The 228,034-nt window shown below is 43.7% G+C and overlaps 6 protein-coding genes across 8 annotated transcripts; 4 read left to right on the plus strand and 2 right to left on the minus strand.

Moving 5' to 3' along the window:
- The first annotated feature begins 33,817 nt into the window (after nucleotides 1–33,817).
- On the plus strand, nucleotides 33,818–44,055 carry LOC308676777 (ER lumen protein-retaining receptor 1). Its single transcript, XM_081342799.1, has 5 exons — nucleotides 33,818–34,113; nucleotides 35,341–35,441; nucleotides 36,408–36,566; nucleotides 37,556–37,808; nucleotides 43,327–44,055. The coding sequence occupies exons 1-5, from the start codon at nucleotides 34,023–34,025 to the stop codon at nucleotides 43,359–43,361; spliced, it is 639 nt and encodes a 212-aa protein (XP_081198925.1). The 5' UTR covers nucleotides 33,818–34,022; the 3' UTR covers nucleotides 43,362–44,055.
- Nucleotides 44,056–45,632: 1,577 nt separating this feature from the next.
- Nucleotides 45,633–66,967, minus strand: LOC308676803 (synaptogyrin-4-like; the record flags this gene model as incomplete). Its single annotated transcript, XM_081342832.1, has 5 exons — nucleotides 66,917–66,967; nucleotides 65,167–65,335; nucleotides 63,370–63,607; nucleotides 61,106–61,242; nucleotides 45,633–45,851 (listed from the first exon to the last, which is right to left on the minus strand). The coding sequence occupies exons 2-5, from the start codon at nucleotides 65,260–65,262 to the stop codon at nucleotides 45,633–45,635; spliced, it is 690 nt and encodes a 229-aa protein (XP_081198958.1). The 5' UTR covers nucleotides 65,263–65,335; nucleotides 66,917–66,967.
- Nucleotides 66,968–67,819: 852 nt separating this feature from the next.
- Nucleotides 67,820–89,964, plus strand: LOC308676052 (transmembrane protein 143-like). Its single transcript, XM_081341760.1, has 7 exons — nucleotides 67,820–68,417; nucleotides 71,419–71,526; nucleotides 75,390–75,584; nucleotides 79,564–79,700; nucleotides 86,445–86,724; nucleotides 88,548–88,755; nucleotides 88,868–89,964. Exons 1-7 carry the CDS (start codon nucleotides 68,223–68,225, stop codon nucleotides 89,014–89,016), a joined length of 1,272 nt encoding a protein of 423 aa, XP_081197886.1. The 5' UTR covers nucleotides 67,820–68,222; the 3' UTR covers nucleotides 89,017–89,964.
- A 4,693-nt stretch (nucleotides 89,965–94,657) lies between these two features.
- Nucleotides 94,658–126,724, minus strand: LOC308676556 (epithelial membrane protein 3-like). 3 transcript variants are annotated; one of them, XM_081342414.1, is made up of 5 exons: nucleotides 126,473–126,724; nucleotides 104,244–104,329; nucleotides 99,738–99,837; nucleotides 98,865–99,005; nucleotides 94,658–97,723 (listed from the first exon to the last, which is right to left on the minus strand). In XM_081342414.1, exons 1-5 carry the CDS (start codon nucleotides 126,525–126,527, stop codon nucleotides 97,554–97,556), a joined length of 552 nt encoding a protein of 183 aa, XP_081198540.1. In that variant the 5' UTR covers nucleotides 126,528–126,724; the 3' UTR covers nucleotides 94,658–97,553. The 3 variants fall into 3 exon arrangements, with proteins under 3 accessions (XP_081198540.1, XP_081198542.1, XP_081198541.1); XM_081342416.1 differs by lacking the exon at nucleotides 126,473–126,724 and adding an exon at nucleotides 124,051–124,086; XM_081342415.1 differs by lacking the exon at nucleotides 126,473–126,724 and adding an exon at nucleotides 110,563–110,747.
- Nucleotides 122,002–150,854, plus strand: LOC308676555 (outer dynein arm-docking complex subunit 1-like). Its single transcript, XM_081342413.1, has 16 exons — nucleotides 122,002–122,125; nucleotides 124,108–124,273; nucleotides 127,164–127,243; nucleotides 129,263–129,362; nucleotides 131,513–131,702; nucleotides 132,590–132,712; nucleotides 132,798–132,911; nucleotides 133,731–133,798; nucleotides 137,623–137,810; nucleotides 139,417–139,542; nucleotides 139,712–139,794; nucleotides 141,027–141,195; nucleotides 143,031–143,194; nucleotides 146,377–146,480; nucleotides 148,025–148,103; nucleotides 149,379–150,854. Exons 3-16 carry the CDS (start codon nucleotides 127,177–127,179, stop codon nucleotides 149,421–149,423), a joined length of 1,620 nt encoding a protein of 539 aa, XP_081198539.1. The 5' UTR covers nucleotides 122,002–122,125; nucleotides 124,108–124,273; nucleotides 127,164–127,176; the 3' UTR covers nucleotides 149,424–150,854.
- A 10,100-nt stretch (nucleotides 150,855–160,954) lies between these two features.
- On the plus strand, nucleotides 160,955–172,975 carry LOC308676778 (myeloid-associated differentiation marker homolog). Its single transcript, XM_081342800.1, has 2 exons — nucleotides 160,955–161,075; nucleotides 169,869–172,975. Exon 2 carries the CDS (start codon nucleotides 169,880–169,882, stop codon nucleotides 170,783–170,785), a length of 906 nt encoding a protein of 301 aa, XP_081198926.1. The 5' UTR covers nucleotides 160,955–161,075; nucleotides 169,869–169,879; the 3' UTR covers nucleotides 170,786–172,975.
- Nucleotides 172,976–228,034: the final 55,059 nt, after the last annotated feature.

Consider the following 228,034-nt stretch of genomic DNA (forward strand, 5'->3'; position numbering starts at 1 on the left):
TGTGCGGGTCTCAGAGGCCGCCGCCGCCGCCGAACTCCAGGAAAAGCGACAGCCCACCCTCTCTGGGAGGGTGAGGTTGCGCTCCCCCGAGGAGAGAGGCTCTTTCTCCGCCATCGGGGAAGAAGAGGACCAAAAAAAGCAAATGCACCGCAGAGGGAGGGAGGGATGGAAGGAAGGAAGGTGAAAAAAAAATTTTGCTTCCCACCCCCCACCCCACACACCCCACACACACTCCCTACCATCCTCCCCGGCTCCTTTGGCTTCAGAAGTCCACCGCCCCTTTCCAAACTCACCCACGAGGGAAAGAACGGAGTGAAGCGAACACACCCCGCCGCTTTCCGCTGCGTAAGGGCATCGTGGAGAAGCCGTGTGGATGGAGCACGTCCCGTGTTTTAATTAGCGCTCGGAAATAAGCAGAGCGGCAGCCGGGGGGCAGAGAAGACGGGGTAAGGTGGGGTGGGGTGGATCCTGCCAGCTCTCCTTGGCCACCATCGCTTACGCCAGGAAGATTCCCTCGGGTGTTTTTGCAAACGCACAGGAGAGGTTTTTGGTTTTTTTTTTCCCTTAAAAAATATGTGTGTGAGAGTGCATAAAATATCCCGTCCCAAAGGTCAGGGTGATGCACGCGGTAGTTGCTCTGTCTTCTGCCTTTGTCATTTCCGCCTTGTAGCCAAAAGGCCGAGAGGCTCATTGTCAGGGGGACGGATGGGAGACCAAGCGGAGGTTTTTGTTTTTTTTAAGTGGCAGTAGTTAGCCAGTGAAAACTGTAGAGGGCGCTGCGTCGCTTCCATCTGGAGCTCTAGATTGACCCCCACCCCCACCCCCACCCCCAAGAGGGTGGCGTTTGGGAAGAGTTTCAAATAACATAAAGAACGGGACCGTTTTAACCCATTTTTGCGGGTCAGGGCGCATCCGAAGGATCCGAGTTAGAAGAAGCGGGGAAGCAGCGATCGGATGCGTGTCTACCTGCACCCCAAGACCGAGATGGGCTGCCGAAGGACAAGAAGGAAAGCACCCGACCAGTCTCGCAGAGAAGCAGTTTTTATCGAGAATCATACCGCCAGCCCAATCCGGGGCGCGTCGTTTGAGTTATCGCTGCTGGGCGGCCGGTCGCCTTCAATCTCCTGCACGGGTCTTTCCCGGGTTTCTCCCGCTTGAGCAGGGGTCTTCAAACGTGGCCCTTTTATGACTTGCGGACTTCAACTCCCAGAATTCCTCAGCCAAGCACGCTGGCTGAGGAATTCTGGGAGTTGAAGTCCGCAAGTCATAAAAGGGCCACGTTTGAAGACCCCTGCGCTTGAGCCTAAGCCAGGCCTGTCGCTGAGCGCAGCCGTTCCCGAGCGAAGACGCGCGGGCCGGGTCAGAGCCCCGCCAGCACTTCCCTATCTCTGCCTCTGCCCTTCGCTTGCCTGTCCCTTGGCCCGTTCGAGGGATCGAAGGCTTGGGGAGAAAAAAAAAAAGCGGGAATGAGCCAGAGCCACGGCTGTAAAGCCAGGGATGGCGCGAGGAAAAGCCGCCTGCCCCTCCCCGCCTCCCCTTGCCCCGCGCTTTAAGACGAAGTATCCCGGCTTTGGCGCCCCTTCCGCAGCTTGCAATTCTCCCTCAGACCAGGAGATGGCAGCAAAGCGTCCGAGCGGGCCGGGTCTCTCTGCAGCCACCTAGTGGCCGCGGCACCCCAACTAGAGGAAGAAAAGAAGAAAAGAGCGTTCGCCTTGAGGGAAGCGGAGCATCCTTCTGTCCTCGCTCTTTTTCTCTTTCATGCTGCTTGTGAAGGAACGAGAGAGAACTTTTGTGTGTGTGTGTGTGTGTGTGTGTGTGTGTGTCGGGGGGGGGGGCTTCTGAAGGGACAGAGAGAAACTGTGTGTCAGGGGAGTAGACTTCTACCCCAAGAGGGGCATTTATTTTTATTTTTATTTTATTTATTTTAATTCCATTTATATCCCGCCCTTCTCCGAAGACTCAGGGCGGCTTACAAGCTTAGCAGTAGAGGGGGTTTCTGTGTGTGTGTGTGTGTGTTTACTGAATTATCAAGGGGTGTGTGTGGGGAGGGTTGAAGTTCTCTCACCAAGGGGGTTGTGCATGTGTGTTCTTTCATCAAGGGGGGGCATTTGAGAACTTTGCTTTGGGACCCAGACACTTTTGTGCACCACGTAGCACCGCGACCACCGCCTTGCCCCCACACACCCTCTCCAGTCCTGCCAGGCTTATAAATAAACTCACCTCACCGAATGGTTTTTGTTATGGGGAAATTGGAGGCGGGAGGGATATTAGTCGCCTCGAGTTATTGGTAAAAAATAATAAAAGAAAAAGATATAAAAATCAAATAAACAGATCCCAACCCTGAGAGAGAAATGAGAAACACCGTGTCACTCCAGTCTGTTTGTGCATCGGTCTCGTAACCGAGCACTCTTGCCCCCTCCTCGCCCATTTTCACAGCGCTAATGCCAGATCAAACAGATTTTCAGTCTAATCCATTCAGCAGGACTTCTTGTTCCCCAAAGTCCTTTCACCTTTGATCAGTGAGATTCTGAGACCGGCATCTATCTTAACACACTAAAAATGAGAGGGACAGGATTTATGATGGATGACTTTGCCTCGGTGCTCAGTCTGCAAATGTCTTAAACCTCCGCCCCACCCAACTTCCCTGTTAAAAGCACCTGCACTCTTCTTGCCAATCAAGGCTGCTCAGATCTGTAGGGTTAAATGTTGACTGTGCTCAGAGAACCATGCCAGTTTAGGGGCATGGGGCTAATGAGCAGGATGTTGGAAAAGTTGGCATGGCTGGGTGTCCTGCAGCACAAGTCCAGTTCATGCAGTTTTTCAGTGCAGGAAAGACTTCTCCATCTGTTAGGAGGGCGATATTAGGAAGCTAAGACAATTTTGCTTCTCCTGAAAGTCTCAAACAATTGTTTTATTAACCATTGATCTCCCCCAAATTAAAAAAAATAACACTCTGGGACATCACCAGCAATGCAACACAATCCTACTAGAGTTGGTTTTTCAAAAAGGTTTTGGTACCTCTTTGCTGGCTTCTGGTAGTGGCTGGGATCTTTTGTAGCTCAGATCTGCTACTGGGAGCAGTTTACATTTAACCCGAAGTATGCAATCTCATGCTGTTTCATCACAACCTGTTAATAGGGTTTCCTGCTTGAGCACCGTGGTTGGACTAGAAAGACCGCCAAGGTGCCTTCCAACACTGTTATTTTATTATTCTGTTAATTCGGATTGTGAATATCTGTTTCAGAGCTTCAGGTTTTCATCAGCTCCTGTGTCTGTCCCCATATTGAAACTAAACATTTTCATTTCCCAAGGAAACAGGGAAATAGTTCTCTATACAGATAGTCTTCAGCTTATGACCACAATTGGGACAGGAACTGTTGCTAAACCAGGAGGTGGTTAAGTGCATCGCACCCAATTTCACGACCTTTTTTTTTTTTGCTGCGGATCACTGCAGTAGCTAAGCAAATCCAGCTTCCCCCATTGACTCTGCTTATCAGAAGCCCCCTTGAAAGGTGGCAAATGGTGATCACATGACCCCAGGATGCTGCATCCATCATAAATACATGCCAATTGCCAAGCACCTGAATTTTGATCACGTGTGACAGATCAAGTGTGAGGACCAGTTATAAATCACTTTTTTCAGTGCTGTCCTAACTCTGAACAATTGTTAAATGAGTGGTCGTAAATCAAAGACTACCCGTATTATTATTATTATTATTATTATTATTATTATTATTATTATTATTATTATTATTATTATTATTATTATTATTTTATGTTTGCTCTCGACCGAGGAAGCCTGCGGCTGGCGTGGAACTGCCTGACTCCTGGTGCTGTGTGTGGCTGGCTGGGCGACGGGCTTTTTGCCTCCGGCTTTCAGCCCCCTGCATCGGGGTCCATCGATCTTCTATCCTGCGTCTCCTGCTCTCCCCGCTTTGCGTTTCCCGCCTTGAGAGGAACTCTGCTCTCCAACTTAACTATGGTTATCCTCAGGTTAATCCTGATAACTGCTGCTCTTCTTTTTCTCTCTCTATGGTCCCCACTGAAGCAAGAAGGTCTTGGACGAGCCTCTGTGAGAGGGCGGCTCGTATATGTTATCATCGATACCAACCAATTACCATCTGCTGCCTCCCTAGAGGTGAGAGATCTAGGGAGGTATGCCCTTTTGAGTTGGGCAATTGTCCATCCCATCGTAGATCTGGGCCCTTCGTGAGAGGGAGGTGCCTGTTCTATCCTGGAGTCATCTGACTGGTACCCAGCTCAGTGGCAGGGAGCTGGTGAATTGGACACTTTTGACTTTCAGCTTCCCAACTTTTGACTGATGGACTGCCTGACTGGACTCCCCCGGACTAATGGTTTTATCTTACTCCAGCACAGCCTTATTGGCGCTCAGGGGTGCCCCCCTCTCCTGGGTGCGACCCGCCTGCTTTTCCATCGTGCCTCCTGATGACGGACCCAATTATTGGGACCCCGAGAGATGGCTGGGCAGGGACAGGAGCCTCTCTTCCAAATTTAATAAGAGGCCCCTGGTGTGTTTTTTAGCTAAATGTTTTGAGGGGTTAGGGAGGGGGGTGGGCTCATCGGCTCGGTTGGAAACTAGGGGGGTTCCACCAACCGTTTCTCAGACCAGGTCAGGGACTGATCGCGCCGTGGTAGGGGCCGGGCTGGGGGTTTACGGGGCCCCGGAGCAGGGTGTGGGATTATCTATTCCCACGGCGGTTGGGAATGGCCGCAGGTGTAGGAACAGAGGGCCACATCAATACCCGGGGGTGCGTCCCCGCTGTCTTCAAGCGGTGATGCGCTCCGACCCTCTGATTTCAGCACGTGGTACCGGGAGCGAGGATGAGCAGCCACCTGAGCTCAGGCTCGTGTATTTTAATGCCAGGTCTGTAATGAATAAAGCACCTCTCATTCACGATCTGATTGAGGAGGAGCATGCGGACCTGGCTTGCATTACGGAGACCTGGTTGGGCCCAGAGGGCGGGGTCCCCCTGGTGGATCTTAGCCCATCAGGTTTCCAGGTGCTGCACCAGCCTAGGGCTCAAGGTAGGGGCGGTGGAGTGGCAGTTGTTGTGAGGGAGACCTTATGTCCGCGGGAGGCCACCATAGTCCAGATAGCCGGGTGTGAGTCCCTCCTCCTGAGATGTGGTCCCAGAGCTCACTTGGGCTTGCTGTTGGTGTATATTTCACCTAGACACGTGGCAGCAGCCCTGCCTGAGCTTCTCGATATCCTCTCAGGGTTGGTGGTTGAGTTCCCCAAACTTATAGTTTTGGGTGACTTCAACCTACCATCCCTGGGGGGATCATCTGAGTTAGCTCGGGAGTTCATGGCTTCCATGACGGCCATGGACCTGAAGCAGGTTATTCTGGGCCCAACTCACGGAGGGGGTCACACGCTCGATCTGGTTTTTCTATCTGGACGGTGGTTAGATGATCTTGGGGGGGGTTCTCCAATTAATTTACCCCTGTCATGGACCGATCATCATCTCCTGCGGATGGTCTTCCGTTTTGCCACTCCCTGTCGTGGGGTTGCTGAGCCAACAAGATGGTTCCGCCCTAGGCGCCTTATGGACCCTGAGCGGTTCCAAACGGCGCTTGGGCCCCCACCTGCCTCCTTTGCTCACAGCTCGGTCGATGCCCTGGTGGAAGCCTGGGAAAGGGCAGCCACAGAGGCACTCGACCAAGTTGTACCCATGCGGCCCTTGACCCGACGCAGATCCCAACGGGCCCCATGGTTCTCCATGGAGCTCCGCGAGATGAAGCGTCGGAGACGGAGCCTAGAGAGCTGTTGGAGGTCCAGCCGATCCGAACCCGACCGGTTACGACTAAGGTCGTTTACGAGAACTTATCTCGCAGCATTGAGGGTGGCTAGGTCTAACCACTTTGCCACCCTCATTGCGTCCGCAGAGAATCGCCCGGCCGCCCTGTTTAGGGTGACTCGCTCTCTCCTTAATCAGGAGGCGAGGGAGGAACCCTTGCAGGGTCGAGCCGAGGAGTTTAGTCGATTTCTGTCGGACAAAATCGCTCGGATCCGGACCGGTTTGGACTCCGACTGGGCAGAGTCTGTCGAAGAGGATACGGGCGGTCTTGTCGATTTAATCTGGGAAGAGTTCGATCCTGTGACCCCTGAAGAAGTGGACAAGATCATGGTGAAGCTGAGCTCCACCACGTGTTTGTTGGACCCGTGCCCCTCCTGGCTGACTTATGCAGCCCGGGATGGGACACGAGGCTGGCTCCAGGCAGTGATTACTGCTTCTTTGAGTCAGGGTAGTTTTCCCGCCGCCTTGAAGGAGGCGGTGGTGAGACCCCTCCTCAAGAAGCCGGCCTTGGACCCAGCAATTTTAAACAACTATCGTCCGGTCTCCAACCTTCGGTTTTTGGCGAGGGTTGTTGAGAGCGTGGTGGCGCATCAGCTCCCTTTGTTCTTGGAGGAAGCCGACTACCTAGACCCGTACCAATCGGGTTTCAGGCCCGGGTACAGCACGGAGACGGCATTGGTCGCGCTGGTGAATGATCTCTGGCGGGCTCGGGACAGGGGTTGTTCCTCTGTCCTAGTCCTTTTAGACCTCTCAGCGGCTTTTGATACCATCGACCATGGTATCCTGCTGCGACGTCTCAGGGGGTTAGGAGTGGGAGGCACGGTTCTCCAGTGGTTCTCCTCTTACCTCCTGGGACGTTCGCAGTCGGTGTTGGCAGGGGGGCAGAGATCGACCCTGAGACCTCTCATTTGTGGAGTTCCTCAGGGATCGGTTCTCTCGCCTCTCCTGTTCAACATCTATATGAAGCCGCTGGGTGAGATCATTCGTGGTTTTGGAGTTGGGTATCACCAATATGCTGATGATACCCAACTTTTTATTTCCACCCCAAACCACCCCAGCGATGCCCTCGACGTGATGTCCCGTTGCCTGGAGGCGGTCCGGGTCTGGATGGGGAGGAACAGGCTTCGACTCAACCCTGACAAGACTGAGTGGCTGTTCGTGCCGGCATCCCGGGAAATTCCGATTATCCCATCATTGGCCATGGGGGGTGAGCTATTACCCCCCGTAGATAGGGCTCGCAACTTGGGGGTCCTTCTAGATTCACAGCTCTCTTTGGAAGAGCATATTGGAGCTGTGACTAGGGGGGCCTTTGCCCAGGTTCGCCTGGTGCGCCAGTTGCGGCCCTATCTAGACCGGGATGCCTTGCGCACAGTCACTCATGCGCTCGTGACCTCTCGTCTAGACTACTGTAATGCTCTCTACATGGGGCTGCCCTTGAAGTCCACCCGGAGACTCCAGCTGGTGCAGAATGCAGCCGCGCGAGTTGTCTTGGGAGTTTCCCGATACTCCCATGTTACACCTCTGCTCCGCGAGCTGCATTGGCTACCGGTTGCTCTCCGGGTGAGGTTCAAGGTGTTAGTTATGACGTACAAAGCCCTTCATGGCATGGGTCCGGATTACCTACGGCAACACCTGCGACCGGCGTCAACGTCCCTCCGTCCAGTGCGCTCCCACAGAGAGGGCCTCCTCAGGGTGCCGCCGATCAAAGAATGCCGATTGGCGACCCCCAGGGGGAGAGCGTTCTCTGTGGGCGCGCCAGACCTTTGGAACAGCTTACCGGTTGAGCTCCGGACGGCCCCCGACCTTCGCTCCTTCCGGCGCGATCTTAAAACATTCTTTTTCGAACAAGCTGGCCTGGTCTGACGGGATGGGGTTGGGTTTTTTAAAATTAGTTTTTAACTTAATATGTATTGATTTTATGGGCATGATGTTTAATTGGTTTTTAATGGTTTTTTAATTTTTGTATCTGATTTTTATTCTGTATTGCCCTGTTCACCGCCCTGAGTCCTTCGGGAGAAGGGCGGTATAGAAATCAAATTATTAAATTAAATTAAATTAAATTATTATTATTATTATGCAACCTTTGGCAGGATGGATCAGCTGTTTTTACAGGACCTTTTGCCTCCTTTAAAGATATTCCAACTTTGGGATGGACATATCCATTTTCTTGCTGATACTTCTGTACTCCTCCTTTCCTTTCCTTTCCTTTCCTTTCCTTTCCTTCTTTCCTCTCCTTTCCTCTCCTCTCCTCTCCTCTCCTTTTCCACACAGCATCTGCAACACTTGTCTGAAATGATATAGGGGCTCCTGTATGAGCAGGGAGCTTTTCAACTTTTTCACCCATTGTACCACTTTTAGGATATGGCAACATCCGAGTACCACCAGTCGCCTAGCAAGGTGTCAAAAACTTGATGAACAAAAAAAAAAGAAAAAAAGTGATGAAGTACAGGTAGTCCTCGACTTACAACAGTTTGCTTAGTGACTGTTCGAAGTTACAGTGGCACTAAAAAAAGTGCCCCCCAAGCCACAGCCGAGCAAGACACCTGCCTGCCCACCTGGTGGCACTATTCCTCCTGTCCGAGGTTTACATTGTTGTGAGCATTTCTGTTGAGGATTGGCGGTGGGGATGGGGGGTTGTTTGGTTTTTATTCCCCCACCCCCCTCTGCTGGGTGGTTGCAGCAGGTTTTGGTCACTTCACATGACCCTGGGACACTGTGACCGTCATAAATGTGAATCAGTTGCCAAGCATCTGAATGTAAATCACAAGACCCTGGAGATGCTGCCACATTCCAGCTGATCGGCGCTTCTTCTGGGCTCAGCAGAAGTGCCAGGATCAGCGCCGAGCACCAGCTGGAGACTGGCGCTGATCCTGGCGCTTCCGCTGAGCCCCGACAGCCCTGCAGCTCCACCCATCTCTCGCTCAGGCTTGTGCGGTGCCGCCACCGGTTCAGCTCATTCCCCTCCCCCGCTACCACTTTTCTAGGATGGTCGCGTACCACCTGCCAGGTGCCAATGTACCACAGGTGGTACCCGTACCGCTGGTTGAAAAGCCCTAGAAGACCTCCAAGGTTCCTTCCAGCCGTATTGGGATACATAAACAAACACAAAATTAGAATTGGGAAGTTTAAAGAGGGAGGCTAGAATAGGAGGACCGTTTTTTAGCCGAGTCCTTCTAACAGCAGCAGCAGGAGAGCAGAACAGCTCAGAGAAACACAGAAAGCCCCCCTTCTCTGTTCATGATGCTCGACTTTTGCTGGCAGGGAACAAGGGAATGGGGAAGAAAAGGAGAAAAAATAGAAACAAGAGAATGAAAATTGCCAGGATTCCAGCTGCCTTTAATGAGGGAGCTCAAGCCCACGTTTTAGGAAAAAGGAAACCAGACTAATAAATTGAGGCAGGGAAGAAAAAGAAAAACCAAACTCTTGGAAGAAAAGCAGCGACAGAGGATTAGACCAAATACTGGAAGCCCTAACTTCTGAATACTTGTGGAAGAGAGGGGAGGCGACACACAAAAATGTTACCCCAGAGGGAAAACAAGACATAAATGTTGCAGAAAAAATGCGGGGGGGGGGGAGGAGAGAGCATAACTGCTCAGGGTTTTTAATGTTGGATTTCTACAGCCAGGTGGATTTTGCAGACCAAATTCATAAATCGGGGACTACATCCTGCTCTCATTAGCTCATGTAGCTTTCCTGCAGATTCTCTATAGACTTTCTGCCTCCTTCCAAGGTTATTGTTTCCCAAGTGTAATCGTTTGAACATGCACCCATTCAGAAAAGGAAAGGATCGTGCCGGCACCACGGAAAACCAAACCTGGTCCTCACTGAAATCGGCTTCAGTTTGTCTTCCATCGTTGTGCCTTCTTCCTTTGTGCTTCCCGATTTATATGTATGAGAGCTACAGGGAGATTGGAAAGGCTGTAGTAGGTGAGGTGGTGTGATTGCAAGTGTGTGTGTGTGTGTGTGTGTGTGTGTGTGTGCAGGCGCACACATGCTGCTACCCCTTAGAAGAACCCACAAGCCTGGTGGGTGACCTTGCAAACTGAGGCGACTGCCACACTTCCATGCAAGCGAAACATGTGCTTTTGGAGATAAATGTCTACTGACACATAGGCTATAAAATTAATTCACTCATGCAAGCACTCCTTTGAGAAATAGATATTGATATGGCCTTTAGACATTTACAGATGCATGTATTCATGACTGAACACGCGTACTCCGTCATGGCAGGAGAGCACCAGGCTGGTCAGACCCATGTCCGCTCAATCTAGCATTTCTGTTTCCAAAGATAATTAAGTCAAGCCAAATGCCAATGGGTACACCCTCTCTAGCCTTATAAAGTAAGCACCTCTTCTGATACTTTAAAAAGGTATGCGTGCTAGTCGTTTCCAACTCTAGGGGCCGGTGCTCATCTCCGTTTCAAAGCCAAAGAGCCAGCGCTTGTCCGAGGACGTCTCCGTGGTCATGACTAGACGCCAAAGGCGCATGGAACGCTGTTACCTTCCCACCATAGTGGTCCCTATTTTTCTACTTGCATTTTTACGTGCTTTCGAACTGCTAGGTCGGCAGAAGCTGGGACGAGTAACAGGCGCTCACTCTGCTATGCGGCGCTCGGGATTCGACCCGCCAAACTGCCGATCTTCTGATCGACAAGCTCAGCGTCCTAACCCACTGAGCCACCGCATCCCTTTCTGATACCTTAGTGACTGGTTAAAGTTAAGACGGACACCCCCACCCCCAAAAGCTACTTACAATCCAGTTCTGGAGATCCAGTGTCACCTACATATATCCCCAAAGTCACATGACCATGTTTTTGGCACTTGGCAGCCGGCTCTTTTTACGGCAGTTTGCAGTGTCTCATGGTCACATGATCACAATTTATGATGGTTTTGCCAGAAACCAGCATTTACTTCTGGTTTCTGGTAAAAACTGCTTCATAGTGAACAATGAATTTGCTTAACAACAGTTCCAAAAAAGTTCATAACATTGGGTCCGGTCTGGTCCTGCAGTGACTCATTTTACGACTGTCACTAATTAGAGTCATAACTCAAGAACTACCTGTACTGACTCTCTGTATGAACAATTCATCTAGCTCTTATGACCCATTGCCACTGCTAGAACTAAATGCTGTTAATTTGGTTTTAATTGCAAAATGCTGTTAATTTTAAAATTTTAATTTTAAAAATATATCATGTGCTACTCAATTATTTAGAAGTAAAATAAGAGTTGTGTGAAGGTCTTTCCTTTTTCAGATTAACTGCCAGTCAGCTTGGGGTGATCTCAAGTTCCAGTTTTTAACAAAAAATGAGGGTAGATTTCTACTCTTTTCTCTAGATGCGGTACATAAATCACAATTATGTCTCCCTTCGCCCTATTTATTAAGTATTGCTTTTGGTTGTCCCTGTCTTCATTAAATCACACTCAAATTCAAAGAATCAGCCTGCTTCTAGATCAAAGATCTACGGCTAAAAACTCTTTCCTTGTCATGTGCAAACATTCCACGAACATGTAATCCTGTCTTATACAATGTTCACCAGATCCATTTACTGGTTTGTCATACGAACATTTCAAAAAACATAAAAGCTTATTTCCAGGTTCCTAGGTACAAGGCAAGCATGAAAAGTTATAGTAGTATAAGTAAAATTAAATATACGCATCCCTGAAAGTAAGGATTCTAATTTGCATACGTTGTTGTTGTTAGTTGCAAAGTCGTGTCCGACCCATCACGACCCCATGGACAACGTTCCTCCAGGCCTTCCTGTCCTCTGCCGTCTTCTGGAGTCCATTTAGGCTCACGCCTACTGCTTCAGTGACTCCATCCAGCCACCTCATTCTCTGTCGTCCCCTTCTTCTCTTACCCTCAACCTTTCCCACCATTAGGCTCTTCTCTAGTGAGTCCTTCCTTCTCATAAGGTGGCCAAAGTATTTGAGTTTCATCTTCAGGATCTGGCCTTCTAAAGAGCAGTCAGGGTTGATCTCCTCTAGGACTGACCGGTTTGATCGCCTTGCAGTCCAAGGGACTCGCAGGAGTCTTCTCCAGCACCACAGTTCAAAGGCCTCAATTCTTTGGCGCTCAGCCTTTCTTATGGTCCAACTTTCACAGCCATACATTGCAACTGGGAAAACCATGTCTTGACTGTACACACTTTTGTTGGCAGGGTGATGTCTCTGCTTTTTAGTGTGCTGTCTAGATTTGCCATGGTTTTCCTCCCCAGGAGCAAGCGTCTTTTAATTTCTTGGCTGTAGTCCCCATCTGCACTGATCTTGGAGCCCAAGAAAATAAAATCTGTCACTACCTCCATTTCTTCCCCATCTATTTTCCATGAATTGAGAGGGTCAGATGCCATGATCTTGGTTTTCTTAATTGCATATTTCTTAATTTGCATATACTTTCAAACATAAATACTAGACAAGGATTTAATCGAAGGACTTCAGTGTGCACCATTTTACAGGCTCCTGTTCACCATCTCCCTCTTTTTCTCTCTAGCCCCAGTAAGTGAATTTGTAGGAACAATATGTTCTTTGTTGATGAGGGAACATTGTGTTGCAAAAGATGTACAGTATTGTAATTTGGTTCCTCCCTCCAGTATCACTCTTAACACAATTATAATGTCCACATCCAGAGAAAACCAACAGGGAAAGACGCAATGGCCAATAATCTAAACAAACGGTATTATTTCCAGTTGACAAGAGAAAGTGATTTGAACAGTACACCCACTTACCAGGATCAATCTCGTTGCTGGTGCACATTTTGCTTTCTTCTACTCCTACAGGAAGCGAAGATCTTGCAATCCAACCAAGCTGCAGGCCAATTCTCTGGAATATCCCAAGAAACCCCAAAAGCTTCAGTGATTCAGTGTTACTTTTTCTGTCCAGAAAAGTGTGTGTCTTCAAGGGGAAAAAAACACAGGTATTTAAAAGGCACTTTTCTCTGTCAGTCAATCTTCCCAGCTGGAAGGAGGAACGATTTGAAGCAGATTTGAAGAGCGCCTGGCATCTCAGCATGGTTTGGCTCCATCAACTCCTCACCGTTGTGGTTCCCAACCTCTTTTCCTTTAACTGCAGAAAAGTCACCAGAGTCTTGATCTGGCTCTCATTTAGCAGGCTCCTTTACTCCCTTTTATTTTTATTCCTCGCACTACCAATTGTCACTAATATTTCCTCCGAGATATTGTATGTGGCAATTGACACCCCCTTTTATTGCTCTTCCACAAGCAGCATGTGGTGCCGTTTGGCCTCAAAGGTCTCTGTGGTACAGAACACGGAAGAAAATGGTTCATTTATTCCTCCCAGCCACCCTTAATGATGTCGCCATGGCCATTGGCCGTGGCTGCCTGGGTAAAATTAATGTTTCCCTGCTTTTTAAACCCTTTGTTAATTGCTTTCCTGGATGTGCTCTGCTCCGCATGAATGAGACCAAAACAACTATTGTGCTCGGAGATCTTTGGATTTCCTGCAAGAGTAATGAGAAGAACCCAGTGGGTTTCACAGGGAGAAAAATCCACATGGCTAAGGCAGATCCAGCAGCCTAATTGAAAACCAGAGGGTTAGACCCGGGATCTTCTGGGGCAGGAAACAGATGGGCTTCTTCAGTGGAGGGGAGTGGAATAGAGTATCCTACTGACTGATTCACAAAGGAGGGGCTTACCTCCCTTTTGAACATTTGTTCTACCCGAATGCTTGCTACCAGCTCTATTACGAAAGAAGAAGACGGACACTGCCCAGGTTCTCTCAAGCCGCCTTGTTGAAAAGGGAGGCCCTACACAAGACAGCTATAGGCCTGGTGCCCTAGCTCAGGGCTTTTCAACCAGTGGTACGGGTACCACCTGTGGTACATTGGCACCTGGCAGGTGGTACGCGACCATCCTAGAAAAGTGGTAGTGGGGGAGGGGACTGGCAGCACTGCACAAGCCTGAGCAAGAGACAGCTGGAGCTGCACGGCTGTCAGGGCCCAGAAGAAGCGCCAATCAGCTGGAAAGCAGCACATCTGCTGAGCCCAGAAGAAGCGCCGATCAGCTGGAATGTTGCAGCATCTCCAGCTTGTGACTTACATTCAGATGCTTGGCAACTGATTCATATTTATGACGGTCACAGTGTCCCAGGGTCATGTAAAGTGACCAAAACCTGCTGCAACCATCCAGAAAATAGGGGGAATAAAAACCAAACACCCACCCCACCCCACCCCCACTGCCAATCCTCAACAGAAATGCTCACAACAATGAAAACCTCAGACAAGGAGGAAGAGTGCCGCCAGGCGGGCAGGCAGGTGTCTTGCTCGGCTGTGGCTTGGGGGGGCACTTTTTCAGTGCCATTGTAACTTTGAACAGTCACTAAGCGAACTGTTGTAAGTCAAGGACTACCTGTACTTCACTTTTTTCCTTTTTTTTTTGTTCATCAAGTTTTGGACACCTTGCTAGGCGACTGGTGGTCCTCGGATGTTGCCCTATCCTAAAAGTGGTACAGTGGGTGAAAAGATTGAAAAGGCCTGCCCTAGCTCAGGTTTTAAAGATGGGACACCAGGCTGAAATGTCAGATATGGGCAACACTGCCAACTCAGTACTAGTAAAAGAGCTTTCCAAAGGAAGAAAGTTTTAACATGCAGGATATGTTAGAGGCTTCAAGGTCTCTCTCTCTCTCAAAAAAAGGAAAAATCTGGTACCTCCCACATGTCTTAGATTACGCCTCCTATAAACACCAGTCTGCATGATTATGAGATCTGTAGTCCAAAGCATGGAGAAGACCAGACTGGCTACTCTACAGAGTCTCTATTAGCGTCGAACAGGTCGTCCTTGACATATGACTGCAGTGGAGCCTGCACATTATGGTTTTATATCATGAGTCCTAAACTGACTGTCCTGATTTTACAAACTTTTTTGCAGCAGTCGTAAAATGAACACGGAGGTCGTTAAACAATTTTTTGCTATAGCGCAGGTATTGTGAAAGATAGAAGTAATGTAAAATATGGTCACATGACCATGGGTTGCAGACAGACGTAAATGTGGTCATATTGTCGAGCGCCCAAAGTGCAGTCATATGACCATGTGTGTGGGGGGGGGGGGGGAACCATCAGAATTTCACAACCAGGTCATAACTCCCTTGTTCCAGGTAAGTCATAACTTCAAATAGTTGCTAAGTGACTGATTATAAGTTCAGGACTTACCTGCAATAAGTAAACAAAGTAATGATATGGTTGGATTACTTCCCCAAATATAGAACACATAGGGGTCAGTTATGACACTTTTTAGTGAAGTGTGTCAAGGCACATGATCAAAGATAAAATTTCTCCAGAATGTATATGGGTCAATATAAAAGAGAAAAAAAGTGACATTGCCATAGGTGTATATTATAGGCCATGCAACCAATCAGAGGAAATAGATGAACTCTGCCAACCAGTTAACAAATGTATCTAGGAAGCATACCATGGTAGTAATGGGAGACTTCAACTATCCAGATATCAACTGGGAGACAAACTCTGCGAGCAGGAGATCAAACAGATTCCTAATCAACCTAGATGACAACTTTGTCATCCAAAAGGTGGAGAAGGGAACTAGATGTAAAGCTATACTGGACTTAATTCTTACTAATAGAGAAGAAGTGATAGAGGGAGTTGAAGTTGCCAGAACCTTGGGTGAAAGTGACCACGTCATACTGGAATTTAATATAATGCAAATAGTAGCAATAGTAAACAATCCAACCAGTGTCTTAAACTTCAAAAGAGCCAATTTTAACAAACTCAGAGAGAACCTAGGAAAGATTCCATGGATGAAAATCCTAAAGGGGAAAACGACCCAAGAAGCGTGGGGAACTCTGAAAATGTGATCATAAAAGCCCAAACCAGCACAATACCACTGAAAAAGAAAAACAAGAAATTCAAGAAGAAACCAGCATGGCTGCACAAAGATCTCTCTGACAAACTGAAAGACAAAAAGGACAAACACAAAAAATGTAATGAGGGGCACATAACCAAGGCCGATTATCAGCAGACAGCCAGAACATGCAAAGATGAAGGAAAGCAAAGGCTCAGTATGAACAAAGACTTGCAACAGAAATCAAGAATAATAATAAAAAGTTTCTTCCAACATATTAACAACAAGAAAAACGTTAAGGAAACTGTAGGTCCACTATATAGAGAGGATGGCAAGGAAATAACAGACAACAGGGAGAAAGCAGAGCTGCTTAACTCATTCTTTGCATCAGTCTTCACACACACACACAAAAACCCCTACAGCCCAACATGAAACAAGAATTAAAATAAGCAGGAAAATGGTAAGAGATCACCTATCCAACCTTGACAAATATAAATCACCGGGACCTGACAGACTACATCCCAGAGTTCTGAAGGAGCTGGCAGATGTTATCTCAGAACCACTACACCATATCTTTCAAAAATCCTGGAGCATCGGGGAAATACCAGAGGATTGGAAAAGGGCTGATCTGTTTCCCATCTTCAAGAAAGGAAAAAAAAAGAGAGAGAGAGAGACACCCAGGGAACTACAGACCAATCAGTTTAACATCAATACCTGGGAAGATCTTAGAAAAGATGATCAAAAAAGAGATTTCCAAACAACTAGAAGCAAACAAAGTTATAACTAGTAGCCAGCACAGGTTGTTAAAAACAGATCATGCCAAACCAATCTTACTTCATTCTTTGATAAAGTAACTAAACTAGTAGACCAGCAAAATGCTGTGGACGTACTATACTTAGATTTCAGTAAGGCATTTGATAAAGTAGACCACAACCTACTCCTTAGTAAGCTAGAAAAAGGTGGAATAAACATCACCACCAGATGGATCTGTAGCTGGCTAGCAAACCGTACTCAACGAGTAGTCCTCAATGGCACTACATCCACATGGAGAGAGGTAAACAGTGGGGTACCACAAGGTTCCATCTTAGGCCCAGTATTCTTCAATATCTTCATCACTTACTTAGATGAGGGAATTGAAGGGGAACTCATCAAATTTGCAGATGACACTAAAGTGGCAGGAATATCCAACGCCCCTGAAGACAAACTCAAGATCCAAAAAGATCTTGACAAACTTGAACAATGGGCCCTATCCAACAAAACGAGTTTCAGTGTGGAGAAAAGCAAAGTTTTAAATTTAGGCAGGAAAAAATCAAAGGTACAAATACAGATTAGGCGAGACTGGCTTAAAAACAGCAACTGTGAGAAGGACCTTGGAGTCCTAGTGGATGATCACTTGACTATGAGCCAGCAGTGTGCAGCAGCAGCCAAAAAAGCTAATACAGTCTTGGGTTGTATAAACAGAGGCATAGAATCAAGATACATGAAGTAGTAATACTGCTTTATAAAACCCTAGTAAGACCACACCTGGAATACTGCAGCCAACTTGGGTCACCATATCACAAAAAAGATGTTGAGAGTTTGGAAAAAAATTCAGAGAAGAGGAACTAAGATGATCAAAGGCCTGGAGACTAAAACATACAAAGAACAGCTGCAGGACTTGGGTTTGGCTAGTCTAAAAAAAAGAAGAAATAGGGGAGACATGATAGCAGTGTTCCAGTATTTGAGGGGCTGCCACAAAGAAGAGGGGGTCACGTTATTCTGCAAAGCACCAGAGGGCAGGACAAGAAACAATGGTTGGAAACTGATCAAAGACAGAAGCAACCTGGAATTAAGGAGAAACATCCTGATAGTGAGGACAATTAACCAGTGGAACAGTTGCCTCCAGAAATCATGGGCACTCCATCACTGGATATTTTTAAGAAGAGGCTAGACCAGGGGTCAGCAACCTGAAACAGTGAAAGAGCCACTCGGAACTGGTTCCCTCACAAAAGGAAAAACTGGGAGCTGCAAAAAAATGTGTGCACATGTGCATACATGCGTGCATGCGCAAAACAGGGTTTGACTAAAGAGTGGAGCCAAGGCGAGATATGCACTTACCCTGCATATTTGAATTGATTGGTTGAACTTTTTTAGTCCCACTTTTTTTTTTTTGGACTGCACATGGCAGAGGACTGGGAGCCGCAGGAGATGGCTGAAAGAGCCGCAAGCGGCTCCGGAGCCGCAGGTTGCAGACCTGTGGGCTAGACAGTCACTTGTCTGAGATGGTAGAGGTGCTCTTGCTTGAGCAGGGGGTTGGACTAGAAGATCTCCAAGGTCCCTTCCAGCTTCCATTCCATTCTATTCAGGCCCAGGTCAAGTTCAGACAAGCTGCAGACTTGACATGGAAACTAGAAATAAGCAGTGAATTTAGAGAATGCCCTATTTCAGTTACCAGACAGCTAATAATTATAGAAATGTGCAGAAATTGTCTTGTTTTTCTGATTTACTTGCCAACCTCTTCAGCTTGAGCTTACCTAGAAAATCTTTAAGCATCTTCCCATCCACTCCTTAACTGGTATGTGAGTTATGTTCCCCTGCCTGCATTTGAAGTGCTTAAGTACATTCACGCACACATTTGCAGTGGAACTACTGGAAGAAACTAGAGACCAATTTTGAGGTTGAACTGCCCTCTGTTGCCCACAGCAGAGACTGCAAATGCAAGGGGGGGGGGAATCACTTTTAATTATTGGAGAGAGAGGAGGAGCAAATGTAGATCTTTGATGGAGTGCATCAAGATTCTCTCCTAAGCAAAAATTGCTTCACGTTCAATGCTAGGTAATACATTTCTCTGAGGTACATATGTAATTGTCATAGGATTATCGCAAATACATGCAGTTTACATATAAATACATATAGATATACAGTATGCAGTTTACAGAAATACACATGTTCATACGTGGGGGGGGGGAGCTTGAACATTTGCAACTTGGTAGACAGTGTGTTGCATGCATCTGGGTCATCACGTATGTAGAAAGATTCTGGGATGTGAAGTTAAACAGCCCCTAGAAAATACTGCTAACCGCCAAGCTTATAATGAGCACAATCTTACAAGGTGATGTGGATGTTACCTGGAGTTTGTAAACAGGTAAATGGAAAACAAACCAAGGCGAAGGGACTGGAAAAGGTAAATTTATTTTCCAGTACCAAAAAGATAGTACTGAATACTGCTCAAACTATTGAACAATTGCACCATTTTACATACCTATGATAGTGCTGAAGATTTTACAATCTAGACTTCAGTAAATAAATGGAATTAGAGAAGCAGGAGCACCTCAGATGACACTGTTCATTCCTGATGGATAATAGAAGAGATTTTTATTCTGTTTCTGCTCCATTGATTGTACAATGTCTGTTGACTGTACAGATCACAATAAGCTGTGGATAGGTTTAAAATACATGGGTGCCCCAGCCTACCTTGTTGTTGTTGTTGTTAGCTGCGAAGTCGTGTACGATCCATCGCGACCCTATGGACAACGTTCCTCCAGGCCTTCCTGTCCTCTACCATCTTCTGGAGTCCATTTAAGCTCATGCCTACTGCTTCAGGGACTCCATCCAGCCACCTCATTCTCTGTCGTCCCCTTCTTCTCTTGCCCTCAACCTTTCCCAGCATTAGGCTCTTCTCCAGTGAGTCCTTCCTTCTCATTAGGTGGCCAAAGTATTTGAGTTTTAGCTTCAGGATCTGGCCTTCTAAAGAGCAGTCAGGGTTGATCTCCTCTAGGACTGACCGGTTTGATCGCCTTGCAGTCCAAGGGACTCGCAGGAGTCTTCTCCAGCACCATAGCTCAAAGGCCTCAATTCTTTGGCGCTCGGCCTTTCTTATGGTCCAACTTTCACAGCCATACATTGCAACTGGGAAGACCATAGCCTTGACTATGCGAGCTTTGGTTGGCAGGGTGATGTCTCTGCTTTTTAGTGTGCTGTCTAGATTTGTCATGGCTTTCCTCCCGAGGAGCAAGCGTCTTTTAATTTCTTGGCTACAGTCCCCATCTGCAGTGATCTTGGAGCCCAAGAAAATAAAATCTGTCACTACCTCCATTTCTTCCCCATCTATTTGCCAGGAATTGAGAGGGCCGGATGCCATGATCTTGGTTTTCTTAATGTTAAGTTTCAACCCAAGTTTTGCACTCTCCTTCTTCACCCGCAACAAGAGGCTCTTATCTACCTTATCTCCCCATTAAAGAATTTGTACAATGATCAGGAAACAACAGTTAGAATGGAACGGTTACAGATAGTCCTCGACTTACGATCATAATAAGGACCAGAATTTCCATTTCTAAGCAATGCAGTTATTAAGTGAGTCGTGGCCAATTTTACAACCTTATTTGCCACGGATATGAAGCAAATCACTGCAGTTGTTAAGTGAATCTAGTTTATATTGACTTGGCTTGTCAGAAGCTAGCTGGGAAAGTCACAAATGGCAATCACATAACCCTGGGACACTGCAACCATTGTAACAACATAGCAAATAACAGAATGACAAAGGGAACTTGGAGGTCTTCTAGTCCAACCCTGTGGTCAGGCAGGAAACCCTATACCATTTCAGAAAAATAGTCATCCAATCTCTTTTTAAAAGCCTCCAGGGTTGGAACATCCACAACTTCTGAAGGCAAGTCATTCCATTGGTTGATTGTTCTCACTGACAGAAAATTTCTCCTTAGTTCTAGGTTGCTTCTCTCCTTAATTAGTTTCCATCCATTGCTTCTTGTTCTGCCTTCAGGTGCTTTGGAGAATAGCTTGACTCCCTCTTCTTTGTGGCCGCCCCTGAGATACTGGAACGTTGCTATCATGTCACCCCTCGTCCTTCTCTTCATTAAACTAGACATACCCAATTCCTACAACCGTTCTTCATGTTTTAGCCTCAAGTCCCCTAATCAACTTTGTTGCTCAGTTGCCAAGCACCTGAATTTTGATTATGTGACCATGGGGATGCTACAATCGTCATAAGTGCAAGGACCAGTTGTAAGTCAATTTTTTCAGTGCTGTTGTAATTTCAAAAGGTCACTAAACAAATGGTCTACCTGTAAATGGGAAAGAAGTGCACCTTATACAATCTCTTTATTTATTTAAGTTACATGCATAATATATACAGAGATGTTGGACTGAAAGAATAGAAATTGGAACTAAAATTGTTGGGAGAAACATTCACAGCATGAGATACCTCGATTATACCAGTTTGATGGCTGGAAGCCAAGAATACAAGGAATCTCTTTTTGAAGGTGAAGAAGAAAGTGAAAAAATTGGTTGAATGCTGAAATTAAAGAAACCTAAACTGGTATGAAAAGGCAACATCAATGCAATAAACAGGTGGAAAAGAAACTGAAGTAGCAACAGATGTTTACCTTCCCAGGCTCAAAATTTCACAAGGATGAGGGCTGTCTAGCTTTTAATTAAAACAGATGTCTGTTACTCAGAAGAAAAGTGATAACAGATCTGGACAAAATATTATACTTCAGAACCATCACACTGAGAACAAAGTTTATGGCGCCAAACCTGTGGCTGTAACATACGGCTGCGGAAGTTGGACCCGCTCAAGAACTGAACAACAACAAAAAATGGACGTCTTTGAATTGCAATGCTGGAGAAAACTGTCGAGAATACCTTGCACCACAAGAACATATTGTTCAATTTTAGATGAAGGAACAACCAGGCCACTCATCACTGGAAACACCAACAATGAAGTTAAAGCTGAAAAATTTCGCACACATAATGCAAAGGTAGGAGTGACTGGAAAAAAACAACAACCCTGGTGCTTGGAAAAATCCAAAGCAATAAAAAAGAGGTCAGAAGACAAGATGGTGGCTAGATTCAGGGCTTTTTTTCTCATTGAACGCTCAGAACGGAGTTCCGGCACCTTTTTTGGATGGAACCTTGTAGGGTAGGCAAGGCGGGTTGTATAACATGTGTGAGTTCCAGCACCTTTTTCTTTTACAAAAAAAGCACTGGCTAGATTCCATCATGTTTGACTCAATCAAGATCTTATAGAACTCAAGAGGACTGAGGGTATCCTGACAAGCAGGGCTTTTTTTGTCATAGAACGCTCAGAACGGAGTTCCGGCACCTTTTTTGGATGGAACCTTGTAGGATAGGCAAGGCAGGTTGTATGACATGCGTGAGTTCCGGCACCTTTTTCTTTTACAAAAAAAGCACTGCTGACAAGTATCATCTTCCAAGGCCATAAAGAGTCAGAAATGGCTAAAGCACCACAAAGAATAATCCTATATGATAGTGTGCAAAAAGGAGTGAATGAAATCAGGATGATTTCCATACAGAAGCGCTTTCCTTATGTGATCTTCTTAAAAGAGAAATGGCCTTTAAAAGCACTTATACTTGATCCTCCTTGTTCCCATTAAGTACACTATTTTTGGAATAGTTTCTTAAACAGAATGCTCCTTTATTCTACCTACCTCCTTCCCCCCCCCCAGACTCTTTCAATTCTTCTTTATCACAGGTTTTTCAGTTCATGAGCAGCTCTCCCAACTGAAAGGCTACATTCAAATTTTTCACTGAGAGAAGTGACTGGCCCATGTTTAGATTTAAGCCCAAGCGAGCACCAGGTTTGGCACAAGGGGGATCTGGTTAGGTTGATAGCACCACAACTTCTTACATTCAATCCCTTTCCTAAATAAGAAGAAAGTATCTCATTTAAATATTTCACTGGAAACAAGAAACAAACAGCTTCAAGTATAGGTAAATGTCAAAATGGTGTCCTGAAAAGTTTCTACCCTGCAGAATATCTAGACAGCCTGTGGTGTAGAGCAGTGTTTCTCAACTTTAGGTACTTGGCTGGCTAGGAAATTCTGGAAGTTCAAGTCCACACATCTTAAAGTTCCCAAGGTTGACAAACACTGGACCACAGAGCTGTCAGGAGAAATGAAGAGGTTAAACTTCCACATCAGGAATATTCATGTAGTAATGGGAACACTTATAAAAGCTTTAAGCCCCGATATACAATTGGTGGACACTAGCAAAAAGAACCTTTTCCTTTTCTCCTAAAAACTGATGTGAATTGCAGCTTTGTGAACATGTACTGAGATTCAAGACTCACGGACTTCCTTGAGGGTACGGAAGTAGATCAAGGACTAATACATACAAAGGACTTCCAGATTCATCACTGTTGTGTCTTTTCTACCGATCAACAAAAGACCCTAGAATTAAGGGTAGGGGTTTTTTTTCTGCTGCTTGCCTTGTGGTTGTTGTTGTTAGTTGCGAAGTCGTGTCCGACCCATCGCGACCCCATGGACAACATTCTTCCAGGCCTTCCTGTCCTCTACCATCTTCTGGAGTCCATTTAAGCTCACGCCTACTGCTTCAGGGACTCCATCCAGCCACCTCATTCTCTGTCGTCCCCTCCTTCTATTGCCCTCAACCTTTCCCAGCATTAGGCTCTTCTCCAGTGAGTCCTTCCTTCTCATTAGGTGGCCAAAGTATTTGAGTTTCAACTTCAGGATCTGGCCTTCTAAAGAGCAGTCAGGGTTGATCTCCTCTAGGACTGACCGGTTTGATCGCCTTGCAGTCCAAGGGACTCACAGGAGTCTTCTCCAGCACCATAGTTCAAAGGCCTCAATTCTTTGGCGCTCAGCCTTTCTTATGGTCCAGCTTTCACAGCCATACATTGCAACTGGGAAGACCATAGTCTTGACTATACGCACTTTTGTTGGCAGGGTGATATCTCTGCTTTTTAGTGTGCTGTCCAGATTTGCCATGGCTTTCCTCCCCAGGAGCAAACGTCTTTTAGTTTCTTGGTTGCAGACCGTCTGCGGTGATCTTGGAGCCCAGGAAAATAAAATCTGCTTGCCTTACTAAAGCTTATAGAAGGACTAGAGTGAGACAATAGTACGTTTGGGCAGAGGGTCCCCTCAATTAAACTAGGTCACCTTGTGGGACCGAGGAGGCCTATCTTCTCCGTCGCTGCCCCGTTGTTTGGAACAGCCTCTCCCCAAAAGATGTGCAAGGCCCACCATCTCCTGAGGTTCCAGGAAACCCTTAAAACCTGGCTTTGCTCCCAGGCTTGAGGTGTCTGTAGAGCTCCTGCGGTGCTTTTATTGTTAATGGTTGTTTTTAGTTCTGACTGCCATGTTTTTTTAAACTGTTTTTTATTTATCAGAGTTGTACTATGTCTTTGGATATTTTATCCTGTCCCACCTTTATCTCTTTGTAAGTAACTAAAGGTGCTGACCATACCCTAAACTCTTTCCTCCTCTTATTTTCCCCAAAACAGCAATCCTATGGAGGTGGGTTGGGCTGAGAGAATGACTGGCCCAAGGTAATCCAGCTGGCTTTGATACTTAAGGTTGGACTAGAACTCACGTTCTCCTGGTTTCTAGGCTAGCACCTTAACTAGTACATCACACTGGTTCTTTTTATTGTATATTTGGATACTATAAGACTACCCAGAATTTTCAGGAGCGGGTGGCTGAGAATGACTGTTTGAATGTCCACTCACATCCCCTGCAACTTCTTTGCGTTGCTCCCGCTTTTTTCAGGAGGTAGCCCTTATGTCTTGCTTACGTATTTATTATTTACTCATTAATTAGATTTTTATCTCACCTTTATTATTTTTTATAAGTAACTCAAAGCATCAAACATACTTAATACTGCTCCCTCTCCCTATTTTCCCCATAACAACCACTCTATGGGGTGGGGTGGGCTCAGAGTTACCAGCCTGATGTCATCCAGTTGGCTTTCATGCCCAAGGCCAGTAATTTAAACGCTATACCAAACTGGCTCTCTTCAGTGTGAGAAGATTGCTCTGCTTGTTTCAGCTCTTTATCCTGAACGCTTCTTAAATTAGATTTGAGATGATCCAACCTTGAACATAAGATATATCTTAAGTGGCAATGATGTCACTTAAAAAGTCTCAACAGCCTAGTAGCATCTAATCTATGGCTCTCTGCCAAAGAATTGGTGTTGATGCTACTTCAAAACCAAGACTGCTATAATGATTTAATCCTTTATGTGTATTTATGGCTCACATTGGAAGCGAATGGCAAAAACATTCAATGACAAGAGAACTTTATCCGTTCTATCAGAACATAAATTGGAAAAGCATTTTTTGCAGATCCTAAACTAAAGCCACAGATATAGTTTATTTTTTTTACACTGGAAAAATATAAATATAACATTTATAAAAATATAAACTCCCATTGCCAACACCTGCCCTCTGTGCTTCCTAACATGGAGACCACTAAAAGTAAGCTGAAAAGGAAATTGAGCAGTGCTGGAGGTGTTGCCAAAGGATGGCCCTGCCATACTCAAATACATAAGGAAAAGGTGGAAGAGTCAGGATCAGAAAAAGGAAAAGAGGCAAGATTGTCGTGCTAGAATTCAAGCTAATTTGAGGGCTAATCCACACGGAGCTCCGTTTCCATCTGTCCTGTTTGCCATTGTTCACTATGGACAATCTGAAACTTGAGCGGGCCACGAACAAGGAGTGTAGATCGGAGGTGGTGACCCTTTGAGAGCTGTATGCGGCGAAATTTCGTTTTGATGTATGCCGATTGGTGCACATTCAAAGTGACAATAAAGTTATTATAATATTAAAATACTGTCATGAAAAATACCATAGGCATATCCAATCCCATAAGCCATCACAAAAAAAGTGAAAGTAATACAGATCAGAGGAAAAACTGATTAGAGCTCTTGATTCCACAACTAAAAAGAATACTGTAGAACTGTCAGGTAAAATAGTTACCATGCTCCACTAGGGGCGGTTCTTAAGACCATAATTGGGAGAATTTCCAGTGCTAAGCAAGGTGACGGTGAACTGGGTTGCACCTGAATTTATGAGCTTTTTTGCCAAGATTATTAAGTAAATCACTACCGTTGTTAAGTGAATCACGTGTTCATTAAGCAAATTCAGCTCCTCCTATTGACTTTGCTTGTCAGAAGCTGGTTGGAAGGCCAAAAGGGGTGATCACATGACCCAGGATGCTGCAATTGTCATAATATATGCCAGTTGCCAAAAGTCCGAATTTTGATCCCATGACCAGTGGGATGCTGTGACTGGAGTAAGTCACTTTTTTCAGTGCCATTGTAACTTCACATGGTCTCTGAACAAATGGTTGTAAATTGCAGACTAGCTATATTACAGTTTGAACAACAATAACTGTTAGTTAGAATTGAGGATTGTTGTATTAATCTTGGAGTGCAGGGTGGGTGAGGAGAAACATTTCAGGAAAACAGACCTAGCAGAAGCTGATGTATTTATGGTAGACTCTGGGTGTTCCTCATCATAAACGTGATGAGTTATGAGTTCTATTATGATTATAATAGAATCGGTTCTGAATAGCATCTGCTTCAATGTTTTGGCAGAAAGTTGTGAGCCAAGTGTTACAAGACAGTCCAGGTACTCTGTGCTGTGTAGATAATAGCATTGCCATTAGAGCAAAGGATGAAGTATATCTATAAAATCTCAAGCACTCTGCCAGAGATTGGTGACCTATAGCAGGGCTTTTTGGTGGTATGGGTACCACCTGTGGTACATTGGAACCGGGCAGGTGGTACGCGAACATTCTAGAAAAGTGGTAGCAGGGGAGGGGGAATGAGCTGAACTGGTGGCAGCACCGCACAAGCCTGAGCGAGAGATGGCTGGAGCTGCAGGGCTGTCGGGGCTCAGCGGAAGCGCCAGGATCAGCGCTTCTTTGGGGCTGTCAGGGCTCAGCGGAAGTGCCAGGATCAGCACCAGGTTCCAGCTGGAGCTCAGCGCTGATCCCGACGTTTCTGCTGAGCCCAGAAGAAGCGCCAATCAGCTGGAATGTTGCAGCATCTCCAGGGTCTTGTGATTTACATTCAAATGCTTGGCAACTCATTCATATGTATGACGGTCACAGTGTCCCAGGGTCATGTGAAGTGACCAAAGCCTGCTGCAACTACCCAGCAGAGGAGGGGAATAAAAACCAAACACCCCCCCACCCCACCCCCGTTGCCAATCCTCATGCTCACAAGAATGAAAACCTTGGCAGGAGGAAGAATGCCGCCGGGCAGGCAGGCAGGTGTCTTGCTCAGCTGTAGCTTGGGGGGCATTTTTTTCAGTGCCATTGTAACTTCGAACAGTCACTAAGCAAACTGTTGTAAGTCGCGGTCTAACTGTACTTCATCACTTTTTTCCTTTTTTTTGGGGGGGGGGGTCAGGTTTTTGACACTTTGCGAGGCGACTGGTGGTACTCGGATGTTGCCATATCCTAAAAGTGGTACAATGGGTGAAAAGGTTGAAAAGCCCTGGCCTATAGCTTTTGAGCACAATGCAACAAATCTACTTCTTTATACCAAATATTGCATACTGCAATCCAGCTGCTGACACATAAAGCGCATGCAAGTGTGTGGAGAATTATTGAAACAGTCAAGAATACCCGGAGGCCACAATCAGCTGTAACTCTTTCCTAGGATTCGTCAGTTATTACAACAGATTCCTGCCAAATTTAGCCACTGTGCTATAGTGGCTTGAACATTTTACAGTATTTTAAATGGGGAAGGCATGGCCTTGACCAAAAAAAGGGCACAACAACCTCTCACAGGAGCAAATCAACATCACCGTATTATACACAATGCTCACATGTCATATTGTGCGTTTACCAGTGAAATTGGTCTGGGATACCTCACAATAGGGCTTCAGTGTAATTAGAGTTGTGGTGGCGCAGTGGTTAGAATGCAGCACTGCAGGCTAATTCTGCTTACTCTTACAGGCAATTGCATCTCACTGGCTCAAGGTTGACCCAGCCTTCCATCCTTCCGAGGTTGATAAAATGAGGACCCAGATTGTTGGAGGCGATAGGCTGACTCTGTAAACTGCTTAAAGCACTGTAAAGCACTGTGAAGTGGTAGGTAAGTCTAAGAGCTCTTGCTATAGATCTCAGAATATCTGGCAGTTGAATAACATAGGCAATTCTCAACATACAACTATTCATTTATTAACCGATCGAAGTTAGAACAACACTGAAAAAGTCACCTACAGTATGGCTGTTTTTTTTACACTTACAATGATTGCAGTATCTCCATTGTCATGTGATCAAAAATTGGATGCTTGGCCATTGGCATGCATTTATGACAACTGCCATGTCCCAGGAAAAAATGATCAGCTTTTGCGACCTTTTGATAATAGGGTCATGTAATCACCTTTGGTGACCTTCTGACAAGCAAAATCAATGGGGAAGCCAGATTCACTTAACAACTGTGTTACTAACTTAACAACTGGAGTGATTAACTAAACAACTCTGGCAAGGAAGGTGGGGTAGAAATGGGGCAAAATTCATTAACAACAGCAACAGGAAATTTGGGTCCAGTTGTGATTGTAAGTCAAGGACTACCTGTAGTAGCTCTTCCATTATGGTCACTCACATCTGCAAAGCAAAATTAGGCCTAAACAGGCAGAGAAATACTGGTTTGGACAGTTCAAAAAAGTTTGGCTTTGTTCTTTGAAAGGTTCAGGTACCAAACAGAGCTAAAAGGGATACATGAGAATGCAGATGTTGAATTCTGGGAGTTGAAGTCCACACAGCTTAAAATTCCAAGATGGAGAGGGTGAAACTTCCACCTCAAGAATATTCATGTAGCAACACTGTAAAAGCTTTAAGCCCCAATGTGCAATGGGTAGGCTCTAACAAAAATAAGTTTTTCCTTTTCTCCTCAAAACTAATAGGAGTTACAATTTTGTGAACATGGGTTGAGATTATCTTATTTTGTTCTACGGAATAAGCAGTCTAAAAAAACTACAGGTGGGCCTCGACTTATGACCAGTCATTGTGCGATTGTTTGAAGTTGAGACTAACCTGCAAAAAGGGAGTTACCTGCAAAAGGGGAATAACAACCTGGCATTTGCCCCCCAGTCATGTGATCACACTACAGATGCTCAGCAACCCAGCCACATTTGTCACTGTTTGCAGCATCTCAAGGTCATGTGATCACATTTTACTATTATTTTGCCAACAAGGTATATGTAACAAGAAATCATATGCCAGTGATATTAATGCCTTACTCAGGAGTAACAACCCCCCCCCCCCGTACATTAGAATCACAACAGTCACACTACAGATAAAAATTATAATGCTATTATTCAATATTATTAATTTATATAGCAGTTTAGAGTTGCTTCAGTAGTAAAATGGTGACATATAAATTTAATAAAATAAATTCTTATGCTACCATACATTCTGGCCAAGGGCTCTCAAACTGCTATATACAAGAAAGTTAAAATACAGATATACAGATAGTCCTTGACTTACGGTCACAGTTGAGCCCAAAATTTTTGTTGCCAAGTGAAACATTGGTTAATTGACCGATTTTTGCCCCATTTTACGACCTTTCTTGCCACAGTTTATTTATTTATTTATTTATTTAATTTGTATACCGCCCTTCTCCCAAAGGACTCAGGGCGGTGAACAGGGCAATACATAATAAAAACAAGATACAAAAATTAAAAATTATTAAAAAGTAATTAAACAGTAATGCCCGTAATAAATTAGTACAGATTAAAAGTTAAGGCCAATTTATAAAACCCAACCCCATCCCATCAGGTCAGGCCGGCTTGTTCAAAAAGGTAGGTTTTAAGATTGCGCCGGAAGGAGCGGAGATCAGGCGCCATCCGGAGCTCGACCGGAACATGGTTCCATAAATCCGGCGCGCCCACAGAGAACGCCCTCCCCCTGGGGGCCACCAGTCGGCATTCTTTGACCGGTGGCACCCTTAGGAGGCCCTCTCTGTGGGAGCGTACTGGGCGGAGGGAAGTTGACGCCGGCCGCAGGTGCTCCCCAAGGTATTCCGGACCCATGCCATGTAGGGCTTTGTAGGTCATTACTAACACCTTGAACCTCACCAGGAAGACAACTGGAAGCCAATGCAGCTCGTGGAGCAAAGGTGTGACATTAGAGTGTCGGGAAACTCCCAACACAACTCTCGCGGCTGCATTCTGTACCAGTTGGAGCCTCCGAGTGGTCTTCAAGGGTAGCCCCATGTAGAGAGCGTTGCAGTAGTCAAGACGAGAGGTCACGAGCGCATGAGTGACCGTACGTAAGGCATCCCGGTCTAGATAGGGCCGCAACTGGCGCACCAGGTGGACCTGGGCGAAGGCCCCCCTAGTCACAGCTACTATATGGTCTTCTAGGGAAAGCTGTGAGTCTAGGAGGACTCCCAAGTTGCGAGCCCTATCTACAGGAGGTAATAACTCACCCCCCATAGAGAGGGGTGGGATATCCTGAATGTCCCGAGATGCCGGTACGCACAGCCACTCAGTCTTGTCAGGGTTGAGTCGAAGCCTGTTCCTCCCCATCCAGACCCGGACCACCTCCAGGCAACGGGACATCACGTCGAGGGCATCACTGGGGTGGTTTGGGGTCGAAATGAAAAGCTGGGTATCATCAGCATACTGATGATACCCAACTCCAAAGCCACGAATGATCTCACCCAGCGGTTTCATGTAGATGTTGAACAGGAGAGGCGAGAGGACCGACCCCTGAGGAACTCCACAAACGAGAGGCCTCGCGGTCGACCTCTGCCCCCCTGCCAACACTGACTGCGAGTGTCCCAGGAGATAGGAGGAGAACCACTGAAAGACCGTGCCTCCCACTCCCAATCCCCTGAGGCGCCGCAGCAGGATACCATGGTCGATGGTATCGAAAGCCGCTGAGAGGTCTAATAGGACTAGGACAGAGGAATATCCCCTGTCCCGAGCCCTCCAGAGATCATTCACCAGCGTGACCAATGCCGTCTCCGTGCTGTACCCGGGCCTGAAGCCCGATTGGTACGGGTCTAGATAATCCACTTCATCCAGGACCAGAGGGAGCTGATGCGCCACCACACTCTCAACAACCTTCGCAAGAAAGCGAAGGTTGGAGACCGGACGAAAGTTATTTAACACAGCTGGGTCCAAGGCAGGCTTCTTGAGGAGAGGTCTCACCACCGCCTCTTTCAAGGCGGCGGGGAAACTACCCTCACTCAAGGAGGCAGATATAACCGCCTGGAACCAGCCTCGTGTCCCCTCCCGGGCTGCATAAACCAGCCAGGAAGGGCACGGGTCCAATAAACATGTGGTGGAGCTCAGCCTCCCCATAATCCTGTCTACTTCCTCCGGAGTTACAGGATCGAACTCCTCCCAGTTGTTAAGAGAATAACTCCAGTTGTTAAGTTAGTAACACGGTTGTTAAGTGAATCTGGCTTCCCCATTGACTTTATTTATTATTTATTTATTTATTATTGGGACTTATATGCCGCCCTATATCCCGAAGGACTCAGGGCGGCTAACAACAGTAACATATAATAAATACAGAAGTTAAGATAAAAATTAAAATTAAAGGCCTCTGTACAATAAATTAAAATTAAAATTAAAATAAATTAAAAGTTAGAGCTAAAAATTAAAAACATAATTAAAATCCCTGTCAGTCCAGATCAGCCAGGTGGAAAAGGAGTGTTTTGAGGCCACAGCGAAAGGACCGGAGATCTTGGGCCATCCGAAGCTCATGGGGGAGCTGGTTCCACAGGGCTGGCGCTCCCACAGAGAAGGCCCTCCCCCTGGGGGTCGCCAGCCGACATTGTTTAGCCGATGGTACCCTGAGGAGGCCTTCTCTGTGTGAGCGTACTGGGCGATGGGAATTCGTTCCTGGCAGCAGATGATCCTGCAAGTATCCCGGTCCTAAGCCATGTAGGGCTTTAAAGGTAAGTACCAGCACCTTAAATCTCACCCGGAGGGCAACCGGTAACCAATGCAGCTCACGCAGGAGGGGTGTAATATGGGAGTATCGGGGTGCTCCCATCACTACCCGTGCAGCCGCATTCTGCACCAGCTGAAGCCCCCAGGTGGTCTTTAAGGGCAGCCCCATGTAGAGAGCATTGCAGTAATCTATACGGGAGGTAACGAGTGCGTGGGTGACTGTGTGTAGGGCATCTCGGTCCAGGAAGGGGTGTAACTGGCGTACCAGGCGAATCTGGGCAAATGCCCCCCTAGCCACGACTCCAATATGATCTTCAAAACTGAGTCGTGAATCCAGGAGGACGCCCAGATTGCGTGCTCTATCAACGGGAGGTAACATCTCTCCTCCTATAACCAAAGATGGAACCTCTTGGACTAAACGAGATGCCGGTACGTAAAGCCACTCAGTCTTGGCCGGGTTGAGCCGGAGCCTGTTCTTTCCCATCCAAATCTGTACCGCTTCCAGGCAACGGGACATCACATTGAGGGCATCACTGGGTTGGTTTGGGGTGGAGATGAAAAGCTGGGTATCATCAGCATATTGATGATACCTTACCCCAAAGCCATGGATGATCTCTCCCAGCGGCTTCATATAGATGTTGAACAGGAGAGGCGAGAGTACCGACCCCTGAGGCACCCCACAACTAAGGGGCCTAGGGGTTGACCTCTGCCCCCCTGCCAACACCGTCTGCGAACGGCCTGAGAGGTAGGAGGAGAACCACCGCAGAACAGTGCCTCCCACTCCCAACCCCTCAAGACGACGCAGCAAGATACCGTGGTCGATGGTATCAAAAGCCGCTGAGAGATCTAATAGGACCAGGACAGAGGAATAACCCCTATCTCGGGCCCGCCAGAGATCATTCACCAGCACGACCAATGCCGTCTCCGTGCTGTACCCGGGCCTGAAACCCGATTGGTACGGATCCAGATATTCAGTTTCCTCCAGAATCAAAGGGAGCTGCCGTGCCACCACGCTCTCAACGACCTTCGCAAGAAAGCGAAGGTTGGAGACAGGACGGAAGTTATTTAAAATAGCTGGGTCCAATGTAGGTTTCTTAAGGAGGGGCCTTACCACCGCCTCTTTCAAGGCGGCAGGGAAGTACCCTTCACTTAGTGAGGCATTGATAACTGCTAGGATCCAGCCTCGTGTAACCTCCCGAGAGGCATAGACCAGCCTTGTCAGAAAGTCGCAAAAGGGGATCACATGACCCCGGGACACTGCAACTGTCATGAGTCAGTTGCTAAGTGTCTGAATTTTGATTTTGTGACCATGGGGGCTGCTGCAATAGTCATGTGAAAAATGGTCATAAATTAACTTTTTTCAGTGCTGCTGCAACTTTGAACAGTTACTAAATTGTCTGTTGTTAAGTTGAGGAATAGAATAGAATAGAATAGAATAGAATAGAATAGAATAGAATAGAATAGAATAGAATAGAATAGAATAGAATAGAATAGAATAGAATAGAATAGAAGCTGGAAAGGACCTTGGAGGTCTTCTAGTCCAGCCCCCTGCTCAAGCAGGAGAACCTGTACCTGTATTACCTGGCTGTAAGCCATTGGGATAGAAAGGGACATAAGACAGTATCTCATAGATTTGTGTTTAAGGGGTGTGTGTGTGTGTGTGTCCCAAATTAGTGTCACATCGTATGCTCAAGCCGTTTCCTGGTCGTGTGTGTTTGTGTGTCCCAATTTATGCCACAAAGTATGCTCAGTCCGTTTCCTGGTCTACTGCAAACGTGGCCCCAGTGAGCGGAACGGTTGTTGGGAGGCGCCTCTGGGTGTGTGTTTGTGTCTGTGTGAAGTCTCCGGGCAAACTCCCAGGCACCCTCCCCGAAAAGCAGAGCCGTTTCTCTTTCTCGCTTCGGGCCAGATGCCGGCCAAATCACACCCGGCCTCGCCTCCGAGAAGACTTTTAAAAATTCTTGCGTCGTGTTTTAATTGCTACAGTACAATGCAGCCCGCCCAGCCCTGAGCGAGCAAAGGCTCTCCCATCCTTTGCTTCCCCTCACAGGCGCCTTTTCTGGTGGGTGTGAAGGACGGGCAGGGCAGGGGTAGGCAACCTTGGCTCTATGACTTGTGGACTTCAACTCCCAGAATTCCTGAGCCAGCATAGCTGGCTCAGGAATTCTGGGAGTTGAAGTCCACGATCATAAAAGAGCCAAGGTTGCCTAGCCCTGGGGCAGTCACGCGGGTCGCCCCGGCCGTTTTCCCGCGGCCAGGCTGTTCTACAGAAATATGAATTGCTTTTTTTTTTTTTAAAAAAAAGATTCCTCGGAAAACGGACTCCTCAGGAAGACGCTCCGCCCCCTTCCGGCTTCCCGTACGGAGGGAGCTCCCGCCGGCGAACTACAGCAAGCGGCCCTCCCGCCAGCCTTCTCCTATCCCGCTGCCCCGCCCACCCGCTGGATTATCCCAGCCCACCTGTGGGTGTGGCCAGTCTTTCTCCCCGCCCCTTTTGTGGCCTTCGTTCCCAGCCATCCTTATGCCCCTCCCCACCTTTTGATAATCCGGCCAGTGAGAGACAATAAAGCCGTTTCTCCTTTATCGCCCCCTCGGTTGTTGTTTTTGTGTGTGTGTGTGAGGATCTCCTCTTCCCCACCCCCCCAACGCGCTCCTCTTTCGGCAGATTTCCCCCCTGAGAAAGTAAGCGAAGCTTTCTGCGGGCAGCCCATCCGGAACGCCATGAATCTGTTCCGCTTCCTGGGAGACATCTCGCATCTGTTGGCTATAATCATCTTGCTGCTGAAGATCTGGAAGACCAGATCCTGCGCTGGTAAGGAAAACGGGGGAGGGAGAGTAAAGGGGGAGATCAAGTGATCCTTTCCCTACGGCTCTGGGTGACTTTTATTTCTGGCCTGAAAGTGATTGTTATGGAACTACCGGTAAGCGCATGGATGGATGGATCTGAGCCTCAACCAACTTGGGGGCTGATCCACACGTGCAATTTTACCCAGTTGCTCTAATCCTCTCTTCCTTCTTTCAATCCTTCCTCTCTGGGTATACTATGAGAGTTAAACTTCCAGGCTATAGGACAGGTTACTTCAAAGTAAACCTTCCAAAGTCACACAAGTTGGACTCTTGTCTGTCTGTCTATCCTTTTTTTAAAAAAAGAAAAAGAAACAAACTTTTATTTCTACAGATTTATATTTCTGGAACTCAACTGGGTTTTTGTGACCCTTAATATATGTATCTGGTATGACACATTTTTTTTTAGAAAGACGCAGTATTTGTGGGTTAATATTTGAAACCTGTGTTCTGTATTTAAAGCCTCTTTTATTTATTGCTTTTAGAGAAAGAATTGCTTTGAAAAAGAGAATGGCCATCCGGATTTGGGGGGGGAAAAGGGTAGGGAGAAAGGAAGCATTCATGCAGAAAAGTTGATAATTGTTCTTGTTTTTTTTAAAACTGTAATTTGTTAAAAGCAATGAATAATGAAATGGAAACTACTTTGAGGTGGGATTGGATAAAACTGGCTGATCTCTTCCTTCTTACAACCCCTTTGGCCCTATAGAAAAAGAGGAAAACCAGATTGTGGGTGTAGATTTGCTTAGACTTGAAGAAAAAGCATGAGTAGATCTTGGAAAGACCACCGCCGTTGCTAATGATGCCTTCTCATCCTGGGCTACCTCTTACTGTGCCAGCTCCAGGCCTCTTCTGAGTCTTCTGAATGTTTGAATGCTATGAACTTTCTTTGTGTTAAGGAGATGTGACACTGGATGATGAATCCCGAAGAGTTTTAAAGGATCCTCTCTGTTTTTCCTAAGGATCAAGATCAGGGTTTTCAAAATTATAGGGTTATATGCATAATTCATTGCCGTTATTTCCAACTTTTGTAAGGGGTGCGAGAATATATCGGAAGCGTTGTAGGAGTGCGGGGTACAGAAAAGGTTGGGAGCCACTGATCAAGTTAATGGCTTTCTGCCCTTTTTTTAAAAAAATGTCAAAAATGGTTATTTTCTCATCTGATCATGAGTTATGGTGCCTTGTGCTTTTCTTGCAGGGATCTCTGGGAAGAGCCAAGCTCTCTTTGCCATTGTCTTCACTACTCGGTACCTAGATCTATTTACGAACTACATCTCGTTGTATAACAGCTCCATGAAGGTACAGGAGTGATATTGGACTACATAGTGTGTTATTGTGACTAGTTAGAAGGCTAATAGGCTCGGTGCCACAGAAAATAAAATAGTTACAAGTTTCTGTTGTCTTGTACTTCTTTCTTTATGCACATTTTGCTTCAGTAATGTGGCACCACTATCAGCTATAAAAGGGGATGAGATAAGGCAAATAGTCTTTTATAATGGTGGTTTATGCAAAAGAATCCAAAAGTATATCCTCCTAATTTAGTGAAACGTCCCGCTTGGTAAGTAGGAAGTCTTCATTTATTTGTAACAGAGCTTGTCATGTTAGCAGCATTTGTACAGTACAAAGAATTAAGTTGAGGAAGAAGATTTTGACGTGGATATCAGGTGCTGCGTGGGCAGAGAATAAATGTTAGATAATTGTTAGCAATGTTAGTTTTTAGTCTTAAATTCTTTGCCCTGCGAGTAATCCTGGATAAACAAAATGTAAGCAGGTAGTGTATTATTATATCAGTTAAAGGATAAAACCAGTATGTTGGTTGACACCTCTGACCTTGAAAAACAGTGGCAGAATATGTTAAGTTGATTCCTGAGATCGGTGTCCCAATTCTCAGCGTACCTATTAGAGACAGAAACAGCTTAATGATATTGGGGGAGGGATTGGTTAAAGTTGTCATTAGAACAGTTGTGGGAACTGGTGACCATCCAGATAATGCTGAACTTGAAAATTTGGGCACCTATCATTGGCAAGTTGCTTGGGAACTGTAGTTCAGCAATAACTAGGTTTCAAGTTCCTCATACTTCATATAAATGAGGGAATTTAAAGAAGGGATCCGGTTTACAAGAAGGAACCCTAATCTTTCAGAAAGATCCCCAAAGGAAAGGCATTGAAAGGTTCAGGGTTTTGGGATTGATTACACTAAATATCTGAGAGATGAAACAATATTTAATCTCAGTGACAGTTCTTGATCAATGTTATCTCCTGCAGGTGGTGTATGTTGCCTGTTCCTATGCTACGGTATGGATGATCTATAGCAAATTCAAAGCCACCTATGATGGCAACCATGATACCTTCAGAGTGGAATTCCTGGTTATTCCGACAGCAGTGTTAGCATTCCTAGTAAATCATGATTTCACACCCCTAGAGGTAATGAAATGTGTGCTAGTATAAACAAGCCTAAGCCCCAGATACCTAACTTGCAAGCTATATGATGTGTTCGAGTCCTATTGCTAAAATTACTCATTTAATTGGCAAATGGCCATCTTTAATATCCTAGTCCCTGCTTGTCCTGCTATTTTATAGCTGGTTCCTTTTACGATTACAAGGTTGAACTAATTTTGCTTTCCAAATCGGTGCCGCATGTATTCAGCTACTCCTATTTGCTCATGTGTTGACTAAATGGTACTGGAATAGAATTGTGATATACCTGCAGTTGTTTAAACCAGAACTGTTCTTTCCAGAAGAAACAACAAACCAACAAATGTCTGTTGGAGCAACAGAAGTGTCAAGAGAGTGCTTGAATCCAGACATATAGTTGTAACTTGCCAGATCTTGAGCAACTTGACTCACTGAATTCAGTGCAGCTCAAGCATGACTGATTCAGCCTGGGTTCAGCCATATGAAGTTTCTGTCCCAAACCAGCGTTTAGTTCCAGTTTGGGGAGAAAATGCCCAATAGCAAACAATTCACTTAACGATCATGGATTCATTTAAAGGATGAGATTCATGGAATTCATAAAACACCCAGTAAAAGAGTTTATTGAGGACAGTTTGCAAAGAGATACATGTTGCACTCGGCCAGGGGTAGGCAACCTTGGCTCTTTTATGACTCGTGGACTTCAACTCCCAGAAATTCCTGCTGGCTCAGGATTTCTGGGAGTTGAAGTCCATGAGTCATAAAAGAGCCAAGGTCGCCTACCCCTGCACTAGGCTTTGCAGTCTTTCACAGACAAAAGTATCAAAAAGTGAGTTGGAGCAGACATATCCTTAAGTCTATGACACAAATCTGTCCTGAATCTGGCAGGGCAATGGTGGACCACACAAATGTTCAGTTCTGAATGACGGCAATGCAAATTTGTGAATATAATGAGCTGTAATCGGAAAATATAAAACTATTTTTCTTCTGGATTCTTCCAGATTCTCTGGACCTTCTCCATCTACCTGGAGTCAGTGGCTATTTTGCCACAACTCTTCATGGTCAGTAAAACAGGTGAGGCAGAGACCATCACAAGTCATTACCTCTTCGCTTTGGGAGTCTACCGTGCCCTCTACCTGTTCAACTGGATTTGGCGCTACCAGTTTGAGGGGTTCTTCGACCTCATTGCCATTGTGGCTGGTTTGGTGCAAACGATACTCTACTGCGATTTCTTCTACCTCTACATTACGAAAGGTATTTTGCAACAAGAACAAGTGGAAACTAGATCTGCTGACTGAAATCCCATTAGTATGAGATAGAGAAGTGCTCTGCCACCTGTAGTCACCAGGTTTGAGTTGGGTAGCCATATCAATGTATTTAACAAATAAATAAATCTCTGGCCTTGTGCTTGGGATTTTAAACTTATTTGGGAATCGACATCTCAACCACATGTCTCAATATGTGTTGACTAAATGTTACTGCTAAGCTGGAAGTTCACTAGAGGGCACTCTTCAATTAAACTCAATCCTTTTTGATGCTGGGAGGTGTATTAACTAATAGCTCTTTACTAATTGTAAGTTGACAAATTAATTAGCAGTTTCATCACCTTTTTTCCTAGGATCAAAAAGAAGTTGCAGAAAAATAGTGCTCACATATTCCAAACAGTGAGCACTAAAAAGCTATCTCTGTAGGATTGAATAACATAAAATCTGTTGGACTAGCCTACCAGAAATCAAATTAGGAATTCTATTAAAGGGCAATTGCTTGACAAATATTATTATTATTATTATTAATTCGGTTTATATACCGCCCTACTCCCGAAGGACTCAGGGCGGTTTACAAGGCAAAATTTAAAAACAATACAATATAAAATTTAAATTAAATTAAATTAAGTCTAGCCCCCAAAAATTAAAATCACAATTTAAAAACATTAAAACCCCTCAGTCCAGGCCAGATAGCTCAAAGAGCCAGGTTTTTAGGTCCCGGCGAAATGCACGAAGGTCGGGGGCAGTCCGGAGTTCCATTGGCAGTTGATTCCATAGGGCAGGCGCGCCCACAGAAAACGCCCTCCCTCTGGTGATCGCCTGTTGGCAATCCTTGACCAGCGGTACCCTGAGGAGGCCCTCCCTGTGGGAGCGCACAGGACGATGGGAAATTGACGCTGGCAGCAGGTGCTCCCTCAGATAATCCGGGCCCATGCCATTTAGGGCTTTATAGGTCATCACCAGCACCTTGAATCTCACCCGGAGGGCAACTGGAAGGCAATGCAGCTCGCGGAGAAGAGGTGTTACATGGGAGTATCGGGAGACTCCCATCACAACTTGTGCAGCTGCATTCTGCACCAGCTGAAGCCTCCGAGTGGTCCTCAGGGGCAGCCCCATGTAGAGAGCATTGCAGTAGTCTAGCCAGGAGGTCACGAGCGCATGGGTGACTGTGCGTAGGGCATCTCGGTCCAGATAGGGCCGTAACTGGCGCACCAGGCGAACCTGAGCAAAAGCCCCCCTGGCCACGGCTCCTATATGATCTTCCAAACTGAGCCGTGAATCCAGGAGGATGCCCAAGTTGCGGGCCCTATCAACGGGGGGGTAACACCTCACCCCCCATAGTTAATGATGGAAAAGATTGATTAGTCTGAGATGCCTTTATGCACAGCCACTCAGTCTTGGCAGGATTGAGACGAAGCCTGTTTCTCCCCATCCAAACCCGGACTGCCTCCAGGGAACGGGACATCACGTCGAGGGCATCACTGGGTTGGTTTGGGGTGGAAAGAAAAAGCTGGGTATCATCAGCATACTGATGATACCCCACCCCGAAACCACGAATGAGCTCACCCAGCGGCTTCATATAGATGTTGAACAAGAGGGGAGAGAGGACCGACCCTGAGGAACTCCACAAACGAGAGGCCTCGGGGCGGACCTCTGCCCTCCCGTCAATACCGACTGTGAGCGGCCCAGGAGGTAGGGGGAGAACCACTGTAAAACAGTGCTCCCAACCCCCTGAGACGCCACAGTAGGATACCATGGTCGATGGTATCAAAAGCCGCTGAGAGGTCTAATAGGACTAGGACAGAGAAACAACCCCTGTCCCGAGCCCGGCAGAGATTATTCACCAGCGCAACCAATGCCGTCTCCGTGCTGTACCCGGGCCTGAAACCCGATTGGTACGGGTCCAGATAATCAGTTTCCTCCAGGAACAGAGGGAGCTGAAGTGCCACCACGCTCTCAACCACCTTCGCAAGAAAGCGAAGGTTGGAGACCGGACGATAGTTGTTCAAAATAGTCGGGTCCAGGGCAGGCTTCTTGAGGAGGGGCCTCACCACCACCTCCTTCAAGGTGGCAGGGAAGGTACCCTCCCTCAAAGAAGCAGTTATTACTGCCTGGAACCAGCCTCGTGTCTCCTCCCGGGCTGCATATACCAGCCAGGAGGGGCACGGGTCCAATAAACACGTGGCGGAACTCAGTCTCCTCATGATCCTGTCCACCTCATCTGGGGTCACAGGATCGAATTCACTCCAGGTAACATTCTCTAGACCGCTCGATTCCTTCCTGTCAGTCTCTGCCCAGTCAGAATCCAAACCGGCTCGAATCTGAGCGATTTTGTCCATCAGATGATAGCTAAACTACTCGGCCCGCCCCTGCAAGGGCTCCTCCTTCACCTCCTGATTAAGGAGGGAGCGAGTCACCCTAAACAGGGTGGCCGGGCGATTATCTGCGGACGCGATGAGGGCAGCGAAGTAATTAGACTTCGCTGTCCTCATTGCTGCGAGATAAGACCTCGTAAAGGTTCTTAACCGCAATTGGTCAGACTCAGACCGGCTGGAACTCCAACAGCTCTCTAGACCTCGTCTCCGACGCTTCATCTCCCGGAGCTCCACAGAAAACCATGGAGCCCACCGGGATCTGCGCCGGGTCAGGGGTCGCAAAGGTACAACACAGTCGAGCGCCTCGGTGGCAGCCCTTTCCCAGGCATCCACCAAGGCGTCGACCGGGCTGTGAGCGAGGGGGTTAGGTATAGACCCAAGTGCCGTCTGGAACCATTCCGGATCCATTAGGCGCCTAGGGCGGAACCACCTGGTCGGTTCCGCAGCCCAGCAGCGGGGGGTGGCATAGCGGAAGACCAACCGCAGGAGGTGGTGATCGGACCATGACAGGGGGACAATAGTTGGCAAGCCCCCTCCCAGATCATCAAACCATTGCCCAGATAAGAAAACTAGGTCGAGAGTGTGTCCGCCCCCATGAGTCGGACCCTGAATTACTTGGGTCAGGTCCATGGCTGTCATGGAGGCCATGAACTCCCGGGCCAACTCAGACGACCCTCCCAGAGAAGGCAAGTTAAAGTCGCCCAGAACTATAAGTCTGGGAAACTCAACCGTCAACCCTGAGAGGGCGTTGAGAAGCTCGGGCAGGGCCGTTGCTACACAGCTGGGCACCAGGTATGTTAGCAACAAGCCCAACTGAGTCCCAGGGCCACACCTCAGGAGGAGGGATTCACTCCCGCCTATCTGTACAATAGTGGTCTCCCGCGGACATAAGGTCTCCCGTATAACTACCGCCACCCCACTGCCCCTGCCCTGAGCCCGCGGCCAATGTAACACACAGAAACCTGGAGGGCAAAGCTCAGTCAGAGGAACACCTCCCTCTGAGCCCAACCAGGTTTCTGTAATGCATGCCAGATCTGCGTGTTCCTCCTCGATCAAATCAGAGCCTTGTTCACAACGGATCTGGCATTAAAGTACACCAGCCTGAGCTCAGGGGCCTGATCCTCCTCATCCCCAGATAAACGGGTACCAACCGGAGGATCGGAGCACGCCACCGCTTGAAGACAGCGGGGGTGCGATCCCAGGTGTTGATATGGCCCTCCGTGTAACCGCCTGCTGCTTTCTTACTATTTTTACTTGTAGCATCAAAATTATTAGAACTGTTCGTTGAATACTAAAATCCTTAACGAAATGTGTCTTTTTTTAAAAAAAAAAAAGTCCAAGATTTTATTCAATCTATGTTCATTCATAAAGATCTCCATGGTTGGCTGAGGAATTCTGGGAGTTGAAGTCCACAACTCTTAATGTTGCCAAGTTTGGAGACCTCTGTAAATGCACATAGGCATACATTCACCACTAAAGTATAATTACAAAATATACAGAGGCTTAAAAGCAACCATAAGAAAAAGTTTTAGTTTGCCACACAGCTAGAGATGTCTCCTCCAGAAATCCCATTTCAGTCTAGCTCCCCACCCTTTTTCCTGTCCCTCTTCAACAGATATTGACATTGCATAGTTGCTAAGTATACCCAGTTCTTGTTACTTGATTTTAAAAAATATTCTGGATTTCTGCAACTTGTATTTTCCACTTGTTAGTAGTCCTCGATTTACGAGCGTTTGTTCAGTGACTGTTCAGAGTTACAATGATGCTGAATGAAGGGAGTTACAACAGGTCCTTGAACTTATGCTGTTGCAGTACCCCTGTGGTCATGTGATTGTGATCTGGGCGCTTGGCATCCTGTTTGCCATTACGACCAGCTGCCAAGTGTCCTGCAAGCATGCAATCACCATTTGCAATCTTTCCTGCTGGCTTCCCCAGAATGTCGATAGGAAAACCAGAAGGGAAGGTTGCAAGCCATTGCCGCCTGCTTAGAGATTTTTCTGTCGTCTCTGGGGGCTGGCTGAAAAAGCTTTATGCTGAAATCCAAGCAGAGGTTTGGCACAGGGTGTTTTCCAACCCATCCACCCCAAGTTGAGAGGGCTCTCCTTTGGCACAGAGTTATTTCTCCAGATTCCTCGTTGGCTTTCGGCATGGAACTTTTTCATTCAGCCTCCAGCCTCTCTGGATGCTGGCTGAAAACACTGTGCTGAAATCCAGAGTTTTCAGCCACGGAGGATTTTCATGCCCAGAGTAGAGAGGCTTCAGAAGCCTTTGGAGCTGGAAATTCAAGCACTTGACACCTTGTCCCTCACATCCCCTCACTCGCTCTTCCACCCAGCCATGCCTGGGGCTTTTAACTTCTTACCAGCTTCCCCACTGAGTACATTGTGGGAAGCCACCAGGAAATTGCTTCACCTAATTCCCAGGGCATTCACTTAACAGCAGCAACTGAACTACCGGGTTGTACTGTATACATCCTTGCTTAATGACAGCAGTCTTGCTCCCGATTGCCGTTGTAAGTTGAAGAGTGCCTGTATTGCTTTTGCTAGGCAGACAATTGGGATTGTTATTGAAATAGATACAGTGGAAAAAACAGTATGTAATATTTCTATTCTGCCATAACTTCTTGCCCTACATCCTTTTTCATTTTTTTGATTCCCATAAGAGTTATGTTAGTATGCCCAGTAAAATTGCTCAGTCCTCAAAAGGCTGTTTTGGGCAGTACTGCTAATGCACATATATCATGTGCTCATAGTGCTATTTTGATAGGATGACTAACATCCCCCGCCCCCAAAAATCCTCCCTTTACTGATACAACTTTATGTGGTTTTTATGCTTTTATCTGTACACCCCAGAGTCACTCTGAGGGTGAGATGGCCAGTATCTAAATTTGATGCACGGATAGATGGATAAAAATAAAGCATTGCTATCAGCATATGAAATAAGAGCACAAATGTTATGGTGTACTATGTATATTGACTGTTCTTGGTTAATGGTTTAATTAAAATATAGTTAAAATACATTTTTCTCTCTCTAGAAGCAATGGCACTGTATTATTTGGTACGTTGCCTAAAGTTTAATGAAGTACACGCCTCATAAGTTCTTACCTCTTCTTATTTCTATTTCCTCTTGCAGTTCTAAAAGGCAAGAAGTTGAGTTTGCCTGCATAAGTTAAGATCAAGACTGCAACTAAATACTTTGGCCAAGGAGAATGAAGGGAAAGCTTCACAGAAAATTAGACAAGCAGATTGAGATTTCTTTTAAAATATTAGTGTCCTGTTGATCTCAACTTCCACCCTGAACTTTGATCTGAGCGTGGTTCGAGACAAAACAATGGACGGTCCTTCTACAAAACAGACTGCTATAGTTGGGGGTGAAGTGAAGCACAGCTTGAATCCCAAGCTAACAATGACTACTCCTGGTTAATATGTAGATTGTAGATTGTTGGGTTTTTTAACCCATTTTGATCATTCTCTGTGTCTATAATGCTTGAGTATTATTTTTTGATGAATCAGCACAAGTAGGAAATACATTTTAAAAAAGTCTGTTATCTGTATCCTCTTAGTTTGGGTGCTATGTTGATAAACGCTAATATGAAATGCAAGCTTTTCTGTTCATGAAGGCCTGGTGCTACAAAGCTATCCAGATAGACAGGAATGCTTACAAATTGTTTTTTTCTTTTAAGTCTGGGTTTCCTTGGATCTCACTTTTTGAAACATTAGTGGCAAGAAAATACCTTCTCCTTTAAATATTTGTCACTTACTTTCTCTTCATTTTTGTATTATTTGATGGTTAAATCTTCATCCACTATAAATAAAACCGAAAAACTTTTCCCCTTATTAATTAGTGCCTTTGTGGGAAGGATGGGAATTTAAATAAAAATAAATTCTTCTTTTTGTGTTTGTAATCTTTGTGCTTCGGGGTATATTGTGCTATTCATGTCTTCATTATCCCCTATTAACTTTTTTCCCCTGCTTTTTCTGATCTCTCTTAAAGCGGTGACTTATTCTCCTGGGGCCTATATTAAATGCTTGTATTAGAACATGTTTTCTATAAATGCCACATAACTGCTGCTGCTTGATACTACATCATCTCTGAGTTGATAACAAATTTGTATGTTTTCATTTAACAAGAACATTTTTAATGCAATGAACCTGAACAATCAGTGAAACTAATTGAAGCCATGTTTCAGCCAATCTAGACTTCCAATTTGTATTACACCTTGATTTAAAGTACATGTATGCTTACTCAAAAGCAAAATCTTTGGAATATTTGCTTTGAAACTATGAAGGCAAGATTGCACACACAACATGCAATTTTATACAATTACTTAGAAATAAATCTCATTGAATTCAGTGTAGGAAGGAACCATTTCTAAATAGCCATACTAAATTACTATCTGTTGAAGTAACTCTCTACTATGGTTCCATAGCTGGTTTTCTTAATTTATAAAGCGAAATTTGAAATTTGTTTTGAATTGATTAGCCATTAGAAAACGATTTGGAGCTTATTTTAAGATTCAGCAGCAATTGGTAAGTTGTCTGGTTTTGGTCATTGTGAATTACCATGATTCCACAGTTGCTTCCTGTATAAAACTGATTACCTAAAAATACAACTCGATACTGTATCATTATTAGGATAGGGTAGCTGACTTTATCATTTACATTTTCCATGGAACTCCTTGCAAAAATTTGTACTTTGTGCTACACAGATACTGCCTGCAACAGCTAGTAGCCGCTTCTGTGATCACATAAACTATAAAATTGCCACGATGGTTATGGCAGCTTCACCTGACCATCTGGGATGAATCCACTGTGTTCATACTGATTTTTTTTTCTACACAATCTTACACTGTAGGAGTCATATAACCCAAATAAACAATATAGAGCATCTGAATCAGTCTGGTAGGATAAAGGCTTAATATATAGAATTCTTCATACCAGCTTCGCAATTTGCCTCTACTTGATTACCAATTGCTTATAGATGAACCACCGAATAGAGAATAGAAAATATTAGTCTCTTCCTACATGCTTGCTTTTATGTCTTAAAACAGGTTTTTAAGTATAATACCTGCACAGTGCTATATCCATTCCTGAAAATATAGCACAATACCCTGTCAACTCCACATACATTATTTTTTCCTCCTGCATGATGAACTTTTAGCGTTTTAAGACACAGGTCCCAATACATGAGCCTTAATTTGGCTTTAAGGGATAAACAAATCAGTATGTATGCCGTCCCAAGAAAGACAGAAGGATCTAGATAAACATTCAGGCTTTTGTGTATTATTATTACATACAATAACCACTTGTTATATTGTGCTTACAAATTGCTTTTCCATCCATCTTTATTTTTGCTTTGCTTCAGTAAAATCAACTTCAGACATTTTGGGGTTTTTTTTAGTAAAATGTTTATTATTTGCTACAGGGACAAATAACTGCCTAGTCATCGGTATTCATTAAGGTTAGTCGATGAGGTACAGGAGTGGATGGGTAGGAAGCTGCACCCACATTTTCTGGGAACCCCATATTATTGGGAAGAGAGGTGTTGGTGGGTGTAGAAAGGGTGGTTAGAGCAACAGATCCTTCATCCAGCGTCCGCTTATACGGCACAGGTGGCTCAGCCCACAGGTTTTTCACTGCCAGATAGGCTAGGTATCCCTATGGAAGAGAAGCGGTGTCAAGTCAGATATCTGTAGTCTTCTATTATGATAAGAAATTTGATCTTGTCTTGGGTGATGTAGGGTAATATTACTAAATATGGTATAATAATGCATAAAATATTAGCCTTTCTAAAATAATGTAAAGAAGGTTTATGGAATGATGATGTATTTAGCTTGATACGTAATATATTCTTTCAGCTGTTTTGCAACAACCACTTTGTTTCCAACAGAAATAAGTGAAATATACTGAGTTTAATCACCTTCAAATAACGAATTGAAAAAGAGAAAACATTTTGGAATAGGATTTTTAGGAGAAAACTGAGAAAACAAGTATTGGGTCCTTAATGTGATATGTATGTTTTCTGCAGTGAACAGAATATCTACAAATTAACTATTCTTCCCACTTGCAATGCAGGACAATATTTGGATAAAACTACAAATACAAATATCTACAAGCCACAAATATCCAAATATGGTTTTAAGATACCATAAATATCAAATACAGGCAATCGTTTTCCCCTACTAAATATGTGTGCTTCCTGAACCAGCAAACATTCAGAGAAACTGAGTAAAGTGAAGCCATAGAATTTAAAATAGTATCAAAATATTGATTGAATATTTGCAGATTTTTGTAAATTCCAGGACAAATTCCCATCAACAATTGGGATTTTTAGCAGGGTACTGTGTCTCAAAAAATATTAGCTTTAAGATTAAGCAGCTAGGCTAGTAGAGGATTAGAGAGGGGAAAATGCAATAGCATCTATCGCTTTAAATTGGAGGACCTGATCCTTTGAGGAAAGCAAGAACATCTTTGACTTTAGTCTGGATTGAGCCCAACCTTTCCCCCCCCTACATTATACGATAAAAGTCTCTAATTCATATACTCTGTTATGAAGTCTACGTATCAAAATAGTATCAATGACTATATGCTTATATTCTCAAGAGTCACGTACTGTATGTGGTCACAGTCATGCTGGATTTCAGTGAAAAACTAAAGCCCAAGGAGGTCCTTTGTAATACTGTAGATAGGAAGCACGGTCCTGTTATAGATAGATCTAAGATCAAATTTTCCTTGGCCACTAATTATTTGGAACCACTAAAATTACGAGTGCTCTTTACAACTGTATCTTGCAGAGCAGTAAAACTAACTGGAGTCCTTAAGAAAAAAAAATATATTCCTGGCTTCCGGTTCTGGATCGCAGCGCTGGCGGAAATGCAGGGTGATTGCTCCTCCCGCTGTCTGGTTTTCTCTCGCCGGGGGACCCCTGAAAGGGGTCGAAAGTCATCTTGGAGGGGCAACGAGCGGGGAAGAGGACCTTCCGATTGATCGCAGAAGGGCGGTAGCCCTTCCATTTGATCCGGAGCAGCTCTTCGGACCGATGGAGAAAAGATCGGCCACTCCCATGACCCATCACTAACGCCGTTTCCAGCCAAGGCCAAACTTACAGCTAAGCACTTGAAAGCACCGTGGAGGAACTCGGTGAGATCTCCCTTCTCTTTATCCCAAGTATTTTTTTTTCCTGTAAAAAGCTTTTTGAAACTGCATCCCCCTGTGAGGAGAGAGGGAAGGAAACATTTTTCCCCCACCCTCTAAAATAGTGCCGTTTGATTACTAGGGGTAATAAAACCCTGAAAAATTTAACTAAATAATTGGACTTACATCCTTCTTATATTTGGCAACCTCAAAAGTTCCTACTTTCACAGGAACTTATTTTATTTACTTGATAAAAAAAAGACAAAGAACCTAAATTGGATAAAAGCCTAGCCCTTTTTTGAAAAGGATTTTAAATACTATTGGGGACATCTTGTGGCCAAGCTTGGTACAGCAAGTGAATATCCCTGGCAAACAAGATTTGTTTACAACTTAGATCTCTCCTTGGTACTATCTAAAGATAAAAAGCTGTAACAGCTAGGAGGTGAAATTGGCTTCTAAGAACTGTGGAGGTGAACATTCAATATCTTTTGTCTAAAAAATTAGCCTCCACTAAAGCACTAGCTACAATTATTCTAGAAATGGAGGGGGACCAGCTACAAACTTCGATTGACTATAAGCTTATACTTGAAAAATCCTTGAAGCTACTGAAATAATTAATTCCAGGCTGAAAGATAAAGGCGATAGCTTGAAACTACAAACTGAAACCCAGATTCCAACTAAAGAACTTACAACTCAGAAAACAATAAAAGCAGAAGAAATCAACACTAAGACAGAGGACCTTAAGGAACAACAACATATTGAAAACTTTAACAACCAAATCTTGATTGTAACTAAAGAATCTACAACCCAAAAAGTAACAGAAACGGAAGAAAATAATACCCAAACAGAGGATGCTAAAGATCAACAAGGACAGACTATTCAAAACCTAGACAACCAAATAATATCTATAAAATTGGATATGACTTTTTACCTAAACCAGAAAAAAATTTCTTGGAAAATTGATGATTAGTTGGTCCCCTTTGATTCAAGTAACATGTACCAGAATCAAGGGAGACTTATCTGATAACTTAAAGGCTTTGGTACGGAAACCTGGTTGGCAGAAAAAGAAAGGCAGAGTTAGGTTTAAAAATGATCTACTAGAGAGACCCTAAAGGTTACTCTACTAGTAATGTGTAATGTACTAGGTTGAGAAATAGAAAATGTTTATGAAACAAAATCAGAATATATTCATGTACGTATTATGTGTACTCTAGATATTATAACTCTTTTGTAGTGAAATAAAGGAAATTTGGGTTATGGATGTTATTATGTTATTAAAGGCTAAACTGGAATACTGTAACTAAAAACTAAGAATTAGGTAAAATTTAAAAAGAGGACATGGATATGTATAAGTAAGAATAAATTGATAAATGCTTTAACTGAGCTTGTGTATTAAATTGGAAAACTAATAAAACTTGTTATAAAAAAGAGAAAAAAATATATATTCCTGAGGCCATGGAATGATAAATCATTTCATTTTCCTTGCTTTGGATATAGAGATAAGACCTGTTAGTCTAGCTGCTTATTAAAGAAACATTAACATTAACAACTACTATGATAAATCACTGAATTCCCAAATGAACACTTGGTGGACATTCCATTCCTTTTTATCATATAGGTAGAACACACACCATTCTGGACTGCTCTTAAAACTTGCACATGTTCTGCTGATGGTTCAAAATAGGCCCTTGCTCAGTCCAACCAACTTAGTGCATTAGGAACTGGGAATATGGTTCCTATTAATATTTAAGTGGACTTGATCAGATATCTGGGCTGAAACAGGGTTTGCCCTTAATTGAATATTAAAAAATAGGTATTAATATATTTTTTCAATTCCAACCAATTTATACTGAGATTCTTGTGATGAAATTAGCAAACTTTGGGGAAAAGAATCTCAATGACCCAAATCTGATGAAAAAGACTCCTGAAAAGGTTTACGTTTTAAGAGAGCTACAGAAATGCACCAGCTGAGTGATTATGTAACTTTTCTGGGCAATGATTCTGTTTCTGAGTTATTATGAGTCTCTGAGAATTATAGAATAACAGAGTTGGAAGGGACCTTGGAGATCTTCTAGTCCAACCCCTTGCTCAGGCAAGAAATCCTGTACTATTTCAGACAAATGGTTGTCCAATCTCTTAAAAACTTCCAGTGTTGGAACATTCACGACTTCTGGAGGCAGGTTGTTCCACTGATTGTTTTGTCAGGAAGTTTCTCCTTAGTTCTAGGTTGCTTCTCTCTTTGGTTAGTTTCCATCCATTGCTCTTTGTGCTGCCTTCAGGCGCTTGGAGAATAGCTTGACTCCCTCTTCTTTGTGGCAACCCCTGAGATGTCACCCCTAGTCCTTCTCTTCATTAAACTAGACATACCCATTTCCAGCAACCAGTCTTTATATGTTTTAGCCTCCAGTCCCCTAATCATCTTTGTTGCTCTTCTCTGCACTTTTTCTAGAGCCTCAACATCTTTTTTAACATTGTGGTGACCAAAACTGGATGCAGTATTCCAAGTGTGGCCTTACCAAGGCATTGTAAAGTGGTATTAACACTTCACATGATCTTGATTCTATCCCTCTGTTGATGCAACCTAGAACTGTTTTGGCCTTTTTGTGGCAGCTGCAGTACACTGCTGGCTCATATTTAAGTGATTGTCCACTAGGACTCCAAGATCCCTCTCACAGTAGAAGGTAGAATGAACTACTGAAGTGGTCTGAATACTTTCTGGCCAATGACACACAAACTATACAGTTTCACATTCAGGGTGTATGTACAATAGACAAGCAGCACCACACCCAAATATGGACCTAGAAATGCTTCATCTACCATATGTTAAATCTTGCTTAAAGTGGTAATAACTATTTGTATGTTTGGTGTTGTCCCAAGAACTGCATCTTGAAAAAAAAATTTCTTCCCATATCAGTCAGAAATCCATACATTCTGTAGGCAGTGCAATATTTTTAAAATATTACATTGTGCTGAATGGTAGACCTGTCAATGTATTATCAAGGAAAGAGGCTTTTAATAATCCATATTTGGGATACATAGTAGAGTAGAGACTACTATATCATTCTTTGTCTTAAAAGGCTGCAAGATAATGCTTAAGAATTCAGGAGAAGGTGGGAGAATGTAATTGTAAGGTCTGGGAAGAAAAATGCTAAGCTGTAGGGACTCTTAGATGGTTTGCTAAGAAAAGTGGTCTTATTCATGCATAAATTCAACTAAACAGATTTAAGGGAGTTTTAGCTGAGGTAGTGGTATTGGGAAAAAGGATTAATTCTATTTACCCAATAAAACTATACTTTTCTCCAAAAAATTATCTGTAAATCGGAAAGGGGTTTTTCCATATTACTATTAAACAAATGAGCAGAAGCTGCAATGACTCATACCATTGTTACTGAAAGGCACTGGTGACTGATTATTTGAAATATTCCTAATTAATTAATATTCCTAAAAATTAATAGAGGAGATTGTTTGCCTGCTTTTAGTAATGCCTAAATCTTGAACTTTCTCTTTCCTTTCTTTTTCAATTATCTCTTCCCGTCACTTCATCTCCAGTTTTATTTTCCCCTTTTTCTTTCCTTGCATTCCCCATACATCTATTCCTTAGTCTTTCCCCACCTTCATTCTAGCATGAGGTGGGGAGGGTTCCTTCTTTTTTATCATTTCTCCTCAGATGGAGTAGAATGTGATAGATAGATGCAGATGATTGATATTTTAAAAATAAATTGGGTATCTTATTTTACAGGCAATTAATTTTAAATCAAGAGCCAGTTTGGTGTAGTGGTTAAGGCACCAAGCTAGAAACTGGAAAACTGTTGAGTTCTAATCTGGCTTAGGCACAAAGCCAACTGGGTGACCTTGGGCCAGTCACTTTCTCTCAGCCCTAGGGAGCAGTGGCAAGCCACTTTTTGGGGGGGGGAAGTGCAACAAGAAAACTGCAGGGACTTGTCCAGGTAGTCTCTGAGAATCAGACATGATTGAACAGAAAAAAAATAATAATCAGCAGCCATTAATTAAATTTATATTAATTCTGTTTTGTATCAATTCTTCCCCTTTTTTGAGTGTGATATATGATAGGATTTTTCCTGTACTTGTTTATTTCAGTGTACTCTTCCTTGGAGTATCTTACAATTCAGGGTCATCTTCTTTGGGGGTAATTTTTTTAGACACGGGTAATTTTTTTACAATCTTGACCCTTACACTACCCTTATACTCAACTTTTGGAAAGCAGTTTATTACCACCAAGCTTTTAAAAGGGCTCTAAGGAATCCAGGAAACTATGAAAGCATAACAATCCATCTGGTTAAATTGGTGATAAAATTATAAAGTACTCAGAAAAGCACAACTTGCAGAAGAAAGATCCTCATTGCTTCTACAAAGTTCCGTCTCAATTCATTAATTTCCTGTTAATTGGGATCATCTCTCTTCATAACTGAGGGAAACTAACAAAAAATCTGCAATTTCTCTACAGTCTTTAAGACTTTGATCAAAGGTGTACTTTCTGCAAAATGTACTTAGTAAACTGGCAGAGTAAGCAGTGGGAATTAAAATGCTCTGAGCTTGGCAGAAGGTCAAGTAAGTTGTTACCAATATGGTCCCTGCTGGATGTAAAATGTATGTTAACGGTTTGGTCTGCCTGAGTTAAAGAACATCATTCATGGACTAGCCTGAGTTCTGAATTGCTTGACTTTCTTCTGTGCCAAGTTTGTAAATGAGTACTACCATTGCTTGTACATTAAGACTCCTCCTGATTTATTCTATATTTTTGATGGGAAATGTGAGTCACCCAGTTCCATAACAAATGAAGGAATAAACCTGCTTCAGAACTCATTCCTGGGCTAGTTTTCTCATTCCCAGAAATTAAAGAAACCAGATTGTAACTTTAAAGTTTTGAAACAGAAAGGAGGCATATTTTCCTCTTTGTTGTATTTCTATACTTAAAATACTAACATCCCAGAAAATTAGCTTAGTGTAGGTCAGTTTGATGTCTTCAATAAGAACCATCAACTTTAATTACCAGTCTAAAGGAATTAAGGGCCCATTTCATGGTAATGCAAAAGTATTTATGCCCTGGAAGCAATCTTTGCAGGAAACAGGTGACCTGGGTATGATTCCAATAAAAGAGAATATTGTAGCTCAGGGTTGAACTGTGGGGTCTTTGGTGCTCTCTGAGTTTGTTTTTATTCATTATCAGCACTGACAATGTTCCCTAGTTTGATAATGAAACATCTGCAAGAAAACAATGAAGCTCAGAGATCACCAGGGACATCTAAGTATGGTAGTACACAAAATTACAAGGAAAGCCAACAAACAATGGAAGATACAGAAACAGCAGAAAGCAAATAGTAACAGAAAATGTATATTATTTCAATACACAAACATGAGGTATCTTGTGTAAGCTTCTGACAAAATCTGAGAATAGTGCAGGGGTACAGAACCTGTGGTGTTCTAAATGTCACTTAACTACAACTCCCATCTCCCTTCTCTATTAATAATCAGCCATTCTAGTGAAGGCTGTGTAGGAAACCTGTCATATTTCCACCTTAGGCTCACATAAAATGGCGCAGGTCTGGCTCAGGGCAGAGATAAGTTTCGTTTCTGTTCATAAGTTGTGTTTTACCAAAAATCAGATGACCTTGCTACGTGCAGACGGACACCCCCGTTGGAACACGTACAAGAAAGTAACAAGAACAAAGACATTCCATACAGATATGTAGCTGATTTATAACCTTTAGATAATTGCTTAGTGCATGGCTGAGATGTAACCATTCGTAATCTTAAGATAACTGCTTCATGAATAGCTGAACGCTTAGATAATTGTTTGTTGCTAATTGCTTGTTGCTGATGCGTTGCTGGTATCTCAATAAAAGAGAGCTTGGGACTTCGGTCTGAGCCCTCATCCCGAGAAAGCTCAGACACGTGTCCTCATTCATCGGCAAGTTCATGAGGAGCCCGCAGGGTGCGAAAAAACCCACAACTGGTGACCCCGACGTGATTCTGCGGAATACGTCTTCAGCCGTCATTCACCCGATGGTGGCCGTGCTCAACCTGGCTGTTCACTAGCAGCAGGTTCCCAGCAACAGGTTCCCAGCAACCCGGCTGCTTCAAGCAACGGGTTCCCAGCATCCCGACGTGATCTGCTGCGAGTGGATACGTCTCTGACGGTCTCCATACTCATCGCCTGGAATAGGCTGTGCACACGATCTCGCCTCGTGAAGACGACGATCCATTCGTGAGTATGGGGAACAAATTTTCTAAGCAACAGGCAGCGCACCTGAAAGAGCTTGAGGAAATAGTCAGAACTTCTAATATTTTACTTAAAAGTAGTGGCAAACAATTACCAGCAGTTTCAAAAAAGGAGTTGATTGCTTTAATGGAATATATTTGGGAAAATACTCCGGCTTATCCGGAAAAGGGCTCGTTGAAAACAGGGACTTGGAGAAAAATTGGAGAATGGCTCCACGAACCTCCTCGAGCACCTCCAAAAATGTTAACAGCCTGGCAAGTCTTAATGGAAAGTTTGTGGATTCACGAAAAGGGACTTAAAGAAGCCTTTTCCGTTTCTCCGGCTCCCCCTCCTTATGAGGAACCTACTCAGCCGGGAGAAACTAAGCAGGGCACCTCAGCTGCGGCTCCCAGTGCCCCTCAGGCTCAGCCAGAAGCAATTAACAATTATCCTAAGAAGGAATGGTGGCAAATTCTGTTAGACAAGCTGCCTGATCAGGACAGCTAACATTGGGAGATTTGTCTTGCTATCCAGTAAACATCTAACCAGCCCTGGCAGCTGGAGGAACTGGAAGTCCATTGCACACATGATACTGACACCTTCACAATATGTAGTTTGGGAATCTGAGTATAAAAAAGAAATAGAAAAAAAAAATTCTTGCTGGATTACCTCAAGGGGTAGATAGGGATCAATTATTTGGCACAGGACAGTTCGTTACAAATGACCAACAGGCTCAAAGCCCAAGGGAGGCTTTTAATTTGATACAGGAAGGGGCTTTAGCAGCTTTCCGCAAGATATCCTCAGGGAAAAGCTAAAATGTCTTTTGCAAAGGTTTATCAAGGTCCCAATCAGGCTTATTCAGACTTTGTGGATAGACTGCAGGAAGAAATAACAAGGCAAATAGACAATGAATATGCCCGAAATGAACTCCTGTTAAAATTGGCTTATGAAAATGCTAATGAAGACTGTAAAAAATTGTTAAAATCGATTATTGCCATGCCAAATGCCACTTTTGCTGATTATTTAAACGCATGTCTCACAATCTTGGCGACCAAATGTGGGGCTTGAAAGAGCCTCTTGGGGCGAGCTGTTCTCAGTAAAGTCCAGGGGCGCGCCTGTTGATTTCAACTGCCTGGAGTTGTCTGAGATCTAGCTTCCCATTAAATTGATAACTTTGGTCTACCAAATCAAAGAATAGGAAAGTAGTTGTTGTTGTAAACCTAAAGAAAAGAAAAATCAAAGAAATAAAACCAAGTTTTTCTTCTATCTTTTTCTTTTAATCTAGCTTTTTGGACTATTGTTTTGGCCTATAACCCCAAATTGATATGTGTGTTTTGTTTTCTTTTATATATATATATATATATATATATATATATATATATATATATATATATATATATATATATATATATATATATATATATATATATATATATATATATATATATATATATATATATATACATATATATATATATGGACATTTGGAACATTAGGCTTGGACTTGGAATGGTGAGAAAAATAGGAGATGGTTAAAGGGCCCTATAGAAACCATGTTCGGTTGGAATCAACTCATGATTTTTCTCACCTCTCGTAGGACAAGCCATATGTCTAAATAAATGTTGTTTTAATAGTATCTGTGTATATATGTCTGTCTGTGTTGTTCTGTGTTCTTTCCAAGACTTGTAAGAGGGTCAAAATCCTCTCTGATAACACCAAACAAAAAGGCCTTATTTAACAATGTATGGTTTGTCTGGAGAAAGTATGAAATGGAATTTTTGTATGTGAAATTGTTTATGCAAGCAGTCAGAATGGAAGTGAATGAGTTAATTTGCTGATATGTAAATGTGAGTGTGTTAGCCCTCAAATCCACCTACCACCCACCACCCCGTCCCAGGCTGTGCAAGGAACAGTAAACTACAGATTTTATTGTTGTAAAAGCCATGGATGATGTGTGAGAGAAAATGCATGTAAAGGAGAGCAAACTATTTTTTTTTTGTGGTGAGATTTTTGTAAAGTTTCTTTTACTCCCCCCCAACCCTGCTCTGTTACTTTAAGAGTGAGAAAGGGAGAGACAGCCAGAAGAAGGGGGGGTGGCTGGTCCTTTTAACCATTTTTTTTTCTCTGCTTAGAATTCCAGTCTGAGAAAGGGGGGTGGATGTGAAACTTGATGCCTACTCTTACAGTTTCAGCTTGCAATTTTTTTTTACTCGAAAGAGGAGAGATTAATTGTTGGACAAGTTTTTGGAAATCTTTGAGTTTTAGTTAAACATCACCCAAATGAAATTACTCTGATCTTTTTGTGGAGTTGTTTTTTGTTTGTTTTTTTCTTTTTGATGTTTTTGTGTCTATGTGCAGGACACATTGATGGAAGGTGATATCTGGGAGAATTTCCCTCCCTTAATCAGCACTAACCTGTGGATTTTATGCCTTACAACAGGCTCTGAGATTGTTAATACAGGAAAGGAGGAACATATACACTGACTCCAAATATGATTATTGAATCTTCAATACTTTTGGAGAAGAGAAATGTAGAGGATTGATTAATAGCTAAGGAAAACAGTTGGCTCATGCAAAAGTTGATAGAAGGTGGAAGCAGAAAAGACAGAAGTTAGGCCAGAATGGCAGAAGGGCAGTGAATGAATGGATATAAAAGGGAGAAACAGACAAGTGGTTTTTAAGTTGGTTTGCACAGATTTGTGAATTGCATACATGAATTGTATGCCTTAACACAAGCCTTAGAATGCTGAAGGAACAAGAATGTACTATAGAAATATGGATAGGGAGAAACATGGGAAGTAGTAGAAAGTGAGAGGTAGATGTTGCATGATGGGAGTCGAATGTTGCTATTGTTTAACCAATTGAAAATTTTGGAGTGGATTCATTTATCCCATACGCCCAAAGTTTCTGTTTTAACCAGAGAAGCACAATTGGCTCAATTGATTTTTAAAATTCATCACCGAACGAAAGCCTTGATTGGGCTGGAGATAGACACTCTTTTTGTGCCTATGTCTTTGCAAATTTGGGAATCATTTTTTCAAACCTCGAGTGAATTACAATTTTCCTTAGCTGATTGGCATGGCAAGGTTTCTTGCCACCCACCACCCGATTATCGTTTGCAAATTGTTCGCACTGTACCCATTGACTGGTTGTCACCCTTGTCTCCTCACCCTCTACATTCGGCTGTTACAGTTTTTGCAGATGGGAGCAAGGAGTGTGGCGCCTGTGCCTGGTTGGAAAATGGTCAATGGAGAACCAAGCAAACAACACCCCAACGGCCAGCTCAAAAAGCTGAACTGGCTGCTTCAATTTTGGCTTGTCAACTTTTTTCCTTTCAACCTTTGAATCTTATTGTGGATAGCTTTTATGTTTATCACACAATTCAAGTGATTTATGGATCTTATTTAACCCCATCCATTCAACCAGATTTGTTACAACTTTTTTTAACCTTGCAAAATTTGCTTTTTGAACGCCAACATCCTATTTTTGTTGCTCACATTCATAGTCATCAGCCTTTTCCAGGTTTTTTGCAAGAGGGAAACAATGTTGCAGATCAGGCTGCCTCCGGACCTTCAGCCTGTTCTTTGCAACCCCTCACCCCCTGGGAAAGTCATTCATATTTCCATCAAAATTCCAAAGCTTTGCAAAAGCAGTTTGGCATCACCGCTGCAGAAGTAATTGCAATTTGCCAGCAGTGCCCAACCTGCAGCAAACAAGCAACTGCAATCCCTATGGGTGTCAATCCCAGGGGATTGGAGCCTTGCCAAATTTGGCAAATGGATGTCACACAATATGCACCATTTGCCCCATGGAAGTATTTGCATGTTTCAATTGATACCTTTTCAGGATTCATCATGGCTACCCCCCAAAGGGGAGAAGCCACCAAACATGTCATTAATCATTGTATTCGGACTTTTGCAGTGCTGGGATGTCCAAAAGAACTCAAAACAGATAATGGCCCTGCTTATAGCAGTCAAGCCATGGCAGAATTTTGTCATCATTGGCAAATCACACACAAATTTGGAATTCCATATAATAGCCAAGGCCAAGCCTTGGTGGAAAGAGCTAACCAAACCTTGAAACATGCTTTAGATCGCTATAAAAATCAGAACGGGGGAAAACGAAACCCCAACCTCCCAGCAGTGCAAGAAATTCTTAACCTTTGCCTCTACACTCTGAACTTTTCAAACTTGACTGGCCATCCCTTAACCACAGCTGCAGAGCGGCATTTTTCTTCTTCTTCTTCTTCAGATCTCCCTAAGCCACAGGTTTGGTACCGACAACTTCCAGACCTGACTTGGCAAGGCCCCGCAGACCTTATCACCTGGGGCAGAGGCTACGCAGCTGTTCAACTGCCAGACAAAGTGCTGTGGATCCCCAGTCGTCATGTTCGCCCATATCATGCCTCCACAAAAACAACTATGGACCCGCTAAAGACAACAATATGGTTTGTGACTCTTATCGGTTTTTCATTAACATTACCAACTCATACGACCACGGTGCTTCAGACTAAAGGACAATGTGAACTTTGCATGGCAACCACCAAACAAGGCACCCTCATAACTAGAACATTGATTTTTCACACTCACCTATTCACCTATCTTGCAAAACCACACTTTCACATCAATGCACCTATAATGGTACATCATACTCCATCTGTACTGATGCTGGTAAGATTCAATGTTTCAATCCAAAGGGACCCACTCATCGATACACAATTAAAATTGAAGCAGGGTCAGCTCTCCTGGTTAGTCATGATTTTTATAACAAAGAGGTTTCTCAATCTGTCATCTTTGATGCGTGCAGAGCCATGGACGAAGGGGCCAGTACATGCGGATCCTTAGAATGGCGGCGAACTTACTCCAACAATGAAAAATATCTATGCGCCCGACGCTCCGACTACCGTGACTCTTGCGGCAGAGGCACCTATTGTGGGGACTGGAAATGTGTGGATTTTCAGTCCCGAGGAATGACTGTCCATCCAGATACCATACCCAGGTATAATCAGCATAAGACACTTTATATTACCAGGTTGCCAGCAAACTCCTCCTGCCACCGGCATAATTGCAACTTAATAAATTTGACATTCCCGGTCCCACAAAATTGGTTGGGATCGCATTCCTGGAAAGGGGTCAACAATCAATATGGGCTAGGTATCGACGGAACAGGCTCAGACCCCAGTGTAATCTTAACAATCCAGATTATTCAGCACAATTTAGATCCCCTTAGTCAGTCACTTTTTCATTCTTATTATCAAGAAAGCCAACAAATGGAGGGGTTGGTACTTCCCCCTAGAGCTCACAACATGTTTTTGGCCTTGGCAGAAACTATTGCAAAGGAGCTCACGGTACAAAATTGTTTTGTGTGTGGGGGCACTAACATGGGTGATCAATGGCCATGGGAAGCCCATGAACTCAATTACACTCAAATGTTAGAAAATCAGGCCAATTACACCTTTAATCAGAAAGGACAAGAAATTTGGGCTATAACTACCAAATTGGTAGGCAACATTTGTTACCAACGTAAAAAGACTGATTTTCGCCATAGTAACGTGGGCTCATTAAGATGCAAAGGGACTTGGGAGAACAATACTTGGTGGTCAGGTTCTTCGGACTCACAGCCCAACAACGCATTGGCACAAATGACAAACATGGCCTTCCTGTTAGATCCAGAAAACAACACCTTGCAATGGAAAGCTCCTACCGGCCTATATTGGATTTGTGGACGTTTTGCTTATAATTTTCTCCCCAAGGACTGGTATGGTTCTTGTGTTCTAGGAGCCATCAGGCCTAGCTTTTTCCTTTTGCCCCTCCGACAGCGACAAGTGTTGGGTGTTCCAGTTTATGAAGAAATTGGTAACATCCGTAGTGAACGAGACACAAAAAACATTCATCGGGGTGTTTGGAAGGACAATGAATGGCCCCCCGACCGTATAATCCATTATTATGGACCTGCAACTTGGGCAGAAGATGGGACCTATGGCTATAGGACCCCAATTTACTTACTCAATCGTCTGATTCGGCTGCAAGCAGTTGTAGAAATTGTCACTACTGAAACAGTTTCAGCCATGACCCATTTAGCAAAAGAAAGTGCTAAATCAAGAACTTACATTATGCAAAATCGATTGGCCCTGGACTATCTCTTAGCTAAAGAAGGGGGGGTATGTGGAAAATTTAATCTTACAAATTGTTGTATTGAAATTGATGACAGTGGGAAAGTGATTCAGGAGATCACAGATAGAATGGTTAAAGTAGCTCATGTTCCTGTTCAAACATGGAATGGTTTTAACTTTCAGGAATTATTTGGCTCCTGGTTTCCCAAATTACCTGGTTTGCAAGCTACTGTAGCTTTAATTAGTATGATTGCTTTAGGATGTATTATTTTGCCTTGTATTTTACCTATTTTTGTTAGAACTATTTCTAATAGCATTTCATTTATAGCAGAGCAACGTGCCATCAAGCATGTAAATGCCTTGTGGGAAAAGAAATATCAGTTATTGCCTCTAGAAGACCTTGAGTCAAATACTACAGACCGTGCCATTGAAAAGGCGTCCTTCGTATTAGACACAGATGGCGAGGAGGGCCAAAAGAAAGCCTTATGCTTATCACCGGAATGCACCACATCTCTGTCCTACTGAGCCCTTTGGGTCAAAAAACAAAAAGGGAGGAGATGTAGGAAACCTGTCATATTTCCACCTTAGGCTCACATAAAATGGCGCAGGTCTGGCTCAGGGCAGAGATAAGTTTCGTTTCTGTTCATAAGTTGTGTTTTACCAAAAATCAGATGACCTTGCTACGTGCAGACGGACACCCCCGTTGGAACACGTACAAGAAAGTAACAAGAACAAAGACATTCCATACAGATATGTAGCTGATTTATAACCTTTAGATAATTGCTTAGTGCATGGCTGAGATGTAACCATTCGTAATCTTAAGATAACTGCTTCATGAATAGCTGAACGCTTAGATAATTGTTTGTTGCTAATTGCTTGTTGCTGATGCGTTGCTGGTATCTCAATAAAAGAGAGCTTGGGACTTCGGTCTGAGCCCTCATCCCGAGAAAGCTCAGACACGTGTCCTCATTCATCGGCAAGTTCATGAGGAGCCCGCAGGGTGCGAAAAAACCCACAAGGCTGCTACAAAATTGTAGTTCAGTGGTATCTGCGGAATCATAAGATAATTAGGTTTATAATATATTGTCTATTTGGCAACCACTCCAAATCTAAATGATACATAGGAGCCTTAGTTTGATTTAGCTCAGTCAGATACATTCTTTTGAAATGTACATTGTAGCAGTACATTTAAGAAATGGATCAAATACATATATTTTGCATGCTGAACCAAACATTTACAATTTAAAAAATAATTTCATTGAAAAGTAAACACCTTCCATTATGGTGTTTACCATCTGATTTAATGATATATGCTTCCTTAAGGCAGTTCATTTGGATTTAATAAGGTGAAATTATCTTTGTGGCTAATGATACTCTGCAGGGATGTACTCTGCTTCCATGGCAGACTCATTCTGAAATAATAATGGATGTACTTGACTGACTCACCCAGCATGGAACAGAAAGGAAGGCAAAGGCAATGCTAGCCCGTGCAGCACTAGTTCCCAGCAGGTAGGAGTGAGTTGACCGGTTCCACTGATTGGCTAGGATACAGAATCCAATAAACCACAGGCATGTCCATGTCACTGAGGAAAGAAGACGACTAAGAATGAGACACAAACAAATAAGTTGTATGTTAGCATAAGCCCTATGAGACCCACTGCTGTATCTGGGAAAAAAACCCAGTATTTTCATTTTTTAAAATTCCTTGTCATATCCTGTATAAGGACACTTCTAGACCACTAGTACTTAAAATGTATTGGATATTAGATTTTTTTATGTTGGTACTGTAAGAAATTTGAGGATTCTTTAACTCTTATAATTTGGACTTGTGCAACAATAGCTTTGTTTCAGTTTCAAGCCAGCACATATTAAAATAATTTTGGAATAAATTATTCCAAAATTATTTAAATAAGATTTGATTGATAGAAGCTGAACTATATTCTTTAAATAAGAAAATACTTTATGAAAAGTTTGGGTTCATTCATAAAGATATTATATAAAGGACTACTGTCAACTCATCCTCCTATTAAGGAATTGAATCAGGATCTGTAATCTATTTTTGAAACATTTTCTGTTCTAAAAATGAAGATAATATATCACTTAGTGGTACAGATTTAATAAGTGTACTGCTCTTCACTATCCAGCCCCAGAACAACTCCTTAGTGTAAAAGATAGTGTAATAGTGAAAGATATATAGTATACATATTTAAAAAAGTGATTACAGGTAGTCCTCAACTTACAACCACAACTGAGCCCAGAATTCTAGTCATAAGTTGTTGCAGTTGTTAAGAAAATTACCATGTGACCTGACTCAATTTCACAACTGGTTTTACAATGGTTGTTAAGTGAGTCACTGTGGCTGTTAAGCAAATCAAGTGATTGTTAAAAAAACCCCACATAATCATTAAGTGAATCAAGCATATCTAATGGGCATTTTTTGCCGTTTTCTGCTAGAAAACCGCAAAAAACATTGCAAATTGCACTCATGTATTTGTGGAACGCTGTAACTGGTCTAATTCTGAGCTGGTTGCCAAGCACCTGAAATGTGACACAAGGAGGGGGTGTGGCAGTCCGAACTTCAAGGATGGATCAAAAGTAGTTTTCAAATCCCTCATAACTTCAAATGTTAAGCAACTGGTCATTAAGTAATGAGCAAACTGTATGGTGATCCAAGTTGTTGACTCTTAGCAACCATATTAAAAAAAATGTCCATAGTGGTCAGTCCCTAATATGGTCTTTAAAGTGTTTCATCAGTGCACCCACTGATGATTGAGTCCATCCAGCTTACTGCTGGTCATCCTCTTCTTCTCTTTCCTTCCACCTTTCCCAACACTAGAGCCTTCTCTAGGGAGCTAGGTCTTATAATCTAAATAATGTAGTTAACCCTTTGTAAATATTAATAAGAAAGTGTACACCATCAGTCAGGTCAATAAATAAACTTGGGGGGAGAAAAAGAAAGCAGTGTGAAATAGCTAAAAGAGCAGAAAACAAGATAAAAAAATAAAGTGCCCTAAAACTGCAAAGTGGGCAGAGCAAAACAGTTTCTATCTCTTCTTTCCACAATTATTGACTCTGTACTGTTGCCTCATTAAGAAAAAGAAGCCTTTAGCTTCTCAAAGAACTCTATATATAATTATCAGACATATTAAAAACAATAAAGGCAACAAACAGCAATAAAATAATTACAGTGGGCCCCAAATTTTTTGATTTTTTTTTATAGAAGATCCGCATGGAAGAGAACTTATTTTGCCTGGAAACAAGGTACAAAGCCTAGAAATGTGCCCATTTTCATCACTGCTTATTGTCAATACAAATAATAAAGGAACCCAAAGAAGGGCCTCTGAAACAAATTTCAATAGCTGGATAGATTCACATGGAAGATCAGCAATAGTATAATCACAACATGGTCAAATGTAGATCAAATCTAACAGCAGTTGGATTGTAAAATAAGGTTGACATTTTCATGTTGATAGAACTTGTGATTTCAAGGGGGAGAGGTGGTTGGGAGACATCACGACTGTAATTGCTTGTTATCTGGAGGGATAGTATAGGAGTGAGAAAATATGAAAACAATTTTCAAAAACAATTTTGATAAGACTTATAAATATTTAGAATATTGGGGTTCTCAGGCATCAGCTATCTGCTAATTATTGTTAAATATTGAAATTTAACACTATGATTATTTTCAAAATAACAAAAAAGTTACTCACTAGAGAAAGTAACATCCAGTACAAGGATAGCATACTTGAACTTGTGATTAGTAATGCAAGTATCATAGACATCGCAGCCTAAAAAGAGGAGACACTGGAGAAAAGAAAGTACACCAACTGTGATGCCAAAGCAGCAGGCTGCCCCATTATCATTAAAAATACAATGTAGCTGGGAAGAGGTTGTCAAGTTTTGATATCCTTCAGCCACCAAGGAGGCAAATATTACCAGAGAGAACACCTGAGGCAAGAGAAAGAAATGGACATGTTAAATACAAATGTTTGAATACTATGTGCATTACATGGAATACATTTTTTGCAATCAACTCTTGTAACTAATCCAAACATTCTTTTGAATCTGCAATGAGACAGACAGGAAAAATCAACCTGATCATTCACTTCTTCTACAGCCAACATAAGGAGCAGGTCAGAGCGTTACCTCTGCCCCAAAGGATATACATACTGTCTAAAGCACAGCTAAAACAAGGAAGAAAAACAATGGTGGAAAATAATTTTCCAAGTAGTCCACCAAGCTGCTATTCATCTGAATTTTCTATGGACACAGAGGCACATAATTATCTCATCTCTTTCTCAAGACAAGCAACTCAATAAAAAGCTTGTGAATAACTCAGGAAATTGGAGACATGAGCCCATGTTGAACAATACTCATATGCAAGAACAGACTGCATGCAGCTTACATGCCTTTGGTATATATGTCAAGGCTAACCCTTGAAGATCTCCATAGATTTGATAGGAATTTGTTAGCATCTTGCGCTTTAATGTTCTCTATATTTAAGATATTTCATCAGACATTAATCTTATTCAAATCATCATTTGTGGCTTTGAACTTAATAGCTTGATCGTTAATTAAAAAACCAAAATAACAAACCTTATTTTACAAGTACTGTAGTACAGAAGTGAGGTACTCACATTTGTATACAAAATGGTTACACTAGGTGAAAATAGTATAAGACATATGTAATTATTATTCAGATAATAGAATTTGGGATGTGGACCCAAATGCTAGGAAAACTAGAAGACAGGCAGGTCAGCTTCCTAGAAGGAAAGTCAATGAAGAAGCTAGCAGGAATTCAGAAGCTGCTCCCACTCTCACTTCTTTTCTGCCTACCCTTGGCCATTCTGTTTCTTGTTTTAGTAAGGAAATATCTCTGAAATGACCCAATGGGTGACAGGTTATCTACCTGTTTATAAAGCAAAGGACTGGATTATATTTGAGAATAAAAACATTGTGTTTATTGCTTATATAGTACAACCTAATCTAATAATGTATGTTGTCATAGCCTCTTTTTGATTCCTAATTATAATTGTAGAACACTATGAAAGAATTCTGAAGTTAAAACTGCTTCAGAGACTATAGGTAAAGGTAAAGGTAAAGGTTCCCCCGCACATGCGTGCTAGTCGTTTCCGACTCCAGGGGCCGGTGCTCATCTCCGTTTCAAAGCCGAAGAGCCAGCGCTTGTCCAAGGACATCTCCGTGGTCATGTGGCCGGCATGACTAGACGCCAAAGGCGCACGGAACGCTGTTACCTTCCCACCTTAGTGGTCCCTATTTTTCTACTTGCATTTTTACGTGCTTTCGAACTGCTAGGTTGGCAGAAGCTGGGACGAATAACAGGCGCTCACTCTGTTACGCGGCACTCGGGATTTGACCCGCCAAACTGCCGACCTTCTGATCGACAAGCTCAGCGTCCTAACCCACTGAGCCACTGCGTCCCTTTCAGAGACTATATGTGATCCCAAATATAGAAGCCATGATTAAGTACTGTTATTTTGTCTCACCCCTGCTAGTGTTCTAGCAACAATCTGAGGTTGTATGAAGAAGTGCACCATGTCATGGTCTGAAAGGTCCCGCAAGACTGAAGTCATTTTTCTCATCCTGTAGTTGTCTTTTTATCATTAGAACAAAGTTGAATCTGGAAACTTGCTGTAAATTGAAGCTGACAAACATCTGGATTTTAAGAAGATAATACAAATATTGCTAGGATTGCATCTACCAACACTGAACATTTAAAAAAAGAATATAGAGTTGTTTTTTCAGAGTGCTGTTTCTGCCTTAGCACAGCCTGACAAGTCTTAGGCTACTAGGCATGTGAAAGGCAGCCAACAAAATTGTGATTATGAAATATTTGAAGCACTGTATAGAATTTTCCATTATCTTTTAAGATAGCATTTAGTGAATGATAGCCATACTTCTGATATATGAGTTTTACAATATAATTTTATTTAGGCAGCTACACTTTTGTTACCATCACTCCAAGATAAGCTTCAGAGCTTCAGTTAGATGATGAGTTCATGCATTTTTTGAGTGCATAGTTAAATATCATTTTTCAGCTCATATTTACATTTCTTAGTGGAAAACAGGGCTAACATCAGTCAGCACCCCAGTGATGGAGCACAATCAAATACTGCTCAAAAGGTGTTATTTACGTAGTATGCTTTTTCATTTTGTTCTTAGAATCTAATTTCATGGTAAATATTTCAAATCTGGTTAGTTTTGTCTGAAAAAATTATATACAAAAAAGTTTTACTATTCAAATGTCTTGAGTTACTCCCTTCAGAGAAATAACTTACCTATTTGGTTGTACAGATTTACTTCTGTACAGCAAATAAGAAATTGATCTATTATTTTAAATTCCATATTTAAATGCAGCCCTAAACCCATTCCTTTGATTTCTTTTCCTACCTGAGAACCACTGAAAAGCAATGGCTACAGTGTTAGCGCAGAGGATCTGGACTGAATCTCTGCTCAGTCAAACTTGTTGGGCAATTTTAATCTAGGTACTGTTTTTGTGCTGCTAGAATAAAATAAGGGAAAAGGAAAACTGTAGCCTCTGATTTCTTAAGAAGGATCCACTTAAAATGCAATTAAATATATTAAAGTAAGTTGCTTCCTCATGGTAATTATACTGTTTTGTGTTCCTCACTATGGCTACATATATTCTTTGCCTTGAAGAAAGTATTGTAACAAAGAACCCAAACTGTGTCCCTTATTTTTTAATTTAGTCTCCTTTCCTCAGCCTGGAGTTGGCTTCAATTCTCAATCCCTACTTTATTCTCTACACATGAATATGGCAGATGGGAGAAAGCTAAAAGCTCAAATTAATCTCTGCTCAGTCAAACTTGCTGGGTAATTTTAATCTAGGCACTGTTTTTGTGCTGCTAGAATAAAATAAGGGAAAAGGAAAACTGTAGCCTGATTCCTTAAGGATCCACTTAAAATGCCATTAAATGTATTAAAATAAGTTGCTCCCTCATGGTAATTATATTGTTTTGTGTTTTTCAATATTCAACTATGGCTACATTTTTTTTTTAATTTAGTCTTCTTTCCTCAGCCTGGAGGAATCCCTACTTTATTCTCTACACATGAATAGGGACAACACATCTTGAAAATGGCAGATGGGAGAAAGCTAAGAAGCTCAACACTGTAAGGGACTGCACGATAAAGCCTACTCAGAAATGAAGGACTCAGCGCTTTACATTTTCCTGATCATCCTAGAACATCTTGGGAGCCCCCTCTTTCCTCACTTACCCCTTGGGGAAAGTGAGGGAATGAAGCTTTTCCCGCCTTTTCGATCCCGTCACGTGCCCGTGGAGGGAGGGGGGGAAAGCGCTTGAGAGAACTCGAAGCCTGAATGGTCGGGAGAGCTGCCAGTGCCTCTTTTCGAACGCTGGAGCGTTCAACAGGGCAGTTGGAAACGAATGTTGGGGGCGGGAGTTAGAATGACGCCGGGGAGGATTCTATAGAATCCCGCGTGCGCGGAGGAGAAACTGAAGTCGTCTTTCGCCGGTCCAAACAAGGAGAAATTAAGCTGTAGTGCGCATGCGCATCATATTAAAACCGAACGGATTAGAAAGAATTTCCGATACTATGGAATTCTTTTGATTGTTGCAAGCGCCCCGCGGTTTGGCCATAGAGACAGGACAGGAAAATGGGATAGAGCAACAAACTCAGCTTCTCTTAAATCGAAATGTTTTCAGTAGTTCCCATTGAGTAAAAAAACGAATGATGCAGAACGGCTCCATGCTGACCCTTAACGGTATTTTGCAGAGGCTGAATCGGAACAGAGTTGATGGGCAAAGAAGTTTTACCCTTTGCGGCTAGCTGTTTTCAATTTTTCATCTCTGCTTTATGAGGCCAGTTTAGCTCACGACAAAAAAAAATCGACCTAAGCCACTGCGCAAGCGCACGACGCAACGTGAAGTTCCCCGGGAATAGCTAAAAGATTAGAATTGAGGGCGGAAGAGAAAAAGAAACATTGTGCGCATGTGCCACCAAATTAAATGTCAGGCTTCTATTTAAAGGTCAGAGCTCGTTGCTCCAATAGTGGACTTTTTTTTGGGGTGGGGGGGTGGGGGTGGGGTTGTCGTCAGAATTGGGTCTGTAGTTGAAACGGGTTTTTTGTTTGTGTGAAGAGGGAGAGAGAGAAAAAAATAACCTGCTTGGGTTGTAAGTTGGTCGGGGCCTTTAATTTCAACATTTCGGATATAGGCTGATGATTTTTACCCGTGACTTTTTAACCCCTGTTGTTCTGTCCTGGTTGTGAGCTTGCTTTCACATGCAATTGCGGGTGCCGGTAGTGGGGAAAGTACCTCGTCATTTGTGCATGGTACCTCCATGTTAACTGAGCACTCTTTACCTGCAGCTTATCAAAAAGATCGATTTGCTCTACTTGATTTCTCAAAGCTTTCTACATTTGCTGCTTCAAAAGGTGCCTGCTGCAGCTCTTCAAGCAATGTGGTTGCAAAATGATGTCAGTTTGAGGAAACTGAGCCAAGGAAGATAGATATGACTTGTGCTGCCATTTTTTAACTGTTAAGCTTTGGACTCTCCCAGGATGCTGAGCATAACCCGGTTAGCCCTGGGGACCAAGATTATAGGCTTGTCTTTGCGTGGCAAGGCCTCCCTTGCTGCCACGATGGTGAAATATCGGAAGATGTGGAAGCCAACAGAACCACAGAACTGGGCAGTGGATTATCAGGAGAAATACATCCCGTTTTCCAAGAATCAACTGGTTGAAGCCCTGGTAAAGGTAAAAATAGGCTTCTATGTCAGTTCCAACTTCCCTTGAATGCATTGCACAAAAGCAACATTCACAATCGCCCCTCTCAGCTTTCAAAATATTTCATGGCTCAAAACAGCATAAGCAAATTTTAGAACGTGCGGATAGTGCTTGGTGAAATCATAGAAGCAAGCAAAAGGTGTCACCCCCTTCTCATAGACAACACAAGCAGTAATAGTGTGAAATGTTATACGGTAATTTATTGTATACTGGTTTACTTGATGTGCATGATGTGTTCAGATTCCAAAATTTAGTTTCTTTTGGCCCAGTCAGTGCTTGCTTTAGTATACCAAGTGTTTTCTTTTGGCAAATGATCTGCAATCTTGGTTGCAGAACCTATTTTTTTCTTCATCCCAGAGCTCTCAAGGCAGGTCCCTTGCCTGTTAAGTAGGGTCTGTTTCATGAACATGTGGAGATTGAATTAAGCCAATCTTTAAAAATCTTTCCTGATGGGGTGAAGTTTCTGAAGTGGTCAGATGGGCCAAATGGGACGGATGAACCTTTGGAAGAGAACATTCTGAAGAGATGAAAACGCTTCTTGAGACAAAAGTGCTGTTCGTGTGGAAATTGAAGAGTAGAGGAAACCATGATTTTAAATTTTGCTAAACAAAAGTAAAACAAATGGAGGAAAAGTATAGTATGTGGAGAGGAGGAGAAGGCAGTTATCCTATGTATGATGAGTGGCATGGCATGAAAAAAAATGAAAGGGTGACAAATTACAAGCTTTTGTAGGAAGGAGAAAAGGATATAAAAGGGAATGAAAGAGAAATTCTGGTTACAATTGGTAGTTATCTAAATGCCTGGATGGTTGATGAACAGCAACATCGTAATGTTGCCCTGGAAGCCCTTTGTGTCTGCTTTGATCATTTGATGTTTAGGATCTTTTATCATTAAATCGTAAAATACTGTACATTTTGCTCATTTAACATGGGAAGGCTTGTAATAGACTCACTCTGCAAAGGTAGAATGGCCTTTACTAGACAGAAGCAGTCCAGATACTGAGCACAGATTATAAAAAGTTGACCTCTAACATCCGGAGTACATTGGACAACAGTGATCTGGAGAACATGAAGTGAATTCTTCTGAAGTATCTTTACAACTAGGCAGAGGGAGATTACACAGAGTGTAAGCCCTTTGCACTGTAGACCTGGATTAGTGCTCAGTTATAATGCTTATTTTATATATGGACAAATTCAGGATAATGATCCTGCCATATTTACGTATCTTAGTAATGGTGTATGAGACTTATAAGGATTTTTTTTCTTATCCAGAAGTTCTTTACTGCCAAATTGGCCACTTTTACTATAGTCATGGATTTAAAAAGTAGAGAAACATAAAAGTATGAATTGGAAATCTGAAGTCTGTTTATGAAATATTCCATTTTTTCTCTCATTGGTGGAGACACAAAGCATATAATTGAAGATGTAAATTTCATTACAGGTAGTCCTTGACTTATAACCACAGTTGGGCCCAAAACTTCTGTTGCTAAGTGAGATCTTTGTTAAGTGAATTTTACCCCATTTTATGACTTTTCTTGCCACACTTTTTAAGTGAACTACTGCAGTTGTTAAGTTAGTAACATGGTTGTGAAATGAATCTTGACTTCCCCTTGACTTTGCTTGTCAGAAGGTTGCAAAAGGTGATCACATGACCCTGGGACACACTGCAACCGTCATAAATAGGAGTCAGTTACCAAACATCTGAATCTTGATCACGTGACCCTGGGGATGCTGCAATGGTCGTAAAGTGTAAAAAACGCTCATGTCATTTCTTCCAGTGCCGTTGTAACTTCAAACAGTCATTAAACGAACTGTTGTAAGTCGAAGACTACCTGCTTTGTTAAAAAGATGTTTGAGCTGCATGTTGCTATTGAATCTGTTAAAACATATGGCTTTAGAGAGTTGTCTTATGTCAAATCTGTATATATATCCTAAACTGTTATAACTTCAAGAATATCAAAATATTTACTACTTCGTACTCCTTTTAATTGGATTTTTAAAACGTAACTTTCTGCATGCAAAGCATGTATTCTGTTATTGAACAGTGGTAACCTCTCTAATAGATAGAACTTCACAATCTGGCATTCTGCACAAATATTCCAAGATACATTGATGACTAGAAATGTTAGCTAACTATCCTGTTATCCCAAAATTCATCTGTCGAGATGGAACTCTAAGAAGAGGCCCATACCTCAATGAAATTTCAGACATGCCTATTGAAGAATTTAGGCTACTTACCATTGTAGACCAGTTCTGAATTGGGGAAAGAGGAATTCCCCAGTAGCTATGACTGTAAAATTCCTATTGTGGGTAATTATTGCAGGTCACGTTCAAAAACATTTATGTCAAACCAATTCTAAGCTGTATTAAAGAGAAGTTGCTGGAAATAAATGGAAAACTATAAGGATAATGGTTCTGCAGCAAGAGGATAGGCCACTAATTCACAAGTACAGAGATGGCAGTGCACCAAACCCGACTAAACAGTTATATTTATGGGTAGTCCTCAACTTACAACAATTAATCATTTAGTGACTGTTCAAAGTTAATGGCACTGAAAAAAGTGACTTATGACAATTTTTCACACATTTGTAGCAGCCCCACGATCATGTGATCAAAATTCAGATGCTTGGCAATTGGTTCACACTTATGACTGTTGCTGTGTGATCACCTTTTGCGACCTTCTGACAGGCAAAATCAATAGGGAAGCCCGATTCACTTAACAACTGTGTTACTAGCTTATCAACCGCAGTGATTCCCTTAGCAACTGTGGCAAGAAAGGTCCTAACATGGGGCAAAACCCGCTTAACACATGTCTCACCTAACGACAATATTTTGGGCTCAGTTGTGGTCGTAAGTTGAGGACCGCCTGTATTTTGGTACGGTACTACCCAAGGAACATCTCATTAAACCGACTGCTTCTTATTGACCATTTTAGGGATGAACTGGGTTGCCTTTTCCCCCCCTTTTTTCAGGAGTTCCACTCTTCTAGTCATGAAGAACGCCTCTCATTCTTGCAATTTGTGTCTCAAGTGGACTCGTCCCTTGTACACCGTTACTACTCTGTTTTGGAGCAGCTACAGGTAGTTGCAAACTTTCTTTTTTGCAGTCAATTTATAAAAAATGTTCCAGTCTATGCAGAAGATAGCAAGGGAGGTGGTGGCTGTTAGGACAACAACTGTTAGTAAGGGTGTTTAGTATTACTGAGTCCCCCCCAAAAAATATTTAAATGTATTTTTTTTAAAAAAACAACAACGTAGCATTTTGCCATTTTTCTAAATAAAAATAACCCCTTGCCCAGTAGAATGGCAGAGAAATGCAGGTATCTGTGTGTGCCTCCTTGGTTGGGTTGTCTGACTTCCTTTGCTAATAACATGTAGAAGCTTCCTCTTCCTTATAACGAATATGGAAAGGCAAAAAAATGGAGAAATTGATCTATCCTCTCCATCTATCCTTCCTTTGTGAATACAAAGTCATGGCAACTCATCTCAATCTCGAACATGGGTCAGATTGTAATATAGGCAGTCCTCGATTTACAACCCTTTGTTTAATGGCCATTCGAAGTTACAGTGGACTGAAAAAAAAGTGACACACAGCCAGTCCTATCACTTAACGAGCATTGCAGCATCTCGGTGATCAGAAGATCAAATATGGGTGTTTGGCAACCAACCTATGGTTACAATACCTGCACTGTCCCACTGTCATGTGGTCGCCATTTCTGTCCTTCCCAACCAGCCTCCGATAAGCAAAGTCAAGGGGGCAGGGGGCTGGATTCACTTAACAACCGCATGACTCACTTAACAACTGCAGTGACTCCCTTAACCATGGTAAAAAAAAAGGATGTAAATTTAATTGCCTCACTTAGCCGTAGAATCTCATTTGGGGTCATAAGTCCCAAGACTTCCAGTAAAGCCATTTCTCAGTCACAAACTGAACCGTGATTTGCAGCATGTTAGCGTATTTTAACATTGGTCCAGTGTGTTGTCTGAGTCAAGACCCAGTAGCCATCAGATGCATTATGAGACACTTGCTCATCCCAAAAATGTTTATAGAGTGTGGGAATGTCTGCAGCTGCTCCATTAACAACATTTCCCGTCAGCTTCCACACTCTGTGGTGATTTTGTTTTGAAAATAAAAGAGCTGGGGAGAATTAGCTCTCCCGCGTCTTGCAGGTTACACTTCCAATCCTGAGCAGCAATCAAGATTGGCATTTATTTGCTTGCATGCCTGACCAAAAATTGAAATACTGACCCCAAAGGAGATGAAATCATAAACAGTGACCAGCATAATTTTCTGTACTCCAGTGTAGGGGGTCTCCAACTGTGGCAATTTTACGGCTTGTGGAAGTTGGACTGTGGACTGTGCTGGCTGAGGAATTCTGGGAGTTGAAGTCCACAAGTCGTAAAGTTGCCAAGGCTGGAGACCCCTGCTCCAGTACACATTTACCGCATGAGAAATCGGAAGGAGAGTGGTAGGCTCTTTCCCGACTTAGCACATTAAAGTTTATGCCCTTTAATAAAATGTGTTACTGTAGTCAGAAACACATGAGTGTCAGTGCAATGTTACCTTCCTATTCTTGATTGGTGAAGAAAAATCTGCGTTCTTTGTCCTTTCAGCATGGAAACTAAAGAACTGGTAGAGAAAAAATGGAATACAGGTAGTCCTCGACTTACCACCACAATTGAGCCCAAAATTTCTGTTGCTTAGCGAAACAGTTGTTTAGTGAATTTTGCCCCATTTTATGACCCTTCTTGTCACAATTCTTAAGTGAATCATTGCAGTTGTTAAGTTACTGTATTTTCCGGCATATAAGACGACCCGGCGTATAAGACGACCCCCGACTTTTAAGAAGATTTTCAAGGTTTTTCGTCTTATACGCCGGAAAATACTTACATGCCAGTTGCCAAGTGTCCGACACAAGCCCGATTCAGCCCCGTCTGATGCAGATGGTGCAAAGCCTCCCTTTTGAAGCCCAAAGGGGCTTTTCCTTCCACCCACCCATTTGAGAGCAAATTTGCAGACGGAGCAGCCGTGGGTCTGGAGCCAAGCCCCGCCCAGGAGGCGGTCAGCCAGGTGGGCTCGGAAGACGCGCTGGAGAGGCGGCCTTGGGGCGGCCATGCCGAGGCCGGCTGGCGAGGGCCGCTGCGTGGTCTGCGGGCGAGAGGGGCGCCAGGCCCGCCAGAAGTCCCCGGAGGTTCCTGGAACTTGGAACGGCCTGGCGGCAGGCGGGCGCTCCCTCCCCAGGGGGGATGCAGGGGAGGCGTCCTGCGGGGGGGGGGATGGTGCAACCACCCCACCAGCGCCTGGGGTCCAGCTCCACCCCACGGAAGGCGGCTCTCGGGCCCCTGCAGGGAAGAGGGGCTGCTGGGGGGGCTCTTGCCTTCGAGCTCTGGCCGGGAGGACGCCTCTCAGCCCAGGAGGCTCTTCTCAGGGGAGGGCGCGGGGGACACACAAAAGGGGCCGTTTCACCTGAGGGCTCCTAGGCCTTGTGGGGGGCGGCGATTTTGCCAATTGCACCTGCGCATACAAGACCCGCAAAGGCGAGAGCGGAGGGCCGCCCTGCCCTCCCTGTCCGTCGCAGAGGAGGCTAAGGCCCGACTGGCCCCGACGGCCCTCCCGCTGCTCCCGCGCTTCTGCCGGCCCCCGAGGTGCAGTGTTTCCCGGGCGGCAGGCAGCACCAGAGGGCAGCCGCCACCCTGCCACGGCCGGCGCCCCTCCTGCTTCCCCCCCAGGCCTTGAACTTCTCCCATTGGGCACAGGGCGGGGCAGCTCCGCCCGCCGCTTCTCACTGTCGGCCGAGGTGCGCTCGGCCCGGGCTCCCGGTCCCTCTTCCTGGCCGGCTTCCCACCCTGCCCCTCATGGAGCTGGACTGGGCGTGCAGCCTCTCGGTGTGGCTGCTTTTCCTGGGCAGCCTGGCGGTGCGGCTCCTGCGCTCGGACCTGTTGCTGAGCCGGCGGCTGCTGCTGCGCGTGGGGCTGCTGGCCGTCCTGCAGGCGCTGGGCCAGGCCGTCCTGCCGCTGCCTCTCAGCGCCGCGCTCACGGCGGCTGCCTGCTGGCTCGTCTCGGCCAGCACCGCCCGGTGGAAGCGCATCCCCGCGGGGGGAGAGTGGTGCTGGTGACAGGTGAGTCCGGCGGGCGCGAGGCCCTCCCCTCGGGCCAAGAGCCGATGGGCAGCGCTGCCTTCGCATGGGGAGAGCCGCCCGACGCTCCCGCCCAGCCGTGTCCCGGAGCCGCGCCGGAGATAGCTCAGTTGCGCGGGGCGGCCCGGCTTTGCAAGAATGGGGACGCTCAACTGATTTATGTTTTTTTTCCGGCGTATAAGACGACCCGGCGTATAAGACGACCCCCCAACTTTTGAGAAGATTTTCATGGGTTAAAAAGTCGTCTTATACGCCGGAAAATACGGTAGTCACACGGTTGTTAAGTGAATCTGGCTTTCCCACTGACTCTGCTTCAGCGAAGGTCACAAAAGGTGATCACGTGATCCTGGGACACTGCAACCATCATAAATATGAATCGATTGCCAAGTGTCTGAATTTTGATCACGTGACCATGGAGATGCTGTAATGCAGGGCTCCTCAAACTTGGCCCTTTTATGACTCGTGGACTCCCAGAATTCCTGAGCCAGGCACACTGGCTGAGGAATTCTGGGAGTGGAAGTCCACGAGTCATAAAAGGGCCAAGTTTGAAGACCCCTGCTGTAATGGTTGTAAGGGTGAAAAATGATCGTTAGTCACTTTTTTCAATGCCACTGCAACTTTGAAAGTCACTAAAGGAGCTGTTATAAGTCAAGGACTACCAGTAATGCGTTCCTTCTACTTGTTCACCCACTGTTGCTGTGATGATGATTTCAATAATAAATTGCCCATGGTGACCAGGGATAGAAGAAGTATGCTGTATTAATACTCACTGTATTAATCTTCCCACTTATGCCTTCCCCTTCTAGACACTCTATACACCTATTGATCCTGATCGGGACACACTGCAGGAATTCTGTTTGACAGATGCCGAACGGTTAATAAAAGAACAGGGAGTTTTGGCCAAGATGGAACCACTGTTGGATCAGGCCAACTTCAACAAGTTGTCAGAAGAAGCACTGGCTTATGCACTAACTGTCAATCACCCTCATGATGAAGTCCAGGTGTGGCCTGCAATAAAGATCACCCCCCACACACACACTCCACCTTTTTCCTTCAGGTGTCCCATCTGTGTCGTATGTGATAGAGGATGAAGGGGTCCTGAAATGGTAAAAGAAAGTTGACATTTTAGATACCTTGTGAATTTTCCTTGACCACACCTCGTGTAATCTCGGTTGTTCAGGTTCTCTTCCTTGCAGTGGGACAGCTCGCCGTGGCTAACTCGCCACGGGACAGTTCCTTACAAGACAATTCAACAAGTACAAAAGATAAATCAATTTCAATGAAACCATGGCCAATAACAATAGTCACTTCAGAATTACAAGTTACAATAATTTCAGTGAAAACGTGGTCACTAATTAAAAAAAAATGTAGCTGAATGAAATGATTGATACAGTGTTGAATTGTCGTGCAGCAAGTTGTCCTGCGGCAAGTTGGCCATGACAAATTGGGTGTGGTAAATTATTCTAGACCCCTCTTCCTACTCTCATGTTTTCCCTGATGGTTTTCTGTTTGTGTGGATCATTTTTATTTATGATTTCTCTGACTGCAATCAGAAATGGAGAGGTTTTTGCTTAACAGTGTCATTTTTCTCAAGCCAAGGCCTATTGGTTTCCAGCACTTCTGTCTTTTGAGACTCTTATAGCTTAAGGGACATGGTGGCTCAGTGGGTTAGGACGCTGAGCTTGTCGATCAGAAGGTCAGCAGTTTAGCAGGTCGAATCCCGAGTGCCGCGTAGCAGAGTGAGCGCCTGTTACTCATCCCAGCTTCTGCCGACCTAGCAGTGCGAAAGCACGTAAAAATGCAAGTAGAAAAATAGCGACCACTACGGTGGGAAGGTAACAGCGTTCCGTGCGCCTCTGGCGTCTAGTCATGCCGGCCACATGACCACGGAGACATCCTCGGACAAGCGCTAGCTCTTCGGCTTTGAAACGGAGATGAGCACCGCCCCCTAGAGTCGGAAACGACTAGCACGCATGTGCGGGGGAACCTTTACCTTTACCTTTTATAGCTAAAATGCAAATCTTATCCCTTTCCCTCACTTTTAAAGTTTGGTGAAGTGGGGTTTTCTTAGGCTGGGGTTATGCACAAAGACAAATTACAGGAGTGGAACAAAACCCTAGAATTTCTTTGGATGGTATTGGATCTCTCCATGCCCACAAATAAAAATTTCCAAACTTCTCAGTATTATTCAGTTTTTTGCTTTGCCTTACTTTAACCTTGTCCAGTAGGATATCTTTTGAAGGCAACTAAGACACACAGTTTCTTTCCCCTATAACTGGTCTAGTGCCAGTCAAAAAGTCATCACCAGGATATGAACGACAGCTTGTTTGTGTTCCTCAACCGTCATAATTACAAATGACCATATTAAGAGGCATGTACTGAAGAAATGCTGGAGAAATGTTTGGCCCTTTTCTCCATAGATTTGTCTTTTAGCTTATAGCACCATCTAAAGTGCTGCCTATGTTGTGCCTTATTCATAATTAACATGTAGTTCCTTTATTAGAAAATTATATGTTGCCCATTATATTTACAATTTGGGGCATCTTACAAGATATCGTAAAACATTGCTACTATCTATTAAGAAATGAAATGCAGTTAATGCAGTAATACATACAGACTACAAAATTCTTTCTGGCTAGTAGCAGGATATCTTGGCTGCTAGGGATCATAATCTTTATTTTTTTGAGGCAGCAGGTAAATGCTGAATGGTATTAAATCTAAAGGAAGACTTATACTTTTTTTAAAAAAGTTTTCAGCTGGAAAAAAAGCATAAATTATGTATCTTAATAGTTTGCTTCCAAAGTTTGATAGTATGACTTGAAGGCCACAAAACAGAACTTTGGGGATCACATTCAGTTCATAGTTTGCCTATCCTTTGGTAGATTCTGATTTATTTATTTGTTTGTTTATTTTTGCATCTGTTTTGTATTTGCTGAAAAAAAACACAAAATGTAAGAAAAATTAAAGAGCCAGACAAATGGTTCTACTCATATATAATTTGCCTTTGTGCGTAACCCCATCCTAAGAAAATCCCAGTTCACCAAATTTTAAAAGAGAAGGAAAAGGGTAGGATTTGCATTTTAGCTGTAAGAGTCTGAAAAGACAGAAGTGCTGGAAACGGATAGGCCTGGCTTGAGATAATGAGACTGTAAGCAAAAACTTCCCCATTTTAGATTGCAGTCAGAGAAATCACACATAAAAATATTTACATTAGGCATAAAATTCCTATTATAGATGTACGGTCCTGCCCTGCTAGCATGCAAGCATGTAATACATATGCCTTGGCATGTTGGGTTTTCTCTTGGGGGCGGGGGAGCATGTAGTTACTATTATCTTCTTCACAACCCATCCTGAAACAGCAACAAAAACCTTAGAACAGGGGAAGTCAACCTTGGCTCTTTTATGACTCGTGGACTTCAACTCCCAGAATTCCTGAGCCAGTCATGCTGGCTCAGGAATTCTGGGAGTTGAAGTCCACGAGTCATAAAAGAGCCAAGGTTGACTTCCCCTGCCTTAGATATTCCAGTGTTAAAGTGATGTTTTCAGCCTTAACCCAGCAATATTTGACAGCCACTACAAAGTATATAACATTTATTCCTGTTATTTTGGAGGCAGTCAGGTGACCCATTGAACCTGGGATAAGCCTGAATCTATTGGTCACTTCAGACTGGGGCTAAGGCTGACCTTTCCTCTCAGATCCGTGGTGTACTTCACCAAGGCCATAATAGCGTAGTATTTTGGTGATTGAGAAAATCCACCCCTTTTAAGCCAGATTTGCCTGTTGTAAACATCCCCTTCTGGAGTTTACAGATCAGCTAAAAGTTGCCCAATGGCTGGTTCATAGAACTAGTGAAAATACAAGCCATTGTATTTTCCTTAAGCGATCTAGTTCAGTGTAGTGGTTAAGGTACTGGCCTGGAAACCAGGATACTGTGAGTTCCAGTCCCACTGTAGGCATGAAAGTCAGCTGGGTTATCTTGGGCCAGTGTTCTGTTCCAGCCTACGACCAGCCCTGTTTGAATGTCAGGGACAACCCCTTTTTATAGTCAACAGGTTGGAAAAAACCCAACCAAATTTATTTACAAAGAAATCAAAAGTTCAAACAAGAGTTAAACAGGAATAACAGACCAGGACTCTAGCAGAAGATCTTTAAACGGTTGCCTTCAGCAACCAGCACCTCCCACACCTTCCCCTTTTATTAGCAGTCCCAAGGCGTGGCTTCTCATTGCCTTCTCCTCCTCTCACTGAGTTGCCTCATTGTCTTTATTCTGCTCTGCTGGATTGCGTCCTGCTCCTAACATCCCTGAATAGATCCAGCTGTGAATAATCTACATCCAATACCTCGTGCTCACACAGCTGAGTCTGAGGAGGAACATGACGGGAGGGGCCAGGCTGAGTGTCCTGCAGTGCATCAAAGCCTCCCTCTGACACCAAAGGCTCTCCAAACCCCTCCTCCTCCTCCTCTTCAGAAGCATCAGACTCAGCTGCCGGTACCACAGGCTGACGCTGAATCACAACGCCAGTCACTTTTATCCCAACTCACTTCACAGAGGAGTTGTTGTTGGGAAAATAGGAGGAGGAAAGAGCATTATGCACTGTATGTTTGCCCTCTTGAGTTACTTATAAAAATAATAAGCGCAGGATAAAAAATAAGTTCACTGTTTCCCAGAGCTAACAGGTGCTGTGAGAGGTAGCAGGCTACAAACCTGGCTCTCATTTTTACCAAGTACTGCTCAGCAGAGTTGGGAAGATACTGGATCCTGACATGCAGTTTGACTCAATGTGGCAGAAGCCCTCTTTCAGCACATAACTGGGGAGGTCTACAGATAAGCAGACCTGAGCAGGTGACAGGTATTTACAGTTGGTTTCAGCAGTAGTGTGGTGATAGATGGCTTGTTTCCCCATCGCCGTGTAATGTTCAGAATGTGGGAGTCCCTAATAACTTGCATTTTCATGGCAGTTCTGGCTTCCGTTCTCCAGGTGACCGTGAATTTGGATCAGTACGAATACATCACCTTCTGGGCTCTTGGCCAACGGATAGGACCTCTGCGAGTGATGGCTGCAACTCGAGCCCAGAGGACGGGCTTCTTTGGCCCTGCTCGGATTCCTGCAGACAGGCAAGAAAAAAAATGGTCTCCTTAGTATCTGTTGCCACCTGGAGATCCTTTTGGGGGCGTATTCCCAAGACCCGGCCTTCTAACAGGTCAGATTTCTGTCCATCTAGGTTGGTGTTACCTACTTTGTCTTAAGAAGAACAGTGATGGAACAGACCATAGACTGGCATTCTGGTAGTCTGAGTAGGACCTTAAAAGGACTCCACCACCAAATATTGAGAGCAACTTTGCCCTCAAGGTATTCCTCTGCCACTGAATTCGGAAGTATATTATCTCTAATCTCGGATGTAGCCTAGCAGCCATTTTCTTCACCTTTTCAAGAGGGCCCAGCCACATCTTTAAGAAATCAGTTGCATGGTTTGGTGAATTTATGCAGTTCTCTTCCTGTCTCATAAACCTGAAGCTCTTTCCTTGTAAAACTGTCACTGAGCTGTGGTCCTTCCACCCAGTTTTATGTGCTGTTGTAAATGAGATGCTGTAGATGGGATGCTTTACAACTTGGAGGGAAATGCTTTATGATTTCTGAGTGAAATGTTCATAAAATGAGCTTACTGATCTTTTTCTTGAAATTTCTGTGGATAGGAGACTGAAAAATATATTCTCCGGGGGGGGGGGGAATGAACTCTCTTTCTTGGAAGTTAAACGTTTCCATTCACATTTCTCTGTGCATCAGATGCTAAGATTTACCTGCGGAAGCTTTTTTTAGGACGTTCTAAATCTGAGCTGCTTTTGGGTTGGCCAGATTGTGCTCCTTTCCATCATCCCTGCTCTGACAGGGTTTGATCACTGCATCCCAGTTCCTTTAAATCAACGTTTCTCCAGTTCAGCAGCTAAGATGTGTGGCTTTTGGCATGCTGGCTAGAATATTCTGGGAGCTGAAATCCACATCTTAAAGTTGCTGAGGCTGAGAAACATTAAAATGTATACGGCACTCAATTTCCAACAACTCTGTGGGATGGTGATACATAAGCTTGCATGTTTAATTTATTGTCTATAACCCAGTTCTTAACTTGTAACAGTGAGAAGATGTATCTGTGAGTTCTAATTCTGCCTTAGGCACTGTGGACTTGGAGTAACATTAAGCCAGTCACTCACTCTCAGCTCTAGGAAGAAGAAATCAATGGCAAATCACTCTTGAAAAATCTTGCCAAAGTAAAAGGCAAGGCAGTTGCCAGGAGTAAAAAAAAATGGACTTAAAGGCACAAATAATAAAAATGGAAGGGATATAAAAATGTTCAAAGTCCATTCTACCCCATTACAGCAGGATGGCAATGAATGTGATGGCCTAAGTCAGGGGTAGGCAACCTTGGCTCTTTTATGACTCGTGGACTTCAACTCCCAGAATTCCTGAGCCAGCATGGAAACCTCTCCCTTTCTCCTCAGCATGGCTGGCTCAGGAATTCTGGGAGTTGAAGTCCACGAGTCATAAAAGAGCCAAGGTTGCCTACCCCTGGCTTAGATAGAAAGTTATATTCCACCAGGACCCTCCTACTTTTTGCCAGCTATTTTTATAAAAGATTGCATTGATGCTGATATATTATTACTAGGCATAACAAAATACCATATTGCTTGTTCTTCATGAATTAACATAGCAAAATTAACATAGCTTGACATAGCAAATTACCATACTATTTATTTTATTTACAAATTATGGCAGATTTGGTCATGCTTGACTATGATTGTCCAAATTGATTAAGGATGCCACGCAACCTATGACATTTTTGGCATGCGATACTGCAGGACGTTTCTGAAGCAGAATAGATTATGGAATGAAATCATAAAATGAAAAATGAGATTTGCCAGATAGGTTTCAGTTTTTCAACTATGGAAGGTTTCAACCATAGAGATGACAGTTAATTTTCAGCAATCGAGTTGGTTAAATACTTTTAGTTTGCATCTTAACAAGAATAGAAGTCTCACAGAAATGTTCCCAGTTTTCCACATTGTCCCATTCAGCTTTGAGGAAACATCATTCAGGGGCAAAGATATTTGGGGAGAAAATTATAATATTTTTATTATTGTTGTTATTAATTTTGTGTCTATCCTATTCTTCCTCTTAACGGGATGGAGAGATTTGGCTATAATCATTTCATCTTTTGTACAAACATTTTTTTTCCAGTTGTTTGTTCCAGATTTTGGCATCCTCCAGATCAGGGGTGTCAAACTGCCGGCGGGCCGGATGCGTCATGAGGAAACCGTGCCCACCCCATTGCCGGCATTGGAAAAAAAGTCGCGATACGTTGCGACATGTCACGTGACGTGGCGAGTTTGACACCCCTGCTCCAGACCATCTGTATTGGCAGTACTGTGACATTTTGTGACGCATAATAATCTGCCCTTGTTTTTTTTTCAGAGCTCTTGTTATCAGAACCCCTCAAGACCAAATCTGAAAGTTTTTGTCAAAAGGGCAATTGGGTTACTTCCGTGCCAATAAAATACCACTGCAGGTAGTCCTTGTCTTACAACAGTTCACTTAGTGACCATTTCAAGTTACAGCAGCACTGAAGAAAGTGACCAACGACTGTTTTTCACACTTATGACCGTTTGCAGCATCCCTATGGTCAGGTGATTTACATTCAGATGCTTGAAAACTGCCTCGCATTTATGAGAGTTGCAGTGTCCGGGAGTCATGTATTCCCCTTTTGCAACCTTCTAACAAGCAAAGTCAATGGGGAAGCCAGATTCACTTAACAACCGTGTTACTAACTTAACAACTTCCGTGATTCACTTAACAATTGTGGCAAGAAAGGTCATAAAACAGGGCAAAATTCACTTAACAACCGACTTGCTTAATCATAGAAATTTTGGGCTCAATTGTGGTTGTACGTCGGGGACTACCTGTTCAGTTGTGATACTATCTAGAAACCAGATAAGCTGGGATATTGTTTTTATGTTAAAGAATCTTTCTGCACTCTGTCTTTCTATAAATTTGGAATTGTCACCTCTGATTCCTCCCAGTTTTAGGGCTAATGCACTTCAGTTTGGGGCATATTCCTTGATTCAGCACATTTCCTTCTGCAGGACAAAATGTTTTCAATGTAGAAGTCAGGATATGAATTTCATATGAATTTCATGGGGGACCATATCAAAATCTGCACAATATTCCACAGGTGTTACAGCTGCATATTGATAGAATATGCTCTTCTGTAGATACAACAGTTGCATCAAGGCTTTCCAGATCCTTTTATTCTTAAATAAATTACCTATTCCAGCTCCAGTTCAAACTTACCTCCAGTGCTAGATTTATTCCAAGATTCTGTCGCACTATTTTACAATGGATGTGTCTTTACCAAATTGGGGGTTCAGAGTAATTTTTATTTATTTTATTTTAATTCCATTTATATCCCGCCCTTCTCCAAAGACTCAGGGCGGCTTACAAGCTTAGCAGTAGTAATGGTATGGTTATCAGTACCGAATGGTCCCAGTTGAAGATCCCCTTAGAGCAGGGGTAGGCAACCTTGGCTCTTTTATGACTTGTGGACTTCAATACCCAGAATTCCTGAACCAACCATGCTGACTCAGGAATTCTGGGAGTTGAAGTCCACAAATCATAAAAGAGCCAAGGTTGCCTACCCCTGCTTTACTGTAATGGAGCTTCTGGTGATATGGAAAGCTCTCAAAACTTTTGGGGTTCCTGACTTGGTGGTACTTATCCACTGACAATACAGGTTGTCATTGATCCCAACTACCATTTATCGACTGTTCAAAGCTACAACAGCACTGGAAAAAAGTGACTTAGAATCCAGCCTTACAGACCATTGCACCACCCCCAGGATTATGTGATCAAAATTCAGGTGCTTGGCAACCAGCATGTATTTATGACGGTTGCCGTGTCTGGGATCACGTAATAGGGACATGTGAGCTTCCCAGCCAGCTTCCAACAAGCAAAGTCAACGGGGGAAAGCCAGATTTGCTTAACGACCACATAATTCAAAGTGATTTGCTTAACAGCCGTAACCAAAAAAGGTCCTAAAATTGCTGTGACTTAACAGCTGTCTTGTTTAGCAACGAGAATTCTGGTTCCAATTGTGGTCATAGGTTGAGGACTATCTGTATCATTCTTTTATTTGAAATCTCTAAGAGGATTTTTTGTTTTTGTTTTTTGGCATTCTCTTGGCATTCACCCTGTATTGATATTTTAGCTTGACGAGGCATTGACCTGGAAGATTCCACATTTTTATTGGCACTGGTCTGCCCCCAAAACTTATCAGTTTCATTGCACTGAATGTATAGCAAGCGATTTAATTATCGTGTCTACTATATCAGAGTTCCCCAACGTTTCCGGCTTGGTGGACCGGTGTGCGGGGAGAGGGAATGGTTTGCACAAGCGGCTGGCAAGCTTCCTCATGTGCACACAGCTTCATTTCTGCGAGCAGTGTGCACGCACGCCTGCCACTCACGCAGATGGAGCATCCACACAAACTCACCCACTGCTTGCGCAAGCGAGCCCTCGTCAGCCATTTCCACAGCCCAGTTGCACACCCCTCATGGCCCACAATTTGTGAACCCCTGCGCTATATAATTCTCCACTGTCAGCACATTGTCAACTCTCTGCCATGCTAGCTGGTCCCTCATGTATTGCAGCTCTCCTAGCTATCTCATGCTTTGACATGTGCGAAGCTCCTTGGACTGCATTGGCAGCTTTTATACAGGTAGTCCTCGAATTACAACTGGTCACTTAGCAACCGCTTGAAGTTAATAACCCTCCCCCAAAGTTACTATGATTCACTTCTGAAATTACATCTGCTGCAGCATCTCTGTGGCTGTGTGCCCTTACGATGCTGCAGCACGCTCCCCATTTCCTTCTCCATCCTGCCCCGCTGGGTCCCCACACACACACTGGGCCTGCTTTGCCACCCCACTGTCATTCGGCATGCTCCAGCCTATCCCCTGTGACTGATTGCTTACTTACCTTTTAAAGAACTCCAGAGTTCAGGCGGTCTGGGTGGAAAAGGAGAACAGGCCACTTCGTTGTGGGCAATGCAGCACAGTCCCACAAGTGGCCGTCTTTTTTCTGAGTGAAAAAATAATGCTGACACAGCTGATGCTGGCAGACCTAAGGCTATCATTATTGAGAAAACAGAAAACCCAAAGCTTTGCCAGCGTTATTTTTCAGGGGGATGAGTAGGAGACCCAAGAGACTTTGGGGACCCCAAGGGGCAAGAAGCGGAGCATGGGGTATCTTGGGGTGTGAGGAGGCCCAAGGCAGATAGACTTGTGCCTGCAGTAAGCCCCACAGGGTCTCCCCCAGCCCTGAGGCACTCCATACTTCACTTAATGACCTGCATGATTTTTTTTTAACAAATGCATCGGGGAGAGCAGGAATGGGAGGGTCATTAAGTGAGGAGATTCACTTATGGCCCACCTGACTTTGACCGTAATGGGCAGGCTCCATTACTGTTGTAACTTAAAGGCTACCTGTAAAGCCTTATTTTGAATGAGGCATTTGGAAGGCTAGAGGTGTCTTCGCAGGCAGTACCTATCCTCTGAAAGTAAAGGTTGTTATTGTGATTGCGTAGCTGCAGTTCTCTGAATAATGACTTTGATTTGTGCAGTCCTGTGACCCACTTTCTATCCTGTGTAGGCAGCCCCCCTACTATAGCTATTTGTCCTGGCCTGAAGGTACTGAGGTAAAATGATGGGAAGAGCATTCACATAAGAGAGGGGACAGTCTAGGACAGGGGTAGGCAACCTTGGCTCTTTTATGACTCATGGACTTCAACTCCCAGAATTCCTGAGCCAGCAGCCACCATGAGTCATAAAAGAGCCAAAGTTGCCTACCCCTAGGACACCAAAATCGTCTTAGCTCTAGAATGTTCTGAACTAGATTGTATAAGCACATGGCCACCCTAGCGTGTGAATGCCTTGATCGCCTCTCAAAAAACCAAAATAACTGGCCAGCAATGTGTTGGTTTAAATATCTCGTTGCGGAATTTAGAGCTTTGGTCGTGGAAGTAAAGGGGTGGGAGAGAGGAACCTTGAAATAGCTGATCAGGGCAGCCATCTTCTTCAGATGGCTTAATTGCATTTGTTTCCTCCACAAAACCAAACACAACCTTCCCAATATTGACATTTTTTTAATCCCATTCACCCCCAGTATCTTATGCAAAGACAGTGAAATTACGCGACTGCTAGTCCTCGACTTACAACGGTTCATTCAAAGTTACAATGCCACTGAAAAAAAGTGACTTACGACCATTTTTCACACTTCACGCCCATTGCAGCATCCCCATAGTTAAGTTGCTCGGCAACTGACTCACATTTATGACAGTTTGCAGTGTCCCAGGGTCAACGTGATCCCCTTTTTGGGACCTTCTGACAAGCAAAGTCAACGGCGAAGCCGGATTCACTTAAACAACCGCGTTACGAATTGGAACAACCGCGGGGATTCACTTAGCAACTGCAGCCAGAAAAGTCATAAGATGGGGCAAAACTCACTTAACGAACGTCTGCCTTAGCAACGTAACATTTTGGGCTCAATTGCGGTCGGGAGTTGAGGACAACCTGTAGATTTTTAGCTTTCATCCCATCGGTTCCTATGGAAAAATGCCAACATTCGGGGAGTTTTCATTTTCCTCGATAAGATTTCAGCCTTTTAAAATGGGTGTTTATTTTGGGGGGGGCTCTGCCAATAATCGTCGAGGAGTTCTGGCAGACCATGAATCCTTGGCTCACATCTGAAGAGTCTGCGTCCGCTTCCCTAACGTCGCTTTTCTTCCGTTCCTCCCCTTTTTCTTTCCAACCCAGGCATTACTTCAAACGGGTTATAGTGGCTGCCCGAACCAAGAATGGCCATCTGGTGCTGAAATGCTTTAAGGATATCCCACTGGAAGGTCTGGAGCAGCTGCTGCCCTTGGTCAAAGTCCGCACCTCCATCTTCCACCGAGCTCTGCTCAACACCATGCTGGTTGTGAGCGGCTTGGCCCTCTTTGTGAACGTGGGCATGGTGGTGCTCTCCGACCTCAAGATAGGCACCACCACCCTGCTCTTCTTCTTTGCCGCCTTGATGGCCTTCCGGGCTTGGAAGGTAGGTCCACCTCTGGCGTTTCCAGCAAGTCGAGAGCCGTGAGCCGATAAACATCCTGCTCCGACCTTCAAATTAATTAAACCCGGCAATGTAACCTTTTAATAACTTTCCCCCTTTCGGTAACACAACCGGTTATAATTCATAGGCAATTCGTGAAGGAGCTCTTTGGGGGCTCTGGGCTGAGGAGATGGAGAGGCACGATTACCTTTGTAGGAGCAAGCTTAATTTAATTGAGGTTCTTTTAGGGCAGTAAAGCAGTCTTGGCCTCTATCCCATGCAGCTGTCAAGAGCGTTATGGCAGAACACATGTCTTCTGCTCAGAGAAATCTCGTCTGGTACGGCTGGGGGGCGGGGGCGGGGAAAGGCTCTTTTTTCAGCACACGGAGAGAGACAGCTCTGAGAGAGGAGGTGTTTCACTTCCTGTAGAAGGAAGATTTATGTCTTCCTGCAGACATTTTGGCTTTCTTTGAATAAATGTATCTGGGAAGGGAACCCAGACCTTGGTATCGAGGTTTGCATGGGACGAAAAACGGATAGCTGCGAAATGCTTTTTTTTTTGATGCAGAGGTAGGTAACTGTTTGAGGGCTTAAGCTGCCCTTAACTTTTGGGGTTGAGAAAAAGTTGCATTGTGATAAATGCAAAGGAGACAGTGTCATGCCTTGCTTAGGACTGGGATTTTCCTGGTTTTTTTTCTTTCTTTTTTTTGGGGTCTGTTTGTTTGTTTTTATAGGACTTTCTTGCAAGAAGCAGCAGGCTGAGGTTTCTCCGTGCCTTACATTTTTTAGGGTTTTTGTAATAATTTCTGGGGTTCCTGCTTCATTGGCAGGAAACGATGCTGGCAGTTTTCTCCATTCTTGTCCCTTAACTTCGGCAGTAAAGATTGGCTGCTCAAAGGGAGGGCGTATTGGCCATCGGGACCCAACTTTAAGGCACTTCCATATTGGAAATGTTGATAAACATTTTACTAGCATATCATAGGTATGTGGTTTCCTTCCCAATATGTTACAGAGAGGTGTCTATTCTCTCTGGCGTGCTTCCTCCAAGAGGCCAGGATCTCAATTTTTTTTTTTAATCCCATTTATATCCCGCCCTTCTCCGAAGACTCAGGGCGGCTTACAATTTTAAAGCACAAATCAATGTGCTTAGCAATAGCCTTCATTCTATGTATATGCCTGCTTATTAGGGCTTTCATACACCCCCCAAGCGGCATTATTACAAAGTCAGCTTAATTGCCCCCAACAATCTGGGTCCTCATTTTACCTACCTCGGAAGGATGGAAGGCTGAGTCAACCTTGAGCCTGGTGGGATGCGAACCTGCACTAATTGTGTCTCTCACGGGTTTGACCCTCCCCTCCCCCACACTCCTAAGCAGCCAAATACTGTACAGAGAGTCCTCGACTTACGACCACAATTGCGCCCCAGATATTTGTTGCTAAGTGAAACGGTTGTTAAGTGACTTTGCCCCCTTTTACCATCTTTCCTGCCGCGCTTGTTAAGTGAATCACTGCAGGTGTTAAATTAGTAACACAGCTGTTGTATGAGTCTGGCTTCCCCTTGGACTTTGCTGGCCAGAAGGTTGCAAAAACTGATCACGTCACACACACACGCACACGCACGCACACAGACCCTGCCCTGTCATAAATACGAGTCAGTTGCCAAGCATTTGAATTTTGGATCCACGTGACCGTGGAGATGCTGTAACCGGTCCCAAGGGCGAAAAACGGCCGTGGCTCACATTTTTCAGTGTCGTTGCCACTCTGAACAGTCACTGAATGAACTGTTGTACGTCGAGGACTGCCTGTGTTCTGCGCTGTTTCCTTAGGTCTTTGGCCAGCGGAGGAACATCCACTCTCTCGAACTGGTCCATATGCTGTACTACCGCAGCACCTCCAATAACGCGGCGCTTTTGGATGCCCTCACCCTGCGGGCCCAGGAGGAACACGCCAAGGAAGTCATCTTGGCGCACAGTTTCCTCCTACGGTGCCGCCACCAGCAACAACAGCAGCCCTTCTTGAAGGGTGTTGAAAAAGGTAGGGGCTGGGATAGGCAGGCCAGAAAGCAAAGTGTGTGTGGGGGGGGGCCTTCTCTGAGAATCGGTTTCCGCTCCAATGAGGTCTCTGACTCGTCCTTTTGCGTTTGCAGACTCCAATCCTGTTGAACATCTGAGGAAACAGGTTGAGGCTTGGTTGCGCCTGCGCTCCGGGCTGGAAATTAACTTCTGTGCCGAACGTGCTTGGAAGCATCTCAAGGAATTGGAAGTCAAGGGAGCAGCCCATCCTGTCATTGGATAAGAGCTTGCTAGGGTGGTTTTAATTGGTGTTTGGGGCTTCTGAATCGGCCTTGTCCCTGTGGTAACGAGCAGGCGAGGTTTTGAAGGGGAGAGGATGTGAACCTGATTTTTTTCAAAGCATTAAGAGAACTGTGCCCTGCGGTGTAATTACTTGTACCGGGTGGATCCTTGGAAGCTATTGGATTTCAGCTCCTGAGGTGTGATTCCTTTAACACCAGATCTTCTTCCAGATTACCCTGTTGGAAATGTGCTGTAATGTTAACATTTGCCTACTACGAAAATACTATTTGGGGTACAACATTAGACCTCATTATACAAAGCTATAATGCACCTCAGATTCTCTCCTTTGCAGAGAGGAACTTTCTTGCTTTTAAAATATCAGCACTTTTTATTAGACACGCTGCTTTTTTTTCTTTTTTTCTTTCCCCTTCTTCCTTTGAGCTGTTTATTTTTTCTTTTCCCCAAGGAACGAGTGGAAGCAGTTTAACATTTGAAATGAGCGCTGTGCAAAGCAGTGAATCTCTTTTGCATTTAGGGCGAGATGGGTTTTTAATATCATGTGCTAGCCCGCTGGGGGCATTTCTGAAAAAATATTATTAAACCCCTTCTATAGCACTTTGAGTTGCACAGTGTACACTTAATGGCAAGCTTGAAAGCCATATCGCATGCTAGGTTTCCTTGCTTTATTTGTGGGTTTTTTTCCTGCCAGTTTTACATAGGTGGCACAGGATGCTTTCCATCCTGTGTGGTCCTGAACAAAATAGCAAGTTCAGGCTGTTGTACGGAGGGGGGAAAAATGCGATAGGTAAGTTCTGAGTTACTGGAAGAACAGAACCCTATTCCTCTTGGTCCAGTAATTGTTTACACTATTCGCTTCTCAAAATTGAAGTCTGGGAATTTGCACACAGCTGAAGGGGACGGTGGATGCACTGCTGGAAGACCAGGTCATAAAAAGATTGTCCTGGGGAAAATCTGTGTGATCACTAAGAATTGACAATAACTTAATGGCATAACTATCACATCAAAGAAATTCTTGGGTGCATGAATTGAGGCGTTTTCACTGCCGGTGAATCTGTTCTTATTCTACCCTTAACGGTGACTCTCTGCGTATCTGGCCTTTGTCTATATGGATTGGTAGTTGATGTATGTTGAATGCTTGTGTGCGTGTACTTTATTCTGAAGAGTGTTCTTGGAACAGGTGCAGCCTTGTACACCTCTAGCTGGAAGACCTGAAGCCCCTCCCAATTCTCTTTCCCACCTTCCTTTGTCTCAAAGAGAGCCTCTGTATTCTTTCGGGGAGTTGCCACAGAGAAGCATATATCAGATTTTTTATTCTGTCCACACAAGTGAGATTATGACAGAAACAGCAATCTAAATTGTCCTTAGTTTCTATTGAAAGGTCAATCATAGACCATTCTTTTTTTTTGCCTCAAGATGAGTGAGGAAAATGTACTCATCTGGTCTCAAGAGATCCAAAAAGTAAATACTTCGTGGTGTAATGATTCAGTTGAGAACATTTCCATACTGTTCGCTTGGGATCCTGCAAGGAGACCAATGCTGCTATCTAGTTACCTTCTTTCAAGATGCTGACCGAAGTGATTCCAGGGTGATTGCCTATCTCAGGGGTAGGCGACCTCGGCTCTTTTATGACTCATGGACTTCAACTCCCAGAATTGCTGAGTCAGCTGACTCAGGAATTCTGGGAGTTGAAGTCCATGAGTCATAAAAGAGCCGAGGTTGCCTATGCCTGGCCTCTCTGGATGGAGGTAGGAGGTAAGCTTCAGAACAGATAGCTTTGGTTTGGCTTTAAGCCTTGAGCTTATCTTGCCAATCACAAAGTCAGCTTCTCCGCTTCCACCAAATAGGAATGAAGTCACAGTTTGTGGGATATATAGAAAGGTCTCTTTCTTACGTGCAATAAACTTGTTTGTGCCTCTCTGCATTTTCCTCTCTTCCGTGTGTCTGGTTACGTATGGTTTGCTGAACCCGAAGGTGCTTTTTCAAAAGGCAACTGGACTTCGTTTTTCCTTCGAAGACGTTTCACTTCTCATCCAAGAAGCTTCTTCAGTTCTGGTTTGCTGAAGTTCTCAGCACTTGGAATTTTGGGAACATGTTGTTGTGGTTACAACTTTTTTTTTGCCACAGCTGTTAAGCAAATCCCTGTAGTTGCTAAGCAAACCATGTAGTCGTTAAGCAAATCTGGCTTTTCCCTTTGGCTTTGCTTGCAAGAAGCTGGCTGATCGAAAATGGCGATTACATGACCCCAGGGCATTGCAACCATTGTAAATGCATGCTGTTTGCCAACCACCCAAATTCTGATCACATGACCGTGGGGATGCTGCGACGGTCATAAGTGAGAGGCTTAGTAATAAGTCACTTTGATCAGTGCCATTTCAACTTTGATCAATCACTAAATGAATGGTTGTAAGTCACGGATTAACTGTAACCTGTTGTAGGTACGCTTCCGAATGGCATATACCAGGGGTGTCAAACTGCTGGCCCGCAGGCCGGAAGCCTCATAGCAAAACTGCGCCCACCCCATTGCTGGCAACGGCAAAAAAGTCATGATATGTCGTGACATGTCACGTGACGTTGCAAGTTTGACACCCCTGGCATATACAATCCATCTTCCCTTCAGCTGTTAGAGAAGAAAAACATAATACTTTTGTATAAATACTACTTCTCTGAGAGCTCAAGGGAAGATACACCATTTGGAAGCATTTCTAGTTACCACTGGGGATCAAGACCTAAAGGGCTTATAAAACTAATGGATTGTATGTTGTCATCTAAGGCATGATGGTGAGTTCAATTCTCGGTGGAGGGTTTAAAAATCAAGAATAATATCTGGCTACCCATATCTAAAGACTCTCAATAAAAATGAAACTGATCATGTGGTGTCTCGTGGTCCGTATAAGTATCATAGGGGCAGTTTCTTTTTGATTTGAGTTGGCAGGTACTCAGCCCCCAATAATACCCTTATAAGATATTATATTAGAATTTGACATCGGGGCAAAACAATGGTTGATTTCAAAGCAATAACAGCTCTGCCTTTTCCTCAACAAAGGCAGTCCTTGTTTAATGGCCATCTCCTTTAGCAGCTCTTTGCAGTTCCAACAATGTTGAAAATGTTTCCACACCCTGCTTAACATTTGCTCATTAGATGTTGGTTTTTTTTTAAAAGAGAGAGAGAGATGAATCAACTTGTATAGGTCAGGGGTAGGCAACCTCGGCTCTTTTATGACTCGTGGACTTCCAACTCCCAGAATTCCTGAGTCAGCTATGCTGACTCAGGAATTCTGGGAGTTGGAAGTCCACGAGTCATAAAAGAGCCGAGGTTGCCTACCCCTGGTATAGGTGTAATAAATGGACGGATTGAGTTGAGCTGCTTCCAGGTCTCTTAAGACGTGTAAACCTTACATTGTGCTTTGATGCCACAGGTGAAATTGGTTTCTTCCAACATTCACCCACATGGGAACACCCCCACCCCCCCCACCCCCCAAATATGCCAAACCACAATTTATTTTTAATAGTTTGTCAATTCCTACTCTTACTTCTTGCAGAATCTTTCAATTTCTAGTCTTCTCTCTACTTGGCTCTCATTATTTCCTCCACTGTTGCACGTCAATCTTCGCCTGACCTTTTTTTTATTGAATTGTTCTCTCCCAAGCCGGTAGAATGAGCAAAATCTAAAATAACCCTTTGGAAATATAGTATGTGTATATGAATATATTGCTTTTTGTCAAGAGGTAAACAGAGATTCCTGGTTAGCACTTGGATGGGAGACCACAAGTAGATTCCCGAGCTATAGACTGGATAGTTGAAAAAAGTTGATGTGGTAGTAGCAAAACTAGCCATATTGCTGTCAAGAAATTATAAAGTCAAACTGCACAACTTGAGGGAAACTGCAAGCATTAACTGCTATCAGATCTACCCCTAGATCAAAACCGCTGCGATTTAAATCTTGTGATAAGACACATGATCCCAGCTTTCTTTATAGCAGATATAAAACAGAGGCAACTTGTTTACGTTGGTGAGGTGATCTTTTTATCTGAACCTCTGTCCAAATTATTAATAATGGTTAACATATTTTTGCACTGAAGAACAACAGATTGGGATGGAAAATTCTACAGAACAAACAATAATTGCATTGTATTACTGCCTGCTTGTTTAAAGCAATGTTTTTCAAACGCAGCCATTTTTAAGGTGTGGACTTCAACTCCCAGAATTCCCCAGCTAGCTTGAGAATTCTGGGATTGGAGGTCCACACATCTTAAAAGTTGCTAAGTTTGAAAAACGGTGACTTAAAAAACTTCCGCAATTGCACTGAATGCTACAAGCATGCTTTCCAGTGGGAGGGAGGAAGATTCAGCCGGTTCGCACCCACTTTGGCAGAACCGGTAGCTAATTTTTTGTTGCCTAGGCCCAGAATGGACTTCCGGAAGTGGCATCCACACGACATAACCAGTTGTTCACATATCTGAGTCCCACCACTGATGCTTTCCAAAGGGCTAATAGTCTGCAGTAGCCAGCAACCATTTGTCCTCTTGCAGAAACCTCCAGGCTAGTAACTCCTCTTTAGTGCAATTTTTTTTGTAAGTCTGAGCTCTATTATTCCTAAGATTGCTTGTGTTCCTACGAAAAGGCAGCTCCTATTTATGCTTGGCAGTGGATAGAATCTTCAGATCTCAACAAGATTAAATATTTATTCATTCCCAGGCACAGGTCTGTGCTTTGCCAGATGGCAAATTAGCACCCTCCATAGACTTGAAGCTGCACTTTTTGCCTAATATGGATGGGAGTAGGTTACTTTATCAGAGGCAGACAGTCCAGTAATTACACTGTACAGGCAGGCCAAAAGCAACCCATTCCCATTTTATGCGAGGGACCCGAGAATCAGCTGGTCCACCGCTTGGTTCCTATCTATGAAAATAATACGGTTGTGGTGAAGCTTGTAAGCAGTTCAATGTTCAAATGCCACGAGACAGGTGGCCCTCGACTTACGACTACAAGGGAGCCCTCAATTTCTGTTGCTAAGTGAGACAGTTGTTAAGTGAATTTTGCCCCGTTTTATGACCTCTTCCCACGGGGGTTAAGTGAATCACTACAGCTGTTAGTAATACGGTTGTTAGGTCTATCTGACTCCCCGTTGACTGCTTGTTAGAAGGTCTCAAAGTGATCACACAACCCCGGGACACCGCAACCGTTCTAAATATACGCCAGTGGCCAAACATCTGGATTTTGATCATGTGACCATGAGGATGCTACAACTGTCGTTAAGTGTTGAAAACAGTCATAAGTCACTTTTTTTTTCCAAGGCAGTTGTAACTTGGAAGGGTCTCTAAATGAACTGTTGTAAGTTGAGGACCTCCTGTAAATAAAAAGTACTTTGCCCAGTTAGACTGCAAGGTAGTGAATGAACAACAGCAACTGGGATTCTAGCTAACCTTGATACTAGCTGTGTGGATTATATTTTAAGTTGCAATTTGTTACATGTAATCCTCGCTTACCGACTGCCTCGTTCAGTGTCAAAGCTACAATTATTTTTTTAAAAAAGACAGCTGACACAAATTCTGTTGCACAACCATCACAGCATCCCAATCATACAGTCACCATTTGGGCACTTTGGAACCAGGGCACATTTATGGACCCCACCGCATCCTGCAGTCACGACTGCTGTTCATGCTTCACAACTGGCTTCTGACAAGCAAAAGTAATGGAGGACACAGAAGTTGCGGTCATGTGACACCTTACGTTGCACCCATTGTGATTCACTTAACAACCAAATAGAATCAAGCCCGTTGCAGTCGCACGATCTTCAGCTTAGTGACCACCTCATTTAGCGACGGAGCTGATGGTCACTTTCTGTTTACTAAGCAAGAGCTACCCAAATCATAATCTTTCACGGTCTCCTCTCTAACTACGAGCTTCCCCTGTGAAAACCTAAGAGAATAGCAATAGCAATAGGACTTAGACTTATATACCACTTCACAGTGCTTTACAGCCCTCTCTAAGAGGATTACAGAGTCAAGTCCGTGGAAGGATGGAAGGCTGAGTCAACCTTGAACCAGACAGGATCGAACTCCTAGCAGTTGGCAGAGTCAGCCTGCAGTACTGCATCCTAACCACTGTGCTGCCACCACAGCTCTGGAGTTGGGAGTAAAAAAGCATTTGCCATACCAAAGAAGGAAGATACAGCTCTGTCAACTCTTTTCATTGCTTTTTAATTTCTAAAATAAGTATAAAATATAAAAGCCATTGGAAAAAGACAAAAAAGGGACATTTCTAGGAACCATCAATTTTGGCACTAGCAATCAAGTTGAACGAAGAGCAAACCTGTTGAAGAAAGATGGTACACAACTATAATTTTGTGAACATTCCTCATAATTTCGTGAACATTCCTTAAACTGCAGAATTTTGGATATGCAGCCTACAGTCCCTGTAATTCTCAGCCAGGAGGTTGAGAATACAGGGAGAAACATTTGGAAAAAGCTAGAAAAAAACCCAAACCTGTTGTATTTTAATGTGAGTGGGAACAAATACTGTTGCCAATGTATATCCACTGAACAGATTGTTACAATTGGTTGTAACTCACTGAATAAATTTACGGAAAGTTATAGGTAGTCCTTGTTTAGCGACCACCTCATTTAGTGTCCATTCGCAGTTGTTATGGTGATGAAAAAGTAACTTCGCAGTCAATTCTCTATGTTTATGACCTTTACAGATTTGTAAAGCAAAGGGAAGCTGAAGTAAGATCACAAGCAGTCATGTTTTCATTTAGCAACTGTTTTGCTTAATTACTGAGTTGCCAGCCCCAGTTTTGGTTCCTAAATGTGGGCTACCTGTACTATAAAGTAAGTTGGTGTTTTAAGAAAAAGTAACAAAGATCTTAGATACAAAATAAAGAATATCCCATTGAACAAATCCTTTATTTATCCCACAAGTCTATTTAAAAGTAATTATTTTCCCTTTTGACTTTTTCCTAAGTAGAATATTCTGAAAAGGAAGCATTCCAAAAATTGGATGAAGCTAATCTCTGGGAATGGAGGTTGTTTTTTTTTTAAAAAAAAGTAGAAATGGCTGTATAATAGCAAGTGCATAACTGAAGCTCAGTAATTTTGTATAAGTGCTGTATACAAAAAGAGGATCAATTGTATAGTCATGACTGCCATCTTGACTTTTTTGACCTCCCTCACAAATGCTCCTACATATACAATAATAAGAGGACACTTTTAAAAAGATGATTAGAAACTTTTCTGAACAAGCAATAAGCAGACTCCTGTGGCTTGTTCTTCAAACTTTAAAAAGTTCAGTGATTTTCCAACTGCAATTTAATAGGAATGTTATCCACACGGTATTTTATCTCCCAAGAGGCAAATGTGAAAAGACAGTAATATCTGCAATAAAACCAACACGTTATAAAACAGATTCTTATTTAACCTCTATTTTAAAATGAGTTTAAAAAACAAACACGAGAATCCTTTTACATTGTATTTCAATTTGCCTTCTGTTTGCAAAAACTTAAAAAAGAAATATATTTTATATCTACACTACCAATGCACCTCCATGTTTTTCCCATTAAAATATGTATTTCAAATAAAAATTGATTTTATAAAAAAAGTTGGAGGGGTTGACTGCCATACTGCAGGTTATCAAAAAGGGAGATTATTATTTTTTTTTTAAAAAAAAAACCACTACAGGAGGAATATATTGTTCCCTCATTTGCAAAAGTAAAAGGGGGCTATAATGTACATGTACATAATTACAAAAAAGAAGAAGAAAACCTTTCTCCAGTTATTAGGAGAATAGGCTGATAGGATGGCATGATGTCATATCATTTTGCCAGCAAAATATTCAGGCATTAAATTCATGGTAACCTCTCAGAGACTAAAGAAATGCCCAGTGTATGATGGCACACCTTTAACTTCCCATATCATGGGAGGTATATAAAAATACAGGTAGTCCTTGACTTACAACCATTTGTTTATTGATCATTTGAAGTTACAACAGCACTGAAAAAAAAGTTACTTACGACCGCTTTTCACACTTAATGACCATTGCAGCCTCCCCATGGTCACCTGATCAAAATTTGGGTGCTTCGCAATTAGCATGTATTTATGACAGTTGCCCTATTCCAGGGTCATGTGATCATCATTTCTATCTTTCCCATTTGGTTTCCGGCAAACAAGGCCAATGGGGAAGCTGGATTCCCTTAACGACCACGTGGTTCATTTAACAACTGCAGTGATTCGCTTAGCAATTGTAGCAGAAAGGTCATAAAATGGGGCCCCACTCACTTCAAAGCTGACTTGCTTAGCTACGGATCTGTTGGGTTCAATTGTGGTCATAAGTCGAGGACTACCTGTATGCAAACGAAAATCAGGCACCTACAGTGCAAGAACCCCCATGGATCAAGTTACCCATTGCATAGAATTTTGTGCTACGAGTGCTTTCAAAAACTGCAAAGAATGAACACATAGCTAAATTGAAAGGAGGACAAGTCTCCTTCCAAGATAAATGGAGAGGTTTCCTTATTGTCAGTCACTCTTTTTTCCGAAGGTGGATGTAGACAATTCCACTGATAAGGGCCAAGGGAAAAGACAGCCAGGCTAGTACGAAACAGTGACCGTAAGAGCCGCCAGGCGTTCGCCCTCGCTGGAACGTGTCCACATGGATAGTGTAGATCAAGGCAGCTGTGAACACCGAGACAGCTGGGAAGGAAGCAAAAAAAGGTGAATTAGGATCAAGTTACAGCTCCATCTTGCTTCCCCATCTTCAGCAAGCAACCTAAAGGATAATTACATCCTTCCTATCCACATAGACAATTCTTACATAGTGCAAAATCCCACCAGCCGCCTATTCAGATCTGCAATAGGCATCCCAGCATCACTAGAGATAAGTGGGCAGAGTGGTGAGAAACCTATGGGGTTTGAGATGTTGTTGAACTACAACTTCTTATTGGTAATTCTGATTGGAATTAGCTAGGATCAGTGTTTCTGAACCTTGGCAACATTAAGACAGATGGACTTCAACTCCCAGAATTCCTCAGATAGCAATTCTGGCTTGGGAATTCTGGGAGTTGAAGTCCACCCCTCTTAAAAGTCACCCCTCCGAAGGCTACTTGAAGAGCCAAGCTTTCCTTCTCCTGAGCTCCACTTCTTAACTGGGGCTTGCAAGGTCTTTATATTAAAAAAGATAATTTGGGCAAAATGGAGCATAACCAGATTCATCCAGGGTTGTAACAAAGTAGCTAAACACTTTGGAAATCGTTCCGATTAAGTTAGACCTTAACGTGCTGGGGAATTCTGGGAGTCCATACACCTTCAAGTTGTTATGGCTGAGAAACACAGATCTATGCAAACACCCCTTTGCTGTTTACGTCTTGCACATGGAAACCTCCGCTCCCCCACAACTCCGTCCCAATCTTCCTTCCTTGTACATGCTACCACAGATATGTCAAACACAAGGCCCGGGGGCCGGATCCGGCCCGCGAAGTGGTTTCATGTGGCCCGTGAAGCCATCCTGGAAACAGTGAGGGAACGGCCCCCATTGCCTTGGCCCTGGCCCATAGACCCTCCTTCTGCCAGAGACCCTCAGATCTGTCCCACTCCTGCCCAGGCCCCCATAGGCACCCTTGATGCGAACGATGTAGAGCTGGCCACGCCCACCCAGTAGGCCATACGCACTCAAGCCACACCCACCCAGGCCACGCCCACCCAGGCCACACCCACCCAGCCCCCCCGAAGGCAACCGCAATGCTGATGCAGCCCTCAATGACATTGAGTTTGACACCCCTGTGCTACCACCTCTCTCTTGCTCTATGACTTTGCAACGTTCAAATGGGACCCTTACCAGTCAATATCTGGAAAATCCCTGTGGCATAAAACAGGCTTCCCCGCTTCATCGTGTAGAGCTGCCACATGAAAATAATGAAAGCCAAGCTGGAGAAGAGAAGGCTTAACACCATGAACGCCTGGACTCCGTGAAGCCATTCTGGGGAAAGAAACCATTGAAGAGAAAAGACCGTTAAGAGCAGATCTTTAACCAATCTGCCTTCTCCAGTAAATTTCCCAGCAGCCCAAATGGCTAAACTTGTTTCAGTCGTATTTACTGGGAAATTCTGGGAGCTTAACGTCTGAGGGGCGCCTGGTTTGGGGAAGGCTCCATAAATGCATCCATATCTTGAAGCAGGATGGGGGCCAAGCGTGCAACTTTCTTTCCACCCTCTTGCCAAGTTTCACCTTTTCCTGAAGATTGTAGAAGTTGACCAGGCTGAGCCCGAGGGAGGGTTCAAACGCATCGTAAGTCACGAGTCCTTGCGCGCCCACAGGAGATCTAAATCCAGCCCACCTTGAATACCTTCTTAATTCCCGCTCATTTCCCTTAACCATAAGTAGCTCAGATTCTTGCAGAGAGCTTCAGCTTGTAATAAATCTTTGTTGTTGTTGTTGTTGTTAGCTGCGAAGTCGTGTCCGACCCATCGCGACCCCACGGACAACGTTCCTCCAGGCCTTCCTGTCCTCTACCATCTTCTGGAGTCCATTTAAGCTCACGCCTACTGCTTCAGTGACTCCATCCAGCCACCTCATTCTCTGTCGTCCCCTTCTTCTCTTGCCCTCAATCTTTATACTCATTTGAACTGCCTGAATCTCCTGATTTCCCTAGACTAGCGCTTCACATGGATGGTTCTGGGCCATTTCCACAAAACACACAATATATACTCACTACTGTCAGACACTGGGTGACATGTCCAGTTGTGGTGGTTTTCCATCAGACATTCATACCAGATGTTCACTGTTTCTCTATCAGGCAGAACCCACCATGACTAGAACAACAAGAACAAAAAAAGAAGAAGCAAAGACAAGGAGTTAGGACAGAAAAGATGAAGCCGAAGAGAGGCACCTTTCCAAATAGGTGAATGAAGGTTAATAAACTGGCTCCAAACCATAACTGGTTGCGGAGTCCAAATAAAATCTTGTTTCCACCATGCCCTTTGAAACACCAGTAATTTTACAGATAAGTCTTTATTGAGCAGAGGGTTGAGTGTGCTACTTCGAAAACAATAGCCAACATTAGTTGTAATAACTGCAGCTTGGCAAGATGGAGGGAGGGAGGGAGGGAGATAGATAGATAGATAGATAGGTAGGTAGGTAGGTAGGTAGGTAGGTAGGTAGGTAGGTAGGTAGGTAGATAGGTAGGTAGATAGGTAGGTAGGTAGATAGATTAGAATAGAGCTGGAAGGGTCCTTGGAGGTCTTCTAGTCCAACCCCCTACTCAAGCAGGCAAGTGGTTGTCCAATCTCTTCTTAAATACCTCCAGTGATTGGCACCCATAATTTCTGAAAGCAAGCCTGGTTTATTGGTTTATTGTTCTCACTGGGGAAATTTTTCCTTAACTCCAGGTTGCTTCTATAGATAGATAGGCTGAATGAATGAATGAATGAATCCTTGAAATTGAACTGCACATTATACAGGTAGTCCTTGAACCTATGACTGGACTCTTAGCAACCAGTCGAACTTCAAATAGACCTACCTTGAGGCTACTTATGACCTGGATTCAAAATTCTGACGGTCGCCTCCTCACAGCTATATGACCAAACCTCGGGCACTCAGCAATACAGCTGCATTTACGGACATTTGCATTTTTTTTCGTGGCCACGTGACTGCCTTTTACAACAGTTTTGCCCAAAATCAGCACTTCTGGTTTTATACAAAAACCATTGGTTCACTTAATGACCATGGTGATTCGCTTAACGACCACTGCAAAAAAGGTTGTGAAATGGAGCCGGTCGTGTGAAAGACCCATTTTATGACGGTCACGACTTACAACCATGATGGGGAAGCTTCATGACGGTCATAACTGAGGAGTGTCTGTACTGTAATTGTAACATTTGTTTCCCCATCCTGTGGGAGGCAAAATTGACGCAAGGGAACAAGAAGCATTTGAAAACGTTCTGGCTTTCCAAAATATGTTTCCGCAACTTTTTCTCTTCAAGTTTTTTTTTCTCTAATTGGTTTTATGTGCAGTCTGGTGGTGACAGAGCCAAGTCCTGGAGGCTGCCACACATTCCTGAATTTCTCTGTCTCCCTATAACTTCCCCGAATGTCTCTCTTCTCATTTTTTCTTTCCTGGTGTGAGGCCATTCTGCCCCCCCCCCCCTTTCTCTGTTCTTTCATTTCCTTCTCTTAGTGGACAGCGGGATTTCTGATTTTTTTAAAGATGTCATATACAGGTAATCCTCGACTTGCAACTACTCCTTTAGTGACTGTTCAAAGTTACAACGGCATTGAAAAAACTGACTTATGACCATGCAGCATCCCTTGTGCAACATGAGCACAAGAGTGTGAGAACACCGAGACTGCCCCTTCTTCGCCAGTCATCTTTTCGGTGTGACACAGGCAGAAATCCAACAGGTGACTCTTCTTCTTTTTCCCCCATGGCCAGGAAGGAAGGAAGGGAAAACAATTACAGGCAGTCCTCGACTTAGAAACATTTGTTTAGCGATCATTCGAAGTACTACAGTACTGAAAAAAGGGACTTACGATCTTTTTTCACACTTAACGACTGTTACAGTATTCCCATGGTCACTTGATCAAACTTTGAACACTTGGCAGCTGGCAAGTGTTTGTGACGGTTGCAGTGTCCCAGGGGTCGTGTGATCCCCTTTTGTGACCTTCTGACAAGCAAAGTCAATGGAGAAGACATAATCACTCAACAACTGTATTACTAACTTAACAACTGCAGTGATTCACTTAACAACAGTTGCAAGAAAGGTCATAAAATGGAACAACACTCACTTAACAACTGCCTTGCTTAGCCATGGAAATTTGGGGCTCAACTGTGGCTGTAAGGCGAGGACTACCTGTATTTAAGTCTCCTGAGGGTGTAATTAGTGGCAGCCCTAATCTACGGTACTACTAAAATGCCAAGTTTGGGGAGCAGCAAAAGGGAAAAGTTTCAGGGGGAGAAAACAAAAGGAAAAAACAAATTACTTTCACCCCAAGTGATACAACAGGGGACACAATATAATGTATCCAGCAAATGTCACAAACACACACTAATATTTTAAGGCAAGGGTTTCTCAACCTTGTAATTTTAAGATGCGTGGACTTCAACTCCCAGAATTCTCCAGCCAGCATTGGTGGCTGGGGAATTCTGGGAGTTGAAGTTCACCTATCTTCAAGTGGCCAAAGTTGAAAAACACTGTCTGGAGGAATTCAGCTGTGTGGGTAATTTTGGCTTATGTTGTTTTGTTGGAAAGGTACAGATTCCTCATTCAAGACAAAAATATTAATGAGTTAAACAAGTCATATATGCAAATAGTTCAAAATGGAAACAGGATTCATGGTTGTAACCCAGCCTTTTCCTGTGTTAACAGGCATGCTTCTGTAATTTTTTAAATCAACAAACTACTAGTCCTGAAGGATTTGTCAGAGATTCCTGAAGCAAGGAAAGAGACACAGATTTCTCTGCTCAAGAGAGTGTCTCCCCAGCAGAGGTTCAAAATGCAGCCACTGACAATTCACCATTCAAAACACACACACACACACACACACACACACACACACACACACACACACAGCCATCTTAAATCGGAGGGGGTTAATATCAATAATCTTCCCCAAACTAGTTGTCAGACTAACAAAATATGAGGATAGAGACATTTTCTTTGGGATCAGTATAAAGCAGAATAGAACAATCTTTCTTTTATTTAAAGAAATCTGTTTTAAATTTAAAGGAGGGGAAAAAAGAAAAATACAGTACTTCAAAAAACAATGCTAAAAAAAATTGAGCTCATAAAATTTTTTCAGGCTGTATCATATTCCCAGTCAGAGTTGTTAGTTGGCATTTGTTTCCCAAATGCATTTTTGTTTACCATTTAAGAGGGCTCTCCCAAAACATAAAACATGTGCAAATAAGTGTGTTTACAGATGTGTAAATATATTCTTCTTTTGGAGAGAAACAAACACCAATTAGAAATGCAAGGAGCAAGAAGAATTTCAGGCAGAAATGTAATGTCATTGGGGATTCTTTGAAGTGTCTATGTGGCCTTGTCTTAGGCTCTGCTCTTGACATCTGAGGAGCAATTATCTTGAATAAAAAAATGTGGCTGGCATTTTCAAGGGATTCTCTTCCGATCAGTTTATTTGATTCCTCACAGATATTTAACTTGCGAATAAATCTTATTATTCTTAATAGAGAGACGAATAAATGTGTAGAAGCCAAGATCATCTGGGGCACATCTGAATATCCTTTAACTGTCCTTTAGCTTTGGCTCAAAGTCTTTGACTAACCAGGTCTTGAAGGAAACAACCAGATGACATAGCCTTCCTCTCATCCTTAGCCTTCAATCAAAGCAGATCAATTTCTTATTTTTCTGAACTGAAAAATGAAGTAGTGTTTTCCATCTTCTCTTGGCACCAGGGTTGCTACCACATAACTGGGGGTGGTTTGATGGTGACCAAGCTTATCATGCAAAAAGTGTGAAATCAAGCCAACTACCTCACTATGTCCTTCGTTTTTATCTATTTTTTCAGCAACAGATAGTGATGATGGGGTGGAAGTAAGTTGCTCAGCATTTTTTCCTTAATTCCAACCCACATTACTGTATGTGTAAGACCTTCATCCTCGCAGCAAACATTTTATCTCCTGAATAAACAGGTGATGAGCACATACTAAAATTTATAAGGAGGTTAGAATGGCTTGCTGACGTAGGAGAAGACGCAGAACGTGGGGGGAGGTGGAGTCAAAGAAGCAATCACCCTGGAGTCCTTACGTTCCCACAAATGTTCCAAATCCAGCCCCCCCCCCCGGAACTCTTTTGACTCTTACCTAGCACTAATTTAGTGCTGATCATTAGTTGACTAGATTCTTGTACGTAGGCATGAGCAATAAATCAGCTTAACTGCAACTTAACATGTGGTCCTGATTCTTCATGCCTGATAGTTATGTTTTTTTTTCCCTTTCAAGTGAAATGCTGAGAAAAATTATTTACTATCCTTGATTAAAACCTGGTACCTCATCAAAGAGTCAGAGGAAATGGTCTCTAGAGTCAAGCTTACTAAAATCATGAAGCACCCCTTGTGAAGTCCAGATGGCTGGACAGTTCTGGGAATTGTAGCATAACAGTACTAGGCACAGAAGGGAAGGGAATGTAGAATAGCTAAGCAGCTCTCAAGCGAAACATTGAACCTGCAGATTAAACACTGGGATATTTCAGTTCTTTCTTACCTTGTCCAAGGTGGCTACGAAGAGTAAGATGAGGATAAGAACATGGAGGGCTGTGACCGCAAAGAGAAGGAAACTCATCCTGGAAGCTGAATGGAGAGAAGAAAAACATAGATTAAGCTTACTCCTTCCTCGTGGCTGGTTAAAGCAACTAGGAACTACTGTCTTCCCAAGCAACTTAAACCCACTGTGTCTCCTCAAACTGATAAATTCTGCGCTCTCCGGATTCTGCTTTTCAGAAGCTTTCTATTATCCAGCCGTCCCCATATCACTTCCCAAGGATTCACAAATCTCAAATCCAAAGGGGGGGGGGAAACGAAAATTTTCTCCCATTACCCAGACCTTAGCCAGTTTATTCCAAATTGCCTCAGGATGCTCAGATTTTGAAGCCCTTCCTTAAATGCAACGTATTTCCTCCTTCCTCACGTCAGAGAAAGCAGAATCTGGGGTTCCTGCAGCTAGTTTAAATTCCTGTGGCTGTAAGCCTGGCTTAATGTGATCCAGATGTTTAAAAATTATGTGAGCTGTGGGCAAGAAGAAGGAGGTGGAAAGGGGTAGCAATTGCCTAGATAGGTTGCCGCCCTTTTCAGTCCCATCAAGACTGCACATGTGCACACACACTCACAAACGGTTTGTTTTCCTCCAAATGGCAAAGAGGGAATCCAGTGTTCCATGGCAACTTTAAGACATGTGGATTTCTGCTCTCAGAATGCAGAGAGTGGAAGTCCACAAGTCTTAGAATCATAGAATCACAGTCCTGGGAGGTCCTCTACTCTTAAACCCCCTTGCCTATGGCAGGAGATCTTGTATCATGTCAAACAGTTGTGCAAACTTTTCTTGAAAGCCTCCAGCAGTGGAGAACCCACAACTCTTAAAATGGCTAAAGCTGAAAAACATTGTAGTAGGCAGTGCAGAGCAGAGAAAGGAAATCTGGAACTGAGTTTATAATTAAGCAATAAATGTGAACATTTTTCTCATCTGATTCTTATTGCTAGCCGCTGTTTTTCCCCCAGTTTGTTTTAGTGCCAAAGTTCCCCTAACGATATGGCTTCGCGGATGAGGCACATCACTCAGATTTGTGTTTTTCTTCCACACTGTCAAATTTATCATGAGGTATTCCATTAACAGCAAATCTGATTCTCTAGTAAGTTTACTTGTATGACAGTATTCTGGCCATAATATATGGGTTGCATTCCTCCTTTGCAATTTAAGATGAACATTAAAAATAATGTACACATTAATCTGGCATTCAAAACAGATTTAATACAGTAGTCCTTGACTCTCGGCCAAACTTCTGTTGCTAAGTGAGACAGTTGTGAAGTGAGTTTTATTCCATTTTATGACCTTTCTTGCCATAGTTATTAAGTGAATCAATGCAGTTGTTGTTAGTAAAATGGTTGCTAAATGAATCTGGCTTCCTCATTGATTTTGCTTGTCAGAAGGTCATAAAAGGTGATCACATGATCTCCCAGGAAACTGGCAACCATCATAAATATGAACCAGTTGCCAAGCATCCGATTTTTAATCATGTGGCCATGGGGATGCTGCAACGGTCGTAAGTGTGAAAAATGGTCATAAGTCACTTTTTTCTTTTCATTTAATTTTGGTCACGAAATGAATAGTTGTAAGTCAAGGACTATGTATAATTCATCACCTTCAACTTATGAATGGAAGATGGTTAATCAATTAATTCAATTGTTTTGGAGAGTCCAAGGTGTCTTTCAGCTCTAGCCATTGAATGTGCTGGCCAGGGCTGTTGAAAATTGTAGCTCAACCCCACCCATAGCTTAGTCAACAATGAGGCATTGGAATTTTTGACTTGACAATATCTGGGATGTTACTCATTCCTAGCATAGATGACCAATTCTCTGAGCTTTAATCATATGATTTTGAGTTGGGAGGCATATATTATTACTTAAATAAAAAAATGGAAGTGGCCTAAATCTTGTAAAATCTCATCTGAGCAGTGGGAGACAACAATAGCACCATTGTTGTCCTCCTCTAGCAAGAAAACATTTTGGGGTCAAGTCTTACTAATGGCTTTCAAATTCCTGAGCTTTGAAAAAACATTTCATGTCATGTTTTGAACAATTCTTAACCTTTTGTGGCTTGGGCCCTTTTTGTGAGCCAGGTGAAACCTACAAGCTGCTTCTCAGAAACATGTTTTTAAATGTATAAAATAAAATAGTGAAATCAGTTGTAAATGTTATCCCATCAAAGTCCACGGACACACACGCACACACCCGTGAAATCTAAGCGTGGACACTCAACTCTATGGACTCCAGGTTAAGTATCCCTATTTCAGAATAAAATAAGAGACCCAGTCTGGTGGGCTGAGAGAACTAAGTCTTCTATAGCTGAGAATTCTGGGAGGTGTAGTCCAAATATATCTGGGAGGGGGAAGTCAATTGGACAATATGAGTGTAAACAAGAGGATAACCACAGATATGTCAACTCAGAATAGGACTGCAGTTTAGTGGATCTCATTAACTACCATGTGATGGCCTTTGCATTCAGATCTGCTTCTTCATTAATGCGGCAATATTATGTTCGAAGGGGCATTTCCTTCATTTGTAATGTAAACAGAAATTCTCTAAACTTTGATTGTTAAAATTCTCTTCTGCTTTCTGCTTCACATGGACATAACTGCCAAGTGACGTTTTACAGACGAAAAAAGGTGTTCCCTTCCTTGACTAATTCCCCACCAAGTAATTGGAGTTTCCTGACACAGGCAGTAAACAACCTTCTCCAGTCCAGGAGGTGATCAGAGGATAGCTAGGCTAGGATGGCTGTGAAAGAGTTAAGTGACTGCTAAATCAAAAGGCCCCCAGTTCTTGGAAAGTTTGGTTACTCTGCAAAGATGCTTAACACTGCATAATTATAAGGTAACTGTGCACAAAAATAAGTTCTGCAAACTTAGCAACACTCCCTGCCCTGCAAAAACTAAAGGGAAAACTTGAATAGTTGCAGCATAAGCTTAAAAGCAAGCACTGTTGTATTTGAAGAGATGTTTGCATAGTTTCCAGCGCACAATATTCTGTACATAGTTATTCAGCAAAATATATAGCCAATGAGTCCTTTTTCTGAGTATGTGTGCGTTGGGCTCCAGATTTACAGTTGCAAGAAAAAGTATGTGAACCCTTTGGGATTACGTGGAGTTTTGCATGAATTGGCCATAAAATGCGCTCTAAACGTCATGTAAGTCACAACAATAGAAAAACACAGTCTGCTTAAAATAATACTACACAAACATTAGTTGTTGTCATGTTTTAATTGAACATAAGATGGAAATTCACAGTGCAGGGTGGAAAAAGTATGTGAACCTTTGGACTTAATAACTGGTTGACCCTCCTTTGGCAGCAATAACCTCAACCAAACATTTCCTGTAGTTGCAGATCAGACCTGCACAACGATCTGGAGTAATTTTGGACCACTCCTCTTCAAAAAACTGTTTCAGTGTAGCAATATTCTTGGGATGTCTGGTGTGAATCGCTCTCTTAAGGTCATGCCACAGCATTTCAATAGGGTTGAGGTCAGGACTCTGACTGGGCCACTCCAGAAGGCGTATTCTGTTCTGTTGAAGCCATTGTTTTGTTGAATTACTTGTATGCTTTGGGTCATTGTCTTGTTGCATCACCCATCCTCTGCGGAGCTTCAGTTGGCGGACAGATGGTCGTACGTTTTCCTGCAAAATGTCCTGATAAACTCTGGAATTCATTTTCCCATCAATGACAACAATCCGTCCAGGCCCTGAGGCAGCAAAGCAGCCCCAAACCATGATGCTCCTTCCACCATGTTTTACAGCTGGGATGAGGTTTTGATGTTGGTGTGCTGTGCCTTTTTTTCTCCACACATAGTGGTGTGTGTTTTTCCCAAACAACTCAATTTTGGTTTCATCTGTCCACAGTATATTTTGCCAGTAGTGCTGTGGAACATCCAGGTGCTCTTTTGCAAACTTCAAACGTGCTGCAATATTTTTTGGGGACAGCAATGGCTTCCTCCGTGGTGTCCTCCCATGTACTCCATTCTTGTTTAATGTTTTCCTTATTGTAGATGTGTCAACAAAAATGTTAGCATGTGCCAGAGATTTCTGTAGGTCTTTAGCTGACACTCTAGGATTCTTCTTTACCTCATTAAGCATTATGCGCTGTGCTCTTGCAGTCATTTTTACAGGACCACCACGCCTAGGGAGAGTAGCAACAGTGCTAAACTTTCTCCATTTGTAGACAGTCTGTCTTACTGTGGACACATGAACATCAAGGCTTTTGGAGATACTTTTATAACCCTTTCCAGCTTCATGCAAGTCAACAATTCTTGATCGTAGGTCTTCTGAGAACTCTTTTCTGCGAGGCATGGTTCACATCAGACAGTGCTTCTTGAGACCAGTAAACCCAAAACAGGTGTGTGCTTTTAAAGGGCAGGACAGCTGTCAGCAACACATCCAATATCATCACATTGATTGGAGTCAAGGTTGGCTCACTCCTGACTCCAATTGGCTCTTGGAGAAGTCATTAGGCTAGGGGTTCACATACTTTTTCCACCCTGCACTGTGAATGTTTACATGTTATGTTCAATTAAAATATGACAACAGCTAATGTTTGTGTAGTATTATTTTAAGCAGACTGTGTTTTTCTATTGTTGTGACTTACATGACGTTTAGAGCGCATTTTATGGCCAATTCATGCAAAACTCCACATAATCCCAAAGGGTTCACATACTTTTTCTTGCAACTGTACGTTAAAGTTCTACAGGCAGTCCTTGACTTACAACCATTCATTTAGTGACAGTTAGAAGTTACATCGGCAGTCAAAAAAGTGATCTACAACCATTCTTTGCACTTACAGCCTCCACAGTATCCCTATGATCATGTGATCAAAATTTTGGGTGCTTGGGAACCAGCATGTATTTACAATGATTGCTGCATCCTAGAGTCACATGATCACCATTGGGACCTTCCCAACTGGCTTCTGACAAGCACAGTTAATGGGGAAAGCCAGATTCACTTAACAACCACTTAACTGCCTTCACTTCACTTCACAATCATGGCAAAAAAGGTAAAATTGGGCGTGACATACTTAACAACCACCTTGCTTAGCAACCGAAATTCTGGTCTCATTTGGGGTTTTAACTTGAGGACTAAAAAAAAAGTTATAAGGCGATCTGCATGAAATCCAGCATTTTCACTGCAAGGCCCTTTTCCAAAGCTCTCTTTGGAAAGTTAATTAACAGGGGACAGCAAGTGTTTGAACAATAAGTGAGTTGGGTTTTGCATTTGATTGTGATACAAGAGACCCATTTTAAGAAGAACAAAATCTAGATGTGGGGAATCTGTGGTTTTCCAGAGGTTGCTGAATGGCAACTTTTAGCAGCAGCTCCAACAAACGGCAAGGGCAGAAGTGAGGAATGCCACAGACCTTAATACACCCGGAGCATCTTACGCATCCACTCCCTTCCTTACAACTTCTCACACTCAGATTTTTCCCCAGTACAGTTAGGTGCGGAATAAGGGCAGAACTGAAAGCCCGGCCTAAAAGTTTATTTTATGCCAAACTTTCTTTCTCGCACCCCAGCCTCCTCCTCTGCTAGTTCTCCAACGTCTCCCTGCCTCCCAAGAATTAGCCTTTTGGAAATCTGTGAAGAATCACAATTGGCTGAAATTTGGGGATTCAGATGGTTATTCCAGTTCCTCCCCCTCCCCCCCCCCCGCCAATAATTTTAAATGAAAAGTTGATGGAGGGATGGAAGCAAAAGGTATCTTTGGACACTCTTTTTTTCTGTACGACTGCTGTTAACGGGCTAGCCAAAATACGGTGCCAAACAACAACAACAACAATAAACAACAAGAACAACAACACTAATAATAATAATAATAATAATAATATAATAATAATAATAACAACAACAACAACAACAACAACCACCACCTCCTCCAGCGAAGGCAACAACCCGCGCCCGGAAAGCAAGGCGCGAATGATAAAGAATGATGGGCGGGCGAGAAAAGCTGGAGAAAGGATTGGGTGGTGGGGATCTAGGGGGTTAGAATAGATGGCGGGGAAGGGAGCGAGTAGGTCGGCCGTCTGATAGGACGGCGCCGTTTCTCTCCCTTCTCCCGATCCTTTTCCAGAGAGTAGAGCGATCGCCTGCTGTGCTTCGTTGCCTTCCCGCCTTTCACGAGTCCCCCTTCGCCGAGTCTAAGCCGATGAGACCTCCCTCTCTCTCTGTCTCTCTCTGTCTCTCTCTCTCCCACTTCGATCGGTCTCGGAACGACCCACTCGCAACTTTTCCCTCCTTCCCGCCCACCCAGCCGGGCGGCTTGAGTTACCTGTTGGCAGCGCAGGGCCGGGCCGGGGTGCAGCAGCCGATCGGTCTCCCTGGCGCGCAGGATTTCTTCTGACGTTTTTGGTGGTGTTGGTTTTTTTTCCTCTCCTCTGGACTGCCCCCGCTTGCTTTTTTTTTCCTTTTCCCTTTTTAATACAAATTTAGTTCATCCTGCGCGTACCACGTTCTCCTCGCCCTGACCTTGGCTTCTGGCCAGGTGGGTGGGAGCAGAGAGCGCGTGGCTGGCCCGACGCCTCAGAGGAGGGAAGTGGGGAAAGGGTGAGTGCTGGGGGGGGGGGTTCGCTTGAGAGACGCCCGGCTTTTCGAGAGGGTCGGGCGGCTCCCTTATGTCGATGCCTCCGCTTCATTTTTGCCAGTAAACTGCCAGGCGAGGCAGACACAGTGTGTGTGTGTGGGGGGGAGAGTAATAATAATAATAATAATAATAAGAAGAAGTAGTAGTAGTTGGAAGGGACCTTGGAGGTCATCTAGTCCAACCCCCTGCTAAGGCAGGAAACCCTATACCAGGGGTCGGCAACCCGAAAAAGGAAAAGAGCCACTGGGAACCGGTTCCATCACACATAAAAAAAGTGGGAGCCGCGTGCGTGCGTCCATGCACGCGCATGCGCAAAAAATGTTTTGCGCATGCGCAAAACGGGTTTTTCTTGCGCATGCGCGGACGCACGCGGTTGCCTTTTTTTTAATGTGTGATGGAACCAGTTCCCGGTTGCGCGACGGCCCGTCTGCAAAGCTGCCGCTTTCGGCAGCCTGCAAACGTGCCGCGGCAGCTTTCGCAAGAAGCGGCGCCGCTACCCATTCCAAGAGGTGCGCGCGCACCTCTCCGAACGACCGTAGGTGCGCGCGAACCTCCCCAAACGTCGGCAGGTCTCCGTACCTCCGCGCAAACAGGCAGCGGCCCTGCTTCTTGGGAAAGCTGCTGCGGCCCGTCTGCAAAGCTGCCGAAAGCGGCAGCTTTGCAGACGGGCCGCGGCAGCTTTCGCAAGAAGCGGCGCCGCTACCCATTCCGAGAGGTGCGCGCGCACCTCTCCGAATGACCGTAGGTGCGCGCGCACCTCCCCAAACCTCCCCAAACGTCGGCAGGTCTCCGGACGGCGGCAGCTTGGGAGAGGTGCGCGCGCACTCTCCAAACCGCCGCCATCCCATTTGCACAGCTGCCGTGTTCGTCAATGTTTGACGAACGCGGCAGGTCTCCGGACGGGATGGCGTGTTCGTCAATGTTTGACGAACGCGGCAGGTCTCCGGACGGGACGGCGGCAGCTTGGAGAGGTGCGCGCGCACCTCCGCCCTTCCGAAAGGTGCGCGCGCACCTCTCGGAACGGGCGGTGCCACTCTCCATTTGGAGAGGTGCGCGCGCACCACTGCCCGTTCAAAGAGGTGCGCGCGCACCACTGCCCGTTCGAAGAGGTGCGCGCGCACCGGGTGGCTGGGAGCTGCAGGAGACAGCTCAAAGAGCCGCATGCGGCTCCGGAGCCGCGGGTTGCCGACCCGTGCCCTATACCATTTCAGTCCAGTCTCCTCTTAAAAACTTCCAGTGTTGGAGCATTCACAGCTTCTGGAGGCAGGTTGTTCCACAGGTTAATTGTTCTAACTGTCAGGAAGTTTCTCCTTAGTTCCAGGTTGCTTCTCTCCTTGACTAGTTTCCATCCGTTGCTTCTTGTCCTGCTTTCAGGTGCTTTGGAGAATAGCTTGGCTCCCTCTTCTTTGTGGCGGCCCCTGAGATATTGGAACACTGCTATCGTGTCACCCCTCACCCTTCTCTTCGTTAAACTACACATACCCAATTCCAGCAACCATTCCCTATATGTTTTAGCCTCCAGTCCCCCAATCATCTTTGCTGCTCTTCTCTGTACCCTTTCTAGAGTCTCGACATCTTTTTTCCTTGACCTATGACCACCGTGGAGCCCAAAACTTCCATTGCTAAGCAAGACGTTGACTCGACTTTTGGCCCATTTTACGGCCTTCCTTTTGCCACAGTGGTTAAGTGATTGCCACGGTTGTGAAGTTAGTAACACGGCTGTTAAGTGAATCTGCCTTCCCCCATGGACTTGGCTTGTCAGAAGGTCGCAAAAGGGGATCACGTGACACCACCACCACCACCACCTCCGGGGAGGCTGCAACCGTCATAAATATGAACCAGTTGCCAAGCGTCCGAATTTTGATCATGGGGATGCGGCGATGGCCTTAAGTAGGAAAAACAGTAATCAAGTCGCTTTTTTCAGTGCCGCCGTAACTTCAAATGGTCACTAAGCAAATGGCTGTAAGTCAAGGACTACCTGTAATGGTTTTCCCTTCCCTTCTGGGCCATGAGGGAGGGATGAAAGAGTCACCTGTTGGATTTCTGCCTGTATCTCACCAAAAAAAGATGAATGGGGAGAAAGGGGCAGCTTCGGTGTGTTTACACGCCTGTGCTCATACATTTTGAGTGTACAGCTCAAAATTCAGGCATAACATCTTATTTAGAGACTGTAGAAGCTACTGTATCGTATTGTAACATCAGGCACCGTGGGATTCACCTCTGTTCAGACCGTTCCAATTGTTCACGACTTGATGGATTTCATTTGTCCAAGACTGGGTGTCAGGAGCTGGCCCTTTTTGAGTTCTCGTAAAGTCATGCTTGGGTCCAGAAATCCAGCCACTATGTCTTCTCTGTACAGGTAGTCCTCAACTTTAAGACCATACTTGAGACGAGAATTTCTGTTGCTAAGCTAGGGGCTTGTTGAGTGAGTCACAACTGAATTTACAACCTTTTTTTTTCTATGTTAAGTGAATCACTGCAGCTGTTAAAGGAATCTTGTGATCATTAATTGAATGTGGCTTCCCCCATTGGGTTTGCCTGTCACACGCCAACTGAGGTCTCAAACTGCGATCACATGACCCTGGAACATTGCAGCCATCGTAAATACATGCCTGTTGCCAAGCGCCTAAATTTTGATCTTGTGACCCCTGGGGATGCTGCAGCAGCCATAACTGCAAGTCATTTTTTTCAGGACCATTGTAATTTCCAATGGTTGCCAAATGTAAGCAGTGGACTGCCCGTACATTTTTTTTTCAATTGCCTTCAATTTTCCAGTATTGGGGTCTTCTCCAATGATTTCTGTCTTTGCCTTTTGTGTTTCAAACTGTTTAAACTTTAGCTTCCTTTTCAGTGTTTCTGATGAGTAATCTACCATTGCTTCATCAAGGGCCAAATGATTTGTTCAGTCTCTAGGATATTCTCAGCAATTTTCTCCAGTTGCCCCCTATTTGCTTCTCCTTCGTTCAACTTTTGACATGGCCCAGCTTTCACATCCCTATAACTGGAAAACCTATGGCCTTGACAGTATATACTTGGTTGTCAACAGGATGTTTCTGAACATTAATGTTTTATTTGGGTTGCCTACTATGCGAGTTCACAATGGGGTCACCCTCTCTGCACAATTTGGATGTCTTGTCTTTTTTGATAAGTCTGGTTTTCAGAGCAGGACAGCCCAAAGCGAATTCCATCTAACAATGCTCCAGAGTCGGGTTCTCCTCGACTTACAACAATTTGTTTAGTGACCATTCAAAGTTACAACGGCACTGAGAAAAGTGATTTATGACCAGTTGTCACACTTATGACCATTGTGGCATCCCTATGACCACGTGATCAAAATTCACATGCTTGGCAATAGACTCATATTTATGACGGTTGCAGTGTCCCAGGGTCACCTAATCACCTTTTTGTGACCTTATGACAAGCAAAGTCAATGGGGAAGCCAGATTTACTTAACAATAATTTGACCAATTTAACAACTACAGAATAAAAGAATAACAGAGTTGGAAAGGATCTCAGAGGTCATCTAGTCCAACCCCCTACTCAGGCAGGAAACCTACCATATCAGACAAATGGTTGTCCAATCTCTTCTGAAAAACTTAGAAGCTTCTCGATATTCTTCATGGGTACTCTTCTCGATCCATGCATTGTGGCAGTTTCTTAACAACAACAACAACAACAACAATAATAATTTGGAAGGGACCTTGGAGGTCATCTAGTCCAACCCCCCCACTCAGGCAGGAAACCCTATATCATTTCAGACAAATGGCTGGCCAGCCTCTTCTTAAAAACTTCCAGTGTTGGAGCATTCACCACTTCTGGAGGCAGGTTGTTCCACTGGTTAATTGTTCTAACTGTCAGGAAGTTTCTCCTTAGTTCTAGGTTGCTTCTTTCCTTGACTAGTTCCCATCCGTTGCTTCCTGTCCTGCCTTCAGGTGCTTTGGAGAAGAGCTTGGCTCCCTCTTCTTTGTGGCAGCCCCTGAGATACTGGAACACTGCTATCATGTCCCCCCTCGTCCTTCTCTTCATTAAACTAGACATACCCAATTCCAACAACTGTTCTTTATATGTTTTAGCCTCCAGTCCCCTGATCATCTTTGTTCTCTGCACTCTTTCTAGAGTCTCAACACCTTTTTTACATTGTGGTGACCAAAACTGGATGCAGTATTCCAAGTGTGGCCTTATCAAGGCATTGTAAAGTGGTATTAACACTTCACGTGATCTTGGTGCTATCCCTTGGTTAATGCGGCCTAGCACTGTGTTGGCTTTTTTGGCAGCTGCAGCACACTGCTGACTCATATTTAAGTGATTGTCCACTAGGAGTCCGAGATCCCTCTCACAGTTACTACTGTTGAGCAAGGTACCCCCCCTATACTATACCTGTGCATTTGGTTTTCCTTGCCTAAATGTAGAACCTTACAGTGATTCACTAAACAACTTTGGCAAGAAAGGTCGTAAAATGAGGCAAACTCACTTAAATGTTTCACTTAGCAACCGAAATGTTGGGCTCAATTGTGGTCGTAAGTTGAGAACTACCTGTACTCTTCTATTTTTATAGCATTCTTTTTCCCCAGCTCTTTTTGATTCTCTAACAAATACACACACATAGACTTGGACCCCATAACGGCAAGCTAATATTATTCTGCCATGTCCTTTCATGGACTGTAATTCTCCTCCTTAGATTCTTTTGGCATTATCCTCAGCTGGCAGTTATTTTTCCTGGCAGGAAAATATGTCTACTGCACTGGAGAAGAAGAACTGAAGGGGAAAGGTACAAGAAAAAAAATCTAATTCAGTTCTCTAATAGTGGCCAACCACTTATCCTTCAGCAGCTGGTGCTCAGTGGCACATTATCTCTGAATGTAGAGAATCCTTTTAGTCATTAGTAGTAGTAGGAGTTTTATATATTATGCAGTTATGGCTAAGCACAGTACAGATCTAGAATAAAGCATGTTCTATAAAGAATAAATTTATGCTATAACATTCTATTATAATTACATTATAATGTAAATTTAGAGCCTCTAAACTAAAAGGTCCTTGTCATATAATAATATCAAGTCACTATACATACACAATTTGAATGGGTGAATATATATTATTTTTAAAGCCATTTCAGAAAGACCCATGGAAAAGAAGCATTTAAATGCTTTATTTCAAGTTTCTATCCACTTCAAGTGATCCAATTCCACAGCTAGTTTGGTGAACCACAACTAGGTGAGAAAGATTCTTAATAAACAAGTCACTGTTATCATTATTTTAAAAAAGTCTAATTAAGAAATCAATCATGCTTTAAACAAATTGAGTACCTTCCAGCTGCACTGAGATTGCTATCCAAAAATTCCCACAGCTAGATAATTCTAATTAAGAATTCTTGTGTTCCCGATATATTTGTGGCATAATAGTCTCCGAATAACGAATTTGTCCAGATCCCCATTAAATGACTATTAATACATCATTTTATTGGGATAAATAATAATGAATCAGACACTGCATAAAGAAGTACTTTTTAGAAATCTGAAAATCACAGATTTTCATTTGCATTTGTAAAACAACTCCAAAATATGGCAAGATTTGGAATTCTAAGGCCTATCACAGCCTATTGCTGTACCTGGTTATAAAAGCGGAGATCTAAACCTTGAACTAAGACTTATTTTCTTGAGCTGCAAAAAATAGAGGATGACCATTAGATGGCAATGAGGGATTAATATTTTCTGCCTCTCTTTGTATCAGCCAGGGGTTTTATGGATTTCTGCTACCTGGATCTGATGTTCATAGTAAATATATAGAGGTAGAGGTAGCCAGAATTTATTTTTTAAAAATGGTGATCTTTGAGGGAAAGAAAAAAACAGTGTACAAAGTGCCGTTCAAACTAATTGCCTATTATATTCAACCAAACCTTCCACTGTTGCATTTCTGGTTAACAACTTCACAAGACTGCATCACTTTCAGGGAAAATATCCATATTTACTGCTATACTAAGTCTATAGTAGGTAGACAATTTGATTATTTTCATCCAATTTTTTACTATCTTCTTGACAGCTCAAGGTAGTTAACAATGATGGTCAGACAGATTAACTGCAAAGCTAATTCCATCTTCTAAAAAACATGTATAATTGCCTATCCAATTGAGCAGCCAGAGCAATTCCTATGCAAAATATATGTCTGAATAGGACAAATTTTACTTCAAGAAAAGTAAAAGTCCACCTACTTTCAAAGTTCCATAGCCCTTAAAAATAATTTTGCAGTCTTAAAATACAATCCCATTCAAACTCTATATTAAACCATAATGTGCTTTGGGCTTAACTGTTCTTTGACCCTAATTTTGTACTTTGGGAGCCAATTTGGTGTAGTGGTAAAGGCACCAAACTAGAAACTGGGAGACCAAGAATTCTAGCCCTGCCTTAGGCCTTGAGCCAGTCACTTTCTCTCAGCCCTAGGAAGGAGGCAATGGCAAACTTTCTGAAAAGAAGTGCCAAGAAAACTGCAAAGGCTTGTGCAGTCTCTTGTCCAGGTACAGTAGTCTCTGAGAATTGGACATACCGTAATTAACGTTAGGGAAAAAAGTACTTTATAAACTCTGGTTTGTTGCTCAATGACATTTGAGGACTCAGTTTGCTTAATTAAAAAAAACAACCCCATATTTTAAACACTTAATGACTTGTGCAATGCACGAACCTAATCATTATCCCCAATGTTGAGGTTAAACAAGCATGGGATTACACAATCAAGCTATGTATATTCCACCGATGTTGTGAAAGGGCAAAAGAAAGCCCCCTTTTTAAAACAAGCTTTAAATCATTATTCAGATTAATATTATAGTGCATATATCCATGGATAACCCAAAAATTTTAAGTGCCAAAATATAGCCCCAAAATTGAGTTTGGCTTATCTGCAGATTGTCTTTGATTATATTATATGGTATATTTACTATGTGTGTAGTACAATGTTTTAGGAATTGAATTAAGAGCAGGGATAGCCAGATTGGAGCCACGTTCAGTCATAAAAACTCAGCTCTCAACCCAACCTATGTCACAGAAGAAGTGCTGTGTGTGTTATGTATACCATCTGGAGGGCCTAAAAAAGCTATACATTTAACAAATATACTATCATCAAATTTACTACCAAAATGCCTAAAGACTAGTAAAAGACATTTTACTTATTAGATTTCTATCACACCTTTCCATCAAGAAAGAATGGAACACATAAATCACATTAGATGTTTCAATTTTATTTTAAACAAAGGTGGCTTGTTTTACATATATACCTTTCTTCCTCATGGAGTTGTGTGAATCTCTCCAACTGAGCTTTATTCAAGCAGAATACAGAATCACAGAGTGGGAAGGGACCTTAAAAGTCTTCTACTCCAACCCCCTGTTCGGCAGGAGACCCTAACATTTCAGACAAATAGCTGAAAAAGGAGTAAGGTCCTAAGGTGAGCACCAAGGAGTAGTTATGTTCATTTCCCCCCACAACAACACCCCTGTGAACTGAGTTGGACTCAGAGAGTGACTGGCCCCAAATCACCCAATTGGCTTCCATGGCCAAGGCGGGACTTGAACTCATAGCTTCTTGTTTTCTAGCCTTAACCATTAGACCAAACTGGCTCCCTAAAGAGATTCAAAAAGTTCTTAGCAAGTACTGCCTCTTCTGGAATATGGCTGTGCCTTGTGGGATAAAAGGACTGACAAATCCAGTGAATGAATAGGAGGCAAGAAAATAACCAAGATAAGGAAACAGAATGAAATGTCCAAGTATTCATTTATCTAGAAATAAATAATAAGTTCAGTGATAGAGATATTACAGGATAAAAGACACAGTTTCCCAGACTTGGCAGTGTTCAGGTGTTGGAATTTCAATTCCCAGCATTCCACAGTCAGCAGAGCCTTTCATGAGAATTCTGGGAATTAGTTGGTATGCACCGGTCACAAGAGGCAGGTATTATTCCCATTTGATACAGGCTGCAGAAAAAATGATTAAAGGGTAGACTTTCTTTTTTCATTCTTTCTTTTCCTTCCTTCCTTCCTCCCTCCCTCCTTTCTTTTCTTTCATTTTAAGACCTTTCCCATAACTACTAGTCCTCTTTTTTCAAATAAAGGACTGACTCACCAAGGAGAAAAGTTACAGCTTAGTCTATTTTCTTCTGAGTTTTTTTTTCATTTGCAGTCATTTCTTAAACATAGGGAATCATTTAAAAAGGATCCAGCACCTGCAGTTAGGAATAATACAATCATTTCTATCATTTCACTGTTTACTGCATCATTCATTATGCTGATCTGATTGATTGGTTCACCAAAGGAATTATTTCAAATCAAAATCCAAAGTCTAAACCCACAGAAAAGCTGTCAGTCCAAGGTCTGCCCTTTTTATTACAAATACAAATAAGAATAAGAAGCCCTAATTAGAATTATAGAATCTGAATTCAAGTTGATCCACCCCAAATTTAAGAGTCCATTTATGTATGATAATAATTTCCGCAACTGTTACTTGTAGCAAGTTCTCAGAAATCAGATTCCCTTTAAAAAGACTTGTTGTGACCTCAGTTTCCTTTCTATATCATGGCACCAAATGTGATATTTTAAGACTGATATGGATATTATCTGTATGAAATCTACATTACAAATATTAATATTCTGATCTAAATAAACAACAAAATTTAATGAAGAAATACAGGATTAAATAACATTTGAATATAAATGTACAATTTAGATGTGCTTTTCTACAGCCAGCATTCAGATCTATCTTATATTTCTACAAAGGTTAGCAGATGAGAGGTGATATTTCCAGTTTTATGATGTTCCCAGTGACATGTGGAGTGTTTGATCTTTCACTACATTTCAATCCTGTACCTCTTCAGGCTGATGTGAGAACTAGTGTGAAATAATGAAACACTGGGAATGAGACTGGAGGCCTCTATACAAATCTATTCCTAGTCACGGATTTTGTACCCACCATGTCCTTGCAAGGCTGTTGTGGGATAAAATCAGAAAAAGGAGTATTATGCTTGGAGTTTCTAGAAGAAAGGCAGCATACACACTGATGGAGGATTGTATATTCTAAAAAAATTATTTTAAAAATGGAGACGTGTTTTCAAATTCCCTACATTCTGATGTAGATTTTTGGTGCTCTAAATTAACAATATCTATAGTTTGAAGCTGTTATTCTCCCTTAAGTTGATGGCCAAATGCAAAAAAAGTCCTCATTATTAAAGGAGGCTGCAGTGTTACACAAATCTGCCCCTCCCAATTCTCATGGACTCAATATCATTGTTTTAGTAACTAACCCCTTGCAATTGGGATAAAGTATGGGGCCAATTACCAGGTTCTAGGTCTCCCATTTCTGCATGTTAAGCTTGCAGCATAACATGCAGAAATGCAATCAAGCTTTCAGTGGGAATTGTATCCAGGACATTCTATGTCCATTTGTTTATGAAATTTACTTCCTACATCACCTTTAATGTGCCATAGGCAGTTTCCAACAAAACTGTTATCACAACTGTGACACCCCTCACCCTTTTTTTTAGTTCTGGATGGGGTTGCATTACCCCAGGCAGACCCAATGCACAATTTGGTTTTTCTCCTAAACTCTTGACTCCTGCTCAAATCATGGCTAGGAGACTCCTGTTCTGCACCAACTGCATCCTTTTTTGTATCATGGGGTCCTGTGTTTAGTCACTCAAGCCTTGGTCATTTCAAACATGGACTACTTCAGTGTGATCTACATGGGACTAGTGTAGAAGATTACAGAAGCGCAGACAGTTTTGAAGGCACCTAGGGTGGCACATGTAACACCACTATTACAACAGCCGCACTGGCTGTCAATGTGCTTCCAGGTGCAATTCAATTACCTTTAAAGCCCTGTCTGGCATCAGTCTGTAGGATATATGTGGGACTGTTTTTCCCCAATGGAATTGGCCTGCCCCACTCGTGCTGGCAGAAGGGGCCTACTGTGGATCCCATCAATCAAGGAATTTCAGCTGGTGGGATCCAGAAGAGCCTTTTCTGCCATGGTCCCTGTCCTTTGGGACATCTTGCCACAGGAGTGTCTATGGAGATTCTCAGTCATCCAAGTCATGGTTGTCCCAAAGGTGCTTTTTCAAAAGGCAACTGGATTTTGTTTTTCTGTGAAGATGTTTCGCTTCTCATCCAAGAAGCTTCTTCTTCTTATCAGAGAAGCTTCTTCCACCATTCAGTCGGAACTGAAGAAGCTTCGTGAATAAGAAGCGAAATGTCTTCAAGGACAAAGTCCCGTTGCCTTTTGGAAAAAAAAATCTCTGGGATTTACCTTCAAGAAAAGCCTTAAAACTTCACTATGCGGACTGGCTTGGAGTCCTGAAGCTTTTGGCTGGAGGCGGTTGGTGCAGTAAATAGAGAAGGCACCAACACCTCCACCACCACCCCTCCACTCCAAACCCAGGATTTTTTATTTGTTTCAATTTTTTGCAATTTTACCCAGCTTTATATTCATAACTTGTTTTTATATTTGCGTATTTTATGACATTGCAAGCCGCTTAAGCTTTAGAGTAACCACGAACTACGAGATGGGTGGCAAATGAATTTAATAATTAATAAAAGTAATTCTGTCATTAACTCTCTGGCACTGCGAACAGAAAGCAAAGACCGGCTTGTGACATCTCGCCAACCCAGCAGAAAACGTACATCACAAGTCATCTCTCAGGCACACTCACACATACACACACTCCCTCCCAATCAGGCGGAGGGTACAAGATGTCCCCGCGTCTCCACCAGGCTGCCTGCCTGCTCCTTCCCCCCCCCTCTCTCCAGCTGCCCCTCTTGCTATTTCCCCCCCCCCCCTCGATCTCTCCGCCTTTGCCCGTTTCCTTTCCGAAAACCGTCTCCGTGGCAACCGGTTTCAGCGGGACAAACTGAACGAAGGATGTGGTTTTGCATGAGACTTCAGCGATGGAAAATTGCCATGACAACCCGCCCGCACCGCCCCTCAGCTAGGCTCCGCCCGAGCGCGGGGGGAGGAGGGGGAGACGAGTGTCTTGGAAGGGTGGTGGTGTGTGGAGGGGGGGAAGGAAGGAACGAAGGAGGGAACTGTTAGGCTCGCACATGCGCAGTGGGAGGGCGGGCCTGGGAGGTAAGAGGAAGGGCTTATTGGGAGGGGTGGGGCCTGTTAGGCGGATTGCTGCGATTAAGCAGGGCCTACCGGCGTTATTTGTAGCCACGTGACTTTGCAGCTCTCCCGTGTGGCCTTCCAGGACCTTAAGGGCTGACATGTTGAAAGGGCTTTGGTATGAATTGTTAAATGGGGGGGGTGCGACTATCCCCCCCCCCCATTTTCACATGACTGTGTGGGGCTCTAGCGTGACCCGCTAGGTCCTTGGAGGTCCAAGTGGTCAGGCAAGGTCCGGCAGAGTCCCATGACTAGAATTTGGTGGGAGTCAGGCTTCGGGGTTATCCCAAGACTCGGGACCTCCCATGAAGAACCACTAATTCGGCTTTATTGCACATAGTGTAATAGGCGCCTTCACAAGTTGCCAGGAACTATTGTGTTTTCAGCTATTTAACCTTTGGGGTCTCAAGCTCTGAATCGTACTGAAACGAGGACTAGGCTTGTGTACCCCCACCATGGGACTGTTCAGAGCCTGCTGATGGTGCAGCCTGGGCAAAGTTGCCGTATTATTATAATACCCCTGGTATTTTCAGAGCAGCTTGACTTGTTAATAACAAGGCATGCAAGCCCATAAGATTTGACATAATTTATTTATTTAATCCCATTTATATCCCGCCCTTCTCCGAAGACTGAGGGCGGCTTACAATTTAAGCACAAACCAATGTGCTTAGCAATAGCCTTCATTCTATGTATATGCCTGCTTATTAGGGCTTTCGCCCCCCCCCAAGCAGCATTATTACAAAGTCAGCTTATTGCCCCCAACACTCTGGGTCCTCATTTTACCTACCTCGGAAGGATGGAAGGCTGAGTCAACCTTGAGCCTGGTGGGACTCGAACCTGCACTAATTGCAGGCAGCTGGTGTTACTTAAGGAGGCATTAGCCCACTGCTCCACCAAGGCTCTTTTAATAATAAATAATAATAAAGTGGCAACCTCAACCTTAAGGCACTGCAGAGCGTGGAGGTGTTCTTACTCTGTACAGGAGTCTGAGACCGTATTATGCGGTCATTGGGAGATTCAACCAAAATGAACAGTGGAATTGTTACATGTTTTGTGCCAGCCCATGGCAGTTCCCCAAATAGGTCATCAGATGGAGCAAAGAGGCTTCTTTGCTCCCCTGAAGCAGCCCCATTGGCGAGAGAGTTTTATGGCTAGGGAGGGGCCGAGACCCCCCATAAATACCTCTGCTCTGGGGCTGCCTCTTTGTTCTTGTTCTGTTTCTCTTTTCTATCTTCTCACTAGCATGCATTCTCTATCATACAAGCATGGATGCTTCCATGCCATATAGCTCTTTTTATATAACCTGTCGATGAATACAGCTTCATAATGACTGCATCTCTGCATTCTGCCTATTTCACTTGGAAGCACCTTAACGTTCCATCGATCTCTTGTGAAAGCTGCTTCACAGGAATGTGGCATGACTCTATAGAGAAGCAGAAGTCCAAGAAGGAAGTTTGGAAAAGAAAGTCGCCTGGAGTGAGGGTTAAATATAAAGCAAATAAGAAAAAGGTTTTGGGGTGGAGGAAGTACATCCTCTAGGTAGAAAGTACAGAGAATAGAGCAACACCTAAGGTTTAAAAATGGTACAGTATTTGACTAGGCAGCTGTTATGTTGAAGATCTAGTGACAATTAACAATGATAAGCCTGAACTGGCATAACTTGAAAGCCTAGAACTTTATAGCATATAACATGATAGAAAATTGCAGGAATGTATGGAATGTAAAGTAGATGATGGGGATAGGAAATCAAGCAATGTATCACTGTCCCTGGGTAAACTTAAAAGTTTCTTGGGTTTAACAATAAATATACATTCTTGTGCATTAATCTTACTGCCCTTTTAACAAGTGCTGGAACTATGGCTTAACAGCTTTCAATCAAGCACCTTTTTTTCTTTTTTAAAAGTCAAGGGATGTCTCTTGTTTTTCCTTTCTCGCTGTAACTCATTTAACCTTTTTTTTTAACTTCCTGTTCTGACCTCCAATTTTTAATCCATTTTATTTGGCTGGTGTCCCAAATTGCCTGTAGATGAATAAAGGAATTACTTGCGTTAGTCGAGTATAACTTTCACTTTTTCTTCTTCCCCTCCCATCTTTCATCAGGATTGGTGGAAAGCTGATGCATTTCTTGGGAGATGGTTGCTAACAACTGACTGAACAAAAGCAATGGTGATGTTGGCAGGAGAGATCAGAAGACTGTATCAGAGCATACCAAAATACTGACTGCTTAAATATTGTATATTTGTCATAGGGCTCTCTAGAGAACAAGGTACTTTTATTGTTTTTTTGTTGGGGAGGGAGTGCTGACTTAATTCAGGTTTCAGATGCTAGGAAATTATTAGTCTAAGGAGAAATGTTTGCGAGATAGTGATGAATGTGAAGATAAAAATGAAGACGGTTCTGTGGTTTTGAACTGAATCTTATTCAGGCAGGGATATTGAAATGAAACTGATTCTAACAAACTCCTAAATCTTCTTGGGCAAATAATTGGATGTTAGCTAAAGTTTCCTCCTAGAATTGCTTTCAGTAAAAAACAACCTTAGTGGAAGGGTGGAATGCATTTTGTATCTCATTAAAAGAATATTTTTGCTATATGGAATATTTCTTTTGGGGGAAAGAGGATAAAGCTAAGGAGCAAGAGAGAAAATTTTTAAACAGTGTTGGGATCACTGATGAATCCAGGTGGTCTTTCAGGTGGTTCTTTAGATAAATTTTGAGATAGCAATGGACCTAACTGCTGAAAAGGTATGCAGCTGTTAACTTTATCAAAAGTGGTTTGTCTTTTCAACCTTGCAGACATTTGCAATAAAATTGCTAAAGTAACTGTAAGCTCTACCAGTTCAACCAGTTCAAGGAACCTGGAAGGCAGACTTCTGTAATCTTGCCTTCCAGATGTGCTGGGATCACAATTCTCAGAACACCAAACTACATAATTTAGGGCTATATTCGATTCTGGGAACTGTCATCTCAACACTTTGGAGAAGAGAGAAATATGACTAGATTTTTCCATTATCTCCTATGCTGAGACTTGATAACAGCCAGATTTTAAATGTGGCATAACAACGTTACATCATGTTCTCTCACATTCAGGCTTACTCATATCATATAGGAAGTCTTGCCTTATCCTTAGATTGAGACCCCAGATTATGAATTTACCATTCTACCTTGCTCTGCATCAACTTACGTCTGTTCCTCCCCATCCAGAGTTGTCCAAATAACCCAGTCAGACTCTTCATAGCACCATTTTTCTAGCCCACTGCAGCAATTTAAAGATTAATATCAGCATGTTGGTGATACCCTCTGCTGCTGAGTGACATTACCCAATGGCTTCATGCAGGTGTTAAATAAGAAGAGAGAAAGGGCCCGTGACAGTCCATAATGGGCTCTGTTTCATTCTCTCCATCAAGATGCTGGCTGTTCAGGAATAAGAAAAACCACTAAAAAAAAGGGTGGCTGCACTCTTGCAGAGGCATATCATGGTGGTGTGGTATGGTATGAATCCTGATTCAGAGGCATACCGTGGTGGTATGGTAAGAACCTTGGTTCAGAGGCATACCATGCTGGATGGTATGAAAGCTGTGGGCAAATCTGACAAGATTAGGAGGGCGATACTTCTTCCTCTCAGTCTCATAAAAGGCTACCAGGCAGAGCAACCAATGCAATTTTCATCCCATACCCTGGCTTGAATCTTAACAGATAGACATCTAGTAAAGGTAAAGGTTCCCCCGCACATGCATGCTACTCGTTTCCGACTCTAGGGGCCGGTGCTCATCTCCGTTTCAAAGCCGAAGAGCCAGCGCTTGTCCGAGGACGTCTCCGTGGTCATGTGGCCGGCACGACTAGATGCCAAAGGCGCACAGAACGCTGTTACCTTCCCACCGTAGTGGTCCCTATTTTTCTACTTGCATTTTTACGTGCTTTCAAACTGCTAGGTTGGCAGAAGCTGGGACGAGTAACAGGCGCTCTGTTACGCGGCACTCGGGATTCGACCCGCCAAACTGCCGACCTTCTGATCGACAAGCTCAGTATCCTAACCCACTGAGCCACCGCGTCCCTTGGACATCTAGATAGTCCTTTTTAATATTTCCCCAAATAGAATTACAAACAATTCTACAGAAGATTTCTTCTAGTTCACATTTTTTTATACTCTGTCCTCTGCATGTTTACCTTTATTTGTCATTTAATGTCAACATGGAAGAAGAGGGTGCTTATGTCACTACTTTTGGTAAGCCTTTCCATTACATATAATTTTTAGCTGACACAAAACAATCAGAGAATGACTACATTTACAAGTTGTGCATTCAGCATTATAGCTCTATTTTGGAAGAAAGCCATGGAAGAAAAAAAACCCGTTGAATTGAGAAGATGAAGATGATATTCAGTACATTGTACAAGTTAAGTTGTACTAAGTATCAGAAGCAAGCATCTGATGTGGATTTTCTTTTATAAGAATAGCTGAAATACTCACTTTTATGGAGTATCATTTTAAAGGGAAAGGTATTAAGTTGTTTCATCATTGCCATTTAATCTGCTCTTCCTCCTTCAGCATGATTGGCCAGGGAATTCTGGGAGTTGACGTCCACACTTAAAATTGCCAAGATTGAGAAGCCCTGCTGTAGACCAACAATTCTTAGTGGCTTAGGTAGTAAGGAGTCATTATAGGGGTTGTAGTCCAATGTTGTTGTTGTTGTTAGCTGCGAAGTCGTGTCCGACCCATCACGACCCCATGGACGTTCCTCCAGGCCTTCCTGTCCTCTACCATCTTCTGGAGTGTAGTCCAATAGCAGTTTGCAAAACTACACTGCTTGTCCCTAAACAAAAAAAAAAACAGGCTTGTGGTTAAGGCACATTCTACAGTTCCATGGTTTGCATAAATTAGTTTGTTACAGAGAACAAATTGGTTGAATTTGTATCACATGCCAAGTCATTAATCAGTTTTACAACAGTACTATGTAAATTTATTCAACGTGCTAAGCCAGATGTGCAACACATGATGTGCAAAACCAGTCCCAGGAAATGTTATGATTGAGCAGATTTGAATCTGGGGTTCCTTAATTGCAATTTGAGGCTTTTAACCATTTTTCACACGCTACCTTCATGAAACAGTTATTTTCAGAAAGTGATATAATGTTTCTGAATTCTCCTTTCTTTCTCGGCAGGTAGAAATTGAAGATGCCATTCTTCAAATCTGCCTCGAGCCTTCGTTCAGACAGTAGTGATGCAGACCTAGAAGGCATAGGTAATTTCCAAGAGAGGGAAGAGGATATTGTGGTGGTGGTGGTGATGGAGACCTAGAAGATATGGATAACTTTTAGGGGAGAAGAGGAAGTAGGAACCATCTGCACTGCCAGATTCTTCATTGGGATTAGAGATATTGGAGCCTCTGAAACAGGCCAGTAATATGATTTAAGTGTTGAAAAGCAAGAAGCTATCTTACAGTTCACGTTATGGGTCCCTGTTTGTTTATTTTGGGAACTTAAAAATCCACTGGAGTAGATCAAATGTATTTAAATCACTGTTTCGTTTTTATGATAATGATGACCTATACTGGGTCTCTAACAATTGACATTACTACTTTTTTTTTGCTGACTGAAAAATTTACATAGTTATATTTGGTTAGCTAATATCTGGATTTGGTGAAGGTATGGTCCAATTTTGCCTAGCTTACTGGGACAGTGGTTGTTCCAAAGAGACTGTCAGGCTGCAGTCCAAAAGTTTTGTTTATCCTTCTTGCAAGCCATATCTTTAGCAGTGATTTGAGAGTAACTTTTATTGGCACTCTGCTGTCATTGAGTGCAATTCAATACACTATACTACAATGCAATGCAATGCAATATTTTGGCACGAGAGTTGGATAACTGTCACTTTAAGTCACTAATGGAGAATCTGCCATAATAATTCAAGTTGCCCCTGTTTTTCTTTCCTGTTGGAAAGCTCTTTATCCCCATAGATCAAAAGATTTGGCAGGCAGTAGCTAAGGACTTAGAGCAAGTGTATTTTTGACATTTGGATTTACTGAAGGTTTCCCAGAATTTCATTGTTTTATTTTATGTGCTGCAGTTTTTCTCAGTCTAAATCTGTTATAAAATATCTGTACCATCTTCATTTCAAATATAGCTTGACAGTTTCATAAAGGATATTTGACTGGAGGTGTTGCTGTGGTTTTGTTTCAGAAATGTTGATGTACTGCCATGGAAAGCTGTGAAACCTTTAGAGAAAAAAAAGGTTGAGAAAATGTAGGCTGTATAGTAAAGTGTGCAGATCTGCACAGCTAAAAGCTTCTCGCTGAGCTGAGCAAACAATAGTGCAAAATACGGTGAGGAACAAAAATAGAGGCAACAGAGTCTTTGCATGTCTCCCTATTGAATCAAATGATAATACTCTCTTAATTTTTGATTGGAGGAGATTGGGAGTTCATTCTCAAGCCAGATTTAAATGCTGCCAAGGAAGCCAGCTTTTGAAAATGCAGGCAAGAAATAAGCTCTTTGTATTCAGTAAGAAAGGGGCCAAAGAAACAGAACCAGGGCACCATGGCTGTTTTCCACATGCCTTGGTGCATTTTGTGAGCTAGTCTTTAAGCTAGAGCTCTTCATTGTATATTGGTTTTGAAATTGGAAGTAAATTAAAGCAGGCTGAAACACAAAAGTCCTTGCTTAGCATATGGGGATAGCTAGGGGCATGAGTCACTGGTAGTAAGAGGACCCAGAGTGTGAGTCATTAAACTGTGAGTGAGCGAGAAAGTCTGCCTCTCCTTGACTTCAGAATTGTCCAAAGCAAGAAAGAAACAGGGGCAGAGAGATGGAATAAAGCACTTATCCAGCTCAGAATAGGAGCATAAAAACATTTCCCCTTTTTCTAGGCAAGTATTTCACATGTTCAGAAGAAGCACCACCGTTTTTATTTTCAAACAAACCCTACGGGGCCTTGATACGTTCTTCTAAATAAAGACAAGGCTTTTCAACAAGCCAACTTCTCACCGACATTTTTACTGAGATCTTTCTGGAAAAGCAAATTATATAATTTGACTTTGTTGGAGAAGTGCAACACCTTTGATGGTGATGGGACTATTGACCTCAGTGATCCCTATCCCAGGTGTTTTGTTCCAGGTGTGATAAACAGGTCTTTTGGAGGGATTCCTTCTTCACCCTTTGGTGATTGGGAGGGGGACTTCAGCAAAATAAATTACTGTACTGAGCAGTCTTCCTTATCACTTTTCTTTCTTTCCACTTGCCTGTCCGACAATATTGTCTTCCACCAGCTGAAGGCGAGTTGGCCAAGCTTCAACGCCAGTTCCGCCTTTTAGAAGGTGACCGCCATGCTTATGCCTTGGAGTCTCGTGAAACCATCCGCAGACAGATGTACGTGTTTAATCAAATATCGTTTTACCAGTTCTTCATTTCTCAAAACGATTGTGAAAGGTTTGGCATGCATAGGGTGGGAGGAGAAGCTACTTTCCCCTTTCATTTTATGCAAGAGTTAAAACCATTATAAGTTTATATTAGGGGCAAAGTAAGAGAAATGGAGGAGGTCTGGAAGAGGCTTCTCATGATCTGTTATATACTTTTGAAATGTCTCGCTGTTATGTCTACTCCATACTTCAGAGCAGAATGTCTCGCTGTTATGTCTACTCCATACTTCAGAGCAGACATGTCAAACACAAGGCCCGGGGGCCAGATCCGGCCCGCGAAGTGGTTTCCTGCGGCCCGTGAAGCCATCCTGGAAACAGTGAGGGAACAGCCCCCACTGCCTTGGCCCTGGCCCAGAGACCCTCCTTCTGCCAGAGACCCTCAGATCTGTCCCACTCCTGCCCAGGCCCCCATAGGCACCCTTGATGCGAACGATGTAGAGCTGGCCACGCCCACCCAGTAGGCCATACGCACTCTAGCCACGCCCACCCAGTAGGCCACGCCCACCCAGGCCATACCCACCCGGCTCCCTGAGGGCAACTGCAATGCCGATGCGGCCCTCAATGAAATTGAGTTTGACACCCCTGCTTCAGAGGCATTGAACTTCAGCTCCTATTTTGGCATGGGGCTGTGTGGTGTCATCTTCGAAACACAAGTTCCAAAGGCAGCTGGAGTTTTTAGAAGACGTTTCGCTTCTCATCCAAGAAGCTTCTGACTGAATGGTGGAGAACGGAACGATTTATGTGCCTTGCAGTCATGTAAGGACCTCATGACTGCAAGGAACATAAATCCTTCCGTTCTCCACCATTCAGTCAGAACTGATGAAGCTTCTTGGATGAGAAGCAAAAGGTCTTCAAGGAAAAAACAAAGTCTAGTTGCCTTTTGAAAGACAGCACCTTTGGGACAACCACGACCTGGACGACTGAGAATCACCACAGAGGTTTTGAAATGATAGAAAACCTGCAAAATCTGTTTCAACTGCCATTATTAGAAGTAGCATTAGAATCAGTTTAACGTCCCTCAGAGGTCCACATTGTTTGTTTCCAACCTTGAACATTTTAACTGATTAGCTGATTTCTTACCTTATTATTTTCCAGTCCTGCATAATTTCGTACTTTTTAACCTCATCTTTTTTGGTTAGCGATGACACCCCACATGCATTCTTGGATTTCCATCTCTTGAGCTCTCATTTCCAATGTTAGCTTTTGAAACAGTCTGGATACTATATGCCTTACTGCACGGAGAAGACTAAAAATTGAGACATTAAAAAAAACCTAGTTTCTCTCTTCCCTTTCCTTTTTCATATGCTGACCCAGATGTTGACATAATGCTGATGCACATGACAACTGCTATGCTCTTAGCAACGTATAATTGTCAATTGTGAATGCATATGAGTTGCTTTTATTTAATGCCATATGGCCATGAGGCTCACCCCCACACAATGCTGTATAAATATCCATCCATTTTGTAGGAATAATTGGTGTCTGCCATAATATGTGCCTGCAGCAGAATTGTGCAGTATTGATCCAGGATTTTATCTGTCTTCATCTTAGCCCTTTAATCCAGTGTATTCCCAGAGGATCCAGCGTTCCTACTGTCTTTCCTTTTTTTATTTAGACTACTTCATTTTGCCAACTATCAGGAGAATGTCCCTTCCTAGTTTTCTATGTAGGCCCTCATAAATTATTCCATCTTTAAGGGAATCATGTATTTTTATTTCCCTTGCTTATTTTACAGTGACAAGTCCTATCATCTCAACAGTCCTATCTGCCTCAGACAATTATGCTCGCAGGTTTCCTAATGCAAATGTTAGAGTGGATTGTCCATGCTGGCTGCCTTTTAAATGCACCTTATACCTGAATCTCCATTTACTCTTCCTTCCCCATTCACAGTTTGTGAAATACATGCTCAGCTGCAAGTTCATAGCTCTCCAATCATTTCTTGCCCTGTGCCACAAACTTTCCCGAACTGGCACTGCCACCACTCCCAACCAAAATTCACCATCATCATGGCCACGAACCTCCTGTTCCTGCCCGCCTGGCTGCATCTCGCCGGGCTATTTTACCACCTCTGAAAATCCCCACTTCATTTTTGTTGGACAGGGTTGAGGTCAAGCGCCTGGAAAAAGAGAACGAAGATCTACGATACAAACAGGCTGTGGCTGAGGGCCACGCCAACCAGAAGAAAGAAAAAGCCCAAAGTGAAACACTCCGATCCTTGTTGACTGAACGGGATGCCGTGAAGGAACAAATGATTAAAGAAAAAAAGCGGATAACTCGGCTTGATCAGGAGGTATAGAGAGACAGGATAAGACTTCAGACTTATTTTTCAAAAATGGGACGAAGCAGCAGGTTGGGGAGCTGGGATTCTGGGACCTTGGAAGGTTGATGTAGTTGTGAGATAAAAGAACAAGAGACACAGGCGTGTCCTGATAACAAGGTCTTAAGAGGCAGCGTGGAAATGTATAAGATGGCCGTCTGCTACGTAGCATCCCATTGTTGTATTGGGTTTTCAGTTCTTAAAATGCCCACAGCCCTTTGGTCACATTGCTGAGAATTCTAGCAATTACTGTCCTCGTACATTAGGGAAAAACAATTACAGGTAGTCCTCCACTTACAACCAGTTGCTTAGTGACTGTTCAAAGTTAGGCTGACCCAAAAAGGGATTTATGACTTGGATCTGAAGTTCAAACAGTCAGGCCCCCTTCCTGGTCACACGATCGAACTTTGGGCACTTGGCAACACGGCCACATTTATGGCTGTTTGCAGCATTCTGTGGTCACGTCACTGCATTTTACAACGGTTTTGCTGAAAATCGGCACTTCTGGCTTTCAGCAAACCATGCTTGTTGCAGAAAAAATGTAAAATCGGTTTGGTTGCAAGACTGACCGGTTTTATGACCATCATGACATAAGACTGTAATGGGCAGGCTTCATTATGGTCGAATGTCCACGGCAGATGTCTCTTTCACATCCAGATAAAGAAAACTGGAATATAAGATTTAGACCTCTGGGTTAAATATAGGGTTGAAGAATGCAGCAGGAATTGGCATTTAGAGCCCAAGATCAAAGAGCAAAAGAGCTGAGAGAATGTGAATTTCTCCAAATATTAAATTTCTTGGGTCTGAAAATAACCTGCATTTCACTTCCATTAACTAATTTCTTCTCTTGTTGTTAATAGATCCAAACCTGGGAGAACCGTTTGGCTGACCGGAAGCAGATGGTGGGCAGTGACAGCCTGATCCAGGAGCAGAGAGCCCATTTGCAAAGAAAGATTCAGACAGTAGAAAACCAACTAGATAAGGTAAAAAATAGTCAGGGATACCCAGATTTGGTGCCAGAACTTGTGAGTGGTCTAAAACTTTCTTCATTCCGCTGTCTGTTTCCAGATCTCCTCCGAGTTCAGTTCTCAGCTCGTCTTGAATTCGCAACTACGTGAGGATCTAGAAATTCTCCGAGTTGGGCATGATCACTTTGAACAGCAGTATAAAGATTTACAGGAGGTAAAGCAAATTTAAAAGAAAATGGTTCTTAGCTAACAGAATTTCAAGGAAGACTGGAGTCATGTTACAAGATAATGAGGTTCTGTTAGAGAATTCTGGGATTCGGTTGCTTAGCAAGAACTTTCTCCCAGAATGGAAAGGTGTGATTGGCTATTTCGGTATTTTAAAACTGAGGTCCCTAATTGGCAGATAAGAAAACCATGGGCTTAAAAAATGCAGTTTGGAAAGTTATTTTGGGTTATAAAGCTGAGAACATAATTTAACAATGAAATTCTGATGCTTTACGTTACATTGGGTTCTGCATACATTTGCTGCTTAAAAGGTTACCCAGAATATTCCAATCTGTCAAAAACCCAAGCGGACCGTTGTTTGGTCACCCATTTCTGTAGTTTCCTAAATGTGAGCTATTGCATACATATGAAATTACATCGTGAAGATTACCTTGCTTTATTTGTTAATGAAAACATTAAGAAACCTCAGATTACTTTCATTGCTGAAGATAACTTTTTCCATAGAAGAAGAAGCTTCTTCAGCTTTTGATGCCACCGCAGATTTTCTGGGCACACTTAACAGGATACTTTTATGCTTGTGGAATTACACCCTAAAGAATAATCATTAAGCCCAATTTCATTCTTGAGGTTGATCAGAGTTGAGGAAGAAGAGAATTAGGAAGAAAAATGTGTCAATAGACCTGTTGCTAAGTTGAACATGATGTTTTGGAGAGAATGGGCTGGGCTTCAAATAGGACATGGAGCTTTTATGCAGAACGGTAAGGTCGCGTTGCAACAAATGTTTTCTTTCTGTGTTTGTCTGTCTCAGGAACTGCTGGAGACTCGTAAAACGATTGTCAACGTGGTCAGCACCTCCTCTGCAGCTTACGATGCAAGGTTAGAGGAAAGCACTGCTCAGTCATTGTGGGAAGCCTGTCCTGGGATCTGCAGTAGATATTGCAAAGCGTTTATACTTCCACTAGTTCGTGATTGCTGTTTAAATGTCATGCTGCCTTCCCTTTTATCTGTCACTTTCACTTTCGCTTTATTTGAGATGGCTGCCTATCTCACCTGAAGTGACCCTAAGTGGCGCACATTACAACCAGGAATTAAAACATTTTAGAACAATAAGAACACACAAAACAAGACCAAAAGAGCGAAGACATTAACATACAATATAACCAGCGTGCAGCCTCCCAATGGCCAGGGAATCCCCTGTCTTGCTGTAAAAACCACTTTTTGAGGTCTTTCTGGAAGGCTACAAGGGTTGAGACTAATCTCACCTCAGGAGGAAGACGTTTCAGAGGATGGGTGCCGTAGCAGGAAAGGTTCACCACCTCTAGGTCCTGTCAGATGGAATTCTTTTGCAGATGGGACCCACAGAATGCTTGCCCTGCCCAGCCTGATGGGATGGGTAGATGTTGTACGGAAGAAATGCTCCCTCAGATAACCCTGGCCCCATGCCATGTAGGGCTTCAAAGGTCAGAAACCGCACTTTGATTTGGACCTGGAAGCAAACACAACCAATGCAGCTCACGGAGCACAGCTGTAACGTGAGTCCATCTACAGCAGTGTTTCTCAGCTTTGGCAGCTTGAAGATGTGTGGACTTCAACTCCATGCTGGCTGGGGAATTCTGGGAGTTGAAGTCCACACATCTTCAAGCTGCCCACGCTGAGAAACACTGATCCAGGGATACATACAATTGCCCATGCCACTGCATTCTGCACCAGTTGAAGCTTCTCGATATTCTTCATGGGTACTGTTCTCGATCCATGCATTGTGGCAGTTTCTTAACAACAACAACAACAACAATAATAATAATTTGGAAGGGACCTTGGAGGTCATCTAGTCCAACCCCCCCACTCAGGCAGGAAACCCTATATCATTTCAGACAAATGGCTGGCCAGTCTCTTCTTAAAAACTTCCAGTGTTGGAGCATTCACCACTTTTGGAGGCAGGTTGTTCCACTGGTTAATTGTTCTAACTGTCAGGAAGTTTCTCCTTAGTTCTAGGTTGCTTCTCTCCTTGACTAGTTTCCATCCGTTGCTTCCTGTCCTGCCTTCAGGTGCTTTGGAGAAGAGCTTGACTCCCTCTTCTTTGTGGCAGCCCCTGAGATATTGGAACACTGCTATCATGTCACCCCTCGCCCTTCTCTTCGTTAAACTACACATACCCAATTCCAGCAACCGTTCCCTATATGTTTTAGCCTCCAGTCCCCCAATCATCTTTGCTGCTCTTCTCTGTACTCTTTCTAGAGTCTCAACATCTTTTTTACATCATGGTGACCAAAACTGGATGCAGTATTCCAGGTGTGGCCTTAACCAAGGCATTGTAAAGTGGTATTAGTACTTCACATGATCTTGGTTCTATCCCTCTGTTAATGCAGCCTAGCACTCTGTTGGCTTTTTTGGCAGCTGCAGCACACTGATGGCTCATATTTAAGTGATTGATTAATTACTAACCATGCTTTCTGGGCAATTCAACCTTTTAATATTAAAAGGGGTTTTAACTGGGGTTTTATATGTTTTATATTTTTTCAGGGATTTAGTTTAATCTTTTTAATTGTTCTTAATTTTTCTATTGACGTTTTTTATGCCCTGTAAACCGCCCTGAGTCCTACGGGAAAGGGCGGTATATAAATTCAATAAATAAATAAATAATAAATAAAAGTGGCCATTTACATTATGTAAAATAACATTGTCTGCTTTGAGGTCACTGAAATTCTGTGCTCTCTTTACATATATGCAAACCATACTATAAAGATAATCTTGCATTGTGATTTTAGCTAAAGGTGACGTGAACACTGCAGTTTGCATCTGGTACCCTGACCTCCCAAATTATGAAATCTACCCTCGTTCTGGTGTTCTCAGTCCAATACTGTTGGATTTCCTGCCCTTCCATAAACAGAAGAACTAGAAACTGAGGCAGGGGTGTATATATGATGTATGTGTAAAACTCAACCGTTACGGTTTGTAAGTTGTGGCTTATTTGGTAAACATGGATAAGCATATCATGGCTCAGCATGAAGCCAAGTATAGTCTCACATTTGATGCTTTCTACCATCCCTTTCCTAATCCATCTCAGAACACTTAGACAGGCTAACAATATAATACAGCAGGAAAAGCCAGGAATCTGGATTCCCAAGTTCTTAAAAGCTGCTTACAGTCTAGTTTGATTCAGCTACTGAGAGCATGTCACTTAGTTTGCAGGTATATGGCGCATAACAATGAGGATTTGATTTTGCACACTTTAAACTAGTGTTAGGATTTTCCCCACCAAGCGTTAGAACTACAAGCTTAGCAGGCATGGGCATCTGCAGCAGGTGGGCAGTGACGACACATGTCCCTTGAAACAAATAGCATGACTTGTGTATTCATCTCAGATGTCCAAATGCAAGTACTCAATTGTGTTATATGTGCAGTGGCATCACGTCACACTTTGACATTGCCACAGCTCATTTCCGATGCCTGTGCTTGTAGACTGTGATTCATGACACGATCAATGTGCTTATAGCAAAAACTAAGAAAGCCGTTGAGAAGAATTCTAGCAAGTGTCAAGGGGAAAATGCAAGCAGTCCTACATAAAGCAGAAGTAAGGTTTAGTTCTTGCTGTCTTTTTCACACTCATGCACTGTAATGGGTCAGAGGCCCTCTCCTTTTATTATTTATTTATAAATGTATGTGCCTTCTCTTTTTTGGTTGGGAGAAGCTGCTATTCCCCTTGCTTTTTTGTTATTTAATGGACTGTTCAGATTTTACATTGTTTGCTTCTTATCTTTTCAAGAGTTCCACTTAAAAAGATGTTGAGGCTGTAGAAAAAGTGCAGAGAAGAGCAAATACAGATGATTAGGGGGCTAGAGGCCAAACCATACAATGAATGGTTGTGGGAACAGATATGTCTAGTCTAGCAAAGAAAAGGGCTAGGGGTGACATGATAGCAGTCTTCCAATATTTGAGGTGTTGTCACAGAGAAGAGGGGGCCAACCTATTCTCCAAAGCATCTGAGAGCAGGACAAGAAATGGTGGATGAAAGATGGTTAAAGAAACATCCTAGAATTAATAAGAAGTTTCCTGACAATGAGAATAATTAATAGGAGGAACGGCTTGACCCAAAGTTGTGGGTGCATGACTGGAGGTTTTAAGAAGAGATTGGACAACCATTTGTCTGGAATGGTATAGGGTTCCCTGCTTGAGCAGGGGGTTGGACTAGAAGACCTCCGAGGTCCCTTCCAACTCTTGTCATTTTCTGATTCTAAAACAAAACTACGAGGAAGAAAGGCAGACACTTAATAAGCAGGAGCGGAAAGGGGGAGAGTTTAGACTCCCGACTACTAGAGAAGTAAATGTTCAGTCTGCTTTATTTCATTGGCATTAGAGAATCCTTTCCCTAATTTCATCTCTTCTTTCCCCCCCCCCAAGAATATTATCAGTTGATCTAACTGGAAGATCCCAAGCTGGATAAGCTGGGATTCAAATTTAGCAGAAATTCTTTTTAATTGGACATACCAGGGATTCAGCCTGCACTCAAGTCCGTTGCGAGGAGGTTACGGGGCTAAAGTTGGACGAAGCTTTCTGGCCCACAGATGCCTTCAGCTTCTTTGCAAATGGGAATCATCTGCGCCCTGATCCTTACGAAGAGAAGTCAGGAGCCTGGATACTTGGCTCGCTCCACCTCTGTAAACCTTGCCCTTCTTTTTTTTTCTTATCTGGGATAAATTTAGGGATGAAGCTCATGCACGCTTGGGCCAGCTGCGGGACAAAGCAGAGAAGGACTTAAAGCAGTATATATCTGAGATGAAAGAATTGGAGCGCTTCCTGGAGAACGACCGGCGCATGTCTGAATTTGTCAACACCAAGCTGCAGGAAAGGACCTTCACTGAAGAAGCGCTGAGAGCCAAGGCGAAGAGACGTGTGTATTTATTATGTATATCATTAGCAGGGGAAGGTGACTTTGAACCTGTAGAAAGCCAGCTGTGAAGCAGGAGGAATTCTTTGATTTAAAAGCAAGCGGTTTTGGCATTCAGCTTTCTGCACCTGGCTTCTGGACAACTGTCCCTGTTTTAAGTTGCTTGAAGCAAGCCATTTATTTATTCATTTATTAACTATATGTGCTGTCCATCTCGCTCTCAAGTGACTTTGGGCACCTTGCAGTGCCATAAATAACAGTATAAAGAAGTTCAAAGGTTAAAAGCATTAAAATACTTATTTATTTATTTATTTATTTATAAAAAATTATTGGCCACTCATCATCTCATAGGGCATGGGTAGGCAACCTTGGCTCTTTTATGACTCGTGGACTTCAACTCCCAGAATTCCTGAGCCAGCATGGCTCAGCTTGGAAACTTCTCCCTTTCCCCTCAGCATGGCTGGCTCAGGAATTCTGGGAGTTGAAGTCCACGAGTCATAAAAGAGCCAAGGTTGCCTACCCCTGTCATGGGTAACTCTTGGGTGGCTTATAGTTACATCTTAGTTAAAACATAAAATGTTAAAATCAAACCTTACAACCTAAGGACACATGGAGCTCTGGTGGAGTGTTGTTGTTGTTAGTCAATCAACCACCTCCATTGCGCTCTTCCCCCCATTGGGGGCTCCAAGCCAACTGGCACAGTCATGTCTTTAGGCTCTTAAAAAAAGACAGGGGTTGGGGCCAGCATCACATGGCGGCGGCAGGGGGGGATATATTGGGCGCTGAAAGATAAAACTTTAAAATGAGCAACAAAATGTATAAAAGACCAATGTGTAAACAGTTATGCGACCAATTATTTCCTCAAATCCTTTTTACTTTTGGTACAGGGGGGCTGTAAAGGGAGTTCATTTGGTTGTCAGAAGAATTTTAGAGAAGTTTAGATGTCTGTTTTTAAATGCACATATGGGTAAAAACAGTGTAGTGAAAAGAAGACGCAGGCTTCATTCACTTGCATAGATCTTAGAAGAAGTTTGCTCAAGATATGGGTACTTAGGAGCAATGTAAGAGTGGTTTAAAATCAATGTTCTGTTGTTTGATCGGCTTTTTTTGATCGGCCTTTGGATCGGCTTGGTACTGTTACTTGTTGATAAATTGCAGGAATTCTAGATGGGGATAGCTTGGCTCCTGTGGTCTTTTTTTGCAATAGCCGCATGACTTGATTTCTGTAATGCAGTGGTCCACATCTCACACCCTCTGAGAGACTTCCAGATGTTATCTAATTGCAGTTTTTAATAAGACAGAAGGTGGAAATGGTTACAGATGTGATTTGGGAGTGACCCTGTTAAATATGAATGAAAGCAAATTCAGATCGCTAGCACAGCACTCAGCAGCCACGTTTGGCACTCAGTTTGGAAAAACGTTATTAAAGCATTGATGGAACAACCTAACGGTAACATCAATGTTTTGTATGTTCAGTGGTTAGAAGGGACAGGCTTCAACTGTTTATGAGCGCTGCAGAGTTGGGAGTTAACACTGAGGGAGATTTAGCACTTGTAACATTAGAGGAGAACTGGGGCTCCTTTTATTTGTATTTTTTCTCTCTCAATAGAAGAAGAACGGAGACGGAAAGACAGTGAGGAAGAGTTGCTTGAATCTTACAGCAATGCCTTTGATAAACTCCTGGAGCTCACTGGCTCAAAAGATCTGAATATGGCTCTGGATACATTTATTAAAGGTGACATATGTGAATGGCAGTTAGTTTTAAAAAAACAGGGATCATTTTGCACTAGGTGGTATTCGCTGCCTCGGCCTACTGAGGTCGGCCGGCCTCCAGTGCCCCTTGGATATTTGGGCCCTGATTATTGATACGTTGGCTTCTCTAACGTTTGTCCTTCCCTCTATAGATAGGGAAAGGAATTTTGCTCAGTTCACCTATGTCAATGAGCAAAACAGCCAGAAGGACCGACTATGGGAAGAAATTCATGAGGTGAGTAGAAAAGATGATCTCTCCTCTTCTTTCTCTTTTTTTTATTTTTAAGACGGGCAGTATTTTTTAGAGGTGATTGCCTCTGTGACTTTCTCAACCACTGAAGTGCTATCCACTCCTCTTTGAATTAGCAAAAATTTATAAATGCATATATGCGCATGAATGTATCCTGTCAGGCTTGTAGAGGTAGCAGTAGCAAGAGCTCTTAGACTTATATGCCGCTTCACAATGCTTTACTTTTCTCTCTGTAAGTGGTTTACAGAATCAGCATATTGCCCCCCCCCAAATCTGGGTCCTTATTTTACCTCAGAAGGATGGAAGGCTGAGTCAACCTTGAGACAGTCAGGATTGAACTGCTGGCACTGGGCAGAATTGGCCTGCAATACTGGTTTCTAACCATTGTGCCATCATGCCTCTATAACAAAGATGAGGGCAATATCAGAATTTAAAAGGATTTTTAAAAGTTGATAGTTGGTTGAAATTCATCTTGCTGCTTTTCAGCCCAAGGAAAATCTTGCGTTTAGATAGGACAAATCAAAAGCACATGAATATGGTGGAGGGAGTTTTAAACAAACAAACAGGCAGTAGTACATGTGAAAACAGTCTGGGTGTTTTGATAGATCACAAGGCCAAACATGAGCCAATAGTGTGATGTAGTTGCAAAAAAAAAAGCAAATGCCATCCTAGGCTGCTTCAACAAAAGTACAAGAGAACTTGTCATTCCTCTATTCTGCAACAGGCCTGGAATATTTTAGGAAGCACAGTGTCAGACTGGAACATGTGAATGCAAGATGGTGAGGGCCTTGGAAAGAGCAATAGGAACAGTTGGAAACAATGGTTGATGTTACCCTGGAGAAAAGAAAACTCTGGGATACCTGATAGTTACCTTCTGTACAGCCATCACGTAGAAGGAAGGGGAGAATTGTTCTGAATTGTTCTAGACATTGAGAAAGAAATAATTTTAAATAAGAAAGAGATTTTAGCTGGACATCAGATAATATTTCTTAATAGTAAGAGATGTTCAGCAGTGGAACAGCATAACTTGGGAGAATGGTATTTAAATAGAGGCCAGGCAGCCTTTTGATGGGGATAATGTCGTAATGGATTCCTGATCAAGGCAGCGGGCTGGAACAGATGATCTCCCGGGCCCCTTCCATCCCTGACAGTCTTATGTCTCTGCAGTTGGTAAAAAAATAAGAAGTCCCTTCCATCTTTTACTTTTGCTTTTCCAGCTTTGTCATGAGATCCAGGAGATTCAAAAGCGGAACGGTCAAAGGGAGGCCCAGCAGCTGTTGCAGCTCCACGAAACTGAGACCCAACAGGAGGAGACGGTGAAAGAGGCCAATCAGGCTGAGGAGAACCTGAAAAGGTTCCTGAAGATTTGGGAACAGCTTAAAAGCGGTGAGCGATGAGGGGAGAAAAAGGCTTACTAATGGTTGTGCTAAGTAAATCTGGATAATAATGAGCAAGTTTTCCTCTGAAGCTTTGCAGCTGGGGACTGGCTCTCGTCTCATCATGAAAGCAGCTGTGGGTTCTTTTTTAAAAAAAAAATTACTTCAAGAGTGCAATATTTTGGGGGGACCGTGGCACCTCTTGAGATCGTTGCTAGGATGATCACAGCCAAGTGTGGAATTCCAGGTCATCAGTTAAGTTACCAGAAGTCAAACTGGTGCCAGAGCTTCTCACTTGGTACCCTCGACTGCCACCTATTACCCTTCTTCTCCTTGACTTTTTAAAACTGATTTATGTGGAGCCCAGAGACTTCAAGACCAAAAGCTTAATTATAGCCACCTATGATGATGGGCAGCAAATATCAGGAGAACCAGGAAGCTTAATGGACATCAAAGGTGATGTTCACACGTTGGCAGTAATTCGCACGAGATTAGCTACCCGTGCCGTATTCTGCGTCAGATGCTGCACCCTGACAGCGAAAGCTGTGGAGATGTGTTATGATCCAAACAAGCAGTAGGCCAACATTCTTCAGTCTGACACGACCCAATATACTGAGGTGGGGGTTTCGCTTAATGCATCTCCTCCTTCCGGTAAATGATGTTTCCCCCAAAGATGGTCACATTCTATTTTTTTAGCACTAGGGGGAAAAAAGTGATGGTTACCCAGCTTCAGTAGTTACTGAGACAGGACCATGAGAAGGAAAAGAGGATAAGAAGAGGCTCAAGAGAATTGGTTTGCGACTGGCTGATTGTTCATTGATCAGCAGGAAAAACTGCTTGCTGAGATGGTATGGGGTTAACCTGGAGGTAGAAAGACACTTCCTTCTTTGAGCAGAAAGTTGGGCAAAGTAGATACAAATTCCCACTGGCTCCAGACAATATGGCCATGGAAATGGGCATTTAGTCCAGCTTCCAAAGGCCACAGTGATAAACTCATCTTTGTTAGTAGGCTAGGTATTTGAAGGGTATAGTGTCAAAAACAGAGGGTCTTCCCTCAAAACATGAAAACCTGATGGCCAGTTCATTCTGACAGCATAAAAGAAGCCTTTTTTCCCCCAACACCACACACGTGTGCAGCTTATAAGTTAAGCAGGAGACAAGTGGGCCTTTCAAAATTTTATTTAATTTAATTTTATTTTATTAGATTTATATACCGCCCTTTCCCGAAGGACTCAGGGCGGTTTACAGGGCATTTTAAAATCACACCAATACAAAATACAAAAGTTAAAAGACAATTAAAAAGATTAAATTATCCCTGAAAATAAAACCCCAGTTAAAATTCTCAGCCTGGGCCAGAGAGCTCAAAGAGCGAAGTCTTCAGGTCCCAGCGGAATGAACGCAGGTCAGGGGCAGTTCTGAGCTCCACAGGCAGCTGGTTCCAGAGGGCAGGCGCACCCACAGAGAAGGCCCTCCCCCTGGGTGTTATCCGCCGGCAATCTTTTACCAGCGGCACCCTGAGAAGACCCTCCCTCTGCGAGCGCACTGGACGAAGGGAACTTGATGCTGGCAGCTTCTTCTGTATCGCTTCTTTTGCTGCCCTTCAGTCTTCCTTTATCTTGGAAAACCAACTGTCCCACCATCCATCATGCAAATCCTAGACAGAAGATTGGACAAGGTCTAACCCATGGAAATTGGTGTTGGAAGCAAGTTTCCCCCACCCCCGGTGCAGTGCAGAGCCATTGATTAATTTAGGTGCAGGCAGAAAATCTCTAGCTTCTTTCTGAAGGACATGGCAATTAATGGCAAGCATCAGGATTCACTTTCCTTTTCCCCCCCCTCTCAAAGCAATTGAATCTCTCTTCTGGAAACTGGAGTGTGACCATTCCTCGCTGGAAAAAGTGCTGGGCGGGACAACAACTGCTCAGGATAAGAACGTTGCCATTTACTTGAGCATAATTGAACAGAAGGTCAATCAGCTGCTCACAATGTATTCCTACAAGAAGGCTGAGGTATGCAGACAGCAACAAGACTGGAGATGGGTCAATTCTCATTTCTGTCTGTCTGTGTGGAGAAAGTATTGCGTGGATTTTTTTTTACCCCCAGGTTAGGAAAAGGTGACTTTCAGCTTACTTTTCCCAGTTTACCCAACCTAATTTAGACTGCTATAACAGGAACTGGGGAATGTTTTATTGCATAAAAATCACCTTAGAATTTGCAGGGAAAATATGTGACTAAAGCTTTATAGGACCTGGGTGTCCAACTTGGCAACTTTAAAACTCGTGGACTTCAACTCCCAGAATTCCTCAGCCAGCCACGTTCTGGGAATTGAAGACATAAGTCTTGAAAGTTGCCAAGGTTGGACAGCCCTGCTATAGGGTAATCTCTGTTTGGTCCCATGTACTCATAGGTCTACATAGATCCAATATACAGGTGAAACTCGAAAAATTAGAATATCGTGCAAAAGTTCATTTATTTCAGTAATGCAACTTAAAAGGGGAAACTAATATATGAGATAGACTCATTACATGCAAAGCAAGATAGTTCAAGCCGTGATTTGTCATAATTGTGATGATTATGGCTTACAGCTCATGAAAACCCCAAATCCACAATCTCAGAAAATTAGAATATTGTGAAAAGGTGCAATATTCTAGGCTCAAAGTGTCCCACTCTAATCAGCTAATTAAGCCATAACACCTGCAAAGGGTTCCTGACCCTTTAAATGGTCTCTCAGTCTGGTTCAGTAGGAATCACAATCATGGGGAAGACTGCTGACCTGACAGTTGTGCAGAAAACCATCATTGACACCCTCCATAAGGAGGGAAAGCCTCAAAAGGTAATTGCAAAAGAAGTTGGATGTTCCCCAAGTGCTGTATCAAAGCACATTAATAGAAAGTTATGTGGAAGGGAAAAGTGTGGAAGAAAAAGGTGCACAAGCAGCAGGGATGACCGCAGCCTGGAGAGGATTGTCAGGAAAAGGTCATTCAAAAGTGTTGGGGACTTTCACAAGGAGTGGACTGAGGCTGGAGTCAGTGCATCAAGAGCCACCACACACAGATCCTGGACATGGGCTTCAAATGTCGTATTCCTCTTGTCAAGCTGCTCCTGAACAACAAACAACGTCAGAAGCATCTTACCTGGGCTAAAGAAAAACAGACCTGGTCTGTTGCTCAGTGGTCCAAAGTCCTCTTTTCTGATGAGAGCAACTTTTGCATCTCATTTGGAAACCAAGGACCCAGAGTCTGGAGGAAGAATGGAGAGGCACACACTGCAAGATGCTTGAAGTCCAGTGTGAAGTTTCCACAGTCTGTGTTGATTTGGGGAGCCATGTCATCTGCTGGTGTTGGTCCACTGTGCTTCATTAAGTCCAGGGTCAACGCAGCCGTCTACCAGGAGATTTTGGAGCACTTCATGCTTCCTTGCGCAGACGAGCTTTATGGGGATGCTGACTTCATTTTCCAGCAGGACTTGGCACCTGCCCACACTGCCAAAAGCACCAAAACCTGGTTCAATGACCGTGGGATTACTGTGCTTGATTGGCCAGCAAACTCGCCTGACCTGAACCCCATAGAGAATCTATGGGGCATTGCCAAGACAAAGATGAGAGACATGAGACTCAACAATGCAGAAGAGCTGAAGGCCGCTATTGAAGCATCCTGGTCTTCCATAACACCTCAGCAGTGCCACAGGCTGATAGCTTCCATGCCACGCCACATTGAGGCAGTAATTGCTGCAAAAGGGGCCCAAACCAAGTACTGAGTGCATATGCATGCTTATACTTTTCAGAGGTCCGATATTGTTCTATGTACACTCCTTGTTTTATTGATTGCATGTAATATTCTAATTTTTTGAGATTGTGGATTTGGGGTTTTCATGAGCTGTACGCCATAATCATCACAATTATGACAAATCACGGCTTCAACTATCTTGCTTTGCATGTAATGAGTCTATCTCATATATTAGTTTCCCCTTTTAAGTTGCATTACTGAAATAAATGAACTTTTGCACGATATTCTAATTTTTCGAGTTTCACCTGTAGTTCTCACTTTTCCAGTGTTTTGTTTACCTAGCTCATTCCCAGTTTTTTAAATAGTTTATGATATTGTGTTTGTGTATGTGATATATTTCTTCAAATATAAAAATTAGAAACTTAAAAAAACATTTTAATAATAGCCGCAACCCATTTTAGTGTTGATGTATTGGAATGGGATAACCTTGTGGTGGGCAACATGCAGCCCTTCAGATGTTGCTGAACTACAGTTCCCCATATGTTTTACTCACCCTCCATTAGGACAGGGCTTTTCAACCAGTGGTACGGGTACCACCTGTGGTACATTGGCACCTGGCAGGTGGTACGTGACCATCCTAGAAAAGTGGTAGCGGGGGAGGGGAATGAGCTGAAGCAGTGGCAGCACCGCACAAGCCTGAGCGAGAGATGGCTGGAGCTGCAGGGCTGTCAGGGCTCAACGGAAGAGCCAGGATCAGCGCCAGGGTCCAGCTGGAGTTCGGCGCTGATCCTGGCGCTTCTGCTGAGCCCAGAAGAAGCGCCGATCAGCTGGAATGTTGCAGCATCTCCAGGGTCTTGTGATTTACATTCAGATGCTTGGCAACTGATTCATATTTATGACGGTCACAGTGTCCCAGGGTCATCTGAAGTGACCAAAACCTGCTGCAACCACCCAGTGGAGGTGGGGGGAATAAAACCCAAACACCCCCACCCCACCCCTGCTGCCAATCCTCAACAGAAATGCTCACAACAATGAAAACCTCAGACAGGAGGAAGAGCGCCACCGGACGGGCAGGCAGGTGTCTTGCTCGGCTGTGGCTTGGGGGGCACTTTTTTCAGTGCCATTGTAACTTCAAACAGTCACTAAGCAAACTGTTGTAAGTCAAGGACTACCTGTACTTCACTTTTTTCCTTTTTTTTGGTCATCAAGTTTTTGACACCTTGCTAGGCGACTGGTGGTCCTCGGATGTTGCCCTATCCTAAAAGTGGCACAATGGGTGAAAAGGTTGAAAAGCCCTGCATTAGGACACTAAGGCTGTAGTAGTGGGCTACATCTGAAGAGCCACATATCGCTCATTTCTGGCAGATTAATACATGTAGCCTAGTGGGTCTCTCTTAATCTAAATCTTTAGGTGAAGGTAAAGAACGGTTTCTTGTTCCCTACTTCTAAATTTGATCTCTCTTTAGGAAAAGGACGAGCCCTATGACACTGTGGAGACAGCACAGCTGCTCCTGGGGCAGACTCCAGGGCTGAAGCCAACGTTGATGACTGTTCGGCCACCCACAGCTGGGTAAGGAGAGCTGGTTATTACCCAGAGAATCCAGAAGGTCCCCATTTCCACATTAAATTCAGAGTGGGGCATGGGAAACGTATTTTCTGTGGTGGTGTCACCTAATCTTCTGGGCTTGTTAAGGGCTTTGGATTGTATAAATTTCAGGTGAATGCTGCTTCAATGTTGCTTCCGTTAAGAGCAGCTTGACAGCTGGAACTGATTTACTGGGCTGTTCCTCATCAGAAATCTTTAGACAACGCAGGGCAGCCGTCTGATAGAGAAGCGGTAGCTTTGAATTTCTTGTGGTGAGCAAGAAATTGGACTAAATGAGGGATGAGGAATCTTTTGACTCTCCAGATATTACAGACAACTCTCAGAATCCCACATTATTGGCAGGGCTGCTGGTAGGGATATTTAGGTAGCATTTGATGGGGTACAAGCCCTTGATCCACGGTCAGTCAATTGGATTTGCCTGCAATGTCACTGTTGTTATTACTTTAATTTTTATACTAATAGCCCTAGGTTTATGCATGGCATTTAACAAAGGACAAGCCCTTGCTTTAAATTTGCACTATAAACAGTGACATAGGGAAGTAATTTTAAAACAAAGAAAAAGTGACTAAATGCATGGAGATTTGCAGTCTCTGCATTTGAAAGATACCCAGTTGAAGAAGGCTGCACTGAGCCATGGTTCATTTAAGTATGGTTTGTTAACATAGTTGGCCAGATGTGTCCCACATGCCAAGTGGTTAATCATGGTTTAAAACTACTGTTGACAGAGTTAACACAACCTGACCTAAATTCAAAGTATTTTATGACTTAATAAAATATGGGATCTGTATCCTGCATACTTTTGGCTTGGTGGGGTTGAAGACTGAGTTAAACTCTAGGATTGATGGGATTTTAAAGAATGGATTTTATATAGTTATTTTTTAAGATGTACCAAATTTGTGATTCAGATGCATAGAAAAAGTAGTGTACACGTTAAAGCCAAGAAACGTCCACAGCAAAAGAATGCAAAGCAAATTTTTAAAAAGCAAGAACTGGAGCAGTAAAATAATAAAAAAACAAAATCAGTAAAACAAAGATACACCGACATAAAATTACTTTAGTTTGATGCTCAAACTAAGACTCTGATGAGAGTCAAAAGACACAAGTGAATTATAAAACAGAACATTATTTCCCATTTTGCAACATTTGCTCTGTGATGAGGGGGGCATAGTGTGGCAGAGGCGTTATTGATGCTTGGATCCTGGAATTTAGAGGTCAAGGCCAATAGGAATAGCAGTTGTGGAGAAGCTCCAGTTTCTGAATTGTTTTCTAGTCTACATGGAATTCTACATAAAATAGAAGACAGCAGGATCCGTTTTGTGGGTTACTAAAAAAGAGGGAAAAATAGAAGACCAAACTCTTGGGAGGAATATGAAATCAATGTTCCCTTATTCTTCTAATCTCATAGGAGCAATCAGATTTTAGAATAGCTCAGGAACAGGTTTTTTTTTAAAGGACAGATTTGTAGTATTTAGGGCAATGTTAATCAGACCATTCTTTGGGGTTTGCAGACTTGGCCATGAGCCAATACAAGAAGAGGACAACAGACCTTTAACTCACGAGGAGCTCAGAGAAAAAGTAATAAAGGAGGTGAGTTCAAGAGGCGGGGCGAGCTAAGTTTGTACTGAGATGAAACTCAACACACTCGGATGCTTTAAAACTTGTGTATTAGAAAGAACGGCTTTACCAATGTGCACTATTTATATAAAATAAGACTGTTTTATGCAGTATGCGTGTCTGTGCAAAAAAGGAACTTGTTCACGAAAGTCAGGGGGTGATTTCCTACAGTTGGCCACATTTTGCTCTCTATAGTAGTGGTTCCGACCCCTGTTGTAGAAACTTTTTCCTACAAATGCAGTTTGGGGAATTGGTGCCTCAGTTCTTGAAAGTAGGTCATACCTTCTGTCTCAGTTCCTTTCTTCGTATTTGTTGATTAACCTCAACTGTCCAAACTCCTCAGCCATCAAGTAATCCTTCCAACAACAAATCCATACTTCTGCCAGCCGCAAGGAACCTGGTTTCAGAAAAGAGAGTGTGGGGGTTGCTGGTGAGCCTTTGCACCACCAAGGTGCCCTCTGGAACATTGCAAAGCATAAGGGGCTGCAGCAACTCTCGTGCTGAAGCAGCTTTGAGCAGCCACTGGCTGCCTCCTCTCCCACTTCTCGGCAGAGATGTGAATCCTGGCAATAGTGTTCGGACTACCGAATCTGGGCTGCAAACATCTGGAAGGCAGCATTTAGCTTTCTCTTTGTTGTTATTTAATAGTTGTTGTTGTTAGTTGCAAAGTCGTGTCCGACCCATCGCGACCCCATGGACAATGTTCCTCCAGGCCTTCCTGTCCTCTACCATCTTCTGGAGTCCATTTAAGCTCACGCCTACTGCTTCAGTGACTCCATCCAGCCACCTCATTCTCTGTCATCCCTTTTTTCTATTGCCTTTAACCTTTCCCAGCATTAGGCTCTTCTCCAGTGAGTCCTTCCTTCTCATTAGGTGGCCAAAGTATTTGAGTTTCAACTTCAGGATCTGGCCTTCTAAAGAGCAGTCAGGGTTGATCTCCTCTTGGACTGACCAGTTTGATCGCCTCGCAGTCCAAGGGACTCGCAGGAGTATTCTCCAGCACCATAGCTCAAAGGCCTCAATTCTTTGGCGCTCAGCCTTTCTTATGGTCCAACTTTCACAGGCATACATTGCAACTGGTAGTCTAGAATTATTATTATTTTCTTTGCAACTCAGATCTGGTACCCCTAAGTCAGCGGTCTTTCACACTAGTCCAAAATAGATGAAATCGCCTTTCCCCAGCCAATAGAAACCTGTTTTTTACACTTATTTTTGAACCATAATAGAATGGTTTTCTCTCCCCTCCAGATCCAAAGCAAGGCAGCGGCGCTTTCTCTAAAGAAGAGCACGTAATGCGCAGTTCAGTGACTGTATCCTGGGACTAGCACAGACAAGAAATAACCTCAGGCCTCCAGACGTGAATAGGAATCTTAACTGCAGCCTGGGCTAGGCCAGCCAGAGAAGAAAACTGAGGCAAGGTTTGCATTCCAAAGTGTTGTTCCTGAAACATTTTTCTTTACACCGTTGCCGTCTGCTGCATCCTTTCTCATGTCTGGAAAGGTTGATGTGGCTGAGTGTAGCCTTCACCCTTGCAGGATCCTTCACGCTGCTGTCGACCATGGAAAAATCTTCCTCCTTCTGCCGAATTGTTCCTTTTCTGGGCTGCTCATGTGATCAGGACAGATGTATTGTGTCAGTGGTACATAATTCATAGCTGTCATACCATCCAAACTGTTTGCTTCCGTGCTGCCTGCTTGTTTATACAGTCTGCCTTTAATTTGACTCCACATTGTCATGCAAAGAGAGAACGCACTGCAACCTTTTTTTGCCTATAGCAGTGGTATTTTACTTTGCCACCGTTCTGGTGAAGGAAGCAAGAATTTCCAGCTTCTAAAATAAGATCCTTTTTTGGAAACAAGTGACCAAATTCCCCCAGCAGCGTTTTGTATCAACAACAGTTCTTTCTATACCCTTAGTCTCCTTAGTTGTCAGAGTGTTTGAGGCCCACAAGGGGTATATTGTGTCTTTTGATGTATCTGAACAGGAATTGGGTTTATTTAAAGCACTTAGCCACATCTTGAACGGGTGTTTCTTTTTTTTAAAAAAAAAGGGGGGAAAAAAACCTAGCATGTTCCTCAGAGTGTAGTTTGCACCACACGATCATCTAATACGAGGCTGTATCAGTGCCACACAAAGTTCCCATTTACAACTGCCAGCTAGAGTTCCCTCAGTGGCATATGCAAAAAGGTTTTTTTTTCTCCCAAAGTAACTTGAAAAATACGTGAAAACTGCAGTAATCGAGGAAAGTGTCAAAGGAGAAGTTTCTTCCCTATAGTTATTTTTTCATTCTCTTTAAGCCCCCTTTTTGGAAGAAGTATTTTTTTTAAAAAAAATTCCCTCATTATTTCAACAACGCTAAAACCACTTCAGCTGTTCCCCAACTCCCAAATGATTTTCCCCTACAGGGCCTCTTATTTCAGGCCTCTTGGCAGAGTCCCAGAAAATTATCTTAGGCAAGGGGTTCCTCTCTCAGAGATGATCATCATGAAAAAAAAAATCTTGATAAGTTTCACTGAAGGAAGATAGGTGCTTTCAATTCTGCCATTCCTGTGGTTGTGGAATGCAGGGGTGATGTGTGTATATCTCTGTGTTTGGGATGGGTGGAGAAGTGGAGACTGGTCCCAGATGGGCTGACACATGCAGACTCCTGTGGCGAGTGAAAAGACTATCGTGGTTTTTTGGATGATTAGTGTAAATCGAAAGTGGATGATTAAAAGGTTTCATTGACAACACTCCTTTGCTTTTGATGGTTTTCCTGGAGCATTTGCTGGTCTTTCGGGAGGTAATTTCCCTGCTCATCCGAATTAGGAGCAACTGATCATTGATGCTAACCCCTGCAAGTAATTTGCAACGAAGAACCAAAGTTTAAGCATCCCCTATGGAAAAATGTTAATTTGAAGAAAAGCTCTGCCATAGCACTGAGTTTGGGTTCATATAATATGCTAGGCCTTTAACCCTGATTAACAAAACACAACTGTGGTGTTCATATAATACGCTGTGACCCAACAAGAAAACTTATCTAACTGTAATGATCTAGCTTCTCACAATACACTAAAGCAATGATTGATTTGCCATAATACAACTAAACCACAAATTACCTAATGCCGTTTAGCCTAATCTAGTATGTTGTATGAACACATGAGCATGTTCGCATAATATTGGCATAGTTTAGCATTAATGGTGGTAAACCCAGGGGATATAAATGTAACAAGCAAGCAAAGGATTAAATAATACGCACTAAATTATGCAATTGACATTGTTTATATACAGACACAAACCTTGTGCACCTAACAATGTTCTCAACCTGTAGTATCTAAAGTCCCATTGTTGGGGAAAATAGGGTCCCATCAAGGGACAGCCACAAAGCTCATTTTATCCCAAGAAGTAATATATGTCTAGAGTATTATATTATTTAACTTTTTAAGGACATACAAAAAAACCATAATAATGCTACCAACAATAATTTTCATTGCTATAACTAAAGCACTGAGAGTTCATTGGGGCTGTTAAGCCCAACAATTTGGTCTTCCATTCAATTGTATCTGATTCTTGGAGATTGCTATAGTCAAAATCTTTTGTTAACCAAACCTGTGACTTGACTTTCACGCCAAAACCCAACACGTCTCATGACTCAGTTTCATTTGCTCAACTGACTATTCTGAAAAGGGTCAATTTTGCTTCTCTTATGAAGGAGGTGCCATATCTCATCTGTTGAGTTTGGCATATTAATGCGTGAAAGTTGCAGCATTCTTAGAAAACAAGCAAAGTAAGATTGGATGTAATTTGCTTCTCTCCGTTTCTGACTGGTTCATATCTGTGCAACTTGGAGAGGACTCCTTCATATTTCTTGGTTACTTTAAACCAGGGCTTTTTTTTGTCATAGAACGCTCAGAACGGAGTTCCGGCACCTTTTTTGGATGGAAGCTTGTAGGGTAGGCAAGGCAGGCTGTATGACATGTGTGAGTTCCGGCACCTTTTTCTTTTACAAAAAAAGCACTGCTTTAAACCAAATCTACGTTTATTTTAAACCAAATCTATAGATGTAGGCCAATAGTGTTGGAACTATTTCTTGAAGAAGGAAGAGTTTGTTTTGCAACTATTTGGATGTCTGGAGAGTTGTGTTAAAAAAATATGATCCTTCTCTGATGGCACGATTGTGGCCACTATCTTGAATTTTTTTGACATGTAACCTTATGTATCCAGTTTCCCCCCCCCCCCAGAGGACTAACTGCTCTTTTAGTCCTGTTTGGAAGACACACTAGATTAAGATTAAACTGGCCTCTTCATGAAATAAGTAGGCAACAGTATCCAATTCAATTTACATACACGTGAAAAAGTCAGCATCCTGATCTAAACTGGCTGGAGTAATGCACTAGGTGAGAGTTTTAATCAGCACCTTAATCCACAAAAGACACAGGTTCTGTTTGGCAGTGGGTTCATTTGTCAAATGGTTTTCATCCTATTCTAAGGGTCACATCTTCAAAAGCAGTGTTGCTCAGTTTTATGAACTTTAAAGTCTTCTCCAGGTATCTGTTCCTTGCAAGACAAAAGTAGGTGACTGCTGAGATAGAGCCTTGGTAGTGATGGTGTCCCATTTATGCAGCACCAACTCCAAATAATTTTGCCTGGCATCGATATTATGGTCTCTGAGGTTTCAGGCAAAGACCTTTTTTTTAATTTTCCTATCATTTTAAGAACCATTCTGCCTTTTCCAACTTAACTATTTTATTGCTCCAGTACTGTGATTTTATCTTGCAATTACAACATCAAATAACTGCAGCTGATCCTGGTTTTTATTTTACACGTAGTGCTCTTCTCCATACAGATGTTATTGTTTTGATTGTTTTTATAGTTGTGCTTTTCTGCAGTTTTTATATACTGCCCACAAAACTCCCTACTATCAGGCTGCATAAAGGAACAATAAACAAGAGTTATAATTGCAGATTGCCGTGTGGTTAAAAAGAAATGTCTAAACCACAGTCTGATTCATAGTGTGCATTTGTACAACATGACAAATACATTATGATTTAGAGTGCTATATCTGTTGGCAAAGTTCATCCACCACACCAAGCCATGATACTCACATAATGTCTGAGTTCACCTAACTAGCTTAATCCAGCCCATTTCAGTTTTACTGCCAGTTCTAAATACAAAGCAGTGTCTCCAAGTGCCAAGGATCTTTTGGAAATGACTCATTTTTATAAAGAGCAATTTTGACCAATTGTGGAAAGAGGTCAAGCCTTCTTGTAGGACTGTTTATTAGCCACAAGGTGTCAGCCATATTCTCACTTTTTGGAAAAAGTAAGCTGTGGAGTTAGAATGACAAAATGCACAATTGGGAGGAGAACATTGTGGTCAATTGGAACAAGGAAAACAGGGCAGTGGTTTAGGAAGCCAGGAAAACTATAGTTGAGTAAAATTCCTAGGTTCTTGGACCAGCCTCCATTAAACAGAAGCAAGAACTTCTGCCAGATTTGGATCAAAATACTAGACCAAGGGACTTCAACTCCCAGAATAACTTGTTTCAGATATGTCCTTTTGATGTTGCCATCTTCATGTTCCCATACCAGGAGCAAGACATCTTTGATATTTTCAGCTGTATTGATGTTACAGTCGTATTTTCTCCTAATTTCTCTTCCATCCGAGAGCAGCTTCAGGTTATATAGAATTGGTTAGCCTGTCCTCCATTTGGGTACTGCATAGGTTTGAAACAGGCACAACAGAGGCTGGACAGAGACCATCAATGTGAATATATATCAGGTGGGTGTAGTATTCTACTGATCCAAGGGGTAATATGCATCTTGGAGCTTCTACTAAGACATCAGGTTGGACAAGAAAACCTCTAAGGCCCTTTCCAGGTCTGTTGTTCTGAATTCTGAATACCGCTAATAAAGGGTTTCCCAATCTTGGCAACCTTAAAGTGCATGGACTTCATCTCCCAGAATTCCCCAGCTTGCATGGATGGCTGTGGAATCCTGTGAATTGGAAGTCCATGCATTTTAAAGCTGCCGGCCACATGACCACGGAGACATCCTCGGATGAGCGCTGGCTCTTCGGCTTTGAAACGGAGATGAGCACCGGCCCCTAGAGTTGGAAACGACTAGCACGCATGTGCGGGGGAACCTTTACCTTTTTTTAGGTTGGGAAACCCTGTACTAATAGGAGAAATAAAAACGTAAACAAATCCACTGCTCCCAAATTTGGAAGCTTTGTATGGTACAGTACTCAGGGGTGTTACAGGGAGGGTCAGAAAAGTCAAGATGGTACCCACAACCACACAATTATAGCCTGATCCTTTTCTGCTGTTGCATGTACAATGACCACAAGGAGGAGGTCTAGCTTCACTCGTGCAGTTTGTCAGCCCTTCTCACTATTTTTAACTCCCTCTGGGGACCTTCCTGTTAGCACTGCAACCAGCAGCTAGAAATAGACCTGCCCTCCCCAAATTAGTTTAACCCCTTTTTAAAATCATATGCTCCTGTGGCAGGAAGTTCCCCAAGTTACTTCAATACAATCTCAACTTATGACCACAATTGGGACCAGTATTTCTGTTCTAAGCAAGGCAGTTGTTAAGTAAGTCATGCCCAATTCCACGACCATTTTTGCCATGTTTAAGCGCAGGGGTCTTCAAACTTGGCCCTTTTATGACTTGTGGACTTCAGCTCCCAGAATTCCTCAGCCAGCTTGGCTGAGGAATTCTGGGAGTTGAAGTCCACAAGTCATAAAAGGGCCAAGTTTGAAGACCCCTGTTTAATCAGTATATTAAATGACTCATGTGATGACTAAGTAAATCCAGCTTCCCCCCTCCATTGACTTACCTTGTCAGGAGTCCTCTGGGCAGCTCACGAATGGTGATCACATGACCCCAAGATTTTGCAGCCATCATAAATATACTGCTCAAAAAAATAAAGGGAACAGAAAATAAGACATCCTACTATTAAATACAGTACATTGTGTTGTTTAAGTGTTCCCTTTATTTTTTTGAGCAGTATACATGCCAGTTGCCAAGTGCATGAATTTGATCATGTGACCATAGGGCTGCTGCAGCAGCCATAAATGTGAGACCCCGTTGAAAGTCACTTTTCTCAACTTTGAAATGGTCGCTAAATGAATGGTTGTTAAGTCGAGGACTAACTGTAAGTCTTTTTGTTGTTGTTCATTCCAAATCGCTGCCTGCCAGTGCCACCGGATAAGCAAACGTCTCTCTTTTTTGTTGTTGTTGTTAGTTGCGAAGTCGTGTCCGACCCATCGCGACCCTATGGACAATGTTCCTCCAGGCCTTCCTGTCCTCTACCATCTTCTGGAGTCCATTTAAGCTCACACCTACTGCTTCAGTGACTCCATCCAGCCACCTCATTCTCTGTCGTCCCCTTCTTCTATTGCCCTCAATCTTTCCCAGCATTAGGCTCTTCTCCAGTGAGTCCTTCCTTCTCATTAGGTGGCCAAAGTATTTGAGTTTTAGCTTCAGGATCTGGCCTTCTAAAGAGCAGTCAGGGTTGATCTCCTCTAGGACTGACCGGTTTGATCGCCTTGCAGTCCAAGGGACTCGCAGGAGTCTTCTCCAGCACCATAGTTCAAAGGCTTCAATTCTTTGGTGCTCAGCCTTTCTTATGGTCCAACTTTCACTGCCATACATTACAACTGGGAAGACCATAGCCCTGACTATACGCACTTTTGTTGACAGGGTGATGTCTCTGCTTTTTAGTGTGCTGTCTAGATTTGCCATGGCTTTCCTCCCAAGGAGCAAGCGTCTTTTAATTTCTTGGCTACAGTCCCCATCTGCAAGTGATCTTGGAGGCCAGGAAAATAAAATCTGTCACTACCTCCATTTCTTCCCCATCTATTTGCCAGGAATTGAGAGGGCCGGATGCCATGATCTTGGTTTTCTTAATGTTTAGTTTCAACCCACGTTTTGCACTCTCCTTCTTCACTCGCAACAAGAGGCTCTTTAGTTCCTCTTCACTTTCTGCCATTAGAGTTTTTTTTTACTACAGGTAAATAAAAGTTCTGTGTATTTATAGCTTCATTAACTTCAACAATGCCTTCTTTCACCTTAAATCAAAAGCTCCAATGCTTTTTACCCTTTTTTCCTTTGCTCCATCCTTCTCCCTTTGATCATTTTGGCTGGTATTTACAGCACTTTCCTCAGCTTTGGTCTTTATAACAAACGACTTGCTCTTTTTGTCTCTGTGCTGTTCTCCTTGCTGAGAAACAGAGAAAAACTAAGGTTAGAGAGAAACCATGGTGAGATTTCTCCAGCGTGCCCAGTTACAGGCTGGGTCAATTATAGTCAAAGCATCTTCCCTGGAATGTCCTCTTTTCTAAAGAACAGTGGGCTTATTCACAATCATTTTCTCTTCCTTTGGGTTTCTTTTAAAAGGAATACAAAATGGGATGTAAGCAGGCAAACAAGAAACGGTCTTTTAAAAGGTTGTAGCAGAACGAAGTGCAGAGCCTGGGTAATTCAGATTCAGAATAACAGAATAACAGAGATGGGAGGGACCTTGGAGGTCTTCTAGTCCAACCCCCTGCTCAAGCAGGAGACCCTATACCAGGGGTAGGCAACCTCGGCTCTTTTATGATTCATGGACTTCAACTCCCAGAATTCCTGAGTCAGCTATGCTGACTCAGGAATTCTGGGAGTTGAAGTCCATGAGTCATAAAACAGCCGTGGTTGCCTACCCCTGCCCTATACCATTCCAGACAAGTGGCTGTCCAGTCTCTTCTTAAAAGCCTCCAGTGATGGAGCAACCACAACTTCTGAAGCAGACATGTCAAACACAAGGCCCGGGGGCCAGATCCGGCCCGCGAAGTGGTTTCATGCGGCCTGCGAAGCCATCCTGGAAACAATGAGGGAACGGCCCCTGCTGCCTTGGCCCAGGCCAGCTGGGAGCCAATGTACAATTTCGTGGTGGTCATCTATGCTGAAATACATTCAGTCTTAGCTCCACAAGGCCGTCTGGAAACAGTGAGGGACTGGCCCATGCCACGTCGGCACTGCCCCCTGGGCGCAAGCTGGGGAGGTATCATCCTTTGTGAGGAATGAAGAAATGCACCATCGCCTGGAAGTGACCAGCATGTGACCCTGCCTACTTTGGGCAGTGTTGCGCTTCTCTTTAGATTCGTGCCATCTGGCTCAGCCTCTCGGCACTGTCAGGAAAGTGCCCCACTGCCTGCCAAAACTGGGCAGGCTGGGGGCTGGGCAGCATTGTGCAGGTAACATTGACTCTCATGCTGCTCATGGCATCTCCTCCCCCAGAGCCCACCAAGCCAGATATGTGAAGTAGGCGAGGGCCACATGCTGGCCACTTCCAGGCAATGGTGCATTTCTTCATTCCTCACGAAGGATGACACTTCCCCAGCTGCGTTTCTTGCCTGTTTTTCTCCCTGCCTCATCTCAAATATTTTCCCACCACTCTTAGCAAGGAAGGTGAGGGAGGGTCTGAGGGAAGTCCTGCCTTAGTCCTTCCCTGCTGCCCTTTCACCATCCCCTTGCCCCCTCCTCCTGGCCTATCCTGGGGGGTCTCCAATCCTATTGCTAAGGAAGGTTTGGATACAAAGCCAGGTCTCCTCACATGGAGAGGGAGTGGGCCTCCCTTTTGACTTTGCCCTCGTACCCATCATGAGCAACCTGGCTAAGGAGAGCAAGCATAGCAGCAGCAGCCTTCAGGAGGAGGTAAGTGCAGCTGGGCGCCACCTTGGGGAAGTGGAGCTGGGTTTAGTGCCGTGGGTGCTTGACGGCTAGGCTGGGCATTTGACCTCCACGCCACCGTCCAACCCCGCCCCTCAGGCCTGAGAGGAACAGTGAGGCTCCTCCAGTGGACCATGCCTTGGCACTTGCCCCGGTCCCATCTCCTTCTGCCAGAGACCCTCAGATCTGTCCCACTCCTGCCCAGCCCCCCATTGGCACCTTTGATGTGAATGATGTAGAGCTGGCCACGCCCACCCAATAGGCCACACCCACCCAGCCTGCCAAGGGCAACTGCAATGCTGATGCGGCCCTCAATGAAATTGAGTTTGACACCCCTGTTCTGAAGGCAAGCCTGATTTATTGGTTAATTGTCCTCGCTGTTAGGAAATTTCTCCTTAATTCCAGGTTGCTTCTCTCCTTGATCAGTTTCCAGCCATTGCTTCTTGTCCTGCCTTCAGGTACTTTGGAGAATTAGCTTGACTCCTTCTTCTTTGTGGCAGCCGTCAAATATTGGAACGCTGCTGTCATGTTGCCCCTCGTCCTTCTCTTCACTAGATATATCCAATCCCTGCAACTGTTTTTCATGTTTCATTCAACTATAGATAGTCCTCGAGTTATGACCACAATTGGAACAGAATTCCTCTTGCTAAGCAAGGCAGTTGTTAAGTGAGTCACGTACGACTTTATGACTTTGTTAAGTGAGTCACGTACAACTTTATGACTTTGTTAAGTGAATCACTGCAGTTAAGTGAATCACCCAGTCATTAAGCAAATCTAGCTTCTCCCATAAGCTCTGCTTGTTGGAAGTCAGCTGGGAAGGTCACACATGGAGATGATATGACCTGGGACATTGCACCTGTCGTAAGCACATCCTGTTTGCCAAGCACCAAAATTTTGATCATGTGACTGAGCAAGCTGTGATGGTTGTAAGTGCAAGGACCTGTAAGTCACATTCTTTAAAATTGATGCACCGTTGGTCACAAAATGAACAGTTCTAAGCCATAGACTACATGTATCCCTTGTGCCATAAGCTCCACAGGTAAATTATGGAGAAGCCCTGCTGTCACATAACACACTCTGTTTTTTAAAGTTGACAATTTTAAGATGTGTGGACTTCAACTCCCAGAATTCCCCAGCACACACATTAAAAGTTGCCACTTTTGAAAAAAAACACTGAACTAAACCAACAAACACAACAAACACATAACTCCACTCAGGAAGAATCATCTTTCTGCTCCCTTGCAAGGCCAAGGAGAAATGAGCAGTCCAGGGGTAACGATAAAATCGTATCGTTCAAAAGTTCAGACTCAAGAACGCTCTTCAGCGCTCTTTTTCAAAAGCGTGAGTCGATTGTGACCTCTCGTTTGGACTACTGCAACGCTCTCTACATGGGGCTGCCCTTGAAGACCACTCGGAAGCTCCAACTGGTACAGAATGCAGCCGCGAGAGTTGTGCTGGGAGTTTCCCGACACTCCCATGTTACACCTCTGCTCCGCGAGCTGCATTGGCTTCCAGTTGTCTTCCGGGTGAGATTCAAGGTGCTGGTAATGACCTACAAAGCCCTACATGGCATGGGTCCGGAATACCTTGGGGAGCACCTGCGGCCGGCATCAACTTCCCTCCGCCCAGTACGCTCCCACAGAGAGGGCCTCCTCAGGGTGCCACCGATCAAAGAATGCCAACTGGTGGCCCCCAGGGGGAGGGCGTTCTCTGTGGGCGCGCCGGATTTATGGAACCATCTTCCGGTTGAGCTCCGGATGGCGCCCGATCTCCGCTCCTTCCGGCGCGATCTAAAGACTTATCTCTTCGAACAAGCTGGCCTGGCCTGATGGGATGGGGTTGGGTTTTATTACTTTTAATGTGTTTTAACCTATTGTTAAGAGTTGTGGGCATTTTGTTTAATCTCTTTTTAATTTTTGTATTTTGTCTTTTAACATGTAACTGCCCTGTTCACCGCCCTGAGTCCTTCGGGAGAAGGGCGGTATACAAAGAAAATGAATAATAATAAATAATAATAATTGTAACGGCGAACGGTCAGTAAATCAACTGTTGTAAGTCGAGGACTAGCTCTGTTTCCCAACCCGCCGGACGGAAGGCACTGCTCCAAGATGCGGCGGTGGGTTCCGACTCTCCCCACCCACCCACCCACCCACCCCACCTCCGCCGGTTCAAAAGCACGAACCCCAGTGAACATGGGGCGGTGGGGGGGTCGGTGGGGGCCCTCCCTGAGCCATCCACATTCGGTAAACTGGGGGTATCCCAAACTCCGAGAGCCACAGAGCCAGCCGGGCGTCTTCCTTCAATTTCACCCGGTTAAAGGAAAATAAATAAAGGTTATTCTTTTATAAATGGTACCAAATGTAACACCAATGAATTGTATCAAATGTAACACTAAGATGTGGGGGCCATCTATTTCCTGCTTAGACAGAGAATTCACACATGGTAATCAACAAAGTTCTTTTGAAATGTTAAAAAGGATACTCACCTCAAGAAGGTGAGTAAAAGAAGATAGTGTAGTGACGAATGTAAGGAAGTTGTTACAATAAGTCTTTTGGAAGTAAAGGTTCAAAGAAGATCTTTTAGAAATGTAAATGACTTCAAAGACTAACTTAAGTTTCTTGGGGGGGGCATGTATTGAGAAAAGAAAGTATAAATGCTTGCTTTGAAACTTACTCGGCGCACTCTTTGAACCCAATCCAACTTGGGAAGGGTCTAAGAGGCTGCGTTTGCAAACGCTTTCTTTCTTTCTTATTTTCTTTCTTATTTTCAATTTCTTTTCAATAAATCTTTGTTTTTGTTAACCAGATTTGTCTTTGAGTTGTGAGTATCAAATTTTGGGTTTTTAAATCTCACACGGTGAACTGGAAGGCAACCTGAAGCGCCGAGCTTCAAAAGCCACGTGGGCCCCGCTCGGCTCCAGCCAAGCTGCTTCTCGGGTGGGTCGGCTGGCGTCACGCTTATTGCTCCCGGTCGCCAGCAGCAACGGCCACAAACACAGCTCCTTCCTTGCCGACCCCCCTAGGCTCTCCTCTCCGTCCGCCCACGGCCCACCCTTCATCCTCCCCTCCTCCTCCTCGTTCATCTCCGGCGCTTTAAGCGCCACACCCAGCTTGCCCTCCCGCCTCGACCCACCCAACCCGGGCGTTTTTTTTCGCCGCCTCGCTCCGACCAGGAGCATCTTTCGCTAGCTCGACCTCGTCTCGCCCCGCGAGGAGGCTCCGTCGGTGCAGACTCTCCGCCCGCCCGCCCGGGAAGTAAGAGAAGGGCGCTGGGAGAAGAACAGCAGGGCTGGAAAGGGGGGGGGGAACTCGGGGGGGGGGTTACGGGGAGAGTGCGGAAGGAGTTCAGGCAGCCGCGGGGTGGGGCTCTTCAAAGTTATGGGGGGGGGAGAGAAAGAAAAGGGGGAAAAAAAAACACCCCAGCGCGTGCGACTTGGGGGGCTTGCAAGAGTTTAAAGCCGCCCGTTCGGCGTGGCGTGGCCTGAGTTTCCTGCATTTTCTGAAGGGAAAATTCGACGGAATTTAAAGAATTCAAGCCAAATGGGGCCGGGGGTGGGGTGGGGTGGGGTGGGGTGGGGAGAATATTTAGGCTAGAAATTGGGTGGCGGTGGTGGCGGTGGGAGAAATTGCCGAGTGCTTCGGAGAAAAGGAGGTGCGTTTGTCGAGTTGCGACACGCGTGCGCGCGCGCGCGACCTTTTTGCGGAGCTGTTTTTTTTTTCGAGGGACTTGGTGGAGGTTTGCGGTGTCAAGGTGCCCCCCCCCGTTCCGGATTTTCCCTTTTGCAAAAAGAAAGAAAACAACCGCCCCCCCCTCCCCTTTGATTTAATTCTGCAGCAGGAGGCAAAATCAGGGAGTTGTTGTTGTTGTTGTTTTGTTTGTTTTTAATGGGGAGACGCCTGCATTGCCGGTGTGGCTTTGGCGATCGGGGGTGTGTGCCTGTGTTGCTGCAGGGAAGTGTGTGTAAACAGGCTGTTTTTAATGGAACAAATGGAGCAGCAAAGTTTATAAGCAGGGGTGTCCCACCTTGACAGCTTTAATCCCAGGGGAATTCTGGGAGTTGAAGTCCATAAGTCTAGAAAGTGGCCAAGGCTGGACACCCCTGGTTTATTAAAAAAAAGAAAAAGAAAAAGAAAGAAGTAGTGAAGTTTTCAAAATATCCCAGGCCTGATTTCTCCAGAAGCGAATTCTGAAGATTTTGAAATGAACCTAGCTCAAATGGTGCCACCCACAGCTTTATTACATAATCCACAGGTTTACAAACAAAAGTCTGTGAAAACTTTGGTTCAATGCGTTAACTTAGATTGTAAGCTGCCCTGAGTCTTCGGAGAAGGGCGGGATATAAATGGGATTTAAAAAAAAATAGATCCTTCAGATTTCAAGGCAGTATACCTTGAAAATAACTGTCAAGGAATAACAGGGGGGGGGAAATGTGCAACCTTATGGTTGGCCAGTAGATGAAAATAATGGGTGCCCTTAAAAAAGCCTTTGTCTGAACAGAGTTAAGGGTCCCATTCCCCCCCTCCCCCCAGACTGCAGCTCTTTTGGTGTCACCAAAGTTTTAATTAAGGGAGGTAAGTGTGTGTCTCTCTCTCTATTAATACCGTACTGCAATATTTTCTCAGGACAAAAGATCAGTATTTCCTAAAGCTTCTCTGGTGAGGTAAGGATGTTGTAAGGTAGGTGTGGCCCACATCAAGACTGAAGCTTCATCATTCTAAGTGCTGTCTTGAGTGCTATGCAGGTTACAATGCAAAGCACAATCTGGGCAGTATTTAATGAGAGCAGAGGATAATTGTGCAGTAGATGGGACACTATGGAATAACAAAATGTGTATTTGTATCAGCAACCCAGAGACATGCTCTATTGCTGAATACATTTTTCTGTCAGAAGAAGAGAGGGGGGGGATGTGTCTATGTGTGATATGGCTGACATAAGTTTATGTCATGTACTTCATTGTGAATGCTCCCAGTTCACAAGATGCTTGATAGTAGGAACCACTATGTGTATTTTTTTTAAAAAAAAGACCTTATTTTTGCAGAATGCATATTTTTGCCTTAGTTACCCTTAGCCTATTTTTGGTAGCAGTATGACAAAACTCCAGAAAAGAGAAGTCTGTACTGTAAAGATTTCTCCTCCCTGCTCTATGCTGTTGTTGGTTGTTTATAACATAGTAACACTTTTGGCTGATATGCACTGTTTTGTTTTTTTTAATTCATCACCGCTTCCCTAGTTGGTATTGCAATATGATTACTACATAACTACAGGACTACGACTATTAGACCTAGGCTGTAAAAATCTAAACAACCATTAGATGGCAGCCAATAGTTACATTTTCTGGATTTCTTTGCTGCCATCTATTGGTCTTTCAGATTTTTGCAGCCCAGTTTGGTAGCCTTTCTGTTGTCCACTAAGGCAGAACGTTTCAAAGATTTCCAGGCTGTGGAGCCTGTTTGTTAAGATTTTTTTTCCTGGAACCCTTCAATCAAGAGACAATGCTTTTGTGACAGAAAATAGACTGTGATTTAGTGAGTGAACTTTTTTTCCTCTTAATTTCTTCTGGAGCTCCATCAAGTTATCACGGAATCTTGGGCTGGGAAGAAAACAGTTTGAAAAACCTTGCACTACTAGAGCATGATGATGCTTTTTTAAAAGATTTTTTTTTAAAAAAATCCTAGCTTTATTATTTTTATAAATAACTCAAAATGGTCAATATACATAATACTCCTTCCTCTTCCTATTTTCTCCATAACAACAACCTTTTGAGGTAGGCTGGGCTGAGAGAGAGTGTTTGGTTCAAAGTCTACTAGCCAACTTTCATTCTTAAGGGAGGAACTAAAACTCACAGTCTCCTGGTTTCTAGCCAGGTGCCTTAACCACTGCAGGTAGTCCTTGACTTACAACCATTTGCTTAGCAACCATTCAAAATTACCACAACATTAAAAAAGAGACTGACAACTAGTTCTTGCATTTGCAACATTGCTATACAATGTTGCAGCATCCCCAAAGTCATATGATCAAAATTGGGGTGCTTGGCAACTGGCATGTATTTTCAATGATTGCAGCATCTCAAAAGTCATGTCATCACCATTTGTGACTGTCCCAGCTGGTTTCTGACATGCAAAGTGATTAGTTTAACAATTGTGGGTAAAAAAAGTAAAATCGGGTGTGATTCTCTGCCTTGTCTAGCAGTTGAAATTTTGGGTCCCAGTTGTGGTTTTAAGTTGAGGACGCAAACATGCACCAGCAACATTCCATTCCATGGTGCAAAACTGATAGATTTTTGAACAGATTTTCCAAAACACTATTTCTCCTCATACAGTCATATGTACAGAAAAATAACCTTTAAAAATCTAACGCCTTGCTTGGAAAACTGAGAAATCATGTTCCTTTAAGGATAGATAAGAAATCCCTTGGGCTTTGACAGTAAATAATAATAATCAGGCTATTCCTTGGCTGTTGCAACTGAAATCTATTTATTATGTTTAATTTGTAAGATATATTCTATAGTTTAACCTACAACGCAACAGTTCACGTAAAAGAAAGGAGTGGCTCCTTGGTATCACAACCTTAGGAATTTTAAGATGTGTGAACTTAACTCCCCGAATTTCCCAGCCATCAGACCACACATCTTTATGTTGATAATTTTGAGAAACTCTGATCTAGAGAGGTGCAAGGATAGAAGCTTCCCTAGTTTTTAGATACAGGAAGTCCTCGATTTAAGATTGGTCACTTGGCGACCATTCAAAGTTAAGACAGATCTCCCCAGATTACAAGCCAAGCAATCTTCCACCCCTACCCACCCTGTGATCAATTGATCACATTTTGGTAGCATCCATGTCTGTTTGCAGTGTTCTGCAATTGTTGGTGTTTTGTTTTGTTTTTTGGCTGGAAACCAGCATTTATTTCTGGTTTCCAAGGGAAAAAACCACCCACCCACCCACTGGGTATAATGGGTTTGATGGCTATTCCATTTGCTTAATAACTGCTGCTTCATGACCATGCAAAAAAAAAGATAGTAAAATTGGGTGTGGTCACTAATGAACGACACAATTACTACTGTAACTCTGGGCTCAATTATGGTTGTAAGTCGAGAATTACCTATACCCTGAATCACCTCTACTCATCACCCAGCGTTAACTTTTCAACTCTTCATTTTATCCACCAGTGAGTTCTACTCTTTTCCATTTCTTCTGCTTTTGTGGGCACAATTCTGGGGGGGGGGCGGTTTAGGAACCTTCTCCTCTAAGATTCTGCCTCTCGAGTTTTCTGTACTTGAAAGAATGCTTCAATTGTATCCTGCAGTGTGTAAGAAATATTCCTACACCCTGGGCGTTGCCCCGTCTTCTTCTCTCAAGGGTTTTTTGCACCAGTGCACGGTGGCTGAATATTTTCTCAATAACTGTCAGAATTACTACTAGTAAATGTGAATTTCAGTCTCTCTTTTTCTCTCTTTCGTCCAGACTGTGTGTAAGATTACATGAAGATGTTCCTTGATTAGTTGTTTATCCATTATTGTTCAGATAGCCGCTATATTTTCCTTTAAATTCTGCTCCTGTTATGATGTTCTGAGACAGCCTTAAAGCCACTGATGAACTTGACTTTTGCAGGTTCCTTCATCAAGTGTATGTACATCTTTGAATGTACTTTGCAGGGGGAGAGAACGAATGCAGTAAAATTGCATGTAGAATTTTGTTTTTGTTCTACCTTCAGCATTAAATCAAAACTTTATTACAGTCGTACACCAGCAAAAGAAGGGTGGGATACAAACAGTAATTTAAATGCATCTTACACGAGAGGAGTGGAGCGAAAGATGTGTATATAATTTTATTGGTTGTTAGAGTGTGCTTGTTTAAAAATGTTACGCTTATGAATCAACTCAAATGCACAGTAGAGTCAAATGGAAAACAGTCTATTTATCTAGACCGTTCCATTGCAGGCTGCAGGTCAAAGGTTACAAGTCTGAAGTTATCAAGAAAGCTCTTTGTATAATTAGAAACCGCCTGTTGAAGAACATTGATAAATCCTACTGTCTGAGACCCTCATTTTTCTCAGTGCAAAGATAGGGAAAAGATAGCAGGATTCATTCAGGCAATTTGTTTTTCTGTCACCTAAAAAAAACGACATTGTCTAACAGTTTCTTCCTCTTGAGTTGACTGTGCAAAACAGCAACTGCAGGTTAGCCTGGCTTTGCAAAATCCGCTGTTCTGTCACCCATTTCACCCTTGTAGGCCTTAGAGAAGCAGCGTGGTTGTGTGTGCCTGGGTGGGAAAGGACAATCTTCCGGCGTCTTGCAAAATATCCTCCGCAGTTACACAGTTTCCATATAGTGAGTGCTAACTGGCAATTAAAAGCCATTTAAAAATTTAAAACACATTTTAAATTTAAAAACACATTTTTAAATTAAAATGGTTTAAAATGGTTTTTCTGCTCTCCTTTTCTTGAAGCAGCCTTACCTTTACTTTCAAACATCTCTCTCTCTCTCTCTCTCTCTCTCTCTCTCTCTCTCTCTCTCTCTCTCTCTCTCTCTCTCTCTCTCTCTCTCTCTCTGACAGGAAATCCTTGCTTCAGGATTTGCAGAAGGGAAAAAGGAAGGGTGGGCTGCATTTTTGGGAGATGGCTCAGAAAGGAGACAGTGAAGCTGGCTTAAAGCCTGGGATTCCTCCGTCTCCCCCCCCCTCCTTCCTCAGCACAGAAGCAGAGCTTGATTAACACCAAATGTCCAACATTGGACAAAAGGGGATTTTCTCCTGCCCTTACATGGATAACACAGTTTTTCTCCTACCCCTCCCCTGTGCAAGTCTCCACCCTTTCTCAGCCCTTGTTGCTGTCTCTGCCCTTCAACTTCTGCAGAAAGTAAATGTTTCCCAATTTTGGTTTGAAAAATAGCAACTCCCATTGCGTGTAATGTAATTGTGAGACACAGACAAATTGGAGTACCTATCACCGGATTTTCTCCTCCATTCTCCCATTGCAAATTACTTTGTCACAAACCTAATAGGAAAGTGCTACATCAGCTTTGGGTGGGCAATATACCACTCTGTTTTCTCCAGCCCCTGGATCTTTTTGACTTCAGTTTCCATTATTTATAGCCAGCTCATAATATATGCTGTGTAAGCCGGGAAGATTTATCTCCATTTACAAAAGGAAACAACTTTATTTTGGACGTTGTTACTAGTCTGTATCTATTTTAAGCCCACTAGAAGAATTTTTTTGATCTGATTCCAAGCTGGGTTACCCAGTGAAAAATGCAGGACGATGGTTTGAAGTAGAGGCAGGGTTTTTTTCCAAGAGCCAGACAGCAAAAGGAAGATTCGACCATTCTTGGCCACGGAAAACTGAGAATTAGGACATATAGTGACGAGGTGAAGCCTATGAAATGTGTAAAGTAAAATGCTCTTGCCCTGTGGGTATGTGAGATCCAGGGAGGATCCCTTTGTGGTGGGTGATCTTAGATGTGCAGATCCGTTCCTGGGTGCAGTGCAGACTTTTATGACATCCAATTGTCTGGCATGAAGGGTGGAGCATTTGATATAAAAGATTTATCTTATCTTAAGGAAATTCCATTTCTCTACTGGAGCCAGAGAGGTGAACTTAATCAATTTTAGCCCATGGGTCATCTGCTAGGCTGGGGTAATGTTTTAAGTTAACTGAGGTTTATCAAAGGAGTTACAAGTTACAATTTTTGTAAGTGTAACTCTTTAGTTACCTCAGTAAAATATTGGGCCAATTCTAGATTCTATCTCCTGTTGAGAATTTTGCTGTTGAGAATCTTTACTTGCATTTAGTGAGCTGGCAAATCTGAAAAAAAGTATTGTAAATCAAGATAAGAACTACATATTATCTGAAGAACTCTAGTTATAAATCCAACCCCCCCCCAGGAATAGCATATATAAATAACATAAATGAATTATAAACCTCAGAATTGACTGATAAAATTAAATTGTCTATGTTTAGTTGAACTACCCTCTTTTTCCTTTGTAGATTTTGATGTCCAACAGTTGCTATCACAGGACATCCATGTTGCCCATAGGCAGATGTTGATAAACTACCTGTAGAGATCTGGTTTGTGAGCTTTCTGAGTCTCTGGAACAGGGGTGGGCTAGTATGGGAATTTTATGACCTGTGGTTGACTCAGGAATTCTGGGAGTTGAAGTCCACAAGTCCAAAATTAGTGCAGGTTCGCATCCCACCAGGCTCAAGGTTGACTCAGCCTTCCATCCTTCCGAGGTAGGTAAAATGAGGACCCAGATTGTTGGGGGCAATTAAGCTGTAATAATGCCGCTTGGGGTGTCTGTGAAAGCCCTAATAAGCAGGCATATACATAGAATGAAGGCTACTGCTAAGCTTGTAAGCCGCCCTGAGTCTTCGGAGAAGGGCGGGATATAAATGGAATTTTTTAAAAAAAAGTTGTCAGAGTTGCCCAACCCTGCTCAGGAGGCTAAACTGTCTGAGGAACGGTTAAGGGAACTAGGTATGACTAACCTAAGAAAGAGAAGGTCTAGGCCAGGGGTAGGCAACCTTGGCTCTTTTATGGCTCGTGGACTTCAACTCCCAGAATTCCTGAGCCAGCCATGCTGAGGGGAAAGGGAGAAGTTTCCAAGCTGAGCCATGCTGGCTCAGGAATTCTGGGAGTTGAAGTCCACGAGTCATAAAAGAGCCAAGGTTGCCTAACCCTGGTTTAGGGGGTAAACATGATAGGTATCTTCTGATGTTTAAGGAGCAGTCCCATGATGGAGGGGGTTGACTTATTCACTAAAGCACCTGAGGGCCAGACAAGAAGCAGTGAGTGGAAGCTCATTAAAGAGAGATCCAGTCTGGAATTAAGGAGAAATTTCCTGTCAGTGAGAACAATTAATCAACAGAACAGCCTGTTTCCTGGAATTATGGGTGGTCCATTATTAAAGGTCTTCAAGAAAAAAATTGGACAACCATTTGTCTGGGATGTAATAAGGTTGGCTGTGGGCAGAGTGTTCGATTAGAAGAGCTCCAAGGTGCCTTCCAGCCCTGTGATTCTTTAATTCTCCAGACACTGGACTAGAATTCATACGTAGATAGGCCTCAGCTTCTGGCTGTTCACTTAGCGACCATTCAAAGTTACAATGTACCTCCCCAGGGCTACATATGACCTAGATTCAAAGTTCTGATGGTCTCCACCCATCACACGATCGCATTTTGGTTGTGTTTGCAGCATCCCATGGTCATGCAACCAGGATTTAGATGTTTTTTTTTGCCAACCGGAAGTGGTGGTTACTTCCGGTTTCAGCAAACAAACAAACAAAACCCCCACCCATTGTGGACAGTGGATTTGCCTAACAACAACGGCATTCCCTTAACGGCCACTGCAAAACAGGTTTGTAAAATTGGGCATGGTCACATGCTGATCCACTTAACAACCAGCACAATTTATGACCATAATTCTGGGCTCGGTTATGGTTGTAAGTCGAGGACTATCTGTAATCCATCCTGACTGGGACGGCCGTCAGATCATCTCCAACAAAAGCCGGAGCGATACATTTCTTTTGTCCCTGCTCTCACTTCTGCTGTATTCAGGAGACAATGGCACTTAAATTAGTCTTCCTCAATTTGTAAGTCCTGTAGCTATTTTGGATTATTACTAGGGAAGATAAGAATGGAATTCTAGTTGGGAATGGTAAGACGGGGAATCCAACCTATTTAGAAGCTGCAAGGTTGGAAAAGGCTGCTGTCAAAACACCGGGGAACTCAGGTGATTCAGGCAGTTCAAATGAGTATAAAGATTTATTACAAGCCTAAGCGCTCTGCAATAATCTGACCAACTGGCGGTTAAGGGAAATGAGCAGGTGATAAGAGAGGCATTCAAGATAGGCTGGACTTAGATCTCTTGTGGGCACGTGGGGACTCATGACTGATGATGCGTTTGACCCCCTCTCTCAGGCTAAGTCTGGTTATCTCCTACATCTGCCTACTGTTCCTATATCCCTCAGCCCTAAATTTAGGAAATGTATTCTAAATTGTATATTTTCATGTGATGCAAGTTTTGCATTATGTGTCTTTCTTCTCTTCCTTAGGTCTTTGCACAATGCCAGTAACCCGCTCAAAATCGGTGGGCAACACCAGCGCCCTGACCTCTACACTGGGCATTGTTCGCCTCCTGGAAGCCCTTTTTACCTGTGTGACCTTCAGCTTAGTGGCTAACCGGGGCGCCTGGTTTGGCCGCAATGGGGACTGGTGCATGTTCTCCTGGTGCTTCTGCTTTGCCATCACCATTGTCATCTTGGTGGTCGAGTTTGCTGGCCTTCAGCATCGCATGCCGGTCTCTTGGAAGAACTTCCCCATCACTTTCGCCATGTACGCTACCCTGATGTGTCTCTCTGCTTCCGTCATCTACCCAACAGTCTTCATTCGGGGTTACAATTTTTCTCAAGAAGAACGGGGATACCGCATTGCTGCCACTGTGTTTTCTTGCCTAGCCTGTCTAGCTTACTTAATCGAGGTCAGCATAACCAAAGCTAAGCCAGGAGAAGTGACTGGCTACATGGCGACAGTCCCGGGATTGCTGAAGGTGGTGGAGACTTTCACTGCCTGCATCATTTTTGTCTTCATAAGTGATCCCCCTCTTTATGACCGCCAAGAAGCTCTTAAGTGGTGCATGGCTGTCTATTGCATCTGTTTCATCCTATCCCTTGTGGTGATTATCCTCTGCATTGGCGAATGCACTGGCTGGTTGCCATGTCCATTCAACAAATTCCTCAGCGGCTACACTTTATTGGCTGTGCTCATGTATGCCACCGCCACAATTATTTGGCCCATCTACAAGTTTGACAAAAAACATGGGGGAGACCCATCTCGACCCCGATACTGTGGAGGTCACAGTATCTGTGAATGGGACAAGAATCTTACCGTAGCCGTCCTAACCGCTGTCAATCTGCTGACCTACCTTGCTGACCTGGTATATTCTGCACGGCTGATCTTCATCCAGGGGTAGTCAGTGGCTGGCGGTAAGGCAAATCAAGGCAGCAGTGCCCAAAAGAAGGGAAGGAGAAAGTAGAAAGAGAAGAAGGGGGTCATGCTTTTCTCTCTTGCTTTTATTTGTTCCTGTCTTCTGTCTCTCGCCTCTGCCTGCAATCCTGATTAATTCATTCTCTCTTTTTCTCCTACACTCTTTCTCTCCAGCCTTCTCAGTTACCTTGTTCTGATGCTCTGTGCTTGCCACACAACAATTCTTTGCCTCTCTCCATCCCAAGTCTATTGCAGATAATAGCCAAATGATCGTTTGTTGTATGCAGAGCTTGGGGTGGCTCACAAATACTTCTGCCTAATCATCTTTGACTATTCCCATGCGTGTATCTTCACCAGTATAGATTGTCAGGAGCTTCAGGGCTATTAATGGTGGTGGTGGTTGGAATTGTAGGTGCCAGTCAAGGAAAAAAATAGCACAGAGAGAGGCGGGGGGGCTGCACTGTCCTTGCTGGGGAGAATGCAGTGACACTTATTTATCACACTCCAGGATACAGGTAGTTCTCAACTTACAACAATTCATTTAGTGACCATTCAAAGTTACAGCGGCCCTGGAAAAAGTGACTTATGACCATATTTCACACTTCACAACCACTGTAGCGTCCCCATGATCCCCTGATCAAAATTCAGATGCTCGGCAACTGACTCAGATGTATGATGGTTGCAGTGTTCTGGCCTCATGTGATCTCCTTCTGAGACATTCTGACAAGCATAGTCAATGGGGAAGCCAGATTCACTTAACAACCATGACACTTGTGGCAAGAAAAGTCGTAAAATGGGGCAAAACTCACTTAACAAATGTCTCATTTAGGAACAGAAATTTTGGGCTCGTGGTCGTAAATCGAAGACTACCTGGATACTTGCAAGAATCCACTTCCTAGCATTTTCCTTAAATTGCTTAGCTTGCAGTTAGGCTCCCCATTCTCTGTCTTTGCCACCTTGGCTACACACCGTATCCAGACTACTAACTTCAGGAACTCATGCCAACAGCCACCATCAGTCAGATTCAGAGGAAAGGTATGCAGCAAAAATAGGAACTTTGCTAGCAGAAAAGAAGAATTCACAGCATTCTTGACATAGATATTTTAATTTGGCCTTTAAAAAAATACATTCCTCCATTTTAGTGCCTTAAAAATATTGGGTTCCTCTTTCTGTCATCTTGCAAAGATGACGGAACTCTGCTTTTACCAAATATACTTGCTGTTTTCCATTATGAATATATAATTTTGTGGGGAAAAGATAGATGTTTACAGTAGAGCCATTGGCTGCTTGCATTTTCCATTGGGATGAATGGGGACTGTACAGAAGCAGTGCTGGAGGGGTGGCTAGCTTTGCACCACTATGGAGGGTTTATTCTCCATGGTTGCTTGGGGGGGGGGGAATTAATTGTAATATGTTCATGTCTGCCTGTAAATCTGTAATAGAAATCCACCTATGTCCTACAAAACGATTTATGCAGGAGCTGTTGAGGCTTGCAGTAACTTCACTCTAAAAAAGGCAGGGGTTTGTTTGTTTTGCTTTCAAAAGTCAACAAAAAGTTGAGGTTATAAGGAACAATCATTGATTTGGGGAAATGGAAAGCCACTTATTTGTGATTACACCAAGCTGACAGATAACGGCAGTGGAGCAGTGTTTTAAGTAAGAGTTAAAAATGTTTGCCTGTAAGTTTCTTAACTTAATAGATTGTTTTACAAAAAAAATAGTATAAATGTTTTTCTTTATATTTTGATGTTTTTTTAAGTGTCTGTAAGATGTCCTCTGTTTTTCAAATGAAAAGAACATAGTAGAAAAATACAAGCTTTGCAAAGTATTAAATACATAACTTTTGGCTTCTTTATGGTTACTAATCCAATATTTTTTTTTAAATATTCCAAGCACTTGGTATTAGATAATATTGCTTTCCAATTTTGTATTTCAAAACACATCAGTCCTTTCCCATTAGGTCAGCAATAGAAGTTATTTGTATGTATTTCTACTTTATTTACCATTCTATTTTGGCTTTTTAAAATAAAAAATACTTGTAATGTCATGCAGTATAGGCAGAAATGTAAGCTTCCTTGTCTCAGTTACATGCAACTTCATCTACAATGTTTTTATTGAGTATTTTTGAAATATGCAAATGAATCTATGTGTACAAAATAAAGAAGCAATGTTACAATGGAGTGTGGCAATCCTATTTCTATCATTTCTGAAGTAAAAATGGTATTTTGGACACCAAGAGGCTGAATAGCTACAGGAATAATAGGCTTTTTTTGTACTTAAGGGCACTTCAACAAATGGATTTTTTACACCATTTTGATAGCAGCTGCAGACTTCTATGATCCTCCAATATTGAGCTGATTTATTTTTGGTTTAACTGTTTAAAACTTCAATAAAAGTAGTCTTTTCATCTCTTTCTCTAACTTTTCGGTTTATTTTTGAAATACCGAGCTTACAGAACTTATAGACAGCCCATTTGTATATTTATTGGCTAGATCAGGGGTGTCAAACTCAATTTCATTGAGGGCCACATCAGCATTGCAGTTGCCCTCAGGGGGCTGGGTTGGTATGACCAGGGTGGGCGTGGCCTACTGGGTGGGTGTGGCTAGAGTGTGTATGGCCTACTGGGTGGGCGTGGCCAGCTCTACATCGTTCGCATCAAGGGTGCCTATGGGGGCCTGGGCAGGAGTGGGAGAGATCTGAGGGTCTCTGGCAGAAGGAGGGTCTCTGGGCCAGGGCCAAGGCAGTGGGGTCCATTTCCTCACTGTTTCCAGGATGGCTTTGCGGGCCACATGAAACCACTTCATGGGCCGGATCCAGCCCCTGGGCCTTGTGTTTGACATGTCTGCGCTAGATACTTAGACCACTATGCAGCTAGATGATTTACCAAAAATAAAACATCAATAATAATATAATAAAAATATTCATGATCATCCTAAAACAGGAGCACATAAATGGGACTGTAGGCTAATGGTTGCAGGAATTGGATATGTCTACTTTAACAAAGGGACTAGGGGTATGATGATAGCGGTGTTCCAATATCTCAGGGGCTGCCACAAAGAAGAGGGAGTCAAGCTATTCTCCAAAGCACCTGAAGGCAGGACAAGAAGCAAGGGATGGAAACTAACCAAAGAGAGAAGCAACCTAGAACTAAAGAATAATTTCCTAAGAGAACAATCAATGGAACGACTTGCCTCCAGATGTTGTGGGTGCTCCAATACTGGAGGTTTTTAAGAAGACATTGGACACTGTCTGAAATGATGTAGGGTTTCCTGCTTGAGCAGAAAGCTGAACTAGAAGACCTCCAAGGTCCCTTTCAACTCTTATTCTGTTATAGTTCCCAAGGCATTACAGAAAAAGCTTCTTGGAAGATTCTTATCTTGGATAATGATAAGCCTCTTTCCATTTGATGTCTTCTTCACTCTAGCAGTGTTTTTCAAACAGTTTTAAATGAATGGGCTTCTGCTCCCAAAATTACCCAGCCCGGCTGGCTGGAGAATTCTGGGAATTGAAGTGCTCTCAAAGTTGCCAAAATGAAAAACAGTGGTCTACAGCCATTTATTAAATAAATATATGGTATACAGTCACAACAGAAGGAGCCACAATAGAAAAACATCTCCGAGTTTTGGCCCTCTGTTCTTGCCATCGATGGGACTGCCAACAATTTGGAGAAATTCCTGCCTGTCCCATTTTTCCCAGTTCCAGATCTTGGAAAAGGAAAGGTAGCTGGCCAGCTTTGCAGCTCCTTTTCATAAGGACCATGGGGATATTTTGTATAGATTTTTTGTATAGGAAGTAAGACTATACATGGGAGTACAGCGGTGGTGGGATTCAGCCGGTTCGCACCACTTCGGTAGAACCCATAGCTAATTTTCTGTTGCCCAGGCCCAGAATGGACTTCTGGAAGCGGCACCCACACAGAGAACTGGTTGTTCACACATATTTGAATCCCACCACTGGAGTACAGTATATGCAAACAATTTTCATTCTCTGCAGTATGGGGAAATTTTGATAACAGATCAGTTCCTGGTGGAATAGCAATGTTTGCTTCTTGTTTCCAGGTTGGCAAATTTGAAAAGGACAAACTTTTGAAGGACCAGAAAGTCCCGTATGTAGAAGAGGGTATTTTTATGGGCATGGATTTTCTAAATGTGGCTTAATGAAACAGCATTTCCTTCACCATCAGAGGTTCAAATCATCTTCTGGATTCATGTTTATCTACACTAATAAGCACATTATAAATCTGGTGCTGGTGCTCTGCCATTTTTGAGACTTCCCCTGCTGCCCCCTCCCACTTTTTAAAAATTAGGTCTAGCAGATTTGAGCTGCAAAATTCTGGATGACTTTCTGATGGCAGCAAAGAGACCTATCAATATTGCCCCCTAGTGGTATTTTGTGGTTTTGCAGCCAAGATCTGGTAGTCCAATTTGCATAAGAATTATTAAAATCCTGTCACATTTAGTTGGTGAGACACATGATGTACTCTCAAATTTGCCTTTCTATTTTCCTTCAGTATTCTCCCCTTCCCCCGACAGCTGTGATAATGATTCTTTGGGATGATTATAGCTGCTGCGCACTTCCACAAAAATGCAAATATATTTTAGCTTTATGAGCTATAACTCTTACTTGACGGGTATGGCTACAACATTTGTTGGAATAGAATGGGTGGGTGGACGAACACATATGTATGTATCTGGAAGGAGCATAAAACTGCCAAAAGAAAGCAGAGTGAAGAAGCAAAAGATATCCCTTCACCGTTGCAATCAGGGCAAGCAAAGTGTTAATTCTGAAAAGAGTTGGACTTTAGAGGGGAGAAACTTATTGGCAGGAAATTATATCATTTTTGTCAAAAGTGCATGTACATCACCATGGAGCTAAATACACAATACTTCTTTAAACTGAGGAAGTGTGCAGATGTGCGTGGTTTGTTGGCAGGGCGTTTAAAAAACAAAAGGCAACAGTTGGAGGATGCAATTGTCATAAATACATATCAGTTGCCAAGTGCCCAAATTTCGATCACATGATCATGGGAATGCTGCAAGGATCATAAGTGTGAAAATTGGCCATAAGTCACTTTTTTCAGTGCCATTGTAACTTCAGTCACTAACTGGATGATCATAAGTCGAGGACTACCAGATATCTCACTTGCTGCAGCATTTGCAATGCTTTGTAATAATATTGTAATAATATTCTGGACCTGTCGAGATCCATTTTGCACCTCTGAAGGTCCTCCCTTATTTTACCAGTCTCACTCTTCCCCAACATCCATCCTTTGGGGTCTTCTAGTCCCCTTGCTTCAGAAAGAGAGCTTGGAAACTCTAGAGCTTGTGATTAATTTGTGTAACACCTAAAAGCCTTGGCTCTTTGGATTCTTTTTCTTCTTCTTCTTCTTTCATACTAAAGAAGAAAGAGTATCAGCCCGGGATTGAAAGCCTAAATAATACAAATAATACAAAAGAGTCACACTGTTCAGTTCTGGTGGCATCTGAACAGATTTGAACATTTTAAAAAAATGGCCTCCAGGGCTTCAAAACCAGCCATTTTGATGCAGGTTGGAATTGTAATCTGGCTGGCTGATTCTTTTGAGTGGAGTAGCTGGGGTGGAAGAGAAGAGTCTCAGAGGGACCAAAAATAAAAAATGTTGGAACACACATCTTTCCTGAACTTTGTGATTTTGTCAGGAGAAAAAGGCAGACAGGATAGTTTCACCCCATGGAAATTTTCCCTCATGTGCTGAGGAGTTTCCGCTCTGGAAAGCTGACTGAACACAGCTGTTGTTCCTGAAATGTGTGTTGGGCACAAGGACAAGAGCGAGCAGAATGTGTGTCTGTCTGTATGTGTAAGACACAAACATGGCTTTCAATAGAGCACATCTGGAAGTTTGGGGAAACAGCCTGAGGAATCTACGACCCATCGTCCTGCCAGGTATCTGAAGAACCCTCAGTCTTTAGCTACCCTGGACAAATCAAAAATCTTCCCCAAACCTTCAATCCTGCTACAAAATGCTTATGAAAATAGCTTCATCTCCAAAGCCTCCGAAGGTCATCTCCTCATCTTCTACCATTGTATGAAGGATTCCAACTTCCTGGGCAGCTGGTTCTATTCCAATAGTTTTCTTGGCAGCTGCACCTCAGTCTGAGCTCATATCTATAAATATTTGTATGTCTGCTAGGAATGCATTTTCCTGACGCCGCTGTGACTCACGGCCAACCATTACCACGCCCCAGGACAGGGCTGGCATCCTGGGCTGTGTGTGTGGAAAGTGGAACTTGATCCTCAGGGTTCCCATTGTGAAATATATAAAGGCAACCTTCTGGGCTGCCCTTGGCTTCCCCAACAGCTATTATTAGACATTATTTTCCCTTCACCCACACCCTATTTATTTTAAATATTGATATGTACTGCCTTTCAATAAACACACACATATTTTCTGAATGATGTTTGCAGGGGAAGGCTAAATCACCACTATGAGAAAGAGCAATCAAGGAAAGGAGGAGAAAGGAAATAGGGCTATCTGTAGATAACAGTCTTTTCAAACTTAACAGAATAACAGAGTTGGAAGGGACCTTGGTGGTCTACTAGTCCAACCCCCTGCTCAGGCAGGAAACTTTATACCATTTCAGACAAACAGCTGTCCAATCTTTTCTTAAAAACCTCCAATGTTGGAGTAACCACAACTTCTGGAGGCAACTCATCCCACTGATTAATTGTTCTAGCTGTCAGGAAGTTTCTCCTTAGTTCTAGGTTGCTTCTTTCCTTGATTAGCTTCCATCCATTGCTTCTTGTTCTGCCTTCAGGTGCTTTGGAGAATAGCTTGACTCCCTCTTCTTTGTGGTAGCCCCTGAGATATTGGAACACTGCTATCATATCACCCCACCCTAGTCCTTCTTTTCATTAAACTAGGCCAGGGGTAGGCAACCTTGGTTCTTTTATGACTCGTGGACTTCAACTCCCAGAATTCCTGAGCCAGCATGGCTCAGCTTGGAAACCTTTCCCTTTCCCCTCAGCATGGCTGGCTCAGGAATTCTGGGAGTTGAAGTCCACAAGTCATAAAAGAGCCAAGGTTGCCTACCCCTGGGCTAGGCAAACCCAATTCCTGCAACCGTTCTTCATATGTTTGATCCTCCAGTCCCCTAATCATCTTTGTTGCTCTTCTCTGCACTCTTTCTAGAATCTCAATATCTTTTTTTACATTATGGCGACTAAAACTGATTACAGTATTCCAAGAATCTTAGCGTTGGCTTGATGTTCTTCAGCCATGCTGGACTTCAGTGTCCATCATCCTCCAGACAGCATATTCCTCTATCTTTTAGGCTCATTAGAGCTGAAATCCTATTCATCTGGACACCATTAGGCCAAATTAATAAATGCATGTAATTTATTTGACATATTTGTTCCCAGTATTAATATATTACTGGGAATAAAACATTTTCTCTAAGTAATTTGCAAATTGATCCATAAAAAGCATGATGAGGATTATTATGTGCTATCCTGTTGAGGTTGACAATGGCCATATAAAAACCATAAACTTGCAAATAATTGGATAAATGAGAGTGAGGTTTGAAGTAATTCACTACCAATCCAATAAGAAGCAAAGTGTAGAGGGACGGGGCTTTAAAAAGCTATTGAAATGGCCATGATTTTACTATTTTCTGAGGAGTAATTAAAGGGGACTAGCTGGATTTTGTGGGAAGCGCATTTTAGAGAAAGGCTTATAATGGAAAGACATTGGTTTCCCAACCTTGGCAACTTGCAGCTGGGTGGACTACAACTCCCAGGATTCCTCAGCCAGAATGGCTGTGCTTCAGAATGTTGGTGACTGCTCCATTCTAACCCCTTCTCATTTTATCCTTCCTAGTCACATGACCCAAAAGTTGCATAGGCAGTTCCTTTTGTCCTTCTCAGTCTGCACATACACACAAGCACTATGCAACACAAGGGGAGAACAAAGATACACAAAAAAATACAACCCAGGATTAGGAGGAGGAGGAGGAGGAAGAGAAAGAGAAAGAACAACAAGAAGAAAGAAGAAGATGATACAGAATCAATACTGGTAAAGGATTCACGAATCCCTGCTCTGCCATTTTCTACACTTTGTTTGGGGGTTGGCAACAAGAGTTAGAATAATTTTCCAATGTGCTGAAGATTAAAAAAATATAATGTATATATAATAGAATGTGATATTCTATTAGTAGTCCTTGACTTATGGCCATCTGTTTAATGATAGTTTGAAGTTACAGTGGTGCTGAAAACAGTGACTTATGACCCCATCCCCAAAGTTATGACTATCATACTACCTTGCCACAAAACACATGATCATGATTTAGGAGCTTGGCAATCTTCCCATCAGGCTTTCAACAAGCAAAGTAAATGGAGGAAGCCGGATTCACTTAATGACTGTGTGAATCATTTCATGATTCACTTAATGTAAAAATGGTCATTAAATTGGTCCGGTCACATGATGACTCAAGTGCAGTGCATTGTTTAGTGTCTGAAATTGTGGTCTTACTTATGGTCATTTTCCCCCCCTCCTTAAAGCTGATTTTTAAAACACAGCTTAAAAAACAGGCCTTCCTCTCCCCACTAATCTTCCAATTTTGAAATCAAGGAATGGATGTAAACATGATACTAGGGCAGGGGTAGGCAACCTTGGCTCTTTTATGACTCGTGGACTTCAACTCCCAGAATTCCAGCTGGCTCAGGAATTCTGGAAGCTGAAGTCCATGAGTCATAAAAGAGCCAAGGTTGCCTAGCCCTGTACTAGGGGAACTATATTTGTGGTCTAAAAATCCAGACAGCCACTGGGTGATAGCAAAGAATAACAGATGTCTGTACCTCTATGGCAGGTCCACGGGCCGGATGCATCACGAGGAAACCGCACCCACCCCATTGCCGGCAATGGGAAAAAAGCTCCGATACGTTGCGCAACATCACGCGACATCGCGAGTTTGACATGTCTGCTCTGTGGGATTGCTGGTGGTAATTCAAATATTTGTAATCCAAAAAAGGTGCCTTTGCCCACTTCATTTATAGATGTTGTCTATCAAAAGAGAAATATGGCCCTTGGCTACAAATAAGATACCTACCCCTGCTTCTGGAACATTTGCAATATATAGCAACTGTAGCAGCCTTCCCAAATCTAGTTGTCTGTGGAGATTCTGCAGTCATCCAGGTCATACTGTAGTTATCCCAAAGACGCTTTTTCATGAGGCAACTGGACTTCCTTGTTTTTCTTTGAAAACATTTTGCTTCTCATCCAAGAAGCTTCTTCAGCTCTTACTGTATGGTGGGGAATGGAAGGATTTATACTCCTTGCAGACAGCTGGTCATTTGCCTTCTTTTAGAGAGTTGCTGAGGCCACTTGGAGGCTTAGCTGTGTCTTCAGGGTCACCTGACTGGTGCAAATGGGTGTGGAGCCTTCTTGGAGCTGCTGAAAGGACTGCGTTGCAGACTGGAGATAGATAATGGGGGATCCCTCGCCCTCTGTGGAGAGAGGGCTGTTCAGTTTTGACATAGATGGCCTCTTTGACCCCTCTTTCAAACCAGTACAAACAAATCCCCAAATCTGGTTCCCAAATGTAGTTCTTTGTTAACACATTCCATACTCCTAGTAGGATGGGCACTGTAGTCCCACCTGCAAAATCAGATGGGGAAGATTAGGATTGGGAAGTAGGATGAGGAGACCATATCTTCTGTCCCAAATTACAGCAAAAGCAGCATGAAAGTGTAATTTATAGTACTGCTCTAAACCAACAAAGCAATTATTGAGACTTTGTGGCTCAGCTGCAAACTAGCAAACCAACGTCTGCAAATTAAACTAACAGCTAAATTAAAGGCTTGTGAAACAGATGTTCTTCAGTATTTTTTGAAGACAAGCTAGCAACTGTATTCTGACAACTTGCAAGCATAAAATAAATCTTATTATTGGAAATACGGGGATGAGTTCAACCATAGTGGCACAACTCCCCAAAACTCAACAGGATGCTTGTGGTTCAGGAGTGGACAGTAGAAAAAAGTAGAATTCTTTATAGAATTATTTATTGGCCAAGTGTGATTGGACACACAAGGAATTTCTCTCCGGTGCATAAGCTCTCAGTGTTGTTGTTGTTAGTTGCGAAGTCGTGTCCGACCCATCGCAACTCTATGGACAACATTGCTCCAGGCCTTCCTGTCCTCTACCATCTTCTGGAGTCCATTTAGGCTCATGCCTACTGCTTCAGTGACTCCATCCAGTCACCTCATTCTCTGTTGTCCCCTTCTTCTCTTGCCCTCAACCTTCCCCAACATTAGGCTCTTCTCCAGTGAGTCCTTCCTTCTCATCAGGTGGCCAAAGTATTTGAGTTTCAACTTCAGGATCTGGCCTTCTTAAAGAGCAGTCAGGGTTGATCTCCTCTAGGACTGACCGGCTTGAACACCTTGCAGTCCAAGGGACTCGCAGGAGTCTTCTCCAGCACCATAGTTCAAAGGCTTCAATCTCCATTCTGGACTCAGATTGCTCTCATCAGTCTATGCTCTCAGTGTACATACAAGGAATAGTGATAAATTATGATAAGAAACAACATGAAATACATTCATCGTAAATCGTAAAATACAACACTTCATCATAAATCATAAGATGCAACACTTAGTGATAGTCATAGAATACTAGCTAAGCAAACAACACAAATCATCCTAGGATACTAAAAAAACAATATAAATTGTAAGATACAAGCAACAAAGTTATGATAGGTAGTTAAGATGAGGAGTATCATAGTAATACAGCCTTACTAAGTAGTTTGACAGCGTTGTAGGAATTAGTTGATAAGCAGAGTGATGGCATGGGGGGAAAAAACTGTCCTTGTGTCTAGTCGTTCTGGTGTGCAATGCCCTACACCTACAGCATCGTCTTGAGGGAAGAAGTTGAAATAGTTTACATCCAGGATGTGAGGGGTCTGTTGATATTTGGTGGAGCAGTGGGCTAATGTCTCCTTAAGTAACACCAGCTGCCTGCAATTAGTGCAGGTTCGAGTCCCACCAGGCTCAAGGTTGACTCAGCCTTCCATCCTTCCGTGGTAGGTAAAATGAGGACCCAGATTGTTGGGGGCAATAAGCTGACTTTGTAATAATGCCGCTTGGGGGGGGGCAAAAACCCTAATAAGCAGGCATATACATAGAATGAAGGCTATTGCTAAGCACATTGATTTGTGCTTCTTAGACTGTAAGCCACCCTGAGTCTTTGGAGAAGGGCGGGATATAAAGGGGATTAAATAAATAAATAAATAAATAAATAAAATTTTCACAGCCCTCTTTCTGGCTCATGCAGTATGCTGGTCCCCAGTGGAAGGCAGGCTGGTAGCAGTTGTTTTTTCTGCAGTTCTAGCCATTCGCTGAAGCCTGTGTCTGCCTTCTTTGGTTGCAGATCCAAACCGGACAGTTATAGAGGTGCAAAAGACAAATATATATTTTGTCCCCATCAAAGGTTGCTCTGAAGGGTGGGCTCATTATTGGTTGCTGGGGCCCCCATTGCTGCTGGCCCCACCCTGGTTGTTGGTTAAATGGTTGCTGGGGCCCCCACTGCTGTTGTTGTGACTCCAGTTGCTGCTGGCCCCACTCTGGTTGCTGATATACAGTATAGAAAGTAACTGCGTATTTAAAGAAGAGAGACTCTTGATTAGGGTAATGAACGTAGAACATAGAATAACCAGGTTAGAAGGGACCCTGGAGGTCTTCTAGTCCAACTCCCTGCCAAAGCTGGAGGCTCCATAACTTTCAGGACAAATGGCTGTTCAATCTCTTCTTAAAAGTTTCCAGTGATGGAGCAGCATAACTTCTGAAGGCAAGCCATTCCACTGATTGTTCTTTCTGTCAAGAAAGTTCTAGATTGGATCTCTCTTTGATAAACCTCCATCCATTACTTCTTAGCTTGTCCTCAGGTGCTTTGGAGACTAAGTTGAACCCCTCTTCTCTGTGACGGCCCCTCAAGTACTGTATCATATCATATCATATCATATCATATCATATCATATCATATCATATCATATCATATCATATCATATCATATCATATCATATCATATCATATCATATCATATCATCATATCATATCACCCCTAGTTCTTCTCTTTGTTAGACTAGGCCAGGGGTAGGCAACCTTGGCTCTTTTATGACTCGTGGACTTCAACTCCCAGAATTCCTGAGCTAGCCATGCTGAGGGGAAAGGGAGAGGTTTCCAAGCTGAGCCATGCTGGCTCAGGAATTCTGGGAGTTGAAGTGCATGAGTCATAAAAGGTTGCCTACCCCTGGACTAGACATATCCAATTCCCTCAATCATTCACCATATAGTTTAGCCTCCAGACCCCTTATCATCTTTCTTGCTCTTCTCTACGTTCTTTCTTAGGCTCTCAACATCTTTTTGGTATTGTGGTGACCAGAATTGGATGCAGTTGAGGTGGGCTCAAAAGAACTACCGCAAAACAAGATCCACAGCCTTGCTGTAACCCTAAAATTTGAAACAACAAAATAGATTCCTTCTTGTTCACTCTGTGGCATGAGCAGCGGTTGCTGATGATATAGTAGCCATGCACCAGTTTGAATAATCTTAGCTGTACAGTGATGCTTTAGACATAGCCTACTTTAAGAAGGGGATGTGGTGTAAGCTAAAACTTAATATTTATTTAATCTCTGGGGTGACTTCTTTAGAATAAGGATAACAGATTAGATAAAAAATGTTAAACAAAGATAAAGGATGCTCCAAAGAAGAAGACAACAGTTTTGAAGTTAGCATGCAAATGGGGGTCTTGGATTTAACATCTCCAATAAATGTTAAAATGGACCTACCAACACAGCTAAATACCATGGTATATAAAAGGACTGTATGGAAGCATGGAAATGATTTTGCAGATGCCATTCAGACTTGGCACTTGTCTGAGCAACTGAGTCTTTTTTCCAGATGCACAGTTCCATCAAATTAAAGGAAAAGATGTGGCTGTTTTAAACAGTTGAAGACAGGCATTATGTTTCTGCTTCTGCCTGCTCCAAAGCGACTTTTTAAGAATCCAATTAAAAATATTGCACAGTACCAATACATATCATGAAATCCAGAGCTATATATAGAAGCAAAAGTCTGTTTCTAACCATGATTCTGCCAAAATGATGAAATGTGCATTGTGTTCTGGTGACACGAGCCCTGCACATTTGTAGTAGCATCATACAGCATTGTACACAAGAAAAGACCAAGTTTGCATTGTATATATTTTGTCACTTGTCTCTCTTTTCCTCCCTCTCCTTTCAACCTCCACTCTCTAGAACAGGCATGTTAAACTGCCGGCCTGCAGACCGGATGCGTCACGCCAAAACCGCACCCACCCCATTGCCAGCAATGCGGGAAAAGTCATGTGACATCGCGAGTTTGACATGCCTGCGCCTTGAATTACTTGGTCTAGGACTAGGTTGTAAAATCCAGATGACCACTAGATGGGAGTAAAGAGTTTTCTATAACTCTTTGCTGCCATCTAGAGGTCACTAGTTTTTGCACTCCTATATATTTAGTGAAAAGGGATGCGGTGGCTCAGTGGGTTAGGACGCTGAGCTTGTCGATCAGAAGGTCAGCAGTTTGGCGGGTCGAATCCCGAGTGCCGCATAGCAGAGTGAGCGCCTGTTACTCGTCCCAGCTTCTGCCAACCTAGCAGTTCGAAAGCACGTAAAAATGCAAGTAGAAAAATAGGGACCACCACAGTGGGAAGGTAACAGCGTTCTGTGCACCTTTGGCGTCTAGTCATGCCGGCCACATGACCACGGAGACGTCCTCGGACAAGCGCTGGCTCTTCGGCTTTGAAACGGAGATGAGCACCGGCCCCTAGAGTCGGAAACGACTAGCACGCATGTGCGGGGGAACCTTTACCTTACCTATATTTAGTGATATGTTGTCACTAAATTATATTTGTGCATATGCACAATTGTGTGTACACGAATGGAATAGTAAACAAAACTACTGAACATAGAGAATAAAGATATTCAGGGCATTTTGTTATTTTGATTTAGTTTTAATTAAATTGCATTGCATTTTATTTGTGTCCTAGGCCTGAAAAAAGATATGCACATTTTGTACTATGAGGGGAGAGGCTGCCAAATTCCCAATTTGTAAACTTTGCTTATGTTTCACTTATAATTTTAAAAAATTCTAGGGATGCTCTGTTTTTCAGACGTAGCTGTTATACTTGGGGAATCGTTGTCTACATGTTTATATTCCACAGCTTCCTTGTGCAAATACTCTCCATGTGGTTAGTTTATCCTCTCTCTTCATAGTTTACTGGCTTCTTAGAAATTTCAGAAGTCGGCAAAACAGATCACGTCCCTAAAATACATATGTTGATAAATGAACCTTCATGCCCTGCAAATGTTTCACCTTTAATTTATTTTATTTTAAAATAAGGCGTCATGAGGTAGACAGCTTTTTATCTCACCACCAACAGCTGTTGACTGAAATATATGCTTGTCTGCGAAACAAGCTCCCTCCCTAGTTTGATTTTTAAATGAGTGGTTTTTATGCCATCCTGATTTTTAAATTAGAAGAGGAAATGAATATTCCATAAGGCAGGCAGTGAAGAGACTACAGCCAAGGCTGGATTTAGAGGTAAAACCAACCTCTCTCTTGCTTAACCATGGTTTATTGAATAGATCAAACTGGTGACTTCACGTCACTCATTAAGTCATAAATCATGTTCCACAAAGCACAACAGCTGGTATTACACAACGCACTAAACCACAATCAAACCAGCCACATTACAACTTGGTGCAGTATGTGAAGCAAGTGTATATCACTGTAGTCCTCATTTAGTGATCACAATTGGGCCTGGCAACTCAGTTGTTAAGTGAAGCAGTTGCTAAGTGAAACGGTGACTCTGCTTGCAATCTTCCTTCAGCTTTTTTTTTTTTGCTTTGTGGACCTGCAAAGATTGGAAATGTGAGGACTGGTTGCAAAATTAGTTTTTTCATCAGCGTTGCAACTGTGAACGGTGGCTGTATGAGACGGTCACTTGCTGAGGTTTACCTGCATGGCTTGTGAAAGGATTTGGCTTTCTATAAACAAAGTCAATGAAGGAAGACAGATTCACTTAAGATCTGCGGTGATTCGCTTAACAGCTGTGGCAAAGGTCGTAAAAACAGACACAGCTCAGTTCACAACCACCTTGCTTAGCAACAGAAATTCTGGCCCCAGTTGGGATCATCACTTGAGGGCTATTTGTATTGACCAAACCCTAAAACAGACTTAAGGCTTGAATAACTGCAGAACCGCCTCTCCTGTTATGAACTTGACAGGTTACTTAGAAGCCCATTTGAAATTGTCTCTGTTGCCAGAAGTTTGACTATTAGTATGTGCCCTTCTGTTGTGGAGTGGTCACGCTACAGAAAGGGCCTCTCAAAGACTTGGCTTTGCTCCTTCCCATTACTCAAAGAAGAATATGGCAAAGTGCATCTTTTCACCAAGTTTTTAAGCTGTAAATCAGGGGTCCCCAACCTCTGGCTGCAGACTGGTACTGGGTCCATGGCCTCTAAGCAACCAGGCCATATAGGCGGGGAGTGAGCAAGTGAAGCTTCATCTAAGCATGCGCGGGATCTAGGATGTGCACAAAACCATTCCCTCCCCACCAATCCGTGGAAGACAATTTCCTTCCAAACGTGATCCTTGATGCCAGAAAAGTTGTGGACCGCTGCTGTAAAGGGTTTCAGTGATAGAGAACTTATTCAGATTTCAATTGTATTGATTTTAACCGTTCTAAATCATTGTAAACCACCTTGAGTATTTCTACAAACCAAAAAGCATGGATCAATTTTATAATAAAAAGCTAAATAAATATAAAGGAATGCTGTCTCATGAAATATTCATTCTGTACATCGGAATGTACTATATTAAGGAGAGTAGTTTAGCCTACTCCTTTGCCTGCTGTGCCATTTTTCTATTTGCAGAGTGATTTGAAAGACACCCACAGAAGCACTGACAGATGTGATTTTTTCCATTTATAGTCTGGAATGATGCATTTCATTCTAGCATCTCATATTGCTTGCAATATATAGGTGTTGTGATTCAGGGTCAGCCTGTGGGTTCGGCAGTTGGGTCGGACGACTCAGAGGAGGAGGAGGGGGGTATTGAAGAGCTTGCTGAGGGGATTGGACAGCTTGATGAGAGCCCTCAGCCAGGCCCCTCCCACTTGGTCACCATGGAGACCCAGCTGTGTGAGCCTGACAGCGTGGATGAAGATGACAGCTGCCCCTGTTCAAGGACGCCCGACACAGGAGGCAGTCAATTAGGAGTAAACAGAGGAAGGCAATGGGGCTTCTCGGAAGGAGGCAGAGAGAAGCCACGCCCTGAACTCTATATAAGGGGAATGTGTGGGGAGGGCTGGTTTGCTGAAGGCAACGGGATAGTTCATGTTTCTTTAAGCTCCTGTTTCTTAGTTTGTCTTGTTCCGTTTGTTTTTGTTGCAATAAATTTGGCAGGCGTAATTCCAGCCTCTTGCCGTTTGTAGAGGGGTTGTCCCTGCCTTTTCTGCAGGGCCAGTAGCAGGCTGGTACAGAACAATAGGCCCCATTCGTAAAAGGACTCCTTTCCCTAAGAATTCAGAAATTAGCCATCCTTGCATGAAGTATTTTAGAAACTAGGTCTAAACTAAAAAATAAAATAAAATAAAATAAACGACAACTTTCTTACAGTACTGTTACTTTTGTTCTGTCATCGTTCAGATAGGAGGGGAAAGTGCATAACTTCTCCATCTGCTCAAGGGAGACTCAGATGGATCGATAAGTTTTGCCTTTCACAATGAGACGAAGTGTCATGTCTAATAGCTGCGAGAATTACAGTTCACCGAAGCAGAAATGAAAACCTACTTAAAAGTCAGGCTGAGAGCAATTTTTTTTCAACTGAGTATTTTCCTTGAAATACTAAAGTCGTTTTAAATACGTCGCCGTTCCTTGTATTTTACAAGATCAGAAGAGAGTGTCAGGCCGTATTCCGAATGTCCTGTATTTATTGTGTCATTTTTATCCTTCTTTTCCTCAAAGAAGCCCCAAGGGGAGTGAATATGTTCAGAATATTTTCCCTCCCCTGTTAAGCTTATCTGTGAGATAAACTGATTGTTGGTGACTGAAATGATAGGTTTGAGCGGGGATTTTTAGCTGGTTTTCCCTCATTCTAATCCAACTTTGAATAAACTGGGAGGGTGAAATGCAGCCAGCTTCCATGTTTAAAGGCGATCTTCTACCAAATACAGGCAGTCCCCACAGTTCAGCCCAAAATTTCTGTTGCTGAGTAAGACATTTTGCCTGATTTTATGACCTTTCTTGCCACGTGTATTAAGTGAATCACTGCAGTTGTTAATTTTGTAACACAGTTGTTAAGTGCTTGTCGGAAGGCTGCAAAAGGGGATCACATGACTCCAGGACTCTGCAACCGTCATAAATATGGCTTTAATTGCCAAGCGTTTGAATTTTGAGCACATGACCACAGAGATGCCGTGATAGTTGTAAGTGCGAGGACTCATTCTAAGTCATTTCTTATCAGTGCCATTGTAACTTTGAACCATCACTAAATGAACTGCTGTAAATCAAATACTTGTTCTCTGGCTGAGAAAGGCACTTTTGCTTCCCCCCCCCCCTTATTTTGGGCCTCCTTCAAGGCATCTAGCTATGAGGTAGCCGTTTGAGGTAACTCAGACAAAAAGCACTAACCACGAGCCCTAAGGCTACCTTTAAGAGTGGTCCTCAGCTTACAACCATCCATTTAGCGACTGTTCAAAGTTACAATGGCACTGAAAAAAGTGACTTACAACCGGTCCTTGCACTTACAACCATCACCGCGTCCCCATGGTTACGGGATCCAAATCCAGGCACCGGGCAGCCAGCATGCATTCTGTGAGGGTTGGAGAATCCTGCGGTCATGTGATTGCCACAACAAGCAAAGTCAAGGGGGAAGCTGGATTCGCCTAATGACTACACTTAACAACTGCAGCTATTCCTTTAACAATGAGGCAAAAAAAAAGATAATAAAATCCAGCACGGCTCACTTAACAACAGCCTTATTTAGCAACAGAATTTCTGGCTGCACTTTTGGTTGTACATTGAGGGATAACCTGCACTGTAAGGTCACAGTGACAGAATCTTGCAAATCTTGAAAGTATCTCTCCCAGTGGTGGAATTCAAATATGTGTGAACAACTGGTTCTCTGTGTGGATGCCGCTTCCGGAAAGCCGTTCTGGGCCTGGGCGACAAAAAATTAGCTACTGGTTCTGCCGAAGTGGTGCAAACCAGCTGAATCCCACCACGGATCTCTCCCCTTCTTTACTTTGCTGAAATCAAGGAAGGATGGTCCCTTCTGAGATGCTATCTCCCCCCCCCATCTCTATGTTGTTGTTGTTATTTGCAAAGTCGTGTCCGACCCATCGCAACCCCATGGACAACATTCCTCCAGGCTTTCCTGTCCTCTACCATCTTCTGGAGTCCATTTAGGCTCACGCCTATTGCTTCAGTGACTCCATCCAGCCACCTCATTCTCTGTCGTTCCCTTCTTCTCTTGCCCTCAACCTTTCCCAGTGAGTCCTTCCTTCTCATTAGGTAGCCAAAGTATTTGAGTTTCAACTTCAGGATCTGGCCTTCTAAAGAGCAGTCAGGGTTGATCTCCTCTAGGACTGACCAGTTTGAACGCCTTGCAGTCCAAGGGACTCGCAGGAGTCTTCTCCAGCACCACAGTTCAAAGGCCTCAATCTCCATTCTGGACTCAGATTGCTCTCATCAGTCTATGCTGCAGCTCTTCCTTCTGTCTCCCAAGATGAAACCCGCCTATAATTAGACCCTGGAGGCAATTCTGAGGGCTCTTCATCTTAAATTCATTTGGATAAAAATAACAGATGTAGGAATTGTAGCAAAAGTTGGCTATTCAAGTATTTGTGCTGGTTCTAGTGAAGACCAACTCTTCAGTCAGAGGGAGAGAGAAATGCTACAGGTAGTCCTCGACTTACGAACACAATTGAGCGCACAATTCCTTCATTTTGTTAAATGAGTGATTTGTAAAATGAGTTTTGTGACCTTTCTTGCTAGAGTGGTTAAGTGAATCACTGCAGTTGTTAAGTTAGTAACCTGGTTGTTAAGTGAATCTGGGTTCCCCATTGACTTTGCTTGCCAGAAGGTTGCAAAAGGGGATTGCATGATCCCAGGACGCTGCAACCGTCATAAAGGTGAACCAGTTGCCAAGCATCCAAATTTTGATCACGTGACCGTGGGGATGCTGCAACGGCCATAAATGTGAAAAAGAGTCATAAGTCACTTTTTTCAGTGCCTTTGTAACTTTGAATGGTCACTAAATTAACTCTTGTAAATCAAGGGCTACGTGTACTTATTTTCCTTTGATTGCAGAGGCTCAAATCTGTTTGGAAGACGTCCATAAAGTGAGATGTTTATATGAGCACAACTGATCGGTGTATTTACTTTGCATATTTTTTCTTCCTTTCACTTCCCCTCCAAATGCCTAGGAAATCACCGTTATCCTGAGGTACAGATGTGCACAGCTGTAGGATCTCTCCTGTTTCCTATTATGAATGTGCCTGTTCCTTTATTAGAAGTGGGGAACGCCACTTGTGGGAATGAAGAAAAAGAAAGAAAGATAATTTGAACCACTTAGATTTACTAGATTGCTCAAGGGCTTGCAATCTGAAGCCTCAGCCACCTCACTTTGGCTGGGCTGAATTTCCTGAAAGCACAGAAGACATGATTTGATTTCTTCCTCTGCAGTCACCAGCGTATTTACTGGGGAATAAAGCTTTGTGTGTAGCAGCATCTTCCCCCCCCCCCCGATCTTTTTCCTCACAGGGGGCAGGTGGGGGAGAGAGCGCTGCTCCTTCGGAGGCTCCTGTCTTATTGTATAAATTTATGGAGAGAGAAGGAGGGAGGGAGAAAGATATGCTTCTTGGTTTCTGGAGAAATGGGGTGAGCATTGTCTGGCTATGAGCTAAATGGGAGGTTCCCTCCATTTCTAGGATGAATCACTCAGAAGTAATTTCCAAGAGTGCTGCTAATGGATTGCAGAACAGGAAAAGAAAAGGGGGAAAAAACAATTTTATGGCTGGAACCTTGGCCAGAGCCAAGGCAACCAGCTCAGCAGGATGGCATGTCAGCCCAAGGTTGCAGCTGCGTAGACCACAAAAAGAAAAAAGAAAAAAACAAAACAAATTTCACCTTGAATGGAGGAGTAATCCATTTAATGGAAGATGATTGCAAAAATGTTTTGGCTGGTTAGACTTTGGACTAACCTTCTGAAGTAGGTCACTTATTTAAAAGCCTCGTAGCGAGGATTCCTGCCATGTCAGTGTTTCTCAACTTCAGCAAATTTTAAGTGTGTGGACTTCAGCTCCCAGAATTCCCTAGCCAGCACAGCTAGCTGGGGAATTCTGGAAATTGAAGTTTTCACACCTTAAAAGTTGCTAAGGTTGAAAAACTCTGCCTTCATTGTTAAATATCTTCTAATGCTTTGCGATTTCAAACACAAGGGTTCAGCACAGAAAATTCTAGTGGAAAAAAATAAGATGACACAATTTAAATGAGAAATTATAAGGATAAGGTTATTTTTGTACCAGTAACCTCACTTCTTATATTACACCCCGTTCCTTTCAGACTATATGAAATGGACTCTCTTGTTAAAAAAATAATATGCTAAAAAAATTGGTGCTGGCTACGCTAATCCAGAAAGCAGCTAAGAAACCATAATGGCCAGATTGACATGTAAGAAAGATTAAATGAAAAACAAACAAAGCATATTATTACTAAGTGCAGTGTGGAAACTCAATCTCTATTTCATAGATGAATGCAATGTCATGACTCAAGCTTTCTCCTCCACCTCTTGAAAATTATCTTTTTTCCAGTCGCTATAAGACAAAAATCCTCTCAGACATGTCTAGCCAAGCCACATTCTCAGAACATGGTGCCATAGCACCACCTGCTGGCTAGAGTTTCATAATCCATATTTTTGAATTATTGTGATATGAGCATGCTTGAATTAACATTTTGCAGGTAGGTTGAATTTAATTTGTTTTTAGGGTGGCTTTAAAATCATTCTTGAGCTGTGTACATTGGAGCGGACTAAGATTTTGAGGGCTGGGTGATAAAATGCAGGCATTGGGAAAATAATAAGTGAGGCTAAGATTTGCAAAAATTAAAAATGCTTTAAAAGACGGGTCTTCAAACTTGGCCCTTTTATGACTTGTAGACCAACTCCCAGAATTCCTCAGCCAACGTGCCTGGCTGAGTAATTCTGGGAGTTGAAGTCCACAAGTCATAAAAGGGCCAAGTTTGAAGGCCCCTGCTCTAAAACACCAGAAAACTGCTTAACCAACTCCCTCTTGAGCGCCGGATGGCCCCGGATCTCCGGTCCTTTCGCCGCAGCCTCAAAACACTCCTTTTTCATCAGGCTGACCTGGATTGACGATGGGTTTTTAAAATGTTTTAATTTTTAATTGTTTAGTTAATTTATTTTGGGGCTGTTTGTTTAATTTCTTTTAACTTTTGTATTGTTGTTTTTATTGTTGTTAGCCGCCCTGAGTCCTTCGGGAGATAGGGCGGCATATAAGTCCCAAAAATAAATAAATAAATAAATAAATAAATAAATAAATAAATAAATAAATAAATAAATGATCCCCAAATGGCATCCTATGGAAGGCTTTAGTAACAGTAACAGTATAATAGAGTTGGAAGGGACCTTGGAGGTCTCCTGGTCCAACCTCCTGCTCATGCAGAAGACCCTATGCCAGGGGTAGGCAACCTTGGCTCTTTTATGACTCATGGACTTCAACTCCCAGAATTCCTGAGCCAGTCAAGCTGAGGTAAAAGGGAGAGGTTTCCAAGCTGAGCCATGCTGGCTCAGGAATTCTGGGAGTTGAAGTCCACGAGTCATAAAAGAGCCAAGGTTGCCTACCCCTGCCCTATGCCATTCCAGACAAATGGCTGTCCAATCTCTTCTTGAAAACTCCAGTGATGGAGCACCCACAGTTTCTGAAGGCAACCCATTAATTGTTCTCACTGACAGGAAATTCCTCTTTAGTTCTAGGTCAGATCTCTCTTTGATAAGTTTCCATCCATTACTTTTGTCTTGCCCTCAGGTGCTTTGGAGAATAGATTGTGGCAGCCCCTTAGATACTGGAATGCTGCTTTCATGTCACCCCTGGTCCTTGCCTTCATTAGACTAGACATACTGAGATTCTGCAACCATTCATGTTGTTTTAGCCTCCAGCCTTCTAATCATCTTTGTTGCTCTTCTCTGCACTTTCTAGATGAGTCTCAACATCTTTTTTATATCACAGTGACCAAAACTTGGATGCGGTATTTCAAGTGTGGTTTCATCTGTTCATCATAAAGTGTTACTATCACTTCATGTGATCTTGATACTATTCCACTGTTGTAGGACTGCATTGACTTTTTGGCAGCTGCAGTACAATGCTGGCTCATATTTAAGCGGTTGTCCACCAGGATTCCTAGATCCTGCTCACAGTTACTGCTGTTGAGCCAAGTATCACCTATTCTATATCTGTGCATAAGTGTAAAACCCAATCCCCTCATCTAAATCATTTATGAAGAAGTTGAAGAGTACTGGGCCTAGGAGAGAACCTTGGGGTATCCCACTGCATGCTTCCCTCCATGTAGATGCAGTTTTATTAATAGCTACAAGTTGAGTGCAGTTTGTCAGCCAGTTACAAATTCATCTGGTAGTTGTTATGTATGCAGGCACCTGTATAGCAACAGCCAACAGGGGGCGTTGGCCTGAACAGTTTCAGCGGGAAACCTAGGGCCAACCCCATTGGCTGTCCGCCTACCTGGCTAGGTATTTAAGGAGGCCAGGTAACCCTCATTTCCCAGCACGCTACCCTCCCCCAATAAAGAGCTGAACACGTACTCTGGCTGGCGTCTCTTCCTTGCGTCGGACCCACTACATTACAGTGGCGACGAAGGTGGGATTTGCTGCTGACAAGGAGCTGAAGTCACTTGGGGAGCGCACCGCACGCTGAAGGAAGGAGGAATCTTCCCTTCCTCCCAACGCGACCGCCAGCCAACCGGACCACGCCTGTCACCGCATCCGCGACTCAAGACCTGAAACCAACACCACGATAGCAAGGGCCGGACAACCCCGCGAGTTCGACACCCGCCACCCCGAGACATGGGCCCGGTACCTGGCTCACGCCGAACTGTACATGCGTTTCAACCAGATCTCGGAGGACGGCGCAAAGGCGGCAGCCCTGCTCTGCATCGGCCATCGGGGGACCCGCACTCCTAGAGATCGCCGCCAACCTGTTCGCCCCAGAGGCCATCAACACCGTCGCGTACCGGGACCTTGTTGCCAAGCTCAACACCAACTTCCGTTCCCGGCGGTCCAAATTGGCCGCGAGGTCGCAGTTTGAAAAAAGGGACCAGCACCCCAACGAGTCCGGTGCCGAATTCCTCGCCGCCCTACGAGAAGCCACCGTCGCCTGCAAGTTTTTGAACTTGGAGGAGCGGCTACGGGACGGGCTGGTTTGCGGCCTACGAGACAGGCGGCTGCAAGAGCGCCTGTTCGAAAGAGAGGAGGTTTCACTCCAGGAAGCCGAAGACACCATCCTGGCCCACGAAGCAGCCTGCGGGGCCGTCCAAGCAGTCCAGGAGACCAGAACCGACAGCCAGGCGGCCAGCATCCACCGGCAGGTCACCACAGCCGAGGACGAGCAGAGCATCGACCTCCTCCAGTGGAAGTCGACCCCCGACCAGCGAGGCAGACGCCCAGACAAGCCCAGGCCCTCTAGCAACGCCACCAACCCGCAGAAGTGCGCAGGGTGTGGTGGAAACCACGTGCACAGTCTCTGTAAGTTCCGGTTGGCCACGTGTCGGGCCTGCAAGAAAACAGGCCACATAGCCGCGGTCTGTCGTAGCCGCCGCCCCTGAGAAGGGATCCACGAGCTACAACCGGAGGAATCGCCGTTCGAAGGTACTGGGGCCCCGACCAAAACACGAATTGGCTATGTTGAGAGCTGGCTGGCCATTAACCACACGGGTAGCCGCCGGCTGCTCAAACCCAAAATTAGACTAACAATCCGCTTGCAAGGCGTTCCTTGCAGCATGGAGCTTGACTCCGGATCCACAGTCTCCATCATTTCGGATGAGACCCTTAGCTATATTAATAACCAGAGCAAGCAGCAGATTAAATTACGGCCTACAAATTTAACCCTGACCGACTTCCAGAATTCACCGGTCAAGGTAAGGGGGGAGGCTACCATTTCGGTGGGGTTTAAGGGTCGTGAAGAGCACCTGGAGGTTGTAGTGGTAGAGGGCCGGAGAGCCAGCCTGGTCGGTCTAGACTGGTTTGAGGCCCTGGGAATCACAGTCTCCGGGATCCACTGGATCCAGGGAGACTCCGTCGAGGCCGTCTGCAAGGAGTTCGCAGACGTCTTCGATGGGACACTGGGCAGGTACACAGGGCCCCCCATCTCATTCAAGCTTAACTCGAACGTTCCCCCTGTGAGGGTCCGGCCGCGGCGAGTCCCCTTCGCGCTCAAACACAAAATCGAGTGCAAGCTGGACAAGCTGGTGGCTCAGGGAATCTTAGAGCCCGTAGATGGGGGGGAGTGGGAAACCCCAATCGTCACCCCGCTCAAATCCAACGGGGAAATAAGGATCTGCGCCGACTACAAGTGCTCGGTGAACCGCGCTTTAAATCCGCATGCTTACCCGGTCCCCACGGTCAGCCACGTTCTTGCTTCCCTCCAAGGCGGCGCCATCTTTGCAAGGCTCAATCTTGCGCAGGCGTACCAGCAACTCACGGTTACTAGGGCAACAGCTGACATTCAGACCATAGTAACACACAGGGGAGCATTCCGGGTGAACAGGCTGCAGTTTGGGATCAGCGTAGCTCCTGGCATTTTCCAGGAAGTTATGGAGAAAACACTCAGGGGCATCCCAGGAGTCTGCCCCTATTTCGATGACATCCTGATTGCAGGAGCATCAGCAGACGAGCTGGCAGGTAGGCTGAGGGAGGTACTGTCCAGGTTGCGCACAGCTGGCCTCAAACTAAAGAGGGAGAAATGCAGCATAGGTGTTCCCTCCACAGAATTCTTGGGATTCAGGGTAGATGCCAAGGGAATCCACCCCACAGAGTCCAAGGTGAGGGCAATCAAACTGGCACCCACACCCAAGAACAAGGCGGAGCTACAGGCATTCCTGGGCCTGCTTAACTTCTATCACGCATTCCTTCCACACAAGGCAGCCATTGCAGAGCCACTTCACAGGTTACTGGACAAGCAGGCAGCATGGGTCTGGACTTCCGCCCACGACCAAAGCTTCAGGGCTTTAAAAGCACTACTGTCGGATAAGTCCACAGTAACCCATTTCATCGAGACAAAGCACAATTGCATCGCATGCGATTTATCCCCTTATGGTGTGGGCGCAGTACTCAGTCACCTCGAGCCTAATGGGGCTCAAATCCCCATAGCCTACTATTCCAGGACTATTCCACAAACCACTCCTGGGCCTGTTCACAACGGACAGGCAGACGCCACCACCATCATCATCATCATCATCACCAGCACACAGGGTTCTCAACGTGAGGGACCTGGTCTGGGCAAGGAACTACGGGGCAGGGCATCCATGGATTCCGGGGACAGTGGTTGAGAAAACTGGACCCCTCTCTTACATCGTGGGGGTGGAGGGGGACAGACACATAAGGCGTCACATTGACCAGCTCAGAGGAAGGGTCCCTGAGTGCACCACACATGCCCGACAGAACAGCCACACCCCAGGGGAGGTCAGCCCAACCGGAAACAACCCAGAACCGGAACCAGAGGAGGGCCTCCTGCAACCAGCTCTGCTCAACCCAGCACAGAGGCTTCACGAACCGGCTGTCCAAGCACAGGGCCAAGCCACACCCAGACGGTCCACCCGGCCCCACAGGACACCTGCCTATTTAGCGGACTATGTGTGCAAGTGACCACCCCACAGTTGCCTTGTATTAACACACAGTGTATATAGTTATAATGTTGTTTATAGTGTATGTGGTTCTTCTCTAAGGGGGGAGGGGTGTTATGTATGCAGGCACCTGCATAGCAACAGCCACCAGGGGGCGTTGGCCTGAACAGTTTCTGCGGGAAACCTAGGGCCAACCCCATTGGCTGTCCGCCTACCTGGCTAGGTATTTAAGGAGGCCAGGTAACCCTCATTTCCCAGCACGCTACCCCCCCAATAAAGAGCTGAACACGTACTCCGGCTGGCGTCTCTTCCTTGCGTCAGACCCACTACATTACAGTAGTGATGCTGTCTATTCCTCATTTTCCTATCTTATCAAGAAGTGGGCTGTGATTTACTTTGTCAGATGCCTTACTGAAGTCCAAGTATACTATGTCCACAGCATTTCGCTGGTCCACTAATTTAGTCACTTTGTCAAAGAAACACAGTAAGGTTTGTCTGATATGATCTATTGTTGACAAACCTATGTTGGCTTCTAGTAACAGCTTTGCTCGTTTCTAGGTGTTCGCAGAAGCGTTGCTTGGACAGATGAGAGAAATGGAATGCCTGTCAAATCTTCAAAGCAGCAGCACTGTTGTTCTGCAGATTTCATTCTAGAAAATCATTTTTGCATTCATCCTTTCTGTAGCTTGTGTAGATAATCCTGTAAGTCTCCAGATTGGACTGCAGTCTTCAGATATGATGCAGGAACATATACAGAGCTAAAAACCAGCCTTTGTTGTGACTCAGGGCCAGCCTGTGGGTCCGACAGCCGGGTCCGATGTATCGGAGGACTCAGATGTGGGGGAGGAGGGAAACGAACCGGCTGATGATGATTTGGAGGCTTTGCAGAGTCCTCAGCCGGGGACCTCTTCTCAGCTGTGTGAGCCCGAGAGTGCGGAGGATGATGACCCACAGCTGGCCCTGTTCAAGGACGCCCGACGCAGGAGGCAGACGAGCAGGGACAAACAAAGAAAGACTATGGGACTCCTCGGGAGGAGGCACAGGGAGACCACGCCCTGAGCTCTCTATAAAAGAAGTGTTTGGGGAGGGGCTGGTTGCTGAAAGCAACTTTTTCCGCTTGAGAAGACAAGCTCTTGTGTTTTTGTTAACTGCGTAATTAAATCTTGGCAGAAGCCTTTTAGCCTTGGACGCTTTCCAGACTCTTCTTTTAATTAGGGGTTGCGAGAAGAGGGCTGGTTCAGAACAGTTTGCTTTCAGCCACCCACCCCTTAATACTACGATGGAGCAGCTTCTTGCCGAGAATGCCCAGCTCAACCAGCAACTCACCTTGCTGGCCACTCAGGTGGCACAACTGCAGGCTCAGGTACATGCTGCCCCCCCACCCAGGAGGAAATGTCAGATAGCTATGCCGGATAAATTTGCTGGTAAACCAGAACTGTTTCCTGCCTTCCTGGGACAATGCCAGCTTTATATCAGCGTGAGAGCAGCTGATTTCCCCACTGACCGAGATAAGGTGGGATTCGTGTTGAGCCTTCTGTCGGGAGATGCAGCTCGTTGGGGCACGCCTCTGTTGGCACAGCCTAGCCCTTTGTTGGATAACTTTGGGGGGTTTTGTGACCATATGCGCCTCATGTACGAGGACCCGATTAAGGCGCAGACCGCCACCCGACGTCTGAAAGCTTTGAGGCAGGGTCAGCGCCCCCTACAGGCCTATATCAGCGATTTCCGGCTGCTTAGCCAGGATTCCGCCTGGAATGAGGCTGCGCTCGTGGATGCCTTTCAGGATGGCTTGTCAGAGGAAATGTTGGATGAGCTGGCCCGCGTGGACATTCCCTCAGACCTGAATGGGCTGATCCATCTTTGTCTGCGGATCGATGCCCGGCTGCAGCAGCGTAAGAGTCGCCGTGCCACCCCACAGACCCCTGCCGCCCCTGTTGTGCGTGAGCCCCCAGTCCAGAGGGAGGAGCCAATGGAGCTGGGTGCCGCCAGGTCCCGTCTATCGGTGACGGAAATGGACAGACGACGATCGGAGGGGTTGTGTTTTTACTGTGGGGACCCTGGACATTTGGCTGCTTCTTGCCCGAAGAAGCGTCAGCGGGCGTCAGTGACCAAGCCTGCCCCGAGAAAGTCCCCTGCTTTGCTATCGGGAAACGGCCCGAGCCCGATCTAGACGGTGTGAAAGATCGGGCGACCCACAACGATCACGCCGAGCGACGCCGTTCCGACGGTGCCTGTGAACCTCCACGGCATTTGATTTTGGAGGCACGACTGATCCTTCCTGGCAAGCCAGAGGGGATTCCGGTCCATGCCTTAATTGACTCTGGGGCTACCACTAACTTTATGGATTCGGCCTTTGTGGCCAAATGGGCTGTTCCCCAGTGTCCGGTGGATCCGCCCATGCTTGTGGAGACCATCGATGGTCGAGTGCTCCTGTCCGGGCCTATCACGGCCGCCACGCAACCCGTGTGTATGGCCATCAGTACCCATGTGGAGGCCATTCAGTTTTACGTCACTTCGGATCTGCACTTCCCCGTGGTCTTGGGACTGGCGTGGCTCCGGGCGCATGATCCACAGATCTATTGGTCTCAGAACTTGGTCACCTTCCCAAGTTTGCAGTGCGTGGACCACACCCGCCATATCTGTGCCGGCCAGGTGGAGGGTTCCTCAGGGGTTTCCTTGCCTCCCGTACTGTCCGACTTTGCTGACGTGTTCAGCGAGTCAGAGGCGGACCAATTACCCCCGCACAGGCCCTACGACTGCTCCATTGACCTAGTCCCTGATGCGCCTCTCCCAGTGGGGCGTTTGTACTCCATGTCGGAGCCCGAGTTGGCTGCATTGCGGGACTTCCTGACAAAGAACTTGGCTCGTGGTTTCATCCGGCCCTCGTCCTCGCCAGTGTCTGCGCCCGTGCTCTTCGTCAAAAAGAAGTCGGGCGAGTTACGACTTTGCTGTGACTACCGGAAACTCAATGCCATCACGGTGCATAACCGCTACCCGCTGCCCCTCATCCCCGAGCTCTTGGACCGACTCCGGGAGGCTAAGATCTTCACGAAACTGGACCTGCGTGGAGCTTACAACCTCGTCAGGGTTCGGCCGGGTGATGAGTGGAAGACGGCGTTTGGTACTCGCTATGGACATTACGAGTACACGGTGATGCCGTTTGGCCTGACCAACGCCCCCGCTGTGTTTCAGCATTTTATGAACGACATTTTTCGGGATCTGTTGGACCAGTTTGTTGTGATTTACCTGGACGACATCCTGATTTACTCCCCGTCGCGTGAAGCGCATCATCAGCATCTCCGTCAGGTCCTGCAGCGCCTCCGGAAACATCGGCTGTTTGCCAAGTTGGAGAAGTGCCAGTTCTACCAGGTGACCATTGATTTCTTGGGCCACCGCATTTCTCCTGAGGGCATCGCCATGGATCCAAGTAAAGTTGAGTCGTTGCAGAGTTGGCAACCCCCGCGTCGCGTGAAGGATGTTCAGCGACTTCTTGGATTTGCCAACTACTATCGGACATTCATCCCTGGCTTTGCTGCCTTGACAGCCCCCCTCACCCGGCTCCTGCAGAAGAAGACTCGGTTCCAGTGGAACGCCCCCGAACAACAGGCGTTCCAAGCTTTGAAGGACGCCTTCATGAAGGAGCCCATCTTGAAGCATCCTGACCCGCAACGGCCGTTTGTCGTGGAGGCGGACGCCTCCGACATTGCCATTGGGGCCGTGTTACTCCAGGCAGCGACGCCCAACGGTACCCTTTTCCCTTGCGCGTATCACTCTCGGAAATTGAATCCCTCGGAGCGCAACTATACCATCTGGGAGAAGGAGCTGCTGGCCATCAAGGCGGCGTTCGAGGCTTGGAGGCATCATCTGGAGGGGGCGCGGCACCAAATCGAGGTCCGGACAGACCACAAGAATCTGGAAAGCCTGCAGACCGCTCGGAATTTGAACCAACGCCAGATCCGGTGGTCCCTCTTCTTTGCGAGGTTTGACTTCCGGGTGCGGTACATACCAAGCGGGCACAACCAGAGAGCGGATGCTCTGTCCAGGAAGCCCGAGTACACCCGAGTGGAAGACAAGCTTCCGCCCAGGACAGTGATCCCCGTCGAGTCTTTTGCTGCGGTACGGGAGCCGGTGGATATACGGGCTCGGATCCGGGAGGCGCAGCAGCAGGAGGCGTGGGTGGCTCAGCGGAAGGAAGAGGTGGGACCAGATTCGCCTTGGTCGGTCACGGATGGACTCCTGTATTATCGTGACCGGCTCTATGTTCCAGGAGGGCCACTCAGGGGACTCGTCCTCAGCCAATGTCATGATAACCCGGCTGCGGGGCATTTTGGCCTGTTCAAGACTCTGAACCTGGTGTCCCGTACTTTCTGGTGGCCCCGAGTCCGACACGATGTCCAGTCTTATGTCACCTCCTGCGTCCCATGCAGGCAGGCCAAGTCAGCGACAGGGGCCCCGCCTGGTTTATTGCAGCCTTTGCCAACGCCCAAGAGACCCTGGGGGGCTGTGTCCATGGACTTTCTGACGGATCTACCCCCATCCTCCGGCTTCACGACAGTGTTTGTGGTGGTGGACATGTTGACCAAGATGGCGCACTTCATCCCCTGTCGCGGCTTACCGTCAGCTCGCGCCACTAGTCGCATGTTCATCCAACAGGTGTTCCGGCTGCACGGCCTTCCCGATAGGGTCGTCTCCGATAGGGGGGCCCAGTTTACAGCCCGCTTCTGGCAGGAGTTGATGCGGGCGTTGGACATTAAGGTTTGCCTCTCGTCCGCGCATCATCCTCAGACCGACGGGGGTACCGAGAAGGTCATCGGCATCTTAGAGCAGTATCTGCGCTGCTACGTTAACCTGCAGCAGGACAACTGGGTGGACTATTTGGCCATAGCCGAGTTTGCCTTTAATAACTCGCAACACACCTCCACGCAGATGACACCGTTCTTGGCCAACGTGGGTTATCACCCCAGGTTCTTCCCTCTTTCTCCCGTGGACTCACCGGAGCCGGCAGCGAACGAATTCATGGCGGAGTTACAGGCGATCCATCGGTTGGTGCGACGGCAGCTGGAGAAGGCCAAGGCCGACTACAAGAGGTTCGCCGATCGGTCGAGAAGGGATACGCCTCCACTATCGGTGGGGGATCGGGTCTGGCTGTCCACCAGGAACCTACCATCCACTCGGCCGGCGAGGAAGCTGGACCACCGTTACCTTTGGACCGTTCCCAGTCGAGGCCGTCATCAACCCGGTCGCCTATCGTTTAACTCTGCCACGTTCCCTGCGCGTGCACCCCGTCTTCCATCGGTCCTTGTTGGTCCCCGAACAACCGGCCTGTCCACTTCGCCAAGCGGAACCTCCCCCATCAGGAACTCGTGATGGAGGCAGCACCCCCGAGTACGAGGTCGCCAGCATCAGGGATTCCCGCTGGCTGAAAGGTCGCTTCCAGTACCTGATCGAGTGGAAAGGGTACGGGCCGGAGGACTTCACATGGGAAGACGCGACCGCCGTTCATGCCCCTGCGTTGGTGACTGCTTTTCACGAACAGTTCCCATCCCGACCGCATCCGGATCGGCAGACCCGAGGGAAGGGCCCTGCGGTGCGGGATAGTGTTGTGACTCAGGGCCAGCCTGTGGGTCCGACAGCCGGGTCCGATGTATCGGAGGACTCAGATGTGGGGGAGGAGGGAAACGAACCGGCTGATGATGATTTGGAGGCTTTGCAGAGTCCTCAGCCGGGGACCTCTTCTCAGCTGTGTGAGCCCGAGAGTGCGGAGGATGATGACCCACAGCTGGCCCTGTTCAAGGACGCCCGACGCAGGAGGCAGACGAGCAGGGACAAACAAAGAAAGACTATGGGACTCCTCGGGAGGAGGCACAGGGAGACCACGCCCTGAGCTCTCTATAAAAGAAGTGTTTGGGGAGGGGCTGGTTGCTGAAAGCAACTTTTTCCGCTTGAGAAGACAAGCTCTTGTGTTTTTGTTAACTGCGTAATTAAATCTTGGCAGAAGCCTTTTAGCCTTGGACGCTTTCCAGACTCTTCTTTTAATTAGGGGTTGCGAGAAGAGGGCTGGTTCAGAACAGCCTTTTCCTTCCTGGATCTGCATTTGAGTTAATTTCTGAGCCTACATTTCCAATGCATAAAGTAGTTTCAGACTTCTCAATGAATAGTCCTGTAGCTCTACTATTAAGCTAGAAATTAGAAAATCAGATTTTTGTGGGAAGTTCCTGATAGATATGGGTTTCTCACCTGATCCCCTGGGGGTGATTCATAGTTACCACTGTTGGCTACTTTCAAGTCTGACTTTACATAAGTATAGGAGACAGCAGATTTTTTTTAAAAAAAGCATTTGAATGTTGAAGGTTTGTTCGGAATCAACAGAATCTGGTCCAACATAATGCACTTGTGTTTACACAGGATAGGAATTATTCCCTCCCCGCCCCCCCCTCTGCAAAGACAGAGTCTTTGGCCTCATGGTCTGCAGTCACGAATATGGTCAACCACCTCAATGCAAATCTATGAATGTAACCGTTGTCCAGGCCAAATCTGGTTGTTTATCTCCTTCACCTGAGGTCAGACTGGTCCTTTAGGAAACCTTTCCAAAGAGCTATTGGGAAGTAGTTGACCTACTCTTGGGCAATGGAGTCCCACCCCCTCAATTCCCCATTGATTTCATACTTTGTTCCTTTACTTTGGGCTCGTAAATCATTAATAAGCCCAAGGACAGAATTGGAAACTGCTGGAAAGGCTTCTGTCAGATGTCCTACCTACACCAATTTGCTAAGAGCCAAGAGTAAGACTTTTTATCAACAGCTAGAGTAGCTGCCTTCTGCCAAACAGGAATTCTGTGAGTTGTAATCCAGCACATATGGGGAGCACCAGGCCGTAAACTATTCTTCCAATTATTGCATTACTTAGAACTAACAAGCATCAGGAGACCTTGCCTTTAAATCCTCCTCCTCCTTAGCCTGGCTGATTAACTCTTCCAGCTGTAGATGGTAGAGAAGGTCAAAAAGTACAAACGTCCCCAAATGATATAGCAAGACCACTTCATTGGCTTGCAAGATGACAAGGCTAAGCAGTGTTGATATAAGAAAAGGAGTACAAGAACATGCCCAGTTTCTCTTTGTGTTGATAGGAGATAGTTTCCCATTTTGACATGTCCACCAAAGCATCGGAATGCTTACATTTTCAGGATGTTTTTCTGCATGGGATTGTGACTTATCGAAACTTGTTCTGGGAAACTGTATTTGCTTATTGCATAGCCTGGGCATGTTGCATTAGATCAGCTCAGCTAATGACCTTCAGATATGCTTGCTATTCCTCCCCTTCTCGTGTGGAGTTCAACTGACTTCCTAAAATCCTTCAGGGCTCTGTTCTGCAGACAATTTCCAGCCGTTGTTCTGTCCTCTATCTAGATTGCATGGACAAGACTATCTTGGCTGACTGCCTCCCCAGATATGTCAAGCTGACTCCCATCATCGTTTTCCATGCTGGCTGGGAATTGTGAGTGCATGTCAAGGGCAAGAGATTATAAAAACTAGCGCTCTTATTTTTTGTACCAATCATTCTCTTACATGTATTTTTTTTCCTCAGGCATGGTTTAGTGGCGTCATTGTTCCACCAAACATCCTTTTTCATATGTTCAGTTATAATTCCACATGCTTGACAGAATAACAGAGTTGGAAGGGACCTTGAAGGTCTTCTAGTCCAACCCCCTGCTCAGGCAGGAAACTCGGTAACCAGGGGTTCCCAACCAGGGGTGCGAGACGATACTGCAGGGGGTGCGAAAACTTGGTTTTTCAAAACTATAGTTATATGCATAATTCGTTGCCATTATTTTGAACTTTTGTAAGGGGTGTGAGAATATATCAAAAGCGTTCTAGGGATGCGGGATATAGAAAAGGTTGGGAACCACTTTTCAGACAAATGGTTGTCCAATCTCTTCTGGAGCATTCACAACTTCTGAAGGCAAGTTGTTCCACTGATTAATTGTTCTAACTGTCAGGAAATTTCTCCCAAGTTCTAGGTTGCTTCTCTCTTCCATCCATTCTTGTCCTGCCTTTAGGTGCTTTGGAGAATAGCTTGACTCCCTCTTCTTTGGGGCAGCCCCTGAGACATTAGAACACTGCTATCATGTCACCCCTCACTCTTCTCTTCGTTAAACTACACATACCCAATTCCAGCAAATTCAGTATGATTGTATATTAAAAAATAGTTTGGATTTCATTCTGCAATTTAATAGATGTATTGGCCAACCATCTCCTATCCATGATTCTGGGCAGCCAACAGTTAAAAACAAAAACAGAGGAAAAAACAACCAACCATAGAAACAGCATTATACAGAATGTTCTCATGGCACGGACTTTGCTTAGCCCAACAATGTGTTCTGGAGCATGGTGGCTTTCCAAGTTTGCAATGTTAGCTTTTTGATAAGTAGTGAGACTCCTTGAAAAGCAGAAGGCTGACAGCCAATCCAACTGATACTGCTGATAGAGGGATGTCTGGTGAACTCCTGGCAAAATGTGTTTGGATAGGGAGGATGAGGACCAACCTATGTTTTCCAGGGTAACTTAAACTCCTCCCCTAGGAAGCTCATTAAGCCAACCCAGGGGTCTCCAAACTTGGCAACTTTTGAGATTTGTGGACTTCCAGAATTCCTCAGCAAGCCATGGTGGTGATGATGCTCTAAGATGGCCTGCATAGGAGAGTGGTGCCACTTTTTCATTCATCAGAATGAAATAAGCTCAGGGGCATACGGGAAAATTATAAATGAGTTTGATGCAGCTGTCTCCTTTATTATTATTATGGTACATTGCTGTCAGCCAGATGTTCAGACTGGATCTGGCATTTTTATCCACCTATCAAGACCTATCCCAAAACCTGGGATAGGCAGATGTGGATGTTTGATGGTGCTAGAGTTATAATAATAATAATAATAATAATAATAATAATAATAATAATAATAATAATAATAATAATAATAATAATAAGAATAATAATAATAAGAATAATAATAATAATTAGTAGTAGTAGTAATAGTAGTTGGAAGAGACCTTAGAGGTCTTCTAGTCCAAACCCTTGCTCAGGCAGGAAACGCTATACCATTTCAGATAAATGGTTGTCTAGTCTCTCCTTAAAAACTTCCAGTGTTGGAGCTCCCACAACTTCTGGAGACAGGTTGTCCCACTGATTATTTGTTCTCGCTGTCAGGAAATTTCTCCTTAGTTCTAGATTGCTTCTCTCTTTGATTACCGTATTTTCCGGCGTATAAGACGACTGGGCGTATAAGACGACCCCCCAACTTTTGAGATGATTTTCATGGGTTAAAAGTCGTCTTATACGCCGGAAAATACGGTAGTTTCCATCCATTCTTGTCCTGCCTTTAGGTGCTTTGGAGAATAGCTTGACTCCCTCTTCTTTGTGGTAGCCCCTGAGATACTGGAACACTGCTATCATGTCACCCCTCACCCTTCTCTTCGTTAAACTAGACATACCCAATTCCAGCAACCGTTCCTTATATGGTTTAGCCTCCAGTATGGCATTCTGTGACATTTCTTATCATCCTTTTCCAAGCAGTTTCAGTGCTCTTCCTTATCTCACTTTCCATTCATCTGTTGAGAAATTAAATTAAAATCTAGTGCTTTTTCATACCGGAGTCATTCTATTGCTGTAATTCTTCTACTTTATCTCTCTTCTTTTTTCTTGCCTTTCATTGATGTTTTTCCCCTTCAGGTTTCACTTTTGACAATAATAAGCCTTAGTCCCTTACTAAGAATTTCTCATTCTTGCACCCTTCCCTTAGTTTTTCATCATAATCAAATTGATCCTGTTTTTAGCATCATATGGATAGTCCTTGATTTATGAACAAGAATAGAATAGAATAGAATAGAATAGAATAGAATAGAATAGAATAGAATAGAATAGAATAGAATAGAATAGAATAGAATTGGAAGGGACTTTGGAGATCTTCTAGTCCAGCCCGCTGCTCAAGCAGGAGAATCTACACCATCTCAGACAGGTGAATGTCTAGTCTCTTCTTAAAAATCTCCAGTGATGAAGCACCCATGATTTCTGGGGGTAGGATCCATGCCTGATTTTATAACCTTTTTTGCCATAGTTGTTAAGTGAATCACTGCAGTTAAGTGAATTGTAGGGTCATTAAGCAAATGCAGCTCCCCCCATTGACTTTGTCAGACACTGGCTAGGAAGGTCCCAAAGGGTGATCAAATGACTGAGAGGCTGCAACAGTCACAAATACATGTTGGTTGCCAAGCACCTGAATTCTATTCATGGGGCTGTGGGGATACTGCAGTGGTCATAACAGCGAGGACCAGTCTGAAGTCACTTTTTCAGTGCCTTTGTAAATCTGAACGGTTGCTAAATGAATGGCTTTTAATTTGGCTATTTATTCCTTTGCTATCCATGCCAAAACCTTTTTTGTACTTTGGTTTTCAGGTAGGGGTGAGGTGGCAGGAGGTGTGTTTGGAAAACCTCTGTAAAATCTTTCTTAACACAATGCCTGTCCATAAATCCTGATCTGCAGCTTCATCTCCCCAGCTGCTCTACTGTAACGCATTTCCATCTGTTGGTGATTAGAGCCACAGCCCAACACATCTAAGCAGCAATCTGGATGGAAAAGATTGTGAAAAAGAAGTTTCTGGGCAGTTGACTGCAGTTTATGAAACTTTCCAGACACACCTCCCATCTCCTGTATACAGGTAGTCCTTGACTTACAGCCATTTGTTTAGTGACCATTCAAGGTTACAACGGCACCGAAAAGAGTGACTTTTGACCATTTTTCACACTTACAACCATTGCAGCTACCCCACGGTCACGTCATCAACATTTGGATGCTTGGCAACTGGCTCATATTTATGACGGTTGCAGTGGTCACGTGATCACCTCCTGCGACCTTCTGACAAGCAAAGTCAATGGGGAAGCCAGATTCACGCAACAACCGTGTTGCTAACGTAACAACTGCTACGATCCGCTTAAAAACGGTGGCAGGAAAGGTTGTAAAATAGGGCAAAACCCACTTAACAACTGTCTCGCTCAGCAACATAAATTTTGGGCTCAGTTGTGGTCATAAGTCAAGGACTACTTGTATGCAATTTGCAGAGAAGATACATGCACTCATCATGGATGGAACCTTCTCAATCATGAGGAATAATCATAAAGATTAAGACCTCCAAGGTCCCTTGCAATTCTTTTATCCTGTCCTTTTATGAATTCTGGGGTTGTTGTTGTTGTAGGGCTTCATAGAACCGGTCAATTTCATCCTCTTCAGCACTGGTGGTTGGGGCATAGACTCGGATTACTGTGATATTGAATGGTTTGCCTTGGATTCGAACTGAGATCATTCTGTCATTTTGAGGATTGTATTCCAGTATTGCTTTTCCTACTCTTTTATTCACTATGAAGGCCACTCCATTTCTTCTGAGGGATTCTTGTCAGCAGTAGTATACCTGATGGTCATCTGAATTAAATTCACCCAGTCCTGTCCATTTTAGTTCGCTGATTCCTAAGATGTTGATATTCAGTCTTGTCATCTCTTATTTGACCACGTCCAGCTTGCCTTGATTCATGGATCTTACATTCCAGGTTCCTAGGGAGAAAAAATCTTTACAGCATCGGACTTTCCTTTCACCACCAGACACATCCACAGCTGAGCGTCCTTTCGGCTGTGGCCCAATCGCTTCATTCTTTCTGGCGCTACTAGTAATAGCCCTCTGCTCTTCCCCAGTAGCATATTGGACGCCTTCCGACCTGAGGGGTTCATCTTCCAACGTCATATCGTTTTGCCTTTTGGTACTGTCCATGGGGTTTTCATGGCAAAGATACTGGAGTGGGTTGCCATTTCCTTCTCCAGTGGATCACGTTTTGTCAGAACTCTCTGCTATGAGCTTTCCGTCTTGGGTGGCCCTGCACGACATAGCTCATACCTTCATTGAATTATGCAAGCCCCTTTGCCACAACAAGGCAGTAATCCATGAAGGGGATTACTGGGGCTACGAGATCAAAATTCTGGAGCATGGTGTCCAGCATGGGTTTATAATGCTTTCACCCGCCCAGGGTCATGTGATCACCATTTGTGACTTTCCCACAAGCTGGCTTTGATAAAGCAAAGTCAATGGGAAATTGGATTTGCTTAATGACCATATGATTCAGTTAAGAACTGCAGTGATTTGCTTAAAAATTGTGGCAAAAATATCAAATTGGACAGGAGTTATTTAGCAAGTACCTTGCTTAACAACAGAAATTCTGGTCCTAATTGTGGACGTAAGTCGAGGACTACCTATATCCAGTACTCAGCTGCTAAAAACAACCAACCATAGAAACAGCATTATACAGAATGTTCTCATGGCACGGACTTTGCTTAGCCCAACGATGTGTTCTGGAGTACTGTGCCTTTCCAAGTTTGCAATGTTAGCTTTTTGATAAGTAGTGAGATTCCTTGAAAAGCAGAAGGCTGGCAGCCAATCCAACTGATACTGCTGATAGAGGGATGTCTGGTGAACTCCTGGCAAAATGTGTTTGGACAGGGAGGATGAGGACCAGCCTGTGTTTTCCAGGGTAAGCTGAACTCCTCCCCTAGGAAGCTCATTAAGCCAACCCAGGGGTCTCTAAACTTGGCAACTTTGAGATTTGTGGACTTCAACTCCCAGAATTCCTCAGCAAGCCATGGTGGTGATGATGCTCTAAGATGGCCTGCATAGGAGAGTGGTGCCACTTTTTCATTCATCAGAATGAAATAAGCTCAGGGGCATACGGGGAAATTATCAATGAGTTTGATGCAGCTGTCTCCTTTATTATTATTATGGTACATTGCTGTCAGCCAGATGTTCAGACTAGATCTGGCATTTTTATCCACCTATCAAGTCCTATCCCAAAACCTGGGATAGGCAGATGTGGATGTTTGATGGTGTTAGAGTAATAATAATAATAATAATAATAATAATAATAATAATAATAATAATAATAATAATAATAATAATAATAATAATAATAATAATAGAGTTGGAAGAGACCTTGGAGGTCTTCTAGTCTAACCCCCTGCTCAGGCAGGAAACCCTATACCATTTCAGACAAATGGCTGTCCAGTCTCCTCTTAAAAACTTCCAGTGTTCGAGCACCTACAACTTCTGGAGGCAGGTTGTTCCACTGATTAATTGTTCTAACCGTCAGGAAATTTCTCCTTAGTTCTACGTTGCTTCCCTACTTGATTAATTTTCATCTGTTGCTTCTTGTCCTGCCTTCAGGTGCTCTGGAGAATAGTTTGACTCCCTCTTCTTTGTGGCAGCCCCTGAGATACTGGAACACTGCTATCATGTCACCCCTCGTCCTTCTCTTCTTTAAACTAGACGTACCCAATTCCAGCAACTGTTCCTTATATGTTTTAGCCTCCAGTCCCCTAATCATCTTTGTTGCTCTTCTCCGCACTCTTCCTAGAGTCTCAACATCTTTTTTATATCATTGCAGGATGTAAGCTGTTCCAAGAAAAGCTCCCCTTTGCAATTGTCCGGTGGAGAATTTATCAGTGCTGATGATGCGGTTCTCCCACTTTTCAGAAAAAAAATATATATATACAAGTGGCCCAGGAGAGACATTTCAGCACACCAACATAACAAGTTATGTTAGCAGGTAGAATTTTTTTCTGGCAGGTTTTGTGTTAAGGGACACCAGTGCCCCCCCCAAAAAAAAATTGGCAACCCCTTCATTTTAGGAAATCTAGTACTATAATCTAGTTCACTCAGTTAGTTGGGAAATAAAATGGGAAGAAAGAGGTAGTATTTACTGTCTCTGTGTGTGTGTGATGTGAATTTACCTCATAAATATACACAACAATGTAGAGTACGTGCACTGTAAATTTAATAAATCAATGAAGCCGCTTTACCTCAGAGGCCCGTCCTAGTTTTGGACCACAAGATCACATTTTTATATAACAAATTCAGTTTATTATATACAAATAGTTCTACAAAAGTATACAGGAAAAATAGTTTCATATTGTTCTTTTCCTAGGATCATTTTTTCAGTTGCTTTCTTTTCACTATCCTATTCTTCAATCTGGACTTCAGGGCCCTGATCATGCTTAGCTAGAGGATAAATGGGAATAATACCAGCCTGGTATTTATACCTTTGATGATGTTACCTAGTCAAGAAATGAAATGTCTGCAAGAGAACAACCCACTTCAGAAAAACACCAAGGACTCGACAGTTCACTTCTGAGCTACAAATATTCCTTTCTATTAATACCAACTTGCCATAACTCTTCCAATCCCTCACTGGGATATGTAAGTACTGTATACAGTCACACAGGCCTTGGGAATTAAAGACAAATATTTTACCAGCATGGTATGGAAATTGGCTTCAGCTTGTTTGCTATAGGATCCCTAATCTGGGGTCATGTTTTTTGTTTTCTTCGCTCTTACGCATTTCTCCGAGTTCATTTGGGTTTACTGAACTCAATGTTCTGTAATTAATTCAATTGCAATCAGATTGTTCCCTTTTTTATTTGCTTGCTGCAGTCCCTTGTGCCCAAGAGGAATATTTTCTAAGCCTAAAGGGTGCTATGGTAGCACAGTTCCAAAAAGTAGGAACTGCTAGCCAGGGACAATATGGTTCAAATTTATCTAGCCTCCACTATAGCTCTTAGCAAACTGCTCTTAGCATTGTTTTCCAAGGCAGTTTCTCTCGATCTACTATGGTTTATTTAATTTTATTTATATTTCACCTTTATTACTTTTTTTAACAAGCAATTCAAGCCAGAGAACTCATCTAATACTCCTTCTTCCTCCTATTTTCCCCACAACCCCCTTGTAATGTGAGTTGGGCTGAGAGTGAGTGAGTGACTGGGCCAAATCATGCAGCTGGCTTTCGTGCCTAAGGCACAGCTAGAACTCACAGTCTCCTGGTGATTGGCCCAAAGTCATCCAGCCGGCTTTCGTGCCTAAGGCGGGACTAGAACTCACAGTCTCCTGGTGATTGGCCCAAAGTCATCCAGCCGGCTTTCGTGCCTAAGGCGGGACTAGAACTCACAGTCTCCTGGTGATTGGTCCAAAGTCATCCAGCCGGCTTTCGTGCCTAAGGCGGGACTAGAACTCACAGTCTCCTGGTGATTGGCCCAAAGTCATCCAGCCGGCTTTCGTGCCTAAGGCGGGACTAGAACTCACAGTCTCCTGGTGATTGGTCCAAAGTCATCCAGCCGGCTTTCGTGCCTAAGGTGGGACTAGAACTCACAGTCTCCTGGTGATTGGCCCAAAGTCATCCAGCCGGCTTTCGTGCCTAAGGCACGACTAGAACTCAGTCTCTGAATTTCTATCATAGTGCCAACTAACCACTAGACCAAACTGGATAAAGGAATATCACAGATTTATTCCTCTAGGACAGACATGTCAAACGTGCGACGCCACGTGACGTTGTGCAATGTATCGGGACAGTTTTGCCATTGCCGGCAGTGGGTGCGGCTTCCGTGTGACGCATCCGGCCTGTGGGCCGGCAGTTTGACACCCCTGCTGTAAGATTACAACGATATGTGCTTTTACTTGTTGTAGGTTTGAAACAAAACTTCATATTTAAAATGCTCTCTATTTAGAGGATAGTTTGGATAAGTTTAACCATATGACTTGTGGAAGAAATATTTTTTTTAAAAAAAAGTACAGGAGAAATTGAGTTGTGGTTTGGGATGGCCTGAAAGTATTTGGTGCTCACTTAGTGAGCAACAGATAAAAATAAATAAAACATACACCTAGCTATTGATTGTCAAGAATGCCAGCTGTAGCATTTAAATACACAGGCCTGCCTTCTCTTTTCCCTTTGGTTGACATCTTTTCTTAGTATTGATCTTATTTCCATTTTCCCCCTTGGATTTCCAGGATGTCTGTCAAGCTTGAACAAGGAGAAAGAGACAGATCTCACTGCTGAAGGAGTGACTGGTCAGATGTTCAACAAGCACGTATTTCGGATACAACTCTTTGGGGGAAGAGATGGTATTGTAAATAGGTTGGTTCTGGAAGAAGAAGGAGGAGGAGAAATTATCAAAAAAGGTGGTTGAAAGGCAAGTAGGAACTTTATCTAAGATAATCCACACATAAACAAACAAATCCCTCAAATATACACAACTTTAGGGAAGGTAGAACAATGTGTGAAATAAAAAGTTAAGTATTTGGTTAACACGCTTCTCAACTCAAATTCTTTGAGAGAAACGAACACTTCTAAAGCACAAACCACCAATCAGTTACTGTAATTAATTATGCAAATGAGGTTGTTTTTTTTGTGCAGACAGTACAAATTTGCTCTTGTAAAAATGTGGTTTTTGTGCCTGTTATCTTTGTCGGAATGAGGGACCAAATTCTGTATGACAAAAATTGGAAGTACTTTAAATTGGTTAATCTAGAACAGTTTCTTCACCTTTAAGATACATGGACTTCAACTTCCACAATTCCTTAGCCAGCATCCACTGATTATTTTTTAATAAATAAAAAAAAATCCAATCTGAAAAATTGGCTGACTGCGCCACAAATCAAAACAATAACAATAAATAATTAACACCATCAAACCTCCACATCTGCCTATCTCAGATCCTTGGGAAGGACTCAATAGGTGGATAAAAATGCTAAATCCAGTGTAAACATCTGGCTGACTATGCAACCAACCATAATAAATAAATAAGGTTCCTTCCAGCCCAATTATTCTATTCTATTCTATTCTATTCTATTCTATTCTATTCTATTCTATTCTATTCTATTCTATTCTATTCTATTCTATTCTATTCTATTCTATTCTATTCTATTCTATTCTATTCTATTCTATTCTCTCAAACATCTCAGCAAAAAAAGTTAAGAAGCCATAATAATCTTACTGTACCGTAAACTGATTCCTAATACATCTTATTTTTATTCCTTACCATCATAGCAATCAGGCATCTTCAATACGCCATCAAAACAACTGCTTTCAGCTTCAAAACTACAGGTCTTATTCTGACTTCGGCAGAAAAATGTGACTGTTTCACCATGATGAACAAGACCATTTGGGATCTCATAGGCCCAAACTTTACGTCCATGGTAGATCATCCGGCTCCTTTGGGCAATGATGGGACAGCGAGCTAGAACAGGAAAGAAATAAGTAAAGGGGTCAACTGGAAGGGCAAACAGAAGTTGGAGGTGGAATTTAATGGGAGGTCGATAAAATATTATATATAACAGGAATAGGAGGGAGTGAAAAGGAAGATACCTCTACAGTAAGGCAGTTGGGACCAGCTTCCATTTTTCAGGCAGATGACTCTGTTAGACCCATCTAGGTAGAAGTCCTTATGACATAAGTAATAGATTACGGTTCCTACAGGGTATTCAGACTGGTGCACAGCCACCAGTGTTGCCTGTGCAACGTTGGTTGGCCGGGAACAGGTAACAGCTGATGAGAGAAAAAGAAAGTCTTAAGTCAGTCTACAAATTATATGGATGGATTAATTAAAGGTCAATGGAAGAGAACTTATATGGAAGTATGGAATAGACCTATGAAATGTCTATTTAAATGGAAAGATATGTAGAAGGGAGTTATGGCTTAATAGTTAAAAGGGCAATAGCAATAGCACTTATACTGCTTTACAGCAGTCACTAAACGGTTTAGAATATTGCCCCTCACAATCTGGTCCTCATTTTACCAACCTGGGAAGGATGGAAGGCTGAGTCAACTTTAAGCCTGTCAGGATTGAACTCCTGGCTGTGGGCAGAGTTTACCTGCAATACTGCATTCTAACCACTGCACCACCATAGCTCTTACAATGAATATATGAATAGATATGAATAGATAGATCTCTCAGTATGAAGATGGATAGAAATTGACAAGTCTTATGTTTTGGTTTACAGGTGGCTGGTCCAGGTGTATATGCCTGGCCACCCTTATGTTAAGTTTGTGATTCAACATATTACTACTATGGCCATGAAATAGAATATTTCTACCTGACCACATTTAAGAAACCTGAAAGAAGTTGTAATTATCTTCCTCTACTGTTGTGTCTTGACAACTTACGGTGGCAAGTTGGAGCATTGTCTGACCATTCCTCATTTTCTTGGCATAGGAGTGAATTGGACCCCTGCAACCAATATCTATACAGCGTGGTGGGGGGAAAGAGAAAGATGGCAATATTAGGGAATAACCATTCATACTTTCAAATACAGGTAATCCTCCACTTACAGCCATTCGTTTAGTGATGATTGAAAGTTACAATGGCACTGAAAAAAGTGATTTAGGACCGGTTTTCACACTTACTTAATATTTTAATCTGTATAGTTTCATGCTGTAATATTTAAATTATTTTTACTTGTTTTATAACTGGTGAGCTGCCCAGAGTCACACTGCAGGGGAGATTGGTGGCATAAAATTTAATAAATAATATACATGAATAAAATTATGACCATTGCAGCATCACTAAGGTCAGGTAATCAAAATTCAGGCGCTTTGCAAATGGTATGTATTTATGACAGCTGCACTGTCCCAGGGTCATGTGATCACCAATTGGGACCTAGCCAACTGACTTCTGACAAGCAAACTCAGTGGTGGGAGCCAGATGACCTTAATGACCATAGGATTCATTGAACAACTGCAGTGATCTCCTTAACAACTGAAGCAAAATGTAGGCCATAGTTGTGAGGCCTACTGAGTTGTGAGACCTACTGAGGCAAAAATTGTGGTGATAAGGACTACCTGTAGTGCTTTCAGGAAAGGTAGTCAAGTAAACAACCACAAAGACAAAGATTTCATATTCTGAGGTGAATTCTATGATATGTGGGAATTCTCAAAGGGATGTTAGAAATTGAAATGTAGAAATTGAAACTGAGCAATCATTATTGCTCAGTTTCAGGCGGTCTTGAGCATGTTATCTGGACTGAGTTCGACCCTGTTTCCCCTGATGATGTGGACAGGATCATGGGGAGACTGAGCACCACCACCTGTTTGTTGGATCCGTGCCCCTCCTGGCTAGCTTATGCGGCTCGGGAGGGAACACGAGGCTGGTTCCATGCAGTAATAACTGCTTCTTTGAAGGAGGGTGTCTTCCCTGCCGCCTTGAAGGAGGCGGTGGTGAGGCCCCTTCTCAAGAAGCCTGCTTTGGACCCGGCTGTTTTAAACAACTATCGTCCAGTCTCCAACCTTCGCTTTCTGGCGAAGGTTGTTGAGAGTGTGGTGGCGCATCAGCTCCCTCTGTTCCTGGAGGAAACTGATTATCTGGACCCGTACCAATCGGGCTTCAGGCCCGGATACAGCACGGAGACGGCATTGGTCGCGCTGGTGAATGATCTCTGGAGGGCTAGGGACAGGGGTTGTTCCTCTGTCCTGGTCCTATTAGATCTCTCAGCGGCTTTCGATACCATCGACCATGGTATCCTGCTGCGGCGTCTCAGGGGGTTGGGAGTGGGAGGCACCGTTTTACGGTGGTTCTCCTCCTACCTCCAGGGCCGCTCGCAGTCGGTGTTGACAGGAGGGCAGAGATCCACCCCGAGGTCTCTCATTTGTGGAGTTCCTCAGGGGTCGGTCCTCTCACCTCTCCTGTTCAACATCTATATGAAGCCGCTGGGCGAGATCATTCGTGGTTTCGGGGTGGGGTATCACCAGTACGCTGATGATACCCAACTTTTTCTTTCCACCCCGAACCAACCCAGCGATGCCCTCTCCGTGATGTCCCGGTGCCTGGAGGCGGTTCAGGTCTGGATGGGGAGAAACAGGCTTCGTCTCAATCCCGCCAAGACTGAGTGGCTGTGCATATCGGCATCTCGGGTTAACCAAGTTATTCCACCTCTAACGATGGGGGGTGAGGTGTTACCCCCCGTTGATAGGGCTCGCAACTTGGGCGTCCTCCTGGATTCACGGCTCAATTTTGAAGACCACATAGGAGCCGTGACCAGGGGGGCTTTTGCACAGGTTCGCCTGGTGCGCCAGTTGCGTCCCTATCTGGACCGAGACGCCCTACGCACAGTTACTCATGCGCTTGTGACCTCCCGTTTGGACTACTGTAACGCTCTCTACATGGGGCTGCCCTTGAAGACCACTCGGAGGCTTCAACTGGTGCAGAATGCGGCCGCGCGAGTTGTAATGGGGGTTTCCCGATACTCCCATGTAACACCTCTACTCCGCGAGCTGCATTGGCTTCCGGTTGCCCTCCGGGTGAAATTCAAGGTGCTGGTTATTACCTATAAAGCCCTACATGGCCTGGGTCCGGGCTATTTGAGGGAACACCTGCTGCCGGCATCAAACGCCCTTCGCCCAGTGCGCTCCCACAGGGAGGGTCTGCTCAGGGTGCCGCCGGTGAGAGATTGCCGGCGGGTGACACCCAGGGATAGGGCCTTCTCTGTGGGAGCGCCTGCCCTCTGGAACCAGCTGCCGGTGGAGCTGAGGACTGCCCCCGACCTCCGATCATTCCGCCGGGGCCTGAAGACCTGGCTCTTTGAGCTCTCAGGCCCAGGCTGAGGAGAAATTTTTAATTCGGGTTTTAATGTATACAGGGTAATTTAATATCTTTTAATTGGTTTTTTAACTTTTGTATGGTGGATTTTTAATTCCCTGTAAACCGCCCTGAGTCCTCAGGGAATAGGGCGGTATATAAATGCAAATAAATAAATAAATAAATAAATAAATTATTCCTATTTGCTCATAAGATCTCCAGGGTCTTCCTGCAAGTTGTAGAAAGACGTGTAAATGGGTTGAGATAGTGAAGAGAAGAGTCCAACTCTATTGGTATGCTAATGCAAAAACTACACATGCTTTGTTGTTCCTAAGTAGGCCTATTAGTTAAACAGTGTTTTTCAACCTCAGCAACTTTTAAGATGTATGGACTTCAACTCCCAGAATTCCTTAGCGAGCATGCTGGCTGGAGAATTCTGGGAACTGAAGTCCAAACATCTTAAAGTTGCTGAGGTTGAGAAACACACTGAGTTAGGAGATGTAGCACGTGTACTGCTCAGAATTTTAGGATAGCCTTCAGTGAAGAAATGGAGTGCTAGACTCACCCAGGTTTACACCTATAGAGCACTTCCTTTCCTATGGTATAAGGACCATTTTCATGGTATCCATTTTCAATCTCAGGGGGAGGTTTGCAAACATTTGAAATATTAAGAACATCTGGAAAAGAAGAAAACATACTGCAGATCAGGGATGTGTAAAGTCAATTAGGTCAACCATTAATTAGCCTTTTGGTGAAGATACTGATGTAATGGGTTGTGCAAATCACCATGAGGAACAGCAATGAAGACAATTGTCAGATAAGAGAAATCTGAGTCCAAAGCAGAAATTTAATTTGAAAAAGCGGGCCAGACTTGACTCTTCTTATTTTTCTTGAGTGTAAAAACAGGGAGAGGAAAGACACATTCAGACCTGCAAGAATTTGTTCCTGTGATTTCATAATAAAATTAGTATCAGCATTCATAACTTTGGTTTCTTGATTGGGAAACAGTTGGGGATCAAAGATGGCTTTGGATTGGATAAAGATTTTTAGACAAGACACAACTATGACATTGGTTGTATTGAGTAATTATTAATAATTAGGAAATAGTACCTTCGCACCGTGCAGTGACACTCCACTTTTTGTCTCCTTGACAACGGCTGATTGACATTTCTTGTCCATCCAGCATTCTATATCCAGATTTGCAGGTCACTGTCATGAAGTCTCCAAACACATGGGATTCCTGGGCCAAATGTGTCTCGGCATTATCAACTGTCATGGGCCATGGACATCTTACGGCTTGGATGAACACAGAAAGAGCGACATGAGCACAATCTGGAAGGATCTAGTGCTAGGGATAGGCAACCTTGGCTCTTTTATGACTCGTGGACTTCAACTCCCAGAATTCCTGAGCCTGCATGGCACCAAGGATGGAAGCACCAAGGATGGAAGATCTCCATGATCTAAAACAGGGACCAGCAATTATGGCCACTTTATGACCTGTGGATATAAATCCCAGAATTCTTGAGCTCCAAGGAATTCTGGGAGTTGAAGTCCACAGGTTGTAAAGTGGCCATAGTTGTCCACCCCGATCTAATGAATGCTTTGAAAGATAAACACGGGAGATTCCTTGTCAGACAAAACAAAATGTAATGAAAGGAAACATAGAAGGTTTTTTACTCTGGCAGGATGTCCGGCCTTCCTCTCAGAGGGCAGATAATCTGTCATTTACAACCCTTTTTTTAATCAACCTTTCAAAGTTACAATGGCATTTTAAAAAGTGACTTGTGGTCACATGAGCAAAATTTGGGCACTTGGCAACCCGCATGTATTTATGACAGTTGCAATGTCCTGGGGGGTGGGGGTGGTGTCATGTGATTGCCATTTATGGCCTTCCGAGCCAGCTTCCAACAACAGTGCTGAAGGAATATAGTTAGTCCTCGGCTTTCAAGCATTTGTTTAGCGACCATTTGAAGTTACAACAGCATTGAAATAAGTGACTTATGAGCGGCTCAAGGTTGACTCAGCCTTCCATCCTTCCAAGGTTGGTAAAATGAGGACCCAGATTGGGGCAAATATGCTGACATTGTAAACCGCTCAGAAAGGGCTGTAAGCACTATGGAGTGGTATACAAATCTAACTGCTATTGCTTATGACTGGTCCTCGCACTTATGACCGTTGAAGCAGCAGCATCAGGGTTACGTGATCAAAATTCGGGCAATAGGCAACTGAAACTCATTTACAGTGGTTGCAGTGTTCCGGGATCATGTGATCGCCATTTAAGACCTTCCCAGCCTGCTTCTGACAGGAAGAGTCCATGAGGAAAGCCAGATTCGCTTAACGGCTGCATGCTTTACTTAACAACTGCAGTGATTTGTTTAGTAACTCTGGCAAAAATGTCATAAAATTGGGTTCAACTCATGTAACAATGACCTTGCTTAGCAACAGAAATTCTGCTCCCAACTGTAGTCATAACTCGAGGACTAGTTATAATGGGCTGGTTCAGCACAGAATGGGCATTTTATAGCCCGTGGACCACAACCAGCCCTTTGGCTGTCCCCGCCAGCCCACAGCACCGGGGGCAGGGCTTAGGGGAGTGGGGGATTAGCAGTGGGGGGGGCAGGGAATGCTCCCACAAGTGGGGTGTTGCCAGGGGCGGGGCAGCAATGGCGGCAAGGGGTGTGGCATTGAAGGGGTGGGGCAGGGGAGAGGGCAGGGGGAGAGGAAGTGGCCCTCCAAAACAGTCCCAATTTCTCATGTGGCCTCTTGGGAAAATTAATTGCCAGTTAGAATAAGAATAACATCACTGGAATTATCTGGGAGATGAACGAAGACTGTAAACCAATATTTCTCAGCTTTAGCAACTTTAAGATATGGTGGACTTCAACTCCCAGAATTCATGGCTGGCTGGAGAATTCTGGGAGTTGAAGCCAACACATGTTAAAAGTTGCTAAGCTTGGGAAATACTGCTGCAAACTATTTCAGAATCCTGCAGCCCTAAAAAATGATGTCAGTATGTACCTACCTGGAGAAATGCAACTCAGTCCACATTTACCATCGCATGCACACTTTCTGCTTTTCGAACATTGGCGGCGTTCACAGCTCCTCTGACATACGTGTCCTGTTCGCATTACAAAACTCTTTTTCCGTGAAGGACATCTGGTTTCAGTGATATTCCTTGCTGGAGAAAAGTGAAAAGTATAAATGTTTATAAGATGCAACTGAAAAAAGACTGGGTGTGGGAGGAGGAGGAGCTGAAATCCGAATATATTACACTTGATTTTTAAAAAAAATAGTTTATTTACTTTTTTTTTAAAAAAACTACACAGAACATTTACAGCAGCAACAGCAAAATTATGAACCAAACCAGATTTTTAAAAATGGCAATATACACCTGTCTAATGGATAATCTATTTCTAGTTTGGTGCAGTGGTTAAGATGTTGATCTAGTCCTAGACAAAGGGAGACTGTGAATTCTAGTCCCATTTTAGGCATGGAAGCTGGCTGAGTGACTTTGGGCCCGTCAATCTCTCTCAATCCAACCCACCTCACAGGGTTGTTGTTGTGAAGAAAATAGGAGGAGGAAGGCATATTGGAATGCTAATGACTTTGAGTTGTGTATAAATGTATATATGTGGGTGTACTTATAGATACACACACACACACGCGCACACACTCATATCTGTACAGGTAGTCCTCAAGTTAGAACCCTTTGTTTAGCAATCATCTGAAGTTGCAACAGCTCTGAACAAGTGGTTACTCACACTTACAACTGTTGCAGCATTCCCGTGGTCGCATGATCACAATTCAGCTTAGCAACTGATAGGATACCAAGCTGATAAGAAACCTCTTAGCAACTGATATCTATTTACAACAGTTGCGGCAACCCCCGGATCATGCAATCGTCATTTGTGACCTTCCCAGTCAGTGGGAGGGGGGGGAGTGGATTCACATAATGACCATATGATTCACTTAACAACTGCAGTGATTCACTTAACAACTGTGGCAAAAAAGGTCATAAAATTGGACATGACTTACCTAAGCCATGCTTAGCAAGGGAAATTCCAGTCACAATTGTAGTTATAAGTCAAGGACTGCCTCTATAAATCTATCTCATAACATTTAAGACTGAGATTACAGTGGAAAAACGGAAGCCACCCCAAAGACCTTCTGTGCAGCATACTAGTTCAAAAGATGTTGTTGTTCAGATAAAAACAAAACAAAACTAGATATCTTCCCTTTTCATTGTGAGCTTAAAAAAAGGGAAGAAAGTATCCCATTTGGCCTTTTCTAATCTAGATGAGGCATCCGAGAATGATGGGCCTTGTAGCGCAGAGACCAATAGAACAAAAGCTAAATTAGAAAATTTGTCAGGAATTAAGCTGTCTGTTAGCGTGACTTTGCCCCCAAAGGGGCTTTCTGATGGGAAACGTGATTTTGCTTTTTCTCTCTATCCTGTGACACATAAGGTAATATTGGTGTTTGGGCTCATTTCCTCTTTGTGTACTTTTTAAATGTCCCTCAGCAGAACCTTTTAAACTCTGCCTCATTAGCCTGTTGTTGGCTTTGATTCATTCCCCCAGAGCAGATTCCTGCAGATTTTCCAACAAGAAAGATGTCAAGCTGAAACTTAATCTAAACTGAAAACAAAGAAAGCCAAATTCAAACCAAAGCTCGTTTTTCCCCCCCACAGTCTAGCAGAAGGCGTGAAGGTGTGAACAGAACATGAAGGAACAAAAATTGGATTCCTGTGTGATAAACACTGCTTAAAAGCAAAATGTCATGGATATTGTCTGGAGGGTCGGCTGAATAAACTTAAATACATACCGGTAAATAAATAAATAAGAAAAACAACAATAAAAAAACAGCCAGAGACTCCTTCCTCACCTGCTGCATATTTTAATTTTGCTGTTGATGATAGGAATTTATTTTAAGATTGTTCACTCATTGAGATGAGTGAATAAATGAATCAGTAAAAAAATGATGGGCTGTTAACTCAAGCCCCACCCCAGATTACACCCTTCGATTTACAACCATTTGTTTAGTGACTTCAGTTACAACTGCAGTTGAAAAAAAGTGACATGACTTGTTTTTCACACTTAGGACCGCTGCAGCATCCCCATGGTCACGTGATCAGGATTCAGATGCTTGGCAAGTGGTTCATATTTATTTATTCATACAGAATTTATGACGGTTGCAGCATCCCGGGGTCACGTGATCAGCTTTCGCAACCTTCTGACAAGCAAAGTGAATGGGGAAGCTAGATTCCCTTAACCACCGTGTTACAAACTTAACAGCTGCGGTGATTAACTTAACAACTGTAGAAAGAAATGGGGCAAAACTCACTTAACAAATATCTCGCTTAGCAACAGAAATTTTGGGCTCAATTGTGATCGTTGAGGACTACCTGTAATCATGAATACAACATTATTTTGACTATTTCTAGACCCCTCCCCCCCTTTTCTCAGTTTGTTTCCAGAGTCCTCTATCAGTAGGTAGGCAATAAATTACAGTATTTAAAATCTAATACGAAAATGAAGGAAACTTAAAAAAAAAACAGAAATAAACAAACATGCAAATCAAGGGAATATTTTTTTTTAACTCCACAAAAGCTAAAAAGTAATACGGTTCCCCCAGAGGCCAATAGATGTTTGTGGACTTTCTCCCTCTTCTAATTCAAAAGGAGACTTTGGTCTTCTCTCAGAGGGAAAGCTAATGTCAATTTTTTTTTCTTAGTTTTCTTCAGAGAAAAGGAACGGGAAGAGAGATGACAGGGAAAGGCTGTCTGCTACTAGGTCAAACATATTCTAATTTGGGGAGAAAATTACTTGTCCTGGGCCCCAATTATGGACCTTCCACGAAGAAAGTACAGGTAGTCCTTGACTTACAACCATTCATTTAGTGACCGTTCAAAATTACAATGCCATTGAAAAAAAATGGGGGTCTGACGGGTTCTTGCACTAAATCAGCATCCCCAAGGTCATGTGATCAAAATTCAGGCGCTTGGCAACTGGCATGTATTTATGATGGTTGCACTGTCCCAGGGTCACACACGATCACCATTTGCGACCTTCCCAGCTGGCTTCTGCCAAGCAAAGTCAACGGAGGAAGCCAGATTTCCTTAACGACCACATGATTCATTTACTTCAGGCTTGTCAAACTCGCGATGTCGTGTGACGTCGCGCGAGGTATCGGAGCTTTTTCCCCATTGCCGGCAATGGGGTGGGCGCAGTTTCGTTGTGATGCGTCCGGCCCGCGGGCCGGCAATTTGACACCGCTGATTTACTTACTTAACAGCTGCCTTGCTTAACAATGGTAATGTTGGACGTAATTACGATCGTAAGGGAAAGAATACTTGACCAAGGGGTTGAACTAGATGAACTCCAAGGTCCCTTTCAACTATTCTATTCTATTCTATTCTATTCTATTCTATTCTATTCTATTCTATTCTATTCTATTCTATTCTATTCTATTCTATTCTATTCTATTCTATTCTACTCTACTCTACTCTACTCTACTCTACTCTACTCTACTCTATTCTAATTCTATTCTACTCTACTCTATTCATAAAGGGAAAACATCTTTCTCCACCTTGCCCTAAGAAGGTCTTGGATATCTCAGAGACATTTCAACTTCGGGGTCTTCCAAGTTGAATGGTAGAGATGTTCAGACACATTGGTACTGAAGATTTCCAAGAAGGTGCCCGGCACATCTTCAGATAGAGTGCAGTTCAAGATTGCAGCGTCCCCCTTTTTGTTTTTACATAATTCTGATTAGAAAAGTACTTGGAACTGATCAACGTGAGTAAATGACCTATCTTAAGGGCAGAAATGCCTAAGGGTATTACTGGGTGAGGAGGGAAGGGTGGTGTGGAGTTATTTATTAAAATGTCAACAACCAGGAATAACCTAGAGGAGATGATCTATGGGGCTAGGGAATTATTATGAAAGTCTAGCAAACCCCTAAGTAGCCTGATACCAAGGGTGAAATGTGCTGAAGGCTTTTTCTGCTCTGGCAATTATTAACAGGGATTGAATATAAAGTAGCTGGTAACTGAGGAACAATGGTGGAGGCAAGCAGAAATCAGCAAGAGGGACACGCACGCACGCACATGATGGAAATAAACTTTACCAATTCTTGTTTAAAACAATTCTAGCTCAGATCTGCATTATTTAACTATCACCCTTGTGTCTGGGTTTGCAATCCCAGATTGCACACATTTGAATGTCCCCCTTCTTCATTTGCTTGAGCAAAAGACAGTCAAACCTTTCTCTTCAGTGATTGTGAGCAGAAGGCACAACTGTTGTTCCTGTGCTTTTAACAGCCTTTTAATATCTAAGGAATTGTCATGGCTATATAAAGCAAAAAATCACCTGCCCTTGCACACAACCTTAATTGTGAAGAAGGTGACAATTCTTAATAAGATGCTAATGAGAAGTAACACCCATTTTCAAAAATCCCTGAGACTGCACTTTAAATATATCCTATATGGAAAGGAAGGGTGTGGGGTTAAGAAAGAAAATAGATTTTGTTCATTAAGCATATCTTTTCTTGCATTTAATTTAGAAGAATCCAGCTGGAATATACCCAACTTTGAATGATTTTACTAAGCTAAGCTGGGTCAGACCTAATCGGGTCTGGCTGGGAAAATTTCATTACTGTAAATATTAGGACTAAAGGGCTGAAAAATACACAGGAAGAAGGTCAGTTCCATATTGGTGCCTAAATTGACTGTAAAATAACAAGCTCAAACAACAAAAATATGTTTTAATATACAAGAGGAAAGTTGCTTTACCATCCATGGCCACCAGATGGAGAACTATATTCTGAAACTGACAGTTTTATATTCATTTGCAAGAAAAAAATATCCCACACATTTATGTTCTGTACCTATTTGTTAGTTACTTCTGTCCTTTAGCCTATTTCTTTTTCTCAGAGATTCCATTACTGTGGAATCCAGTGGGCGGTAATGTATTCTGGAGTATTTCTTCATATTTTGCACCTTTATAAAGATTTTAAAACTTAGTCACTTTGGGGATAAATAAACCAAGCAATGAAACATAATCCAAGTTATTATGTATAGTATATTCCAAACAGAGAAAATACAACTATTATTAAACTTTTGCTCAGTAATAATATTGATGGAGTGCTATTTTATACAGTTGTGAAACTAGCGAAGCTGAATGTGAGTTCCATTGTTTACTTTGTGTAGCCCCACAAATAAACAATAGAACCATATCAATTGCACTACCATTATATAGCACATTCAAATCTATACTAAGTAGTTGAAAGGTATTTTCTGTGATGGTGGAAAATGGCATTCACATATAGTATGATTTTATATATATAAAATCTGAATACATGATTAAGCTTGTACTTCCCTAAAATAGACATGCTGGCTTAAATATTTCTGGATCTTTCTCAGATGCATTAAATCTCTGTAGAAAATCAATAATTATGTAATTATAACATGTAATTACAGACACACACACACAAATACATGTAATTGTGATTATGGAAAACAGCTTGAGTATATCTGAAGACAAATGAACGCGTAGATTTCATACAGTGTTAGAGAGTTAAATGAGGCATAAATACCTTCATTTTAGAAATATTTGCATTTTAGAAATTAACCATTGGATGGACAGAGAGAGAAAACGTGTGAAAGTATGCATGTAGAAGTTTATAAGTACAGACTGGCAATATTATTCAGTGCTTAGAATGTGGCATTCAAGATATGAGAAAGCTGAGTAGATAAATGTCATAGCTGCCTTGAACCATTTATCTGTGAAGCCTCAATTTTGTATCTGTAAAATAGCTTGAAAAAGGCTAAGTGTCTTCAGTAGATTTTTCAGAATAAATAATTAGATCCCCCTGGTAAGATCCTTTTATTCAGGGCAGTTTGCTTTGTGTCTTTGTATCCTGATGCAGGAAAAGTTTTTTAAAAGTATCTAATATCTCAAGTCTTCAATACAAATATTGTTTTTATGTAGTTTATTATATATTTATTATTTTATTTCCACCTGAGTGGAAGAAAAGAAACAGATAATTAAACACATGTCCTTAATTTATCTTCTGGCAGAAGGGCTCACAATTATTTTTGCTCCTATGTCCAACTTGAGCTACAAAGCTGATAAGGCAAATCAGTGGAGGGTAGTCATATTTTAAACCAGGTATGTCCAACCTGCAGCCCATAAGCTACATCCGGCCATGGACAGCTAGCAATGCAGCCTCCCAAGTTAATAAAAACATGCCAAAAAATAAAGGAAGTTTGTTATTTATATACGTTCAGCATACTATATATTTTACAGGTGGCCCAAGATAATTTCTCTTCACTCAGTGAGGCCCAAGCAAGCCAAAAGGTTGGACAACCGTGTTTTAAGCAATCCGGAAGCTTTTATAGTGTCACAGCTGATGCTAGGTGTGCCACTCCATCAATGCACCTTAAAAATATTTTGGGCTGACTGTGGCTCACTTAGGCTAACAGCCAAGTTAGGATTGGTCAGAGCAGACCCAAGAAGGCTAGATGCTGAAGAAATAATCAACCTTACATTCTGCTTTAAGCCATGCTTTGTTCAATTCATGGTCTCTTGAATAAAAAACCCACAGTTGGCTGGCCTCACTAAGCTCACTATGTGGCTGGGTTCATTTGGATACAGTAGTGGAAACCCAGCTCCTGTGTTCCTAACCCAGTACTTTGTGTTAAAAATTAGCAATTGTAGACCCCAGGGGAGAGATATGAAGGAACTCACCTTCTACGTGCTTGGAGCCTTCTGAGATCTGGCAAGAAAGAAGCAGGAGAAACAGCAGAGAGGCAAACCCAGACATGATACAAGATACAAGAAGTTTCTTGGGAATCCTCAGTGTGGGGGCAGGAGGTGGGGGGCTGCTTTCCGAGGGTGGGACACAGTGATCAGGTCAGTCCTATGTAAGGAAGGGCTGACAGGAAAGGGGTGAAGACCCAAGATTCTCCGGTGCTCTAGGGGCTGATCCGAGATTCTCTTCTGAAGGGTGAGGAGCAGGAGTCAGCCTTACAGGTTGGGACAACTGTATAAGATCCAGCAGGGATTCTCCCGTGGGATTATATATATCCATTTCTTCAGCCCTGCGGCCAAAGTTATTCATTAATAAGGCCCAGAGAGCGCCCTGCCAAAGGGCAGGCTGGCTTCCACATTTGTCACCAGGAACTCTGAACTCAAAAACAGGGATCAGGAGATGGGGATGGATCCAGGAGTCCAACTTCTCCATTCATCAGATTCACCCCACCACCACCACCACCACCACCACCACCTGCCACATCATTCATCCAGGAAGAGGCCTGGGGAGCAAATTCAGAACTTCCTGACCCACAACACCCCATTTCCTTGCTCAGTCTGTCCTAATTCTGCTTCTTCTGCAACCCCATCTTCTTCTTCTTCTTCTTCTCCTCAACCACGTTGCTTTAGACCCACCTATTGACTTGTCTTACAACGTGCCTTGAAGAGATGGGTTTTGTTTTGGGTGGGTGGCTGGGTTAGATAGGTGGGATCACTGAACAGGAGAAGGCTGGGAACCTGGATTCTCTAAGGAGATATGGTGCAATTAAAAAGGAATTTAGAAAGAGGGGTGTGTGTGTGTGTTGTGTGTGTGTCCTGCTGGCTCCTTGGAGAAAGGCAACCGTTATGCTTTCTCTTTAAACTCTAACTCCTCCTTCCCAGCCTCAGGCCCCCCCTCCCCCCCCCCAAACCTCCCTGAGCAAGAGAGGCAGATCAGTCACAACCTGTTTCTCTCGCGCGCCTTCCTCTGCTGCTGTATCTTCCTCCGTTTTCTCCTCTCCCTTCTTCTCTTTTCCTTCCCTTTGCTCCACTCCCCACTTCCTTGCTCTTCTATCCAA

This window comes from Vipera berus (genome assembly GCF_964194415.1).
Source record: "Vipera berus genome assembly, chromosome: W".
Lineage (NCBI taxonomy): Eukaryota > Metazoa > Chordata > Lepidosauria > Squamata > Viperidae > Vipera > Vipera berus.

What these genes read in the sequence shown, in the direction of transcription:
- LOC308676777 (XM_081342799.1), top strand. Translation starts at nt 34,023, where the DNA reads ATGAATCTGTTCCGCTTCCTGGGAGACATCTCGCATCTGTTGGCTATA. An exon ending in TGTATAACAGCTCCATGAAG is followed by an intron (nt 35,442 to 36,407) that starts GTACAGGAGTGA and finishes TATCTCCTGCAG; the next exon opens with GTGGTGTATGTTGCCTGTTC. An exon ending in CTACCTCTACATTACGAAAG is followed by an intron (nt 37,809 to 43,326) that starts GTATTTTGCAAC and finishes TTCCTCTTGCAG; the next exon opens with TTCTAAAAGGCAAGAAGTTG.
- LOC308676052 (XM_081341760.1), top strand. Translation starts at nt 68,223, where the DNA reads ATGCTGAGCATAACCCGGTTAGCCCTGGGGACCAAGATTATAGGCTTG. An exon ending in CTGTTTTGGAGCAGCTACAG is followed by an intron (nt 71,527 to 75,389) that starts GTAGTTGCAAAC and finishes TTCCCCTTCTAG; the next exon opens with ACACTCTATACACCTATTGA. An exon ending in CTTGAAGGGTGTTGAAAAAG is followed by an intron (nt 88,756 to 88,867) that starts GTAGGGGCTGGG and finishes TTGCGTTTGCAG; the next exon opens with ACTCCAATCCTGTTGAACAT.
- LOC308676556 (XM_081342414.1), bottom strand. Translation starts at nt 126,527, where the DNA reads ATGGCAATGATGAAACAACTTAATACCTTTCCCTTTAAAATGATACTC. An exon ending in TCGTAGCCACCTTGGACAAG is followed by an intron (nt 99,838 to 104,243) that starts GTAAGAAAGAAC and finishes TTGTTGTTCTAG; the next exon opens with TCATGGTGGGTTCTGCCTGA. An exon ending in GATTTTCCAGATATTGACTG is followed by an intron (nt 97,724 to 98,864) that starts GTAAGGGTCCCA and finishes CTTCCTTCCCAG; the next exon opens with CTGTCTCGGTGTTCACAGCT.
- LOC308676555 (XM_081342413.1), top strand. Translation starts at nt 127,177, where the DNA reads ATGCCATTCTTCAAATCTGCCTCGAGCCTTCGTTCAGACAGTAGTGAT. An exon ending in TATGGGAAGAAATTCATGAG is followed by an intron (nt 139,795 to 141,026) that starts GTGAGTAGAAAA and finishes TTGCTTTTCCAG; the next exon opens with CTTTGTCATGAGATCCAGGA. An exon ending in GAGAAAAAGTAATAAAGGAG is followed by an intron (nt 148,104 to 149,378) that starts GTGAGTTCAAGA and finishes TCTCCCCTCCAG; the next exon opens with ATCCAAAGCAAGGCAGCGGC.
- LOC308676778 (XM_081342800.1), top strand. Translation starts at nt 169,880, where the DNA reads ATGCCAGTAACCCGCTCAAAATCGGTGGGCAACACCAGCGCCCTGACC.